The 288,358-nt window shown below is 36.6% G+C and overlaps 1 protein-coding gene and 3 pseudogenes across 2 annotated transcripts; 2 read left to right on the top strand and 2 right to left on the bottom strand.

Moving 5' to 3' along the window:
* The first annotated feature begins 13,173 nt into the window (after window positions 1–13,173).
* LOC141503500 (peptidyl-prolyl cis-trans isomerase NIMA-interacting 4 pseudogene) lies at window positions 13,174–13,580 on the top strand (annotated as a pseudogene).
* Window positions 13,581–25,952: 12,372 nt separating this feature from the next.
* Window positions 25,953–27,791, bottom strand: LOC141499380 (SNW domain-containing protein 1 pseudogene; annotated as a pseudogene).
* Window positions 27,792–78,880: 51,089 nt separating this feature from the next.
* Window positions 78,881–278,461, bottom strand: DEPTOR (DEP domain containing MTOR interacting protein). 2 transcript variants are annotated; one of them, XM_074201471.1, is made up of 9 exons: window positions 278,321–278,461; window positions 197,693–197,871; window positions 196,081–196,204; window positions 171,101–171,279; window positions 145,588–145,773; window positions 144,161–144,295; window positions 135,801–135,871; window positions 132,636–132,740; window positions 78,881–82,695 (listed from the first exon to the last, which is right to left on the bottom strand). In XM_074201471.1, the coding sequence occupies exons 1-9, from the start codon at window positions 278,458–278,460 to the stop codon at window positions 82,567–82,569; spliced, it is 1,248 nt and encodes a 415-aa protein (XP_074057572.1). In that variant the 5' UTR covers window position 278,461; the 3' UTR covers window positions 78,881–82,566. The 2 variants fall into 2 exon arrangements, with proteins under 2 accessions (XP_074057572.1, XP_074057573.1); XM_074201472.1 differs by lacking the exon at window positions 278,321–278,461 and adding an exon at window positions 230,820–232,621.
* Window positions 200,830–201,894, top strand: LOC141498359 (protein C1orf43 homolog pseudogene; annotated as a pseudogene).
* Window positions 278,462–288,358: the final 9,897 nt, after the last annotated feature.

Below are 288,358 nucleotides of genomic sequence, written 5' to 3'. Positions count from 1 at the left end.
GCCCCCCAACTGTCAGAAGCCCCCTTCTTCTCCCCCCGCCAGCTGCGCAGCACCCACTGCAGCAGCCCTAGAATTCTTGTGGTTAGTCTTGGAGGCTTCTACACAGATAAGGGCCGAGGAGGAGGCAGGCGGCCCCTAGGGCACCGTTTCGCATCCGCGCTTCAGTTAATGCAGTTCTCAGGGGTCATTCTGAGAGCAGAGCTTTCGAGGAGAAAAGCCACGAGTACAAGGGATAACTGATTGCAAGTTCAAAAGTACCCGGGCGCCATCTGGTGTCTGCACGGGTTGCATTTTAGGATTGGACGGGGATCTGGGGCAGGTAGAAAGGACTTGGGCTCGCTTTCTGGGCTGGCCCTAAGAAAAATGGAGAAGGCCGCCAAGTATGCACCTTTGCTAGGTGTTTTGCTTGACAATGTCAACCCCTCCACTTGTGCCATAATCTCATCCCTTGCCTCTCCACTTAGTCACCTGTCCACTTATTGTCACCCATCACTCTAATCTCTTCCATTTCTCCTGGCCCACCGATTGGCTCCTTCCAAGCTACCTACAAACCTGACCATGGTCTTTGTTGTTAAGTCCTGTGGCACTCATCGTGAACCCCTCTGAGATTTTCTTGGCAAAAATCTTGGAGCGGTTTGCCATTTCCTTCTTCAGCTCATTTTATAGGAAACTGAGGTAAACAGGGTTAAGTGACTGGTCCAGGGTCACATAGCAGCAAGTAAGTGTCTGAAGCCACTTCTGAATTCAGGAAGATGAAGCTTCCTGACCCAGGCCAGGCATTCTATCCACTGCTTACTTAGTTGCTAATACTTCTATGTCTTTGGGCATATTACTTCATCTCTCACATTTAGAGCTTTAAATACTTAATCTGTGCAAAGAAGAGATTAGACCAGAAGATCTCAGAGGTTCTAACTCTAGTGGTCTATGACTTTATGAATAACCTCAGTTTTATAAAACACAATAGTAGGTACAAAGTATTTGTTTAATAAATACTTACTGAGTGATTGGAATTTCAGGCATTGGTAAAACAGATGAATGAAAGAAAGTGGGTTTGGGAAGAGCCAGAGATCTTTGTGAAGGTACCAGAATACCCCATAAATCTCTTCTGCCTGAGGGTAAAAATAAGGGCAACCCTTCCCACTACCTAAATATCTCCAATCTTTGAGCTAGGAAAAAAAATCATGAAAGTTGTTTCAAATCTATTAATCTGCCTTCAGTTGGAGCTACAATTAAATTCTGGCACACAGTTAAGGAAAAAAAACTTTCTCTAGATTCTTTAGAGCTAAATAGCTGCTGATTGTCTAACTAGATCCTATGGGCTGCATAGCTGACTACCATAAAAGACTTTAATGGTGAAATTATTGTTATTCAGCTGTGTCCAACTCTTTCTGACCCTAGTTGGAGTTTTTTTTAGGGCAAAGATACTGGAGTGGTTTGCCATTTCCTTCTCTAGCTCATTTTACAGATGTTTAGGGGCACATATCTGTTAAGTATCTGAGGTCAAATTTGAACCCAGGAACATGAGTCTTCTTCACCAGCATCTAAGTCACAAAGTCATCTAGCTGCCCCTATTTGTAAGCTGCTAAAATGTTTTCTAAAACTCCAACCCAGGCTTCCTGTGCTATGCCCACTACATTATAATATGCTTTTCTTACTGAAAACCAAACCTTCTAGGGGGAGAGCCAAGATGGCAGAAATTCTCAGAAACTTGCTCTCAAGAACTCCAAAAGCCATCAAATTTTGACCCTAGCTAAAATTTAGAAGGGCAAAACCCATAGAAAGACTGAGTGATACAATTTCCCAGTCCAAGTCAACTTGGAAGTTCTGCAGGAAAAGTCTGTTTCACTGGGACACGGTTGGGAAAAAAGCTACTGTGAGCACAGCCACAGCACACAGCAGCCAGGCCAGGTGCCTAGATCCCTGAGGGCACCTGGATCCATGGCAGAGGGGAGGTTTCCAGATCTCCTGGCCTAGGGAACACAGGGAACAACTTGAAGGGGTAGTGAGCGGCTCTCTGGTGAGACCCTGCAGTGGGAATAGGGGAAGCCAGCCTGCACTTCCAGAGCACAGAAGGTAAGGGGTTTGGGGGAGACAGCAGAGGTCTCTCTGCTCTCCCTGGGGCAGGACTCGGATGTTTGCCCACATTCAGATCCAGGTTACAGTCTGGACCCCCATACCTCCATAGTGGAACAGGGAAGTGGGGAGGGCCTGTGGTCATCTACATACCAAAGCACAGGCAACAGAGAGGTCAGAGCCTCTCATAAAACCTTGGATGATTTAAGGTCCCTGTGGGTTGTTCCAGCCCCCCCCCCCCAAAGCCTTGGAAGTGCAGTAAATTAGTCATAGGCTGAGGAAATGAGCAAATAAGAAAAAAAGAAGAATCTGACCATAGAAAATTTCTTTGGTCCCGTGGAAGATTCAGAAGATGAAAAAATCAAAGCTTCTGTATTCAAAATCTCCAAGAGAAATAGAAAATGGGCTCAGGCTATGGATGAGCTCAACAAAGACTTTGAAAAGCAATTAAGGGAGATAGAGGAAAAATTGGGAGGAGAAATTAAAGTGATGCAGATAAATCATGAAAACCAAATCAGCAGTTTGGTGAAAGAAATACAAAAAATACTGAAGAAAATAATATGCTAAAAACCAGTTTAGGCCAAATCGAAAAAGCAACACAAAAACAAATGAGAAAAACACCTTAAAAAGCAGAATTGTTCAGGAGATAAAAAAAATTCTCTGAAGAAAATAACTCCTTCATATGAAGAATGGAACTAAAGGAAGCTAATGACTTTGTGAGAAATCAGGAAGAAATAAAAGTATATCCCCCCCCAAAAAAACCCAAATTAGAAGAAAATGTGAAATATCTCATTGTAAAACAACTAACCTTGAAAACAGATCCCAGAGAGATAATTTAAAAATTATTGGGCTACCTGAAAGTCACGACCAGGAAACGAGCCTAGACTTTCTTTTTCAAGAAATAATACAGCAATTGCCCTGAGATCCTAGAAGCAAAGGGTAAAATAGAAATTGAGGGAATTCACCAGTCACCTCCTGAAAGAGTTCCCAAAAGAAAAACTTCCAGGAATATTATAGCCAAATTCCAAAATTCTCAAGTCAAAAAGGAAGTACTAAAAGCAGCCAGAAGCAAATAATTAAACTACTGTTCCTCCATAGTCAGGATTACACAGGATCTGGCAGCAACTAAATTAAGGGCTCAAAGGGTTTGGAATATGATATTCCAGAAGCCAAAAGATCTTGGTTTCCAACCAAGAATCAACTACCAGAAAAACTGAATATTCCCTTTCAGGGGAAAAGATAGACATTCAATGAAATAGGGGACTTTCAAACTTTCCTATTGAATCAACCAGAGATGAACAGAAAGTTTGATCTCCAAGTACAGGACTCGGGTGAACCATAGAGAGGGCAGATGAGAAGGACTAACAATGAGCAACTTAATGATGTTGAACTGTTTGTATTCCTGCATGGGAAGGAGATACTTATAACTCATATGAATTTTCTCATAAAAGTGGTTGGAAGGAGCATATATAGACAAGGCACAGGAAGGAGGTCAATATAATGGTATAATACAGTAAAAAGAGGGAGTCAATGGGTGATAAAGGAAAGTATGGGGAGAAGGAGAAAGGAGAGGAAGAAGGGGCTAAGATATTTCACATAAGAGTCAAGAAAAAATTCTGACAATGGAGTGGAACAGGGGAAGGCGAGGGGCAATGAGTGAGCCCTCATTCTCATCAGAAATGGCTCAGAGAGGAAATAACATACACACTTAATAGGGTATAGAAATCTATTTTACCCTAAAGAAAAATGAGAAGAAAAGGATGGGATAAGAAGGAATGGGGGAGGGAAGGGGGAATAGGTGATAGAAGAGAGGGAAGATCATGGAAGAGGGTACCCAGATACAACATACTTTTGAACAGGGGCAGGGTGAAAGGAAAGAGAATGGAATAAATGAGAATAGCAAGGAATAGAGCGCAGGGAAATATAGCTAGTAATGGAAACTGTGGGGAAAATATTGAAGCAACTTCTTTGGTGGATTTATGATAAAGAAAGCAACTCATCCTGGAGACAGAGCCCTTGTAATCTGAACACAGAATGAAATACATTTTTTCTCTCTCACTATTCTTGAGGTTTTTCATCTTTTTTTTGGGGGGGGGGGTTATGTTTACTTTCACAACATGATTATTGTAATAATATAAAATAAATAAGCAAAAAATTTAAAAAATAAAGCTAGTTTTTTTAAAGTCTGTTTAACTTGGTCCCTTGAAAAGATAGGTTTATAAGAATATAGATTCTAAATTTGGAAGCCTCCATTTTACAGATGAAAAAAACTGAGACTCAAAGAGGTTAACCACCTTGGCAAAGCTCAGCTAGTATAGCACTGGGATTTTATCAGAGATCTGAGATCTTGCATTCTACTTCTCTTGTAATCTCTGAAGGAACAGCAACATGATCTGTTAATTCCCCACACTTCTTTAGCACATGGTCTTCAAATTGTATATGATATATTTTTAGATAATATAGAAGAGTTTTGTTGTTGTTGTTGTTTGTAGGTTTTAGCAAGGCAACTGGGGTTAAGTGGCTTGCCCAAGGTCACACAGCTAGGTAATTATTAAGTGTCTGAGCTTGGATTTGAACTTGGATACTCCTGACTCCAAGGCCAGTGCTCTATCCACTGCACCACCTAGCCCCCCTGATAGAAGAGTTTTTAAATAAAAGCACCTCATAAACACAATTGCTCAGAAAGTAAGTCCATGTTAAGACTGTTTCTTCAGAAAAGGTATATTCTTTTAGCCTTTCATTAATCTAGCTTTCTCTTTTTTCCCCTCAATGAATCTGCATGGAACTATTATCCATTAAAAGACCTATGGAACCACACAAGAGTAGATGGGTTTGAGTCTCTTATGTAATTCCAGTTAATGTTTATTAATATAAGTATTTCTAGTAGTTTTAGGCCCCTTTAAGTTGGGTGTTTTTCCTTAAGTAAATATATTGCAAAAGTTTATAATCTGGTGTATTATCACAGCATCATAAACACAACCTTTCCTATGCAACATTATTATAGTATTCACCAGTGTTTTAGAGATTAAAGGAGAAATTAAAGTTTCTTTTTGAAAGAAAGGAAGAAAGAGAAAAGAGAAAGTAAGTAAAGAAAAGAGGGCAGGAAAGACAGAGGGAAGAAGGGGGACAAAGTGGGATGGAATAAAGAAGGAAAGAAAAAATTATTAAAAATTTGCTTTAGGCCAAGCACAAACACATATAAAGATTTCAACTTCAAGTTTTAGGTGACAAAACCCCTATGATCCTTAGGATGCAGGAGTAAGGCTCCTTGCACATACCTCAGACTGTAAAGAAATATAGAGGTGGAGTCTAGATCAGCTTCAGTTCTTTGGTCAGATACTTTTCTAAGGACTAGCCTCTAGACCTGACTTTACTCATCAGTTACTCAGTGACTGGCAATTTACTTTAGGAAACTATCATAATATCCCTAGACATGACTAAATATAGAATATGCATGCAGACCATTTTACATTTACATAGCATTTTATGCTTTTTTCTATGTCAATTATCTCATGTAATCCTTTCAAAGGATTTTTAGTTACAATAATAGGACTTTAGTTAGAACACACAAAATCAACAGATTGTAGACTCTGATATCCCTTTCTATTATTTCCCAATCCCAGGTAAAATTCTACCTTTCTAATTATTCTTCTTTTCTATGTGTTGTAACTAAAGTCAATAGACCACGGGCTTGGAGTTTAGGAAGATTTAGCTAATCTAGATTTATCAAATCTAGCTTCAGACACATCATGGTTGTGTGAACTTGGACAAGTCATTTAACTGCTTTTGCTTTCATCTATAAAATGAGATGGACAAAGAAATAACAGTATCTTTGCCAAGAAAATTCCAAATGGGGGTCACAAAGAGTCAGAAATAATTAAACAAAAGATCTTTGTTAAAAACCTAAAGGGCAGCTATAGAAAGGATGGTCATTACTGTTTCAAAAATGAGGGAAGTGATGGTACAGGGGATAAAAGAAGAGGAAATTAAATCTTTGCCCAGTTGAAGGATCATATTCTGCTACCAAACTTGGTCATAGGCACCTACCTAGCAATGAAGTTAATTCATCTGACTTGGGTTCAAGAGGTGAAAGAGATCACAGATAGAGCCTAGTCCAAGTCATTCAATTTATACAAATGGAAATTAATTCTCAAGGAGGATCACTGAACATCCAAAGTCACATTGCTAATTAGTGACAAAGCTAGTGTACAAATTCAGACCCTCTTACCACTGAAACCACATTGCCTCTCACTCTGATTTCCTGAGTTCGGGTCCAGTGTCCATTTCACCATACTGCACCACCTCCCCTTTGAGAGGTTGTCCAAAAAACCTTCTTTTGGAAAAAGAATATGAATAGCCAGCCCCATTAAAGAGGTGAGTGCATTCCTGAGAGAAATGGTTCCTGAACTGATTTCAACCTTGAATTGTGGGAGAACTTCTTAGAAATGTATCACAATTCATACCAACTATCCTCTGAAGTGAGCCTGCCAAGGCTGATCTGTCAGCACTCAAGATAATAAGGTAATTTATGAAGTCCTATGATGACAGACTAAAGTAAAAATTGAAACTATGTTCTTACAACAGAGGTGGGGGGGGATAATGTATTTTCACCAGAGATATCTCAACTCAATTGTCATCTATACACATTTGATCCACAAAAATACATAAATGTCATTTATCAGTCATTAATTGACTAATGGAACACTGTTTTCATTAGTAGGTAGTTGCTAGATATTTTATTTAGTCCTTCAGACACATTCAAACAAAGAGATGATAACTTCTGACATTGAGGGTTCTTTGATGCTAGGATGATAAAAAGAAACTCTCTTTTAAAATATTTCCATATCACAGAATCATAGATGAAAGGAACTTGAGAAACCATCTAGTCTCCCTCCTACATTTTATAATTGCAGGGCTTTACATTTGTAGGGGACTTTGTATTTTCAAAGTACTTCCACAAACTTTGTCTCACTTCAATTTTATAGTAGAGAAAGATTTGTTTGGCATTTATAGGTAAAGGATTAGACTAGATGAATATACTAAGAAGAACATTGGATTCCCAAGTTGGAGACCTGGGTTCAAATCTTCTGTCTTTTCCTTCCTGAGACCCTCACAGATGTTGCTGTTGTTGTTTTATCCTTCATTCTCCAAGAAGACTATGACATCATGGAGGTGATACTATAACGTTGGAGTAAATTGAATTTAAAGGAGGTGGGGGCTGTGCAAAGTCTCCAGCTGCACTTTTTCCCTCTGGAGTAATCTGGGTCCTTTGGCAAAATCTGGATCAGAATGACTAGAGATAGCCCCTTTGGTCTCAGTTTTCTCATTCACTAAGGAGGCTCTTCTAGGGGACCTCTTGATATCATTTTCCTCTCTAGATTTAATTTATTTTTAAATTTTTATTTATTTAAGGCAATGGGGCTAAGTGACTTGCCCAAGGTCACACAACAAGGCAATTATTAAATATCTGAGGCCGTATTTGAACTCAGGTCCTCCTGACTCAAGGGCCAGTGCTCTGTCTACTGCACCACCTAGCCACCCCAATGTTCCTCTCTAAATCTTTGATACTATGACCTTTCAAAGTACCTTCCATCTTTTGATTTCTTAATACATTGAAGCAGAATTTCTGTGAAATCCAAGGTATACTTTTTTCCTAAAGTCTTTTTCATTTGCATTTTTTCACAACTGCAAAATACAGTCTGCTTTGTCATGGTAGCATTTTCTTGTTTGATAATACACACACACACACACACACACACACACACACAGCAATTTTGATGCTTTCATAGTTTTTAGTTGTTTCCACACCAAATTGCTTCATTTTATTTCCCTCATGAGCTTTAGAAACATGCATCACCAAGATGAACTCTTCAGGAGTTGAAAGCTCCAAATATCTTCATTTGGAGTTAGTTGGATTTCCTGTGATGAGATAATGGAAAAAAATTAGGATGAAAAATTCAGCTGAGGATAAAGCTTCAAAATAATAAAATCATCTCTTGGACAAGACTTGACTTTTAACAGGATTATCTAGTTTGGTTTCCTTGCCTCTAGGCAAGACCTCATTCCAAAGCAACAGAGAACTGTCCTATTTTTGGAAAGTACCAAAGAATAAAAAGTCATGACATACCACTATTATCCTATTTCAGTGTTTTGCAGCCTCTAAAGTCAGAAAATTATTTTATTTCTCTCATCCAACTCCCTCTGCAGAAAAATCCATCCCAAATCTTAGTTATTTTGTGCAAAGGAATAAAATTTTCTGTTTCTTTTGAATGTACCATTAATAAAATGTGTTAGTACCCAAATGACATTCTAAGAATCTGATGCACTGCTTTCTGTTTACTCTTAAAAAGTTTACTTTCGATGGATATTCAAAATTTTAAACTCACCTTTAGAAATCACCCATTTAAAAAATTGTCAAAATATTGCTTTGATGCCATATCATATTAAAAATAAATTGAATTTGAATTCAAAGAACTTGACTGCAAACCAGTGTGATGTTGACTGTTTTTTACCTCTTCCAATTTCTAAATTTTCTCATTTTGGAGTAGGAAATGGCAACTCATTCCAGTATCTTTCAAGAAAACCCCAAATGGAGTCATGAAGAGTTAGACATAAGTGAAACAACTGAACAACATTTTCTCACCCAGTAAATGGGGATAACCATGCCTAGACCCTAACTCATAGAATTGTTGGGAGGATCAAATAGGAAACAATATGCAAAGTTCTTTATAAATCTTTAAGTACTCTGTGTTCAGTATTCAACCACCTGGTGGTGCCATTGCTACTAACTTGATCCTATTAACCCATAAGAATCAAGTATGGGAAGTCCCTCCAAATAAAACTATGGAAAAGTACCAAATTCTCTATGGTGACCTCCATTCTTGTCTCTCTGTATAGTAATCCTTGTATCATTCGTCTAAGGGGTATAATCTTTTTGGATTTATCCAATCAGAATAGTTCTCAGGCTTCATTCCTTTGGGAAAACAAGACCTATCTCCATGAGTCTACTATATGTCAATGTACCCTAATCATGTGAACACAACAAAAATGAGTTCAGTCATACAAGTGACCAGTCAAAATGTTGTTTATAGTTTCTTTACTCATAGGTATGACATCAACAAAAGTAAGTGTCAACTCATAATAAAACTGCCATAAAGCTATGCAAATATATCTTGCTAGAAGCAGACGATCTTTTTTTTTAAACAGTCTATAGGTATGCTTCAACCCCAAACTTTTAGTAAAGACACATTTCAGTTACTTATCTATCTTTGGACATCCCCACAGTCACAAAGGGAGCATGTAAAACTATTCAAGCAATAATACATACCTCTCCCACACTATTCTACTCACAGACTCCAGGAAGATCAGAGTCAAATTAGTCAAGGTCCTTATTGAGCACTGCATAAATTTTCAGGGTTCATGGAGAACTGTAACAAATTTGAAGTGAATATTGCATGTGTACGTTTAGCATGTTTACATATGAGTCATATTCTATATGAAGACTAAGAGAAAAGAAAGAAAACCACGGGATAGGAAGAAAAAGCATAAGAGAAGTTTTAAAAAGTGAATGTGGTGTTCATTCAGATTCTATAAATTACTTTTTATTTTGTTTTGTTTGTTTAAACTTAGTGTGATTTAGATGCTCTTTGTGGGACAGGGAATTTTAGAACAGCCATCATAATATTTTTCCAGGTATAGCACAGAAAGGAGCTTATTCAGAGATGAGGGAAATGGCTTCATTATTGGTTATTTCTTTATCTTGCCAATCTATACACTGAGAAATGATTTCCCTGCCTAGTCTGGTAGCATTGGAGTCAGGAAGATCTGAATTCAAATTCGACCTTAGACACTAACTTTGTGACTTTGGGCAAGTCACTTAACCTCTGTTTGTAACAGTTTCCTCAAATGTAAAATGAAGCCTTCTAGGGATGTTGTAAGAATCATATTAGATTGCTCTTGTTCTGTCATTTCAGCTGTGTCTGATTATCCATGATCCCATTTGGGATTTTCTTGGCAAAGATACTGGAGTAGTTTACCATTTGCTTCTCCAGCTCATTTAAACATAAGGAAACTGAAGGAAATAGGGTAAAGTGATTTTCCCAGCATCTGATAATGACTACTAAGTATCTGAGGCCAGATTTGAAGTCAGGAAGATGACTCTTTCTGATTCCAGGACTGGCACTCTATCCACTGCTCCACCTTGTTGCCTTTTAATATAGTTTTCAAAGCACTTAGAAGGTGCTATTGATAGTTCATATCATTACACCTTTAATTAAGCAAGGAATAATATTTTAATGTAAAATGACTCAATTTCCTATTTATTTTAGAAATGAGACTTTTTATCAGAGAAACCTACTGCAGCGATTCTGTGCCCTGACTCCCCCAGTTTTCTCTTTCTTCTAATTTTATCTGTATTAGCTTTGTATAAAAACATTTTAGTTTTGTAAAATTAAAATTAGCTATTTTATCTCCTATGAATCCAATCTCTTGTTTGATCAAGACTCTTTTCTTAGTCACAGATTTTATGTATATTTCCCATATTATATTAATTAGTTTATGATACCAATCTTTACCTTTTTTGGCTTTTTTTTTCAATCTTCATGTCTAAATCATGTAACTATTTTGAATTTATCTTTGAATATGTTGTGTCAGTAAGGGTGTACCTTCCTTTTGGGTGTACCAAGACCTCAAGGTCATTTGTGAGGTTTTATGGAAAATTATTTCAAAATTTGGTTACCCAGAGAAGTTCATCAGAATTATATATTAATTTCATGATGATATGATTGCTTGGATTAAGGATAATGGACAAAGCCTTTGTGTTTTCTTGGTCACCAGTGGAGTAAGGTTGTATTCTTGCTCCCATGATGTTTAGCTCCCATGATGTTTCAGCAATATTGTTAGATGCTGTCAGTGAGAAGGAACATGGAATCAAGGTCAGCTACCACAATGACGGTAATTCTTCAACCTGAAAAGGCTACAAAGCAAGACTAAAGCAGAGATAGTGTTAGTAGATGATTTTCTGTTTGCAAATTATCCTGTACTCAATGCAATCTCTGAAGCTGAGATATAGAAAGTATGGATTGATTCTCTGTTGCTTGTTCTAATTTTGACCTAACAACTAACATTAAGAAAACATAGGTGCTCCATCAGTCAGCACTATACCATCCATATGCGCAATCATCAGTTATAGAAAATGGAGAAGTTTTGAATACAGTGCACAAATTCATTTACCTTGGCAGTATACTTTCCTAGGAATGTACCCATCGATAATGTGATTGATGCACACATTGTCAGAGCTAACTCAGGGTTTGGGAGACTCTGAAGAAAAGTATGTGAAAGAAGTATTAGACTGATTATCAAACCAGCACAATGGATTTGCAGACCTTTGGTTTGATAATCAGTCTAATACTTCTTTCACATACACATACACAGCCAAGGTAAGCTGGCTGTTGTATGCCTGTGAAACCTGGACAGTCTACCCAGTACCTTGCCAGGAAACTGAATCACTTCCACTTGAATTGTCTTAAGAACTTTTTGAAGATCACCTGCCAGAATAAGTTACTAGACACTGAGGTCTTTTTTTTTTAAAAAATTTTTAAAATTTATTTTTGTAATTTTTTCAATTACATGATATGAAAAATTTCCAACATTCATCCACATTAATATTTATGTTATGTTATGTTATGTTATTTTCTTCCACCTTCCCACCCCATCCCTTTCTCCTCAGCAGTGAACAGTCTAGTGAATATTGCATGTGTACATTTGTGTTTATCATGTTCACATATGAATCATATTCTGTATGAAGACTAAGAGAAAAGAAAGAAAACCATGGGATATGAAGAAAAAACATAAGAGAAAATTTTTAAATGTGAACATGGTGTTCATTCAGATTCTATAGTTTACTTTTTATTTTGTTTTGGTTATTTCTTCAACTGGATATAGATAGTGTAGTCCATAATAGATCTCCCAGAGTTATCTTGGCTCTCTGAACTGCTAAGAGGAGTTACATACATCAAAACTGATCAACTCACAATGTTGTTGTTAATGTGTAGAATGCTCTCTTGGTTTTGTTCCCTTCACTCAGCATCAACTGCTGTGGTTCTTTCCATGCTTCTCTGGAGTCTAACCACTCACAGTTTCTTATAGAATAGAAGTACTTCGTGTGGGGCAGGAGGGGTGACCTGCACACTCACTGCCTTGGTGAGAAGCTGAATTGAGAAAAGACACAGGCAGGCGGACAATGCAAGAGAGCAATCTGTTTATTGTCCAGAGAGTCAGAATATTTAAAGATAAAATCCACAAAAGGTATGTAATCAAAAATGCAAGCTTGTGAGAATTGTATCCTTTGATCTGGTCTCAGACCTCTGCGCATTATTTTCCCACGTCCTGGGTACAGGATTTATTTTGTCTAACTCAGTACTGATCTCTGCACCTGCATAATTGTGTATAGTACTTTCAGGCATATCTTCTTCCCACATTGGATACTCCCTCCATTCTCAGGGTCCTTATCTAGCAATGTATAAATCTTCAGGGTTCATGGAGAACTATAACAAAGCAATCTTAGAGCACATACCACAAATACGTATCCCAGCTAATACCAGGCCTGGACCATGGATTGCACACTCTGCTTCAGTCCTCTACAACTTCATAACATTGATATATGGTCAACCATTCCCCAAATGATGGACATCCCCTCCATTTCCAATTCTTTGCCACTACAAAAAGAACTGCTATGATTATTTTGGAACATGTGGAAATTTTCCCATTTTTTATGATTTCTTGTGATTATAGGCCTAGAATCAGAATTGCTGGGTCAAAGGGAATGAACAGTTTTATTGCTCTTTGGGTATAGTTCCATATAGCTCTTCAAAATGATTGGATCAGTTCACAACTCCATCCACAGTGCATTAAGGTCCCAATCCTCCATAACCTCTCCAACACTAGTTGCTTTCTCTTTTCATTATCTTGGCCAAGCTGATAGCTGTGAGGTGGTACTTCATAATTGTTTTAATTTTCATTTCTATAATCAGTAATGATCTGGAGCATTTTTTCATATGAATTTATATAACTTCAATTTCTTCATTTGAAAAATTGTCTGTGATGGCACCTAAGGGGAAGAGTGCTTCTGGTAAAGAAGCAAAAAGGGGAGCAGCCTCTGGGAGTGAGGATGCAAATAAGAAGGCTCAGGGTCCCAAAGGTAGTGGAAATTCTGTAAAGGTCTGGCATATTCTGTGAGAAATTCTGTGAGAAATTCTGGCAGAATCATGGAGGCCATGGAGAAATTGAAGTCTGGCATGAAATTCAATGAAGTTGCTTCCTAGTATAGTGAAGATAAAGCCCAGCAATGGGGAGATTTGGGCTGAATGACAAGAGGCTCCATGGTAGGCCTGTTCCAAGAAGTAGCATTTGCCTTACCTATCAGTGGTCTGGACAGGCCTGTATACACAGATCCTCCAGTGAAAACCAAATTTGGGTACCACATTATCATGGCTGAAGGGAGAAAATAAACTGATAAATGAGTTGATATAAAAAAAGAAAAATTGTCTATATATAGCCTTTGAAATTTATCAATTGAGATATGGCCTGTAACCTTATAAATTTGATGCAGTTCTCATCAATTTATAAATGAGACCTTTATCAGAATCCCTAGCTCTAAAAAATTGTTTCCTAGTTTTCTGTTTTCTTTTAATATTGGCAGATTTTAATCTTGGTTTTATTGGTACAAAAACTTTTAAATTTAATTTAATTAAAATCACCCATTATGCAATTTATAATGTTTGGTCATGAATATCTTCCCATGGATCTGACAGAGTATTTCTTGATTTGTTCATTGGTCTATGGTATTGCCTCCTATGTCTAAATCCTGTACCTGTTTTGATCTTATTTGGGTATAGGGTTTGAGATGCCTAGTTTTTGCCATACTATTTTCCAGTTTTCCCAATAATTTCTGTCAAATAGTGACTCTTTATTCTAGAAGCAAATGTCTTTGGGTTTGTCAAACAATAGATTACTAAAATTATTTACTACCATTTCTTTTGTACCTATCCTAATCCACTGGTTCATCATTCTATTTATTTACCAGTAAAAGGCAGTTTTGATGACTGCCATTTTATGGTATAGTTTTAGATCTGGTACAGCTTGGCCACCTTCTTTTGCATTTTTTTCATCAGTTCCTTTGATATTCTTGACCTTTTGTTTCTCCAGATGAATTTTGTTACTATTTTTCTAGTTCGGTAAAATAGTTATTTGGTAGTTTGATTAGTGTGGCACTAAATAAGTCATTTAACTTGGGTAGAATTGTCATTTTTAATTATATTATTTCAACCTCACCATGAGCAACTGACATTTTTCCACTTGTTTAGCTCTGACTTTATTTGTGTGAAAAGTGTGTTTGTATTTGTGTTCATACAGTTTCTAGATTTGTCTTTGGAGGTAGATTCCCAACTATTTTACTTAACAATTTAACTTTATGTAACTTTATATAACTTTCAATAACTTTAAATGGAATTTCTCTTTCTATCTCTTTCCTTTGAACTTTAGTGTACATATATATAGAAATGTTGATTAATTTTGTGGGTTTGCTTTATATTCTATTACTTTGCTAAATTTGTTAATTGTTTCAAATAGATTTTTAGATGACTTTCTAGGGTTCTCCAAGTATGCCATCATATCATCAGCAAAGAGTGAAAGTTTTGCTTCCTCATTGCCAATTCTACTTCCTTCAATTTCTTTTTCTTCCCTTATTGTTAAAGCTAACATTTCTAATACTATATTGAATAGTAATGGTGATAATGGACATATTTGTTTCAGCCCTGATCTTATTGTAAATGTTCCTAGTTAATCCCATTACATAGAGTATTTGTTGATGGTTTAGATAGATACTACTTATTATTTTAAGGAAAATTCCTTTTATTCCTATACTCTAATGAACAATGTTCATTAGTTTTTTAAAATAGGAATGGATATTGTATTTTGTCTAAGACTTTTTCAGTATCTATTAAGGTACTCATATGATTTCTGTTGCTTTTGATACTAAGTTAAATTATGTTGAGTACTTTCCTAATATTGAACCATCCCTGCCTACTTGGGATAAATTCTACTTCATCATAGTGTATTATACTAGTAATAGCTTGCTACAATCTCTTTGCCAAAATTTTATTTAAGATTTTTGCATCAATGTTCATTAGGTAGATTGGTCTCTAATTATCTTTGTCTGTTTTGGCTCTTCCTTATTGATATTGTAGAAGGAATTTGACAGAACTCCTCTTATTTTTTAAAATAGCCTAAATGTAGAAATAAAATTACTCGTTCCTTAAATATTTGGTAGAATTCACTTGTAAATCCATCTGGACCTGGAGACTTTTTCTTAGGTAGCTTTTTGAAGGTTTCTTCAATTTCTTTTTCTGAAATGGGATAACTTGTTTTATTTTCTGAGTAGTTTGTATTTTTTATAAATATTCATCCATTTCACTCAGGTTGTCAAATTTATTGGCATACAGTTGGGAAAATAGTTCCAAATTATCTCTTTAATTTCTTCCTCATTGGTGGTGAGTTCATTCTTTTCATTTTTGATAATGGTAATTTGGATTCTTCTTTCTTTTTTTTAATCAGGTTAACTAAAGGTTTATCTATTTTATTGATTTTAATCATAAAAAACCAACTCTTAGTTTTATTTATTAGATCAATGTTTTTCTTTCTTTCTATTTTATTATTCTCTCCTTCAGTTTTCAAAATTTCTAATTTGGTATTTAATTGGGGATCTTTAATTTCTTCTTTTTTCTATTTTTTTAGTTGCATACCAATTCATCGATTTCTTCTTTCTCTATTTTATTCATATAGGCATTTAGAGATATAAATTTACCTTAAAAACTGCATTGACTACATCCCACAAACTTTGGTATGATGTCTCATTGTTATCATTTTCTTGGATGAAATGATTAATTATTTACATGATTTTGCTGCTTCACTTGTTCTTTAAAATTTTTATTTAGTTTCCAATTAATTTTTGGTTTATCTTTCCATGGTCTTGTATTACATGTAATTTTATTGCATCTTGGTCAGAAAATTATGCATTTATTATTCCTGCCTTTTGCATTTGATTGAAAGGTTTTTATGCCCTAGTACATGGTCAATTTTGGTATAGGTGCCATGTGTTGCAGAGAAAAAGGTATGTTCTTTTCTATCCCCATTCAGTTTTCTCCAGTGGTCTATCATATCTAAATTTTCTAAGATTTTATTCACCTTCTTCATGTTTTTTGCTTATTTTGTGGTTAGATTTATATAGTTCAGAGAGAGGGAAGTTGAGATCCCCCTCTATTATAGTTTTTCTATGTATGTCTCCTTGTAATTCATTCAACTTCTCTAAGAATTTGGATGCTATACCACTAGGTGCACATATGTTTAATAGTGATATAATTTCATTGCCTATGGTGCCTTTTAAGAATATGTAGTTTCCTTCCTTATCCCTTTTAATGAGATCTATATTTGCTTTTGCTTTGTCTGCGAACAAGATGGTTACCCCTGATTTTTTTACCTTCATTGAAGCATAATGTTTTGCTCCAGTCTTTTACCTTTATCTTGTGTATGTATTTCTGCTTCAAATGTGTTTCTTGTAAACAACATATTGTAGGATTCTGGTTTTTAATATATTCTGCTATCTACTTCTGTTTTATATGGGAGAGTTCATCCCATTCACATTTACAGTTAAGATTCTAATTCTTTCCATGTTAACATTCACCTTTTGTACTTTTCTCTTTCCTTTCCTCTTATTTCTCCTTACCAAAAGTTTTCTTTTAAATTTTAACTTATTTTATATTCACTTATGCCTTCCCCTTCCCTTTTATCAGTTCCATCTTTCCTTCACCCCCCTTTTCCTTCCTTCCCTGTAGAGTGGGATACATTTTTAAATTCAATTGGAAATGTATATTATTCCTGCTCTGGGTTAAATCTATTGAGAGTAAGATTTCCTCAGTATACACTACCTCCCTTCTTTCCCTTTACTTTAGCAGGTCTTTATGGCTCTTCTCCTGGTATTGTTTATCTACTAATAACTAGCTCTTCTTTTTATGTTTTCACTGTTTTAACCTTGTCTTTTTCTTACATTCTCTTTGTCAAAATATATTCCTTTTATCTGACTTGATAGAAGTACTATTCTTAAAGGCTGATTGATTGCTTGTTTGATTGATAAGCGTATTGCTTCATAGTCATTAAGTACTCTCTCCTCTTGTGTTTCATTATCAATGCACTTCTCAAGAATCATGAATCACATCAAATTATAATTGCTTTATACTTCCCCCCCCCTTATCAAATGTCCTCCATGGATACACACTCCTTATGGGTCAAAACATCATGCAAAACCATCCTTTAGGGGGAAAATGGATATTCAATGAAATAGAGTGCTTTCAAGTGTTCCTAATGAAAAGACCACAACTGAATAGAAAATTTGGCTTTCAAAAATAAGACTCAAGAGAAATATAAAAAAGTAAACAGAAAAGGGAAGTCATAAGGGATTTAATAAGGTCAAACTATGTACATTCTTACATGGGAAGATGATTCTGGTAACTCATAAGAACTTTCTCATCATTAGGGCATTTAGAAGTGGTATAAACAGAGGGCATAGGGAATAATATCCAAAAAATAAAATTAAATTAAGGAATGAGAAAGGGAAAGGGAGAGGTAGAATGGGGTAAATTACATAAAAGAAGCAAAAATAGCTTTTACAGTGGAGGGGAAGATGGGATGGAGAATGAATTAACTTTATTCTTATCAGAATTGGTTCAAAGTAGGTCTGTATCCCAAAAAGAGATTTAAAAAACAAAACAAAAAGGGGATCTATATGTAAAAAAAATTACAGCAATTCATATCTTGTGACAAAGAATTGGAAATTGAAAGGATGCCCATCAATTGGGAAATGACTGAACAAATTGTGGTATGTGATTTTGATGGAATAATATTCTGCTAAAAGAAATGATGGGGGCAGCTAGGTGGCGTAGCGATAAAGCACCGGCCTTGGAGTCAGGAGTACTTGGGTTCAAATCCAGTCTCAGACAATAATTACCTAGCTGTGTGGCCTTGGGCAAGCCACTTAACCCAATTTGCCTTGCAGAAACCTAAAAAAAAAAATGAGCAGGATTCTCTCAGAAAAACCTGAAAAGATTTATATGAACTTATGTAAAGTGAAATGTACTGTATACAAAGTAACCACAATATTCTCAGCAGTACAGTGGTTCAAGATAACTCTGAAGAACTTAAGATGAAAAATGTTCTCATGTCCAGAGAAAGAACTGATGGTGTTCTTCGAAAATATTGTTTGAAACATATTTTTTTAATTTATTGTTCTCAAGGGTTTGGTTTATAATTATTATTATTATTGTTGTTGTTGTTGTTGTTGTTATATTTCTCATTATGCCTAAGTTCTCCTTCACAACATGACTATTATGGAAATGTTTTGCATGACTGCACATATGTAACCTGTATTGAATTACTTTCCTTCTCAGTGGAGCGAGGGTGTTAGGGTAAGAGAGAGCATTTGGAACTCAAAATTCTAAAAATAAATATAAATGTTAGTGTTTTTTACATTCTTTTTTATTAAATATTTTATTTATTTTGAGTTTTACAATTTTCCCCCAATCTTACTTCCCTACCCCACCCCTCCACAGAAAGCAGTTTGTCAGTCTTTACTTTGTTTCCATGTTGCACATTGATTCAAATTGAGTGTGATGACAGAGAAATCACATCCTTAAGGAAGAAACATAAAGTATAAGAGATAACAAGATCAGACAATAAGATATCAGGTTTTTTTTCTAAATTAAAGGGAATAGTCCTTGAAATTTATTCAAACTCCACGGCTCTTTATCTGGATACAGATGGTATTCTCCACTGCAGACAACCCAAAATTGTCTCCGGTTGTTGCACTGATGGAACGAGCAAGTCCATCAAGTTTGAACACCAGCCCCATGTTGCTGATAAGGTGTACAGTGTTTTTCTGGTTCTGTTCATCTCACTCAGCATCAGTTCATGCAAATCCCTCCAGGCTTCCCTGAATTCTCATCCCTCTTTGTTTCTAATGGAACAATAGTGTTCCATGACATACATATACCACAGTTTGCTAAGCCAATCCCCAATTGATGGACATTTACTTGATTTCCAATTCTTGACCACCACAAACAGGGCTACTATGAATATTTTTGTACAAGTGATGTTTTTCCCCTTTCCCCTTTTTTTATCATCTCTTCAGGGTATAGACTCAGTAGTGGTATTGCTGGATAAAAGGGTATGCTCATTTTTGTTGCACTTTGTGTGTAGTTCCAAATTTCTCTCCAGAAAGGTTGGATGAGTTCACAGCTCCACCAACAGTGTAATAGTGTCCCAGATTTCCCACAACCTTTCCAACAGTGATCATTATCCTTTCTGGTCATATTGGCCAGTCTGAGAGGTGTGAGGTGGTACCTCAGAGAAGCTTTGATTTGCATTTCTCTAATAATTAATGATTTAGAGCAATTTTTCATATGGCTATGGATTGCTTTGATCTCCTCATCTGTAAACTGCCTTTGCATATCCTTTGACCATTTGTCAATTGGAGAATGGCTTTTTTAAAGTTTTTTTTTTTTTTAGGTTTTTGCAAGGCAAATGGGGTTTAAGTGGCTTGCCCAAGGCCACACAGCCAGGTAATTATTAAGTGTCTGAGACCGGATTTGAACCCAGGTACTCCTGACTCCAGGGCCAGTGCTTTATCCACTGTGCCACCTAGACAACCCTTGGCTTTTTTTAAAAATATGACTCAGTTCTCTGTATATTTTAGAAATGAGTTCTGTGTCAGAATCATTAGAAAGATTGTTTCCCAATTTACTACATTTCTTTTGATCTTGGTTACAGTGGTTTTATCTGTGCAAAAGTTTTTTAATTTAATGTAATCGAAATCATCTGGATTGTTTTTGGTGATGTTCTCCATCTCTTCCTTAGTCATAAACTGCTCCCCTTTCCATAGATCTGACAGGTAAACTAGTCCTTGATTTTCTAATTTGCTTATAGTATTGTTTTTTATGTCTGAATCCTGTAACCATTTGGATCTTATCGTGGTAAAGGGTGTTAGGTGTTGGTCTAATCTAAGTTTCTTCCATACTAGCTTCCAATTATCCCAGCAGTTTTTTATCAAAGAGAGAGTTTTTATCCCAATAGCTGGACTCTTTGGGTTTATCAAACAGCAGATTACTATAATCACCTCCTGCTTTTCCACCTAGTCTATTCCACCGGTCCACCGCTCTATTTCTTAGCCAATACCAAACAGTTTTGATAACTGATACTTTATAATATAATTTTAGATTGGGTAGAGCTAAGCCCTCATCTTTTGTACTTTTTTCATTAAATTCCTGGAAATTCTTGACTTTTTATTTCTCCATATGAATTTACTTACTTTTTTCTAATTCATTAAAGTATTTGTTTGGAATTTTGATTGGTAGGGCACTAAACAGGTAGTTTAGTTTTGGTAGAATTGTCATTTTTATTATATTAGCTCTACCTATCCATGAGCAGTTGATATTTGCCCAGTTATTTGAATCTGATTTAATTTGTGTGAGAAGTGCTTTATAATTGTTTTCAAAAAGTTTCTGAATCTGCCTTGGAAAATAGACTCTCAGATATTTTATATTGTCTGAGGTTACTTTAAATGGGATTTCTCTTTCTAGTTCTTCCTGCTGTATCTTGCTAGTCATATATAGAAAAGTTGAGGATTTATGAGGGTTTATTTTATATCCTGCAACTTTGCTAAAATTGCTAATTGTTTCCAGTAGTTTTTTTGGATGATTTCTTGGTATTCTCTAGGTATACCATCATGTCATCTGCAAAGAGAGAGTATTGTCTCTTCCTTCCCAATTCTAATTCCTTCAATTTCTTTTTCTTCTATAATTGCTGAAGCTAACATTTCTAATACAATATTAGATAGTAGTGGTGATAATGGGCACACTTGTTTTACCCCTGATCTTACTGGGAATGCCTCTAGCCTCTCCCCATTGAATATAATGCTTGTTGATGGTTTCAGATAGATACTAATTATCCTAAGGAACAGTCCATTTATTCCTACACTCTCTAGTATTTTTAGTAGGAATGGATGCTAAATTTTGTCAAAAGCTTTTTCAGCATCTATTGATATGATCATTTAATTTCTGATAGGTTTGTTGTTGATATAATTGATTATACTAACAGTTTTCCTAATGTTGAACCAACCCTGCATTCCTGGGATAGATCCTACTTGATCATAATGTGTTATCCCGGTGATAACTTGTTGCGATCATTTTGCTAAGATTTTATTTAAGATTTTTCATCTATATTCATTAGGGAGATAGGTCTATAATTTTCTTTCTCTGTTTTAACTCTTCCTGGTTTTGATATCAGCACCATATTTTTTTCATAGAAAGACTTAGGCAGAGTTCCATCTTCCACTATTTTTCCAAAGAGTTCATGTAGAATTGGAACCAATTGTTCCTTAAATGTTTGGTAAAATTCACTTGTGAATCCATCAGACCCTGGAGATTTTTTCTTAGGGAGTTCAATGATGGCTTGTTAAATTTCTTTTTATGAGATAGGGTTTCGATTTAATCTCCTCTTCATTTAACCTGGGCAACTTATATTTTTGTAATTATTCATCCATTTCACTTAGATTATCAAATTTATTGGCATAAAGTTGGGCAAAATAATTTTGAATTATTCATTTAATTTCCTCCTCATTGGTGGTGAGTTCACCTTTTTTCATTTATGATACTAGCAATTTGGTTTTCTTCTTTTTTTAATCAAATTGACTAGAGGTTTATCAATTTTATTGGTTTTTTCATAAAACTAAGTTTTGGTTTTATTTATTAATTCAATAGTTTTTTTGCTTTTGATTTTATTAATTTCTCCTTTAATTTTTAGAATTTCTAATTTGGTATTTAATTGGGGATTTTTAAGTAGTTCTTTCTCTAATTTTTTTAGTTGCATGTTTAGTTCATTGATTTCCTCTTTCTCTAATTTATTCATGTAAACATTTAAAGATATAATATATATATATATATATATATATATATATATATATATATATATATACCCTGAGAGCTGCTTTGAGTGAATCCCATAAGTTTTGGTATGTTGTTTCATTATTGTCATTATCTAGGATAAAATTATTAATTCTTTCTATAATTTGTTTTTTGGTCCAACTCATTCTTTAAAATGAGGTTATTCAGTTTCCAATTGGTTCTGTGTCTATATCTCCTTGGCCCAATATCGCATATGGCTTTTATTGCATTGTGATCTGAGAAAGATGTATTCACTTATTTCTGCCTTTCTGCAGTTGATTATTAGGTTTTTATCTCCTAGTACATGGCCAATTTTTGTGTAAATTCCATGTACTACAAAGAAAAAGGTATATTCCTTTCTATCCCCATTCAATTTCCTCCATAAGTCTACCATATCTAGTTTTTCTAACAATCTATCTATCTCCTTAACTTCTTTCTTGTTTATTTTATGATTCTACTTATCTAGATCTGAGAGTGGGAGGTTGCAGTCTCCCACGAGTAGAGTTTTGCTGTCTGTCTTCCTGTAGTTCTTTCAGCTTCTCCTCTAAGAATCTGGATGCTATCCCATTGGGTGTATATATACATATATATTCAGTATTGAAATAATTTTATTGTCTATGGTACCTTTTAGGAGGATAAAGTTTCCATCCTTATGTCTTTTAATGCTATCTATTTTTGCAGCTGCTTTGTCTGAGATAAGGATTGCTACCCCTGCTTTTTTTTACTTCAGCTGAAGCAAAATATATTTTGCTCCAAACTTTTACCTCTACTCTATATGTATCTCTCTGCTTTTGCAACAACAACACATGTTTCTATTGCATTTTAGATCTTTGAAATGCTTCCCTCATGGCAGCTCTGGATGGTAGGTAGCATAAATAATATGCTTCATTTCTTTCTTACCTAGCCTTAATCACTGAAGGGACCTTGCTTCAGTCAAACTGAGAGCTGTTAAAAGCCTCTAGCTTTAAAACCTTTATCTAGGGTTATCTCCAATCATCCTTATCCATATCTGGTCACACTGGACCCAGATGACTCTGGAGAAGAAGGTGAGGTTGGTAGCTCTGCACAGTTCACCCTCACTTAAATACAATTCTCTTGCATGTCATGGTATCACATCCTTGATGTTATAGTCCTCTTCAAAAATCAATGACAGGGGCGGCTAGGTGGCGTAGTGTATAAAGCACTGGCCTTGAAGTCAGGTGTACCTGGGTTCAAATCCGGTCTCAGACACTTAATAATTACCTAGCTGTGTGGCATTGGGCAAGCCACTTAACCCTATTTGCCTTGCAAAAAATCTAAAAAAAAAAGAAGCAATGACAAACATTATTATTTGCCATTGATGAGGAAGTTGAAATTCATATAGATTAAATGATTTACCAAGGTCACACAGCTAACAAGTACTGGGGGGGGGGGGGTTGGGGAGTGTGTGTGGGGGGGTGTATATAATTTAAATCCAGGTCCCCTAATTTCAAATCCAGCACTTTTCCAAGCCCATTACACTGTTGTGGGAATGATGGAGAATTAGAATCATTAATTGTCAGGTGTGAAATACAGAAGGAATTTTGGATCTAAAGGTGGAGCTCAAAAAAGTCTATAGGTAAACTCAGAAAAGTTTTGCTCTATTTTTCAGTCTTTCCCTTTCTCACCCTAACTTAATAGCATATTTTCCCAAACTCACTTTTGTCTATATGAGATACTACACGGTTGCTTTTCCCAGCTAGTGTTCAAGGCAATGTATGTAAAAATGCCTTGTAAACATTAAAAAATTGTATAAATGTCAGATACAATTATTATTGTGGTATTGTGCTCCTTAGGGGATAGGGAGGGGAAACTGATGGAGACTTAAGCAAGGAGCTTGTATGAGTATTGTTGGTCAAACTTATGAATTAGGTTTGAGAACATTGAGGTTCCCATGTAATATCTTTAACATTGGATCCCTTCTAGTTAAGATAAATAATATCTTTATATTCCTGCTGGAGACCTAATATCTCCTAGATCACATTTCAATGTATTTCTTATCTACTATGTTTAAGGTAATGGGGCTAAAGCACCAGGGAAGCAAAGACAGGCAAAAATCAAAGTATCGTGGTGTCAAAGAACTCATAGTCTAGTGGGGAGGAAAAGAAGCAAAAAAATGATGTAAAAACAAGATAGAGAGACAGGTTAAATTGAGGGTAGTTCAGAGGGAAGGCACTAAAATTAAGACTAAATAACACATTTTTACTGGCTAGCAACTATGGATAGTCAGGGTTTGAGTTCTCTAAACAGGGTTGAACACTGAGTTCTTATGGACATTATGGAACAAGAATCAATGAAATATGAATGCTAGTTAAATGGTGATTTTTGCAAACTAATTAAATTTTATTTTTATTCTCTTTTCTTTGTCCAATTTGTCCAATTTCCCCAATAGAAGGCTATTCAGGTGGAGGCCAGTCCACATATTTGTCCTACCATCTTTCATTATTCTTCTTCCCAATTCTAATAGTCTTTGATAGGACTTGGTCTTCTGTTTCTAGATCAGAATCTAGATTTCCTGACACTCCTATCTCAAGTCCTAGAATGTGACCTTAATCAGGAACAGTGTCTGTCTGTGTGGTCTTTGTCTCAGCTTCAATTCCAAATCTGACTCAATTTCTTTTTCTTTTTTTTTTTATTTTGGTGTTCAGAGTCTCTCTGTTCTCATGTGCAACATCACTGGGCATTAGAGCCTCTAGTTCTTTGAGGACATCCATAGATATTTTCACATTACCTTCATCAAGCATGGTCTGAACTGTAGAATTATCTGTTCAGCAAAATACTGGCAACAAATCCTTGAGCTTCTCCTTTTCTGTCTTTGGTTTAACAACTGGATCTTGGTTAGTAGAAGGCTTTCTGGGAGCCACATGGTCTGTATAAAAAGTAACAAGTTGCTTATAAAAGAGTCTATGTGGGTGGCTAGGTGGCGCAGTGGATAGAACACTGGCCTTGGAGTCAGGAGTACATGAGTTCAAATCCAGCCTCAGACATTTAATAATTACCTAGCCGTGTGGCCTCGGGCAAGCCACTTAACCCCATTGCCTTGAAAAAATATTTTAAAAAAAGTCTATGAATTCAGCATCATTTGGGGGGGGGGGGCGGAAGTTATAACAGTATCAAAGGATATATTTTTCTCAACAAGATTAATCACAAATTCAGTCAGGTCCTTGCTGATGATCCCCAGGTGGTTGTTCAACTCAGTGCATACCTTGGTCTTTTTTTTTTTCATTTCATGCACCATACAGAAGTTGACTCTCCCATTTCAAATTAAAACTTCACACACACACACACACACACACACACACACACACAAACACACACACACACACACACACACACAATGGGAACAAACATTCAACAAGCTATGGACAGCTCCATTATGAAAAGACCTTCAATTACTCAGCATGGTTGGTGATAAACTTTATGTACAAGGATAGTTTTACTAATGAAATGTTAAGCCCCTAAAACTAATATCACTAAAAATATAAAAATCTTAACTCAGTATGCTGGATAGTATGGAGTTTCTCTCAATGCTAATGGGATAAGGAAAGGTGGGCTAAAAAGGGGGAGCAAAAACCTAACACTGAGAATATCCTCTCTTAAAAATAAACAGACTAAAATTTTATTGATGTTAATTTTATTATAATTTATTATTATATATTAATTTTTGTTTAAAGTAATTTATTTTAAAAGTAAAAATCCCTTAGCCCCATTTATAAAAAGTAGTTCTATTTTCAATCCATATCTGCCTTTTCATCAAAACTCAGGGGTGTGAACTAAATCTTCCCACCAGATTTGCTTTTCTTCTTGTCATCAGAGTTAAGGATAATAGTTCATTCTCCTCGAGAAGCTACCCTTCTTTCTCCTTTCTGTTCTTGCCTCCATGATCATGTTACTTAAGGTGGCTTCTATCTGAGGGTTTTTGAGACCTTCCATGCAGTTTTGCTTCTTTCAAAAACTTGTCCAGACCACAAAGGTCTTCCTCAAAATGAAGTGGTCCTTCTCAGCCTTGCTGCTTATGACAGAGAACTCCTTATTGGGAACAAATCTGTTGGTGTTTATTTAAATCTCCAGGATCACCATATATGTCTTTGTCCAGAGTTTTACTGAGTCTGTAGATAATTTGGGTCATAAATATTATACATTTCATCTTGTCTTCCATCAAAACCACTGTCCATGACCTTAGTCTGATTGAATAGTCTCAGGTCATACTGAACTTCTTTGGAAGTACAAGGATTAGGCTCACCAAGAGCAATGTTTTCACTGATATCATGATTCTCATTTCTCTGTAGTTTTAACCTTTTATTGGGAGCTGTCCTGGAAAGATTTCTGCCATGTTGTCTCTCTTTCATGCTTTACTTCATCTCCTTCCCAAGGCTCCTCATATTTCTTTTCTACATTGGTCTTATTTCTGGCTCTTCTCTCCCAATCTTTCTGGGTCATTTCTCAAAGCTTCTCTTCATGTTTCTCCTTTTCCTTTTGGGTCATTTTTCTCTCCACTTGAGCCTGTACCTCCACTGCCTCATGAGGTGGACATTTTTATTTTTATTAGAAATTTTATTATTAGCAATTATTTATTTATTATTTATTATTAGCAATTTTTATTAGCAATTACAGAGGTTCAGCAAGTTTGGCAAAATTTTCATTTATGTGAACTGTCTGCAGTCCTCTCCCATCAGCAATTAGATGTTTGTCTAATGGAATAGAATATCCCTTTGCATTTTTCAATTAGAAACAGAAGATGGAATTTTCTACTCTTGCTGATCTTTCATGGTTATCATTCTGGAAGGAAAATGAATGACATGTACAGTAGGAGAAGGAGGCCCTTAAGGAATTTTCTTATTAATTTTGAATCTTGGAGGCTCTGTTATATTTCTCTTTGTATTTCCACCATCTGAATAACTCTTTGCTTACTCTAGAATTTAAAGCTACTCCTTGCTGGGATGGTATGCACAGAAATAATGAGCTGGAGCTAGTCTACCTGCAGTTTGAGCTGACATGGCATCATATACATATCTCTAGGACTATCTATGGCTTTCCTGTAATCTCTTTGTGTGTGTGTGTGTGTGTGTGTGTGTGTGTGTGTGTGTGTGTGCAAGGCAATGGGGTTAAATGACTTCCCAAGGTCACATGGCTAGGTAATTATTAAGTGTCTGAGGTCAAATTTGAACTCAGGTCTTCTTGACTCCAAAGCCCCTGCTCTATCCACTGTGCCACCTAGCTGCCCCTAACTGTAATCTCTTTAATGGCTTCATCAGGTCTTTGCAGGTAATTGTCATCTGTATTCATAACTTCTTTGGGAACTTAGGTCGTTGTACTTGCTATAAATGACTTTGTCATTTGTCTCTGTCCAGCAATTGCATCATATTTAATTTTTTCCTCTGCATCCATCTGAATGGCCAATGCATTGCACATTTTCTTCTTTCTTCCCATATTTAATAGATATTGGACCATAGGTATTTCTGGAAAGTCACCTCCATCTCCAAAATCCTCTAACAAACAAGATATCCAACCTTTCCTATACCCATAAAGGGGAGGTTCTCTTCTTGATGAGATCATTGCAATCTGTCTTGATCTCTGTGATCTTGCCCTTTCCTCAGCCTCAAGCTGGTCCTGAGAAAGCTGAGTTGGAGCAGGTAAAAAGCTGGTCAGTGCCATTTTCTTCAATTGCTTCCCACATTAGCCTTGAGTTAGGAGTCAGTGTATCCTTTGGACACCAGAATCAGGTAATTGAGCTTGGTGAGATCTTCCTCAGATCCTGGCTTGATCAACTCTCATCATAGTCTCACCTTAACCTAAGTCCCTAAACCCCTCTTCTTCCCCTACAATCTTTTTTTTTTTAAATTTTGAAGCATCATTTATGCTCCTTCAAAAATACATTTATTGCCAAGGGCAAGAGACTTGAACTCAACCCTAAGGATAGATAGCACAATCTTCCAAAAATTCCTCCACCTTTAACCAACAATTTCATTTAGGAGTTTGCATTACCTTCATTTATTTAGGAGAAGTACCTCCTACAAATGACTATGTCAGGAAAGGGTAGGGTCTCTTTTCTAGGTACTCAGGAAAAAATAGATATGATCTTGGACTTCACTTATAATCCCCACTTACCCACCCAACAACTGAAACAATTTCCTAGAAGGAAAGTTGACATTGGTGAAAAGAACCTAAATAAGCCTGGTACCAGGAAGGCTCATAAGAGGCTTATAAAGGTTTATAAAACTGTAAAGTACAAATAAGGTTCTAAATTGTCTTATTAGTTAAAAGAAATTTCTTCATCTTTGACTTCTCTATATCACTGAATTCAAAAGTTCAATCCTATCCCTATAATTTTGAAGCCTTCTTTTACAAGACTGGCAGCTGTGGTGGTGGTGGTGGTGGGGAAACAAGGCTTCATTCAGTTTAAATGCCACCAGACCCTAAGATAATGGCCCTAAGATGGCAAGGCCATCTCCCCCTGAAATTCCTCTTTCCTTATCTTTATATTCTCCCCTACTAACCCCCAAGAGAATGTGAGCAACCTTGTCTTCAGTTCACAGTCAAATATAAAACACAATACGTTTTTTGGTAATTTTTTATTTTAAACTTAAATACAAAATGAGAAAGGAAAGAGAAAACACAGTGGGCCATGGGAGAGGATTCATTATAAAACAATAAACTTCCATTTCAAGAAAAACTATGCTAAAAATACTATAGGGGTGGCTAGGTGGCATAGTGGATAGAGCACTGGCCCTGGAGTCAGGAGTAACTGAGTTCAAATCCAGCCTCAGACACTTAATAATAACCTAACTGTGTGACCTTGGGCAAGCCACTTAACCCCCTTTGCCTTGCAAAAACCTAAACACCGCCCCCCAAAACAAAAAATACTAGATGTTATTTCTGATGTTTCCCAGCTTAAAAAAAAAGAAAAAGAAAGAAACCTGAGATAAAGTTGGATGAGAACATTTAGCTAGCTGTCTTCACTGCATTCAAATCAAGCCATTATGCCAAGATAAATGACATCTTAGGGATAGAAAGTATTTACAGGTGTGATTGCTGATCTTCCAAAAGTAATCTTGGAAATATCAAAAGGAATTGAAGAGAAAAATATTATTTTTAAAAGGATAGAATTATCTGAGTTTTTAAAGAAACAAAGAGGATATAATCTTCAAACCATAGACTATGAACTGAACTTGGGATTCCTGGAAACAACATTCTAAGGTATATTGTTAAAGGATGGATTATGGTCTTTTAGAATGGAAATAGTAATCACTAAGAGTTAGTATGAATGATTTCATGAAGAATTGGTCGTGGTAGATTAATGTATTTTTAAGAAATTATAAGACTCATAGGTCTATCATCTGAAGTCAGATTAATCAAATTTTAAACCACAGCAATTAAAAATAAAAACTACTAAAGAACAGGCTGTGATCTGAAGTAATGGATGGAAGAAAACGCATCAATCAAACTGTGGGAACTTGTATTGAAATAAGAAATTCTAGTCCAGCAGTCCTGCAATGAAAACATCATTTTAGAATTCCTTTTCAGGTAAAAGCTGAAATAGATAAAATCATAGCTCCCTTCAAATTCTGAATTGTTGCTATTTATCACTTGTTTTCTTAGAGAACCAATGACATTATAGGGTAATATCTTTATTTTCAGGAAAATTGGATTTAAGTGAGGTAGAGTTGCACAGTCATCTCTCTCTCTTTTCCAGTGTCATCAAAGTCCAGTGATAAGACAAAAGTTAGGACAACTAAGGGTGGCCCAGTATGCACTGGATGACCTTGGCTGCTTCAATGTCTAAGCAAGTTCGAAACACTCCACAGTGCCTGCTTCAGTCACCTTCATAACCATTGGAACAAATTGCTTTCATCTGCCCATTCCACTAGGGGAAGTCTTTAATGTTTGGGATAGATATCCCCCTAACACAGAGATGGGTTTGAAATCTATCAGTTACCTTCAACCTGGTTTAGTTATCTGCCAAGCTTACTGCACATAATGCAGCTTCTTGGAGCCACAGATGAGAAATGGAGGACAGGTGAACACCAAAGATGAGTGAGCAGTCCTGAAAAGGGTTTCTCAACCCCTCACAAAGAGTTACTAGTCTTATATATCACATAGACCCCAAATTCTGAATGGTAACCTTGTGTAGAATACAACTAATTGTTGTGAAGTTCTGGCTCTTTTATTTAAAAAAACTCACACCAAAAAATAAAATAAAATTGGAGCTCCAGAAAGGGAGATGGAAGGTTGGATCAACTTTCTCAGAAGATTGACATTAAAGAATTTTCCTAAGATCAATATCATCAGAATAATTTGTGAGCGTTTTTCTAGTAACAGAATCCTTTATGCTGAAATGATCACACAATTAAGTCAGAAGAATGGTTTCTTAAAACGAAAAAGAAACTTGATTGATCCTGTGGTTAGCCAGCACCCATCCAGGAAAGGGCACAAGAGAGTACAAAGCTTATATCTCCAGTTAAGATTTATCGGAGCATATTCTTTAAAATTCACACCTTAGTTCTTTGCAATTTACAATTCTTATTGACAGCCTTTAATGTGTGTCAGCAATTAAGAGGTGCTGGGACAACAAAAGTAAAATCCCAAATAGTTCTTGCTGTCAAGGGATTTACATTTTACATTTTAATGGGAAGACAAAATAGTTATACAAATAGATAGATTATTTTTAAATGTCCTTTTGTGAAGTAAATTCTGCTTTTTTAAAAAATCTTAAAACCTTATGAAATAAACAATAAAATATAGAAATCTGGACTAAGGAATCAGTGGGAAGAATTGCCATTGCCAGTCATTTTGACTTTTGTCGCTGGAAAGAAATGATTCTGGAAAAGAGTGAGCTGATGACTTTACCCCATTCTGTTTCATATAAATCTAATTTACATGCAAGTCATCACCCTTGTTATGTCTTTGGTCCCCTTCTTTGAAGAACAGAAAATAAAAATAATAAAAGAGGGATGAGGCAGGAATACACCTTAATGAATGAATGGGATTTGTCTGACCTGAGAAAGATCTAGTCACACTGCATCCAGGATCATCTCCAGTTGCCCTGCTCCATATCTAGCCATTGGATCTGGATGGCTGTGAAGGAGAGAGGCTGGTGACTTTGCATAGCACCTCCTCACTTAAATCCAATTCACATGTATTCCATGGCATCAACTTTCTTGATATCATGATCTTCTTGGAAGTACAAACAACACTTGGAGGGTGATTTACATGAAGGTGAGACAGAATGACCAGTTTGGGGAATAACTAGCTAGTCCTTTCGGTCTGGTTGGGAAATAGAATAAGAGAAAAGGAGAAACTTGAAAAACATATGGAAATGCCTAGAATATCAATCAAAGAAGTTTGTATTTCATTCTATAGATAATAAGTCAATTAAGACAAACTTGTCACATTTCAGATCCAGTTAACAAAGGAACTTTGATCTTGTTAAAACCAACAGGTAAGCTGATAATTTATCCAAGGGTCTCTTAGCATGCTCATTTAGAGTCAGACAGTAGGGGGCTGTCTGTAGTCAAGAATGATACAAACTGTTCTTGGCAAGGCCTACTTGGCATGAATATCTGAAATCCCATTCTGCCTTGGTCTGAAAACAAGTTCTGCTGCTGATGGTGAGGATTTTTGTCCTATTGGAATAGCTCCAGCCCTAGCCCCAGCTCCAGCTTTAAGAGTTTTAGTCAATTTGAACTCATCTCCAAAATGCAAATGAGTCGAATGTTCATTTAACCGACTATATTCATCTTTGTTGGGCAACATTTCTTAAAGCCTCTCAAGTTTTCAGTTTCTAGAAAGTTCCAGGCTTATTGCAAAGACCAAGTATATGAGGACAGACCAGAGGAGAAGGAGAGGGTGTCTTGGTAGATCTGGGTCTCTGTACCTTATCCCTTAATTTAGAGAGATATGATGTGATTAGTAATGAAATGACTACCAGGTTTCTCCCAGTGGTCAGTGAAGTCCAGAAACAGAAGTTACAGTTTAGCTAAGGACTCCAGCTCTTCTTCCAATTCAATAGCCTTCAACAAATCACAATCTTTTTCAGGTTCAGTTTCTTCGTCTAGAAAATATACCAGATAATCTTGAAAATCCCTTTTATATCTAATAGCCTAGGATTTCTTAGTTCTGAGAAGCATGAAGTATCTTAGGTCACTAAATCTGAGAATCTGAGACAGAAGGCTCTTCAAAGTCCTCTAGTCCAAACCATACCTGAACAGTAGCCCCTTCTGAAATATTCCCAAGTGCCTCCATTTGAAGATCTATAGTGCTGAGAAACTTAAAACCTAGTGAAGAAAGCTGTCTAGCATAATGGATGAGTAGTTTTGTCTGGAAATAGGAAAACTTAGATTTAAATACTATGCCCAATACTTACTAGTTGTATAATCATGGGCAAGTCAGTGTCCTTAAGATCTGGTTTACTTTTTTGTGAAATGAGGAGAGAGAGAGAGAGAGAGAGAGAGAGAGAGAGAGAGAGAGAGAGAGAGAGGTGTGTTTATGTGTATGTATATATTCTGAAATATATATATAATTATTTATATAATCATATATATATAAAATCTACCTCTGAGGGCTGTTGTAAGGTTTAAATGAAATAACACAGTATGAAACCTTGAAGTATTATATTATTGCCTGATATTGTTCTGATATATTTTATTGCCTGTAGAAAATCAAGTTTGACTGCCTTCTCTGTGTTCCTTCAAGGCTATAAGGCTATTGGCTGACCCTGACAAGACCAATAGAAGGACCCCATTGAGCAGGGACTATTGGTTTGTTGCTATTCAGTCATTTTTCAGTTGTGTCCAACTCATGACCCCATTTGGGGTTTTCTTGGCAGAAATACCAAAGTGGTTTGCCATTTCCTTCTCCAGCTCATTTTACAGATGAGGAAACTGAAAAACTGGTTAAGTGACTTGCCCAGAATCCCATAGCTTATAAGTCTCTGAGGCCAGATTTGAATTCAGGAAGATGAATCTTCCTAACTCTTAACCTGCCACTCCATCCACTACGCCACCTTGCTGCCTAGTACAACTGGAAGTAATCAATCAATAAATATTTATTAATCACCTACTATGTGAGAACTACAATGCAGAGCACTTGGGATACAAAAGGAGACTATTCAAAAAATAGTCCTTACCTTCAAGGAGTTTATAATCTAATTATTTGTAGCCCACTGTGTAGCGATAGCATGGTGTCTGGCAGATTGTAGGCCTTTGATAAATGTTTATTGAATTGAATTGAAGCAGTTCATGCCACTTTGGCATAGTCACAATTCATAGATCCATGGATGTAGAACTGGAAGGGACCCCAGAAGTCATTTAGTCTAACTTTCCCATTTTATAATTAAGGAATCTGAGACACCGAGGCTCTGTAACTTGTCCACCTTCAAACAACTTGTGTCTGAGGATGTATACCTAATTTCTGATACCTAAGCTAGTCATTCATCCAATAAACCATGCATTTTTTTTCTTTTTTTAACATCAAAATCGACCTATCTGAAAACTTCTGTGCATTGTTTCTAGTGGTCCACCTGGACCAATGAAAACAAATCTAACCCTTGTCACATATTCACAGGTCTTCAGATGCTTGAAGACTTGTTCTCATTAGACCATAAAGCTTTTCTTCTTTAGGGGAGTCCTCTTCAGTTTCTTCAACTGGTCTTTGCATGGCATTGACTCAAGTGCCACTATTCATCCATTCTGAGAAAATGTACCTATGTGTCAATGTCTTTATTAAAATTTACTGCCTAAAAATAGACAGAGTACTACATATGTGGTCAGAGCAGGAAACAGATAATCAGATAGGATCATTACCTCCCACATCTGGACAGTATTTTGGATACCACATCACATTGTAGATTTACAATGATATTACTGTCTACTGAAATCCCTCTGTCTTTTCATGTTTAATCACATTTGCACAATTTTTGCAAGTTTAGTTAATTCTAAACTCAAATATATGGTACTATACTTACTCCTGTTGAATTTCATTTTGTTAGATTTGATCCATAATTCCAGCCTGTGAGCTCATTTAAGGGTTTGCATTTTGTCAACCCATGTATTGACTATCTTGCTCAACTTCACATTGTTCATAAATCTAATACGCCTGTCTATGCCTTAGCGCAAGTTACTGGTAACATACTATTAAACTGAGGGCTGAGGACAAAGACCTGGGGTATTCCATCTGAGACCTTGCTTTAGGTTGACATCGATCTATTAATTCCCACTTAGAGGGACCATTGTTCAATGATGTACAAGTGTCTTTAACAAAAGTAATCATTTAACACATATCTTGAGATCCTCTTCACAAAAATACCTTGAGAGATTTTGTCAGATCTAGTATCTATGGCATTGCACTTTTTACATTACATTACATTTTACATTACATTTATTCTGTCTAAAAAGGAAATGAGGGCAAACTAAAATGATTTGTTTTTATTAAACTATGCCTTGTTGATTTATAGTGAAGAGCACTTACTTTTCTAAGATAAGTTTAATAGCATTCTATAATTTTAACAGAAATCATATCCCAGTTTGTTATCTTGTAAATTGATCAACAAATGTTTATTAAAGTTGTATTTTAAAGTGCTACTTATTTAAATAGACTATTGTTTGATGAATCTGAGCATTTAGCCTTGTCTGTTATTGCAGCTCTGTTATTTTTTCCATAATTTTTCTAAGATCAATAATTTTTCAGCAAATTGTTTCAATTCCCAGAGAATTGTGGCTCATCCAAGATATTTAGTTCATCCAAGCTTGGTGACTTTAACTCACTGAGGCTAGATAGAAGGTCTCTTATTCTCACCTTGCTTTTAGAGAATGAAAATTTTAAAATAAATTTATTTATTCATTTTTCCAACTACATGTAAAGACAGTTTTCAATAATCATTTTTTGTAAGGCTTTGAGGCAACACTTTTCTCTCTCCCTTCCAACCCTCTGCCCTGGATAAAGAGCAAACTAATATAGGTTATACATATATTGTGATGTTAAACATATTTTCATATTAATCATGTTGTACAAGAAGAATCAGAACAAAAAGGAAAAACTTTGAGAGATAAAAAATATAAAACAAATTTTAAAAATTGAAAATGTATGCTTTGTTCTGCATTCAGAATCCATAGTTCCTTCTCTGGATGTGAATGCTATTTTCCATCACAAGACCTTTAGAATTGTCTTTGATCACTGTATTGCTAGAAGAGCAAATCCATCCATAGTTGATCATCACACAATGTTGCTGTTAATGTGTACAACATTCTTCTGGTTCTGCTCCTAGTTCATCCTTCAGTATCTGCTCATGAAAGTCTTTCCCGGCTTGAAAATGCATATATTAACTCCTTATTATTTATCAAACACAGTGCTGAGCTACAGATATAAATACAAAAGCAAAGACAATCCCTGTCCTCAGAGAACTTATATTCTTTCTTAAGTCTTTTTGACGGGTTTTGCTTTCAGTCACTATTAATTTCTCCATTATCACTCCCTTCACCCCTACAAGAGAATCATCCTGTATAATAAAAAAACAGAAAACAAGAAAAACAATGAACACATCTGGTTAATATTTTTAAAAGCCTGTGACTCAATTATAACATCAAATTTACTTCCTTCTATTACGATCTTTTGTTAGATTTGTTTATTATTTAGACTCTATGCATTTGTGGATAGACATCTGAGTCTATGAATATTAGAATCAAAGAATCATAAATTTAGAGTTGGAAGGGACCTTGGAGAGGTCAATGCTCTCATCTTATAGATGGGGAAACTGAGGCACAGAAAGATAAGCCTCAAGTGTAAGTAACAAATATGGGATTTGAACGTAGGTCCTTGGACTCTAAATCATCCTCTTTTCCCAAACTTACTACCCCATTTTTCTTGGTTATCATTTCTCCTGAATTACTGGTCTTCTCCAGTGACATTCTTATGTTGTCTTTTAGTTACTAAGAAAGTATAATAAGGACAATTGTTACATCTTTCCAATACAATACAGGTAAGGTTCCTAGCAAGAACATGCTCCACCTTGAGAACTCTTATTTTTCCCATTTTACAGATTAAGAAACTGAAGCTGACAGAGTTAAAAATGACTTACTCCAGTCGGTAACGATCTAAGGCTGGATTTGAACTCAAGTCTTCCTGACTCTAGACTCAGTCTCATAGTTCTCTATCCATTATGCCACCTAGTTCCTTCAGAGTCATAGCGAGATAGGTGAAGAACAATCCATATCTCATATAAAAGAGAACAGGGTGGTTAATGTTAGCTAAAGGACAAATCATCTAATGATGAAAGTCACAGAGATTAATATATGTAATAGGCAGAACCAGGAGCAATGAATTGAAGTTACAAAGAGTAACCTCTTTAGGCTTGCTGTCAGGGGAAAAAACCCACAACTTTCCTAATGCTTCTGTTCTTGCTATTGTTCATTCATTTTCAGGCATGTCCAACATAGACAAAGATACTGAGGTGGTTTAACATTTCTTTCTCCAGTTCACTTTACAAATGAGAAAACTGAGGCAAACAGAGTTATGTGATTTGCCCAGGGTCACACAGCTAGTAAATGTCTATTGAATTTAGGAAGGCGTGTTGACCTGTCACTCTATGCACTGCTCCCCCTAGCAACCCTTCCTAACTCTTAGATCAGAGATGGAGAGACTTTTTTCTGTCAAAGGCTATTTGGATTTTTATATCCTTCATTTGAGGGCCATACAAAATTTTTAACTTAAAAATTAGCTTACTAGGGGCAGCTAGGTGGCACAGTGGATAGAGCACCGGCCCTGGAGTCAGGAGTACCTGAGTTCAAATCTGACCTCAGACACTTAAAAATTACCTAGTTGTGTAGCTTTGGGCAAGCCACTTAACCCCATTTGACTTGCAAAAACAAACAAAAAAAACTAAAAAAGATGTAGCTTACTATAATCTGTTCAAACATTTAATTAATTGACCCTTAAAACCTCTTAGATTCATTGAATTTTGAGTCCCTGCCTGAAGTTGATGTAGCAGTGCCAGATCAAATGTTGAGGGTCTTATAGGACCTGCTGGCTGGACATTTGCCTGACTTAAAAATCGATCAAAAGTAGAATAAATGACCTGGGGAAGGTCTCCTCATAAGAAAACTTCAAAGATAGGCCAGATAACCCTTTGATTGTTGTATGATGAATAGGGGGACAGGTCAGGGATTCTTTCTGAATTTGAGTTGCTCTAATAGTTGCTGAGGGTCCAAACAATTTTAAAAATCTTTGACTCTCTCCCCCCTCCCCCCCAAGAGTGCTGTGTTATGTTCATAACTATTTGGTTTGGTCAAAATACATGGTACCTGATATTTCCATGCCTACACACAGCCATATGCCACTGGGGGGAAGCAAGTAATAACAGTCAGATCTAGCCTAGCACTGCCTACCTGAATTTGAGTAGCTGAGCTTGTTAGTTTTTCAGTCCCCAGAGAAGTATGCATTGCAGGGGCTAGTGGGGGGCTCACAGAGCCCAAAATATCAGAAGCAACAGAGATCCAGACTTAAGCATGCCAAAGCATCACTGATTTCCTCCAGCATGGTGTGATTATTTCATATCTAAGAGCTCTTTGAAACATCACATTGTTATCTTAAAAGGGCTCTTCTTTGAGAAGGTTCTGAAATGAGCAGCTGTGGCTAGTCCAAGGAGACCCACAAAAATGGTGCCCATATGGCTAAAAAGAAGTGTGTTTGAATGAAGTGGGGCATTCAAGCAGAAGGTGTGTGGGGACTCAGGCAGAAGGTGTGTGGGTGTGGAATAAATATGTTATAAATATGCCCCTTGCTTAACAGGATGAGGAAGGGGTGCACCACAAGAGTAATGTCAAAATTGAATCATATTTGAAATAATATAGAGATCAGTTCTTTATCGACAGAGTTGTCCATGACTAATGTGGAAGTATGATTATACATCTATAACCTATGTCAAATTGTTTACCATCTTAACGAGGGCAAGAGGATGTAAGGTAAGGAGAAAAATTTGAAACAGAACCTTATAAAAATGAATGTTGAAAATTGCTTTTATATGTAATTGGAAAAAATACTATTTACATTAAAACAAAAAAAGTAAAGAATTGTTGGTCAATCAATTACAAATATTTATTGAAAACCTATTGTGTGCCAGATCCTAAGCTGGGGTACTATGGAGGATATAAAGATAAATAATGCTCTGTCCCAACTTTCATGAAGCTTATACTCTAATTAGAGACAAATCTAGGAGTGGCTAGAACAGTGGATAGAGCAGTGGCCCTGGAGTCAGGAGTACCTGAGTTCAAATACGGCCTCAGACACGTAATAATTACCTAGCTGTGTGGCCTTGAGCAAGCCATTTAACCCTACCACCTTGCAAAAACTAAAAAACTAAAAAAACAAAAAACAAAAAAAAGACAAACCTAGCCATGTTGAATTTCCTACTCAATAAACTGCAGTCTCACCCAGTCACCACCAGCATCAAGAAGAAAATCTTCCTTTGCTGGTCAAAGTCGTTCCCAATCTGGGTCCTTCTTACTATCTAGGCTTACACTATTCCTCCAGTTATACTGACATCCATACTTTTTCTCAAAAACAGTGGACAGAATATTGAACTTGGGAGTCAGTGAGACTTAAGTTCAAAACCTACTTCAGTCACATACTAGTCTCACCCTAATAAGTCATTTATTCTCTCAATGTCTCAGAGGCCTCATCTTTAAAACTTGGAGTTTTTGACCATTATAAATACCCAAATTAACTACAAAGCAAGAATTACACAGTCTGCATCCAAAGAAATAACTGAAAAATAGAAATATGTATAAAATAATTTATATTCATACACGTAATTATGTATATCATCTATACATTTATAGATATATACTTATTTGTGTCTAATGGTAACCACCTTTAGGGCGGGGGGTGGGAGAGGGGGCGCAGGGAAAGGAAAAAGGAAAAATTTACATGAAAACTTTGTTGTATTTTTGGAGGTAATAGAAAGAGGTATATGGTAGATTTGCAGTTTCACGAGCAATCATCTTTTTTTAAAAAATGGAAATACTTATTTTTATTCCAAGAATTGAAAGTAAAATAAGTTAAAATCACATAAAATGAGAGAGTGGGACTTGATGTTTCTAAAGTTCCTCCCAGTTCTAAATCTATGATCTTATAATCCTATGACTCCTCATCTGTATGGTATTGTATGGTCTGTTATTCTATATTCTATTCTATATTCTACCACCTTAAGCTGGGCCTTAAAAATGGCTAGAGAATTAGTAGGTAGAAAGAAATAAGAAAATTCTTTCAAAGAACAGGGAACAATATGAAATGATGATGTTGATCCTTGTCCTTCATTCTTGAAAACGATAACATCAGGGAAGTGATGCTATACAACCACATGAATTGGATTTGAGTGGCTGGGGGTGGGGGGGCTGTGTTAAGTCACCAGTCTCACTTTTTCCTCAGAGTCAACTAGGTCCAGGGGCTAGATGTGAATCAGAACAGCCAGAGATGGCCCTGAATGTGAGACAATATGTGACTTGCCCAAGATCGCACAGCTACTATGTGGCAAGTGTCTGAACCTGGATTAGAACTCTGATCCTCCCAACTCCAGGTCTGGTGCTCTTCCACTGCATCACCTAGTTGTTCCTTGAACAGTGAATTTATTAAGTTGGATTTGGAGTTAGAGGCCTTGGGTTCAAATGCCGACTCTGCTATTTAATATCTCTATGACCTTGGACAAGTCACTTAACTACTGGGGTCTCAGTTTCCTTATCTTTGCAATAGAGGTTTGGATTAAATTGGTGTGTTCCAAAGTCAGCTCTAAGATTGTTGAATTTTCATTTATACCTAAAAAATTAGCAATCACTGCAAATCAAGGTTTGATTTACTGTTGTTGTTTTTAATTATACAGATTAAATTTAAAAGAACATGTGCATACATTTTCCCCCATCATACTCCTGAACTAAATGAGGCCATCTAGGTTTCCTTCTATCTTGAACGTTATTATTCTATTACCTTAAGTACACCAAATATCTTCTCAAAGAAGAAAAAAATCAAAATCTTTGCCCTTAAGAAATATAAACAGATAAATCATATGGTTAAATATAGCATATTAAATAAATACAAATTGGGTGTAGGAGGAGGCATAGCTCTAACAGTCTATCAGGAATCAGGAAAAGTCTCCTGTATAAGGTGGCCTTTGACCTTGAGATGAATTGGTCATCCCTGAGCCCTAAAGACTTTCTCACATAAACCCCAACTTTTGTTAAATGTAAAAAGATTGTTCAAAAGCAGGGTGAGGATGTTCAGCACCAAGGAGACAGACTCACAGATAGCAACAGACTCTACAAAATGACCTCAGATTGGTTGTAACTAATCTGAGGTCAAGTTCTGTTTTTTTCCTATACAGGAAGCACTGCCCATCAGTCCCCTCTCCTTTCATACCATTCCCTGCCTTACCCTCTCTGAAATCTTTGAACTCTCAAAGTGATAGCGTTCTCCACTTCCCACTTCCTCCCATCCATTCTTCTTTTACATCAGTGAACTGAGGATCAACTTGCTTTGAGGAACAGAAAAAGGAATTTTTTTTCATCTTTTCCAAGCTTAAAGGGGATTGACTTTATATAGGCTTAAACTATTTTCCTGATTCACTCACTGGTGTATCTAAAGTCAAAAATAAAAAAAGCTGATTATTAGATGGAGGAAAGTTTCCAGCTTCTAATAGTCCTTTGCTTGCTTCTACATTTACATATATATGAGTTTTTTCCCAGATGATATCAACCCAAACAACAATGCTTTTCAAATAAACTCTTTATCTGCCATCCAAGCCTCTCTTCCCTCAATAAGGATCCAGGCTCCCTTATCTTATATTCTTCAGTTGAATCTACTCTATGTTGCAGCCAAATTGAAGTATTATTCCCCATTCTTATATTTCCATCTGACTGAGCTTTTGCAAAAAATTGTCTGAAATAGATAGATCTATGTATATACACCCATATATTTACATATATGTGAACTATGAATACAGAAACTCACACACATAAACATATCATATACACATATGTACCTATGCCCATACATAGCTAGCTATCTATATATCAATAGATGTAGATATAGATACAAATATGGATATGGATTTGGAATGCAATCCTCACACCATGAAGGCCTTCCCTTTCTTCAGGATGCAGCTCATGTGCCTCTTCTTTTATTAAGTCTGGGTTCTTTGTTCCCTCATTCTCTCTCAGCCCCCTTTAATATCTCCCTCTCCTTTCCCTTCTTTCTCCTTTTCTCTTGCCCTTCATTTCTTTCTCTTTTCTTCCTTTTCTCCCTCCACCTTTCCCCAAACTCTCCTAGTCCACAGTTCTGGTACAGGTGCTACTTGTTCCTTTCAATTGCCCATGGTTCTTTGCCCAGTTCTTTCCATTGACATCTTTTGTTCCCTTGTTATTTATGGATAATACTCCTTTGCCCTATCCACTCCTCCTCTCCAAGTCTCACTTAACATGTTGAGTCCCCAGGGGGGGGTGACAATCACCACATTCTGTGGATCTAAAACTTTAACTCAGGAGACAGTGTATTTACCTTGTCTCTACAGAACATAGTTAGTTCAAAGCTTTACTGAAACTTTTCTTCCATAAATCTAGGATTCATTCTCCTATGAATTTAGTAGTAATAATAGACACACATAGTAGAAGGTTAAGATGCTTGAAATTATTTGACAAATAGGGAAATTCTGTGACCAAAATACATTGGAGAAGGGGCAACTCATATCTCCATTGAAGCAAAGCCACTGATAGCCTTGCAATGTTGCTGCCATCCTTAGTCTTGAAATATCCACTTGAAATATCAGTCCAACTTCAGGCTCAGCAGACAGCTTGGTCTAGCGTCCCGATATGAATATTTTTTTCTAATTAAAGCTTTTATATATTTTAAGGTTTATAATTTTTCCACCAATCTTACTTCCCTCCCCCTCACCCCCCAGAAAGCAATTTGTTAGTCTTTACATTGTTTCCATGTTGTATATCGATCCAAATTGAGTGCCGATATGAACTTTAAAGAAAAAACTGGAGAGCATACCCTTGTACCAGATATAAACTCTGCTCTGAGTCCCCCCTTCTCCTAAATTATTTAGTATCCCAACTGTCAGATACTAAACTCTATGAATGACTCCCTTTCATAGCTGAACTTCACTGTCCAGCGCAATTCCATCCCTTTCATTTACTTTTAAATGCTCAGCCTCTACCTCTGCCCTTTTCACTTGAATGGACAGGGGAAAAAAAGATGACAGGTTCAGCCTATAGTCTCTTCTAATCATCAGCTTCCTTCTACTCTAATCATATGAAAGTAAATGCTCAAAATGTCTCATCATTTATTATTTGTGAATAGGCTACTCAAGGTTTCAAAAGAGTAAAGAGTAGAAAGGACTTTGTCTCGTGGCGTGCATACATGTCATGTTCCTTGTACTAGATTGTAAACTACTTGGGAGTACAATCAGTATCATATTTATCTTTGCTACCTCCCCCACCCCACTGGGCTTAGGAACTTAGCAAACGTTTGCTGAATTGTATTGAAATCCCACAGCATGTTGTAGAAGCGCATTGTAATATCACATAGATGATTTCTCATTTCTAAGATGGGTCCTGGGGAGTTAACTGCCCACTGTAATGTTATTTCCCCTAATAGATGAAACAATTAACAGCATCCACTGTATCATAGAATGCGATTATTATACAGTTCACTAGATAGTTGATGACTCAGAAACAACCCAGACATATGGCTCTTGCTGCCTTCAAACTCCTACTGCCAGACACCATAGGGAGCAGCTGTATACAATCCTGGAACTGTTAGAAAATCTGTGGGTTAGGGAAGTGAAGGAAGGAGGTATCTGTGAAAAGGAGAAAAAACTTGGAGGAGTTCACCTCAAGGGCAGACTCCCATGCCGGACTGATCTACCAAATGGGTAATATCTTTGCACTAACATATCTTCCTCAACATTGTCTGAGGGTTTTTTTAACTTCATTTTGTTTCACTGTCTGTAATCATAACAATAAGAAACTGACAATAAACTATTTTTTTAAAGTCCAAATACATCTGGAGAAATGAGTTATTGAGTTATTTATACACAAGTATAAATTGGGAAGGGAGAAGAATAAGCATTTTTAATTGCCTACTATGTTTAAGACTTTCTACTAAGCACTTTATCTCATTTGATCCTCACAACAATTCTGGGAGATACTACTATCCCTATTTTACAATTGAGGAAGCTGAGGCAGTCACTAGTGAAGTGATTTGCCCATGATCACATAGCTAATAAGTGTCTGAGTTTAGATTTGCAATCATATCTTACTGACTCTAGCTCCAGGGCTCTAACCATTGTGCATCTAACTACCTGATAGAATTAGTTCAATTAAATGTGTTTTCTCCTAATAATCTGTAATCATCTGTGATCAGGTAATGAGAGTCTTGAGGTGAAGGAGAGATTAGGTAATTTTATAATGTCAGTTGTTGTAGTATACTCCACTGGAAAATAGGAGGGTTTGGGGTAGGATGAAGCAGCAGAAGGTTCATAAAGTGAGGTGGAAGACTGCTAAAGAAAATCTTGCTTATTTTTTAACTCTCTCCCCCCCCCCCCATTTTTTTGTGTCTCTCTGCTCTTCTTGCTAACTCCTGGGCAATATATCTCACTAATCCCTCAACAGCAAGCTAATAATCTCAGTACCAAGGTCTAGCTATTTAGATTTTTGTGGGATTTCCTAGAAATTTCCCCTCCTTTACCCTATTTCCCAAATACCCTTTATCAAAACTTAGAATTTTAGACAGCTTCCTCAAAGCACTATAAAGTTTACATGGTTATACATTCAGTATATGTAAGAGGACTCACTTGGACCATTGTCTCCCTAACTCCAAAGCAGGCATTCTAACCATTAAACCACACTTCCCCTCTCCCAAAGAACTGTCTGTTATTTCTGTAGGAAAATACATTTGAAACTTCCAATATCTAATTGTTGAATGAAGCTTTATTATTATTTTTAAATTTTTTTCCATTTACATGTAAAGATAGTTTTCCACATTCATTTTTTGGTAAGATTTTGAGTTCCTCATTTTTTCCTGCCCCTTTCTTTTCCCTCCCCATTCCCCCTGACAGTAACCAGACATAGGTCAAACATGTATAACCATGTTTAACATATTTCTATATCAGTCACATTGCGAAAGAAGAAAAAAATATAGGGGAAAAACATAAGGAAAAAATATAAAATTTTAAAAAGTAAAAAGAGTAAGCTTTGGTCTACATTCAGATCCATAGTTCTTTCTCTGGATGTGGATGATATTTTCCATCACAAATGTTTTAGAATTGTTTTTGATCACTGTATTGCCCAGAAGAGCAAATTCATCACAGTTGATCATTGCACAAACAAATGAAGTTTTGAAACAATACATCTGAGAGTTGGGACTTACCTCTATGCTGCAGACACAGGAAAAATCTTGTCTCTTGAAATAATAATATGTAGCTAGAAGCTGAAAGAACATCACTGATTTCCCAAATCTAAAACTCCTAAAAATATCAAATCTATACAAAGAGCAGGACAGTTTCTTCTTCTATCAAAAGATCATAGATTCAGAACTGGGAGGGCCCTTGGTGCTTAGCTAAACAAATACTCATCTCTACTTCACAGATGAAAAAAATAATTCCAAATAATTTGTCCAAGTTCATATAGCAGAAAGTGGCAGAATAGAGTTCTTGATTCTATAAAAAGCATTCTTTCCTCTGAAACATGTTGCTTCCTGAAATATCAAGGAAAACAATAACACAAATGGAACATTTTGGTTTAGTCAAAGAAGCACTGGGCTAGAAATCAGAAGAGCTGGAGTTTTAGCCCCAGATCTGTGGCTTCAGCTAAGTAATGACTTGTCTGAGTCTTACTTTTCTCATCTGGAAAATGAGAATAAAACCATCTGACTCTTGAAGGATTGCTGGGAGACCTCAAGTTGATAAAGCAAGGAAGTCACACAAATATTGACGATCAAGATGATGAACATATAATTCAGCAAAAAAGCAAACATTATAGAAGGATCTCTAAAAGACAGAAGGAAACCTTTTAAACCTTTCTTGATAACTTGTTTTTATATCACCTCCTGTTCCAAATAAATCAGGCCATCTCCTCTTCCCAGTGTCATTCCTTTAACAAAGAATACAAAAAAGGAAGAAGAAAAAAAAGTAAGCAATATATATCAAGTCAGCAATCAATATTTTTACCAAGTTTGACAGAACATAAAGGGACCCATGCCTATAATTCTCAATTGTTGCAAATAAAAGATGGGAGTACATTTTTCATCCCTTCTTTGGGTTCAGACTTGGGAAAGAATTGTAACAAGGAAAAACTTTGCGTTGATTAAGAGATCAGAGGTAAATATCCAACTCACTGCTTCATAAACATTAAAATGGTTGCTTTAACTAAATTTATTTATTTCTCCCAAATTACAGTTAATAAGGGATCCAATATATTCATTCAGCAAACATTTGTTAAACAGCCAAAAATAAGTAAAATGCTGTAGGTGCTTTGAAGGATATAGGAATGAAAAAGGCATACAGAACTGTCCTCACGAAGCTTACAGTTTATTAGGGAAGCTAAGGCACTATATATACATATACATACATCATACATACATACATATATATACATATGTATGTATATTTTAAAGTGCCACAGAGAAGGAACAAGAGGAAGAGATCCTTTGTCCTGCTAAGAAACAGATGGCAATAGAGGAAGATTTTAGGTAGAAGATGGCATTATTTAGTAAATACATAGCATATGCAAGACAGTGGGGAGAGTGATAGAGTGTAGGGTCCTTGATTTCATTGATATAAAGAACTTTTCTATTAGGAAACTCCTTCTACCAATGTACATAGGAACTTTCTCTGTAATCTATAGTATCAGAGTGTTGTTGAACATAAGGAATTAAGTAATTCATCTAATGGCACAGTCACTAAATGTCTGAGGTAGGACTTGAACCTAAATCTTCCTGGCTATAAGGTCATCTGCCTAGATAGCAAGGTACCTTTCTGATATTTGGGATAGGAATATAAAAACAAACCAGTCCTAAATAAACTAGGGAAATGAGGAGGAGTGATTTTAGAGAGTAATTTAGTAATTTTAGTGGGGCAACTAGTTGGAGATAGGGTGCTAGACCTACAATCAGGAAATTTCAACTTCTGGTCTCAGACCTTTACAAGCTGTGTGATCCTGGGCAAGTCACTTCATCCTGCTTGCCTCAATTTCCTCATTTGCAAAATGAGTTGGAAAAAGAAAGAACAAAAATTTCCTCATTTGTAAAATGAGCTGGAGAAGGAAATGGCAAGCTACTACAGAATCTTTGCCAAGAAAATCCCAAATGGGGTCATGAAGAGCTGCACAGCCCTGAACAAGAACAATCCTACTGGAGAACACTGAGATGAAAGGGAAAGACTTCATGTGAAGATGACACGAGCAGAGTCTTGAGTAGAGTAGACAATTTGGAGAAGGATGGTTAGGTTTTTAACAGGCAGAGATAAAGGGTAGGAGAAGGAATCTAAAGGAAAGAATTCGAGGTGTAGGACTGAGAGGTTCAAGAGACAGTTGGTTCCAGCTGGGGCTGGAAGTACAAGAGGGGCAGGGCTGGAAAATCAGGCTGGCAAATGAGCTGGAGAACCGAATTGTTTTCCGTGGGATCCCTTCCTTTGTGCGGCCACACTCAGTCTACAGAAAAGGGGGAGAGCAGATTCTGCTGCTTCCAGCCCTGGCTTGGCTGCCTGGGGAGGGCTGGGCTTCCAGCCCACATTCCTGACGCTTGGTCCAGTGGTGAGACAAGGGATGCGAGCGCCAGCGACTCTGGAAGGAAGTGACTGGTTCAAGCTGCAGCTCGGCAGGCCGACCACCCTGTGGTTGCAGAAGCCTCCCTCGCCCAAACATCGAGTTCCCCCAGAAGGGCGCTCAGGCCTCCTCATTCCGTTGGGCCTCTACATCCTCCCCAGATGCTCGTATCAGAGCATCCTTCCAGAGGCAGCGAATGGGGCTGGGGAGGGAAGGCCTGGGGGCAGATTTAACCATTGCAACTCCACTCAGAGAAGAGCAGGCAGAGCCAGGGCCTGGCTGGTGGCTGGGACTGGGTGAGCCCCACCCGTCCTGCAAAGGTGGGATTAAAAAGAAAACTATTGTTTGTCCTTAAGTTTTTGAAGAGGACTAATGACATCATGGGGTGATGTCTTGACTTGGGCATGGATTGGATTGAAGTGGGGCCAGGGTGCACAATGGCAGCCTCATTCTCTTCCAGAGGCATGGAAACAAAAGTAAAGACTTGCCCAGGGACATAGATATTAAGTCCAGAAGCAGAATTTGAATTTAGATCTTTCTGATTCTGGCTTAGATACTCCATGTAGGTTTGACATCTTAACTCACATCTATTCACTCATGCAACCACCATTCTGTTTCAGGTCTTCCTCACTGATCCTCCACCTGTATCATTGACTGGTCTCCCTTATTACAGGTCTTTGCCTTTCTCCAATTCATCCTTCAGACAGCTTCCAGAGTAATATGGGTCTGATCATGTCACTCTCCTGCTGAAGAGACCCTTATTGATTCTAGGAGAAAATACAGACTTCTCATTTAAAGTCCTACACAGCCCAATTCCAACACACCTTTCAGGCATATTTGTACATTACTCCCCTTCCTGCATTCTTCATTCCAGTTAAACCAACACTCTCACTATTCCTCAGAGGCAACATCCTATTTCCCCATCTCCAATCTTTTATGAAATCTATCCCCCATCCCTGGAATTCTCTTCCTCCTCTCCCCTGTCTCTTATTTAAAAAAAAATCCCAAGAGCCAGGGGTAAGGAGGAGATTAAAAAAAAATGAACCAGGCCCTGATCTCCAGGAACTATTTTTTTTTTCAAGGAAAACAAAATGTACACACACACAAGTGTGTTTATAAATATGTGAATGTATACACACATATATACATACAATGTAAGTGTAAAGGTAAAGATGTGTATCCCCATGTCAATTAAACACAGAAATCCTATCTCTGATAGAAACAGTCATTCATACAAATTTATAAATTAATTGAAAATAAGTCCTTAATTTGAGAAGAGTGAACTATTTGGGTCACAAGTGTGATGTCACAGTGGCTAGGTGGTGTTAGGTGAAGTTCCAGGCCTGGATTCATGAACACTCATCTTGAGTTCAAATCTGGCCTCAGGTACTTATCACTTAATCCATGTGCCTCATGGATAGCACTGGTATTGGAGTCAGGAGGCCAGGAATTCGAATCCAACCTCAGACACTTGATACTAGCTGTGTGACCTTGGGCAAGTTACTCACCCCTGATTGCCTTCTCATCCAGGGTCATCTCCAGTCATTCTGATTCATATCTGGCCACTGGACCTAGAACACCCCTCACTCAAATCCAGTTCATGGGCTTCTCATGTTATCACCTACCTGATGTTGTGGTCTTCTACGAAAGTGAGGGACAAACATTATTAAAATGAGCTAGGGAAGGAAATGGCATACCACTCTAGTATCTTTGCAAGAAAACCCCAAATGGGGTCACAAAGAGGTGGGCATATAGGGGCGGCTAGGTGGCATAGTGGATAAAGCACCGGCCTTGGAGTCAGGAGTACCTGGGTTCAAATCCGGTCTCAGACACTTAATAATTACCTAGCTGTGTGGCCTTGGGCAAGCCACTTAACCCCATTTGCCTTGCAAAAACCTAAAAAAAAAAGAGGTGGGCATAGCTAACAAAAACAAGATGATGTCACACATCACACACAAACTCACTTGCTGTATTATACATAGTCCTAGAGACTGTATAGCACAGCCAGTGAGTTTGGAAGAAAACAGCATAGTAAAGGAGCAATCAAGCTTGGGGATCTTCCAGGTTCAGGAGCTCTTTGGGGAGATAGACCTTTTTTGTCTATAAGAAGGGAAATACAGAAAGGGGAAGCAAGAACAGAGTCAATGATACACTCCTTTCCTACCACTATATTGCTGGAAGGATTGGACCAGTAGGGTACAGACATGGAGCTTACTAAGGACAAACATGGATAGACACAAGACATATACAGATACAGAGAGATAGTATCCAAGAAAGGAAGAAGATTCAAGCTATGTGAACCCTTGAACCAGTAAAGAAAACTGGTTATGAACTCAGGAAATGACTTCCAATAAAAAGGGGCTCTGAGTTTACCTTTAGCCATTTGTGTTCTCTAGACATGTCCCAAAAGGCATCTTAACTAACCTCGAGACCACTCTTGTCTTGGACTCTGTGTATATTTGTAGGAGACTATATGCCAGAGTTTTGAGGAGGAAATGTTCGAACCAACTGTTCTTACTATATCACCTTAATAAATATCCTTTTATAAAGGCTAATTTAGGCCACTGAATGACAGGTAATGGAAATCTAACTGATAGAGGCTCATATGTAACAGGATAGTTAAAACAGCAACCCCTAAGAGTTATCACTGGAGGAGAGAAGTAGCCCCTGACTTCTGAGAGCCTGACCCACCAATGCAAGTTGAAAGACAGATGGGGGGGGCTAAAAAATATTTTTATAAAATAAGTACAAGATAATAGTTTGTGGGAGAAACAAAAGAGACAGAATGGTTAAATGAGTAGAGAGGTTTTTAGAACCAGTAAAACCTGGTTTCAAGTCCAGTCTCTGTATGACCTTGGGCAAGTCATTTAATTTCTTGACTCTCTAGTATTTCCATGCATTGTTAGTTATGGTTTACTCAATTTGAAGTTCTCTACATCAGTGAAATCAAAGACCTTATTTCTATCCCAGTCCTTGTGGAGAAGGCATTATTGACTTGGGGGAATTAAAAAAAATATCAAGAATATGTTGGCAGTGAGCCAGGCTTTGAAGGAAACTATAATTCTAAGAGGTCAAGGATTATAGGGAAGGATGTTGCAAACTTAAAGAACTCTCAGGGCAAAGTCACTGAATTACGAATGGTTATATTTGAGAAACAAGATGATCAATTTGGCGGGACCATAGAGTTTTTAAAGGGGAATAATGCAATTTAAATAAATTGGAAAAGATAGATTGAGGTAAGATTAGAAAGTGCTTTTATTATCAAACAGGATTTTGTCTTTGATCCAAAACTCAACTTATTTTCTTCTCCTCTTCCTATCTTCCTCATTACTCTTGAGAGTACTGATACTCTTATAAACTTTTTGATCTGACTCACTGGTCCTAGAGGTAATAGGGGAGTCAATCACTGGAATTTACTGAGTAGCAGAGTAACTTGGTCAGATCAGGACTTTAGGGAAATTGGATTGTCTGTTGGGTAGAGCAATGATGTAAAACTCAAATGACTTCTTAGTATTATTTAGTTGTTTCAGTCATATCCAATGCATCATGACCCCTATTTGGGGTTTCCTTGGCAAAATACTGGAGTAGTGTGCCATTCCTTTTCAACTTATTTTACAGTTGAGAAAACTGAGGCAATTAAAGTTTAAGTGGCTTGCCCAGAGGTGACACCTCCAGAAAGTGTCTGAGGGCAGATTTGAGCTCAGGAAGATTTTCTTCTTGACTCCAGGCTTGGGCATTTTATTCCCTGTGCCACCTACCTACCCTTGTAGGTAGTGACTTAGAAAAACTCATATTACCATTGCCAATGTAATAGTTTTATTCATTTTGTTAAACATTTCCCAATTACATTTTAGTTTGCTTCTGGTTGCACCAGATTTGGAGGTAGTTAGGTGGCTCATTGGATAGAGTACTGGGTTTAGAGTCAAGAAGACCTGAGTTCAAATTCATTCTCAACTACCTGAGAAAGTCACTTGACCTCTCTCTTTGCAAAGAGGTCTTTGCAGAAGGAAAGCTCTTTGGAGAAGGAAACAGTAAACCATTCTAGTGTCTTTTTTTCTTTTTCTTTTTGCAAGGCAATGGGGTTAAGTGTCTTGCCCAAGGCCACACAGCTAATTAATGATTAAGTGTCTGAGGCTGGATTTGAACTCAGGTACTCCTGACTTAAGGGCCGGTGCTCTATCCACTTCCACACCTAGCTGCCTCACTTACTGATACTTTTAGCAAGACAAAGGAGATCTCTTGGGGTTGAGGTTCCTTCTGAAACTTTTCAAATTTCATCACATCTCTGACCCCCCCCATTTAGTTTATAAAGCTGGATCTGGAAAGGGCTGTGATCTAAATTGAGGAGTGAAAACACAGCAGACTGGAATCCCAATCCCAGTTTTGCATCTCTGAGCAGGTTTTATCACCTCTTTATTCTCTCAGCAAAGGAAAAATCTACACTTTCCATGGAAGAGCTGGGTGGATAAATACCACTTCAGTCATTTCTCCCTGTCAGGAGCTCTAAAAAGGAGGCTTACTCTTGGGAAGGTTTAGTCACTTTGTAATGTGATATTCCAGTCATTCAGCACTTGGGCATGGAACAGTGTGTCTGGGCAAAAGGAAGGGCAAGAGGCAGCTTTATCAATGTGTCTGGAAACTTAGCATAGCCAGGGGACAACAAGGGATTTGATTAGAGTGATTGCAAGTTACCCATTTGAGCAAAAGTAAAATATTACAGCTAGTTTATATGTCTAGATTTCATGTCTGACTTGTAAGTTTGGTTTCTGTGTAATATTTTATTTTTAAAACATTGACTTTCAAGTGTACTTTAAATTTTATGAAGTATTTTATATTCAAATACAAATCTATATCAGATAACTTGTTATCCAAGTGGGGGAGGGAAGGTAGAAGGAAGAAAATTTTACATAGATGAATGTTGAAAATTATTTTTACATATAATTGAAAAAATAAACAATAAAAAAGTATTTTACATAATTTCATTTGAAACTTAAAATCTTGTGAGGTGGGTGCTAGTATCATCATTTTATAAATAAGGAAATTGAGACTGATAAGTGTCATTAACTGCCTATATTCACATAATGTTTGAGTTGGGATTTGAAGCCTGATTTTTCTGGCTCAAAGTTCAACACCTTAACCCTTAAGTCTTTCTACCTTTCAATTTCCTTTTCAGAGATTGTGAGGGGCTGGGTATTCTCTCTCTCTCTCTCTCTCTCTCTGTGTGTGTGTGTGGTATTGCTACTAATGTTGCCCCCTGACTTTTCCACATCTCTTTGTATTCATCTATGAGAGTAACAGAACTTTTCCATTTTTGTAATAGTAATGGGTTGGTGCTGACCCTCTCTCCATGTCACACTTCCCATGATAACCAAGTACTTCTGTTTGTCAAATGCCTACTTGATGTTTAAGTTTAATCTCTAGTTTGGAAACTGTGATAAGCCGGCTTTATCAGATTAATCTCAGTGGTATCATATTCAAACCAAATGCTCAACCAGTAAAATGTGAGATCTTTCCTTATATTTCTTTGAGATGATTGGGGTCATGTAGCAACAAAATCCGGGGGCAGCTAAGGTGGGTCAAGAAGACTCATCTTCCTGAATCCACATTCAGCCTCAGACACTTAATAGATGAATCAGCCTGGGCAAGTCACTTATCCCTGTTTGCCTCAGTTTCCTCATTTATAAAATGAGCTGGGAGAAGGAAATGCTAAAACAGTCCTATATCTTTGCCAAGAAAACCCCAAATGAGTTTACAACTGAAAACAACAATAAAAAAAATGACTGAACTAAAAACAGCCCCTGAAGGCAGGGACGTTTCAGTTTTGTCTTTGTTTCTTCAGCACTTCCTTTAGGGTCTTGTATATCCAGTTTTTCAATAAATTAGTGTTATGACTGAACTGAATTTAAACAGCCTCATACTTCCTCTAGTATATTAAGCACCAGAGACAAACCTGTCCCACATGGGAGAACAAGCCTATATTTGTTGATACCTGAAAGTTTCTTGGAAGAGGAAAAAGTTTTGACTGCTTTTTTTTAGCCAAGGTAATTTATATCTACAGTGCCTCCACTGTCTTCTGATGACGGCCGCACACTACGCCTTGTAGGATGATACCTTTGCTGGGTGCATTGCTCTACTGGACTCTTGGAATATATGGTGATGATATAGAGCCATGAACTCTCCTATCTCTAGCTTTGGGCTCAACTGAAATTTTGGCTTAGGCCTTGCTACTTTTTTCCTCCCAGGAAAAAAAAAAAGAAATAGAATCCATACCCCAGGACCAGCAGGAGTCTTAGCTCTGGTGCCAAGAAGGCTCTTGGTCTGCCAACTCCTTAGTAAGATCACAACTCCAGATTCTTGGATTCTCTCGCTGACTCAACTGGATGCTACATCTGGCTTCTTGCTCCTCTAAATGGTGTCATGTGCTTCTGCTTGGAGACATCCATTGCCAATGGGGAGGGGGGGTGAAGAGGGCGATCAGCAAAGAGAGAGAAATCCCCTCCTCCCCATTGCTATACTTTCCAGGGGCCCAAGAAAAACAGGGCAAAGTAAAATCTTTCTTTAGAGTTGAATAACTTAAAATGGTACTAGCCTGCTTTTTGTCTCAGGCACAATAAGCAAGTTTCCTTATAGTTCTTACCTTAAAGTGGAGAGAGGGTCAGCACCATCCCATTTCTATTACAGAAATGAAAAAGTCCTATCACTTTCACAGATGAACACAAAGGAATGTCCCAGGAAAGGGACAGCTGTCACCATCATCTAGTGGTCAGTGGTCTCTAATTCCAGAAACTTCGAACTTTCCAGGATTGTTTAGTTATATTTTTAGGTTATTTGGTTTTTATCCCCAGTGTCTTCTTTTACATATATATTATGTTTAATTTACTATATTCATATTATTCTCTACTCCACATCTCTTACTCCTTTAGAATGGAAACTCCCTCAGGGACAGGTCAGTGCTGTATAAGTCTTTGCATCCTCAGCACCATGCAAGATGCCTGACAACATAGTAAATGCTAAATAAATTTATGATATTGCAAGGGTTGGTTTAGATCAGCAGTTTTCAAAGTGAGATCCTAGGACTCCTAGGGGTCCTTGAGACTCTTTCCTCAGGGTTCAAATTATTTTTGTTATAATATTAAGATATTATTTGCCAATTAAAACACTCTTCTCACAATATTGTGTGATGATAATCTTAGCTTGTCTCAGAAATATAGTGATGAAAGATAATACCAAAAGACTTGTGATGGAAAATGCCATCTACATTCAGAAAAAGAAGTATAGATTCTGATTGCAGGCCAAACCAAAGCAGACTACTTTCATTTTTTTTTAATTTTGTATTATTTTTTTCTCATTTTCCCCTTCAGTTCTGATTCTTCTTTCACAAAATGACTAAGAGGGAAATATGATTAACATGATTGTACATGTATAATCTATTTCAGATTACTTACTGTCTTGGGGAAGGGGCAGAAATAGGATGGAGGAGAAAAAATGGAACTTAGAATTATTATGTTGTTCTTGTCAGTTTAATGTATTTGAACAGTAGATTAATAAATTTAAAAATACAACAAAAAATCACTTCTCCCTTTTCCATCTTCATTTTTGTGTCAGGCTGAATTTTCTGGATATGAATTAATCAGAAAATAGGACGATAAACATTTATGAAGCAGGTACTAAACAATGAGGATCCAAAGAAAGAAAAAAAAAGATAGTCACTGCTTCCAAGGAGTTCACAGATTAATGGGGGAGATAACATTCAAAGAGCTATGTACAACATATAGACAGAATAAACGGGGGGGATAATCAACAGAAAGAAGGCACTAGAACAAAGGGGGATTAGGAAAGATTTTCTATGGAAGCTAGAATTGTAGTTGGCACTTGATGGAAGTCAGGGAAGGCAGAAGGTGGGATGAAGAGGGATAAAAGGCAGGCAGTGAAAAATGTCTGAAGTTAGGAGATAAGAGTCTTGTTCAGGGAACAGCAAAGAGGCCACTCTGGATCAAAGAACACGTGGGGAGATGGGAAGGAGTAGAAATGCTAAGAACACTGGAAAGCTGGGAATGGGATGAAGGTTGTAAAGGGCATTGAACACCAAACATACAATTTTTTTATTTGATTCTGAGGTGATAGGGAAACATTGGTAAAGTGTGTGTGTGTGTGGGGGGGTGTATGTAACATGATCAGACCTGTGCTGTAGAATGATCACTTTAACAACTTTTAAGCAAAATAACATTTCATAATAGAAGGAATACAGAAATACGTTAAAAATCTATCCTCCATTGAAATCTGAGCCCAGTCTACCTTTCCTATCATTCTTCTATTTCTCTTTATTTTGTGTCTGATCAAACTGAACTACTCTGTATCCCTCTTCTCTTTTCGTCCTCCCCTGTCCCATCTCTTTGTCTTTGCTCATGCCAACGACCATACCAGTTTTATCTGGTGAAGACCCTGTTCACCTTTGGTACCACCATAGAGGTGCCAGCAAATGATAACTGTTTGTTCGGTCATCTTTAGTCCTATCTGACTCTTCATAACTCTATTTTGACTTTTCTTGGCAAAGATACTGAGTAGTTTGCCATTTCCTTCTCCAATTCATTTTATAAATGAGAAAACTGAGATAAGCAGGGTTGAGTGACTTGCCCAAAGTCACACAGCTAGTAAGTGTCTGAGACCAGATTTGAACTCAGAAAGATAAGTCTTCCTGGTTCCAGGCTTGGTGCTCTACCCACTATGACTAGCTGCTCTGAAAGCAGTCTACCCCTCCACTCACCTCCAATTACTTGGACCTACGCTTTTTCTTTTCTCAAATTACTCTATCTCCATCAGCTGATTGTGTCCAGGGTTTCTTCCCAATCCCTTTGTAGTCCCTCGAGAACTGGGACTGTCTTCACATATTTTCAAAACTTAGAGCAGTGTTTTGACTATAGTAGGCTCTCAATTAAGGTTGGATTGTATGTCAATCCACAAGTAACCATTAAGTGCTTACTGTGTCAAACACTTAGAAGCTGCAGATACAAGAGTGAAAACTACACCCACCCCAAGGAGTTTACACTATAATTGGGAGGGACAATACAAACATGCCATGAGAGTTTACATAATGAGAAAAGAACATTTCATTGGCATAAAGGATTGCTAGATGAGGAAATTCTCTTTACCAATACATGTCAGCACCTTCCTTGAAGTTTAGACTCTTAGAGAGTTACTTAGGACACCAAGAAGCTAAAAGCCTTGCCCGGTGCCTTATGGTCACTTCTGGGTGTTCCAAAAGTCTTAGGCAAGTTTTGAGTTAAACTGCTCTAAGACTTTTGGAACACCATATATATGTTAGACTTAATAGCTTAAACTAGTTCCAAGACTTTTGCAACACCAAATATATTATATATTACAATTGCCCTAAGACTTTTGGGATACTATGTACATGTTACAGACTTTTTTTTAAGATTTCTTTTAAAAATTTTTTTTGTTTTTACAAGGCAATGGGGTTAAGTGACTTACCCAAGGTCACACAGGTAATTATTAAGTGTCTGAGGTTTGAACTCAGTTCCTCCTGACTCCAGGGCCAGTGCTCTATACACTGTACCACCTAAATGCCCCTATGTTAGACTTTAACACCTTTAAACCAGCAATAAGACTTTTGGAACACCATGTATAATATATTTTACATTTTCATAGCTTAAAACTGCTCTAAGACTTTTGGCATGCCATACATATGTTGGCCTTTAACAGCTTAAATGAGTACTAAGACTTTGGGGACATCATGTATATTATTTATTACAATCTCATAGCTTAAAATAGCACTAAGACTTTTGGGACAACATGAATATGTTAGATTCTCATAATTTAAAGTGACCCTAAGACTTTTGGAATTCCCAATATATTTTGTCAGTGAGACTTGACTTGCTAGTTGTGAGACCAATTCTTAATCTACCACTGATATATGATAATATCTTTTCAGAGAAAGTTTTGATGAATTAAAGAGCTAAAGTCAGGAGATCCCCAATAAAAAAAAAAACACATTGTATTAAGTGAATAGACCTCCTCCATTTAGCTCCTTTATTTTAAGCACTGAAAAGTCTTGGATTGTTACCAATCCCTTCCTACCCTGAAAACAGTGCTTACGTCAATGGACTTAGCCAGAATTCCTGAGTATACTCCAACTTCCAAGACAGACTTAGGTGAAAGATGTGCTCAAATTCTAAAATGAAAACACCAGCAGAATCTCCTTGGTTTTTGATTCAGGCAAGATCAACTCAAGGAAAAGAGGTGGGTGAGGCAATAACTGAGCTATTGGCAGCTCTCAGGTTTTATATGAAGATGGAGGTTTCCAAAACTTTTGAGCAGAGTTCACCCACACCAGTGAACCATCTTCTGCTGGCACAGGAAGCTGTGAATAATCTTCACTTTGGGTACAGTTGAAGAGGCCAAGTGAAAAAGAGTGGGAAATCAATTCCAGAATCCTCAAATTAGAAGGACTCTATCTCAAGAACTACTGAATAGATTTACCCCCAGAGAGAAACCAACTTTCCTGATAAGAGGTCACTGAACTTTTGTTTGAAGACTTTCAGTAATGGGGGACCTACTTCTCAAACCCTTACTTCTGGATGACTCTACTTCCAATCCAATTCAACCAACACACAAAAACACACAAAAAACTAAGTGCTGGGGATGCGATTAATAAAAAGAAAGATAATCTCTGCCCCTATGGATCTTAAGATCTATTGGAGGAGGAGGGGGGAAGAGACAACACACAAAAGGAGGTGGGAAAGTAGGTGTGGTAAGACCAGGGGATACACTCCTGGTATAGCTTCATCCTGTTCCATGAGATCAAAACTAAGCAGATGCACAGTGGACTAAACCAAACATTCTAGTTTGTAAAAGGCATTGGGAGGAGTTTGATAGTCTTCCAATCAGAGGAGAGAGAAGGCTGAAGGCTGTGGTATCAATCAAGGTTTGAATTAGTAGCCTGCTGATAAGATTAAAGATAATGAATTTAACCTGGGAGCAGCATTGTGGAAGTTTGACTTTGTTTCTAAATTAACTTCTTTCCTGCTCCTGTTCCTTTCTCTCCACACCCCCCTTTCCCCAGGTACTCCTTGTTCTGACTTTGGGGGTCAAATAGAACAAATTTAATAGTGTCCAGATTTGTGATCTCACTGGTATGGAAGATTCCCAGTGAGGAAAGCCCTTACAATATATGCTGGCAACTGTTGTACAAATAAAGTCTTAAATAGTCCCCTGGGGCACTGGTACAAGTTGGTCAGTGTATCAGTATGCTGAATGTGTATGCATGAGGGGTAGGACTTGACCACAATATTGTCTTCTTCAGTTTCATTATTTTATTGCCACTTGTTTCAGTCATGACCCATTCTTGCTGACCCCATTTGGTTTTCTTAGCAAAGATACTGGAGTGCTTCACCACTTCATTCTCCAGTTTATATTACAGATGAGGTACTGAGGCAAAGTAGAGTTAAGTGATTTACCCAATTAGTGTCTGAGGCTGAACTTTAACTCAAGAAGATGAATCTTCTGAGAATCCACTGCTCTCTGCACTGTGCCACCTAGTTTTCCTTTCTAATCCATTCAAGAACTCCAAAATAGCAATTCCATTCTCCCTGAGCTGTTTCTTCTTCAAGCTAAATATACTCATTTATCTTTTATTAATACTTGTATAACATGAACATGAGATCGTTTATCATCTTGGAACAGAGGGAGTGTGAATAGAAATTTACCCTTAATTTCTCCATTGCTTTTAGAAGCTCTGTTTAGATAGATAGAAATAAAAGAATATATATCTGAATACCTACTTAAATTGCTTTCTGTGGATCTGGTCCAATTGGTTTTGTTTCCTTGAAAGGATAGATTTTCTTCCCTTCCATAGACTTTAAGGACAAAATTTCCCAGTCTCTCCCCTTGGATTCAGAGAAAGGTATGTAGATACTAGGTCTATTCTACATCCCAACTTTTTGTTCTGGAAATCCTCCTTTGGCACCATATGTTCTGTGGTAGCAAAAACACAGAAAGAAGTCAGGCCCTGACTAGTCAAAGCATTGGGTAAGTCATTTAATAACTGAATAAACAAAATCCTACTTTAATGCTTTACCAGGTGTGAAAATGAGTTGGGTCCTTCAGATGCAAGTCTCCACTTGCAAGTTCTACAACACTAGAAAGGCTTTGTGTTTGGGTCCAACAACAGATTGCCATCCAAAGGTTCATCTAACCAAGAGCAGAGAGGCTCCTCACCAGAAGGTTGACCATTACATGGTGATTTTATTTGATTATTTTTGGCCATGGCAGCCTAGTATGATGCTTGGTACATATTAGTTTCTCAATAAATGTTTGTTGGTTGGGAATATTATAGAAGGGATTCTGTGTTCAGGCTGGATAAGATGACCTTTGAGATTGCTTCCAAATTTAAGATTCCATGTTCCTAGGACTGATTGAATAAGAGAAAAAGACCAGTTTGGATTGTATGTGAGAAATTGCATAACTTTTTACGTTATCAATCAACTTCTTGCTGCAGAAGCCCATATTTTTAAAATATAACATTCTTCTGGTCACCCTATGTATCTATGAACCATTGAAAACTACATCTTCAGAAAGCTCAAAATTGCAGATGACCCATAGGAAAAAATACCTGTTAAATATAAGCAGGTTGCAACATGGTGTTTCAGCCATGTGAAAAGTAGTCCAAAAGAAATCACTGATAGGATGGATGACAGTCAGGCTGGTCATGTGGCAAGAATGAAAGACAATAGCTTGAGTCCTGAGCTAATATCCAAGAAATTATAAAAGATTCAGTGGATGGATGGAGATCTTCTATGAAGGATTTACATTAAGATTATATATATATATATATATATATATATATGTATATATATACATATATATATATCACACGTGATAAAAATCATGTAAGTCATAGGATGGTGGGTTTACTAGCTGTGTGATCTCAGGCAAGTCATTTAACTCCAACTGCCTCACCCCCCCAAAAAAAGATAAAAGGTCCCCAGATGAAGCAGTGGATAAAGCACAGGGCCTGAAGTCAAGAAAACCTGAGTTTTAAATCCTAACTCAGATACCTCCTTGCTGTGTAACTCTGGCACATTTCACTTCTGTCAGCCTCAGTTTCCTTATCTGAAAAATGAAGACAACAGTAACCTCTATCTTCTAGGGTGATCATAAGGATCAATAAGTTAATAATTGTAAAGAACTTACCATAGTTCTTGCCACATAATAATTTATAGAAATGTTATTGTTATTATTATTATTATTATTTTACAAATGAGGAAACAGTTTTATTTCTGACATTCAGAAGGTCACAGAAGGTAGTAAATGGAGAATCCAAGTTTTCTGATTCCAAATTTAGAGCTCTATTTCTATTATTCAAGTAGTATGACTCCTATGGTATTTTGTAAAAGTAATGATCATCTTGTTTCTAGTGCACATAGAGATCTTAATTATCCTTCAAGTCACTCAGGTTGCAATCTTAATGCCATCCCCAATTCTTGCCTCTTCCTTGCCTATCCATATCTAATCAGTCACTAATTTTTTTTAGTCTGCATCCAAACCCTAAGTCAAATCTCCCCCCACTTTTTTCACTCATACAGCTTTCTTTACTTCAGACCCTCATTACCTCTTCTCTGGTTTAGTTGCTCTCATTGACTTCTTGGTCTCAGTTCTCTCCACTTCAACCCATCACCCTCATAGCTGCTAAAGTGATATCCCTCAAACACGGGATTAGCCATATCACCTCCTCGATCAAGAGACACTGGTGGCTCCCGGGTATCTTTATGATGAAACACAGATTTCTCTGTTGGGCTTTTAAAGCCTCTGTCAACCTAGTTCAAGCTTATTGCTCATAACATATCTAGGCAGCTACTGGGTCTAGAGTTGGGAAAAGCCGAATTCAAATCCAGCCTCACTTACTGGCTATGTAATCCATTTATCTGCTTTCTACCTCAGTTTCCTAACTGTAGAACGGTGATGGTTCCGGCCAAGATGGCGGAGAGAAGACAAGCACAGTTCTGAAGTCTCTCCTGATCTCTTCCCCATCTATCACATGAAACAAACCTCTTAAAAGAAATCCGAAACAGGAAACCCAGAAAGAAAAGCCAGGAGAGGAAAATCTAGCTCAGGATTTGTCTCCTGCAGCAGCCTTGGCTGAGTACAGGCAGACGAGTCTGAGCTCCGAGGGAAGATCAGCCAGATCAACAGCTGAATTGGAGTCTGAGGGCCCGAGAGCTGGACCTGCTGGATCAGTGGTGGGGCTGGACGAAGCGGGCTTGATCCGTGGGGAAGCAGAGGCGCTGGTGTTGGTGCTGTCCCCCTGGAGCTTGGGGAAGGGGCTGCGGGGAGAGGTCTGGTGCAGGACAGCTGAGGACACCATCCCTGGGCTCCTCAGGTCTGAGAAACTCTGAGCCCACGCCTCCATTGTACTGAGGCCTCCTCCAAAACAAATGCAAATTACTTCTGCCTCAGGCCCAGGTGTGTGAGCAAAAGAACCAGCCCAGCTGAGGAATCACCATTGATTGAAGGCAAAAGAATTCAATAGCTCCAATTCCCTCCCTCAAGCAAAGGGAGAAGGCCTCCCAACCAAGGTCACAGACACTCCAGAGAGGGCAACCAGCACCTCCTACTGGCCAGCCAGAGAAACTGCACTCAGTAAAGCCTTTAGAGATCCCAAGCCCAGGTGAACCAGCCCCACCCAACTCAAGGTCTTAGCATAATGAAGAAGGGTCAGAGGAAAGGTGGATCCATAGGAAAAATTCCTGGAAGGGAAAGACCCCAACCCAGAGAGACCTGGAACATCTGAGCAGAATACAATCTGGTCTCCAGCACAGAAAGACTTCCTTGAAGAAATAAGGAAGGAGTTTAAAAATCAACTGGAAAATTTGGGGGAGACAATTAATACCTTGCAACAAGAAAACAAAACCTTACAAAGTAGAATTGGACAATTACAAAATGAGAATAATTCTCTCAGATCCTCAAATGAGCAAATGCAAAAAGAAATTAATTCTCTCAAAACCTCAATTGGTCAAATGGAAAGCTCTTTCAAAAGTAGAATTGACCAAGTGGAAAAGGTTAATGAAGAAAACTCCTCCCCCCCAAAAATAATGGAGTCTACAGAAACTAATGACTCCATGAGACAGCAAGAGTCAGTTAAACAAAATAAAAAAAATAGAAAAAATAGAAGCAAATGTGAAATACCTCATCAAAAAAACCACTGACTTCGAGAATAGATCGAGGAGGGGCAACCTGAAAATTATAGGACTTCCTGAAAACATTGAAGAGAAAAAAAGCCTGGACTTAATATTACAGGATCTAGTGATGGAAAACTGCCCTGACATCATAGAATCGGAGGGCAAAGTAGTTACTGAAAGAGTACATTGATCCCCACCAGAAAAAGATCCTAAAATGAAAACACCAAGGAATGTTGTGGCCAAACTCCAGAACTATCAGATAAAAGAGAAAATCCTGCAAGCAGCCAGAAAGAAACAATTTAAATATCAAGGAGCCACAGTAAGGATCATGCAGGACCTGGCTACATCAACTTTAAGGGATCGAAGGGCCTGGAAGGAGATATTTCAAAGAGCACAGGAGCTTGGAATGCAGCCAAGAATCTACTTTCCTGCAAAGCTGAGCCTTCTCTTCCAGGGAAAAAGATGGACATTTAATGAAATGGAAGAATTCCAAAAATTTCTGATGAAAAGACCAGAGCTAAACAGAAAATTTGGACATCAAACAGGAGGTTCAAGAGACACATGAAAAGGTAAAAAAAAAAGGGGGGGTGGTAAAAGGAAAAAAATGCAATCCAGTAAGTTGAAACTGGCTATATCCCAGCATGGGGTGGGGGCGGGGGGAAGAGACTCTCATAAATCCTGAGAAATGTAACTCTAACAGAGAGAATATACCTAGCCAGAAATGATAGACATCCATGACCTATCCATGAGACTGATATCTAATGGAATGTAACTGGCTTTAACTCCACTGGGGAGAAAGACTCTAATAACTCTCAGGAATTTTGACTCTATTCAACAGAATATACTGAACTAGAAGGGACAGACACTCAGAATTTTCTATGACTTAGATAGAATGATCTAAAAAAATACACTACCTCCCTAAAAAAGGGGGACAGGAAAGAGACGGGAGGAGAGAGGGGATTGAATGGGACAAATCTCATTACACTAAGAGGTACAGAAAACCTATGGTAATAGAGGGGAAGAAGGGAGCAGAGGAGAAACACCTGAATCTTCTTCTCATCAGACTTGGCTTAAAGTCAACCTATACATACTTAGTTAACTTATAAAATATCTAACATTTCTAGTATTAAAGGGGGAAAAGGGGAGGGGGGAATGGAGAAATGGAAGGGGAGTGGGGGAAATAAGGGGAAATAACAAAAGGAAGGGAAGGGAAAAGGGAAAGGGGAAAGAAAGGGGAGGGTGTGATATAGGAGGGCAAACACACCGAGGGGGGTGGTATTCAAAAGCAAAATACTGGGGAATATGGATAAAAGGGGGGAAGGGGGAAAATACAAACAGAGGGAAGATAGCACAGAGGGCAATAAAGAATTAGTAATCATAACCTTGAATGTGGATGGGATGAACTCTCCCTTAAAATGTAAGTAAATAGCAGAGTGGATTAAAAACCAGAATCCTACAATATGCTGCTTACAAGAAACTCATTTGAAGCAGAGAGATACATATAGAGTAAAGGTAAAAGGTTGGAGCAAAATATATTTTGCTTCAGCTGAAGTAAAAAAAGCAGGGGTAGCAATCCTTATCTCAGACAAAGCAGCAGCAAAAATAGATAGTGTTAAAAGAGATAAGGAAGGAAACTTTATCCTCCTAAAAGGTACCATAGACAATAAAGTCATTACAATATTGAATATATATGCATCCAGTAGGACAGCACCAAAATTCTTAGAGGAGAAGCTGAAAGAATTACAGGAAGACATAGACAGCAAAACTCTACTAGTAGGAAACCTCAACCTCCTGCTATCAGATCTAGATAAATCAAATCATAAAACAAACAAGAAAGAAATTATGGAGGTAAATAGATTGTTGGAAAAATTAGATATGGTACACTTATGGAGGAAACTGAATGGGGATAGAAAGGAATATAGCTTTTTCTCTGCAGTACATGGAACTTATACAAAAATTGACCATGTACTAGGACATAAAAACCTAATGATCAACTGCAGAAAGGCAGAAATAGTGAATACATCTTTCTCAGATCACAATGCAATAAAAGTCATATGCAATACTGGGCCAAGGAGATATAGACCCAGAGCAAATTGGAAACTGAATAACCTCATTTTAAAAAATGAGTGGGCCAAAAAACAAATTATAGAAAGAATTAACCATTTTATCCTAGATAATGATAATAATGAAACAACATACCAAAACCTATGGGATTCATTCAAAGCAACTCTCAGGGGATACATTATAGCTGTAAATACTTATATGAATAAATTGGAGAAAGAGAAAATCAATGAACTAAACATGCAACTAAAAAAATTAGAGAAAGAACAAATCAAAAATCCCCAATCAAATACCAAATTATAAATTTTAAAAATTAAAGGAGAAATTAATAAAATTGAAAGCAAAAAAACTATTGAATTAATAAATAAAACCAAAGGTTGGTATTATGAAAAAACCAACAAAATTGATAAACCTCATGGGCGGCTAGGTGGCATAGTGGATAAAGCACCGGCCTTGGAGTCAGGAGTACCTGGGTTCAAATCTGGTCTCAGACACTTAATAATTACCTAGCTGTGTGGCCTTGGGCAAGCCACTTAACCCCATTTGCCTTGCAAAAATCTAAAAAAAAATTGATAAACCTCTTGTCAATTTGATTAAAAAAAAGAAAGAAGAAAACCAAATTGCTAGTATTATAAATGAAAAAGGTGAACTCACCACCAATGAGGAGAAAATTAAAGTAATAATTCGAAATTATTTTGCCCAACTTTATGCCAATAAATTTGATAATCTAAGTGAAATGGATGAATATTTACAAAAATATAAGTTGCCCAGGTTAAATGAAGAAGAGATTAAATACCTGAACAACCCTATCTCAGAAAAAAGAAATTCAACAAGCTGTTATTGAACTCTCTAAAAAAAAATCTCCAGGGCCTGATGGATTCACAAGTGAATTCTACCAAACATTTAAGGAACAATTGATTCCAATCCTATATAAACTCTTTGGAAAAATAGGGAAAGATGGAACTCTGCCTAACTCTTTCTATGAAACCAATATGGTACTGTTACCTAAACCAGGAAGAGTTAAAACAGAGAAAGAAAATTATAGACCTATTTCCCTGATGAATATAGATGCAAAAATCCTAAATAAAATCTTAGCAAAACGACTACAACAAGTCACCACTAGGATAATACATTATGCTCAAGTAGGATTTATTCCAGGAATGCAGGGTTGGTTCAATATTAGGAAAACTGTTAGTATACTTAATTATATCAATAACAAACCTATCAGGAATCATATGATCATATCAATGGATGCTGAAAAAGCTTTTGACAAAATACAGCATCCATTCCTATTAGAAACACTAGAGAGTGTAGGAATAAATGGACTGTTCCTTAAAATAATTAGCAGTATCTATCTGAAACCATCAACAAGCATTATACTCAATGGGGAGAGGCTAGAGGCATTCCCAATAAGATCAGGGGTGAAACAAGGGAGCCCATTATCACCACTACTATTCAATATTGTATTAGAAATGTTAGCATCAGCAATTAGAGAAGAAAAAGAAATTAAAGGAATTAGCATTGGGAAGGAAGAGACAAAACTCTCACTATTCCCAGATGACATGATGGTCTACCTAGAGAATCCCAAGAAATCATCTAAAAAACTACTGGAAACAATTAGCAATTTTAGCAAAGTTGCAGGTTATAAAATAAACCCCCATAAATCCTCAACTTTCCTATATATGTCTAGCAAGAAACAGCAGGAAGAGCTAGAAAGAGAAATCCCATTCAAAGTAACCTCAGACAGTGTAAAATACTTGAGAGTCTATTTGCCAAGACAGACTAGAGTCTTTTTGAAAACAATTATAAAACACTTCTCGCACAAATTAAATCAGATTTAAATAACTGGGCAAATATCAACAGCTCATGGATAGGGAGAGCTAATATAATAAAAATGATAATTCTACCAAAACTAAACTATCTGTTTAGTGCCCTACCAATCAAAATTCTAAAAAATTACTTTAATGAGTTAGAAAAAATTGTAAGTAAATTCATATGGAGAAATAAAAAGTCAAGAATTGCCAGGAGCTTAATGAAAAAAAATGCAAATGAAGGTGGCTTAGCACTACCCGATCTAAAATTATATTATAAAGCATCAGTCATCAAAACTGTTTAGTATTGGCTAAGAAATAGAGTGGTGGACCAGCGGAATAGACTAGGTGTAAAAGCAGGAGAGGATTATAGTAATCTGCTGTTTGATAAACCCAAAGACTCTGGCCACTGGGATAAAAACTCCCTCTTTGATAAAAACTGCTGGGATAATTGGAAGTTAGTATGGAAGAAATTTAGATTAGACCATCACCTCACACCCTTTACCAAGATAAGATCCAAATGGTTACAGGACATAGACATAAAAAAAAATACTATAAGCAAATTAGAAGATCAAGGACTAGTCTATCTGTCAGATATATGTAAAGCGGAACAGTTTATGACTAAGGAAGAGTTGGAGAACATCACTAAAAACCAATTAGATGATTTCGATTACATTAAATTAAAAAGCTTTTACACAGATAAAACCAATGTAATCAAGATCAAAAGAAAAGTAGTAAATTGGGAAGCACTCTTTTCAACTAATGATTCTGACAAAGGACTCATTTCTAAAATATACAGAGAACTGAGTCATATTTTTAAAACAAAAAGCCATTCCCCAATTGACAAATGGTCAAAGGATATGCAAAGGCAATTTATAGATGAGGAGATCAAAGCAATCCATAGCCATATGAAAAAATGCTCTAAATCATTAATTATTAGAGAAATGCAAATTAAAGCTTCTCTGAGGTACCACCTCACACCTCTCAGATTGGCCAGTATGACCAGGAAGGATAATGATCATTGTTGGAAGGGATGTGGGAAATCTGGGACACTATTACACTGTTGGTGGAGCTGTGAACTTATCCAACCCTTCTGGAGAGCTATTTGGAACTATGCCCAAAGGGCAACAAAAATGTGCATACCCTTTGACCCAGCAATACCACTACTGGGTCTATACCCTGAAGAGATGAGGAAAAAGGGTAAAAACATTACTTGTACAAAAATATTTATAGCAGCCCTGTTTGTGGTGACAAAGAATTGGAAATCCAGTAAATGTCCTTCAATTGGGGAATGGTTTAGCAAACTGTGGTATATGTATGTCATGGAACACTATTGTTCTATTAGAAACCAGGAGGTATGGGATTTCAGGGAAACCTGGAGGGATTTGCATGAACTGATGCTAAGTGAAATGAGCAGAACCAGAAAAACACTGTACACCCTAACAGCAACATGGGAGTGATGTTCAACCTTGAAGGCCTTGCTCATTCCATCAGCGCAACAATTGGGAACAATTTTTGGCTGTCTGCAAAGGAGAGTACCATCTGTATCCAGATAAAGAGCTGTGGAGTTTGAACAAAGTACAACGACTATTCCCTTTAATTCGGAAAAAAAAACCCAGATGTCTTATTGTCCGATCTGGTTACCTCTGAGAATTCTGTTCTCTTTAAGGATATGATTTCTCTCTCATCACACCCAATTTGGATCAAGGTACAACATGGAAACAAAGTAAAGACTGATGGAGTGCTATCTGTGGGGTGGGGGTGGGGGGAGGGAAGCAAGATTGGGGGAAAATTGTAAAACTCAAATAATATCTTTAATAAAAATTAAAAAGAAGAACGGTGATAATAGCAGTACCTACTTCCCAGGATTGTTGTGAGAACAAATGAGATAAACATCTGTAGAAGTACTTAGCACAATGACCAGTTGTTTCAGTCATGGTGAGCCAATTTATGATTTTCTTGGCAAAGATACTGTAACGATTTGCCATTTCCTTTTTCAGATAAGGAAACTGAGGCAAACAGGATTAAGGGTATAAATCCAGGGTCACACAACTAACACGTATCTGAGGCTGGATTTGAACTCAGGTCTTCCTAACTCCAGACCCAGGGTTCTATCCATTGTACAGTTAGCTGCATTGGCACATGGTAGGTGGTTAAGAATTACTTGCTCCCTTCCCTTCTCCTGCTCCACTTTTGTACTTTGTGTTCCCACCAAACTGACCTTCTTGCCCTTTCCTATGGCAAGTGACATTTCATTTCCTATCTCCCTTCCTGGATCATCCTCTCCATCTTTTTCTCTCAGAATCCCCAGTATTGGGGGCAGCTAGGTAGTGGAATGAATAGAGCACCTATCCTCAAGTCAGGAGGATCTGAGTTCAAATCCAGAATCAGATATTTAATACATGCTAGTTGTGTGATCTCGGACAAATTACTTAACCCCATTGCCCCCACACGCAAAAAGAATCACTAGGGTTGACACTCAGATTAAGTGTCAACTCCTACTTAAGATCTATGGTTATCCTTGAAGTTGCTAATGTCCATTTATTTTATATATATTTAGCCTATATATATATTTATATATATATATATATTTACTTATCTGTGTATCTGTTTTTTCCTCTTACATGGTGTAAGTTCTGTGACTGCAGGGAGTGATTCATTTTTATCTGTCTCCTCAATAACTACTATGGTGTCCAGAAAAACAGCAGGCACTTAATAAATTATTGAATGACCTTTGAGTTCTGTTAAATAGAGAACAACTCTATTTTTCTTTTAAAATATCTTTTTTTTTTTAGTATAAACAATAGCATTTGAACATTCCTGTCATTTAAAAACAAGTCATGTGGAAGTATTTTGACTTTGATTATATTCTATTAATAACAGAAGCTCACTTGAAACGCACTGCCAAATCACCATCAAACATTAGATGTGATATATGGAATGTTATTTTAACTGCAAATCACCAAGAAGTAATTATGACAGGTTATTAATAAGGAAATGATACAAGGGAGAGGGAAGGGGAAGGGAAGTGAGAAGTAATAATGAATTATTCAAAGCGAATTTTGAATTCTTTGCAACCTACTGATGATTTTCCGTGCTTGTCTTTCTGGTCTTTCAGCCTTTCAAGAGATGTGGAGTTAGAAGACAAAGATTAAGAAAGACAGAGGTTTGAAAATTGTGTCTTTAGTTTCTGCATTAATCCTCCCCATGACATTTTTTAATAATGCCAACATCTAGGGCATCATTGGGAAGGCATATTTCATTTCCCTTGTGTTCTGTAGAGGATTTGTCCCCCCACTGTTCCTAGAGTGAGTTCTTTGTTTCTCTTATAAAGGTCCTGCTTTATCCTGACAAAGCTTAAAATGATGATTCTTGCTTTGCTGAATCCCAGCAGTATGGTCAGACCTTTAAAGGAAGTAATAGAGTCTTTGCCTCAGGGAGCATGTTTTTAGAAAAAAAAGTAGTGCAGCATCAAAATTTCTAAAGACAAAAATAATTCCTCTGGTTGAATGAATACCTCCTTTACTATGTAATCTTAGGTATTGCAATATGCTTTGGAGGAGGGATTCCCACACTGATGAAAACATAGATCCATCAAAGTGTCACATCAGATAGTGTGTAAGAAGTGCTAAAAATGAAAATATGAAAATAGCTTTCCCTCATAGAGTTTATGATTCTTTTTAGAGGGGAAGGAGGAGAGGATGGGCATAAAATATGAGGTAGATGATATTTGTGCTTTGGTCTTAAAGAAGACTATGATATCAGGGAGGTTATGCCATGACAGGCAAGAGAATTTGATCTGAGTGAGGGGGTCGTATGCTAAGTCACCAGCCTCACTTTTTCCTCCTGAGCCATGTGTGTCCAGTGTCCAGATATGGATAAAGATGATTGGAGATAGTCCTGGATAGGAGGTAGTCAGGGTTCAATGACTTGCTCAAAGGTCTCACAGCTAGTACATGTCTGAGGTCAGGATTGCCACTCTACCCACTGAACCATCTAGATGAGGTAGCTAGATATTTTCAGAGTGATGGAACTGGAATCATTAAAACCAAATCCAATCTCAGATACTTACTAGCTAGCTGTATGATCCTGGGCAAGTCACTTAGGCTCTGTCTGCTTCAGTTTCCACATCTCTAAACTGGAGATAACAATACTTCCCTCCCGCATTATTGTGAAAAATCAATGAAATAATATTTATAAATATTATATTATATTATTATTTTCTAAATCTTAAGGTGCTATTTAACTATCAGTTAACATCATCATATTGTGTTTTCATAAGCATAACTTCTTTCAGCCTCAGTTTACTCATTTGTAAAATGAAATGGCTTGTCATCTACAAAGTCTGTTCCAGATTCCCCACTCTCATCTCTTCTAATTTCCATTTATGGGAGAAAGATGAGTGTGGGCAAATATTTTCAGGGTATTACTTAGGGCTCAGATTTTAGGCAAGAGAAAGACTATATATTTAGAAGCTGAATGGTTACTAGAGAAATAAACATTTATTTTTTTTTCTGAAGTGTTATCCTGCTGCTTAACAAGAAAGTGAAAAAGAAGAGGGGATAATCCGGTGATCTGAACTGAAGGTAGCAGTCTATCTTCATCAAACTCTATGGTACACACACTGACATTTAATTTAAATGAATTTAAAATAATTATTTTTTGGTTTTGTTTTTACTTCATTTTGAAGCTGCCCAGGTTGAAACAATACCTATAAGCATACTGGATTTTTGCAAAGCACCAATTTAGGCTTGCTCCAACACTCTGCCTCATATGTCCACCAAATTCTGTTTTCTTTCTTTACTATGTTAATTACTGAACCTAAGCAATTCATTGTTTTTTTTATTTCATTATTCGTGGACACCATGAACTCCAGTGAGAGAAGGTTTTTAGTTTCTTTGCCTCCTGCTGGGACAAAAATCACCGCAGTATTTTTTCTTTACAGAGGTAGAACCACATTTAGAAGTAAGTTTCAAGGGGGGGGGGACAAACCTGTTTCCTTTATGTGATCCATCTTCAAGATCTGAAACCAGTAACAGCTGACTTGTTTTTCCTTCTTATTATGGATCTGCAACCAGCAAACAAAACAAGTGCGTACATCTAACTTCAGAAGACATTTATTATAACTTGAATTTTTATGAATCAAGATAAATTTCAAGCCTTAGAATCTCCCTTAATAGGTAAGAAAAATGATGGAATGACTAAAAGAATAAAACCCACCCAAACAAATACCATTAAAAACGGGCAACTGGGCAGACCAAAGGATAGCGTGCTGGACTTGGAGTCAGGAAAACTCATCTTCCTGAGTTCAAATCTGGCCTCAGACACATACTAGTCACCTCACTCTGTTTGCCTCAGTTTCCTCATCTGCAAACTAAGCTAGGGAAGAAATTGGCAAACCAGTCTTATCTGCTAAGAAAATACCAAATCGAATCATGGAAAATCAAAGATGACTGAAGGGACTCATCAACCACAAAATAGTCATAGCTGCATTCTTTGTGGTATCAAGAAAGTGGGGACAAAATAAGGGTCTGTGTATTTGTCTGTTTGTTTTGCAAGGAAATGGGGTTGTGTCTAGCTCAAGTTCACACAGCCAAGTAAATATTAAATGTCTGAGGTCACATTTGAATTCGGGTCCTCCTGACTCCAGGGTTGATGTTTCATCCACTGCAGCACCTAGCTGCCCCAGGTCTATTTATTTTTAAAAGATTATAGACAGAGATGAGAAAGGCATGTATTACCAAAGATGCGAAGGAAAATTAAAGTAAGATCTCTTTCATCTACAGTGTTAACTATTCTTTCCAGTTTTGTGTCTACATATTAAATGGACATGCCACTTAGGTCTTAATCCAAATCACTGACAAAAATGTAGATGAGCCCACGGCCAAGGACAGACCCCCAGGGCCCTTCAGAATATAAGAGGCCTGGCAATTCTTGCCAACATCTTCATAACTCACACCTCTATTTTGCTTGGTATATTCACCTCACAGACACAGCAGAAGAAACACAGCCTCTTCTTCAACTCTCTTGGTCACAAAAAGTCCATTTATAACCACAGGATGGGGGAGTAGGTTTTTCTTTCTACATTCCTCATATCTGTCTCCAGAAACTCTAGAGAAGGCAACCACAAGCATGCCTACACAACCATAACTGAATTAACATGTCTTCTGGACACAGCTCCTTTATAAAGAAACGACAGTGTCTAAAAACAAATACCAAGAAAAAACACCACCTTCCTAAATCACTGCACAGTGTGGCATTGGCAGGATTCTCTGTGGACCACGGGTAGATTAATTGCTGTTTGCAACTTTACTTGAAGAAGTATATTGGAAAACCTGCTGGCAACAAGCTAAGATATTAATGAAGCCCCAGCTAGGGGTATAGTGAGTGAGTTCCTGGTACTAGAATCAGAAAGACCTAAGTTCAGACACAATCTCAGACACTTATGTGAGACTCTGGGAAAGTCACTTAACCTGTTTGCCTCAGTTTCCTCATCTGTAACATGGAGATCAAAATAGGAAAAGAACAAACGAGATTATAATTGTAAAGTGTTTAACACAGTGTCTGACACAGAATGCCACATAAATCATTTGAAGAAACCCTTTGTGTGGAAGGGTTCAGGTCTTGCTTCAGAGGCAAATCACTTAACTTCTTACTGCCTCCAGCTGTAACCAAATTTTAAAAAGTAGAGGGCAAATTCTGATCTTTTCATTCCTTGGCAATTCTGCATACCAATAAAATCACATGTTTGGTTCCCCCACACACACGCTGACTATTTTTTAGCTTTTTTTTTACACAGCCTTAAAAAACAATGGTCTGTGAACAAGACATGTACAATAAAGACTTCTTATGTTTGCAGCTTCCCTGAGACACAAGTGATATTTGGTTAAAGTAGTCAAATGACTTAAGAAGCTGCCTTTAATTAGTTCAAGTCATTGAATCTGGATAAGCTACCAACCATGACTTTATGAATTAGGGGGTATGATAGTAAAACCGGTGCGAGTGATCTTGTTAAAACTGTGGAGAATGGAAACAGTTCTATAAGGCTGGAGGAAAACATTATCATAATTCCCATCAAAGGGAAGAAAATGGAACTTGAAAATTTCAATTTCTAACAAAATTTTAGAATGTGATAGAAATGACCAAAGCCATGCCAAATTAACATTTATACCATTTAGTCACCCAGCTGCCTCTAAGGTATTCATATACATATGTATATGTAGTATACAAATGTAATATATAAAAATATATGTACACATATACACACATTCATATGTGTGTGTGTGTGTGTGTGTGTGTGTGTGTGTGTGTATGTGTTCACGACTTAGTGGATAGAGTGCCAGACCTGGAGTCAGGAATTTGAATTCAGTCTGACACTTACTAACTGCGTGACCCTGTGCAGGTCACTTAACCTCTGTTTGCCTTAGAGGCAGCTTAGCAGATAGAACCCTGAGTCTGGAGTCAAAAAGCTCTTCAAATCTGGGGTCAGACAATTACTTACTTACTAGCTGTGTACTGGACAAGTCACTTAACCTTTGCTTGTCTTAATCTACTGGCAAAGGACATGGCAAAGCACTCCAGTATCTTTGCCAAGAAAACCTCATGGACGACAATGAGAATCATAAAGAATTGGACACAACTGAAAGACTCGACAAGATGCTTCAGAACTAGTTGACCAGACTCAAAGTATGTCATTTATAGACTGTATCAATTTGGGGGGGGGGGGGTTAACAAAACTGACCCACTAAGTCAATTTTTGTTTTTTTTTTCCATCAGAGACTTGGATAAAGTCATAAGTGGCATAAGTGGATAAAGACAGTAGTAAGAATGTCCATAGCACAAAGGGATAGCTAATGTGCTGAACAAAAGAGTCAGATAAAAAAAAGATCTCATTTGGCTAGAGTTTAAATAAAATTTAATGGGAATAAAAATAAAGTTTTGTTTTGCTTCAAGGGATCATTTCTTTAAAGAATAAGACAGGAGAGGTTTGAATTGACCCTTCTTGTGAAAAAGGTCTGTTCTGACTGGACTTTCATTGTCCTCATTATGATCAGCTCTAAATGATTCATTTTTAGAAAGGAAATAGAAAAGCTGAATTATTTTCAGAAGAGCAGGCTGATGGAGGGGAGAAAGAATTCAAGAACATATCATGAGTATTCTAAAGAACTAGAGATGTTTATTCTGAAGAAGAGAAGGCCTTAAGAGAAAGGAGGGATGGTCACCCCTCTAAATATTTGGAGGGTAGCCATATGGAATGGAGATTAGATTTGCTCTACTTGGGTTCAGAAGGCAGAATCAAGAACAATAACTGGTATTTGCAGATACATTTTGATTTAATTCAAGGGAAATCTCCTTAAGAATTATCACTTTTAAAAACAATTTTATTTATTTAAGGGTTAAGTGACTTGCCCAAGATCACACAGCTAGGCAATCATTAGGTGTCCAAGGTCAGATTTGAACTCAGGTCCTCCTGACTCCAGGACTGGTGCACTATTCACTGTGCCACCTAGCTGTCCCCCCCCCCCCACCTCCCTAAGAATCAAAGCTGGTATGGGATGGAATGGGCTTTCTCAGGAAGCAGCAGATCCTGGATAGCTTGATGTAGGTCCTTAAATATGTGGTGGTAGACTCTAATTGGATGTCTAAAAATGAAGACAGGATGATATAATGATTAGGGTGCTGAAAGTTGGAGTCAGAAGCCACTCATTCCTTTTTATCCTGTCCAGCTTATATCTTTTGTAATTCTTCCATTGAGGATCTACTCAACATGATGGATTGCTTTGGAAATTCAGGTAGACCTAGAATCAAATCTCAGTCACTTCAGATGTATGACCCTCAACAAATCATTTACTCTCTGAACCTAAGGTTCCTCCTATGTAAAATAAGGGCACTGAATTGGGAGATCTCAATAGTTTAAATCTTTCAGCTCTATAACTATGATCTAATGATACTAAGGTTGGATGATTACCTATTGGGGCTGTGGTACAGAGGATTCTCATTCAGATTGAATTAGACAACCTATGGAATCCCTTCCAACTCTGAGCATCTATAATTGAGAAGTTTCCCTCTGTTCCTAGCCCTATCACGTCAAGGAGCTAATCCATAGTTAAGGATACAGTACTGCATTATCTTTCTTTTCTTTCTTTCTCTTTCTATTAATTCCCTCATGTATACATCTACTTAGCATTTATTCATTTATTTATTTGCTAATTTTTTATTTGTGTTATTGCAGGCAAGATTTTCTTCCAAATTTCAAGTGTTAAAATGCTTTATTAATAATTAGATTGTTTATTATCTATGTATTTGACTTTTAGCTAGTACATTCCCTTTAAAAAAGTCCTGCTCTGGCATTTCATTGTAGGATAAAGTTTATCCTGAGTTTCTGGTGGAACACAACATCTCCTACATCCTATTAAGTTGGGAAGGCTTCCAAGATGAGGTTTCACAATGAGCTGTCTGTCTGCCATCAAGGACCAGCCCAATTAAACAGCTATATTCTTAGACTCATCATCACCTTTGGCCTAACAAGGATGAAAACAATGGTTGTATTATTTACAATAGAGTTGTTGTGAAGAAAAAATGAGATAATATGGCAAAAGAATATTAAAAATGTGTGATATTCTTAATGCTTGTACTACTCCCAAGAGCCCTAAAACAAGTTGGTAATAGCAGTAGGACTAGAATCTAATCTTATGACTTCCACCCCCAAAATTCTTTTCATTCTTTTATACCAACTTATTGTGGGAGTTCTAACAAGTCACTCAGACTATCTGATCTCCATTTCCTCTTGTGTTAAAACATATCTACCTTGTCCATCTCATAGTTATTATAAAGATTAAATGAGATAATAATGAGAAAATAATATTTGTAAATTCTTTGAAAATAATTCGGTTTTGGATAACGTTAAGATTATCCAAAGAATGTATGTTTAGTTAATGAAACCCCCAAACAGGATTATTACATATTATTTTGAAAAGGATATACAAATTTAGAGAAGCCACCCTAAATGTTCATATGGCCTCTTTGTACCTAACTTGTGATAGAGTATTCCCAGTTTGTATTGGTCTGATGAACCACAGTGGGACACACCGTAACTTGGCTCTGACACAGTGATCATTTTGGTCCTCTTCAAGAATGAAAGATAATAATCAACCAACTGACCAACCAAGCAACCGAACAACCATGAAACAATAGAACTAATATTCTTCTTTAGAAAATATGCTGAATGATTATGAATATTAAAAAAATCAGAGAAAGATCTATGTTGAATAGATCCTTCATAGTAGAATTATGAAAGATATGGGTAAGGATCGTATCAGATGAGAAGGGGTAGGTGGGTTGCAATTTGTACTGGTGGAGGGGGTGTTCCCTATGGATTCAATGAAATATCATAGCATAAATGGAATGAATAATACATGATATTCAGCAATACTTGATACTGGATCAAATGCAGAAACATTATTTTAATATAATTTCATAAAATATATCTCATTATATAGTTTTACAAACTGGACTTTTGGCTATGTTCCTTGTTGGATTCTATGTTAATTGATGTTTTAGAGTTCCTTGAGTTTGATCTGATAAGTTTAGTACAAAAACAATTTTATACTGTTTTTTGGGATAATATAGCTAATATATTCTAAAATACTGCAAAAGTTGAAACAAAAAATTGGCTTTGAAGATTAATTTTTTTGTTGCTTTGCATGTATTTTATTTTTCAAACCATAATTTTCAATATTATGCAGCAAGTTAAAACATAAAATAGGACCCAAATAAGCCTTAACTGAATTTTGAAATCAACATTTTCTAGTTTAAGTACAATATACTAATGCATTTGACAGTACATATACATATCAATACCTGATAATCATTGGTATTTTGGTACTCTGGTTTGTCTTTCAAGATGTCTCAGTGAGGAAAAACCTTTTGTTTCCCAAAGCCTGCTTTATGGCAGTTACACCCTGGATAATAACAATAGGATGACATTCTGATCAATTCAGTTAAACAAGAAAGTTGTGGGGGGGCTACAAAAATCACTGTTGACTCGGAGACATCAGTGCTTCAACATTGAATATTCTGAGTTCACAGTATCAGTTAAAAATAGGTATTGGCAAAAAAGTCTTTCCTCAGCAAGTTTGAAAGGGAAAATTAGATAAGTAAGAGACCAGTCTGAATAACAACAACAAAAAAAAAAAAAAAATAGATTTGGATAGCAATTTCCCATTGCTCCAACTTTGCCACATTGAGGAACTTGGCATCAAAGGATCTTGATGATGAGTCTCAGACCTTGCTATCTGTGAGATCCTGGACAAATTACCATTCTACTAAAGTCCTCAGTTCTCTGATCCACAAAGTTGACCTAGACGATCTTAAAGGTACATTTTAACACTCTGTGATTTTGAGATTCCATTTCCAAACATATCTTTCTACATGTTGCCCTCCACTCCATGATTCCTCCCCTGATAAATTTACAGATCTGCATTTCAGGGATTAATACAAAGATGTCAAACAGTAGGATCTCCACAAATCATTTACTTTTGCATTGTCTGTAACAGAACTGAATTTATAAACACAGAGTTGAAATGTGCGCTGACAGCAGATATACTAATGTAGATTTAAAATATCATGTTACTTCTAACTTCTATTTTCTAAAAGAAAAATATTGTTTAAGAAGCAGAGAAAGCAACTGCAAAAATTCACAAAGAATGCCATGTATACATGTAATAATTTTGGAAAAGCATCATAGAATCATGAGAATAGAAAAGAGAGAACTGGCCTTGACATCGAAAGACCTGGATTGAATTCTTAGCTCCAACCTCTAGTGTGTATTAGCTATTTAACCCTGAGCAAATCCTTTAATCTCTATGTCCCAGGCAACTCTCTAAGACCTTGAGGAGAAAAAATGTCGATTTGCACAAGAGGAGGGGATTAGTCACTTGGATCTTCACACTCAAAATCAGAGGTCTAGCAAAATATTTTATGATATATACATGTCTACACATACATGCATATATGTATTCAAATATTATAGCAGAAAGAGACTTCAAAGATCAAATAATCCCTTGACTTTATAGTTATGAACACTGAGATCCAGAAAGGCCAAGTTTTCTAAGGATTACATGGCTAGCTAACAACACAGAAAAGACCCCAGTCCATTACTCTGAACTAGAATGAGCGATTTAGAAAAGGAATTTCAAGTTTAAAATTTGGGTAATTATCAAAGGGCACACAAAAATTGCTCATTTTCTGCATGATATAAAATAATAGGAGGTCTGTGCAATTATGATTCTGCTTTTTTAATGGTAATAAATTTTATATGTCTTTTTACTTATCATATATATTATATCATTAATTTCATCATAACAATATATTTATTCTTTTATATAAAGAAATGCCAACTATACTTTTTACTCTTCACTGCAGATATAAAGTGATTTACTATGGTTGAAGCACCACATAGTAGAATGAGAACTGGCTGGTACTTAAGAGACCTGGATTTTCATCCTGGTTTCTCCATTCCACACTAGTTGTGGGACCTTAAGCAAGTTACCTCACCGCTCCCCAGTTCACTCTTTTGTAAAGGGAGGTGCTTAGACAAGGTGATTTTTAAAGTTTTTTCCAATGCTTCCTGAAAGTAATGCTCTATGAATACATCACCTTTTAGCTTCTCAGTTTACTCCTTTGTAAAGGGAGATGCTTAGACAAGGTGATTTTTAAAGTTTTTCCCCAATGCTTCCCCAAAGTAATGCTCTATGACTATATGATTTATGGGCTTTAATGAAGCTTAAAGCATCATTCATAATTAAAAATTATAGTCACAGTCAGAGACTAATTGGCTAATTATAGTCATTAGCCTGGAAATTAAATTTGAATGATTGTATATATATATATATATATATATATATATATATATATATGTATATAAACCTTTTCAAAATCAGATTCACTCTCTCCCTGACTTTGATTTTGATGGTGGGGGTGAAGTGAAAAGATTCCAACTTGAAGTCAGCCAAGAAATAGGTTTGAATGCTGTCTCTGACACTAGCAGAGTGACCAAAGGCAAAGTCCTTGAATCTCTCTAGTCAAATGGAGATTGTAATAACTGCACTGCCTAAAAGGCAGGGTTGTCTTGAGGTTCAAATGAGATGTTTATAAAGTGCATTGCATGATGCATCAGCAACTGTTATTGCCATTACAATAAGGAGTGATAAAGGAAAACCTCCAGATGCCAAAGAACCTACAATGACCTTGGATCCCCATGCCTTGTCTGCTTCCTGGCAAGCCTGCATTTGGTGACTTGAATGAAAAGGAGATAATGTAGACCTCAGCAGCCCCCAAGGAAAGGGCAGGATAGAGCTGTTCTTAATCAAGTAATCTTTTCCAATCCAACTTTCTGACATTAATTATCAACTTGTTCAAATAATGAAGCATTGTCTTTCTGAATCGGTGTACTGACCCTTGTAATGGAAGGTCAACATAGAGCCATGGCTAAAACATGCTTGAGTAGAATTTCATTGAGCTTTCCCAAGTTCTCAGAAATATCATTTCCTACTAAAATTCCTACTTGCCTGGCATGCTGGTCTCCCAATGGGAGGAAAATGTCTCACACAAGATTGTATTTATAATTGAAAGTTACTAAACCTTATTTTAGCACCTATGCACAAATGAGATAAGTTTAGTTAGACACCCCCTTAATAAAGTAACTATGTAAAATCTATACCTGAATGAAACCCTTTGTGGCAAAGTTTCCCCCAATAAAAGATGCTGACCACCTTACTGACTTCCAAAGACAGATAATGGAGGCTACCACCCAATACTACGATATGGCAAAAAGGCTTGGCATGCAGAAGACCTGAGCTCACATCTTTATTGTGAATCCTGGCTCTGCTACTTAGGGCAAATGAATTAGGCTAAGTTACTTCTCCTCTCTGTGCCTCAATTTCCTAATCTATAAAATGAAGAGGTTGGACCTACACCAAAGCAACTTTTTTTTAAAATCAAAATCTTATTTCATTTTTTCCAATTACCCTTGCATTTGCTTTTACAATAATCTTTGTGTGTATACATGTATGTATGTGTGTGTATATATGTGTGTGTGTATGTGTATTTATACATACACATATATTATGGACCTGTTGTCTCCCCCTTAAGAATATTAGTTCCCTAAGGGCAGAGTTTGTTTCACTTTTGTCTTATATTCTTAGCAATCAGCAGATTTTATACATAGAAGGTACTTGAGAAATGTTTGTTGATTGAGTGACTGATTGATTCGATTCGTTGCTAGATGATCTGTCCTATCTAGCTCTTAAATCCATGATTGTGTAAATTCCATTGATGTATCAAGAAACAAGAGCTAGAAAACACTACGATAGCAAATTAGAATTCAATTCTTTGCTAAAAAGTCTTTTTTTTCTTTTGGTGTCAGTCTTCATCTGAACAGGGAATTAAAACATCTAGGGTTCAAGGTGATACCAAAATAAAGGCAATGAGAGCAGGAGAGGACTAAAACTATAGAGATTAGAGTATTGTGGCATGACAAGTAGATGAAGAATATGTTTTGGCTTAGATTCTTTGTTAGATTGAAAAGCCCATAAGACCTGATGAAAGAAAAGATTTGCCTCATCTCTTAAAGATGTTGAAAAAAAAATTTAAAGGGTAATTTTCTCCGAATGCATAGCAGAAGCCTAGCTTCAGAGACAAGAATGGGTGTGACCTTGGATAAGTCACCTAATTTTTTTTTAAAGTCGTGGCAATTCTTTAAGGTGTAAGCTGCAGAGAAGGTGTGCGACCACCAGTGGAGGAGAAGGCTCCCTACACCAGTCATATCATGGGTGTAGATCCTTTCTTTTCCTTAAAGGAGTTCAATATAAAGAATGCTATGATAAATAACCAGTTAAAATCATATCAGTATTAAAGAGTCTATTCTTGTTTAACATTCTTGAAGGTCAGATAAGAGTTAGACTACAAAGACTGTATTTGCTTATATTCTACCTGGGGGCAGAGAAAGCTGCAGTGTATTACTTATGTAGGAATGGAGTGTCAGCTCTTCTAAAGCCTTCTGAAATGGCATTAATGGATACAAATCTAATCCTATGTGTACAAATCTAGCTGCATTAGGAATTCCTTTACACAGAATTAAGATGTATCTAGCAACTCCTGAATATCCTAAATACAGGCCATTAATCATTTTAGGGGGATTCATCTTGTTCCTGATGATCCCAAATAAACCTTTCTCATGCCAAAGAAAGAAAACACACCATTCACACACAAGCTCAAAAGACATAACAACAAGTTCTGATTTCAGGGGAAGACAATCCTGAGAAAACAAGCACATAGACATAGAACATGTTATACAAGAAAGCTAATACTAAAGGGGAAAATATTCCCCCAAATAGGAAGGTGACAATTTCTGTCTTTCTCACACTGTAGTTCAACTGTAGTTTGTTGTTGCTTTTCCCAATGTAAAAAGATATTCTAATCAAGTAGAACAAAAATTGTCAGAATATCAACTGTTCCTCTATCAACTATTTACATTCAGTTATTTCAGTCATGTCCAATTCTTCATAATCAAAGATACTGGAGTGATTTGCCATTTTTTTTTCTCCAGCTCATTTTATAGATGTGGAAACTGAGGCAAATAGGGTGAAGTGACTTGCTCAGTGTCACACAGCTAGGGTCTGGAGGTCGAATTTAAACTCATATCTTTCTGACTCCAGGCTATCCATTATGTCTCCTAACTGCCCTAGGGTATGGACATACATACACACATATACATACATAAATGACTCTATGTCTATATACATTCAATGGATTTAGGATTAATTTCAGAAAGTGACTGCAGTTTCTGTAGCCCACAATCACTTAGCTTGCGAAGGATAATGTACCTTCTTAGAGTTGTAGAATATTTTAAGAAATGCTTAAAAAATTACAAAAGTTTTTATTCCATACCATATTGGAAAGCATGGTTTAAATAAAAAGTTGACTGCCAATTGCAGAGATAGCAAGTGGGATTCTCACGGGTTTCAGCCATGTCAATGCTTTCAATCTATTTCTTTAAAAAGTTGGCACATAGTTTATTGAGGGTCCTGCAGTATCACTTGATATTGAGGTTCATTGAATTTTAGGAATTCTACTACATTAATTCATTCTGATTTCACTAAGATTTTGGAACTAAGAACCTATATAAGGACATTCTATCATTCATGGGAATTTTTGGCATCTTGAAGTTTAGAAAAAGAGAGCCTTAGTTTCTTTCTGAAAAAGAAAAGAAGCAAAAGAATACAACTATGACAAACACTGAAAGGACGTTGAGTAGGGGGCACTGTGTAATTGGCAAGTCTAGTTTCCTAAATGAGAAAAAGGATGTATTTCTTAAAGGGCACTTACACATTTAAATCACATTGTGAAAGTAAACTGAAGGGGATAAGGGAGACAGACATAAATGGTCACTGCCATCCATTCAGATGGGGAAGGCAGCTTTTCCTTTGCATTGTTTTGTGTTTCTCTTTGCAGGTAGTTATGATCATATTTGTCTGATACAGTGGAAGGGAAAGACTCTTCCTTAGTACTCCAGTTCTTCCATCACTTCCATGACGATAGTCCGAGGGCCAGTCAGAATCAGATTGCTCACGGTCCGGTAGTCAACATGCAGGACGTTGAGACCATTCACAGAAACAACAAACTGACAGACCTGAGAAGATAAAGATAAAAAGAACTTATTCAAGATCAAGGCCCTTTACAAAAATTTGCTGAACTTTTAAAAGAAAAAAATACATTTTTATTGATTATCTTTTGTTTTTTATCATTGACATTCATATTGTATAGCTATATACATACATATATATATATACATATAGTTATGTATGTGTATACATTTTTAATAAAACTTTTAAGAGACTTTAGGATAAGTCATGCAGAGTTGGAAGATGGCCTGAGAGGCCATACCATATTGGAGTAGTAGTACTCTGTCTTTTGATAGATATGGAAACTGAGGGCCAGGGTGGGTTAAATAATTTGTCCAAGGTCATTAAGGTAGTAAGCATCAAAGGCAGGTTTTAGACTCAGCTCATCTGGCCCCAGGGACAGGGCTTTTTACATGGATCACTCTCATTTTAAAACTGTATGATGTCATGGTACAGTGGATATAACATTAGACTTGTAGACATTATGACTCAACCCTGCCTTAGAAAAGTATGATCATGGAAAAATCATTTAACCTATCTCAGTCTTAGTTTCTACATCTATAATATGGAAATAATTATAGCATGTACTTCACAGGATTGTTGTGAAGTTCTAATCAGGCAATGTATATAAGGTAATCTGGAAATTTTGAAGTGTTTTTATTGTCACTTATTTTATTATTATTAGTTGACAACTCTTGTTTAATAATTAGTAATAAACAATCATCCATCAGTTTTTGAAGAGTCCAGAGGATAGGAATCAATATTTTTTTAGACTTTTCGCACCCACTTACACACAAAAAAAATTAACTTAAAAAATTAGTTAATATAGGTTAGCTTCCCTAATTTTTATGAACCTTATTAACAGCAGTTCATGTGAAATGGCTATAGTTTTAGCTGACTTGTAAATTCAGTGAGTCAAGAAAAAGGGTTCTTGTCAGCATTAATGAAGTATGTCATTCATTACAAGGACTTTTGCATTAACCAGATCACACCTAGAGTGATATATGTGCTTCCAAAGGATAATGACAAGGGAGAGTAAAGGGACTTAAAATTATGACAAATAAGGCATAGGTGAAGAGGCTAGAAATATTTAGCATTAGAGAAGATTTAAGAGGGGACATAACTGCTGCTTTAAAATACTTGATGGGTTGATGGGGAAGAGAGATTGGATAATTTGTGTGATTTTAAAGAACAGAACTGAGACCAATGGGAAGAGGTTAAATTGAAGCAGATTTCAGTTGCTCATAAAAGGGACTTTTAACAAATTAGAGCTGCCTGAATATGAAAACAGATTGCTTGGTAAAATAGTGAGTGCCCTATTACTAGATATGTCAACAGAGGTTGGGATGGCTACTTTTCAGGATTGACATAGAGAAGATTCCTGAGAGAGGAGAGTGTAATGCCACTAAAACCTATGATCATTTCAATCAAAGAATCAATCGACACTTATTAAATCCCTAATAAGAATCATAGTTAGCATTTATTTAGAAATTTAAGATTTGCAAAATTCTTTATATGTTAATTCTTTATAAAGTAAATGCTAACTCATTTGATCCTCACAACTTGGAAAGGTAGGTGTATTCTTATGCCCATTTTACACATGAGGTAATTGAGGGCTGAAAAAGTTTAGTCACTTGTCTAGGATTCCATGAGTAAGTGTCTGAGACAATATTTGAACTGGGGTCTTTTTGACTCCAAGAATTGTAATCTATCTACCACTATCTACTATTTTATCCAGCTGTCTAGTACTACATACCAAATCCAGATCTTTGAGGAAAACTGGAATTGTGAGAAGGGAAAACAAATAGGAGGCAGTTAAATGGTGTAATAGAGAAAGCATCTGGCCTGGAGTCAGGAGATCCCTTGAAAATTTCTATTCTGACAGCTGTCAGTGGCCAGAGGTCTGCCGGTTTGCAGACAGCATTTCATCACAGTGCGAGGTGACTTTGCCTGAAAGTGACTTCTACTCTCATTATATCACAGAGGCAATAAGACAAATAAGCTCTCTAATTGACAGCAACTTGGATGCTCTCTTAGCAACACATGCACACACACACACACACACACAGACACAGACACATAAACATACAAGATTTAATCTCATAATATCAGACTTGTAGAGATCACCTAGTCTAACTTAATTCTGTTTTACAATAGGACCACAGATTTAGACCTGAAAGGGGCCTAAAAGGTTATCTGTCTCCTTTTGAAAATGAAGAAAACTGATGCCTAGATCAAGGTTAAGTAATTTGCCCAAGGGCATGCAGGAATTAAATGAATTGAACATGGCAAGATTCAATCTCAGGTTCGACTACAAACCTTGTATCACTGTTTCCCACACTATCTCCCAGCTTAAGGTAAATAAGAAAATCAAATAAATCACAGAACATTACAATCCTGATGATATGCAATGTTCAAAAATCTGAGACTTTACATGTGGGTGGCCCTCAACCAAAGTGAGATGACTTCCTTTGTCATTCAAAACTCTTCACCATCTTTATGATCCACAGAAGATGAAAAGGATACTAGAAATTATATTTTAAAGAAGAGGAAACAGGATCCAGGAGAAGGGAAGAAAGGAAATGAACAATTATTAAGCAACTATTATATGCTACATTATTTACAAACATCACCTCATTTGATCTGTACAACTCTGGGAAGTAAGAGCTGTGATTATCCCTAATTTATAGCTGAGGAACTGGGGTACAGAAACACTAAGTGATTTGGCCAGAGGAACAGTTAATAAGTGTTTGAGGAAGGATTTGAACTCAAGTCATCCTGCCTGCAGGTACCCTATCCACTACACCAGCCAGCTGTCTTGGTGAATTGACCAAGGTCACACAGTGAGTTCTTGGTAATCCTTGTTCAGTGATCCTAGATAATTCTCTTAACTCCCTCACCCTGCCCGGCCATGCCCTGGATAATAATCTAAGGCTGTAAATTGTAGATGAAGTGCTAATTTACATTGGTAGAAAGTTGTGAAGAATTCCCAATATCAAGAAAAGTATACAGTTCCAATTCAAAAAATATGTTAACATATATTCCATACATTATATATCATCATTTCTTTTGCTATTCTTCAGTTATTGTACATAAAGGGCACTTCTAATTTTTCCTATTAATAATGGACTACTTATTTATATTTTTATACAAATTGTTACTTTTTTCCTTTTTATAATACTTTTAGGATATTTAGGGTTGTAATTATTTGTCCTTTGTTCTCAAAGAAGACCATGACATCAAGGACATGATATGCAATATGAATTAGATCTGAGTGGGGGAGTACTGTGCTAAGTCACCAGCCTCATCTTCTCCTCCAGAACCATCTGGGTCCAGTAGCCAGATATGAATCAGGATGACTGAATATGAGGCAATCAGGATTTAATGACTTACCCAAGGTCACCGAGTTAGTAAGTCCCTATGTCTGGGGCCACATTTGAACATGGGTCCTTCTGACCCCAGGGCTGGTGCTCTATCCACTATACCACCTAGCTGCCCACTATTTAAGGTTAATAGTTTTTAACTTTGCATCCACTGTTTTGCCTGTTTCAGCTCCAAGGAATGATATAGCCTCTGGTATTCCCTCCCCTCAGCTTTCCTATCTCCTTTTGTTTGCCGTCTCCTCTTTTACATTGTAAGCTCCTCGAGGGTAGAGACTGTCATTTTATTTTGATTATTTATTTTTATTTTTGCAAGAGTCTGAGGTTAAGTGACTTGCTCAATATCACACAGTAAAGTAATTGAGTCTGAGGCTGCATTTGAATTTAGGTCCTCCATTTTATTAACTGCATCCTTAGTACTTAGCACAATCTGTGATTCATAGTAGGAACTAATAAATGTTTAATGGACTGTATTGGATGACTAGGACACTAGATATTGTTCATATGTGTATCAAACAATAGATTCATTAATTTTTTCATATTTATTTTCTAAATAATCACTATTTTCAATGTCAGGCCAAAAAGAAATGTCATTTAATTGGTTTAATTCTACCCACATCTGATGATTTGTAAAATAACATGATGTTCTACAAAATGAAACAGGTAAAATTTTTTAGAAACCCTGGGTACTATGAGGAAATCTGTTCTATTATAGTAGATTAAAATTAATAGTCAATAGTACACTCTGTACCAAAAATCACATACATATAACCACAACACAAAACAGTCTCAGGGAAAAAAAATTGTCTTGCTGTTCACTAAAGGAGACATGAATCATGGAATCTAAGATTTGGAAGATATCTCAGATGCCAACTAAACCCAGCCCATAACTGAATGGTAATTCTTTTTACAGAACACTCAACAAGTGATCATCTCAGTTTCCATTGAACAACTTTGGTGACAGGGAAATAAATAACTGAGAACCACTCTCATGTTAGAGAACTTTTGCCCCCAGACAAGACTAAATGTGTTTTCCTAGAGCTTCCACCTCTGGCATCTAGTTCTATACTTGGTGTCCAAACAAAGAATTTTTTCTGCTTCGTGATAGTCCTTCAAATAATTGGAGACTGATAACAAAAATAATTACAACAATATCCAAAATTTATATGGTATTTTGTTTGAAAAGTGTTTTACAAATATTATCTCATTTGATCCTCTTCAATAACCTTGGGAGGTAAGTCCTATTAGGATTCCTGTTTTACAGACGAGACACGTAGAGGTTAAGTGACTATCCCTAGGCCCACATAGCCAATGCATGTCTGAGGTTGGATTTGGATTTAGGTCTTTCTGACTCCAGATATGGTGCTTTACCCATTGTGCTATTTTGCTACTAGTGATGTCTTCTTAAAGTCTCATTTTCTCCAGACTAAATATTCCTAGTTCCCTCAAAAGATGGCATGGTGGATAGAGAGTTGAACCTAGAGGCAGGAAGATCTGAGTTCATATCCAGGCTCAGACACATATTAGATGTGTGACCCTATTGCCTTGCTTTTCTTATTTGTAAAATGAGCTGGAGAAGAAAATGGCAAACTACTCCAGTATCTTTGCTAAGAAAATCCCATATGGGAGTCATGAAGAGTGAGACACAACTGAAACAAATGAACAATCACAATGCAAGAACATAACAACAACAACAACAAAAATAATGTCATGTCTTGTTCACGAAACTGTTGTGTAGTCAAAATTTCTCTATCCTGGATAAGTTGATTTTTAAACACAATTCATTCTGAACAAATGTCATCTTGTTAGATTCCAGCTTGTTGAAATCTTTTACATAGCAGCTCTAATTCAACATGTTATAAGTTTCTACAAGTTTTGTGTTATCTGCAAATTTTTAAGCATGCTATTGATTCCTCCAACTTAGAGACTGATAAATATGATGACTCACACTGAAAAAAAACCTGTAGATTCTTGTGATTCTCCATTAAGACATATTCCTTTAAGTTGACATTGACTCAGTAACTGTTCTTTGGATCTAGCCAGTCTTAATTTTCCAAATGCACCTATCTAGCTTATAGTTCTATGTCTTTACAATAATACTATGAGAGACTGTGTTTAAAATGCTGCTGAAAATCTAGATAAAATATTTCTTCTTCATTCCACTCATTTGCCAGTCTAGTTATCTAATCTAAAAAAGAAATTAAGTTAGTCTGGTATGATCTATTTTTGATAAAGTCATGCTGACTTTCAGTAAAAATTACTTCATTTTCTTGATGCTAATAAACTATCATTTAAAAATACATTTTAGAATTTTGTCAAAGATCAAGGTCAAGATCATTAGCCCTATTTGTTTTGTAATATGGTACATCTGTCCTTCTGTCTAGCAGCACCTCTCCTATTTCCTAAATTTGTCAAAAATCCAGACTTGAACTCAGTAAGTATAGCTAGATACTATCTGACCATCTCTTTGCTTATCTTTTTACTTTTTTAAATTTTTTTATTAAAGATTTTATTTATTTTGAGCTTTACAATTTTCCCCCTAATCTTACTTACCTCCCCCACCCCCCACAGAAAGCAATTTGTCAGTCTTTACATTGTTTCCATGTTATACATTGATCCAAATTGAGTGTGATGAGAGAGAAATCATATCCTTAAGGAAGAAACATAAAGTATAAGAGATAACAAGATCAGACAATAAGATATCAGTTATTTTTTTCTAAATTAAAGGAAATAGTCCTTGGACTTTGTTCAAGCTCCATGGTTCTTTATCTGGATACAGATGATATTCTCCATTGCAGATAGCCCCAAATTGTACGTGATTGTTGCACTGATGGAATGAGCAAGTCCATCAAGGTTGATCATCACCCCCATGTTGCTGTTAGGATGTACAATGTTTTTCTGGTTCTGCTCATCTCACTCAGCATCAGTTCATGCAAATCCCTCCAGGCTTCCCTGAATTCCCATCATTCCTGGTTTCTAATAGAACAATAGTGTTCCATGACATACATATACCACAGTTTGCTAAGTCATTCCCCAGTTGAAGGATATTTACTTGATTTCCAATTCTTTGCCACCACAAACTGGGCTGCTATGAATATTTTTGTACAAGTGATGCTTTTAACCTTTTACATCATCTCTTCAGGGTATAGACCCAGTAGTGGTATTGCTGGATCAAAAAGTATACATATTTTTGTTGCCCTTTGGGCATAGTTCCAAATTTCTCTCCAGAAAGGTTGAATGAGTTCACAGCTTCACCAACAATGTAATAATCTCCCAGATTTCCTATCTTCACTTATTTTGAGGTTTTATTTCCTGCAAATCATTTTGTCCTCTCCTTCACAGATTGAAGACTATTTCTGCATGAGTACCATTAGTATTTATTATCTTTCAAAACTAGCTCTCTAAAACTTTTACATATATGAGTAGTAATGAGCACAGATGATCTTTCATTCTCCTATACACGATTAAAATAATTTTAAAGAAAATCATATCTCCTATTTCCAGTGATTTATCATCATTCTTTTATCTCATTTTAAGAAAGAAAAAAGAACTATCAGTGTTTTTAAATTTTTATTTATTTTATTCCACACTTAATAAATAAAACAAGTACTTCCATAACATAGTAGAATAAAAAGAATGATTGCATATGAAACTGCAAATCTATTATGTATAACTTGCCATTCCTTTTAAGTATATACTAAAGTTATCATGTAACTTTTCCTATTTTTTCCCTTTCCTTCTCCATCCCCCTCCTCCACAGATGGTTACCATTAGATACAAATATGTGTGTATCTATCTATCTACAGATATACATACACACATATGTAAAATCATTCTATACATACTTCTATTTATCAGTTCTTTCTCTGGAGGTAGATAGCATATTCTTTTCATATGTTCTTTGTAGTTATTTGAGTATTTACAATAGTCAAAATTATTTGTTCACTCAAAGTTGTTTTTAGACAATATTTCCAACCCTGGCTTAACCCAGGGCTATCCCTACAAAGAGGAGGAATTGAGAGTTGATAACTCATTTCAGGGCTGGTTCAGGCAAAGGGTCAGAGGCAGGATCCAGAGTAAAAGAAGTTAGAATGGGATTAATTTTAGAGTAATTACTAAAAAAAATAAGTCTCAGTCTTAATGCACTGTGCTTCTGGCCAGGATCTAGATTAGTATTATCAAACTCAATTGGAAATGTGACCATTAAGTCAAACATTAGAATCCCTATTATAATTGTTCAGTTTTTTTGGCAATGTCTGACAATTGGTGACCCCATTTGAGGTTTTCTTGGCAAAGATACTGGAGTGGTTTGCCATTTCCTTCTCCAGTTCATTGACAGATGAAGAAACTGAGGTAAACAGGGTGATTTGTCCAGAGTCACACAGCTAGTAAATGTTTGAGAACAAATTTGAACTTAGAAAAATGGTGCATTATTGATTCCAAACCAAAATTCTATCTACTAAGTCATCTAGCTGCCCAGTACCAGGTAAGCAAAAGAAATTTCAAAGCAGGTTAAGGGAAGGATATATCTGAAAAACAGGCTGGCAAAACAAAGTCAGTCAGTTTGGCAATAAGATCTTGGGTTAGAGAGAGAATCAAGGCTCAAATTGGCCAGACTGGCATATTTGACTATCCTTTTTTTAATCTCCTAAGACTGAATGTATTCTAATACTCCCACTGTAGTTATATTCATTCCAATGACATGATAGATAGCTAAACCGTTAGATCGCTAGATGGCTAGATAGAGGAATGCTGCCCCCAGCCCAGACAGATGGATGCCTCCCCCAGCCCTTCACCTGCCAGTCCCTCTCACTTATTTTTGCAAGGCAATGGGGTAAAGTGGCTTGTCCAAGGCCACACAGCTAGGTAATTATTAAATGTCTGAGGCTGGATTTGAACTCAGGTACTCCTGACCCCAGGGTTGGTGCTCTATCTACTGCGCCACCTAGCCACCCTCACCTGCCAATCCCAATGGAACTGGATAGCAACCATCAATAATGCTTACTTGTAGAGATGGTCTTAGAAAGAACAATTATGTACTGTTTACTCTATACAATAGACACTGTGCTAACTGCTAGAGACAGAAAAATGAGAAAACAAGATAGCTCCTGCTCTCAAGGAGCTCATATTCTAAAAGAGAGAACTGGGAACAGGGCACAAGAGGAAAGGAGAGCCCCTATAATGAGAGAAATGATTATTAAAAACCAATGATTTGGGGAGATCCAAAGTTTTCCCTTTTTTTCTAAAGTCCTCATTCCAAAGCCCGGAAGGATAGGATAGGGTTAACATTCTCCTTATTCTAGGTTTTGCTAACCCATCCAACCTTATGAGAAGTTTAAACTAAGGTGAAACTCTGGTCCATTATGTTTTGATCCAGCTTGAGTGGGGGAAGGTATAAATTCTTTGAGACTATCAATGTTTTCTACCAGGCACACCTGTTCCTGCTTGGCAGCTAATCTTTTCCTGGGTTACTGTTTTTCACTTTCAAAAGAAAGGACACTTGTGACATTTTCTTGCTGAAAAGGGAGAAAAAGAATTCTTCTGTAGAGTAGGGACAGCTGACTTCCCTGCCCAAATGAGAAGTAGAGAAAGAATCCAAAGAACCAAAGTCAGCATTCTAAGTGTTAACAGGATGAATGCAACAAGACGACAGGACCTCAGTGTGCGATCGAGTTGGGATAACGCCACAGTTGGGCCCCAGCCTCCCATCTGATAGGAAGCCAGACTAACTGTAAATAATTTTTCCTCCAACCTCCTCCTGTATTAGTTCTGGCAGCTGTGATAGCCCTGCAGTAAGACTGAGAGCCAGGAGGGATTGTGTAATTACACATTTGTTCTTGCACGGTGGGAGCCTAAGAAAAAAATCATCCACCCAGTTGTGAAACCCCAAAGGGGAAAAAAAAAAGGAAAAAAAAAAGAAAAACCACACTTACTTTGCAAACATCTCAGCACAACACCAATCAATAATAACTAAAGAACAGTGTGTTTTAAAAAGAGCTATAGACACATGTAGAGGACACTCCTATTTTTCATCACTTTTTTTTTAATCTGGAAGGAGAAGGATATAGTAAGGGAAAAAGCATCTTAAGCTTCTCTGTGATTAGCAAAAAGCAGTTCTCTATCTTGCAGAGAGAATAATTGATGAGGACTAAGCACAGCGTAGCTGGGAGAGGCCACAAATGATGGGAAGAGGAAGTATCAAAAGACTTTCCTATTGACACTGGAAGAACAACAAAGCTGCAAATTGGCATGTAATACTTAAGCAGTAGGGAGATATGAATGTGGCTCTATAATTTTTGCCAGAATAAGTAAGAGAAATTTAACACTTTTCTTTAAAAAAGAAAGAAAGCCAGAAACAAATTAAGCAATGTTTGAAGATACATGTTTTGTGGAAAAGAGATATTACATGTGTACCTATGTGTTTGTATTCATTTAAACCTTGCTCTGAATTGAGAATCACCAATCAATTATTCTGGAGAACAATTTGGAACTATGCCCAAAGGGCTATGAAACTGTATATACTTAGCAATACCACTACTAAATCTATATCCCAGAGAACTTATAAAAAACAGGGAAACCAACATGTACAAAAATATTCATAGCAATTCTTTTTGTGATAGCAAAGAATTGGGAATTGAGGGGATGCCCATCAGCTGGGGAATGGTTGAACAAGTTTTGGTATATGAATAAAATGGAATATTATTGTTCTATAACAAATGATGAGCAGAAACATTTCAGAAAAAAAACTGGAAACGCATGAACTAATGGTGAGTATACTGAGCAGAACCAGGAGAAGGCTGTACATTAGCAGCAACATTGTATGATGATCATCTATTATAGTCTTAGAACTTTTCAGCAATACAGTTATCAGACAATTCTAAAAGACTAGTAATGAAAAATGCCATCCACATCCAGAGAAAAAATCATGCCATTTGAATACAGATCAAAGCATATTATTTTCACTTTTAAAATGTTTTTTGTTTTTTCTTTTGTTCTGACTTCTTTCACAGCATGACTAATATGGAAATATATGTAATATGACTATGCATGTATAACCTATATCAGATATCTTGCTATCTTGTGGGGGGAGGAAGGAAACTTTACAAAAGTGAATATTGAAAATTATCTTTATATATAAAATTGAAAAAATAATTATTAATAAAATAATATTAAATTGAGTATCATAATATAAAAGTCATAACATAGCATAAATGTTTATTAAATAGATTTTTCAAAATCAACTACATCATGGGTTACTCTTATTCTCTCATTTATCCATCAGAAAATCTAACCAATTGATCTAAACAATTATTCCCTAAGGTACCATTTTGCTGGTGACAGCTGTTCAATTTACAGAAATAATGTGTAGGAAGAACTAAGGAGTTTCTAAAATGGTAGTTTTGCAAAACTAATCCTAGAAAGTGAAGATAAAACACCTTAGAAATAAATGTTTCTACTTTGTGTTTGAAGGTACCACCTAAGATGATGTTTACCATCACTGATATATAAACCAATGAAAGTTCAATGCTTTCAAGGTTTTTAGGACTGGAAATTTCATTATATTATTGAAAACTAAATGGTATTATTGGGAGAAATGTAAGAAATTGAAAGGGGATAAGATTAAGATTGTGTGACTGTTCAGGTTAGTATGAATCTCATGTGCCTGGCAAAAGCCACTCACTAGTAACATAATAGCTCATTAGTACTTATAATAGTATATATGTTTGTGTGTGTGTGTGTGTGTGTGTTTGTGTGTATTACTCACTAGGAACTTATAATAGCTCTGAAAATGAGAAAGGGAATAAGATTGAAGGTGGGGTTAAAAGGTACCATGTTTCTCAATGCAGGTAATCCTTTTATTCCTAAAAATACAGTATTTTATAGTATAATGAGAAAGAATTAATGAATCCTGGAGAAGAATGGGTTATAGAATTCCCAGCAACTGGCAGATGGAAAGCCAGATGTGTAGTCAGGAAGGCCTGAATTTGAATCTTGCTTATGAGACTTAGTAGTTATAGGACTCTGGGCAAGCCACTTAACATCTCTGTGCCTTAGTTTCCTCATCTGTAAAATATGCATAATGCTAATACCTATCTCACAAAGTTGTTGTGAGGATCAAATGAGATAATAAAGCTAGGTCTCAATTAGTGTGAATAATAAATGCAATGAAGTAATAGAGTGAATTCAAATCTGAACTATTTGAAACCATAATTATGTAAAATATGATAATTGGTTCCAGCCCAATGAAAAGCTGCAATGTGAATTTGAATAATGTAACCACTTCATAGGATTCATTATCTACACTAATCAGAACCTCTTATTGTTGTTCAGTATTCCAGTCATGTTCAACTGCAGTGGTTTGCCATTTCCTTCTCCAGAAAATTAAAGCTAGGAGTGGTAAAAGAACTTCTTCAGGGTCATATAAGCTAGAATGCATCTGAGGCTGAATTTGAATGCAGGTCTTCCTGATTTCAGGTCCGGAGTCAACAGCTCTATCCACAACCCACCTATCTGCCTACAATCAGGACCTAGCTTTATAAGTAAAGTGCTTTACAACCTTAAAGTGGCACATTTTTGAAAGCCATTATTATTATTATTATTATGTGACTACAAAATATATAATTATAATTTATGTACTACCTAATTCAGGCTTCTAGTTACCATGGCTTGCATTAGTTGCAGAGATTGTCCTAGCTATTCTCCATCTTCAATCAGTTTTCCCAGTTCCACATTCTAATAAAAGGTCATTGCTTCACCATAGAAATAGAAACATAACTATGTACTATGTGCTACATTAGGCTGTCAGTCTTCATACCTCATAAGGTTTGATTCTCTTTTCAATAAAATACCTCTCTATGGTTACTTAACCTTGAGTACTTTTATGGAAGTACAAAATGGCTGGTAATGGTGAACCAAGACTGCTTCCTGGCCAATCTCCCCTTAATGCATTTTTTAATAAATCATATCTTCTGTAACTAATGATAAAAGCCAATGATACAATGTACTCTATAAAGAGTTAACATCAACAAACATTTATTAAGTTTGTACTGTTTACTCATTTTCTCTGTTATCCATCAGAGAGGAAGTCTAACCAATTGACTTTATACAACTAGACCCTAAGGTACTATTTTGCTGATGACAGCTGTTCAACTTACAGAAATAATGGGTAGGAAGAAACAATGAGTTTCTATAAGTATAGCTTTACAAAACTAATCTAGGCATTGTACTAAGTACTAGACATATAAATGTAAAAGAAAAAAGAAAAACAATTCTTGTCCTCAAGGAGCATAATGAAGGATGAAGCCAAATACATAAAAGGGAAAAGAAGAGGGGGTAAGTGCAAGCACGGTGGCAATCTGGAGGAGGAATGAAGGATGGTGGATCTGGGATACTCCTCAAAATAAAGAGCCCCAGGAAAAACTCATCCATGGGAGTGAGAAGGGGGATGAAGGGAAGAGGTATTCTAGTGTGAGAAGGAAGAGTAGTAATAAAAAGTGATGTTAGCTGAGCTCTACAATGCACATGTTGGTGTTGTTTGACCTTCATTCTTGAAGAGGACCAAGGACACTACAGTGTGAGGTCTTGAGTTGAGAGTGAACTGATTTAAGTGAGGCAGAGCTGATGACTTTTCTCCAGAGTCATCAAAGTCCCGTGGCAAGACCCAGGTCAAGATGACTGATGATACAGTGGGTGACCTTGGTCTTTCTAAATTAAGGTCTTTCCCAGGTCCAGTCAACTGAGGCAACTTCATTAATGTCATCATAATGGCATTTTATAAGACTGTCTTATAATTTGCAAAACGGCAACTTACTCATAACAAATCCTATAGTTTTTCCTAAGGCAAAAAATTACAGATTTTTCTTTCCTGACAGGGAAAGAGCACATTTATCAATGAGTCAGTCAATATACATTTATTAAGCTCAGTCCAGTGTTTGGCACATAAGAGATGCTTAATAAACATTACCAAGAACTGTGCAAAGTGATGGCGATACAAAAAACAAAAGTGGTTAAAGTCTCTGTCCTTCAGGACATTTGCATTCTATAGGAGGGGATAACAGTGGGGACCTGAGTTCAAATTTGATCTCAGATGTTCACTGCCTGTAAGTGACTTTGGTCAAGTCACTTAATCCTGACTGCTCTGCCCTGCATCCGGGATGGCTCTGGAGGGGAAAGGGAGGATGGTGACTTAGCATAGCAACCCCTCATTCAAACCCAATTCACTTGCCATGGCATCACCTTCTTAATCATTGTCATATCATAAGGTCATAGAGCAAGAGAGGCAACAGGAAGGAAGGGAAGGGAATAAGCATTTTATAAGTTTATTGGGATGTAGAGAGTTCTATCATTATCTTTATTTTACATTTGGAGAAACTGAGACAGTTATTATATAACTTGCCCAAGGTCACACAGCCATTAAGTGTCCAAGGGCAGATATGAACTCAGGTCTTCCTGATTCCACTCTAATCACTTACTTAGAAAGCCTCTCTTCAGGATGGGGAGAAATAATAAGAGAATAAAGGATACAGCTAAATTCTAAGATAGATAGATGATTGCTGAGAGGCCACAAAATGATGGAGTGACTAGAGTGCAGGGCCTGGAGTCAAGAAGACTCATCTTCCTGAGTTCAATTCCAGGCACTTACTAGGTGTGTGACTGTGGGCAAGTCACTTCCGTTCTCAGTTTCTTCATCTGTAAAATGAGCTAGAGAAGAAAATAGCAAACCATTCCAGTATCTTTGCCAAAAATAAATGAACAAACAAAAACACTCAAATAGGTTCGCAAAGAGTTGACATGATTGAAAAAAAAACAACTAAAATAACAAAGTTGTTGAAGGAGCTGGTGATAAATGGTCTTGATTTGCTCAGCAGGGAGACATGCTTAGGCACTAAGAATGAGAAAAAGCAAGAAAGTGGAAAATTCAATGGGACCTGAGGCAGATAGAGTGCCGCTCTGGGGAGTCAACGAGAGAATGAGAAAAAAATAAAGATAACCAAGCACCAATGAAGGTCCAACTGAGGTTACATAGTATAAGACATAGGATTACATAGTGTCAGATATAGGCAGCTGGGTGGCTTAGTGGATGGATCAGGAAGATCTAGTTCAAATCCAATCTCTAAATTTGTGACTCTAGGCAAATTATTTAACCTTTGCCTCAGTTTCCTCTGGGTGCTTCCCCAGAGTTACTGTGAGCTATTTGAAAAATGTTTTACAAACCTTAAGATACTACATAAATGCTATTTTAAACTCCTAAAATAGTTTCTTCTTAATCTCAAAGAGGAGTTAAACTTTAAGGTGATGGGGAGCCACTGAAGGTTTTAAGCAGGAGTATGACATGATGAAAGTGGTGTTTTGGAACAGTCAGAAAGAATTCACTGACCAACAAAGGCTCCACTCAACCAGGCAGCTCTGGCACCAAGACCTCTCCCACAAAGATCTAATTCAAGTAGTTTCCAACAAGGGTCACTCTGTGTGTGACTCTGGACCAAACTTGAGCCTGGCTGCTTGGGGATTTATAATTGAGAGTCTGGTGCATAAATGACAATGATAAGCTCTGGTTAGGATCACAAAATCATAGATTTGGAGGGGTTTTTTTTAGGTTTTTGCAAGGCAAATGGGGTTAAGTGGCTTGCCCAAGGCCACACAGCTAGGTAATTAGTAAGTGTCTGAGACCGGATTTGAACCCAGGTACTCCTGACTCCAAGGCTGGTGCTTTATCCACTATGCCACCTAGCAGCCCGAGATTTAAAAAGAAGACTTCAGAAATAATATCATCCAACTCCTCTTTTTTACAAATATAGAAACTGAGGTCCAGCAAGATCAGGTGTCTTGAGCTGGAATTTGAACCTTGGTTGTTTTGATTTAAATCAAACTAAAATATTGATCAGTTGTTTATTTCTAATGTAGGCCAAATGTAGGCAGCTAGATGATGTAGAGTTGAGATTGGGAATACCCAATCTCAAATCCAATCTCAGAAATATACTAGTTTAGCACTTTTGGGCTAATTATTTAAACTTTGCCTCAGTTTCTATGTTCCAGGTGCTGTGCCAATTGCCAATAATACAAAAATAAAAGTGAAACATCCTCAAAGAGTTTACAATTTAATAATTTTTGGACTAAGCTACTAGTTTTCTTCCACATAGTATCAGCAAGGGTAACAAGTGGCTCTCTCAAGTAGGACACTTTTTAAATTTAATCTATAGTATTAACATTTTTTCCATCACTTTCTTAAGTCTAAACAGTCAACAGAACAATAACTCAAGCCTTTATTTATAGCATTTGCTGACTTCTAAGGTATAAATAACATTTAATAATTTAATGATCTGCCAGCTAGCTCTAGCACAGTCCAAGATATAACAATACTTAAAATGTAATCAAACTCCATTAATTCTGAAATCTATTCCTGTGACCTTTGACTGTAATTATTTCTACACATTCTCTCCCTCTTTCACTCAGAAATCCTATTACACTGTCTGCTTGTTTATTCCAGTTATTATTAAGGCTTTATCATACTTTGTTTATAGCACTAGTTAACTTTCATTCCTTGAAAAAGCATCATCATCATTTTGGAATTTGTACAAGTTCATTCTCCTCAAATTTTAATGAGTAGTGAAAAACTAAGCCAAACTAAACAACACACACACAATTTTAAATTTTCTTTGGTTAACACAACTCAGCGAAAGAGCACAAGTGAAATTGCGGTGAACACTGCAGCCCACATCAACTGAAGGAAAGTCTTTCTGGCTTAGAAAGTCCCTGCTTTCTCTAAAGCATAATTCCAGTACCTAATAACCCTCTCTAATGGCCCCCAGTTGTGAGTTTTCTCTCTTTCTCTAGAGATTACTTTGCTTCCATTCTATTGCATATTACAATTTCTCCCCCTCCATTCCTCAGAACATAAATTCTTTGAGGGCAGAGCCCTCTTGGTAGCCTCAAGACGCTTCACAATTATGATGCTTAATGTAGATGAAATTGGATTGAACTGGGGGCAGCCTAATCATGAGTCTGGATTAGGAAGTACAGTCAGGAGCCTTATCTTCAATTTGAGAGTTTACTAGAAGTTTGGCTCACTTTAGAAAGCACTATAGATACCTGTTCAGGTCCATTAGTTAGAAATGGGCCTTGTGAATTCATTAGTGGCCACTCTAGTGGAATAAGTGAATAGAGCACTTGATCTTAAGTGAAGAAAAACTAAATTCAAATCCAGCCTCAGAAACTAGTTTACTTTGGTAATTGACTGGACAAGCCATTCACCTGCTTTCTACCTCAGTTACCTCATTTATAAATGAGACTAATAATACCACCTACTCCTTAGGGTTCTTATGAGAATCATATGAGTTAATACTTATGAAATGTTTAGCAAACTTTAAAGCATTTAGAAATATGTAACTATTATTAATTAAGAGTCCTTGCTCTTTTCCAGAGTGACCTAGAAAATGTCTCCCACCCCTGAGGCTATCCCTGAACTGAACCAGCCTCTTGGGGTGACTGGGTGGGGTTTGACTTCAGCAAAATGTGGGCCTGGCTCATGGCTAGAGTCATGAGCTCATACAAAGTTTGAGGTCACTAGTAATAAAGCAAGGCTGCCTACAAATCTGAGGTTTAGAATGATGTTGTGGTAACATAAGTATTCTTTCTGAAAATGCATAACAACCCTCTAAAGCAACTGAATGTTCTTTTTTTTTTTCAAAAAGTGGGAAAATCTGCAGCTGTGAGTTCAGCTCCATTAATCTCTCTACCAAACATGCAACTGCCTGGATAATGGGTGGTGTGGGAGCAGGCAAAAAGCCAGTTCTTGGACAAACACAGGATTATTTCTTCAGAGAATTACAGTCTCCTTTCAATCTTTACACAATATTTGAGCATGCTACATGACTATATCGCCTTTAAAATGTACACACAGACACACAAAGCTATGTGCACACTGGGCAATTATCAGTTGAGGAAAACCACCTACATTTAAATAGAGAGGTAAGATTTCTCTCAGCATGATTTAAAAAAATATTCCAGAATTGTATTTTTATTTGTTTAATCTTCAAGTTGTTATACATCTATGAGTAATGGGAATGCTATTAACAATCTGTAAAGAACTGAAAATGAGTTACACTAAAGAAGGCAATGAAGAGGTGCGTGGTGGATGTGAGAGATTGGACTGCAACAGATAACAATAAAACAAAGAATTACAAAAAAGGAGAGAAAAAAATGTTGTGGTAGAAATATAGCAATATGGAGGCGGCTAGGTGACACAGTAAATAGAGCACCGGCCCTGGAGTCAGGTGGACCTGAGTTCAAATCTAGCCTCAGACACTTAATGATTACCTAGCTGTGTGGCCTTGGGCAAGTCACTTAACCCTATTGCTTTGCAAAAAAAACCCACCAAAAAACCTAAAAAAAAGAAATATAGCAATAATAAAAAAATAGAGGTTAGGCTAGTCTCATAGCAAAAGTATAGATAACTGATGGGCAAGCTGGCAAACTCCATTGCTACTCTTTTGCTATCAACAGAAAATACAGAGGGTCCCAAGTATTCTGGGTAAATTAAATTCTGCTAAACTAAAGGGAAGAAGGACAATTAGGTGGCATAGTAGATAGAGCACTGACCTGGAATCAGGAAGACCTGAGTTCAAATCCAGCCACAGACACTTAATACTTAACTGTGTAACCTTGGGCAAGTCACTTTAATTCCATTGTCTTCAAAAAATAAATAAATAAACTAAAGGGAAGACTTGGGCTAGACTTAATGGGTAAGTGCTTTTCATTTCAATCTATAACACCAGAGGGAGGGAATCAATACTCCATGTCAATGGGATCATGGATCCACTGAAACAGTGGAGCATTAATATTCAAAAATGCCCAACTGCTTCTCACTGAAATAACCCATTGGGTGAGTCCAAACCAGATTCTCAGTCCAATTGGTTCTAATTCATTTTGTTTGAAGATGAGAGATAGAAGGCCCAGTTTAATACAGATTATCAAATTAGAATACTTGAGGAATCTCAGAACTGACTTGTTCTCTCTCTCTCTCTCTCTCTCTCTCTCTCTCTCTCTCTCTCTCTCTCTCTCTCCCATCTTCTTGCCTACTGGGTAAATCCTAGATTATAAATTTCTTGAAGGCAGGAACTGACTTTTTTCTCTTTTTGTGTCCCTAGGGTTTAATCATAGTATCTGGCACATAACAGGCATTTAACAATTATTGATTATTGATTGATTTATTGATGGTGGCCTCTTAGCCACCCATTAGAGGATTGGGTACATTTGATATAATGCTAGACCTGGAGTCAGTAAGATCTGATTTCAAATTTGACCTCACATAACTTACTAGCTGTGTGATCCTGATCAAGTCATCACTTTAACCTCTACCTGCCTTGGTTTCCTCATCTTTAAATGGGGATAACAATTGCATTAAGGTTAGCAAAGTGTCTGCCATAGTAGGAATCTAATAAATGCTTGCTTTCTCCCCTCCTCTCTCCCCAGTCCTTAGAGCTAGTTTGAGGTATGAAACAGGGGTTCCCTAAGATCACTACACATAAAAGCTGTACGGCACTTCTGCTTGGAGATGTTTTGGTGTCCTGAATGGGCCCTGTGTTGGACAAGACTTATAAATAACAGTATCACTACAAAATCCAACTGACCAACCACCTGTACTAGTAAGGTGATAATGATAGTCATTAAATATTGGTTTTTAGATCATACATCTTATGCATAATCAAAATGAACAAATTTAATTTCTGCTATAATCAATTATCACATGGGTCCAAAAAAAGTATTCCTTTAACTTTAGTATGCCTTGCAATTTAATAAGGCCAAGGATTCAAATGTATATAACTCACATATATACATATATGTTCATTAAATCTGTGGATATCTTCCTCGAATATAAAGCTAAAGGGAAACAGAACTCTTTTAAAAGAGGTCAGAATCTTTAGCTTGACCACAAGTTCCTTCCTTTCAACATAAACTTTAACCCATTTAGTTTTCTGGGCAGAAACTACTTCATAAATGTACTTTTATTTTTTCTGGCTCTTGAGGAAATGCAAAATTAAACATGAAAGAAAATGACTAAAAGAAAGATTACCAAAGAGTGTTCATGGAAAGCAATTTTTAAAACCTGCTCCTCAGGGCAGTACCTTCATCCACATTAAGTTTAAACATCACATGATTAATTACATTATTAACTTGCATTCATGTGTTGGCTTTTTTTTTTTTTTTGGAGAATCTGAAATTGCTTCTCATATATTATTTTATTGCCAAGATGAAGCACATGTTCTCATTCCAGTTTCCCAGATGAAACAACTCAAAACAAGAGAAGTCAAGTCCCTAGACCCTGATCATCCAGGCTATGTAATGATACCCTGCAGTCTATTGCCTAGAAGCAAGCTATATTTTGCTTGTATAAACTTGCTCATAGCACTAAATCATTTTTATTCTCTTCTGGGCCCTAATTCTTTTGGCCAAACGATTTGACATGTTATACCTTTGTTGCACACCCTGCTCACTGGTAATGTGTTGACTACCACTGCTTTAAAGGAGATACATCACTGGGTCCTCTTGGGACTTTATTGAGCCCTTGCCCATCATGATAGTGTTTCCATAAAGTAAGCCACTCATGAAGCTGCTCTCTCAGCAGTCTCATCAGTACTCAAATCTCTGGCACCCACACTGTCTGTAGAACAATCCTATATTGTGATAAATGGTTAACTGAACTACTATTTTATTCCAATTGGTATTAATCAGTTTGATATGATTCCATAGGGGTGAGAATTAGAAATTCTGTGTAGTAAGCCCCAGAGTTATGAACTGTAAATTATAAGTTCATTTGCTTAATCATAGGAAGCTAATTAGAGGACCTCCACCCTTATTTTCTTTGTTATAGTGATATAGTCCTGTGTGGCAGAAGTGATTCAATTACATGGAAAGTCCCTCAGCTATTTTTGTTGCCCTCTATCCCTTGTCATCTCTCTATTGTCCAACATGAGGAGATGAATATGAGTATTTGGCTAATAAGTGACCTTGGTTGCCAGTCTGTGGCCTGCCTTTCTTCAGAATCATCTGACCATATAGATATTTTTACATCTTTTTATCATTCCAGCCCATGAGTGTGCTTTTTGACTTGATAGAACTTTCTGAAAGGGCAAGATAAGTCTGTCAGATCTGCTTGTTAATCCATTTATCAACCAAGGGGATTCTGTTCTTTGTATAGATCCTCCTGGAGAGTCAAGGGCAAAGTCCATTCACCAATAAGACTGTATTTTTGATCTTCTCCATCTGCATCCTCTGGGTATTAAGCATTATAAAATGAAGGCTCTGGAGGAAGGGGACATTTTGAATATTTAAATAGTGAGGAAGATTTGAGGTCCCCTTCATTAGATAAACCCATGAACCAGGGTGGCTAGGTGGCACAGTGGATAAAGCACCAGCCCTGGAGTCAGGAGTACCTGGGTTCAAATCCAGTCTCAGACACTTAATAATTCCCTAGCTGTGTGGCCTTGGGAAAGCCACTTAACCTTGCAAAAAAACCTAAAAAAAAAGATAAAACCATGAACCCTTTAATAAAGTGCCATTGGTTCATAGGTCTGTTTCAGTGGTTTTTCTTGGAGACTGAACAATTTTGGAATCTCCAAAATATTAATGCTTATCACAGGAATCTGGTTGAGTTTTCTCATAGTGCCATTAATCTGGGTAGTTGATATAACACATGGTAAAACCAGGGATATGTGTTTAAGACTTTTCTCATTGGTAGAGAAAATGATGATGGAATCTCTCATTCAGAAACATAGTCTTTTGAGTCATCATTCTTTTCATCCCCAAGGATAATCTTAAACAATTGTTCTAGGTTTGAACCCTAGATTAAAGACAAAGAAACTTTGATAGGATTTGGTTGTCCATTGATAGGTGAACCATCCCTTCCTTTCTGGAGGTTGAATCTCACGGGCCCTATTTCAAGCTAAGGGTTGAATTAACTAGCTCTAGAAAGTGATATTTCTTTTTTTAAAGAGTAGGGTTCCACTTTGGATACTGTTTACTTATAAATATTTAAATGATTCAACATTTTTGGGTGCTGATCTGAAATTAGCAGAACTGGAGGGTCTAAACCTAAAGTTTGGGAAGACGCTTAGCTTCCAGAGACTCTCCTGAAAGGCAGTGATCTGAGACCTAATCTTTATCTGGAGCTAGAAGGGAAGTGAATGAGGAAGAATAGAATAGGAATCCGTCATGGTTATTTGACCCAATAGAATGCTTAATTGGGAAACTGGCTGAAAAATGCTATAGTTGACTTCCAAGAAAGTTTTCAAGATGAGAATATTCAACCTCTCTATCAGGGGGATACTTAACTATAAAAGTGAACAATAGAACACATTTTTTGAAAAAAAAATCTGATAATTCTATTTCAATATAACTGATTTTCTTTGTAAAGATTCATATCTGGTCACCGAACTCAGATGGCTCTGGAGTAGAAAGTGAGGCTGGTGACTTAGCACAGCATTCGTCTCACTAATCCAAATCACATGCTTGTCATAGCATCTCTTCCCTGATGTCATGGTCTTCTTTTTCTTCTTAGAGAATGTAATTTATTTTATAAATTTACAAATGAGATTCTTAGAAGAGACCTATAGGCTTCACCAGTTAGGCAAAGGGCCTATGACCCACAAAATTATTAAGGACTCCTGTGTCTTAGATATAAGCAGATCTTGTTTGCAAATGGAGGGTACTGGCTGTCACCACACACAGGGTAGTAAGAGCATTTCTAACTTCCACAGCTGGCCTTGCATGACAGTGACAAAGGAAGCCTTTCTATTGGCACCTGAAGAGTGGCTCAATGGGTTCACTTATGAAATTGGTATGATACCTCCACTCTATTCTGCCCCAGGGAGGGAGTTCTACAAACTTTGGCTCTATATACTTTTGATTATTCTGTAAACTTGCCTGCCAAATCCAGGTAGAATCTTTTCTTGGATAAAGAATATAATTCAGGAGAAGGATGCTTACAGGACCTCTCCTCTTAAGAGACATGAACATATATAAACTATATCAGATTGCTTACTGTCTCAAGAAAGGTAGAGAAAAAAAAAGAAAGGTGGAGGAAGATAATTTAGAGCTCAAAATTTTAAAAAATGAAAGTTAAAATTGTTTTTACATGTATTTGGTAAAAAATGAAATATTCTGAGAGAAGGAGAGAGAGAGAGAGAGAGAGAGAGAGAGAGAGAGAGAGAGAGAGAGAATGCAAGCATTTCTCTTTTAAGAACCAAACACCAAAGTGTCATCTGAGAAACATGACCTTTTTAAAAGTAGCATTAGTTACACTCTTCTGGAGATTTCCTTAATCTCTTATTCAGATTTGGAAATATTTCCTTTTCTGTAAAAAGTCTCTACTGTATAGGCATGAAGGGCAGCACTGGATGAAAGTACAGGAGGATACAAGAGCCCAGTTATTCTCTTGGCAGTCACTAACACTCCCCATGAAATGGGACAGAACCCTAAGACTGGAATCCCAGACACTCTAAATACAAAAGAAGAGCAAGGTTTTACAGTGGCAGTGCCAATGAGGACTGGTTCCTTTCATACCATATGACCCAGTTGTAATGACTTAAAACAATCAAGAAAACAGGATGTACAATACAGGCTACAAAAACCTTTAGAGCCAAAGAAGAACAAAACCTTTTATTAGGGATTAGGTTGTTTTGTGTTTTTCTTTGCTTGTTTTCATCCTTTCTAATTTTAAAACCAAACTGAGTTCTTAGCTTTCTAAATGTGTTTGGAACTGATAACTGTATAAGGGAAATAATTTGATGCAAAAAGGGCAACATGACAATTACCTAACTTTTGTGGATTACTTCACAATTTGCAGAAAATTTTCACATACATTATCTAAGATGGTATTTTGTTTTTTTTTTCCTTTTTGCAAGGCAAGGTTAATTGACTTGCCCAAGGTCACACAGCTAAGTAATTATTAAGTATCTGAGACTGTCAGATGGTACTTTCATCACAACTAAAGAGAGGTTTCAGAAGAGCATAAGAGTTTAAAGTTTTAACTCCAGAAACAACCTTAGAGGAATATCTGGCCTTTGGAAAACTGTTTATTCATATCTTTTGCCCATTTATCAATTTGGAAATGACATATTCTTATGGATGTGACAAAGCTCTTTATTTATTTGTGATAGGAGATTTTTAGGTGAGAAACTATAAAACATTTTCCCCTAATTTTCTGTTTTTCTTCTGATCTTGGCTACCTTGTATTTGAAAAGTGTAAAAATTTAAAATTTGCAATTGAGAATTCATTATTTGATAAAAATTGTTGGGAAGACTGGAAAGCAAAGGACCAATATCTTACACCATTTATCAAGACAAGGTATAAATGGACCATTACCTAGATTACATTATACAACCAAGAGACATTATAAGAAAATTAGAAGAACATGGAACATATTACTTATCAGACTTATGGATATGCAAATGATTTATGAATAAACAAGAGATAGAAAAGTTAGGAGTAAAATGGATAGTCTGGATTATATTAGAAGACCGGATTTCAAAAACTTTAGAAAAAAAAGAGAAAATTTAGAAAAAGGACATAGTGGATAGAAAATGCATAAGTCCAATAGGCAATGTATTAGTTACTTAAAGAGTAGATATCGGGGGCGGAGCCAAGATGGGGACATGAAGGGTCTTAGGAGTCTTAGGCTCTCTGATAAAAACTCATAAACTAAGGACTCTAACTGAACTTTTGAGAGATAGAACCTACAGAGGGACCCAGTGAGGAAGTTCTCCTACTCAAGGTAACCTGGAAAAGAGCAGAAAGGCTCTGCTCGCCGGGGTTGGAGGGGCGGCCAGCCAGAGGGGCGGCCCACCAGAGCCAAAGAACTTCAGCCTCCCAGAGGCAGCCCCAGGGCGCTGGGAGCTGCGGCTCACAGCAGCAGGGGAGTCTCCTGAGCTGCACCCCGAGGAGCACCAGCACAAAGTGGGGGAACAGTGGGGGACAGCGGGGGACCTCTGCCAGAGCGAGCACAAGGAGCCCAGCCCTCAGGGCACACAGCCAGCAGCTTGGTCTTTCTGCAGCCCAAATCCAGGAAACAGAAGCAGGCAGAGCAGGTAAGCAGAAGCCTCCAGGGCATGAGCCCATTGAGCTGAGGGAGGGGAGTGAAGAGAGAGAGAGAAACTGCAGAGCTCTGTCCTCTGCCTCTGGAACAGGACTCTGGGGCTCTGACCACATTCAGATCCTGATCCCAGTCTAGGCCCCCCAATAGAACAACAGGGCCCCCCCATCTCGGCCCCGTGGCAGAGGGGGGCGTTTATGTGCATTCACAGACCAGGAGGGAGGACAGAACCTCACACACTGAGACCCTTGTGGGAGTGTCCCAAAAGCTCAGGAAGCACCCAAAAAAAACAGGCTTAGGCTTGGAAAATGAACAAGCAAAGAAAAAAGAGGAAGACCATTGAGAAATATTTTGCAAATGAGCCCAAGAAGGATCAAAATATTCAGTCTGAAGATGAGGAAGCACAAGCTCCTACATCTAGACTCCAAGAAAAACAGAAATTGGGCTCAGGCTATGATAGAGCTCAAAAAAAGACTTTGAAAATCAAATGAGGGAGTTGGAAGAAAAACTGGGAAAAGAAAGGAGAGAGATGCAGGAAAACATGAAAATGAAGTCAGCAGCTTAATCAAGGAAATCCAAAAAAATGCTGAAGCAAATAGCATGCTAAAAAACAGCTTAGGTCAAATGGATAAAACAGTTCAAAAAGTTATGGAGGAGAAGAATGCTTTAAAAAGCAAAATTGGCCAGATGGAAAAAGAGATAAGAAAAGTCTCTGAGGAGAATAAATCCTTCAGACAAAGAATAGAATTCAGGGAGATTGATGAATTTACCAGAAATCAGGAATCAATACTTCAAAACCAAAAAAAAATGAAAAATTAGAAGAAAATGTGAAATATCTCATTGAAAAAACAACTGATATGGAAAACAGACTTAGGAAAGATGATTTGAAAATTATTGGAATACCTGAATGTCATGATCAGGAAAAGAGCCTTGACATCATTTTCAAAGAATTACTACAGGAAAATTGCCCTGATATTCTAGAAGCAGAGGGCAAAATAGAAATGGAGAGAATCCACCGATCCCCCCGAGAAAGAGATCCCAAAAAACCAACCCCTAGGAATATTATAGCCAAGTTCCAGAACTCCCAAGTCAAAGAGAAAATATTACAAGCAGCCAGAAGGACACAGTTCAAATATCGTGGAGCTGCAGTCAGGATCACTCAGGACTTAGCAGCATCTACATTGGAAGCTCATAGAGCTTGGAATACAATATACCGGAAGGCAAAAGAGCTTAGAATGCAGCCAAGAATGAACTACCCAGCAAGGCTGAATGTCCTCTTCCAGGGAAAAAGATGGACTTTCAATGAACCAGGGGAATTTCAAAGGTTCCTTTTGGAATGGCCAGAGCTGAACAGAAGGCTTGATCTTCAGATACAGGACTCAGGTGAAGCATGGAGATTGGAGGGGGGGGGGGGGGAATGTGAGGGACTTAATGAGGATGAACTGCATGTATAGAAAAATGATACTGATAATATTCATATGAACCATCTCAGTTAATAGAGCAGGTAGAGGGAGCTTTTATAGTTGAAGCACAGGAGAAAGCTGAATTTGAAGATAAAATATGGTGTAAAAATGGAGTCAATAGGGAAAAAAAAGGGAAATGGAAAGGGAGAAAGAAAAAGGAGAGGGGGAATAGTCCAAGATATTTCACATAATAAGATTTTTTTTTTATTACAATGAGCTATTGCAATGATATGGAAAGGGGGAGGCAAGGGGGAATGAGGGAACCTTTGCTCTCATCAGAGAGGGCTAGGAGAGGAAACAGCAAATATACTCAATGGGGTATAGACAACTGGAGTAAGAAGGAGGGGGGAGCAGGGGGAAGGGGTGGGGATGTGAATAAAGGAGGAGAGGATGGACCATGGGGGGACAGTGGTCAGATATAACACATTTTCTTTTTTACTTCTTGCAAGGGGCTGGGATTGGATGGCCTGCCCAGGACCATAGGGCCAGGTGGATTCTGGGCCTAAGGGGTGGTATGGGGGCTCAGGGCTTCTTGGCCCCAGGACCAGGGATTTGTCTGCTGCGCCACTCAGCGACCCTACAGCAGAGTCAGAATGAAAGGAGAGAGAAAATAGAGTACATGGTAGTGGAGAAATAAGAAAGGAGGGAGCTGCAATCAGCAATGGCAACGTTGGAAAAATATGGAAGTAACTTTTGTGATGGACTTATCATAAAGAATGTGATCCACTCATGACAGAGTTGATGGTGTTGGAACAAAGACTGAAGCACATTTTTTGTTATTATTATTTGGGGGAGGGTGCAGGGCAAGTGGGGCTGGGTGGCCTGCCTGGAGCCACATAGCAGAATGATCTTTGGGTGTCTGAGGCCGGATTCGGACCCAGGTGCTCCTGGCTCAAGGGCCAATGCTCTGTCTGCCACCCAGCCACCCCTACTATTATTACTATTTTATTTTATTTTGGGTCTTTTTTTTTTCTTTCTTCTTTTTGGTTTTTGCAGGGCAGTGGGGATCGGGTGGTTTGCATGTCACATGGCTGGGTGATTATTCGGTTTATGAGGCTGGATATGGACTCGGGTGCTCGTGGCTCCAGGGCTGGTGCTTCATCCATTGCACCACAATTATTACTATTATTTTTTTATTTTAATTTTTTTCTCTCCCCTTTACTTTTTCGCCCAAGCAAGTCTATCTATATTCATGGGGGAGGGGTATTTTGTTTACTTGTAAACAAGTATATTTTATTAATGTAAAAAAAACATTTGTACAAAATGAGAATAAAAAAATTAGAAAATAAATAAATATAAAAAGCCAAAAAAAAAGAGTAGATATCAAAGACTTCCACAAAAAAAAAAAAAGGCAGGATCATCTGGCCTAAGAGTCTGCTGTGATAATCAGTACAAAAGGGAATATAATAACTGTCCTCTAGATAGGGTTGTCATATTTTAAGCCACCATTTATATAGTACTTTAAAGTTTGCAAAGTACCATAAATGCATCATCTCAAATGAGCTTCAACAACCTTAAGAGATTTCTCCATTTTACTGATAAAGGAACTTGGGGTCCAAGAGCCCCAAAGTGATTTATAAAAGGTCACAGAGCAAATTAGAGCTAGATGTGGGATTTAAATCCAAGATTCTTGATTACAAGTTTAGCATTCTATCCATTGTATTCTCTCCCCACCCCTATAATGGATGGACTAGATTTAGGTTTGGTCTCAAAAGGAAAAAAAAAGCCTAATGGCAGTTTATAAGTAAGCAAATTTAAGCTCAATAATAAGAAAAAATTTCTCGGTAGTGAGGATTATCTAAAAATGGAATGTGCTATGTTGGAAGATGATGAATTCCCATCACTTAAGTCTTTAATTAGAGGTTGAATAAGCACTCTCCCAGGCTGCTCTAATGGTATATTGCTCTTAGATATGGACTGGTCCAGATGACCTCAGGTTTATGTTTCAACTTCATTTGTAAGATGCTCTTATTTGACTCTTTCAACAACACAGTCAGGTAGTTGGGGAAGATATGTCATCTCTACTTTATAGATGAAGAAATGGAGTCTTAGAATGCAAGTAATTTGTGTGAATTCTTACAGTTTATAAATGAAAGGGGTGGAACTTGAATTCAAATTTCAGTACCTGGGTCAACTGGTTTTTCTACTACAATATGCAGCAATAAATTTTAATTGGAAAAATATGAACAAATAGAGAAGATTTAGGTTCAAATCAGTCTTTAAGACATGGAAAAACTACACAATTATACATCTTTTTTTTAACTTAACTAAAGATTTCTATAGCATTAATATAACTTTTTAAATTATATATTTAAAAGGAATAGCAAATTATACATAATAGATTTACAGTTTCATGTGAAATTATCTTTTTTATTATACTATGTTATGGAAATGTTTGTGTTAGTACCTAAATCAAAAATAAAATACATTTTAAAAATAAAATTAAATATGATTTCATTTTTTTCCTTATTGATATTTTATTTTTCCAATTACATGTTATGAATGTTCTGTAAAATTCATCCACATGCATATTTATAAGTTACATAATTTTCTTCCACCCTCCCTTCCCTTTCTCCCACTCATCTCTCCTCAGCGGCAAACAGTCTAATGAACATTATACATTTGTGTTTAGCAAGTTTACATATTAGTCTTTTCTGTATGAGGAATTAGGACTAAGGGAAAAGAAAACCATGGAACAGGAAGGAAAAATATAAGAGAAATATATAATAAATATATAAAAATATAAGAGAAAATTTTAAAAAGTGAACATAGTATTCATTCAAATTCTGTAGTTTGTTTTGTTTATTTATTTTGTTTTCTTCACCTGAAGTGGATGGCCTTGTTCATAACATGTCTCCCAGGGTTGTTCTGAGAGGAGCTGCATCCATCAAAGTCGATCATTCCACAATGTTGTTGTTAATGTGCACAATGTGATCTGATTTTATTTTCAGATGCACATTCTTAATATAGCTTTTTGGACAAAACTTGGATAGCTGTTTTACTGTGCTCTGTCGAGAAGGAGGATAAACAGTCAAGAGTTCTATTCTAATAGTCTACTGAAACAGAATGATGAATTTGGAGCTAGGAAGACTTGAATTCAAATCCAGATTCTGTCTCGTAGCTGTGTGACCCTGGGCTAGTCATTTAATTTCTGTCTGAGGCAATTTCATCAGTTGAAAAACTGATACAAGAAAAACACTTACTCTCCAGGATTGTTGTGAGGATAAAGTGAGATAATAATTTGCAAAACTTTGCAAAGTTTGAAGTACTATATAAATTGTGCTAGCTATTTGCTATTTAACCTGTGATGTATTTTATAGCTGTAAATGATCACTTTCCCCAAAGCTCCAACAATCCTAAGGCTGACTCTGAGTCTTAAGCTTAAAAGACACTTAAACAATAGGTGGAATTTTAAACAAACCAGAGTGTTTGATAAATGTTATCTTTGACAACACTATATTTTTAGTCACCAGTATGCAAAATTCTAGATAAGAACCAGAAAGAGTCCATGTTAAATGCTTCCCTTTCCATTCAGTGGCCAATGGCAGGACAACCTTGGGTAACCAACACTGTGTGGAGAATTTCTAAAAGGTGAAATGAATTCCTTTACTGTCTCTAGTATTTTGGCAAACAAGAGAGTGACTCCAAATGGGGTTTGTCATAGATTTCTTTCTTCTTGTCTTCCCCATTAGACTTAAAGCTCTTTGAGTGTAGGTCCTGTCTTTTGCCTCTTTTTTGTATCCCCCCAGCACTTAGTACAATGCCTGCCTGGTTTATAAGGCAGTTAATAAATGCTTAAGGACTGACCTAAACCTGTGAGACCAATTCCTAGTCTTTCCATAATAATAATAATAATAATAATAATAATGATGATGATGATGATGATGATGATGATGATGATGATGATGATAATGATAGCTAATATTTATATATTGCTTACTCTCTCCCAGGAAGAGAGGCTGAGTGCATTATTGTTATTCTCATCTGATCCTGGGAGGTAGGATGTTATTATTATTATCTATATTTTACAGATGAAGAAATTGAGGCAGACACTGGTTATCGGATTTGACCAGGATCAGGTGACTAGTGAGTAGCCACCTGATTGAATTTAGGTCTTCCTGATTCCAGGTCTGGTTGCCCAGGCCCACCTAACTGCCCAATACTTATTCATCACTTCATTTCTTAGCAGAGATTGAAGTGTTGAAATAGATGGTGGGAAGGGTCAAAGGGTCACAGACAAAGGCAGAACTGCTGGCATAGGGAACTTTGGCTGTCCTGTGGTTGCTTCTGATTTCAGCTTCTGTTCTGAGGCCATGAGCTTCTAAGATCAAAGAATAAAGCCTAGGTTGGAACTGCTAGTCTAACAGACTCTGTTCCTCTTAAATAGAGTAGGGTAGCTAAGGTAGCTTCCAGAGATGGAGACTGATGCAGAACAAACTGTATCATCAACTTGTCATCCATATTTCTGCTCTAGGGAAAGAGAGAATGTTCTAGGATTATCTGACCTATTGCCAAACAAATGTTTCTATAGGTCAGAATCTTTTATTGCATTTTCCATTGTTGCTTCTCCTGTTGGGAACTATTAGCTGTGAATTTAATATCAATACTGTACTATAAGGAACAGTAGGTGGGACATGAAACTCGAAAGTAAAATCTATTCTTGCAGTCCTCAGTTTGGAATTTTAAAGAAAGAATAAAATACATGAACACATGGGGAAAAAAAAGAAGTCAGAGCCTCCAAAACTAGTGTGTGTGTGTGTCTGTGTGTGTTTCTAATATGAATTTTGAACATATAATATATATATATGTATGTATGTTCCATGACAGCTGATTGAGAGTCAGTCAAATTACTGACACCTAATCTAGATTGAGGGTCTTCAGAAATGATTGCCAATTTCATATGTAACAGAGGTGGAATGGTGAGCCAGGCTGTTGTCCCCCATATCCCCTCCCCAAACTACTGACTGGTTGCCTAGATGAATTTTCATTTAGGTTTTTGTTTTGGGGGTTTTTTGGGCAAGGTAATGGGATTAAGTGGCTTGCCCAAGGCCACACAGCTAGGCAATTATTAAGTGTCTGAGGCCAGACCTGAACTCAGGCACTCCTGACTCCAGGGCCAGCGCTCTATCCACTGCACCACCTAGCTGCCCCCTGGATTTTCTACTATAAATGCTCCTCTACTCTGGAAAGTTGCATCAAAGAATCTATAATTTTTCTTTTATCCTTTGAGCTCTAAGCCCTCAGACACAGATAGTATTCTGGCAAAATACTGCTCTGTTAAATCTCTCTCTTCTCTGGTGCAGTTCTCCCCTATATAATCCTTTTGACTGCCTATTCAAGGGGTATACTCGGATTAACTCAGGACTTTATATTCTAATGGGGAAGGTGAAACATACTTGGAAAGGACTGGAAAAATGAGGAAGAAATGATGTGAAGCTAGTTCCAGACAAGATAAGGCAAATGGTCACTTAATCAGAATCAGGGGACTTGATAGAGTTCAGGGTTCTAAAACAGGGAGATAATGAAAAAGATGGTGGCTAGAGAACAGGTAACACCAAGAAGTGGTGAAGAGATGTCCAGAAAGGTGGAGATACTGGATGTGGTGAAGAAGAGGGACTCAGCAATACAGTTTTTATTCTGGAACTCCTTGGATTTATCATCCTCAAAAGTTGCTCTTCCCCATTCTGTTCCAGAGCTGGTCCCTCTCTTTGTTGATTTTACCTCTATCTCCCAGATTCATGCAGTTTCCCACTCTCCCCCTTCAATGTCCAGCTCCACATGTCTTCTCTACCTCTTGTCAGGAGCTGGGTTCTTTTTTAGATGCTTGGATTCACTCCAACTGACCACCCCCAGTTTCAGACTGAATTATACTCTACAGCTAGAGATCTTGAAAAAAAGCAAGGACCCCCATCCTTGTTCTAGTTCTAGCAATACCACTGGTGTTGGAAGCAGTCTCATTAGTTCAAACTCCCTTGAAGCCTAGACTCTGAGACATGCCACTTTGTCTCTTTAGACTCTCTTCTTGTCTGACTTTTGAGCTTATATTGGTTTGATCAGTCATAGTTGGACCCACTGTGCCTTGACTCCAACAAAGTGATTTCATTTTAGTCTTCCTTGGGTACAGAATTGAGTCCCCCAAGTGAGAGACCTCACCTTAACTTATGGTGACTATCCGGTACGTTTTCCTAATCCTCATTTCTACAGGTTAGGCCTATGCCATAGCCAGGCAATAGCCATTTGCCAATCACCAAATAGGTCTGGCATTCTGGGTTCTCCAGTTTTTAATACACTAAACCTCTCAGTGAACTTGCCCAGGGGAAAATTCATTCTTGGCTGACAACTCAAAGGTTTTCCTGGCCATTTCATACACAAAGGAGCTACTCAAAGCCCCAGGACAATTTTGAAGTACAAATGAACCTACTCAAAATTTTATGTCCTTAAAAAGTACAAAGTGATTCACTTAAATCTGAAAGAATCTCACTCTTTACAAGGTACAAATGCAATCTGAAGGAGGACATGATCAGATAAATGCATACATACACAGATACAAAGATACATAGGTAGATATGATCATATATACATACATGGGGAAAAGTAAATGACAGTAATGAATATATTTTCTTGCTTGTATATGAATGTTTGTTTTTTCATACTCAGCTACTGTAGAAACTTCTCTTAGCAAACTGTACCCCCTACCCTTGATGTGAAATCCACATGCTGATCTCATATAATGGTTTTGTTACTATTTAGTTCAAACCCAATTCAGAAGGCATTTGTGTATTTTTTTTTATTTATGGTTCCACAGTAAATCATGGGGCCATTGATTGAGTTGGAAGGAACCTCAGAGAGTTATTTATTCTGACTCTTCATTTTACAGTTAGATAAACTGAGGCAGGGAGAACATGGGACTTACTTGCCCAAGGTCACAATTAATAAGGAGCAAAATTAGAATCTTAATCCCAGTTTCTCTCACTCCAAATCAAGTGCTCTTTCCATTAAATTTCTGTGAGTGAGTGAGTGAAGGGGAAATGGATGAGAATTTCAATGGAGTTCCAGACCTGGAATACAATTCCATTCAACCTTGAAGGAAAGACCAAGAGAGAAGCTAGATAGAAAAGAGACTTATTTCTTAGTATCTAGGTCAAGGGGATCTTAACTTTTTTGTGTCATGGATTCTTTTTCCTCAAAATAATATGTGTTTTTTTTTAAAACACATTAGAAGGAAATGCTAAATTTTAGGGAGAGAAGAATGAAAATAGGGATGTATTTTTCCCATTCAAATTAATAGACCCTGAGTTAAGAACTCCTGGTTTAGATGAACTTTAGGTTACCACAATCAGGGAAGCAAGGCAATTGATCTGATCAAAAAGGCAGCATAGATCAGTGGCCCTATAAAGGGTCATTCTGTTACCCTGAAGCTGATAGAAAATAGTATGTATTGAATATAATAAGATTCTCAAAACTATATTCTTTGTAAAAAAAAAGGTTGATTTCTTAGTGAGTGCTCAGCCTTCATATCAATCACTTTGCCAACTTAGTTAAAAATTAAGACTCCTCCCTATCTCCTCCTATGTTAATTACAAACTCAGGAGGACAATGATCAGGATGCTGGAAGACTTGTCCTGCCAGGAAGAAACAACAAGAGATCGGATAATATTGAACAAAGATGATAGTCTTTGAGGTTTGAGACAAGAAGGTTTGAATCTCTGACCTGGTAGAAAAAAAAAAGAACTAAAATTTCTTAGCAAACTATGTGAAAAAATATAAAGCTGAGAGCATCATTAAGACTTATTTAATAAGCTAGGCTTAGCAACTAAAATAACTCTTTAATTTGCCTACCATCAGTTCCATCAGTTCCAAGTGGTGTAGCCAATGGCCCTTACTGAGGAAGAAGGCAGAGAAGATTTAAAAAACAAAAAAAGTTGTGGTTGTGAAGTCACAGCCAAAGAAAACAGATTTAGAGATGGAAGATACTTCAAACTGGTCATCTAGAACATCTTCCTTTGGTTTATAGGTGAAGAAAATGGGGTCTAGCTTTTCTGTGTTCAAATAAATAGTAAATGATGGTAAAGGGATTTGAACACAGGTCTTATAACTCCACCTCTAAAGTGCTTCTCTTTAAATATTCAATGACACTGTGACAGTTGCAAATGCCAGAGACTACTCAAATTGAGAAAACCGCACCTTGTCGAGGGAAGGAAGAATTATAATTATAAGCAGATCCACTTTTGTGGCAACTGTTAACACACACACACACAGTGATCATAATAATGATAGAGATGATGATAATAATAAATAATATTTATATGATGACTTAAGATTTGCATATCACATTGCATTTGCAATCATATCTACACATATTATCTCATTTGATCCTCACAACAACCTTAGGAAGTAGGTGCTATTCTTATCCCCACTGTATAGATAAGGAAACTGAGGCAGAAAGAGATAAAGGGACCTGCCTAGTATCAGTTGGATTTGAAATCACATCTTCTTGACTCCAGTTTCATCACTCTATCCACTGTGTCACCTAGCTGTCTCTAGTAAAAATAGTCCAAATCGAATCACAGAGTAACAGAATTGGAAGGGATACATATCTAAGACTACCAAATCTACTCCTAGTCCAAAGTGAGGAACCCTTTACGGTACCCAAGCAAGTAACTGTCCACTCTGTACTAAATTATTTTCAGTGATGGGGAACTCTCTCCTCAGGTTTCAAGATAGGGCAGGTTACTAGGATGAATATAAAAAAGTAGTTCCAGTGTTGTAAGAACAGTGTCTGAGAATGCTATGATCAGAAACAGCCAAGTCTCCCAGTGATTGATAAAGATAACCAAAAGGGTTTTTACCAGTCAGGAGACCAAAGGAGCATCAAAGACAGGCACAACCATTGCTTAGGTTCCATGAATAAGGGTTACAAATGGCAGAGAGGAGACTGAATTTTGTTGTTCACTCATGTCCAAGTCTTTGTGACCCCATTAGAGGTTTTCTTGGCAGAGATATTGGAGTGATTTGCCATTTCCTTCTCTAGATCATTTTACAGAGAAGGAAACTGAGGCAAATAGAGTTAAGTGACTTGCATTGGGTCACACAGCTAGTAAGAGTCTGAAGTCACATTTGAACACAGGACGATGAGTCTTCTGATTCCAAGTCCAGTATTCACTCCATTCCACCATTTAGCTGTCCTGAACTAAGCATACTTAAAAGCATTGAAATATTTCATTCCAGTTATTACTAATCCTTGAAAGATTCTGGATCTTTTAAAAGGTGACACAGAAATGGAAAACGTAAATGACATGATCTAGAAAAGAAATAAAAAGGAAGAACAGGGGAGTCTTCAACAAATACTAACAAGCAAGTTTGACTTTAATTCCTCACAAAATTATAGAAGACAATATTAAAGGAATGATTTGTGAAATAGAGCCAGCAATCATTGAAAGCTATCATGATGTAGGAGGTAACTTGATCCAGGGGGAAAAATGTCCTGGTTCTGGAGTCAGAGGTCCTGAGTTCAAATTTGTTTCTAATGCATACTGCCATTTAGGTGAATCTCTTGACCTCATCAGGCCTCAACTATAAAATGAGGACATTGGACTAAACGGTTTCTGAGATCTCTTCCAGTCTAAATTTATAATCCTATTCTTGATCTAGAATGGAGAGAGATGGGTCAAATGCTATCAGATAAAATTAGAAGGCTTGAATGATCAGGCTCAGTGAGAGAGCTGTTTGTTAGATTTTCAGTGGGAACATTTATATTCAAAAAGCAGCAAATAACAGTAATCAGGGTTTCATATATTGTTTTTGTTAATTATCTAGACTTGAGAAAGTGATAGAGAAAATCATCATGATGTAGGTTAAATTTAAAAGTGGGACCTGGGGATTTAAAAGTGTGACCTAGTCAGAGGATGGAAGATTGTTAACATTTTCCACCTTGGATCTATCCTTGTCTCAGGGCTGGTCAGTATTTATTTTCTATGTTTTGATTATATGTTTATAACCTCTGTAGATAATGTAAAATTGAGCAGAATTGATAACAGGGTGGATGATATAGTCAGAATCCATAAAAAACTTTATAGATTAGGATGAAATGAGTTCAACAAGATGAAATTTAATAAGAGGAAATTAAAATGGCTACATTTGGGCTCAAATAACCAACTTCACAATCATAGGATGCTAGAGGCATGGCTATTGAACAGTTCCCATGAAAAGGATAAAAGGAATTTTAATGGATTATGGTAGAAGCCTTCCTGCCACGGCAGCCTTGGTAATATCAAGAGTTAGCAGCTGAACTCTAATTACCTTCTAACTACTTGGAATGTGGGGCACTTGGCTCCAGTTAGGGAAAAAAAACTTCTGCCCTCCAAGAGCCACATTTACTATACTGAGAAGGTAATTTTAGTAATAGGAATAGGGCAGGAAGTTGTAGAGGGTTGGAGAGGATCAGCACTGACCTTCAGATTTGGCAGAGCTTAAAAATGTAGAAGAAACAAGATACTGCCTTTGACTAGGGGAGTGATGGTAAATGTTTAACAGTTGGCTCTCCAGAAAAACTATATGCATGACGTATTTTTAGGTTTACTTATTAACATTTTCTTCATTATATTCTTAAGTCTAGACAATCAGTGGAAAAAAATCATTCTTTGATTTTTGATGTTTTCATTGAAAATTTAAGTATTTGTCCTTATAAGCTGGTTGGGAGTTAGTTACAGCTCACCCCTGCCTTTACCCTAAAACAGGAATTACTGAGCAGTTCTAGATCCTAACATGGATAGGACCTGAGTAACAGAAGTACTATGCAGTGCTTTCACTTGATCTTGTTCTTATCTCTCCTTCCTATTATGCTCAGAAGATTTGATCTGGATGCTTTGAGTCATGGTTTTCTCTTCACCGATAAACAAGAGAATAGAGCTTCCTTTTTCTCTGCCTTCTGGAAGACAGAGTGGTATGGAGCATCATGGCTCTTATTCTTGGTGGAAAATGGAAAAGATGGTTCTTCCATGCCTTCTGGCAAAGATACAACTAACTCACTCTCTCTCTCTCTCTCTCTCTCTCTCTCTCTCTCTCTCTCTCTCTCTCTCTGTTTTATCTACCTTAGTCCGACTGTCTCTGTCTCTGTGTCTTCTCGGTCTCTCTGGCACTGAGAAGTCCATGTTGTCCATATATTAAGAAGGCCTGACCAAGCCCTATAAAGTTTCCATTGTCATTCTCCTTTTGGATATAATGGTGCAGCTCTAAATTTTAAGATTATTATTAAAGATTTTAACTTCATTATTTGACTAATTTATGTACTTTAAGGTTTTGCTGAACTAGGCATCTCATCTCTTGAGTAAAACCGTCAAGCTCATTTAGTGGAGTACAAGTTATCATGTGCTCTGTTTTTCCGTACACAGGAAGATCCCGAGAGGACTGGCTCTCAACAAATAAGAGGTGTGGCAATCTCATTAACAGTATGAGAAAAAGTTAATGCTATACTAGACTGAATTAAGAGGACCATAGTATCAGAAATGAGGGAGTTGCTGGTTGATCTTTACTCTGCCCTTGTTAGATCACATTTATTTAGAGTTGTTTCAGGTGTCTGACTTTTAATGACCCCATTTTGGGCTTTCTTGGCAAGGATACTGGAGTAGTCTGCCATTTCCTTCTCTAGCTCATTTTACAGATGAGGAACCTGAGGCAAACAGGGTTAAGTGACTTGTCCAGAGCTATACCTTCAGTAAGAGCCTGAGTCAGATATGAACTCAGATCCTCCTGATTTTAAGCCCAGTTCTCTCTCCACTGTTCTACCAATCTATCCCAACATTGGAATCTGTATGACATATTTGAAGAACAGAGATAAGGGAACTATCAGATTAGTGAGCAGATTATATTATATGACGTTAAATTGAAGAAGATAAGAAAGTTTAACCTAGAAAAGAAAAAACCTAAAGAGACACGATAACTTACTTTATGTATTTGAAAGGCTGGCACTTTAAAGAAAGATGAACCTTGTTCTTTTGGGTCCAGGGGTCCAAAGTCTTACTTGAGTTGCAGAGGTGCATTCCAACTTGATGACAGGGAAATCAGGAGTCACAAAGCAGAACAGTTTCCTTCAAGTTTCCCCTTATTGACATTCAAGTAGAGCCTAGAGGCCCACTTGTCACTAACATCTATCAGAAGAGAGGGTTATAGAAGAAAGAACTGGAAAGGGAATTAAAAGTTTGTCACAAGCCCAAGCAACAAAAACCCTGAAAATCAGAAAGAACTATCTGGAAGTTAATAACTCCATTGTTGGTTGACAATGATAGACAACTAGAAATATTTTTTAAGTCAAAAACTGAAAAAATAGAAAAAAATTTAAGGTATCTCAGAGCAAAAACACGAAGAAAACAGATTAAGGAGAAAAAAATTAAGACTCATTAGATTCTCTGAATGCCATGACAAAAAAAAGAGGCCAGAACATCTTACATTTCAGGCATCTTAAAACTGTCCAGATTGCTTAGAATCAAAAAACCAAAGTTGAAATAGAAAGAATCCAGCAGTTACCCAAAGAAATCCCAAAATGAAAACTTCCAGATCACAGAAGAAATACTACAGAAAGAATTCAATACCAAGTAGCCTTGATCAGAATCACATACTATTTAGCTGCTACCACTATAAAGGAGTAGAAAGCTTTAAATATTAAATTGCAGAAGGCAAAGGATACAGGCTTAAAGTGAAGAATAACTTGCCCAGCTAAAATTGAATATAGTCTCATAGGGGGAAAAATGGGACTCTAATGATAGATAAGACTCCTAAGCATTCCTTAATGAAAATACCAGAGCAATGTAGAAATTTTGAATTTCAAATATAGGAATTAAGAGAAATATGAAAAGTTAAACACATATTAACAACAATAAAGGATTAAATAAGGATAAACTGCTCATATTCTAATACAGAGAGATAATACATTTGTCCTTTCTGAATCCTTACCTCATCAAGGGTCAAAAGGGGAGTTTAATTAGACAGAAGGCCTGAGAGGGATCCTGTTATTTCTTGATGAAAAAGTAAGTATGAAGAGGGAGGGGAAGAGTAATACTCATTGTGGGGGACCAAGGGGATGGAAAGGAAGGTTGGAGAAAAGTATCTCACATAATAAGGATGTACAAGTATGAATCTATGAAAGAGGGAAGGGTTAGGCCAATACCTGATACATGAACCTATTTGAACTGATCAAGGTAGAGAAGAGCTTCATATACAAATGGGTATTTAAGAAGGGAAGAAAGGGAAAAGGGGAACTAGAGGAGTATAAATTAAGGGAGGTATATTAGTCCTAAGCAAAATAAACTCTAAGAATATTCAAAAATAAATTATAAGCTTTTTTTTTGGAATGGCAAAGAATTAGAATAAGGGGTGCCCATCAACTGGGAAATGACTGAAGAATTTACAGATATTAATGTGATGGAAGAGTATTATAAATTATAAAGGAGATGGATTTAAGGAAACCTGAAGACTTGTATGAGCTGATGCAGAGTGAAATTAAAAGAACCAAGAGAATAATTTATACAATGACAATAATATTGTAAAGACAAACACTATGAAAAAGCTTAGAAACTGATCATATATATATATATATATGTGTGTGTGTGTGTGTATAATGCATACATTTATGTATTGTGTACTGTATATGTATTTCTTTTAGTTATGATCATTGCAGAAATTTGGGTTTTTTTGCTTGATCATACAGTTGTAATAGGGGTTTTGTTTTTCTTTCTTGAGGAATGGAAAGAAGCTAGACTTTTGCCAATTAAAAGGAGAAAATTCAATCAAAAAAGAAATTTATGATATTCTTATTCAAAGGACAGATTGAGGAATCTACATTTGACTCTAAAACAGAAGGTATGGGAACAATGGAAAAGCTATTGTTTGCTGGGCAAAGTAACTTATAAAAGAATATCACATTAGATATAAAGCATACATAACCCCCCAGATTTTTACACATTTGATTTGTCTGAAGTTAGTACGAAAACTGCAATGAAGAAAACTCAAAATTTCTAAAACTTCAGTATTTTTTTCTCTAATCAGTTTGATTTTTTTTTAAAAAGCAGTTTAATACATTAGTGACTAATTTTTCAGCTAAAATCAGGGATTTCAGTGGATGGGTTTCACCAATCTCACTTATTGTTATGAAAAAGAAAATAGGGTAAAACATGGAGGTTTTCCTGCCATGAGAAATGAAGAGTCAAGATGCGAGATTTACATTCTATTGCTCTGTTTAAATGCAGTACAAATATAAGTGAACATTACAGCTCATTTCCTCTGAAATATTTTTGGCAATACATAAAATCGACACAAACAATTAAGTAAATGGAGAAAAGAAATCCAGTGAGCCAACATCCATCCATTCATTACAACAGGAAACAAGAGAGAGGCAGGAGTTTTGAAATACCTCTATGGTTTTGTAGAACTGCTGGCACAGAATTTCTCTGGAATAATTTAAATGTTGTTCTCTTTCAGAATTGTATTATTCTTCCTAAGAAAAATAAACCTTTCCGAGAACAGCACTGATGTCTTTTGTGCTGAATTTATGACCAGGAGTCAAATTCCATGAATGTACAAAAGCTGAATCGTGTCTACTCAGCTTGCTCGGGCAAGTACATGAATACAAAACGACTACATCTCTCACCTTGAAGCCCCCAGTGTAAATCCCTACCAGGTAGAACAGGGCCAAAAATCACAGTTGTCACTTTCTTTACTTGATCTTAAACAACTGAGGTCTGGCAGAACAGGTGACCTTGACCTTACCAGCCATGGTGTATTGAACGGAATAGGCATTCAGAAGAAATTTATCAACAGGACACCAGTTTGAGCTTTTTTTTTTTTTTGTGATATGACATAGGAAATTATTTGCTATAGTTTTGTGTCTCCTCATTTAAAAAGAAATTACATTAACTATTTTTCTTTTTTATCCTCCCCTCCCCTTAAAAAATCTAAGTAAAATGAATATAATCGAAAGATGCAAGAAGTATGACATGGTGGGGGGAGGTTTGGAATGAGGCCATATGCAGAGCATTCCAAAAAAATCTTAATTTTTTTTAAGTTAATTGAAATTTAAAACTTCATCAAGATTTTTCAAGCACCTTATATAAGCAGGAAGGTAAGGAAACTAGATTGGAGAGGAGAAAGGTGACAGAAGATTAAAGAAGGACCAGATCATGGAGGGATTTGAGTTGTATTTGAGACAAGAAGGAGCTACTGAAAGCTATTAAGGGCTTGATGAAATAAATTATTTGCTATTTCATTAGAGTAATTAGAAGACTGGAAGAAAGTTTTGCATGATATAAATAGAATATTTGGCAGAAAGGATGGATTGTTAAGGGCTCCTCTCAGTTACTGTCTCCAAAAGGAGCAGATAAAAATATTTACAGCTGTTATTCCCATCAATCACTCACAGGTTACTGCTATTAAAGAACTTGATTACACCTCGACTGCTCTTAAGCCACAAACATTTAACTATTAGAATTTACCAAATATTAAAGAATTGGGAGCAATAGGAAGGCAGCCAGGTATGTTAAGAAATAGCCAATTCCAAGTTATTGTTCGCTATGCATAGGCTACACCTGTAATCAGACAAAATGCTCCCACAGATATATTTACACATTTGAATGAAGTATCTGACTATAGGATCACAAAAGAAACCAATTCAGGCCTGAAGTCTTCAAGCTTTTTTGAAGTTGTCAAACTGTTATGCCTAAGAATGAATGAATGAAGGGGCAGTACAGGGGATAGAGCATCAGTCCTATAGCCAGGAGAACCGGAGTGTAAAAATGGTCTCAGACACTTATTAGCTATGGGTCAATTAACCCCTCATTGCTGAGTTTGCTTCTCCCCCTCACTGCTTCCCCCCTCAAAAAAAGACCCAGAAGAAAAGTTGCATAAAAGGGGGGGGGGAATACAAAGACCCTTGTTAAGAAGGAAGATGAGTCAGAGATACTACTACTAAAACTAAGATTAGGTAAATTATAAATTTTGGAATTTATTTCCCCTCCCCTTTTTATGCAATTTTTCCTCTGGGTCAAAGTAAAATAAGGGAAATAAACTTTCTGCCTACAAACTGGACATGAAATCATGATAGTATGGATTCAAATATCCCCGTGACTATGGGCAAGTCACATAACTTCCCTTAGATCCAAATTCCCACTCTGTAAAAATGAGAGGTTAATATTGATAGTACCTAACCCAGATGAGATAATGAATGCAAAGCAAACTCTAAAACATTCTATAAATGTCAGTTAATATTACTGCTTTCTTGGCAGCCATAGTGGTACAGTGGATATAGGGGGGGACTTTTGAGTCAGGATGATCTGAGTTTAAATTATGCTTCAGATAGTTGCTAACTAGTAAAAGCAATTTGTACAAAACTCCAATACGTGACCCAGTTTCTTTATCTGTAAAATGGGGATAAAAAAATAGAACCTACCTCATAGGAATGTTATGGAGATCAAATGAATTAATATATGTAAAACCTGTTGCAAACTTTAATGTGTTCTGTAAATAATGGCTATTATTATTGTTAATATAGATGGTACTTGGCAACAAATATACTACCATATGTAGTATGGTAGACAGACTAGCTGACATTCATGTAAGTTCTTTGAAATTTGTAAAGTGCTTTTCTATGCACTGTTTTTTTCTCAGTTTCAGAGCAGCCCTACAAGGTGGGTACAATAGGTATCACTATTTTCATTTTTTGGATAAGGAAACCAAATAAGCTAATAAGAGAGATGGAAGAAGGGGACATAACTGGATTCATTAAAAAGTTTTCAGGAAGAGGTAGCTAGGTGGCATAATAGATAGAACTCTGGCCCTAAAGTCAGGAGGATCTGAGGTCAGATTTGGTCTCAGACACTTAATCTAGCTGTGTGATCTTGGACTAGTCACTTAATCCCATTGCCTTGCAAAAAACAAACAAAAGTTCTCAGGAAACACGATCTACTGCTTAGCACAGTTGTTCTAAATTATAGTTAAAAATTACAAGTTTGACTTGACTATAAATTATATATGAAGAAAATATTTATATGCATACATGTTTAGGTATATATGAATATAAATACACACATGTATCATATCACCTTATGTAGGGTAGCTAGTGAATAGAGTGCTAGACCTGGAGTCAGAAGACTCATCTTCTTAAGTTCAAATCTGATCTCAGACACTTACTATCTGTGTGACCCTGGGCAAATCACTTAACCATGTTTGCTTCATTTTTCTCATCTGTAAAAAGAGCTGGAGAAGGAAATAGCAAATCAATCCAGTATCTTTGCCAAGAAAACCCCAAATGGGGTCATGAAGAGTCAGACACAACTGAAAACAATATAGAGCAACACAATCCTTTATATAGAATGTTGTATATGAAATAATGTCAAATGAAAAAAACATGATAAAATCACAACTAGCATTTCTATAGTGCTTTATGGTTTGCAAAACAGTTATATAGTTATCTCTTTTGGATGATCAAAACCTCCCTGTCAGGTGGTATTATCATACCTTTTTTATAGGTGAAGAACCTGAGGCTGAAAAACACTAAGTGACTTACCCAAGGTTACACAGCTAGTAAGTCAGATTCAAACTTAGGCTATTCTGATTTCATTTCTAGAATAATAGCCACTGAGCAACCTGACTGTTGATGCACTCATGAATGATAATAATGTTAGAATGCTTGCATGTCTATAAATAAAACTAGCAAAAAGTTTTGAATGATAAAAATTCAAGTTCTTAAGATTTTCTTCCTTTTTTTCCTTCCTTCCCTCCTTCTTTTCTTCTTCCTTCCTCCTGCCCTCCTTTCCTTATTTCTTTTCCTTCTTCTCTTTTCCTTCCTTCTTCCCACTTCCCTCCCTCTCTTCCTTTCATCCTTCTTATAGAGTTATGAAATTTCATAAATTTGAACCAATTTTACTGTTGTACAGACTCTGAAGCTGCAACCCTTATAGGTTGGGTCCCCAGAGATTGGTTATTGGTTCATTTGGTGTTTGGGTCCTAGGAGAGGAGGAATGTCATTTTAATAGCATACTATAGCAAGGTGATATAGTGGCTATAAGAAGACCTGAGTTCAAATGCAACTTCATACACTTACTAGTTGTATAACCCCAGGTAAGTCACTTAATACTGTTCGTCTCACTTTCCACATTTGTAAAATGAATTGGAGAAAGAAATGGCCAATCACTTTAGTATCTTTGCCAAGAAAATCTCCAATGGTCACAAAGAGTCAGAAACAACTGAAATGACTGAATAACAAAAACATAGCTTATGGGGTCCCACAGATGTGTTTCTTTCCAATTCTTAACATTAGGTTGATATCAATAGTTTGGTCATCATTAGTTTTTAGTTTCAAAGGTATTTACTAAGGTGACAAAAATAAAAACAATTTGTACAAAACTCCAGTTCTCTGATTTATTCTCCCATAAGTAACCACCAAGTCTGGAGAAAAGTGGACTTGAGTTTAGAGAGCTCAAAATAGCACAGGGGGTAATTCATAGTCCTTTTGGTGAAGCTCTCAAGATGTTTCCCTCAGGGAAGGTATAGTTTTTCTATGGGACTTTCTTGGGCTCAAGTAGATGATTAAATGTTCCTTTCTTCACTGTGTCTAGTCTATCCTCAATTCCTGATTCAGACACTGACACCAATTGTGACTATTGGAGGGATATTCCTTGAATACTTAAATTCACAAGGTCTTCCTCTGGTCAAGTAGGGAATGAGGATTGGGTAGAGATCAAAGCTGTATTTTATTTTATTTATTTGAGCAATGGGGCTAAATTATCTGCCCAAGGTCACACTGAATGACAGCTAGGTAAGTATCAAGTGTCTGAGATTGGATTTCAACTTGGGTCCTACTGACTCCAGGGTCAGTGCTCTATCCACTGCAGGAAGTCTTTCAACCTATGACTCCAGACACTTAAATCTTTTGACTCTGATGTGGATTTAATATTTTTCAAATGGCCCATAGGATATTTTCTCCACTAATCTGAATCAAACTTTTGTGTAATGGGTTTAGCATTTGACACTTACTTTAAGTGGGATGAGTTAAGTTGACTGGTTGACTTAATTGACCCCCTATCCTTATGGCAATAATGAATGTTCTAATAAAAAATTAAAGTTATTTTAAAAATTCAATAATTTCAGAAAAAGACACCTAAATTTAGTCTAACTCTATAGTATGAAAAAATATCTAATAGCCAGCACTTGTATTGTACTTTAAGGATGGCAGAACACTTTATATATATTTACATATATTGTTTGATCAGATATATTTACATATAATCATTGGGAAAGCAGCTTCAGATATTATTTTACACGATCTCCATAATATCCCTTTAAGGTAAATGCTACTATTATTATTCCATTTTACAAATGAGGAAACTGAGACAGAGTAGTCAAGTCACTAGCCCAAATGAAATTCAGTAAATGTCTGAGACAGGACACATACTAGACAGTGGAGTCATTGAAGAATTGGACCCCTTTTAAAGCATTCTACTGGAGTTTCTCAATACCAACATCTTCTATTAGAGGATTAATTCAATAATTACTTAGTTGATAATGATTAGCACCACTATACCAGTGACTTAATAACTATTACTCAAAGAGAATTGAATTAACCAGGCATTTAATTAAGTGAAAAGACACATTTAACTGAGGAATAAATCCTTGCTTTTCTATAAGTACCCAGCTGGGTGGAAAGGAAAGGAAATGCACTTAAAGCCAAAGAAATGAGCAGCCATAAGTTCATAAACAAAGAACCTGCACAGTACAAACCAAGGCAATCTTCCAAAAATAAACTCTACTAGGTATATCTCTGTGGAAATAAAATAGAAAATCCTTCCTGTGGCCAAGAGTTCCATTACAAATTGAAATGTTCAGTCCTGGCACATGTACAAATTCTCACCCTTTTTTTATTCCAGTCAGTTTTCTTCCTTCAAGTCTCTTTGGTGTTGTGCCCACCACCACAATGCCACAGGGACAGCACTGAACTGTAGGACAAGGCTGCATTGCCAATAATCCTTCGGAATGACTCTCCCCACCCCTACAATGTGGCTTCCCACCATACAATGAGCTGTGTTCCCCAGGGGACTCCATAACTCTTCAAGAGGAAGACTAAGCTTCTAGGAAAAAACTGACCCTCCTCTTCTGAGGCTGGGATGTCAACTATGCTCTTTGTTGCTTCTAATTCTAATCTACTGCCATCCTTTCACTTCCTGGTGTGTTGGCAGGTATACAGGAGGATAAGTAGGGAAAATGATAAGCCGTTCTCTTTCTTGATCTCTCTGAAGTCTGTGACAAAGTTGAAAAACCTTCCTTCTGGATGCAATTTCATTGGAATTTTGTGATATTCCTTTGTCTGATTAGGGTCATCATTCATGACCATATGGGTGGTGTTTCCCGGGGTTTGGTCATCAATATACATACACTTATAATTTATAATGGCTGTATATATATATATATATATATATATATATATATATATGTGTGCGTGCATGCATGTGTTTATAACATGTGCTGTATGTACTTATATGCATTGATGTGGGTATATGTACACATAGATACATATATGTATGCATATACACATTTTATATATGCAAATATATGTATATGTTCATTCTTCTTGGTGACTTCATCAGTGATCACATATTCAGTTTTTATCTCTATGCAGAAAACTCAAATCTACATAAGCAATAGCAAATTACATCTTTTATGTAGCATCTTCCAGGAAATCTGGGAGTGTTTTACAATTATTATCTCATTTGGTCCTCACAAAAAAACCATGGGAAGAGGTAACTACTATTATTATTCCCATTTTACAGATGAAGAAACTGAGGCAAGTGCTTGCCTAGGATCACACAGCTGGTAAGTATCTGAGGTCAGATTTGAACAGCTGCCTGGTGCTTAATAAATGTTTATTGATCAACTAATATCTCTGTCTCTCTGTTGATCTCTATCTCTCTGTCTCTCTCTGTCTCTGTCTCTCTCTCTCTGCTCTGTCTCTGTCTCTTTCTCTCTCTCTCTCCCTCCCATTCTCTCTCCTCTCTCCTCTTTCTCTCTCTCCTTCCCTCCCTCCCACTCTCCTTCCATTTAGGTTTCTATCTGAATGTCTCTATCTCTCTGTTTGTCTCTCCCTCTTATTTCAATCCCTTATCTCCAATGTCTGCTGATCACTTCCACTTACGACAAGCATCATCAATCTGATTCACTCCTTTTTCTAACTTCCCTCTTTCTTTTGAAGGCATTACCATCCTTCAGTCATTCAGATTTCTAACTCAACTTGGAGTCATCTTCAACCATCCCTCTTTCACTTCCAATATACAAGCAGCTGTTAAACTTGTTGACTCTCCCTACATAACACATTTCCTGTTCATCCCCTTCTCTCTTCTTGGACTGAAACCATCTTTATTCAGGTCCTTGATTTCTCCTACCTCTTATAACTAAATGATGCTGGGGATAGATTGCTGGGCATAGGGTTGGAAAGACCCCAATTCAAATCCTACCTCAGACACTTAGCTCAGACACTATTAGACACTTAATTAGGGCAAGTTACTTACTCTCTGCCTGTTTCCTCAACAGTAAAATGGGGATAATAACAACAGTACTTGCCTCCCAGGTTTGCTGAGGTTCAAATGAAATAATACTTGTAAAGTGCTTAGCACACAATAGGCACACAGTAGGCATGCAATAAAGGCTGGTTTGCACCATCCCTCCCTCCTTCTCTTGCCTGGATTATTATAATATATTGATTTCCTTCCATCCAATCTCTCCCTTTTCCAGGCTATTCTAGACACAGCCACCAAATAGTTCCTAAAGCACATTCAAAATTTTGTCACTCCCCCATTAAAGGAACTCTAGCCTTAACCTCTTGCCTCTAGGATAAGATGATCAATCCATTCTTTACCATTTAAAATTCTTCCCAGTCTGTCACAAGTGTTTCCTGGTTGATTGACTATTATTCTTCTCATATAGTTTACACACCAAATTTTCTAAAGATAATACAGAGATAGATAATAGATAGATAGATAGATAGATAGATAGACTATGTGTTTGCAATACAGTGTACTTTGAACAATTAGATATATAATAGATAGAACATTAAATGCTTATAGTATACTGTGAACAATTATCTTGAGATGATTGCTAGAACATTAAGTGATTATAATAAAATGTACTCTGAATTATTAGATAGATAATAGAACATTAAGTGCTTATAATATAGTGTACTGTGAACAATTAGATAGGTAATAGATAGAACATTAAGTGCTCATGATATAATATGCCATGAACTATTATTTGGATAGAACATTAAGCGCTTACAATGTAGTGTACTTTGAATAATTAGATAGATGATAAATAGGTAATAGATAGATAGAACATTATTTATAACATACCATAATGTAAACAATTATCTAGATAGAAGATTAAGTTCTTAAAATATAGTATACTCTGAACAATTAGATAGATAGACAGACAGACAGACAGACAGACAGACAGACAGATAGATAGATAGATAGATAGATAGATAGATAGATAGATAAAGGGAATTTATTATTACTATGTAAGTATAAAGAAAGATAGTTCTGGGGCATCTAGGTGTTGCAGTGGATAGAGCACCCACCCTGGAGTCAAAATATAAAATCCAGCTCAGATACTTAATAATTACCTAGTTGTGTGACCTTGGGCAAGTTACTTACCCCCATTGCCTTGAAAAGAAAAGAAAGAAAGAAAGAAAGAAAGAAAGAAAGAAAGAAAGAAAGAAAGAAAGAAAGAAAGAAAGAAAGAAAGGAAGGAAGGAAGGAAGGAAGGAAGGAAGGAAGGGAGGGAGGAAGGAAGGAAGAAAGAAAGAAAGAAAGAAAAAAAGAAAGACAAGGGAAGGAAGGAAGAAAGCAAGCTAGTTCTTTTGCCTTCAAGGAGCTTTCATTCTAATGAGAAAAGACAGAAAAGGAGCTAAAAGTCAGGGAAGCAGATATGTTAGTAAAGTAGCAAGCATACATTGGCATGATGTGGAGATGGTCAGGGAGTGCGTGAAGGTCTCATTCTGGAATCATAGCTGCATGAGCAGCAGGGTGGTGGGTGGGGAGTGGATGTGAGATGAAGAATATGGCTAGAATGTAGGTAACACAGTTGGAAATGGTAGTGTGGACATTTAGTCTCCTAATTCCATGTCTTTGAACAAGCTGTAACCACCCCCCCCCACCCCTGCCTGAAACCCATTTTCTCAGAGCTAAGCTCAGCTTTCTTCTATAAGGGGCTTTCTACAATTGATAAAGTTGTCTTTAAAAGCACTTACATTGATTTACATTGATTTTTTATGTATTTATTGAATGATTACTTATTATTAATATACACCTGAGTTCCCCCTGTAGTATGTAGGCACTTTGAGAGACTAGAATGTCTTTGTATTTCTAGCAGCTAGAATTAAATTTAATTCTGTGATCTGTTTATAACAAGCTCATTCAAGGTTCAGAACAAAGTCTTAGGTGAAGTATGAGGGTGATCTATTTTAAGAAACATTTACTGATTTAAAAGGCACTTTTCAAGAATCATATGGAATAACAATATGTTTCATACATGAGTAGGCAATTTATAAAGCACAGAAACATGGTGACTGTACAAACTGAAAGAAAAATAAGCAAACATGGAATCCACTGAAGGGGGCAGGAGAGAAAGTGGATGTTGAGATCTCTTCATTCAGAATGAGAAAAGGAAACTGTGCAAATGAGACTGGAACATAATAGGTAAAAAAAACAGTACCTAGGATCAAAATCTAAACCAAAGCACAATTTATGATAAAGGCTGCTTTATCAAAATAAAACCTCTGACATCAAAGAGAAGTGAAGCATGAGCACAGGAGAGAGGTTAAGGGCAGCTGAGAAGGCTGGCAGGACAAAACAAAGGTATGTTTTTGTAAGGGTCATGATAAAGCCATAGAGACTTGAGACCCAACTGAGCAACAAAAATAGAAATTATGACAACAACAGGTATATACAAAAAAACTATTAGGAAAAAAGCAAGACAAACATACCTTCATTCCAGCTGCAGCTGCTGGGCCACTGGGATCCACAGCCTGGATATGACATGGCTTGCTTCCTCTTACAACAAAGCCCCATCCCACTGCATCACCAACAATCTAGGACCCACAGGAGAAGGAAAAAAATTTCAGTTAGGAATCCTTGGAAAACACCTTGTAATTCACTTTTCATTTCAAAGGACAGCGAAAATCAAGTAATCAATCAATAAACACTGTGCTAAGTGTTGGGGGGGAAGATAATAAATATTACTCTCCTATATTCAGATTCAATTTAGGTTTTCTTGCAATAGTCCTGTGAGGTAACTGGTATGTACTATAGTAATTCAATTTTATAGATGAAAAAAATTGAGGTTTGAAGAGGATGAATGGTTTGCTCACAGTAATATATCTATGAAACATCGAAGTTGAAACTGAAAACATATCTTCTAATTCTAGATCTTATGTTTTTCCCATTTTATTGAGCTGCCTCCCTCAAGCACAGGATATGACAAAGTCTGCCTCTGTTTCGGGTATAATTATTTACCTATCCTGAATTAATTATATTATCAAGATAACTTAGAATAATAATCAACCTAATGACTGACATTGCTTGTTGTTATTCAGTCATTCTGTCATGTCCAATTCTTCATGACCCCATCTGGGATTTTCTTGGCAAAGAGTGGTTTGCCATTTCCTTTTCCAGCTTATTTTATAGATGAGGAAACTGAGGCAAACATGGATAAGTAATTTGCCCAGAGTCACAATAAGTGTCTGAGGCCAGATTGGAACTCAGAAAGGTGAGTCTTCCCTACTCCAGGACCAGCATTCTATTCACTGTGCTACGTAGCTTACCTGGCTGATATTTACCTAATATGAAAGGCTAATATTTAAGTCCTAGATCTGTTATTTATTTATTGGCTGTGCACCAGTAGACAGCATACAGACTGAAGCACCTAAGTGCCTCCCAAGGAACTTTCTAAGGCTCTCAGTCATCGAGAAAGGACCAAACTAATGCAGAACTATGAAATCACAGGTCTAGATAAGGAAGGAACCTTCTAATTGGTTCTTTGGAAAGTTTTCTTTGTGGAGAAGGCATTTGAATGATCCCAATGACATAAAGAAAGGCACCATTGAAAGACATTAGAATTATGATTAACACAGTGACCAAGCTTGTCTTTATACTGATAATTGGAAATGAAACATACCCATTATCTCTTTGGAGAAAAGTGGTGGACTATAGTTGCAGAATGAAACATACATTATCTAGTATGGCAATTTTACTGGTTTGTTTTCCTCAACACTATTTCTTTGTTACAAGAGAATGTTCTATTTGAGAGGAAAGCAGATTGGCAGTATGAAAGCTATTTTTTAAAAACCAGGCATCACAAAAAATAATTTTCTTAAAAAGATGTAGGAAATAAAATAAATTTGAAGAAAAAGAAATGAGAAGTACTTGTCTTACATGCAAATCATGTTCTAAAAGTTTCTAACTTCAAACACATTTTCTCATAGAAATGTTTTACTTATAATTGTTAAGTTCCCATGCTAACTTGTAATCATTTAACTCATAATGTAGATGAGCTAGTCCACACTGCTCTGAAAAATAATACCACCAAAAATATGATAGTTGTTACACAAAACAGAAACATCATCAAAATTACTTAATGCCATTTTGAGCACCATGCTTAAGAAGAAGTAGGTCTAACTAAAGGAGGATATAAAGGTAGATTGAAAGGTAGGGGACTTCCAAAGAAAACTTTCAAGAGTTTGAGAGGTTTTAACATATCTAAATCCATTTAAAAATGTAGTTATTCCTTTATATAGGTATATCACTGCCTTAGCTTCACAATTAGTCTTTATTTCTTATGTCTGAAATTGAAGAGAACAATGTAGGGTTGGGGGAAGGGAAGAAGAAGAGGCATGAAGAGAAGATTTTCTCAAGGTCAAAGGGGAAATTTTCAAAGAGCAAATAAAAGAGGAAAGGGGTGAAAGAGGATATGAATGTGTTCTGGAAAAAGTTATCGTGTGAGCTGAAATTGATTGCACTCCAAGTAAGAAAAGTTAGAAGAAATTGAGAAAGTTTGGTGTGTGCACACAGTCCTTTTGAGGGAGAAGAAAAGGGACAGGAGGGAAGAGATTTTGGGGACAGATTTTATTATTCACCAGGTCAACTACCAAGAACCATTATCTATTTTGGAATTTTTAAATTTTCTTCTGGCAAGAGTAGGAGGTGGTGGTGGAGGCAACCTAGTTCAACCCATACACAAAAGAATCCTTATTAAGCCCTATCCAACAAATGGTGGTTATCCAGACTTTACTTGAAGACCTACATTGAGAAGTGGCTCACTATCTCATGAAGCAGTCCATTCCATTCCATATTTGTTAGGGAGTCTTTCCTAACATCTGCGACTGCTTCTGTTTAGAATTATCACAAATATCATGAGTCTGGTGGATGTAATTAAGGTCAAGCTACATTATCACAAGTCCTGTTTCCCTTCACAGACTCATGATGTATGTCATCACTTGGGAAAGGTCCTCAGAGATCATCTAGTTTAAGCATCCTCTATAGATAAGGAAACTGAGGGACAAAAAAGTAAGTGATTTAAGGTCACATAGTAAGTATCAGATTCAAACCAATGTCTTCTGATTTTTTTTATTCAACCTGCCTTCCTGGAGTCATGTTTTAATAAATACAGTATAATCTATCTCTACTTTTTCTTCTTTCCTTGGTAACCCCCCTATACAAATCCTTCCAAATTGCCTATGCTTTTCTCAGAATTTAACTTCAGGAGGATTCCAATAATATTTGGTCACTGCATTTTTTTTAAAGATTAAAAGCACACATTGAACAGAAAAACATGGAACAATGCCAAAGTAGTTGCAATATTTTGAGTTCCTTTTTCCATGAACAAATTTGTGATTTAAATGCCCAAAGAACAAGAAACATTTTGATAATTAATTGTTAATAATTATAATATTAGTAATTATGATAATTGCTATAAATGCTATGATAGAATTAATATGACAATAACTGTACTAGTAGATATAATACTAGCACTTTAAGGTTTATCAAGTTCCTTATATGTTAACTCATTTTTACATGCAGAATCATAAAGTCACTTTTACAGTAATTTATAATCCATACACCAAACAGTACAGGAAAATAAGCAAAGGACCTACAGTGAAAGTCTTTCTTGCATAAGGAGCCCCAGGTGTCAAGAGTTCTTCCGAAGTGACTGGTCTCTTTAAGACTGTGAAAATAGACATAGGTTATTTAATATAAACTTCAAGAAGCAAATATTTTGCAAAGTTCATACAAAACATACTTTGCTATTTTCTTCAGTTCTCAGACTTTGTGTGTTTTTTAATTTGAATTTTCATGACTATTTGATATTGACCCAAATTATAAAGGCTTTCCTTATTCAAAGGGTGAGTCAATGATCTGGGTATATATATGTAGCTGGATGAAGACACATTGTACCCTTTGGACGTAGTCTTGATTACTAATTATTCAGAGATGGGTTTTCCCTCCTTTCCTCAACATATTGAAAAATTCTGTTTCTCTAAAAGTCAGATAACACCTAACATCCAAGTAGCTAGTTATCCCATTGCTTCCTCTTTTCATAACCCTCTTATTCAATCACAACTTGATTATTTTAATTATTATAACATTTTCTTCTTTAGCTCTTGAAAATACTGAGAATACCCCCAAAACCATTTCATGATTTTTACCACATGATGTCATTAGAAAATGATATAGATTATAGAATCATGAACATTTTTTGAAGAGCTGGAAGGAATCCTAGAAACGTTCCAGTCTCCTTCACTATACAGATGAAGACATGAAGTCCAGAGAGAAGAAATTATCTAAACCTACAAATATTTCTAAGTGCTAAATGGTAAGGCTCAGTTTTTGTGCTCTAAAGTAAATGCTTGACCATTTGAGAATATCTCATTCTTCATCTTACTTTTTTTTCCTTTTCAGGTGGTAGAGGTAAAACTGGAGATTCCTCAACTAGAATAAACTTAGAATTTTGAGCTGCATGGTCAGCTCTGGTAATTATTCCTAAGAAAGCAGGAGATAGGAAAATGGTCTTATTGCTTCTAGTTTTGGCATCTTTCTTGAATGAGGACAGGGAAAAGTAAAAAGTAAAATAATACCTCCCACCTTACTTCAAGCTCTCATTATCTCTTGCCTGAATTTTTTCAGTAGTCTCCTTGTCCTTTTCCAATTTTGAAGTTCAGTTGTTTTTGGTCATAGCTGACCACATTTGCAGTTTTCTTGGCAAAGATACTGGGGTGATTTCTCATTTCCTTCTCCAGCTCATTTTACAGATAAGGAAACAGGCAAATGTGGTTAAGTGACTTGTTCAGGGCCATACCATTCATAAATGTCTGAGACTAGATTTGAGCTCAGGGGGATGAATTTTCCTGACTCCAGGCTTGGCACTCTGTTTACTGCATCACCTGGTTATTCTTCTCCAAATATATCTGCCAAATTAATACCCAATATACACATTTGATGATGTTACTTTCCTTCTCAAATCATAGTGGCTCCTTATGTTTTCTCAGATTATCAAAATCATTAAATAAAATCATTAATCTCAAATTTAAAGGCCTCTCAAATTAGTTCTTGACTAAGTTTTTTTTTATTATTATTACATGTTACCTCCTTCCCTTTACTCTTCATTGTATAGCCAAACTGACTGATTGGCTGGTTTCTCTAAGTAGCATCCATCTCCCATGCAACTGTGCCCTGTATCTCAGATGTATTCCCTTCCCAGTTCCACCTCCTAGAGATTCTAGCTTCCTTATAAAACTCAGCTCAGGTGCTACCTTTCCTGTGTTGCCTTTTCAAATGTTCAGTTTTGAGCCTATCTTCCATGTTCAGGTTACTCTTTTTTTTTAAACTGTATTTGGTTTTTACTAAAATTTATTATTGACTTACTATAATATACTATATCTCCCTTCCTCAGTAGAATGTAAGCTCCTGGAAAGCAGGGACCTGTAAATATTTATTATTTTATATTTTTATATATTTTGTCTTTGTATCCCTATTACCTTGTTAAGTCAATTCAATATGCATTTAATACTCAATATGTACCAGAAAATATTCTAAGTGTTACACCTGGAACATAGAAGACAATTAATAAATTCTTGTGGAATTAATTTAAATTAACCTACCTCAGAGGAGCATTGACAGACTAGGTTCATTAAAAAACATTCACAGCATGAACAATAATTTTTTTGTTTAAAAAAGAAAGATTTTCGTTTCCCTCCCCCCACCCCCCAGAAGCAGTCTGTTAGTCTTTACACAGATAAACAATAATTTTAAAATACCCCCTGCCATTCTCTTGCTTAACACAAACAGAAAGATTCAAAATAAGTTTCAGTTCACCTAAGTTTTCCTGAAGTATTTTCTTTTAAATAGTAAAATATTCAGCACATTTTTATCTGAACCTCAAATGCCACCCACTTCTTCCTTCCTCATTCTAACTTATGAGTAGAATTCTTTTGATTAAGAAACCAGATACTGCAGAGGGATTCTCAATGACTTTTGCAGTCAGAATCTATTGGCAATAGGATTCTTTTGTCATTGTTAATTCAGCTCTCATTAACCTAAGTTGACTGATATTGGGAAGAACCAGCAAGGACACTGAAACATCCCCAGAAGAAAAATCAAAGCTCACTGGATTCCCTCTCCCCCTCCCCAAATACTAATGGAGGAAAATTTGCATGCCTAAAAGGGAATATTAAATTAAAATCTAGATTCTTGAAATTACTGACTCAGAATTTGAATTACTTCCAAATAATTGTCACTGAATAAGGAACTAAGTCAGTTTAACCTGTGATAAATTTGGTTGGCTTATACATCTTCTCTTGTTACTCTTTTGGTATTTTCATAATTTAGGAAAATAACTTAGAATTAAAACCAGCAGCTAATTTTACAATCCATTGACAGAATAGTAAAATAATTGGCCAGAAAAATAAAATGCCAGCTTTTTAATCTGGTGATTAAGTTTACTTGTATTTATTCTTCAAGGGACAAAAGACATAAATCTGCAAAACAGGGCTAATAAGAACACCTACCTTCCAAGGCTGCTGTGAGTATCAAGTGAGATAAAGTGCTATAAAATGTTAGCTATTAACATTTTTAACATGATTACAAACATAATTAAGCTTCTGATCTGATGGATTCATTTCAAATAGCTTGGATTGTCTTCTTCCTCTCTCAAACAACATTACAGGTGTCCTAGGACAGAAAGCTCAGAAATCCACAGGCAAAGTGACTTGTGGGGGTCCAAGCAGAAGGTTGGGAAGCTGAACTTTGAAGCCTGTCTAAGGAATTTTTACACCCAGTATTCTCAAAAACTCAATGGTGACTGTTCTACACCTGCTTAGGATCATTCAAATGGACCAGGGGACATAGTAAAGTCTAGTTAAATGGAGATCTTATCACTTCCCAGGAATTAATTACCACATTTATACTGATTCTAAACTACAAATGCCTTTCAGACATTGTGAAATGAATGTCCCTGGACATCTTAAACTCATTATCTTCCCCCTAAATTTTTCCTATATCTAACTTACCATATTACTGTCAAGGGTAACTATCCTCCCAGTCCCACATTATTGATTGATTGATTATCTCTGTGTGCAATATTATCATTCTGATAAGCATGTGTATGGATGCATATGAATATATGAATATATGTATCCATCTGAGTATATGAATGTATATCTAGTGAGAATTATACACATTTTGGGGGCCACTTCCCCACCTTGCTGACCAGCTCATTAAAATAGAATCCTGACAGTTTTAGAGCCACAAGAGAGATTAGAGTCCCATTTCTTGTAGCCTCCTCATTTTACAGACTACAAACCTGAAACCCAAAGAGATTAAAGGGTAAAGTTTTTGACTGAGGTAATCACCCAATGGTTCTGTGATCTCATCATCGTGGATAAGAGGCTACTTTTTCCTTTGACAAGGAGATTTAGAGGATGCTGGCAGCATTTCTATTTCAGTTAGTACAAATGACTGAGTCTGTCACCAAGAGACTAAGAATACTCAAATGCTCAAGTGAGTTTGTGGTCTCATTGATTCAGGTGATTCAAATCACAACCTGACCCAAAATGTCTACCCTGTATGAGTCTTGTTTGTATGTCCCTATAGGGGCAAAGAGGTGACATGATGAATGGTAGAACCCTGGATTTGGAATCATGAAGCTATTTACTAGCTCTGTGATTTTATATAAATCACTTAACCTCTCTGACTCAGTTTACTCATCTGTAAAATTGGTACAATAAGAGCATTCTATGTTTTATTTTTAATCTTATATTGTAAGAATAAAAAGATGACATACTACATAAATATTAGCTATTTTTATTGTTAATAATAATAAATTTATCCTGGCCCTGGCTGCTCACAGATCATCCCCTCAGATTGGTCATGTGACCAGCCCATTTTCTTTTCTTCCCATACATTTTGTCCTCCTGTCCTTCCTCTTCAGCTGAATGTTGCAGGTTGCTCCCACCTACTCTGTACGAAATTCACTTTAAAACATCTGAAGACTCTTATATTACCATATAGCAACATGTGTAGAATGTTGAGATTTTAAAAATGGGTCTATGCTTTTATTGGAGATATCAGGAGAAGGGAATAAATGTTTATTAAGTGTTTATGATATGCCAAGCACTACACTCTTATTATCTTCACTTGTTGAGGAAACTGAAGCAAAGAGGTAAAATGACTTGCTTAGGGTCAAACAGCTAGTAAGTGTCCAAGACCAGACATGAATTCAGGTCTTCATGGCTCTGGGCCCAGGGCTCAATCCACTGTGCTAACTGAATACTAAATTTCATGAAAGTTTGGGGTTATTAAGGGAGGGAGTCTTGAAATTTTCCAAAGGCAATTATACCAACTCTCCCCTTCCTCCTGTTCAACTCTGGGGCCCAATTCATCATTCATATGTACTGTCTATTCCAGACATAATACTGATGATGGCCAAGGTCCATTGAATGTCCATCCAAATGTATGTTGTATTCTGGGCAATAGACATTCTTTATCCTTTTGATCTTTCTTTCCCATGTGGATAAGCCAGCCAAACTCTTTTGAGTGATGACAGATCTCTTCCAGGAAGGCTCCTCATTGTTCCAGGGTTTGATGTGGTCAACACAATATCTTGTGAAATCAAGAACATCTGGAGGATCTCACCATTCATAGGGAATCCCTCTTCAACTTGGAATCTGCCCTGGAGCTTTCTAATCATGATTGTGAACACCTTTCGTTGGCATACAATATCTTCTTGGTTTTTGCCTCACCAGATGTTATATTCAGAAGATCATTGAACAGGGTTATCTATTACAATATACTTCTAGATATACATGTGTGTATATATATTTGTGTGTGTGTATGTATATATCACTAAGAATTAGATGGTGACAGAATTGTTATTCATTCAAGAAATCTTGAATGCTTTAAATGCATGTATAGGAGATCCCTTGTTGGAATAGACATTATATTTTCTATCAAATCATATGCTTTTAAAGATAATCAATAAACAATGAACATGATAAAAATCTTATGGTCCTGCATTGATCAATCAATTGTGAAACAGTCAAGAAGTGGTTCTTGGTATCACCTTCAAAAGCCCACACACTCCTCATTAATACTCTCATCAAAGATGCCCTCAGTTGTATATAGAAAACTTCCTCAAAGATTTTACATATACATGAGAACAGGCATATAGGTCAATAGATAACAATGTTCTTTTGGTTATCTTTTTTTTAGTATCAATATTTCTTGTATCTTTCTGTGATATTTTTCCCTTCTTCAGAAACTTTACATATTGTTCCTTTACCCCCTTCATAACTGTGTCACTTCCAACAGGAATTTCTTTTATATATGCTTGGTCCATGCCAGCCTCCACACCAAGATCAATTATTAACCCTTTTGGGACTGATCAAATGGCAGAATACATTAGAGCCTAGGTAATGTGAGTTGGTATATCAAAATCTGGCAATGACTCAATATGATAAGTGGTTTAGGAATTCCTAAAACATTCACTGCTTTCAGTTAAGAAACTGTAAGGTTGCTATTAACTTAGGGTTGAAGGGAAAGGATAAGGTATTAAGCCATATAAAACCATTAATATCTTAACAGGAATCAGATGATCAAATCAGCCAATCAACTGGCAGGAACCTGAGAGAGTAAGACAAAAGCTTGTGTGCAAAATTTTGTTCTTGAGGCTTAGGGAGGAGAAGGTCTAGATTCTAGAGTAGGAGTTCTTAATCTCTTTTTTTGTCCTAGATCCCCTTTGGTAATCTGATGAAACCAACTTTGTTTAAGAAAAATGTTTTAATATATATTATTTATATACCTAGGATTACAAAGGAAAGGAACTTTATTGAATACAGTTATTAAAATATCTATTTAAAAAAACCCAGTTCATGGACCTCAGGTTAAAAATTTCTGATCTATTACAAAGGATTGGATGTTCAGGATAGTAAGATGGGGAGGATGCCAAAATGGAGAGGGGAGGGGGCCAAGCAGAACCAGAGATTGAAGGGCTATAGAGACTGACTTCATAATTCTGCCAAGGATTGTATGGCTTTACTGTGTTCCCCTGCCTTGCCTAAATTCCTTGAGCTGGCTTCTTCTTCTTTCCAACAGCTTTTATTAATTTCTTTCAGTAGCCTAATAAAGCCTTATTTGTGTTTCTCTGCTCTTAGCCTCAAATAATATGGCTGTTAGCCAGCTATGGGCATGAAGAGCATTCCTCAAAATTCTCTGATGTTCTTGAAAATAATTCAATTGCTGGCTTCTTTCTCTATTATTTTATGAACAAATCATTTATTCACCATGAAGGCAACCATGCTTCTCTTCTTAGAAATGTCATTATTGCCTACACAGGCTACATTGGAGTTTAAGAGGCTATGACATTTTGTGAAGGCAAAAATCCAAGGACCTGAAGATCACTTGGATTTTAGGCCTCTTCCCCCCCCCTTGGATTTCTTCCTCTCTAAGACAAGGATACAACTGTAGTCCAGAGAAAGGAAAACTCTGGGTAGATCTGTTTCATTCTTACTAATTATCTCTTTATGGCATCTTCAACCTGAATGGGTCTTTAGAGTTAATTTAATCCAATCACTTTATAGGTGAAAAAAACAGAACTGAAAATATTAAATAACTTGTCTAAGATCCCACAGGCAAAAAAGTAACAGGAAGAATTCAAACCTAGCTCTTTCAAATCCAGACTCTTTTAATTGTACTACAAGCCCCAAATGCTCTAAGAAAGAATCCTGATTTATTCATGGCTATACCCTCATCATCCACCTAGGACCTAGCATGGTGTACCATACCATAATCATAACTTAACATCTATTGAACTGAATTAGCAGATATAACTGAGGTCTGTGTGCCTTGGATTAGCCTCTGACTCTTTGAAAACGGATCAATTGCCTCCTTCCACATATAGCCTTTTCTTATCTTCCCTGGTGCCTTCCCCCTACAAAGTGTACCTTGCATTTATTTTGTGAATAGAATATAAGCCTCAGAGGATGGGGACTGTTTCATAAGTAACTGTTTCATATTTGTCTTTGTGTCAGAGATATAGAAAGCTTTAAAAAAAACCATTGATTAATTAATGGAATGTATGTAATCATTCTGTTTTGTTAAAAAAAAATCTGTGTAGATCGTGTTCAGTTCTCTTTTACTCTTTATGACTCCATTTTGGGATTTTCTTGGCAAAGTGGTTTGTCATTTTCTTTTTTATTTCAAAAAGCAAAGAGAGTTAAATGACTTGCCCAGAGTCACACTGGTGACTCTGTAAGTGTGTGAGGCTACAGGAATCTGAGTCTCCTGGTCTTCAGGCTTGGCACTGTATCCACTGAACCTATCCATCTATGTGTACAAGTAACAATATATAATCCTGAAACAAATTCTAATAATTCCCTATAAATATTCAAATTTATTTTAACAAAATTAGAAAAGGTCATTAACAGTATTACTATCATAGATTTAGAGCTAGAAGGGACCTAACAGATAATCTAATCCTACTCTCTCATTTTACTGAGGAAGACAGAACAGAAATGGAATTTGAACCTAAGTCCTTTGACTTCAAACACAGTACATTTTCCATTATACAGCTCTGTTCATCTCCTGTTCTCAGTTTCTTCATTATCTGTTCAATCAGTTTCTCAAAGTCTACACTAGTTTACAGGTAGATTGTGCAATCAGGAAAGATCACCTAGGGTCCTTGGAGGAGCTAACTCCAGGGCTAATCCAATCTAGGCTGCATCCTCTCTACTTTACTCTAGTCAGTCAATCAATAAATAAATAGTGTCAGTCACAAGGCTAAATGCTAAAAGACAAAAGAGTCCTTGCCCTAGAGGAGCTTACCATTTATTGTGGGATCTAGTAAGAGTCTCCCCATTTATTTAGAGTCAGCAGAGGTCAAGCTCAAGGGCATTCCCACAAAATCAAAATGGACATAGGGTTTGCAGAAAAGGCCAGAAAGGGAGATGGAGCATTTATTTACCTGACTTGGGGTTGCAGAGGACTGGTGGGCTGCTACTGAGGGTTGGGCTGCTGCTGAAGTACCCACTGCTGCCACAGCTACTCATACTGCTCCTTCTCACTGCAGATACAATCTTGATCTCCTTGCTTGGGCTCACTGTGAAAAACCAGAAAACAAATAAAGCTTCTGTGATCACTCCCTGGGTCCCTTTAGTATGTTGGTGAGGAAAGCTGGGCATCAACAGACATTTGCTTCCATTTTCCAAATCAGAAGTCCTAAACAGGGAGACTCTTTAAAAGATGGAAATAAGCTATAGAGACAGTACCAGGGTGGTGGCCACTGTGCTGGCTCCAATATTAATGAGCTAATAATGATAACAAATGCACAGCTGCAAGGCCAACTCATTGAATAATACATGATTAGCCATCCACTTCCATGGAGAAGAAGTTTGCAATGCAAACTATGGTAAAACTTTTCAAATTAAATCTTTGGTAACTTCACTAGTTTTCCATTACTGTTTTTGATCTCCACTATGGAATGGAATTAATTTCAATCATAAGGAGACAATCAACTGTTTGAGACCACACTTAGGAACTCAATTTGCCATTGTACTAAGATGAAGTGTATGTTGAATAAGAAGATCATTTTTATAATTAAATCAAAACTGTGATCTTCTGGGGGAGGAAAAGAATTGTGTGAATTTGTTGATCTTTTGACTATCAATAGTTATGTAGCATTAAAAAAAAAACAACTACAGTATGGCCTAGTAGATAAATGGTTGAACTGATAGCCATAAAGACCCGGGTTCAAGTTGAACTCCAATATATGCTTTCCATATGCCCATGGGCAAACCTCACTCAGTGCCAAGGATAACTTCCTAAGTCTGCACATTTCAGATGTCTGTTCATGGATCAGTAGAGGGATATTCCACATTGGGAACCCAACACAGAGATGAAATCATAGGATTGGACCAATAGATAAAAACAACAACGCCCTCAGGAACGACATTAGTGTCTTAAGAATGTTTGTTTATCTACTAAAAGCTCCCAGACAGCTTTGCTACTTATAGAAAAATATCAGGGTTCTTAGTCTACTTTCTCATATTAAGCTATCAGATCTCATTATTGTTCTTGTACCTCTACAAAATAGGTCCTCTTCTGACCTCTAATTTGCTTTGGATTAGAAAGCAGATAGCCAAACTGTGTAAACTAAAAGCAACTAGGATTTATGTGAGGGTCTGTGGGGTCCTCCCATAAGTCAAGTGCATGAACTTTATGACATTTATTCTGGCTGCTGGGACCTTTTTTAAATTGCTTCTTAGCTCTTGGTTGTTTCCTAGACAGGTAAAGTTGTTGGATATCTGAGGGCCAATAGGTGAGATATTCTTATATGTTTCTTTTGTTTTCTCAAAGCCAAATAAATGACATCACTCAGTAGGACTAAATTACCTGACATAAAACTGGTAGGTTTTCGGTTGTCACCATTCTGCTTCCTCAAGCAAAAGGGGCTATCATGGGTTTCCTGGGAGGAGGGAGAACGTTCATTGAGCAGTTCCATTAGCCGTCTTCTCCGACGGAAATTCATTCTAAACTGGTAGAGAAGGTTGCTATCCACAAAAGCATGTTTATTAGACACTGTGAAGGGAAAAAAAGGAATATAGGTAAAATAATGCAATGTGTTATAAATCATTAATCTCAATCCACAGAGCTTGACACCTGATTAAAGTCTGCAGCAGAGTTGCAAAAGATTCAATTAAATTAGACAAACATTTATTGAGCACCAACCTGCATACAAAGTAACATGCAGGATACAGAAGATACAAGGACAAAACAAAACAGTCCCTGATGCCAAAGAGTAGAGGCTCCAACATATGTGTGTGTGTGTGTATACACACACATACATATATATGTAAATAATCAGATAATGGTTAAATTATCAGATAATAATTCACAACTGAACTGAGTCTTGAAAGAATGTAGGGATTATAAAACAGAAAAGATCAGAGAAAATTTGGTTGTGATAGAGTTCCTATTATGCTGTAAGAAATTAAGAGATAGGTGGTTTCCAGAAGATATGGAAAGATTTATATGAACAAATACAGAGACAAATAAGCAGAATTAGTACTATATATGATGACATAGCAACAATATTGCAAAAATATACAATTTGAAGGATTTTTATGAACTGAAGAAGAATAAAATAAGTAGATCTAGGAAAAAATATATGTAATAACAAATAACTATAAAAACAAATAACTTTGATAAGAGTTATAATCTATACAATGGCCATTTATGCTATCTAAAACCAAGAATTGATGGACGACATGTTTCATTCTGCATTTAGGGTACAGAATGAAACATACATGAAAAAATATATGCATGTATATAATATATATGCATTTATATATAGATGTGTGTGTGTGTGTGTGTGAGAGAGAGAGAGAGAGAGAGAGAGAGAGAGAGAGAGAGAGAATTGGAATGGATGGAAAATAAAATAAACTTTTGTTACTTTAAAAAATAGGTGGGAGGGTATTGCAAATTTCAGCTGGGATACCAGTATTATTAGTTTTATTTTACAATTCTAATTTGTTACAAGAGACCTCTCACAAAGCAGAGTAATCTGTAAATATAATCTAAAATAGGGGAGGCTAGGTGGTGCAGTGGATAAAGCACTGGCCCTAGAGTCAGGAGTACCTGGGTTCAAATCCAGTCTCAGATACTTAAAAATTACCTAGCTGTGTGGCCTTGGGCAAGCCACTTAACCCCATTTGCCTTGAAAAAACCTAAATATATGTATGTATATATATATATATATATATATATATACATACATATATAATCTAAAATATCAATAAAATATTTTTTTAATTCTAGATAAAAGTATTTGTATCTATCCCAGAACTAATAGGAAATTGCTAAAGACACTGATTTCAAAGATGACAAAAAGCTCTAACAGTTCTCATTTCTTTGATTTTTAAGGAATATTTTTCATGTATGGACAAAAGTTAATCCATTAACTGATCATCTTGACTGATCCACAAATGGACCCTGACATGTCCCTATAACTTTATCTTTCCCTGTTCTCTTGGAGGAAGCATCCTTGGGCTCGGTCAAAAGTAGACAACTGATCCTTGTTTTCCCAGAATGTATCATATTTTTCCCTAGAATACTTCCCATGCTTTCCCATTCCCATGGTTTACTTGTGCCAACCTTCAATCTCCCCCCCACTCCCTCCTCTGACTTTCTAATTCAAACCCATTTTACAAGGCCCAGCTAAAAGCCTAACTCTTCAATAAAGTTTAGATTTCAACAATGAATTTTCTCTCCGCCCTCTGATCAATGATAGTAATAGTTTACAATTGTTTAAGCATCTTAAGGTTCATACAGGGCTTCCTTCATAACTGCAAAATAGGTAATATAATTCATATCAACTTCATTTTAAAGATGAGAGAAGGGAAGCAACTTGCCCTGGGTCACTTAAGCAAATAAATCTTGGCAGGGATTCAAACTCCAGTGTCTAAATTCCATGATTTCATTCTACTCTGCTGCCTCTCACATTGTACTTCAATTAATACTCATTCATATTTTATTTTGTATCATAAAGAAAAACAGTATTTTATCTATGTATGTATATTGCAATAATGTACACCAACAAGTAAACAAACTTTTAAAATTGCCTGATTTACTATTTCCCAGGCACTGTACTAAGTAAGCGGTATACAAAAGTAGCTTACATTCTAAATGGTAAGGCAACACATAAAGAAGAATTGAAAAGTGGATGGGGAGAATAAAAAAGTGGATGGGGAGAATATTAGTGCCACAGGATGGAACAGGAACAACTAGGAGGAATTCAGAAATCTGGTTCCTAGCTCACCTAAAAGTCTGGCATCATTATTTTAATATTTAACAAGTGAAAAGATGTCATAATAACCCACGCACTCAGGTAGCTCACCAGGTTTCTTCTAGAATAGACCCACAGAAATCCTTACAAATGGTACTTTCCATCACTCTCTCTTATCCTAGCAATCAAATTTCAATGAATTAATTTGACATCAAGTACGAAGCTACCAAACTATAAAAGATCACCAAACCTTCTCTTTCATGTTCTCAATTAAGCTGCTTATAGCAGGAATATTTCTAGGAATATTCTTTCATAGATCTTTGCTATAGGGGAAGCTCACTGGTTAAAGGATGAGGGGAAGAAAAGATTTGGAAATGCATGTGACGGGATCAATACAAATAGATGGTTAAGGTTTTATTCAACTCCAGCTGTTAATATATGTGTTTTATCCTTCCTTAGTAGACTAAATAACTCTATACAAGCAGGAAGTTTGTGTCTCCTCTGTGTGTGTGTGTGTGTGTGTGTGTGTGTGTGTGTGTGTGTTTATGTTATAATGTCCAGGATTTACTGAGCAGCTATATTTGATAAATACTGAAGAAATAAATGCATTTTCTTGTGATAGACTTTGAGGAACAAAAATAACATTCCTGAACAAAGCACTTCTGGGAGAAATCTTGGTCAGAATTCTTGCTTTAGAGTTCACTCATTGACTAACCCTGGGTAATTGTCACTTCTCTATGTCTCGGTGTTCTGAGCTTAGTAACAGATGACAATACTTGCAATTCTAACTTACAGAGATGTTGTGAGGAAGGCATTTGTAAACTGTAAAGTTATCAGTCAATAAAAGTTAATTATCATCTATTCTATGCCAAAAGAAAATGAGAATAGTGACTTAAGTTCCTCCCTCACTTAAATTCAATTCATGTGAATATCTGGCATCACATTCCTGATGCCTTCAAGAAAGAAGGACAAAACAAGAATAAATGTGTGAGATACTGAGGGTACAAAAAAAGAAGCAAACAACAGTTCCTGCCCTCAAGGAACTTAAAATCTATTAGGGGGACCTTACAATTTAATGGTACTACTGTAACATTAGTAGTTTGTACTATTGAAATTACCGAATTTCAGTTGGAAGAGAGTTCAGGGGGCAGATTTGGGTCACTGCCTGAAACAATATAACCTACAAATGGTTATCCGGCCTCCAAAAGGACACTGAATTAATTAATTCCCAAGACAGTTTTTTTTCCACTTTTGAGTTGCCATTTTTAAGGAAGATTTTTTCTGATATCATGTCCGTATTTGCCTCTTTGCCATTCCCCACCATTGTTTCTAATTCTGTTTCCTCAGGCTAAGCAGGACTTACCTAAACCTTCTTTCAAATGTTTGAAGATGGTTCAAATTCCTTAGAGCCTTCTCTTCTCCAGGCTCAGCATTCCAATTCTTTCTACCTCTTCTAGTATGGCAAGAAGTTGAAGCCCTTCACTACCCTGCTGACCCCCTGGTACTATCCAATGCATTCCTTAAAATTCAGCAACCAAAACTGAATATGATATTCTAGATGTTGTCAGACCAGGGCAAAGTTTTGTGGGATGATCAGCTCCTTATTACTAGAGGTGTCATTAGACATCAAGTTTTGTGATAAAGATTTCATATACATATATATATATGTGTGTGTGTGTGTGTGTGTGTGTGTGTGTATAAAATATATAGTATATAATATTTATATATGTATAAAAATATAAACACATTTTCATATTAATCAAGTTGTAAAAGAAGAATCTGAACATAAGGGAGAGAAAAAATAGGAGAGAAATAAACATAAAGCATAAAACAAATTTTAAAAGTTGAAAAATAGTATACTTCAGTCTGCATTCCAACATCATAGTTTCTTCTTTGGATGTGGATGGAAGGTGACTTTTAGAGTTATGTCAAACACTGTTTTTGATTGCTCATTTTGTTTTTTCATTGATCCAGGAGAGATTTTAAATGCTCTGTATAATCACTGGAGAGTTTCTCCTGTGAGTGGCTTTTGGGGGGTGACTTGTAGCTCAAGTAAATGTTTCATTATAGTAAACTATAGCCTTCATTAAAAGTGAGGAATGCAAGAAAACATTGTAATATTTTTTTCCTTTTGCACAAAGATTCTTCAGCTTGCAGAGTTTCCTGATCCTTTCAAATGCTGATAGTTAAACATTCACTAGTTCTTGAGTCAAGGGAAATTGGTTTAAATAACCCCTCTGAGGCTTATTACTGATGTGGCCTTGAGTAAGCATAGGACCTCTAAATGCTATCTAATATTTCCTTAAATTGTGAATATAATCAACAAATGATATTATGAAAAATAACCCAGCCAGAGTGTCAGAGGGCCTATGATACCAAAAAAAGCCTTTAAAAGTGTTAAAAAATTATTATTAATCATTACAAAATATCATTAATAAATCACTATAGTTACAAATGGTCAGAAAAAATAGGAAGGAAACCTCAATGGACAGTCATTGCCAAACAATAAAAATTATAAACAGAGGAGAAACCAAAAGCAATAACTGAACTCAGGAAAGTGAGCATACCCCCATTCCTCCCTCTTTTTCTGTTAAATAGTAGTAGACTAATTTACTAGGCAGTATACTAGTTTCTCATTTCAGAGGAGAATTCTATAAGTCTGGATTGACCATTTTTTTAAAGGCAATTGGGGTAAAGTGACTTGTCCAGGGCTACACAGCTAATAAGTATCTGAAATCAAATTTGAACTCGGTCCTTCCGACTCAAGGGTTGGTGTCACCTAGTAGTCCCTGAATTGGTTATAAATTGGATAACCTTTACAACTTTGTGCAATGGATTTTTTTTCTTCCTCTGGCCTGGGACTCTCTTACATAGAGCAAGAATTTGATTGTAGTGTAAATTTATATTGTTTGGAGCTTTAGTTTGTGAGAGTGTGACCAGGTAAAGAGTTTTCAATATGTTAAGGATGGTCACATAGAAGAAGAGGGGATTAGGGCTTGTTCAGCTTGTTCCCCATATGGGCAATGCATAGTAATTACAGGGAAGTAGATTTAGGGATAATGTAAAGGAAAATTTTCTATTAGAACTATTCAGAAATAGAATAGGAAAGTAGATTATATTTCAATGAAAATCATTCCTTCATTCATTCTGCAAGCATGTGTGAACAAGGCACTGTATAAGGTACTGAGGACAAAGGGGATAAAATATGTACCCAAATGTATAAATATAATGTACATAAAAAGTAAAGACAGGTGTCTCAACAACCTCTGTGAAGTTTTAAGCTTTTAATAACAGACAACTGGACTAAAAATTTTTGGGACTTGTACAAAATAATTTGAATAGAAGAACACTAACACAACTGGGAAGTCAAGAACAGGGACATGTAGTGAACAGAGCAGGTGAGAATCAGATAGTTGGAAAAGGTTTTGTGCAGGTGGCACCTGAACTGAATCCAGAAGGGAGATAAATATTTTAAATTGGTGGTGAGGAGAGAAAAGATTCTAAATATGTTGGATGGTCTTTGAATAGTCATACAGGCTGGAAAATGAATATGATATATGATAAAGAGCAATCAATCTTATTGGCTTACTTTCTATTAGGATGTAGTATATGGAAGAAAGTAATAAGTTAATAAAGCTGGAAAGGTAGGTTGGAATCAGATTGTGAAGGGATTGCAATGTCAACAAAGGGTATCTGTATTTTGTCAGAGAACATCTGAAACATCTTGGGCAAGGAGTTCAAAAGGGGAGAGGCTGATTAGTTAGACTAATGGCCATTGTATAGGCAAAATATGATAAAGGTCTAAACTCAGGTGGTTTCTGAATCTTGGATGCTTAATCTTGGAATGACTCATTTAGAAGTTCAATTGTCAGATTGAACTGTTGTCTTGCTGTGCCTTGCTTCTCTTGTGTCTGTGAAGCTAAATCTTTGATCCAGGTGTAAGGTTTATTATAGATATTAAGTTTGAGCACTTTTGACTCAGTCCAATGTTCTAGGCTCTTGAGATCTTCTACAATAATGTCTCTTTAGTCATCCTATATTAATTACCTCTCTAAGTTTCATGGTCACTATGTTTATAATAAGTTTGCCATCTATATCTTTGGTCAAAAATATTAAACAGCCCAGGGCCAAGCACACATCCTTGGACCATTAACCACCATTAACTGAGCTAATATTAAAGAACTTCTCTGTTAAGTCATTGATTGGTTGCATATGTTTTTTAAATTTTTTTTATTTAAGGCAATGGGGTTAAGTAACTTGACCAAGGTCACACAGCTAGGCAATTATTAAGTGTCTGAGGTCGTATTTGAACTCAGGTCCTCCTGACGCTAGGGCTGGTGCTCTATCCACTTAGGTGCTCCTGCATATGGTTTTTGTAAAGGGGGTTTTGACATCATGCCACCACTGCTGACAATAATCACAGATCCCTCCAAGTTTTAGCTACATAGCTACATAAAACTGTAAATGCCTTGCTAACAGACAGCATTTTTATTCAAGTGTTTGATATCCTATATCTTAATAGCTTCAGTAAAACAAATCTATGTGCTTTGATTTTAAGCATAATGTTGGATCAATTTAAATCTATGCAATTCAATTTATCAAATATTTATCAATCACCTTATATATAAGGTTTTAGGGATTAGGTGGAACCAAAAAATAAATACAAAAGGATCCTGTCCTCAAGGAGATGACCTTCAAGCTGGAGGGTATAAAGAATACTAAAGTAATCCTTGTGTTTCCTCATTTTACAGTCCAGATCCTTGATCCTCTGACCAAAGAGATGCATTAGGGCTCAGAAAAGGAAGGTCCCAAGCACTTAAACATATGGGACATATGGTTTGATAAGAAAAGGAGCAGCTAGTTAGTTCCTTTGTGCTGCCCAGAGTTTGCATAATGCTGCATTTCACTCAGTTCTTCTAATTATTCCCATTGAAACGTCTCATTATTAAGGCTCTCTTTGTTGTTGTTCACTGCAAAATGTTTTGATAAATAAAAGCAGTCACAACTCCTGAAGCTTTGGAAGAAACCAAGAGAAATTTTTTGCTTCAGACATCATCAAGATAAGTTAAAACTCTGGCATGTTTACTGGTCCTGAAACAATACAGCTTTATTCAAGGTGCCTATGTAAAGTTTACACTAATAATGCTTGTTATGACTAGTACAATACACAAAGATGAGGAAAGACAGCCCAAGAATACACATGCTGTATGACAAAATACTGATCCTTCAGAAGGAACGCATCTTTGTAAAATGTAAACCATCATCCACCAATGAAAGGCAATGTGGTGCAATGGAAAGTAGGCTAGGCTGAGAGTAAGAAGACCTGGGTACCATTCCTGCCTCTGACAAGTCATGTGACAATGGATGAATCACTTAAACCCAATGGACCCCAGGATTCTCAACTTCCAAAGAAGAGCTCTGAGCTCATTCACCTCTATAAAGTCCTTTTTCTAAGTCTGAATATTTAGTGATTATACAAAACTGATAAATATCCTTTTTTGTCTAATTTTAGACTCAAGTATCTATTTGGAAGAATCACCTCTATAAATGATCCAGAAATTAAATAAGAGAAGAAAAATTGTCCATGGTATCTTTAGATACAAGATATTTTTTCTTGTATAATTGTAATTTTATTTTATTTTTCCAGTCACCTGCAGTGGTAGTTTTTCAGTATCCATCCATTTTCAAATTTATGAGTTCCACATTTTTCTACAACCATCCCTTTCCTTCCCTCTCCCCATGGCAGCAAACAGTTGCAACATTTTTTGATGTAATATATTCTGTCCTCTAATATATTCTTTCACCTGTAATCTCTGAATTTGTTCAAGACTCAGCTCAGGCTCCACCTGGCCATGATGCATAACTAAAATAGGCTGTAAAAGAATGTCATTGGCACTGTGGAGTTGGAAGAATTGTGTGATTGGAGTGCTAGATGATGAGGAGGATGGTGAGTGGAGAGCAAGATTATGACCTGGGGGTGGGGGGGCAAGCTAGATGGTGCAAGGATAGCTCACCGGCCCTGGAGTCAGGAGGATCTGAGTTCAAATGTTACCTCAGACACTAATTACTAATTACCTAGTTGTGTGACTCCATTGCCTAGCAGAAACTAAAAAAAAAATATTATGACCTAAGTACTTAAGTTACTGAGGAAGTTGGAAGAGTGAAATGAAGGAAAGTCAATGGCAATAATATTGGGTAATATGTAGGGGACAGGGAGAGTTACATTTGGAAACTGGAAGAAATGCATTCTGATCCCGGATTAACAATAGGGCCATGGCAAATCACCTAAACTTATTGAGCACAAGAGACAAAGCTACTTTGGCAGTAACTACAAACAAAAGTGTCCCCATACCTCCCCAATTCATTGATAATCATTTTTAATAAAAATGAGAATCTGGTAGCTCACCCAAATATTCATTTCATCAGCAAACTTAAAAAGATCAGAATTTACAAGGACCTAGCCAACTCCAGAATCAGTCATATCCTTAACTCATACCTCATCCCTAGCAATCTGCTCTTTGTTGATTTTTGCTAAATTTCTAATATTACAATCTCCCAAGATTACAAGAGAGGTTCAAATTTAGATAGTCCTTTCTTCCCTTAGACTTGTATTTGAAGCTGCCCAAAGCAAACTGGAAGAGATACTGAAATTGGTGCAGTGATTGTATTTCAAAGTCATAGTCAAATCTTGAGACAATATTCTGGATAGGGAGACAGGATCACAGAAGTTATTTGAAAATAGGCAAACAAACCTCAATAGATAACAGAGGTAACAGTTTAAGAAAACTATTTTGTATCTCTAAGAAGTAATCAAAAGAATTAAGGGACAAAAGGTTTTTTTTAAAAAATCTTTTTTAATAATTAAAAAAGTCTTCTTTTTGTAGTAGCAAAGAATTGGAAATTGAAGGGATGCCCATCAATTGGGGCATAGCCATAAATTGGGGTATGGCTGAACAAGTTATGGTATATAAATGTTATGGAAAACTATTATTCCATTGTAAGAAATCATGAAAAGCTGGACTTCAGAAAAACCTGGAAAGACTTGCGTAAACTACTACCATGAAGTGAGCAAACCAGAAGACCATTGTACAATTGTGGGATGATCAACTATCATAGACACAGCTCCTCTCAGCAGTTCAGTGATCAAGGACAATCCTGAGGGACCAGTTATGGCAAATACCATCCCACATGCAAAAAAAAAATTAACCCCCCCCCAACAACTATGGAGTCTAAATATAGAGCAAAGCATACTATGTTTACTTTTAAAATTTTCTTTTATGTTTTTCTTTCTTTCTCATGCCCCCCAAGTTCTAATTCCTCTTTCACAACATGATTAATATGGAAATATATTACATGACCATACATGTACAACTTATATCAGATTGTTCACCACCATGGGAAGGGAGGGAGAGAAGGAAGAAAGATAGAAAAGAACTTAAAAGTTTACAAAAGGATGAATTTCAAAACTGCCATTGCATATAATTAGAAAATAAAAATGAAAATAATATTTAAAAAGCCTTAACTCTTTTCCAAGGCAAAAAGTTCTCCTATCTTCCTTTCTAGAGGCAAATGCAAAAGATTTAGAAACTCTACATCCAAAGAAAGTAAGCAATTTGATTCGCCAAAAGATACATGATAAACATCTGCAAAAACAGAGTTCTAGACTTAATGATCCAGTAGAGACAACATGAATCTAAATACAAGCCACCCCTGAATATAAATCATTATTGCTGTTCAATTGTCTTCAGTCAAGTCTAACTCTTCATGATTCCACTTGAGTTTTCTAGCACTGGAGAGGTTTGCCATTTTTTTCTCCAATTCATTTTACAGTAGGGGAAAACTAAGACAAATAGGGTTAAGTGACTTGCCCAGGGTCTCATAGCTCAGAGATCTTATTAAACTGTTTACCTCTATATCTATTGAGGTTAGTTTACCCATTTTCATCTCCTTGTGACATGGTCTCCCTATCCAGAATATTGTCCCAAGATTTGACTATGACTTTTAGATTTCAATTACCCCTTCTCATTTGCTTCAGACAACTTCAAATGTCAGAGGCCAGATTTGAACCCAGGAAAATGAGTCTTCCTTATTCCTGGCTTGGTGCTCTATACACTGTGCCATCTAGTTGTCCCTATGGTTGAGAAGAGTACATATACTCCAGACTCAGTAGATAGGTTCCTTCTTTTTTAAAAGAGAAGCCAACTGGGGGAGCAGACTTTAGAAAATTACTACAATTTAAAATCATTGAGCATCCAAAAAACAAACAAAAAATTTTGAAATCCCATTCCCATTCCTTATAACTCCCTAAAAGAAGGCTTCCAAGCTAAGGAGAGTTAATGATCTGGGTGGCTGTTTTAAACACCTCAGTCTCCTAAATAAGAAATAAGGACAGAATTCAATAAGAAAAACTCAGAGTGCAAAAAGGGTGACTGTTTCACCTGGGGGTGAAATGGCAGCCACAACTCAGAAATGAAAACCTCAGGAGATGAGCTACCACTTGGCTCCTGGAGATTTAATGATTAACTTCATTTGGCCTTTGTTCCATCTATTAATTAGCCAGAGCTTACTTATGAACTCACTGCTCCCTTCCCTCAGAAAGGAGACACAAAATTCATTGAGCACACTGTAATCCAGCTTTTCTAATTTTCGAAAGGTATGTTATCCCACCTACTATTCTATGTGGAGAGAGGATGCTTAAAGCAGGCAACCAAAGGAAATCAAACAAATGTCAAAAAAACTAAACTATGCCAAGAAGTTTAGAAAGTATCTAAGCTTATAGAATCCAAGGGTTTGCCCACATCCATAAAATTACTTGTACTATTAATAGCAACTTCCACAGAGCAATTTAAGGGGTTTGGGGGGGGTACTAATACACACTTTATTTCATCTGATCTTCACAATAATCTTCTAAGTTAAGTGAAATAGGGAATGGGATTCCAACTGGCCTTGTCATTTCACTGGTATCAGAAATTCAAGGATAACGAAATTCCCTCTTACCCATAAGCAGGTCTGATTCTTCTCAGAAAGTTATAGCCTTAGAATATGATCTAAAGCACTAAAAAGATTAAGTGACTTGCCCAGGATCATACAACTTGATTTTGATGATGATGACAATGTTGATGATAAACAACTAGTAATGTTTGTACAGCACTTTACATAAATTATTTCTTTTGATCCTCACAACAACCTTGTGAGATTATCTCTTTTCTACAAATGAGGAAACTGAAGCTGAGAGAGGCTAAATGACTTGACCAGGGCTACAGAGCTAGTAAATGTATGAATAAGGCTTTAAACTCAGGTCTTCCTGATTCCAGGACCAGCACTCTATTCATTACATCATCTAGATATTCCTGGTTCTGAAGTCAGTTCCCCTTCCTACTACTCCATAAGGTAGATAATGCTGCTCTTTTCCCCACCACTCTATTGTAACCTATCCTAGATTAGAATATTAGTTAAATGACAAGCTATTCATTTAAATCTAGAAGCTAAGAGATTTTTCTTTTCCCTCCTTTAAATTACTTGATATTTTTTTAAAAATCATATCACTCAAATTAGTATCCTAAGCTTAAATCATCATCAGAAACTTAAATTTGGAAGGGACCTTAGAAATGACCTAAAACTACAGAAGATCAAGATAGATGTAGTCACTTACTTATCCAAGGTTATAGAGAGGATAAATAACAAAGCCAGGATTTGAATCCAAGTCCTCTTACTTTTAAATCTTCCCTAAATTTCATAAACAGCTTAAATATGAATACAATAATAACATTCTATCTGATCTGATAAACAAGGGAAATGGTATCCCCCTCATCTGACCTATTCCCATCTTCTCAGACACATTATTAAATATACTGCATACTAGAATAGTAAAATATGATAATTTTTATAAATGACACAAAATACTTGTTGGAGAACTAGGTGACACAGTGGATAAAGGATCAGGCCTGGAGTCAGGAAGACTCATTTTTGTGACCTAAAAATCTGATCTCAAACATTTAGAGGCTTTTGGGCCCTGGGCAAGTCACTTAACCCTGTTTGCCTCAGTTTCCTTATCCATAAAATGAGCTGGAGAAGGAAATGGCAAACTACTCCAGTTTCTTTGCCAAGAACACTCTTAAATAGGGTCACAAATAGTTGGACTCCACTGAAGTGACTGAACAGCAGACATATTTGTTGAACTGAACCAAATATCACAGAAATTTCAGTATTAGAATGAATCTGTGAGATCATAGAATCACATTAGAACTTGAGATACAAGTTTCTGCTTTATCTGGCCTCAGACACTTAATAATTACCTAGCTGTGTGGCCTTGGGCAAGCCACTTAACCCCATTTGCCTTGCAAAAACCTAAAAAAAAAAAAAAGAACTTGAGATACACCTGCTTCTGGAAATGATATAAGTAGAAGGTTTGACTGAAGTCCTCTAAGGTCCCTTCCAATCTACACTTCAGTGAGCCTGTGAAAAAAAGCCCTCATTTTACAGATGAGGAAGGTAGGACCCAGAGTGCTGAAGATTTTGTTCAAAAGCATCAGCTAATAGAGGCAGATCTGGGACTAGAGCCCAGGTCTCCCACGTCCCAACCAAGTGTTCTGTTGTTTACTACATCATATTGGCTCATTCCTAACTCCCTAAGAATGCTTTTTTAAAAAATCAGAAGTTAGAATGAAAGCCGAGGAAAAAGTGTCTCAAGTCAACTTTCAATATTTTAAAACTTCACACACAATCTTTTTATCAGATGGTATAATGTAATAAGGACAATATTTTTTTTACTTGCTTAATTTATGACTTCTGGGAGCCATTCCAATTTGCCTTGTATTATGGTTTAGTGGAACATTACCCAAATGCTATTCAGGCAGCTGCGGCAAGGCTCAGGCAAAGGAACATAGGTGCTTGGGAAAGAAAAGAAAACCCAAATAAGTGCAATACAGTACTGGTGAAAACAAGTCTGTACATACTGGCATTGGGAGCCTTAGGCAGCATGGGAAGAATATGCTCAGATATCATGGGAAAGGAAAAAGTCCCTATTCTCAGGAGAATCAGCTAAAGGAATAATATCTCATGGCAAATGCTGTAAATACTGAGGTTTATTTTTCCATAAGCAACTCAGCAACTATAACACACACACACACACACACACACACACACACACACACACACACACACACACACACATATATATATGTATATATATATATATATATACATATATATATATATATATAATATCCCCCTACTAAATTCCAGAGCTAAGTATCTTGGATAGGCAATGAAAGACAATGGCTGCCTCCAAAATAGATTATAAGAAGAGCAGGCAGGATTGGGAAATTGAATTTTTTATTACTGATTCTAAGCTCCACCCTGGAACAAAAGGTCATTTAAAAAATACCAGTATTCTTCTGGTGATGGAGTATGATACATCAATCTTTGAAGAATTAAAGTTGAAGGTCACAGAGATACATGTGGACATGAGTAGTCTATAGCAAATTATCAGTGAACAACTGCCTAGAAGTAGCCTAAAACAGTGGAGGCAAATTCAAATAGAAACAGGGCCCCTAAATTGTACATAAGGATCCCCATGGGCTGCATATAGGAAACAATATACTATGTTCTTCTATGGTGCAGCTAGATGGTGCGGTGGAAAAAGGACTGGAATCAGGAAGATTTAAATGTTCAAATGTAGCATCAGATACTAGCTGTGTGACCCTGATCTGGTCACAACCCCCAATTTCTTCATCTGTAAAATGAGGCAAAGAAAGAAATGAAGAAGCTCCACTATATTTGCCAAGAAATCCCCTCCCCAAATGCTTTATTATTTATTAGAAAACCATGAAGACCATTTATTAGGAAACAGACATTATTATTTAAGTTATACATATATTCAAAGATGAAAAATAACATTCTTGAACCTAAAGAATTAATATTCTACTAAGGGAAATAGAATAAAAACATAGATAAGAATAATACAAAATAGCGTGGTAGTAGCAAAAGAAAGATCCAGACAAAGTATTAAAAAAATTAAAATATTTTGTTGGGGAGGAGGGAATCAGGATGATTTAATATAGATAATAATCTAACATATACCTGGAAGTTTAATGATGAATATTAAGTTATACTTATAGAATATCAGAAATGGAATAATGCAAGTGATATCTGAACAATGATCTAATCTACAATACACTCAGCAAGTGATCTTCTAACCTAATACATGCTGAAGTGATAGATGATACTAGTTAAGTGGCAGTAAAATAGCTTAGCATGACTTAGTCCCACAAGTGAGATAAAGTGAATGAAAAAATGGAATGGGGAAGCAGGGAAGAAATGCACTGGAAGACAGAGGCAGGAAGAAAATGGGGAAAATTATCTCACATAAATTGGGACAGAAAGAGGACTGATACAAAAAGAATGGGGCAGTGATGGAAGATGAACAGGCAATACTTGAAACTCACTTCTCATCTGAACTGGTTAAAGGAGGCAAGAAAAAGATGGGAGAACTACTACTTGGAATCAAGCACATTTGAAAAAGAAAGATGTAGACAGTGTCAAATAAGGGGTAGATAAGAATCTATTACAGTTCAACTAATATAAAAAAGGCACAGGTAACATCATTAACTTAGACAAAGCAAAAAGCAAAAATAAATCAAATTAAAAGAGATAAGCAAGAAAACTAAATTTTGTTAAAAAAAAAAAACAATGAATTAAATATATATTCCCCAAATGGCATCACATCAAAATTATTTTTTAGAGTTTTTTTTGGCAAGGCAATGGGGTTAAGTGGCTTGCCCAAGGCCACACAGCTAGGTAATTAGTGTCTGAGGCCGGATTTGAACTCAGGTACTCCTGACTCCAGGGCCAGTGCTCTATCCACTGTACCACCTAGCCACCCCTACATCAAAATTTTTGAAAGAAAAATTACAAGAGTTATTACATCAGCATTTCTATAAATTACTCACAATATCTAAAAGGAAGAAAAATGCATGAGAAAAAAATAGTAAATCTATAATAGAGGGAATGGAAAACCTCAATTTACCCTTCTCAGACCTAGATAAACCTAATTTAAAAATAAATAAAAAATAAAGACTTGAATAGAATGTTAGATCTCTAGAGAATGCTAAATGGGAATAGAAAGGAATATACCTAATATCAGATATGCATGAAATTAATTATGTTTTGGGGCTTAAAAACCTCTTGAACAAATACAGATGTCTCATTTTCTGAACATAATAAAATTAAAATTACACTCAACAAAGAGCCTTTGAAGAAAATCTGAGGAAAATTTAATCCTAAGAAAAAGATTAAAAATATTGTTATTTCAAATATTAATCTTAAAGAATAATTGAGTCAAGAAACAAATTATAGAAATATCAATTTCATTAAAGATAATGTCAATGAGACAAATTAACAAAATATGTGAAATGCAGACAAGGGAATAATTAGACAAATTTTATATTTCTAAACTGATCAATAAAAAAGAGAGAGGACAGATAAACATATCAGGTTCTCAACTGAAAAAAAAACTAGGAAAACAAACAAATTTAGAACCCTCAATTAAATACTAAAAATGGAAACTCTGAAAATCAAAGCAGAGGTTAACAAAATTAAAAGTTTATTTATAACAATCTCCATGAATTAGCAAATAGAAAGAATAAAATCTCCAAAAAAAAGATAAGCTGTTAGCTAATTTGATTAGAAAAAAAAGAAAAAAACAAATTACCAGTATAAAAACTAAAAAAGATGAATTTATGACCAAAGGAAACTCCAAACTATATGCCAATATGCCTATATGCCAATAAACCCAACAACCTAAACAAAATAGATGAATAGATGAATATCTATAAAAACATAATTTGCTTAGATTTATAGAACAGGAAAAATATTTAAATATATTATAAAAAGAAATCAAAATTTTTGAATTCATAAATGAACACCAAAAGAGGAAAAAACCCCTGGGATCAATGGATTTACAAATGCATTCTACAAACATTTGAAGAACAACTGATTCTAATACTATATAAACTGTTTGGAAAAAATAGGTTAAATAGGTTAAAATAGGTTAAAAAAGGGATGTTTATTAAATTCTTTCTATGACACAAACATGACCTTTATATCAAAAATCAAAGAGCAACAAAACAGAAAAAAATAACTATAATTGAATTTCTCCCATAAACACTCATGCAGAAATTTATAATAAAATATTAACAAGAAAACTACATCAATATATTACCAAGATCATACATTATAACCAAGATGAATTTATAACAAATGTAGAAATGACTTGACATTAGGAAAACAAAGTATAAATGACCATTAATAACAAAACCAACAAAAATCATAAGATTCCTTCAACAGATATAATTTTTTGACAAAATAATACCTATTCATGATTTTTTAAAAATCAAATAAACACTAGAAAGTCAGGAATAAATGGGGCTTTCCTTAAAACAATAATTAGTATTAATCTGAAATCAAGAACTAATATCTGTAATATGAATAAGCTAGAAACTTTTCCAATAGGATCAGAAGTGAATAAAGAATGTCAATTATCACCACTCCTATTTGATTAAATTAGAAATTCTAGCAATAACAGCAAAACAAGAAAAAAGGGAAGGAATAAGTATAGACAAAGAAGAAAAATCTATCCCTTTTGCAGATGAAATGATGATTTACTTAGAGAATCCTACAGTCCATAAAAAACTAATTGAAGTGAGTATTTCAACAAAGTTACAGGATATAAAATAAACTAAGTAAAAAATCAGCATTTCTATATAATTATCAACAATATCCAAAATAAAGAAATAGAAATTCCATTTAAAATAATTATGAGCAATATAAGATACTTGGGAATCTACCTGCCAAGATACCCTCTGAAATTATAGGAACACAATCATAAAACACTACTCATACAAATAAAAACATCTAAATAAGTGAAGAAATATTAGCTTGTCATGGGTTGGCTGAGACAATACAAGAAAAATGACAATCACACCTAATCTCATTTACTTATTTAATTCCATACCAATTAAACTACCAAAGAATTAAATCAGACATGATTAGAAGAAAGTACTGATGATGACTGTTTTTGTTCAGTTGTATCCTACTCTTTGTGAGTCCTGTCTGGTGAAAAGAAATTTCAAGAGAATCAAATGAAAAAAATATAGGAAGGAAGGTGATCTTAGATTATACAAAGCTATAATTATCAAAACAATTTGGTATTAGTAAGAAATAGAGCAGCTAGGTGGCACAATGGACAGAGTGCTGGACTTATCTTCCTAAGTTCAAATCTGTTCTATGACACTTACTAGCTGTGTGGCCCTGGGCAAGTCCTTCAGCCCTATTTGCCACAGTTTCTTTCTTCTTTGCCACAGACTCTTTGCCAAGAAAAGTCTTGATGAATTCATGAAGAATTGGACACAACTGAAACTAGTATATCTACATACACATACATAAACTAGTATAGCTATACATACACACATAAACTTGCAGTGGGTTTTATATATTTTTCTTAACTTTCATAATTTGTTTTAGAGTTAGGAAGTGAGAGAAAAAAATTCTAAACTCAGAATAAAATAAAGCTGAACTTAAAAAATAACACAAATCTTATTATATTATTTCCATGTCAGAGAAAGTTCTCGCTTGCTTTAGGATAAAATATAAACTTATCCTTTGGGCATTTAAAGCTCTTCAAAACTTGACTCCAACCTATCTTTCCAGACCAATTTCACATTATTTCTGTGCATTCCCTTTCCATTCCTACCAATATGGCTGGTGTTTTCCTACTAACACACATACTTTCCATTGTCCAACACTGTGCCTTCAAACAAATTATTTTCCATGTCTAAACTTTCCTTCCTCCTCAGATTCACCTTTCTAAATCCTTCACTCACTTCAAGGATCATGTCAAGGCTTTACCCCATTACCCCAGTAATGAGTGTCCTAAATTGCAATTCCCTCAAATTACTTTGTGTAAATTCTGCAGTTACTTATGTATACAGGCTGCCTCCTCCCATCAGAGGAATGCAAATTTTTTGAGGGCAGGTATTATTTCATCTTTGTCTTTCCTTTCCCAGTGCCAAGTTGGCACTCACTAAGTAGGCACTCACTAACTTAAATAGAATTGAATTCTAGAATGTAATGCAATGTTTTGGGAATGGTAAACATGCCTCTACCTAGTCTATATGAAGCTTCCCCTATTATTCTACTGTTCTATTGAGTTGTTTTAGAAATAGGAATGGTATTCTGTCCCCACCCTCTCAACCAGAGAAGATTTCTCTTGTAGACAAGTATCTAGAATACTTTATATTGTGCAACTTAAACAGACAAAATAGTAGGTGCTCTGTTGGCTGGTTGGTTCTTGTCCTTCCTTACTGAAGAAGACCAAAATGACCTTACTATATTAAAGACAAATTACAGTTTATCCAACTGTGACCAATCAGACCAATACAAGTTTGGAATACTCTGCCACAGGTATTCATATTAAATCATTTGTTGGGCACATTTATCCATTTCTGTCAGAAGACATGTTATGTTAACTCACTACTGGTCACAGATGAAAGCCACTTTCTTAGGATAATTTAAGATGTGATTTCTGATCTAAGGATATTGCTGATCATTTCTAATAATCCTATAAGGTTTTAGTCAAGGTTCTGCAACATTAAAATTGTTCAAGCTCCAGAAAACAATTACCAAACAACAGTTTCAAAATTTATCTATGGAATGAACAAAATTAAGGATAAATTCATGAAAATCATTTCAGTTTTCTGATTTTCTATTTCCTCATTTGTAAAATGAGGATGTCTTACAAGATTTTTATAAGTCTCAAAGAAGATAATGTCTAAAATGTTTTGAAAACCTTAAAACACTCTACCAATATGAGCTCTTATTATTACAAGGTTTGAGTCCCAACTGATTAAAACTTAGTATCATTAAGAAGACTTTTTTTATTGGATGAAACAGAAGCCAGTGTATATCTCCTTAGAGATTATGCCATAAAGAATTTATATCAAAGAAAGAAATGATTTCAAAATCAAGGTTATAGATTCTGAATTCAAATCTAGCCTCATACACTTCCTAGTTGTGTAACCCTAGGCAAGTCACTTAACCTTGTTTGACTCAGTTTCTTCATTTGTAAAATGAGCTAAAGAAGGAAATGATAAACCATTCTAGTACTTTTGTCAAAAAAAAATCCTAAATGGGAGTCACAAAGAGTAGGATATAACTGAACAAAAACAGTCATCATCATCATTTCTTTCTTCTAATCATGTCTGATGCAATTCAGATAGAAATGATCCTTTGGCAAGTTGCTATTCTATTATTCTTTTATATTTAATGCTCTATTTCACAGATGGATTAAAAATACTACATTGAATAGTTGAATAAAATTAATGAGGATATAAATTCATCTTCTATAGGACTTTGAGAGGATTATTATTATTATTATTATTATCATTATAGTTATACAAAGTAATATAAACTAATCTAAAACAAAATATTTCTTTTTTGAAAACACAACAGCTATAGCAGGGGCCAGAAGTTTTACACTTTACAATAGAGTCAAAGGGGCAGCTAGGTGGTTCACTGGATAGAATGCTGACCCTGAAGTGCAGAAGATTTGAATTCAAATCCAGCTTCAGACACAGTAACTGTGTGACCCTGAGCAAGCCACTTAACTCTGTTTGGTTCAGTTTTCTCATCTAGAAAATGAACTGGAGAAAGAAATGGCAAACCACAACAATATCTCTGCAAAGGAAACTCCAAAGAAAGTCAAAGAAAAGACTGGTATTAAAGAAAATGATTAAACAAAAACAAAATACAGTCAAAATGAAAGTGCAAAAATGTCTAATTAGAAAGAGAGGACTTCTGAGTTCACTGTTATAAGGAATGCCCTGGTAAGCAAAATCTCTTTGACAAGCAGGTCAGTACTTTCACTGTAATGTATCACCTTAGAGACTTGCCCTGAACACAGAGAGCTCAAGTGATTTTGAACCAGGTTCATTCAGCCTATTTGTGATTGTAACAAAGAGTGGCATACATCTGAACAAAAACAGTAATCAACACAGTTTTTCCTAATTCCAAAGCTGGCTCTCTACCCACTATGGTGCAGAAAAAGGTACAAAGTGTGAACAGAAAAAAATAAGGAGCAATTAGCTTTATGTGAAGATAGCTTTAAAAAAAAGAGCAAAAATAAAAAAGGACATTGTGAAAGCCACTGATTTTAACTGTTTCTATTTTACTGCCAGAAATTTTATGGCCAGCAGTAGAGTTAATAAACAGATGGAAGGTCAAATTTTATTTTACTCTTCCTTATGCGCCATCAAATAATAGCTGGATGTGTTCCAAAGTTAGAGCCTTTATTATTGGTAGTGACAAGCAGAGCAGGGGGAAATGTACTTTGTTTTCAAGAGTCAGGCACTACCTACCTACGGAACAAAGAGTTACAGTTTAAAAAATACACATATCTTTACATAATATAATCTTATTCTGATGGTCAGGCACGTTTATTTTCTATATAATTCAATCAGAGAAAATCAATATGAAGCCTTGCAGTGTCCACTCTAGTTAGTTCTCCTTTTTTAAAAAGCATCACAATTGGGATTTTTTAGAGATGTCTGTATAGCTTTGAACATTTCTGCAAATTATCTCTGAACTTAACTGGATGAGGATGAAGTCTCCATGGTCATACTCAAACCTAAGCACTTCAGATAGTCAAAATGTGTAATGGAACTGACTCAAACTGGGAAGGGATTTCAAAGATCATCTCATCCTACCTACACCTCACAAAATCTTCTGTACCTCATCTCATTTAGAAGCAGGGAAGTATAGGAGGCAAAGGGAAAGTTAAAGGTTAGAGGTGGTGGGGGAAACTAACAAAATAATTAAAACCAAATGCTGCACAATTATAAAGATTCAGCTTGGCCTCAAGCAAGAGTTTTGAGAAGATAACTTTCCCTAATTCTTTGAAGATGTGGGGAATTATGGGTGTGGAAATGCATATAACATCAGACATTGTCAATATATTGGTTGGTTTTGCTGAACTTTTTTCTTCCTTTCATTTTTTTCTTAAGTATAAGCAATGGTTCTCTGTGAAAAGGCAGAGGAGAAATACCATGAGAATGGAGTGAAGTGAAAACAAAAGATATCAATAAAGTGTATTTTTAATAAAAGGAAGGATAGGGGAGCCAGTCAGTTGCTTCCTGCCCATAGTAAAAAGACAGATGAAATCACTGTTGTTACAGAAAAATGTCTTGTAAGCCTGAAGGAGTTTGCAAAAAAAAAAAAAAAGACAGTAATTGTGCCCAGGGAAAGAAGGAAGAATGAATGACTGTTATCTTCTATTGCTGAAGTGTCTGGCATTGAAACTGTACCTACTTAGATACAACTGGAAAAACTGACTCTCCTTACTGTTTATGAGTTAATGGTCATAACCTCATTGAAATCATAGCAGTAGGGTAGTAGGGATCATGTAGGAAGTTACCAAAGGGAGGAAGATTAAAGGGACCAGAATATTATCTTTATGGCTAACTAATTTCACAGAAGGCAACCCATGCCCTGGTCATCTTCTCTGTAATTTTTGTCCAAAAGATTAATATGTTAACAGCCTTTCCTTAAACCAGCCCTACAAATACTCAAATATTGCCTCATGTACTCTCGACTTGTCATATTTCACATTTTTGAAGGGCAAATATTTCCCATAAGCACTCCCCAAATCTTCTACCTTTCTGATGCTCTGTGAGCTGTTAACTAGCAATTTTTGCACCCGGGGCAAAGTACATCAATCAATATTAACCAATAAATATTTATTATTAAGTGCCTACTATATGCTGGGCACTATATAAGTGCTAGAGGTGCAAAAAGAGGCAAAAGACAAAAAAGCCATCAAGTGACTTACAATCTAATGGGGGTTGGGGGAGACAACAGGCAAACAATGAAAGGAATTTTACTTTCAAAAACACTTAAATTCAGCTGAATAGAAGAATGTGAGGGACAGTGGAGCAACCCCAAGACACATTAGTGAACAAGAGGGCAAAGAACCTGGAACATCAGCCTCTGACAATGGAGTCCATTGAAACATGACAAAACTGTCACCCAGGTGGCCAGCCCAAGGAATAACTGATTGGTGGTTTGACCAGAATGGGGAAGGGTGAAGTATGCTATTTGGTACTTTCTTCCTTTAATTCACCATGCCAGTAAGCATTTATTAAGTGCCAACTATGTGCTAGACATAACTAGTTTTGCTAACTACTTGCTAATCCTAATTATTTCTTTGCTGCATGCTGTCCCTCTATATTTTGGCATTGGAGGACAAAGTCCTGATCACTCCATCTTAGGGCTCTGCCATTTTGGATACCATCAAGCAGCAGTAGTCAAATAGTTGGAATCAAAAGCAATCTAGGGACAAAACAAAATACCAGCTTCAAAATATTCCCATATATTTTGGGGTATTCAATTTGCAAACTAACCTATAATGAAAATATAGATGTTATGAAGAGCTCAGCCTAGGCCTAATGCTGGGAAAGGAATGGACACATCCCCAAGGGTCCAGAGAGGAACAAAAACAAATGGCTGAAACTATTTAATGCCACACTAACAGAATAACAAGGATCAGGTCCTCATACACAATTCGAACACCAGAATTTTTATACTATAGTAAAGGGCTCTTCGACGTGTGATCCTGACAAGGGGAGAAGTGTTTTGCCTGAGAAGAGAATGCAGGAAAAAGGGACGATCCCAGGGGAGTGAAGCTGGAAGAACTCCACTCCTCTCCATCTAATCCTACCCCACCCTTGTACATGGGCTGCTGTTCTTGTTATATCTTGATTAAGGGAGGAGATCTCCCTTTAAGATACCCTCAAAGGGACTACCTTTGGGGGCAGGGTACCCCATTCTGTCATGCTCTTATCAAAGACTGCTTTAAAGCAGGTTCTATCACTCAGCTGCTCTAATCAAGCCTAGAATGCGGAAATGTTTCTGGTTTCAGAGGCTATAGACCTGAGTTACCCTTCAGCAACAGCAGCTGAGAGCAATTTACTCAAGTAATTATTCATCTCCGTCGGCCCCTCCTTTTATGGATAAGAAATTGAGGAGAAGGAGGGGAATGCTGATAGTAAATAGATAGCTAGTTGGCACAAATTTGCCCCTTGTGAGGTGAAACAATAAAAGATGACAGATATTCCAGTTCATTCTGGGACAGGGATAACCTTATTAAAAAAAATTATGGGCTGTCAATTTTTATATTTTTGTATTTTTAAGACAGAGGAAGTTAAGGTCATAAAAGCTAAAGATTCCTTAATTGTTTTTCTTTTTTCTTACCTACCCACTATGACTAAGATTCTGTACCAATTTTCACCTTATGCTTGGCCAAGTATGTGTTTTATATATCCAGAATATCAGTGTCTAGTTAAACTGCTTATCCCTCCAACAAGTTAATTACTCATCTAATAAGTGCAGCCATAATTACAGGCTGTCAGTAGCTATAAATGAATAAAACTGGTGAGGATTTCACTAAGTATGGATTTTCCACTCCAAAGACACTTGGGATTCATCTGATATGGATTTTCTACCTACAAAACATTTGGGAACCAAATTCTTCAATATTTCCAAATGGAAACCCCTTTGATCAAGGCATAAGGCTAAAGCTAAGCTAACAGGGAGAGAGAGAGAGAGAGAGAGAGAGAGAGAGAGAGAGAGAGAGAGAGAGAGAGAGAGACAGAGAGACAGAGAGACAGAGAGAGAGAGAGACAGAGAGACAGAGAGACAGAGAGACAGAGACAGAGAGAGACAGAGACAGAGACAGAGACACAGAGAGGGAGAGATTGAATGATCACTGCAAAAGAACAAGAAATTAAATATCTAAAATTGAGTAAGAGAACAAAATTGGGTTGATTCCCATTTGGAATTTTATGTAGTGCTTCCAATGATGCATTATACAATCTAGTCTGGCCTGGAGTTAGGTTGGACATAGCCAGGTAAAGACATATCCAGTCAAAGCTAGGCAAGTTGATTAGCTGATCAGGCCTAAAAGTAGACGGAAATATTTGAATTAGAGCAACATTCAAACTAGTGATGTCCATGACATGACCTAAGAAGGCCCTAATGAAAGACAAAGTCCAGTTTTAGAACTGCAAGGCTAGAAGACAGAAAAGAATTCAAGCTGTACAAGAAATTTCTGAATCTCTCTGAATCTTAGTAGCTAAGTGGCACAGGAGATTGAATACTGGACTGGGAGTTGGGAATTCAACTCCTCATTAGCTGTCTGACTTTTATTAAATCATTTAATCTCTATTAATCACAAGGTAGATAAGACTCAAAAATCTCAAAGGTCCCTTTCCAGGTCTAAATCCATGACTTGTAGTTTTCCATCTGTAAAGTGAGAAGATGAAGTGACTTGGAAGTGAGTTCTCTCTTTCCCCTAAACTTGTATATATCATTTGATATTTCTTATTACACTTTATAGTCTATTTTGTATTAGAAAGTTAATGATAGTTTCTCACAAAGTTCAGTTCAAGCTTCAGTTTGTATACGAACCCTTTCTTGATTCCTCCCAACTCACCTCAACTTCAAAATTACTTTGGATTTTTTTTTGTCAGATCTGTGATTTTATTGGTATAGGGAATTTCCAATAAGGAGACTCTTTTCACCAATGAAGTTCAGCATTGTATTGTCTTAGAGGGTTGCCTGAGGTATTGGAAAATAAAAATCACTTTGCCCAGGGTCACCCAGCCAGTATATGTTAAGATAAGACTTGAAACCAGGTTTTCCTGAATTTTAGATGGGTTTTCCATCCATCAGGTCACACCACTTCTTGTAAGCTTTTATATTTTTATGTGCCTGTGCTAGGTATGTATGTATGTATGTATGTGTGTAACTATATACATATATATATATATTTAATGTATATTCATATATACGTATATTTATGCTATATATATATGTATATATATTTATATATAAAATGTAGGGAAGCTAGGTAGCAGAATGGATAGAGAGCTGGGTCTAGAATCTTCTTGAGTTTAACTCTTCCTGAGTTATATTCTCTAATCTCTCTTCTCTCTCAGGCTCAACACTGCTGAAGGGGTTTCGGAGTCCCTGATAAGAATAAACCTTGGTCAATCCCAGTGAGTTCCTCACCATGCTGGATGATGCCATGCTCCAGAAGTCGATGACAAAGTTGCTCCGCTTCATTCCTTGTGGTGGCCTCTCCTTCTTGAACCAGCCAATCAAGGAGTTCCGAGGCCATGAAGGTCCGCTCATACTTGATGCCTTCCTCCTCTCTTGGCTGTAAGAGTGTGTTTTCAGAACTCATCAGCCTGTAGGGAGAGGTGAGGGGATAGGGAGAGAGGAAAAGAAAATAAATGAACACATGCTCAGGATAAATAGCTCTTTCCAGGCTTCTCTAATGTATCATGATCAAGAAGATTGCCACAGTGTCAGGTTGCCAGAGTGTCAGGTTGTCATAGTGTCTGTCCAGGGCTTGCCCCAGATATTCCAAATAGTGAGGTTTTATTCAGGAATGGACAAGATGGATTCTCATGTGGCAAATGGATAGAGCTGGAATGACATCAGTCCACAGCACTGCTATTAGCAGATGTTAATCTTAGCCACCTTTAGAACGGATTATGAGCCACTTCCCCTTGACTTTAAAAGAAGAAATTAGTCCATTGTTTCCCACTGACTCTGTTGGAAATATTTATTTCCGCCAGGGCATCATCTACTTCCTTGAATGGCTGAGCTAATTAAGAAACCCAGGAAAATCACCACTTTGCAACCCTCTTCATTGATATCCTGTTTCTCACACCTCTTAAAGTCAAGACTAGATTATCTTCTTCTAGAAAGTTATTATTGAACTTGCCCTCCTGACTTTTCTTTCAAAATTGTATTTTACTCCTGTGTTAACTTTCCTCATTTTCCTCCCTGCTACAGATTGCAAAACCAGTCCAAACAAACCAATGAAAACAAAACCCTAGAGAGTCACAGAATATTGGAGTTGGAAGGGCTTTGGATACCAACAACTAATTCAACTTCATTTTGCAAATGAGGAAATGAGTTATATCACAGGACAGGTGGCTGATCTTGGTTTAGATACTGAGTCTTCTGACTTCCAATTTTCTTTCTGTACTAGGACACCAGGTCGGTACTTTATAAGCATTTCATTTAGTGGTTACTATTGTTTATAGGATTACCTGTAACCTGTCTACATTGTTTACTCAGACATCTCTATAAGTTCCTGGAAGACAGTGAGCAGCCCTTTTAAAGTGATTTACTCAGAATAGTATAAGCCAGGTGGCACAGCAGATAGAGCACAAGGTCTGGAGTCTGGAAGATCTGAGTTTAAATATGACCTCAGACACTTAATAGTTATGTGACCCTAATAAGTCACTTGGTTTGCCTCAGTTTCTTCATCTATAAAATGAGTTAGAGAAGGAAATGGCAAACTACTCCAGGATCTTAGAAAAAAACCCCCCAAAAACCTCAAAGATAACAAAGAGTTGGACAAGACTGATAAACAACAAGAAGTATAAGATGAATTTAGGAGATGATTATCTTTGGTGCTCAGGACCTCTCCTCACAGTCATGTGAATTCCTTCACTGTGCAAAACTAGAACTTTAAGATTGTACTATTATGAATGGCCCAATGGAAAGAACCCGGTTGTGAAAGAGGAAACTTGGTTCTAGTCACAGCTAGGCAATTGCAAGATCACTTAACCTCTCTGTGCTTTAATTTCTTTTTATCCAAGTGTATTTTGTTGGGGAAGGTGGGGATGGAACCTATCTTTTTCATCTGAATGTTATAAAGCAAAACTAAGATAGCAGGCATAGTAAAGAGTTTGAAAAATTTTAAAAACTCACAAATGCAAAATGTGATTGCTAAGAGTAATATTAATATATTGATAAATATCCAATAAACAATTGTATTATGCAAAGCCCATTAAGGTCCTTATGTTCATACATTCTAAAAAACTGTTTTCATCTATATTTCAACAGTTTTCCCAAGTTAGTCTTCTTTTAAATAGAGACTTGGCTATTAGCCCAGGGTAACAGCAAGTAAGATAATCTTGCTTTTTATCTTTGGGCATTTCTCTTCACACTCTTTTCAATCTTATTTCATCATATTCCCCTTCCCCATGAATGGGAAGCAGCCTGGTACAAGTGGAAAGGATTCTGAATTCGGAGTCAGAGGACCTAGGTTTCAACCCTGGCTCTGTAACTTACTACCTATGTGAACTGGAAGTGACTTCATATCTCTGGGTCTTAGTCTCTCCTCTTTTGTAAAATAGATTAGGTGAGCTCTAAGATCCCTTCCAACTCAATCTAAAATTGAGTAAATGAATGACAAAACATTTATGAAGTATCTACTTCGTGCTAGGCACTGGAGTTTTTAAAAACACAAAAGAGAGACAGTTCTTGTCCTCAGAGAGTTTTAAAGAGGTTCATAGGAATGGTAAGTATAGAGAAAAAGCAGTATAGTGCTAGGGATCTTAAACTTCTTTTCTATCATGGACCCCAGGGACAGTCTGGTGACATCCATGGACCCCTTCTCAAAATCAGTTTCTTAAATATAGCAATAAAATGGGGTGGGGGTGGGCAGGGACAGCCAAGACCTAGAGTCCAGAGGAACTGACTTCAAATTCAGCTTCAGTTATTTAACTAGCTGTGTGACCCTGGGCAAGTCACCATTTGCTTCAGTTTTCTCATCTGTACAATGATCTAGAGAAGGACATGGCAAACCATTCCAGATCTTTACCAAGAAAAACTTCAAATAGGCTCATGAAGTGTTGGACATGACTAAAATGACTGAATGACAACAACAACCACAACAAAAATGCACAGAATTATGTTGGAAATTAATAATTTTGAAAGTCATTAAAAAAATTTAAAAACAAGTTCACAGATACCAGGTTAAAAACCCTAGGATAGAGGAAAATTCTGGATTGTAGTTGGAACAGAACTAGATTCAAATCCTGCCTCTGACACTTAATAGCTATGTAGCAATGGACAAGTCATTTAACCTGCCTGAGCCTCAGTTTTCCATCTGAAAAAAGGGCAATGATGATAATTGTACACCACCCTGTTCCAAGGACCACATGGGATAATCCAGCAATAAATATAAGGTACTTTAACAACTTTTATGCTCGAGGAAAAAAAACAGTATAGTGCTAGGGATCTTAAACTTTTTTTCTATCATGAACCCCAGGACTTTTTCCTGTCAATACAAAGAAAGAGAATCCTTCCTTTTACTTCCTCAGCCCCATCTCTACCTTCTGAAATCTTTTTGTTCTTCCAAAGACCAGCTCAGGTGTTACTCCCTCCAGAAAGTCTTCCCAAATTCCTTCCTTTCCTTGAAAGTTTAATGGGAGTCCATTTTTCTTCTCCCTTAGTTTCTCATTGCCTAATTGGTATATCCTAATTTCCTAATTTGTATCCATGTCTCACTCTTCTTCTTTTATTATAAGCTCTATGAGGACAAGGATTCTGCAATCTTAATTAATTAATCTTAATTCCATTTTTGTATCCCCAGGACTTAACACAATCTCTTGCAGATGGCTGGCTCTTAAAAACATTTGTTGAAGTGAATAATCCCACATGACATTATATAATCTGAATGCTTCTTTGGGTATAGAAATCAGTCTTTGATAGTATGATCTTAATCTTCCTCATTTCATTTCCTCTTCTTAGCAAACCAGCTCACTTCCCTAGGCAAGAAAATTCACTTATTGGAGTTAGCTTTAAAGGTTAATCTGTTAACTGTTGCATGGTATTAAGTCAAGTTCCGTTTTGTCTAAAAATAAAAATTAAAGGATAATTTCATTATGCATTAGTGTCAAAGATTTTGTGATTTCTATTGATGGAATAAATCACTTTTCCTTTTTACAAAATTAAATACACTGGTATTTTAGGTGAATCAGAGAATAATGAGCCAATCTGTAAATTAGATTTCTGTTCCTATTTCACAGAACACAGGCTTTCAGAAGCCATCCAGTTCAAACCCTATGTGAACAAGAATCCTCTCTTCCATGTCATCTGACAATCAATTACCAGGCCTCTGCCTGAAGATCCCTAGGAAGGCAAAAGGAAACATTTCCTGTCTGAGGCACTCCACATTGTGAATTTTTCCTTACCTCAAGCCAAAATTTGCTCTCTGGGGTCCTACTCAATGTTTCTCATTCTGCCTTCTTGGTTGTAGGAGCATAAATCTTAGACTGGAAAGTGTCTCAGTGTCCTTAGTTTGGACAGTGAAGTGGTGCAGTAGAGTGCTGAGCTGGAAGCCAAGAAGACTGATCTTCCTAAATTCAAATCTGGCCTCAGATACTTACTATGACCTTCAGCAAATCTCTTAACTCTCCTTGCCTCAGTTTCCTCATCTGTAAAGTGAGCTGGAGAAGGAAATGGCAAAACCAGTCTCTCTGCCAAGAAAATCTTCAAATGGAGTCAAGAAGGCAAACACAACATTTTGCAGATGAAGAAACTGAGGCTGGAAGAGATAAAAGTCATACATATTGTAAATGACAAATGCAGGATTGAAATCTAGGTCTTCTGACTTAAAATCTGATACTCTTTCCACACAAGTATGCTGCCTCAGTGCCTCAAGTCTAACTCTTCTTCCCCATGACAATTTTTTCAGTTGTTGAAGAAAGCTATTATGTTTCCTCTGGGCTTTCTCTAGGTTAAAAATCACCAATTCCTTCAGGTGATCTTCATATGGCATGACTTGGAGTTCTTCAATATCTCTTCTAAGTGATGTGGAGTCAAAAACCCAGATGAGGTCTGATCAGAGCAGAGACTCTTCACGACCCCATCTTGGGGTTTTCTTGGCAAAGATACTGACGTGGTTTGCATTTCCTTCTTCAGTTCATTTTATAGATGGAAAAAATGGAGGCAAACAGGGTCAAATGACTTTCCAAGGCCACAAGTTTAGTAAATGTCTCGGGCTAGATTTGAACTCAGGAAAAGGAATCTTCTTTACTTAAGGCCCAGCACTCTATCCACTATGCTACCAAACTACCTCTCTAATTCAACCAAAGAATATCATGGGTGCCATTTTATACTGCTGATTTGTATTAATCTTGTGGTCTATTAATACTCCCAGATCTTTTTCAGCCAAACTTACCATGCTATTCTATTTTTCCTTCAGTTAAACAAACAAACAAAAAAAACCTGACTTCATGAGTATAAAGCTTTATATTTATCTCTATTAATTTTTTGAATTAATTTCAGGTCACTATTCTAGCCCAGGAGTCAGTAAACTATGAGCTTAGGGCCAATTTCAGCCTGCCTGTTTTTGTATGTACATTTTAAAAATACAAAAAATCCTTTATTTTAAAATATAAAAACCATTTTTAGCTGTATAAAACCAGTCAGTTCACACTGGCCACTGTTCCTACACTAGCCTATCATGATCTTTCTTCACACTGAATCTTTCATCCTGTGACAGCTTTTCCTACCAATTTTGTGTCATCTCCAAACTTGATAAGCATGCCATCTATGGCTTTTTTCAAGTTATTAACAAAAACGTTAAACTGCTCAGGGCATTCCACTGGAAATCGTCTTTAATTCTGACAAGCAATCATTAATAGCTGCTCTTCGACTTTTGCCTTTGATCAATTCCAAATCTACTTAATTATACTTGCATCTAAACCACATCTCTCTTTTATACAGAGATAGCATCATGGAATTTATTAAATGCTGTTCTAAACAGTAAATAATATCCATAATGTTATTTTCCAAGTTAGTCACTCAATCAGAAGAGGAAATAAGGTTAGACTGGCATGACATGGCCTTTGTGAAACCATGGAGATTTCTTCTTGATGCCCTAGAACTAACTACCACTTCCTTTTTTTCTAGATGTTTACTTTCTTTTTAATAACATGTTCTAGAATTTTGCCAAGAATGGAGTCAAGTCCATTGACCTGCAGAAAAAAATTAGAGAAATTTATTTCTCCTTTTCCAGTTCCCTTCCTTATTTATCATGATCTTTCAAGTAGCATTCAGTCAACAGACATTTATTTAGGAACATAGGAATATATAAGAAATAAGGACACAAAAAAGGGCAAAAATTGTCCTTGCTGTCAAATAGCTCTTCTTCTAATGAGGGAGAGAGTATGTGTAAAATGAGGTATGATAAGATATAGAAAGGTTAAGTAGAAATTAAACTGAGAAGGGAAGGTACTAGCAGCTGGGCAGCCTTGGAAAGGCATCCATCTATAGAAGGTGAGATTTGAATGGGAACTGAGTCTTGAAGGAAACCAGAGAAATCAAGAGAATGAAGTGAAAATGGGGAGAATTCCAGACACAGGAAAACAACCAAGGCAAAGGCCCACAGGAATCGGACTGTCATATACAAATATGTCAATGAACCTGGATTTTAAGAGTTCAGAAAATAAGGTTTAAGGGGATCGGAAAGGTAGGAAAGGGGTCAGGTTGTGAAGAGCTTTGAATGGCAGATTTTATAGTTGATCCTGGAAGTAACGAGAAGTCACTGGAGTTTACTATGTGGGGGAGAGGTCAGGGGAGTTCTATGTGTGACACACACAGTCAAGAAAATAACTAAAGGAATTTGCAATCCAATCCATCAGGTTCTTCATCATTTCAAGAGGTAATTCATCTAGATTAGATAACTAGAACACATCTAGGTTAAATTATCTTTTACTTATCTAGGATATCAACTCAACTATTAGTCACTTTTTTCCATCCTTTCTGGTTCAAAGATCATTTGCTTTGACAAAGATAACAGTAATTGCCAATGTACTCAACAAGTGATCATTTGGCTTCTGCTTAAAAGATTTCCAGGAAGAGGGAGTCCATCACCTCCTTAGACAGCCCATTCTAATTTTGGAAAACTCTAATCATTAGAAAAATTTTTTGTCAAAGTCTATTTCTCTGAAAATTAAATCCTTCCACATTTTGACCTCTGGGGAATAGTATTATTATTATTATTAATAATAAGGAAAATGTTAGAATTATTATTTATTGTTATAATATAGTTATTATATTGTTACTATTATTATGATTATGAAATAGAAAAATGTGTCTGAAGTTCCAATATTCTCCTGTTTATTGGGTGAAATACAGATTCATTCTAAATTTTCTTGTATTAACATTTATAATCAAGGTCTTATAAAGTTATAATTATCATCCTTCATCATTTCCGTAGGGCCCTCATGCATTCATTTACTTGCTCAGTGAACATTTAAAAAAAAATTCATTGTCTGGTGCATATAAAATGTTTCATTTCAATTAAATAAGCATTTATTAGGCACTGGTAATACAAAGGTAGCCATCAAGATAGTTCTATAAACCTTTTGGGTCATCTCTAAATGATATGGCCTATTCTTCAGCCACCATCTCACCAGAGACATAAGACTCCATTCCTGGAACTAACCCAGGTTCTGAGAGGTGACCCTATATTGCCCAGTTCCAGTTCTCTACTTCATCTTCTGACCATCTCTAAATTATGCTGCCTCAGGAAACTCTTTACCTCTCTTTGCAGATCTCTTTTATGTGAAGTCTCTCCATACTTGAATATAAGGTCCTAGAGGACTTGTATTTGTGACTCTAGTGCTTATTGTCTAGATCAAAAAAAATGTATTTATCTCTAAGTATTCTTTGAACGCATGCATTCTATCTATTCTATACACATATACAGGTCCATATAAGTAAATTTTTCAATCATTTTTCAGTTGTGTCCAGCTCCGGGATCACACTTAGTTAGCAAAGATACTGGAATGGTTTGCCATTTCCTTATCCAGCTAATTTTACAGATAAAGGAACTAAGACAAATGGGATAAGCTGACTTGCCCAATGTTACACAGTCATATCTGAACTAATATCTTCCTGACTCCATGCCCCATGCTCTATCTACTGTGTTATATATACTTGCCTCATATATAATATAAATAATAAATAAATTCATGCATATATATATATATATGTCTGTATTCAAGTATGTATATTTCTATCATTTGGTCTCCTAGGAATTATATCCTACTGTGGGAATATAACATGTGCATTTCAGGAGGAGGAAAGCACTAAGACCTGGGGGGTGAGGTAAGTTTCATTTATACATACATACTTATGTATGTATGTATATATTTGGACTGTAGTTGAAAAAGAGCTAGATTCAAATCCTGCCTCTGACACTTAGTAGCTATGTGGCAATGTCCAAGTCATTTAACCTGCCTGAGCCTCAATTTCCCATCTGATAAAGGGCAATGATGATCATTGTAATACCTACCCCACCACCCTGTTCCAAGGACCACATGAGATAATCCAGCAATAAATACTTTAACAACTTTAATAATACTTCTATGCTCCAGAAAAAAAAAAACCATACAACACTTTTTCCTGCCTATGCAAAGGAAGAGAATCCTTCCTTTTGCTTCCTCAGCCTCATCTCTACCTTCTGAAATCTTTTTCTTTGTCCAAAGACCAGCTCAGGTGTCACTCTGTTTTTCTTCTCCCTTAGTTTCTCATTTAATAGTTGGTATTCCCTAATTTGTATCTATGTTTCACGCTTCTTACCTTATTATAAGCTCTATGATGTGTGTGTGTGTGTGTGTGTGTGAGGCACCTGAACTGTGCTTCACAAGAAGCCAGGAATTCCATTCAATCATTTTTTCCCTGTCATAGCACACTAACCAGAGTTAGCAATATATGGGAGCTGATGTTGATTTCAATTTTCCATGAATACAAGCTCAATCAGATGTCAAAGGAAACTCAATTTGAGCCAAAAGGGGAAGATGCTGCATTACAAGGAAGGAAAAAAACAAAAGGAACTGTTATGACTGGCAGCTCTGGAATGGCTTGTAGAAGTACATTTGTTATTTTCAGTCATGTCTGACTCTTCATGACCCCATTTGGGGTTTTCTTGGCAAAGATACTAGAATGGTTTGCCATTTCCTTCTCCAGTTCATTTTACAGATGAGAAACTGAGGCAAACAGGGCAAAGTGACTTGGCCGAGATCACACCCACTTGTAAGTATCCGAGGCAAAATTTTAACTCAGATCCTTCTGACTCCAGGCTCACTGTACCAACTCACTGCCTCTTAGAAGTATACAAGGGGTGCTTAGTATGTAAGAAAGATCATAGGTCCAGACCTGGAAATGACCTTACAGGCCTCATTTTATAGATGGAGGTTAAGGATCAAGATCAAATAGGTAGGGAGGGTGGATGTGACCCTCTCAGTTCTCTTGCTCCAAAAGCAATGATTTTTCCTTTCTGCTATACTGCTCAGTGCGTGTACATCATAGGGTAACTTTAATGCTTCACATATATGATTATATATGTATGTATGTATATATGTATGCATATGAATAAATGTCTATTTGACAGAGAATAAGTATGAAAGGATATCCATGGACTTCAATGAGTGAAAACTGAAACAGGAATAATTCTATAAGAGAAGCAAAAGAAACAATTATTCTGCCTGTGAAGGATGAAACCCTCCTCTGAGAAAGTTTTGGTTTCTCTGTGCTCTGGAAATAATAATTCTCAGACATGGTCAATGTGTTGATTTGTTTTGCTGGAGGATGTACATTTGTTACAAGGGAGGACTTGTACTCATAGAGAGGGGGTGGAAGTGTAACTCAGTGGGTAGTGATAGAAAGGAAAAAATAGCATAACTAAAAACAATGTTTAAAATGCAAAAGAAAATTAAAAGGAAGGAGACACAAACATATCACTTTGTTATAATATTTTAAAATTTAACATATATAAAATATAGTTCTTTAATAACTATATATGCAAGTTTCTTGAGTTTTTTAAATATGTTAAAATATGTGTTCATAGGTGATAAGTTCACAGCAAATAAAAAAAGGAAAAGGAAAAGAAAAACTAGTGAAAGAAAGAAAAAACAAAAGGAGAGGAAATTTTAAAGGTAAAAAAATCTTTCCTCTGCCACTTCCTGTCTGTATGACCTTAGTCAATCATAGTACATTAGGAAGAACCCTGGTTGTGAAATCAGAAGAGATGGATTCAAATTCCACTTCTGTAGCCTCACCAGATGTGAGTTTTATATAGAATGATGAGAACTACTACTGCCACAACAGTTTTAGATATTGTTCACATTCACCACTCAAAATCCCAGAAAATTATATTCAACTGTGCTTTGATAACCAGGAAACTGAAATTTTTTTAAAAAAAGGAAAACAAAAAAGTCAAATTACTTAATCCAGACTAAAGGAAATGACATTTCCATCCAAAGGCAGAGATGATACCGACTATAGTTAGTACAAATAAGGGTACTGTAAGTAACATTCACAGGACATCAACCAGCTAAACTGAAAATAAGTTTAGAGTTATGAAAATGATGATGAAGGGGCGGCTAGTTGGTGCAGTGGGTAGAGTACTGGCCCTGGAGTCAGGAGTACCTGAGTTCAAATCCAGCCTCAGACACTTAATAATTACCTAGCTGTGTGGCCTTGGGCAAGCCACTTAACCCCATTGCCTTGCAAAAAACTAAAAAAAAAAAAAAAAAAAAAATGACATGAGACTGAAAATTATGCTGTAAGAAAATCATTCAAAGACTCTAAAGGAAAGCCAAAGACCTAGCAGGGGCTGTAAGATATTTTGTTTTTTGTATTTTTCCCCAAATACTTTAAGTTCATCATTAGGAATAGCTGGAATAACTAATAGCTGTGAGATCATCATTAGGAATTTGGGCTACGCATTTCTTCTTTGCCAGGAGAAATGGCTAAGAGAATATTTAAAAGAAAAAAATCTAAGTAGGAAATAAATTTATAAGTTAATATATATGTATGTGTATATATATATATACATGTGTGTATCTGTATGTTTAGGCATAAATACATACACATATGTGTGTATCTATATGTATTATATACATTTATATTTAAAGACCACATGGAAGAATAGCAAAGGTAAAAAGCTAATGTATCCAAAAGGAGGAGGATTTGTGGGAGTTCATAGTTAAGAAGTGAACAAAACTCAAAGTGTACAAATTGTAATCTGCATTGGAGAACTACTCCCTTCTGTTAGTGTTTGTACCAACATTAACCATATCACCTATCCTGATTTTTAAAGATTTATGATATCCTTGGTGCTGATATTACTCTCAAAAAGATCATAGATCAAAACTTCTCTGGCATTAAGAACTTCAATAGTTTGCATGCCAAAACATTTATAATCCAAGAAACAATCATATTATGAGACTTTCCAAAGATAGTCCTTGGCAGACAATAAAACTATCACTCAGCCCTGGTACTATTTTCAATCTTAAAATCATCACCTAGCTTATTTCTGAGTATAATGACCAATTTAAAGGATAATAGACAAAGCTGAACTCATTTACACAAAGCTTGCTTTTAAGTTCAACTGATAATTAATCAGTTAGATGATAAAGTACTTTGCTAAAATAATTATCTCCAATTTACTTTGACTATTCCTTTTGGTCTGATACCCAGCAGGAGATCTTTAAAACCAAACAGCTTAATTATTTCCCCCAACTCAGGGAAAGATAAAAACAACAACACTTACATACAAGAAGCTCATGACAATTAATTTTAGCCTGGTGTTTTGGGTTCTCAGACTAATAGCAATATATAGAAGAATCCTAGCTAGAACAAGTTCCAAACAGTGGGGCAAAATAGAGACTATTTTCTACACCTCCATAAAGAGGTGCTTTATCTTATGACTTTTTTTCAAACTACTCAGCTGAAAGTGTGTTGAATTCTCAGAGTATAAGCTATAGCTATATCCAATTGGAAATCCAACAATAAAAAATTTTAAGGCAAATTTAAACACAAGTTTTCAAATCTGCAACACTGCTCTCCTCCATTAATACACATGTTCAAGAGCTCTCCCTAATAGGAAATGGTAACTAGTCCCTACAGGTCCAAAGTGAAATCAATACCATCTCTCTATTATTGTCCCTAATACCTAATACCAGGAATTAGGTGAAAGCAGATACAAGGAAAGAATGAATTTCTTTTTATTTAAATGAGCATTCTAATGGGTTTTCTGATATAGTGGATAGTTTTAAACTTGGAGGCAAAATGATGTGAATTTGACCTTCAACTCTAGTTATGAGACAGGCAAGTCATTCATTCACTGCTTCAGTTTCCTCATTTGTGAATGGGGAAGGGGAGAGGGGGAAGCCTGTAGTGCCCACCTCACTGTGAAATCTTCTTTTATAAGTATAATGCAACCTATTGAGCTGATTCATGAGGGAGAGTATCAGGGCATACCAACATATAATAAAAGGTCCCCACTCCTCAATTCAGAGCTTGTTCAGGTTTGCTTCCAGTTTTCTTACCATGTGAAGGAAAAAAACCTCTTCATTTGGTTGTTTAATCAAAGACAATAATTAGTCCACGCATTTTCTCTTTCCTGTCTGCTTGTCTGTGTGAGAACCACTATAAATGTCTTGTCCAAGAGATAGGTCCTATTGGGGATGCTACTACCAGGTGGTCCATGAATGCCTGGTTCTTCTCTTGCTTCTGACTCTGTTGCATCTATTCTTAGCTGCCTTAGGTGAAGGGATATTGGAAGTGGAATGGACTAGACTTTGATGGTATGAGTTACGAGATCCTTGTGAGCTTCAAAAAATACGGAGAGCAAAAAAACAGAAATTGGGGAATCAGAAAACAGGTCTGAGTTTACAGTCCACCAGCAAAGCCTCAGGACCCAGATGGGATGGACTGATCCCACAGCCAGATCTTATCAGCTATAACACATTCAACAGCACTGGTAAACTTGATGAGACAAATAACAGAAACTGCTTTAAGTTTGAGCCCACTCTATCCAGGAAATAAGGTGTTGTTGTTGAGGTAACATTTGTTTCTATTTCTGCTATAACTTCTCAGTAATTTTCCCTTTGTAAAAGTTAATTGATCTTTATTAGTTAGCTGAAACTAGAATGCTAATCACTAGTGAATGATTAGTGAATATGAACTAGAATGGGGTTTGACTTCATAGCATTAGAGAAACCCTCTGACCCTTCAAGAAGTACCTTTATCATCCTGGGGGGGGTGGAATTTAGCTTTACTAGAAAATCTAATTTGTCTAGGAGAGTGAAAATGGGATAAGAATCTTTGGAGAGAACATAAGACTACAGTAATCAAATAAGGAAATACATGTAAAATACTCTGCAAATTTTAAAATGTTATTACTTAAGTATGTTTGATGATAATATAAATCTTACTGAAAGGCAGCATGGCATATTGAAAGGTAGCTTTGGAGCCAGAAAGATCTGGGGTCAAGTCCTACATCTAACATTCTATTTGTGTTTCTGTAGGCAACTCATTTAAAATCTCAGTGTTGACTCACATTAGAATGTAAGCTAGTTATAACAGCAGGGTTCTTTCCATTTATTTCCAGAGTTTGACCCAGAGTCTGACACTCTGTAAGTTTAATAAGTTCATACTGATTAATTAACAAATTACAGATAAATTACTAATGTTCATCAGTGATGGAATTTTCTACATTAGGAGATTTCCCACCCATGAGTCAAAGACAAATTAAACGGATCTCTACAAATGTTTATACTGATCTGAAAATAAAATTTATTCAGCATCTAAAACTTTGTTTGAACACAGCATATCCATGTTTTTATTTATCTTTTAAAGCTTCAAAGACCTCTTTGAAGAACTAAAATTAACAGGTGCTTACTTCTCCTTAATTTGGTACTTTTCTCCACTTAGTAAACAATGAATCTGTACTTCCTCACCATCCCATTTTGTACAAGGCTGTAATTAGTCAGGGATATTTTCTTTTTGCAACTAGAACAACAAAGCCAGACTCACCTCTCAGCATCATCTTTGGAAAAATAAATTCACTCACAATCTAGTTAATAAGGAGTCCTCACACTAACAGCAATCCCAATGCACTGTTTCATCTAGGCTGAGCATTAAATGAGGCACAGTGAGGGGGGGGGGCAGACACACATTTCCTCACTGAAGACTTTTTATCCTTCTTCTAAACTCCAGCTATTTTCCTTTGCTCCAATTATTTCTCTTAAGTGCCCTTTTCAGTTCTATGTATTCTTTTTTTTTTAATTTTTCAAGGCAATGGGGTTAAGTGGCTTTGGCCAAGGCCACACAACTCGGTAATTATTAAGTGTCTGAGGTCGGATTTGAATTCAGGTACTCCTGACTCCAGGGCCAGTGCTCTATCCACTGCACCACCTAGCCACCCCCTAGTTCTATGTATTCTTATTGTTCCACATATTGGTAATCATCTTACACTTTCCCCTCCTCTTTCATCAACTCCAGAAGCTCCCTGGGGTCTTGGATCAAACAAAGGTTGTACAACTTTTCTAAAAAGCTTTGGGGTCTTCTTGTCCTTCCTGAAGAGGGAACAAACTAAAGTTGAAGGGGAATGAGTACTCAGATTCAGACCCTGCTGCAAATGGTGTCCAGTTTCAAAAGGAGCCCTGGAAGATACTTCATGTCTTTTCTATGCCAAGTATGACAAAGTGAACAGTGTATCACCTCTGGTTAAGGACAAGCTTTAAAAATCAAAGCCTGGAAAGCGTTATAAGTATCTAATAGGTACCAAAAAAATTTCTCTCCAAAACTGGAGCTAATCAGCTTAGGAGGCTTAAAGAAGATAGTTTATCATGAAGACACAATCATGTCATAATAATAATTACAATAACAACATTTACATAATAGAACTTTAAAGTTTGCAATGAGCCTTACAAACATCTCATTTTGATCTTGCAACAATGCTGGGAGATAGATGTATTACCTTCATTTTACAGATAAGAAAACTGAGGCAAAGAGGAAGTGATTTGTTTAGAATTATGCTACTAGTAACTGATTCAAACTCAAGTCTACCTGCTTCCAGAACCAACACTGTCCAATGAGCCAACTAGTTGCCTATAAAAAGCTATAGAGAGGTAAAAAGAATGAGGACTGAGAAAAGACCATTTGGCAGTCAAAAGACAGATGCTAAACTTTAATGGAGCTGTTTCAGGTCAGAAGTTAGACAGCAAGTGATTGAGAAGTAAATGGGAGGTGAGAAATGGCAGCAAACAGAAATGATGTTTCTCAGGAATTTGGCAGCAAAAGGGGAGACAGAAGGTGGTTTTTTAAAGGGAAAAGCAGTATAAACTGAAAGTCTTGAAGGATGACACAGATCTGAGTATGTTTTTAGGCAAAGAGTGATAGTGGAAAGAGAGAAAGATGATGAAAGAGGGAGGAATCAAATGTGTAAGATATTGGAAACACAGGTTAATCATAGGGAGAAGAACTGACCTCTAGCCCCTCAGAAACAGGAGTCAAAGAGAAATAAATGATCAGTGAAAACGTAAAGCTTTTACTAACAGACTGCCTTCTGTGGGGCTGGGGGGAGGGAAGCAAAATTAGGGGAAAAATTGTAAAAGTCAAAATAAATAAAATCTTTCTAAAAAAATGTAAAGCTTTTGACTTTCTGAGATTGAGCTGGGGGAGAGCTTGCTATTTCTAGACCTCATCCTGATGGAAGATTTCCAACTTTTGAGCTGAGAGACCAAATTCTAGAGAATGGTGAGGTGGCAGCAACCTTGAAGCTTTTCTAAACCATCCATTTGTCCCATTTGCTACTGAACGGAATATAGAGTAGACAGGGGATGGATGATACACTAATTCATATTCATCACAAAGTGAAGTTAATTCTTTGTTGCTTGTTTATATTTGTAACCACTGTCTTAGCATAGAGTCTGGCTATAGTCAGTTATTAATAAATACCTATGTACTTTAAAGTTCGCAAAGGTCTTTCCTAAAAGTAAGACTAAGATTAGTAACCTGAGTCATAGTCTTGGTCCAGGAATTTATTAACTGTGTGGCCCAAGTTGTTTAACTTCCCTAAATTTTAGCTTTTCTTGGAAACAGTCAAAAGTTATTTAAAACCAAATCTGATGAAGAGAAAAATCAGGAACTATTTGGAAGCTCTGGAACAATTAACAATGATAAGATTGCCCACAATATCTGTCAAGCAGTAGCTATGTGCCTTAACTGAGAATCTAGGAAATTAGTTGTGCTTCTGCCACAGAAAATAAATGCTCTAGAAACTTTAAAAGCAGAAAAGAACTACTATCATGATTAATGATTCAGTGAGGGAGGTAACCTAAGAATTATTATTCCTATTTTAGAAATGGTGAAATAGCTTGGAGAAATCAGAGACTTCCATAGTCACAAGGCTCACTGCAGTCTCTGTAGAGTTTCCTTTATGCTTTTGGCTGAGAGCTACCTGCAGTTTCTTCCAGTTGCCAAGATCACAACAGAAATTAGGTCCTATATGACTGACCTGTCTGTCCTTCAGTTTCCTCATCTATAAAATGAAAGGGCTGGGTAAGATGTCTTTAAAGCACTGTTTAGCTTAAAATTCTTTGTCTGTCATGCATAAATGAAGTAACCTACAGAGTTATCTGAAATAAAATGCTCTTGAATTCCAACTGTTAAGGATGTCCTGTGGATTGAAAAATAAAAATAAATCTTCTTATAACTTTAGATAAAGGCATTCCGATAGATTCCTCCAAATGTGAATCTCAGAGAACAGAGATCTCTTAGAACTAGAGGGTACTTTAGAGGTGATCTATTCCAAACCCTCCATTTTATTGCTGAGGAAACTAAATGATGATCTCCAGACTTTCTTTCTATTGCTGTCAGGAGGAAGTGATCGAAGAAGCCAGCCTTCCCTGCAGCTACCAGCCTGGACATCTATCTCAATAGGAACAGAAACAAGAGGAATAAACTGGTCCATACTAGCTCCTTAAAGAAGGATAAACTGGCCCACAGTAGTTCTTTATCCTACAAGTCATACTCCATGGAGTTCCTCATTTTAAAAACTGGGCTTTTTAATGTAGTATGTGCTTGCCACCTAGAAATTAGGGCAATCAGCTCCATACATAAACTAAAGAGGAAGGAAAAAGACACAAAAACTTGGTTGTTTTGAGACATTCCCTTCCCCCCAACAAGCTCCAAGAGACGATACAAAAAAAAAAAAAAAGTTGACATAAACAATATGAACAAATACTCAGCAAGTTTCGGTAAAACCTCAGTAAGAAACTACAGTTTCATAAAGAACTATTTATAATAGAAAGCAAATGATAACAAAAAAGACAAAAACAAACAGAGAATATGGCAAACAAATTAAAGATGATATGGTGATATAGAATGAGGAGTAATCAAGAGTCAGGCTGGGTACAAGTTCTGATTCTGTTATATACTCATTGTGGGACCACAGCAGATCATATGATATTTCTCCACCTTGTTTTCATCATCCATCAAGTTGAAGAAATGATCCTTGCCCTGCCTATCTCATAGCCCAGTATGCTGCAAGGTAATGGTTATAATCACCAGAGTAGTTGAAGAGATTAGGGAGATCCAGGAGAGAGACAAGAGCTGGCCAGACAAGCCAGAGAGAGACAGAGAAAGAACCCAAGATGGTTGAAGGCAACTGAGTGAGGACTGAGATCTCATTTATAGCTATTCTGTGGAAAAAGTGCAGAAATTCTCAAGAAATGGCCTATCAGTCCCTCTCTCCCCTCCCTCCCTCCCTCTCCCCCTTTCCCCTTCTCCCCAGTCTCTTTAATTTCTTCAACTTGTCTGATCAATGTCACCATTACTTTGCAGCATATTCATCCCTTTAAATTGGTTCTAACTTATGGAAAAAAATGTCCACACTTTTTGGTTCAGGTCAGACAAGGTTTTGAGCTTCTGTTTCTTTATCTGTAAAATGAAGTTAACATTTGTTGTACCCACCTCACCAAGCTACTGTGAGGGTCACATAAGATAATGCACATAAAATGCTTTGCAAATTCTAAAGTACTAAACAAATATCAGTGTGATTATCTTTAGCACTAATAATTACAATCCTTCACTTGGCTGGCCCATCCCTTCAAACTAGTGTTCTGTACTCCCATTATTTCACTGCCAAATACCTGGGGTGGGGCGGGGGGGGGGGGGGAGACTGTTACTTGCTTCTACTTCCTCAGTTCTTCCTCAAATTATGTTTGCAATCTGGCTTGCAATGATCACTAAAATTTTTCTCTCATCAGTCTCATAATGGTCAAATCCAATGGCCTTTTCTCAATCATAGGATCATATATTTAGAACTTGAAAGGACCTCTGAAGTCATCCCTCATTTAACAGTTCAAGATCCCAAAGCTGAGAGAGGTATACCCATAGTCACAGTGATAGCAAATGTCAGAGGTGAGATGATAATCTAGGTTACCTGATAAACACAGCCAGTGGTACTTCCTATGTAGCAAGTAACTCTCCAATTTCCATCAGCAACTCATCTTGGTTATGACTCCATGGAATACCATGCCCCTGCAATAGGTTGCTCTCCACCTCCCCAAGACTCAACTCTTACAGCTTCCTTTTGGGTATTATCTTCCATATTAGACAAGTTCCTTGTTTCCCTAGCACTCAGCACATTATCTGTACATGGTAGGCACTTAAATCTTCACTGACTTGACTTTAATTGCAGCATGTTGTTTCTGAACCTTTTGACACTATTGACTATTTCCTCATCCTAGATGCTCTCTTCTCCTGGGGTTTTCATGGGATACTAGACTCTCTTGCTTTTCACTTTCCTATCATACCATGCCTTTACAGCTTCCTTTGCTGGATCCCCATCATGCCCCGCCCCTTCTCATTCTCCTTTCCTGAATCAAAATCCACACCCTACTTCCTTTATGAAGATGTACCCCGTAGCTCTATTCTGGGCTTTATCTTTTCTCTATTTCCTTATCAGCTATCATGGGTTCAATTATCTCTCAACAGATGATGCCATTATCTGCCTATCCTTCTGGTCTCTTCTCCTGAACTCTAATCTTGTCTCACCAATTCCTCTTGAAAACTTCTCCCTAGATGCACTGCCACAGGTGAGGGTCAAAATTGAGGTACGAAGACCACACCAAGCTAGAAGTCAGCTAATAAATCATGAAACTGAAAGGGCTCGAGATGGGAGGTGCTAGCCGAGATAGAAACAGGATCAAAACCAGAAAAAATAACTATGATTGAGCTGAACTAACAAGAAAGTCTGAGATGGTTACTGGCTAAATAGTTTAGTAATAGGCAAATATCATGGGACTGGGCTGGACAAAGAGTAATATTTCAATTTGTGACAATGTTCATTCTTACACATGTGCATGTTCCTATATCCAGGTCAATATATCTTTCCCTACTTTCCAGACTGAAGATATCAGGTATCTTCTGCACTTAGTATTATGTAGAGTCTAGAGACTCTATATGCTGGTATTCAAACATTAAGATTCTAAACTTTTTTTCATTTCTGCCAAGTCCTGAGATGATTAACTGAACAACAACAACAAAGAGATCACTGAGGGAGTGTAATACATGTTGGTTCTTGTGGCAGTGAGGGTAGTGGTGGGATTTAGACAGTTCATGCCAGTTTGGAAGAAGCAATACCTAATTTTATGTTGAGCTCGGTGAATTGGTTGTTAAAATGGCACTTGTAATCAGGGTTCTCTCTAGGTGGGTGCCTGGGTAGCCTCCCAATGTAGAAATCACAAATTTACATTCCTTACTCTTTTTTTAACATTCATCTGCACAACACCATTTCCTAAGAATCTGTAGTAATAATGTTCATTCTGTCCATAGGTGAAAAAAATTAACAGAACTATGCTTGCAATATTTATTCATTTCTTAAAACTCATTATACCTTTGATGAAATACTATATTTTAATTCCATCATTTTTGTTACTTCAGTAAACAAACAAAAAAATCTAACAAGAAAAAGTGTCAAATAGCCAGGGCATGCAAGCTGTCATTTTTTCTACTTTGTGTTACACCCAAAATTCTCCTGAGATATTATAAGTGTGCTGGTATTCCCTGAATGGTAAAACCAATAGGAAGCTGGGACACAATGAACCAATAGAAACATAGATTTCAAGGGTTGTCTTATCACCCATTTTGATGTAAGTAGAAGAAAAAATAAGAGTTAGAATAGGTAGAATGAGTTTTGGTTTTGTATTTGTTCCAACATTGGCTGCTATGGTCATATGGCTGCTTTTGCTCCATAAAGATACATTTCTTTCCCATGATGAATATAACATATTCTAATTTCGTGTACCTCTTTTATTATTCTTATTTGAGTATTAAGTGCATGAAATATTAAACTACCTTTCAGCATATTTTTTGAATACTTAAAAGGTCATTAGGGTTAAGAACTGGTTCTTAATTTATTTGAATTCTACTACTGAGTGAGGGTTTCGGCTATCTTGTTCTTCAATCTACAATTCAGGACCCTATTTGGGGTTTTCCTGGCAAAAGTACTGAAGAGGTTGCATTTCCTTCTCCAGCTCATTTTTTGATGAAGCAAACAGGGGTAAGTGACTTGCTTGGGGTCAAACAGCTAGGAAGTTTTTGAGACGAGATTTGAACTCATGAAGTTTGAGTCTTCCTGACTCCAGACTCTATTCATTTCCCCATCTTGCTGTCTATCTAAGCTTGATTAGAAAAGGTCAAGTAGAGGGGCAGCTAGGTGGCACAGTGGATAGAGCACCAGCCCTGGAGTCAGGAGTACCTGAGTTCAAATGCAACCTCAGACACTTAATAATTACGAGCTGTGTGGCCTTGGGCAAGCCACTTAACCCCATTGCCTTGCAAAAACTAATAAAAAAAAAAAAGTAGGATCCTACATTAACAAGAAAACAATAGCTAAAAAACAAATTATAAATAAAATAGATTAATAGCTAATATCTACATACAGCTTTAATATTTGCAAAGAGCCTTTCATATGTTATCTCATTTGATCTTCACAACCTGAGAGGTAGATGCTATTCTTATCCACATTTCACAGATGAGGAAAGTGAGTTTGAGAGCAATTAAGTAACTTGTCCAGGGTTTGTCTACTCAAAAAGAATCTGAGGCCAATTTTGAACTCTGGTTTTCCTAACTAGAAATCTAGCACTCTATCTAACCCTGTGCTACCATAAAAATAAAATTTTAAAAAAAAGGATGTAGAAAAATTTTAAAAAGAAGATACAAGAACTCAAGACAACAATAGTCTGAAATGATTTAGGATGGGTGGAGATAGCCCAAACACAACTCAGCAAACCTTGACTGTACTGCTGAACAGTCCAGTAATTCATGATCATGATAACAATAATGAATTATTAACAAAAAACTTTTTAAAAAATTGATTTTTTTATATTGGGGGGGGGGTAGGAGTGAAGGAATCATTCCAAATCACTGATTGATTTTGGGAACTCCCAGTGAGGTCCTTTGCCAAAGTGTATCAGCAACTCTTCTACAACTTAAAATCCTAGAAGCTGCCAAAGGTTGTTAAGATGGCAACCTAGATGGTACATAAAATAAGAGACTTAGAGTCTGGAGGACCTGAATTTAACTTGTTCCTCAAACACTTGTTAGCTGTGTGGCCCTAAGGAAGTCATTTGACCCCTGTCTGCTTAAATTCTCTCTTCTGTAAAATAAGGAATAATTTTCAGAGGGCCACACAGTCTAATTCTATGTGTTAGAAGAAAGCTTTAGAAAATTCTGAAGCCAGTTAATTATCTACTACATTTTGCTGCTTCTCAATAAATTCTATTCTCAGAGCCAGAGAGAAGATGCCACATTGGGCAGAATTTCTCTATCAACCCTATACAATAGTGGAAAAAGTCTTAGGAACAATGACCTATGAGTAGATCATTATTTATAAGGGCTAAATAACAATAATAAGGGACATTTGTACCGTTATTTCTCTTCAACATCATTTTACCACAAATTGGAACTCTTCTCCTGAGCAAATCCCCGTGTGTACCAAATGATTTAATAATCATTCACCAAGGAAAATAAAATCTACTTCTGCAAATAAGCTCTCATTTTTAATGGAAATTTAAAACTTCATCTTTTTCTTTTGCTTTTAGTAATTTGCTAAAGCTATTTAATTATAAGACATATAAATGAAATAATAGGTTTTATTAAAGATTCTTCCTAAATCCATTTCCTTTTTACTACAAAAAGAAAACCAAGTGACTGGTCTGTTTTGCTTATATTATAAAGGAGGGTTAAGTGATGGTTCCATAGAAAATATGGAAAGCACTGTACATTGTGGAATACAAAAATCACCCTTTGTTATTGTTGAGTCGTGTTCAACTCTCCATGATTCTATTTGAGGTTTCTTGGTAAAGATACTAGAGCAATTTGTCATTTCTTTCTCTGCCTCATTTTATGATGAAGAACTGAGGCAAGAGAAGCAGGCAGACCCGGTAAGCAGGAGCCCCCAGGGCATGGGCCCATTGAGCTGAGGGAGAGGAATGAAGAGAGAGAGACTGCCGAGCTCTGTCCTCTGCCCCTGGAACAGGACTCTGGGGCTCTGACCACATTCAGATCCTGATCCCAGTGTAGGCACCCCATAGAACAATAGGGCCCCCCACCTCAGCCCCGTGGCAGAGGGGGTGCAGACCAGGAGGGAGGACAGAGCCTCACACACTGAGACCCTTGTGTGAGTGTCCCAAAAGCTCAGGAAGCACCCCAAAACTAGGCCCAGGCTGGGAAAATGAGCAAGCAGAGAAACAAAAGGAAGACTATTGAGAAATATTTTACAAATGAGTCCAAGAAGGATCAAAATACTCAGTCTGAAGATGAGGAAGCACAAGCTCCTGCATCTAAAGACTCCAAGAAAAACAGAAATTGGGCTCAGGCTATGACAGAGCTCAAAAAAAGACTTTGAAAATCAAATGAGGGAGTTGGAAGACAAACTGGGAAAAGAAAGGAGAGAGATGCAGGAAAAACATGAAAATGAAGTCAGCAGCTTAGTCAAGGAAATCCAAAAAAAATGCTGAAGAAAACAGCATGCTAAAAACCAGCTTAGGTCAAATGGATAAAACAGTTCAAAAAGTTATTGAGGAGAAGAACGCTTTAAAAAGCAAATTTGGCCAGATGGAAAAAGAGATAAGAAAACTCTCTGAGGAGAACAAATCCTTCAGACAAAGAATAGAATTCAGGGAGATTGATGAATTTGCCAGAAATCAGGAATCAATACTTCAAAACCAAAAAAAATGAAAAATTAGAAGAAAATGTGAAATATCTCATTGAAAAAAACAACTGATATGGAAAACAGACTTAGGAAAGATAATTTAAAAATTATTGGAATACCTGAAAGTCATGATCAGGAAAGGAGCCTTGACATCATTTTCAAAGAATTACTACAGGAAAATTGCCCTGATATTCTAGAAGCAGAGGGCAAAATAGAAATGGAGAGAATCCACCGATCCCCCCGAGAAAGAGATCCCAAAAAACCAACCCCTAGGAATATTATAGCCAAGTTCCAGAACTCCCAAGTCAAAGAGAAAATATTACAAGCAGCCAGAAGGACACAGTTCAAATATCGTGGCACTGCAGTCAGGATCACACAGGACTTAGCAGCAACTACATTGGAAGCTCATAGGGCTTGGAATACAATATACCGGAAGGCAAAAGAGCTTAGAATGCAGCCAAGAATGAACTACCCAGCAAGGCTGAATGTCCTCTTCCAGGGAAAAAGATGGACTTTCAATGAACCAGGGGAATTTCAAATGTTCCTTTTGGAATGGCCAGAGCTGAACAGAAGGTTTGATCTTCAGATACAGGACTCAGGTGAAGCATGGAGATTGGAGGAGGGGGGGGAAATATGAGGGACTTAATGAGGATGAACTGCATGTATTCCTGCATAGAAAAATGACACTGATAATACTCATATGAACCTTCTCAGTTAATAGAGCAGGTAGAGAGAGCTTTTATAGTTGAAACACAGGAGAAAGCTGAATTTGAAGATAAAATATGGTGTAAAAATGGAGTCAATAGAAAAAAAGGGAAATGGAATGGGAGAAAGAAAAAGGAGAGGGGGAATAGTCCAAGATATTTCACATAAGATTTTTTTTATTACAATGATATGGAAGGGGGGAGGCAAGGGGGAATGAGGGAACCTTTGCTCTCATCAGAGATGGCTAGGAGAGGAAACAGCAAATATACTCAATGGGGTATAGACATCTGGAGTAAGAAGGAGGGGGGAGCAGGGGGAAGGGGTGGGGATGTTAATGAAGGAGGAGAGGATGGACCATGGGGGGAGAGTGGTCAGATATAACACATTTTCTTTTTCACTCCTTGCAAGGGGCTGGGATTGGAAGGCCTGCCCAGGACCATAAGGCCAGGTGGATTCTGGGCCTAAGGGGTGGTATGGGGGCTCAGGGCTTCTTGGCCCCAGGACCAGGGATCTGTCTGCTGCACCACTCAGCTACCCTAGTGCAGGGTCAGAGTGAAAGGAGAGAGAAAATATAGTACATGGTAGTGGAGAAATAAGGAAGGAGGGAGTTGCAATCAGCAATGGCAAAGTTGGAAAAATATGGAAGTAACTTTTGAGATGAACTTATCATAAAGAATGTGATCCACCTGTGACAGAGTTGTTGGTGTTAGAACAAAGACTGAAGCACATTTTTTGTTATTATTATTTGGGGAGGATGCAGGGCAAGTGGGGCTGGGTGGCCTGCCTGGGGCCACATAGCAGGGTGATCTTTGGGTGTCTGGGGCCGGATTTAGACCCAGGTGCTCCTGGCTCAAGGGCCAATGCTCTGTCTGCCACCCAGCCACCCCTACTATTATTACTATTTTATTTTATTTTGGGTCTTTTATTTCTTCTTTTTGGTTTTTGCAGGGCAGTGGGGATCAGGTGGCTTGCATGTCACATGCCTGGGTGATTGTTGGGTTTACGAGGCTAAATATGGACTCGGGTGCTCGTGGCTACAGGGCTGGTGCTTCGTCCATTGCGCCACCTGGCCATACCTACAATTATTACTATTATTTTTTTAATTTTAATTTTTTTTCTCTCCCCTTTACTTTTTCACCCAAGCAAGTCTATCTATATTCATGGGGGGAGGGGTATTTTGTTTACTTGTAAACAAGAATATTTTATTAATGTAAAAAAACATTTGTACAAAATGAGAATAAAAAATAAATTAAAAAAAAAGAACTCAGGCAAACAGGGCCAAGTGACTTGCCCAGGATTATACACTGAAACCAAATTTGAACTTACAAAGTTGATTCTTCCTGAATTCAGGTCTGGACCACTGAGCTTCCCCCAAAATCACCCCTCGCTCTTTAAAAAGGCTTTCTGGCCAAATATATCATCAAAAATAGAGTAGAGCATTTCTGATGCAACTTACTTTTCATATAATCTCTGTCCTCTCATGAATACTTTCACTTCATTATCCAAAGGGAAGGTTCCATCATCTTTCCTGAAGCGGTAGAAGAGTTTGACATCCTTGAATTCCTTATGCTCATCACACACTGCAAGACAATATACATGCAAAGTAAGTTCATGGAAAAGGTTGATATATTTCTATTATGAAATAATAATTATTCTATGTATGGAATAAAAAAATTCTGCTTCCATTATGACTAAATTATTTATGTATGCATATATATACATATATAAACCCTAGGGTTATCATTATTAAATGAGAGTTCATATATACTAACTGCTACTTACTAACTGTATGACTATGAGCAAATTATATAAGCCTTCTTTGATGCTCACTTTTTTCAACTTGCCTGTCTCTGTCTTAGATCAATTCTCTAGACTTAAAGCAGAAAATTGAGCAATTATACAATGTCTGCAGAGTATACAGCATGAAACTGAATAATTAAGGCAAAAAAGAATCATATGAAGACTAACAAGGACAGGTAAAAGATCAGTACTTGAAAGACTTGTTTAAATCAGGGTTGCATGCATGTGTTGGTGTAATTCTGTTCAATTCAATGCATTTTAAAGTAATTTCTAAAGACATGTCTAAGATATCATAGTCATTGAGTAGTTTTTCAGTCCAACTCTTTGTGATCCTATTTGGCGTTTCTTCATAAAGATATTGGAGAGGTATGCCATTTCCATCTCCAGCTCAATTTACAGATGAGGAACTAAGGCAAACAAGGTGAAATGACTGACTCAAGGTCATACAGCTAGTAAGTATCCAAAGTCACATTTTAACTCAGAGGAGGAAGACTATCTCCAGGCTTGGGGTTCTATTTATTATTACCTAGTTGCCCCAAGGTATTTGTGTATTTATAATAGTCTGTGAAACAAATGCTGGGACATTGCATAAGCCTTTAAAACAGGAATAGGTCTTAACCCATTGCCTAGCAAAACCAAAAACAAAACCAACAAAAAAAACTGACAGGGGCCCTAGAGACCATTTAATAAAATCAGGAATAAGTAATCTTTTTTCTGCCAAAGATCATTTGGATATTCTCTTGTCCAGGGTCTGCTCAAAAAGAATCTGAGGCCAATTTTGAACTCTGGTTTGAACTCATTTGAAACACACAAAATTATCAACTTAAAAATTAGCCTTCTATAATTGATCAATTAGCCTTCTATAATTTACCCTTAAAAAGCTCCTAGGTTTAATGAATTTCAAGTCCCACCTGCAGTTGCTATGGCAGCACCAGACCAAATGATTTCATGGGCCTTATACTGCCACAGTTCAGACTTTCCTCCCATTCCCTGTTTTGAAACATGAAATCTAAAAACTGTTGGGTGAACAATAGACCACTCCATTTATTTTCATTTTCTCTTCAAGGAAAATAAGAGGACTCAAAAACTGAGAAGCCATTTCAAGTGAATAATCTGAAAGAGAAGTTGCTAACATATTATTTTGTAAACTAAAGGGGAATATGAAATAACCTGAAATTTTTCTTCTTCAAGATAGGGAATGATATCCTCCAATTAAATTGATTTATCGATTAATATTTGTTCAACTGAAATGTTAAAATCTGACTCACCATGATGAATAATACCCCGGTCTGCCAATTTTTGCATTAGTTTAATAGCTGTTTCTCTATCAGAAGCTTCTTTTCGATCAATAAGCCAATCAATTAGCTCTTTGGCCACAAAGCAATTGGGATATGTCTTGAGGTGGTGTCTTCGATCTTTAATCACTTTTTCTTCATGTAACCTGAGCCTGGAAAAAATAACAATCATGTCAAAATCATGGATTTTGGAGATAACAGCAAATTTTTAGAAACTAGTTCTAATAATCCAAATCTGAGTTTAGGATGGAACTCTTATTTTTGGGAAAATGACTCTCAAATCTACATATTCAAACCTCATCTCACTCTTGAGATTCAGTACTCCTTCAGCAACTGCCTTTTAGACACCTCCACTTGAATGACTTCTAGGTATTTCAAACAAAATATGTTCACGATAGAAATAATTATTATCTTCCCCCTTAAACTTATTGCTTCTTTTTTCTAATATACCTCCTTCTTTACAGTGTACCATAATCTTTCTGGGTTGCCCAGATTTGCAACCCAACAGTTCTCAACTCAATTCTCTCCCACCCCCATGTTAAATATTTGCCAAGTCTTATATACATTCCTTGTATTCATATCCTCCACACATTTGTGAGCACCATCCTAGTTCAAAGTCTCATTACTTTTCAACTGATTATTGCTTCCTAATTGGCCTCCCCTTCTCCAAATTATATTCCACATGGATAAAAATTTATATTCCTTAAAGTACAGATCTGATTGTGTCACTCCATTGCTCAAATAGTTTTAGCAACTCCCTACTGATTTTAGATAAAATGAAAATCTCATTTTTTTTAGCATTTAAAGTTTTCTTACCTAGATCTAATTCATCTTACCAAGATGATTTCATATCATTCTCCTTACTCACTATGTTCCTGCCTAGCTGGACTACTTTTTCTCCATTAACCCCATTCCATCCCCAATAGGGGATCCAATGAGCCTATCCTTGCCATCCCTAAGAAATATGCAATGACTTTAGAGCTTCCAGGTCATATCTCTACCATTGAATTCAGTTCAACTGAAGAAGTATTTACTGATAAATATAAATTGATTTTGGTGACTGGTAGGAACCAATAATAAGTAATGATAAATAGAACCCCAAGCCCCGAATCAGTCCTCCTCCTCTGAGTTCAAATGTGACCTTATTTGCTAGCTGTGTGATCTTAAAAACCAGGGGTTCCAGGTCAGGATGTAGAGCATTTCAAGAACAGGAGGCAGTCTGCAAAGACTAGGTAAGAAAACTTTAAATGTAAAAAAAAATGAGTTTTTCATTTTATTTAAAATCAGTAGGGAGTTGCTAAAACTATTTGAGCAATGAAATGACAGTCATATCTGTACTTGAACCTCACCAACTTTCAGGAATTGTTATACTGTAAAGATCTAGACCTTTGGGTTATAACATCATCTATACCCTTTGACTCAGAAATATCACTACCATTCTTTATCCCAAAGAATTCAAAAACAAAAAGGGAAAGGACTTATATGTATAAAAATATTTATAGTAGCTCTTTTTGTGGTGACAAAGAATTGGAAATTGAGGGGATAACCATCAAAATGGCAGACAAATTGTGGTATATGATTTTGATAGAATACTATTTTGCTATAAGAAATGATGAGCAGGTTTCTCTCAGAAAAATCTGAGAACACTTACCTAAACTGATGCAAAGTGAAGTGAGCAGAACCAAAACACTGTATACAATAATCAGACTATTGTATGTAACCAATTGTGAATGATTTAATTATTTCTTAGCAATGATCCAAGAAAATTCCTAAGGACTTAGGATGAAAAATGTTATCCATTTCCAAAGAAAGAACTAAAAGAAAATGAATGCAGTTTAAAGCATTCTTTTTAAACTTTCTTTTCTTTCTTTCTTTCTTTCTTTCTTTCTTTCTTTCTTTCTTTCTTTTGTTTTACTTGTTTATTTACAAATTCATTTATTTTAATCTGTCTTCTCTTTCACAACATGACTAATGTGGAAATTTGTTTTGTATGACTGCACATGCAGAGCCTATGTCAAATAGCTTGCCTTCTCAATGGGGGGGAAGAGGGAGAGAATTTGGAACTCAAAGTTTTAATAAATATAAATAAAAATTATTTTACATGAAATTGGGGAAAATAGGATCTTAAATAACATTAAATTTTTTTAATTTAATTTTTTATTATATCTAGACCTTTGAATTTTTCTCTCCAATTACAAACTTCTCTGGTGGGTTTTCCATTTTTTATCAATGACTTGACTAAAAGCATACTTATCAAATTTGCAAATGATACTGTATTGGGAGGGACAACTGTCATGCTGGAAGATAAGACTCAAGGTTCTTGATGAGTTATTGTAATAAGCTAAAAAATATGATTCATTTTTAGAGCGATAAATCTAAATTTTACACTTGAGTTTAAGAAATCAACTTAAAAAATAGAAGCTGGAGGAGGAATGGTTGGACAGCAACTTTTCTGAGAAAAATCTGGGGGTTTAATGGATTTCTAGCTCAATGTAAATTAGCAGAGTACTGCAACTAGCTATGAAGTTGCTATGATCTTAGGCTGCATTAAGAAAGGTAGAGTTTTGAGGAGGAAGGAGACAGTCATCCCCCTCTATTCTCCAAACTGCTCAAACCATGCTTGGATAACTGTGCTCACTTCTGGGCACTAGAATTTTTTTAAAAAAAAGGCATTGACAAACTGAAGAAGTTCCATGGGAAGACCTCTAGGATATGATAGAGTGATGATTTCATATCACATGGGGAGAACTGAAGGAATTAGGCATAATTAGCTTGCAGAACAGAAGAATTGGGAGGACACAATAAATGTCTTTAAGTTGGAATGGCAGATATGTGGAGAACAGATGTGATTTGTTCAGTCTGGACCCTGGAGACAGAACCAGGACCAATGGATAGAAGTTATAAAGAGGCAAATTTGGGTTTGATATCAGGAAAAACAGCCCAGCAAATAGAACTATCCAGTTTTGCAATGAGCATCCTTAAGAAATGATCAAGGTTTTCCGACAGGACCTGGCTTTGGCTTCCCCCATAGGGAAATGGCCAGGGCCGGTCCTGGAGCCCTATGGCCGTTGCTGCTAAGGAGCCCGAGCTAACGAAGCTGTGGGGAGACTATGGCATCCAGCAGTAACTGGCTGTCCGGTGTGAACGTGGTGCTGGTGATGGCCTATAGGAGCTTGGTATTTGTTCTGCTGTTCATTTTTGTGAAGAGGCAGATCATGCACTTTGCTATGAAGTCTCGAAGAGCTCCTCATGTCCCTGTGGGACACAATGCTCCCAAGGATCTGAAGGAAGAGATTCACATCCAACTATCCAACGTCCAGGATGTAAAGTATGAACCCCAGATTCTTGAAGAGAATGATGCCAGACTTTTGCAGCTGGACACACCAGGAAATCAACATCGCTACAACTACTTGTACAGAATGAAAGCATTGGATGCCATTCGTGCCTCTGAGATACCATTCCATTCAGAAGGCTGGCATCCTCATTCTCTGATGGGCAAAAATTTCCACTCCTATATGCTGGAGCTTTGAAATACAAGTACCCCCTTCAAGGGTGTCTGCAAAGCTCTCATTGATACCTTGCTAGATGGCTATGAAACAGCTTGATATGGAACTGGTGTCTTTGGCCAGACTGAATATCTATCTACACTATCAGGAAGCACTGAGTGAACTAGCTGCTGCTGTCAAAGCTCGAGGTGGAAGTTCCCAGCGACAGCACCAGTCAGCAGCTAAGGATCTAACACAGTCTCCTGAAGTTTCCTCCCCAACAACTATCCAAGTCACTTATCTGCCCTCCAGTCAGAAGAGTAAAAGAGCTAAGCACTTCCTAGAGCTGAAGAGTTTTAAGGATAACTACAACACCCTAGAGAGCACTCTCTGACTGAATTTGGAGATAGCCATAGTCAATATGGTTCTACTGTGAGATTCCAGTCTTAGTACCCAGGGATTTCTCCAGGGCAGGAGACAGCAGTACTATCGTTATTATGCTCAGAATTTTTTGAAATGTGTTCCTGGAAATCCTTCCTTAGCTTATCCCTCTATCTGTTGTAGAACTTGAAGTTCCATGAGGCCCTCGGGAATCTCCCTCTCCAAAAGCATTTTTATGGAGTTGAATCCACATATTTTTCTTCTGTCTGTGTCACTTCCTCCTTACCCATTTTATTATTGATCATGATTATTTTTTGACCTCTCCCAAAAGCAGATTTATTCTAAATAGGTTAGTGGGGGTAGGAGAAGGGGTACTTATGTTGGAAGTGGAAACCATATCTTACCTACTTGGATGGGGACTCTAGCCCATGGACATATTAAAGTCATGGTGTGAAAAGGGTGGACAGGAGCTAGGGTGTTATACTTAAAACAAACCCTATTCAAATTTGTGTTTTGTTTAGTGTACTGTCTTGCAATCAAGATGAGACTTAGAGGAACTGATGTGATATAGCCACTAATTCCATATTCCCCTTTCCCTGCCTCCCCAAGAAGTCACTGTACTAGTCTTTCTTTATAAAATGGTTATTTAATAAAACAGCCGAAAAAATTAAAAAAAAAAAGAAATGATCAAGTTGGGGTGGCTAGGTGGCGTAGTGGATAAAGCACCAGCCTTGGAGTCAGGAGTACCTGGGGAATCCGGTCTCAGACAATTAATAATTACCTAGCCGTGTGGCCTTGGGCAAGCCACTTATAACCCCATTTGCGTTGCAAAAACCTAAAAAAAAAAAAAAGAAATGATCAAGTTCCTCTCATTGAAGGTCTTCAAGTAAAGGCAAAATATTGATGATATACAATCTTCAGTAAGGATATGTGTAAACTAGGCAGCTGAGTATAACAGTGGACAGAGCACTGGGTCTGAAGTCAGCAAGCCCAAGTTCAAATCCAAACTCAGATATTTAGTAGTTATATGAGCTTAAACAAGCCACAAGCCTCTGCTTGCCTCAATTTGCTCAAATGTAAAATGGGGATACTAATGCACCTACTTGGTAGCATTGTTGTGAATCCCAAATGAGATAATATTTATAAAGTACTTGAAACAATGTCTCAAAGTAAAATATAGTGGTTCTAGGTAAATGCTTATTCTTCCCCCTCCCCCCAAAGTTCTTCATAAACCTTAATGAACTATATAAATGTCATTTAGCTATCACATTTACCTACTTCTCTTTCTTACTTCACTTGTCTATAGTTCCATTGTTTAACCTATTTTCCACATTTAAGACCCTGGATCTATTTTTGACACCTCTTTTTCTATCATCTCCATGTAAATGTCGTTATACCTTTGTTATAACTCATCTGTCCCATCTTCTTGATTGCCACTGCTCCCACCCTAATACAGGCCCTCATTTTGACCCACCTGCATTATTCCTAAAAAGTCTTAGAGAGGACAGCTAGTGGATAGAGCACTAGCCTTGGAGTTGTGAAGACCCGAGTTCAAATCCAGCATCAGATACATGATACTTTGTGTGACTTTGGGCAAGTCAATAAACTCATTTTTCCACAAAACAAAAATGATTCCTACCATGTTTTCCCACCACTATTCTCTCTCTTTTATTTTTCTCCTTCATTTCACTCACTGGCAGAATACTCTTCCTTTTGCATTAAAATGATCATATCATGCCTCTGCTCAAAAATTTTCTTGTGGCTACTTATACCTACCCAGCAAATTTCAAACATTACTGCCTAGTATTCAAAATCCTCTACAATTGGGAACTACCAATACCTTTCCAACCTTACTTCACATTACTCTCTTAAATTCATCCCTTGTCATGACATACATATTTTTCTGTCTCCATGCTCTTGCTCACTCCATTCACAATTTTTGGAAATCCTCATACCCTATCTTCACCTCTAAAATTTCTATATATCTTTTTAAGAATCAAATCCAGTATCTCTTATAAAGGCTTCCTTGATTTCCTCTGTCAATAATGAACTTTCTCCTCAGAGCTCCCAGTTATGTTTTACAAGCCTCTAAAGTCAGCCAACAAGCATATATAAAAGTACTAACTTCATTTAACACCAGATAATGGGAAGCCTAGTTCTCTGTATGTATTTTATTTCTCTAGTAGAGTGTACACTCCATCAGGACAGTGGCCTTGTCTACACTTTTGTATCTGTGCCCCCACCAGGAAAATGGGCAATTAACATTTGTTGAAGGTGGGGCTCTGTGTCACATCTCAACCCTAGAGTCTTCTCCAGTACCTAACCCTTGGCACACAACAGAAACTCAGTGAATGTTTGTTGAATTTAATTTATGATGTTCAGGGACATGCAAACTGGCAAGAACAAAGGATCCCTGCCCATCCTTAACCCTTACATCTAAAGCTGATAAATATTATACCTGATGATCTCTGGGAAAAAACACAAGAAAACTCATTAAAGTCAACAAACATTTATTAAGCACCTTTCTAATTCAGCAAGAATGCAGAGAAGAGTGACGGACATGGAGTCAGAAAGGTTTGGGTTAAATTCTGCCTCCAACTCACACTAGCTGTGTCACCTTGGACAAGTCATTTAATCTGTATCACTTTGGGCAATTCCCAAGAATTTAGAGGGATAAGAAAAAAGTGTGTCACAATGGAACATTGCCTCTTGAGCCAGAGGACCTTCCAATATAACCTGTATGACCTTAGTCAAGTAACCTCATCTTTTTAAGACTTAGTTTCCCCATCTACAAAAATGAGATGGGTGGGAGGTTGAAGATCTTTCAGCTCTAGAACTATGATCCCTAGTGATCTCCTCACTGCCTCATCCTTATCCTGGCCTCTCTGCATTGTAAAGGGTTAAAAAAAAATTCTAAGGAAGCTCTTGTCCATAGTGGGTTGCCTGCATGCTTTCACATCTTTGTATTTGTTTTGAAGACCCAAGTCTATCTCATTCAGGCCAGAAGTGCAGTGGCCACTCATAATCATCCACTGCTGATTAGCACGGAAGTTTTGACCTTCATTTCTAACCTAGATTGCTCCTCCCACCTTTAGACAACCTAGAAGCTCTAACTCCCCCAACCCCGGGGGACTCACTCTTTGTGTTGGATTTGTTCTAGACTTTTGGCTTGGTCCTCTACACCTCAGAACTCCTGAGCAAATGATTCACCAGCCTTAGCCTCCCCAATAGCAGGGATACAGGCTTGTTCTACCATGCCCAACACTGCCACATCTATGTACGAACTGGATAAACAAAGGAAGGAAAATGAAAGTCAGGGAGGGAGGAAGAAGGGTTGGGAGAGGGGGGCAAGGTCACAACTTCAAAAAGACTAGGAGGAAAAAAGGTTTCCTTGTGATGCATAGTCATCCCTTCCCTAAAGAACTTAGCACCTTTAAGAAAAAGGAGCTCATCCTAGGAAGTCATCTTTGAAACCTATACCATCAATTTTTCAGGAAAATTTGTTCCTGTGAATATAAATCTGAAATGAGAATAAACAGACTGGTAATAGAAATAAGAATAATTAGACTGCTGCTAAATCAGTCCTACAGCTCCTTTTTAATTAATACAGTGACAGGAACACTGCCTAATTGGTTGAAAAGTATTCAGGCTGGCAGACTGTTATGCATTAATTCTTAGACATAATGTCTGTCAGGGATCCATGACACATGAATTCTAATTTGTTAACAAATCAGAAATGTAAAATCATCTACTCATAATTGGACAGAAGAGGAATGTGTGAGGAATGAAGATATGAAAAGAAGGGTACAGTGGAAAGAGTACTGATTCTGGGGTAGTTCAAATCCTGTCCCTGATACTTAATATCCATGTGACCTTGATCACTTAACCCCCTCTGGGCCTCAGTTTCCTCATTTATAAAATGAGGGTCTTGTATAATAGGGCCTAGCTGACTCCCTTCTAGATGGTCCTCTGATCCTTCTATCTCCTGCACAATTTTTTGAGTGGAAACTAATAAATATGAAATCTATAAGTTACCTGTGAGGACCTATAGAAAATACTAAATATAAAAGGTAGAACCCCCAAGCAGAGAAGAAACAAATAGTGATACCAATAAATATTTAATGAACATTTATTAAGCACCTAGATAGAGAGGGGCAGCAGTGACTTTGAATGCTGAGCCTGAAGGAAATCCTAAATTCAAATGTGACCCTAGACATTTACTGGTTGTATGATCCTGGGCAAGTCACTTAATCCCTCTTTGCCAGGCATCGGGTGGAGCTATGTAATGGAAGTCAAGGTCAGTTAGGAAATATAAAAAGGCAATTCTGATTCCTTTTCAAAGGTACTGTCACATGTCTGCTATGCTATATTTGCAAAGCTGATTTTCTGATTCCTGTTGAAGAATTTTATATTAAAGTTCTCTTATTTAAAGAGAAGGGTTGGATAAGAGTTCTATCTATACTATAAGCCAGAATCAATAACCAATAATCATTTAATAAGCATTTGGGTGGAAGACCTGAGTTCAAATCTAGCCTTGACACTAACTAGATATATGACTTCTGAGAAATCAATTAGCTTCCCTCTGGTTCAGTTTCTTCACTTGTAAAATGGGGATAATAATTCTACCTCCTTCCTTGTGATGCTGTTGGGATAAAATGAAATAATATTTATAAAGCAGTTTGTGAACCTTAAAATATTATATAAATGTGCACTATTATTACTTATTATTTACTAATTATTTAACAAAGAAAGTGCTCCACATTGTATTAGACCCTTTCAGGGTTACAAAAGGAACATTAGACAAAGGACAATCAATGAACAGTTAAGGACTTAAGCATTTCTATTATTAGCCCATTTTTGATCCCAGTGGTTAACAAATTTAAATATGAAATTCAAATATGAAATCTTCCCCTCATTATTCTCAAGCAGCTGGTCAAAATGTTCTAGACAAAAGATAATTCTACATGTACTATTTCTGTCAAGCTAAGGAAGAGCTAAAATTGCATCAGATAATTTCCTCTTTCATGAGAACAAGCATAATTTATTCTTCCTTGATTAATAAAGTCCTCCTCTAGTGGCTCTTCATGGTGTATAGGTGATACTGAGTTCACACAAGTAGAAGGTCTTTGGAAGTCTTTACAAACTGGAAGGGCTTAGTCCATAGGCCTGGCAAGTCTAAATGCCAGAGAGACTCATCATCAGATGTTGGCAAAAGATGATGAATGTTTATATATATATATATGCAATTAATTAATTTTTTAACAAAACAACTTGAAGTAACATGCAGCGGCAAGAAATATTATGTGTGGATTAGCTGTTCCTTTTCAATTTGACTTTGACACATTGGTCAGAATAAATACCATATTAAAATAAGGACAAAATAATAAGAAAACAATCTTTTTGACTACAGAAGCTCAACTTCAATATTATTAACTAAGTTGTCAATTGCAAAAAATAATAAGGGGTGGGGGAGACAGCTATAATACAATTTCCCAGAGAAATTTAACTTATTGAAAAACAAGAGGTTAAAGAAGTCACCTTGGCAACAAAAACATCTCTTTGATAAGATGATACATGATGGCCAAGAACAATTTTAGGTTAGTGTACCAAATTATTTGAAAACACTACAGAAAAAGAAGAAAGATTATGACAAGCAATTCTGCCTCACAAAACCAAGAAAAACGTCTGAGTAGAAAATAGATAGACCCAATTAAATCTGACCAACCTGACATCATTGTTAAAAGAAAAAGAAAAAGAATTATCATATATGTGCTATTGTTTCTATTATGATCTATTCTATCAACCCTATCAACATTTTTGGAATCTCTCATCTAAGTATCCACATATGAGGAAATGACAATGATCCAGGAAAAGCTGCTTGATCCAAACAAGAGACTTAAAAAAGAAACCCATGCTGGAGCTAACACATTTTAAAGGTATTTAATGAGATTTTCCAGGGTATTTCAAAGAGAGGAATATTCCATAAGAGTGAAAAACCTCATAGACAATACGTAGAACCAAAAAAAGACTCCTGAAAAGACATTAGTGACTAAGAATTCTCACACCTTTTTTTTATCTCTATAAAATCTGTATAAGGGTGTGTACACACATTGAAGAGATGCCTTCTTGATGAAGACACAAAAGGGAAACAATCTTTCACAGATCATTTTCTTAAGCAGAGATCATATCTTCAAAGTCACACGACTGACTGTGAGGTATAGAGAATAAAAGATCCCACTGCATCGTTGTTTTTCCCTAAAAGCTTCTGACTCAGGGGAACAGATGTGGCCTTGAAAAAGATGTCTCCTACACATACATTAAAATTTTAGAAAATGCTATGGTAGGCTTTGTTAAATTTCAGCATCAATTGAGGCATAAAACTGGAATACCATTATTTAGTGTGTCTAGACATATATCTGTATAATCCTGGGTATATAATCCTAGGCAAGATACTTGACCCAGTTTGCCTTAGTTCCTCATCTGTAAAATGAGCCAGAGAAAGAAATGGTAATCATTCCACTGTCTCTAGTAAGAAAACCCCAAATGGGATCATTAAGAGTCAAATACAACTGAAACAAAATAATAACAAGTAGTATGTTCACCAGTGACATGAAGAATATTCTGTATAGCAAGATTCTTTATTGATTACAAGATATTCCAAATACTTCTACTCAGAAGGAACAATGATTTACTGCATTAAAACTTGAAATGTTACAAACTCTCCTTCATGAAATTTATATTCATTTCAAAGAGATTAGACAAGCCATTTATAAACTGTATGAAAAATGTACAGAGACCTAGATCACAACGTGAAATTTAATGAACCTCTCATGAGATATCCATTGTTCACTTGCACCAAGTCTGACTGTACAAGTGAACTAAGTGTTTGGCTAAGACTCAGACAGGAGAAGAACTGGCTGGACTGCATTTGGTAAACTAAGCAGTGCTTTCAATGATGCCAAGATACATGTATCTTTAACTCCAGTATTATTTCAAAGTACCACAATTTCAGAAGAGTCAGAATTGAAGTAAGGCCAAAGAACAATGGAAAGACACATGATGGTTTAAAGTATACTAAACATGTTACCAACAGTAAGTTAGGTGCAAGAAAGGAAATGACAGGTATAGCTGTAAAATGAAATGGTATGATCACATTGGAAAAATAAGAAATAGAAGACAAATACCAGGCAGCATACTTCTACCCTTGAAATATTAAAAAAAAATCCAAGGGAAAGCCTCTGGCATGTTAGATGGATTCTTACAAAGTATCACAGAAAAATTTCAGCAAAGATCACAAAAGGCATTGAAGGGTGACTTCTACCAGTGGAAAGGAGACCTATACCAATAAGCTCATAGATCAAAGTTTTGAAATCCATAATATATACTGTAAGTTTATATATCAAGAACTATAGAAATAATGCCCCCCAAATCAATGGAGAATTATAACTGGGAGTGAAGAAGAATTGAAAGGGGAATGAAAGAACATTTCTCTCTCTTTATTTTTAAAGCATCATAAATCTCAGCCAAAGTGCTAAAATTAAAAAACTATGCAAGCAAATAGTGGGCTCAAAATGTAAGTTGTATGATTTGAGTGATATTGCTTCATAAGAATGTTTATAACTTACAGTTTTTGTTGACTCCATATGTAGAGTAACAACTTACATCTGCATCTTCTGAGTTAGAAAACCTGGACGTTGCAGTTTGCTGAAGTCATTCAGAAAAACCCAGCCATGACAGTAAATTCTGAGCCATGAGTCTGATGTCTCAGCAAAATTAGCTCAGAAGAAATTAATTACTGAAACTTAGATGGCACTAAATAAAGGTCATAAAAACATAAAAACCTCACAAAACAGACCAGAAAACGAGAAATTAATGCATATTTTACTGACCTAATGCATATTTTACTGACCACAAGACAAGAAAACAATTTTATTTCAAAAGGGGACATTGAAGAAAGGATTAAAATTAATTGTAGATTAAATAATTTAGACCTTTAAAATTAGTGGATCAAAAAACAAATCATTGAAATGATAGATCATTTCATCAAAGATTATGCTGAGACCAAAAAGAAAGGAAGGAATGAAAGAAGAAATTTGAATGGGAAATTTGATAAATTTATCTGCCTCTTTGTGTTCTTCCCATCTGTTGATATGAACATGTAGGAAAGAAGAACAGTGCTAGTGGTCATATAGAGAAAGCTAAATGTAATTTTGATAGACAAAAGAAAATGTCAGGGGCCTATAATCTATGATACAGGACCCAAAACGTAAGGAAGGGCTTAGAAGCAATGGAATGACAAGGATACAACTGCCAATGACTTTATGATGCAGAGCTAGCACTACCAATCCTTTGGTGTGCTTTGTACCTATGGTCTCAGGCAGTTTACCTGGAGGGACAACATTTCCCCAAGTGAGATATATAATATAAAGGAACACAAATACAAACATAGAGGGAGAGGAACTGTCCAGAATTACATTCCTATGCCACTGAGAGGTTTCATCTGATTTGATTGTTTTTCCTACTTCCAATAAAATCAGCTTTTCAGTCAAATAATACTGTTATTATTATTATTATTATTATTATTATTATTATTATTTGTTTTTTATTTAGTTTTGTAAACTGTATAATTGTTCATTGTGATGTTTTTTTTAATTTTACAGTTTTTCCCCCAATCTTGCTTCCCTCCTCCCACAGAAGGCAGTTTGTTAGTCTTTTCATCATTCCCATAGTATATACATTGATCTAAGTTGAATGTGATGAGAGAGAAATCATATCCTTAAGGAAGAAACATATAGTATGAGACATAGCAGAATTACATAAGACAGTTTTTTTTTTAATTAAAGGTAATAGTCTTTGGTCTTTGTTCAAACTCCACAATTCTTTCTCAGGATACAGATGGCATTCTCCATTGCAGATATCCCCAAATTGTGCCTGATTCTTGCCCTGTTGGTATGAGCAACTCCATTAAGGTTGATCACCACTCCCATGTTGCTGTGAGGATGTACAATGTTCTTCTGATTCTGCTCATCTCGCTCAGCATCGTTATCATCATCATCATCATCATCATTTTAAGTGGCATTATCATCATCATTCTTCTTATTTTTATTATATCTCATTTATACTCACAACAACCCTGAAACATAGATGTTACTATTATCCCCATTTTACAGATGAGGAACTGAAGTAAACAGGTTAAATAATTTGCCTGTTATCACACAGCACCTATCTATCTGAGGCTGAATTTAAATTCAGGTCCTCCAGACTCCAGGGCTGGACAACTGGTCTTTTTTAGGACACAGTCCCTGGATCTCTAGGTCTCTTTCCTTTTATCTTCTGCCTTGAGGCAATCTGAGAATGGGAGAGGCTTAGATTCCTTCATTAGGACTTTGGTTTGCAACTACAAACATTATTCTCAAAACTCAACCTGGCTTTCCTGAATATTAATCATGGGGAATTTTTTTCTTAGCAAATGATTTTTTGGAAACTATTTGCAATAATCCATCAATAAGCATTTTGTTAAGCATCTTGGCAGGATTTTTCTATGCTATACATGTAATTTAAAATATTACATTCATAAAACTTCATTGGTATCCTTGTGATTCTCTATACAGGAGGTATGGTGCATGGCTCACTGAGTCAGGAACAAAGACTAGGTCAGAAAGCCATTGGCTTTACAGCAGAACCTTCTAGGTAATTGTTTAAAGAATAAAGGGCCTTAAAGAAAAAAAAAACTTTCTTCTGTATCTTGTCTGCTAGTATCATTTAGCTGTCAAGTCCAGTAGAGATCAGATCTAATTTTGTATTCTTTGTTTCTTGAAGCAATAAATAATGTGCCATGGTGGGTAAGATAGTTGACCTTGAAGGCAGGAAGATCCTTCCCTTGTCATTCCCCTAATAAACATATACTGGTGATAGGATGGTCCCTGGTAAGTCACTCTCTATAACTACAAATTTCAGAGTAAGTGCAGACCTGAATCAATAGTGAAAGTTTCCTTATGCCAATGAAAAAATAGGTCCCTCTTACCTATATTTCAAACAGCATCTACTTTATTCCTTATCAAGAAGTTTAGTTCCTGTGTTAAATGGAGTTAGTACCTGGTCTTCTATTACAGGCTTTAAGTACAAAGAATTTTGTGAATCATGACCCACTCTAATGTGGTTAAGAAGTTAGGAAACATCAGGAATCAAACAGATATTTCACATAATACAGATAATCAGAGTAGTTTGGAAGTATACAGTTATCTTTTAGAATAATGTAAGCTACCAGAAGGCAGGATCTGTTTCATTTAGGTTTTGTATCCCCAGTGTGTGACACATAATTAAAACAGTTCAATAAATGCTTGCAGAATCAAACTGAATTGAATTCTCTGACTAAGCCAATGTTCATTTTAGATAAAATGTAATATGTACACAAACATACATACATACATACATATATCCATATGGGAAAGCAAGGGAGTATATATACACATATGTATATATGACATGCATATATATGTGTTATCTTTAAAAGTTACATTATTATTATGCACACTATATCCTTTTTAATCTCTAGATATAAACATAGGGTTCAATTAGGGAGATACCAAAGTCCTTTCACCTCACACCTTTTACAATTATACTAATTTTTGCTTCCATTCCATTTCTTTCCTAGGGTGTTTTTTCCTAATGAAACAAAGAATAGTTGACCCCTGAAGCCTTAGGCTACATACTCATCTTTTCTATTTACACAGCTCTTTTCCAAGAAACTCAGATCTTTAATTCTGTTTAAACACCACACCTGTGAGTCTGATGATAAATCTTCTCTTTCCGATCTAACAGGTGAAGAAACTGGCACAGACAGATTAAAAAAACTTAAGATAAACTGTGTGTCATATGGGCAGAATCAACTAAAGGACCCAGGATTTCTCAGTTTAGGCTCTGACTGTCAAGGGGATCTTGCTTCTTAAGATGAGGTAGGAGTTTTCTACTTCAAAGCTTTGATAGCTCTATCCTGTGGGGACCCTCCCTAATGACAGAAAGTCTAATCTGTTGGAAGAGAAGTCTCTAATGGTCTAGAACACAAAGAGATACTAACCCTTTCTCTTCCTTTTAGGTTATATACTTTGGAGCCAGAGAGCTAAATTTGCACAAGTCAACAGGTGAAGGATAGGTAGCAGCACCAGATGCAAATAAATTTCCTTCCACCCAACCCAGGGAAGGCCATGGGCTGTCTGGTAATAATATCCTATTCAGGCCTTCTCTCCCCCGCCCCGCCCCCAGGCTAGTCAGGTTACCTATTTCTCATTTATGGAATTCCTTCCTCCTTTTCTCCTCCTGATATTCACTTTAATTACCTCCTTTGTATTATGGTTTTTCATACCCTGAGCTACCTTTCTCTTTCTACTCCTGTGGAGCTGAGCACTCTATAGGAAGTCATACAGCAATTTTGATGATATCCTCACGTTATTTGATTCCAAGTGGGCATCACTGCTGCATGGCGATTCTTGTATTCTTCTCTTATTGCCTATCACACAAAAGCTATTCCAAAACTCTTAGATAAGGTGCCAGGGCCATTCTCACCCTCTCTTTTTCAGCAGAACTCAATTCCTGCCTTTTTGGAGAAAATGGAAACTATCTGTTTCAAGCCCTACTCAAAACCTCTCCACATCAGTACTGATTCTTTATTCTAGCCACTGAGGGGAAAAAAGGTGGCTCTTTCTGCCAAATTTAGCTTCATTCATTATCCCCCCCATGTCATATACATAGACACAAATCCATATTCTTTCCTATTTACCCCCCTCCACTGCCTACAAATATATTCAGGTTCCCACATTCCATCTTAGAAATCACTTGATCTTTCCTGCTTTGTCTATTTATCTAACAAGTCCTTGTCTTCCAACATTGAATGAGTATCTCCAACATCCTAAGTTTTGGTATCATCCAAGACACTGTCCTGCATCTAGAAATCAAAGATTCACAGAATATAAGAATTGGAAGGGACCTTAGTGGCCACCTATTCCAAATAATATCTCACAAGAAATCCTCACATTCAACAAATGATTGAGAATCCACTATGACTTCTGAAGGTCACCTATTTCATTTTTTTTCAGCTTTAATTGTTAGGAAAATTTTCCCTAAAATTAATCCTAAATTGATTTCTCTAATCTTTTACTTTGGATTCTGCCTTCTGAGGATAACCAAAACAAGCCTAATCTCTCCTCTACAAATATCATGTCTCTTTCTCCTCCTACTCCTACTCCAGTCTTTTTTCCAGGATAAACATGGCCAGTTCCTTCAATCAATCCTCATATATTAGAGCCCTTCTCCATTCGTGTTGCCTTCATCTGGACATTTTCCAGCTTGTCGATGTCTTTCTTGACCATGGATGTTGTGCACTGAGCTCAGTGGAGACAAAGTACAATGTTATGTCTTTCTTAATGTAGTCCAAGACTGCATAAGTTTTCTGGCTGCCACATGGCTGGTGGATCACAGTGCTGACTCATATTGAACATGTATTTTACTAAAACCCTTGGAATTTTTCCAAAATTGTCCTTTAACCATGTTTATTCCATATTATTGTAAAATTGAATATTTTGTACCCATGTACAAATCATTAACATTTATATCTATTGAATTTCATCTTATTAAATTCCATCCAAGGCTCAAACCTGTTGAGTTTTTTTTGTATCCTGACTCTTGTCACTGGTTATGTCCAGTCATATTTGACATTAAATAATTAACAACTACTCTTTAAAGTTGGTCATCCAACCATTTCTTATTTATCTGATTATATTGTAGACTATTCCACACATCTCTCCATTTTTCTCCACAGGAAATGTATCAGGAACTTTAACAAAATCTTTACCAAAATCTATGTAAACATATCCTCAGCTTCCCCATCAGCTACAAGTATAGTTGTCTTGTCACAAAAGGAAATCAAGTGGCATGTCCTATTCTTGATGAAGTCCTGTTTACTCTCTGTTAGTGAAAAACTAATCTTTGTCATCTCTGTAACCATACTAGATATCCACCAATATTTCCTTGAGTGATATGTTCTAGAATGTTTCCAAGATTAAAGTTAAGCACACTAATCTATAGTTTATAGGTTCTATTCTCTTCCCATATTTGCTCTTCTCTTTTCTTGTGGTACCTCTCCAACTTTTTTTGTTCTCCTTATCTACAGCACCTAGATTTCATATACTGGGCCCTTAATAGATATTTGCTAAATTTATCTCCAGATAAATTTAAGAGCCAGATCTCATCTATGTTAGGTGCTAAAGAATAAGGACTCAAACTACTTGTTTGTAGTAGGGTCTTTATTTCTCAATTGTGGATATATAAGAGAGAGTACAGAATTCTGTTGACTACAAAAATAAAATTTTATTTAAAAAGAAAAGGAAGTGAGAGGAATCTTGGGGGGTAGTGACCACTTTATCCTAAAATTTGTGATAATGATAAAAGATAAGGCCAAGGCATTATCTTTTAGTAACTCTAGGGAATGGGGTATAGCTTTAACTAACAGTACTATACAGGTTATTAATTATTTTGGTTATCTTTAGGGGTATGCTTCCTCCTCACCTTACTATCATATCTTATTAAAAAGTACTGTCAAGAAGTCAAAAAAGGAAATCATTTCGTTTTTCACTAAAACTCCATTTCTTAACTCTTGGTCAGTACTTTATTAACTGAGAGCCTCTAGCATATGCCTTGTACCTAGTAAAGGGTGTTCAGAAAATGTTAAACTGAATTGGAATTTTTGATGAAAGGAGGCAGGATAACTTAAGGGTTGTTCGATTTTATACAAATGTGTTGTGATAGGATACACTGGAGGAATGCTGTTTAATGTATTCCAATACCTGGGGCCTAAGGAGCCATTAGGATAATATAGCAAGTCCTAGAAAGCTATGTTCTTTTGGACAAATCTATCCAACTCTTTTAAAGTGGTTAGAAAGGGCACTAGGGGTGAGTTGCTTTCTTTATCGTAAGTCCACCAGAGAAGTTGCTTCAATATTTTCCCCACAGTTACTATTACTAGCAACTCTATTTCTCCCCACTCTCATTTATTCTATTCTCTCTCTCTCCTTTCATCCTGGCCCTGTCCAAAAGTATGTTGAATCTGAATACCCTCTCCTTCAATCTTCCCTCTCTTCTATCATCTATCCCCCCCCTTTCCTCCTCCAGAGACAGAGCCACTGAAATCTGAACATAGACTGAAGTACAATTTTTTTTTCTCTCTATTCTTGTGATTCTCATCTTCTTGGTGGGGGGGGAGTTTATGTTTATTCTTATGCTTACTCTCATAAAACATTCAATTTACATCAATGTATGGCATGGAAACAAGGTAGAGGCTATCAGACAGCCTTCTGTGGTGGGGGGGTGCGAGGCGGGGGGAACTGTGGAATTCAGAACCTTGCAAGAAGTGATGGGTACATATTACTATTGTATATAATTGGAAAACAAATAAAATGTTAAAATGTTATAAAAAAAGGGTACTAGGGTTAAGTTGAGACACAGGTCACCCTCAGTAAAGTGTCAGTGACAAGAATTTCCCCATTCAATGCCAGGACAGAAAGGAAATATAGAAGTTTGCAAATTTTTGAGTATGAGAACCACTTTATCAAAACATTTTGCAGATTCTCACATTATGGTAGTTGGGCTATTAGTAGCCATTGATCAGGAAAATAAACAGGCAAGACTTTGGCACACATATGGATTCATAGATCCCTTCCAGGAATTCCCATGGCAAGGGCGGCTAGGTGGTGTAGTGGATAGAGCACCGGCCCTGGAGTCAGGAGTACCCGAGTTCAAATCCGGTCTCAGACACTTAATAATTACCTAGCTGTGTGGCCTTGGGCAAGCCACTTAACCACATTGCCTAGCAAAAAAAAAAAAAAAAACAACTAAAAAAAAAAAGAACTCCCATGGCTTCTCAAGGATTCATGGCCCACAGGTTGGAAATGACTTCTCTAGAGATGAATATGCTGCATCGAGGACTTCTCATGATCCTACATGGCCTGGATGGTTGTCCTCACCCCTCCCCCAAAGGGGAAAATCAGATTGGTAACTGGAATATATAACCCAGTAAAATAGTCTTTCAAAGAATATTCTTTGGACCAAGTCCAAAAAAGCTGACACACACTACTAAAAAAGTTTGAACTGGTTCAGTTTTAAGGGAATTTATCAGTTATGTGTAGTACAGTTTTCATAAATCACAGACTTAGAGCTGATAGGGGCCTTGAAAGTCACCTAGTCAAAACTTCTCATTTTACAAATGAGGAATTCGAGGCCAGAGAAGTAAATGACTTCCTCAGGGTCATAAAGCTGGTCAATAGCAGACCTGTGATTCAAACCCAGGTCTTCTTAGTCCAGATTCATCTCAATGTCTAGACAACCATGGTCATGGATTTTTAGAGCTAGGAACTTGTATTCTTAAGAGTGAAATCTGACGCCAAAGGGATTAAATGATGTGCCCTGATGATGATGATGATGTTTGGCCTTCATTCTTGAAGAAGACCATGACATCAAGGAGGTGATGCCATGATATGTATGTGAATTGGATTTGGGGGGGGAGGGGAGTGTTGTGCTAAGTCATAAGACTCATTTTCTCCACAGAAGCCATCTGGGTCCAGTAGCCAGATATGGATCAGGATGACTGGATGTGAGGCAATCCGAGTTAAGTGACTTGTCCAAGGTCACACAACTTCTAAGTGTCAAATATCTGAGGGACATTTGAATTCGGGTTCTCCTGATTCCAGGGACCTGAATTCAAATAATGTTCCCTGTGTCCCCTAGCTAAGTAGTGAAGACATGGAATTAGGGTTCAAATCACCTCAATACTGAGTATTTTTATATGATACTTGAAAAGGGCAGAATAATTGGAAATAAATTTCAGTAAGGAACTTTGAGTAACTCTTGTAACCTCAAAAGGTCAAAGTATTCATTGTACTTTTTTATTGTTGACAGGAGAACCTTATCCCTGTTTGCTGGAGTTTTTAATTAAAAGCTTTTTTTTTCATCTCCTGAACAAAGTATTACAAATAGGAAAGTGTTGGGCTTTTATGGTAAGATTTCTGAGGTTTCTAAGGGGAGATTAAAGCCAAAAAACAATGATGTCACTCTCCTCAACTGGGTCATTTTCTTCACAAAAGCCACCCACCTCTTTTTTTTAAACAAAGATTACATTTATATAGTTACAATTTTGACTTTGAATGACTTCTCTTCTCTATGGCTCTAGGGATCCTCCCTTGATTTCTCTTAACCATCACCCTAAAGTCCTTGTGGAATTAATATTATCCACAATAATGTGAATAAAAGAAATAATGTTGGAGCCCAGATGATATAAAATACCTTCATTAGCCAAAAAACTTATTACAACAAAACACACCAATATCTAACACTTCATTTCAAGAAATAGAAATTATATGAGTGTGTGCTTTAGGCCATCAAAAAAAAGTAGGTATGTCATAGGAAAGGAGGGAGTGAGGGAGGAGGTTAGAAAGGGAGGGGGAAGGAAGGAAAGGAGGGAAGAAAGGAGGAGCCTGTCATAGTCATAAGCCAGGTCAATTCTTTCAGCTGCTGAGGTTGGATTAGTCTATAGTTCCTTCTCTACAAGCTGTATCAAGGATTAATTTTATGGGGAGAAATTACAATCCTGAATTTATAATTACAATCCTGAAATTACAATACTAGCCTAGAGAAGCTGAATGCTGAAAAATCCAAAGAAAATGTCACTCCTGATTAACTGAGACCTCTGAGAGCATGATGCTATATATGGATAAAGAGACTTCAGAGAAAGAGTGTGATTCAAAAAAGAAAGAGAAGAGGAGAGCAAGAAAGTTGTATATAACTCATTAGATAGACCTTTCATTTATTTATATTGGATGAAGTTTTAACATGACAATGCTTGAGGCAGCCAATGCTTGAAATCTATTCACAATAAAGCATAATTAGACCAATCTAATTCAACAAACATATTAAATGCTCTATAAAAACATTGTTCTAGAGGTACAAAGATAAAATAACACAAAATTCTTGTCCTTAAGAAACTTTTTAATAATAACAAATGATTCTTTTTCTATTCTGATAGTGAGAAAAGAATTCTAACAGATTGATGATATACTAGAAAGTTTTCTGCAGTTAGAAAGGGAGTTTTCTGTTCTTGTCTCTGTCCTCTTTGACATTTGAATAAAGATAAAGAAGGCATGCTTTTCAAAACTGTGGATGAACAGGACTGAGAAGGACTAGTAATTCCTCAGGTGACAGACTCAAGATGCAAAAACGATTGAGGGGATGGAATGATGAGCCAAAACAAATGGGATAAAAATGAATAGGGATCAATGTGAAGGTTAAAAAAACAAATGTGGCTTAGCAATAGTTTGTGTGAAAAAGACTGGCCTATTTTAGTTGGCTGTAAGTCAACAAATTGATATGACAGTCAAAAGTATAATCACTCAGGCTGCATTAATAAATGCATCATACCCAAAACAGAAGTAATAGTCCCACTGAACTGTGTACCAGTCATATCTCATCTGAGTTCTGTGTCTAGTTCTGGGGGCTACAGAAAGATTTTAGCAGATTGTAATGGGTTGGAAAGTCTCACCATACTGGAAGAAGAGTCTGAAGATCATATTATATAAGGGATACTTAAAGGAAGTATCCTAGAGAAGAATTAAATGTGACCTGTATTAACACCTGCTTTTGTTCCTCACTAGCTCTGAGATCATAGCATGCCCCTTTCCCTCTCCAGACTTGCTTCTTTTCTTTGTTCCCTGAAGAAGCTGAACCACATGAGTCAACACACTCCTCTTTCTTCTCACTCTAACAATCTGTGAATCTGTATTACAGGGAAGTAAATCACAATTTAACCCAAGAGAACGCTTCCTAACCATCAGCTGTCCAAAAATGGAATGTGCTATCTCTGGAGGAAGTTACTTCACTGGGTTTAAGCAGGGACTAGACAACTTCCCCACCATGGTTGGGAAGTTGGATAAGACTATATGAGTAGTGGGGTTCAGGGGAAAGAGCAAAGAATGGATGTGGAGTCAGAGGACCTGGATTCAATCACTTTTGCTACTTAAATCACTTACCTCCTCTGTACCTCAGTTTTCTCATCTGTAAAATAAGGATAATAATAGCATCCACCTCAAAGGGTGACTGTGGGAATCAAATGAGAAAACAAATGTAAAGTTCTTCGCAAACCTTAAAATGCTTGATAACTGCTACTAGCTATGATGATTATTATGACTAACTTCTCTAGTATCTGATCTTCTCACCTTTAAAATGAGAGGGTTAGACTGGATTGCTTCTATGGTCTCTTCCAGTTCAGATTTTATGAATGCACTGATTAACCTAGAGAACAAGTCCTCATTCTGAAGACCAAAATAGAAGCAACTTCCTGAACATTTTGTACTGAAAAATCCACCACAAAAACCATAGGGCCAAGGCAGCCTAAAAGAAATTTTCTTTCCTTCAACCTACCAAACAAGGAGGATATTAAATCAAACCTCGTTCCAAACATTCCGTGCAGGCATCATATAGAGTTACTGCCATCTATTTTCAGGGCACAGAACAGATGTTCAGGCTCTGGAAGCCTGTCAGTGTCAGGCCTGTACCATAAGAATAGAGTCAAGGCTTCTCTGGATATAAAAATAAATCCCTCAAGGGATATTTGGAGAATCATTTGTCTTTCAGCCATCAAAGTCTTCTCAGTGACATCTGTAACCTGATTGGAACTGCTTTTCAGTTCAGCAGCCTGTAAATGATCAATAAATCAACATGCTGATTGGCAATATAGGTTGGCTCTACTCACAATAACCTTTCCAAAGAGTTCATGTTGACTTCAGCTCGTATAATTCAATGACAGTGAAAAACAGCAAAAAGTGGAGTCATTGCATCATGAAAAATGCTACAGAAAGGTTTTTACTATGCATATTTAGGACTATTTTTCTCAACATTGATGATCTGGAACATCCATAGGCCAGGTCAGTTTCCTACTTTCCTAACCAGCCCACAGAATTTTTTTTCCCTTTATATCTGAGCTCATGCTATTCCTTTCACCACATAGTTTTTCCTCCTTTTCGAGTCTCCCCTGAAATCCCCTCTATTCTCCAATGGTCTGGTCCTAGCCCTATTTCATATCTTCTAAGATGTTTTTTTCAAACCCCAACTTTGTCAACCCTTCCTGGAATTTTTGAAATCACTTATCTAAAGAGTGTTATACTGTCATTTAATCAAATGCTGCCTTAAATTGTTATTTCCTGCTCTTGGGTACATGTGCTGAGTTTTTGCTTCCTCAGCCATATCATTATCTTAAAAAAGTAAATATGATACTATATGTGTATGGAAATTTACAATGTCCAAGGCATATCCCAATGACTCCAAAAAATTTGGTATCGTGTTTCATGATTAAGTTTATATTTGTAAAGTAAAATTTGGTTGTTAATTTTTGAAAAGCTAACATTAAGTTTATTTTACTTAGTTTATCTGATGAACGATTGAATAGTCAACAAATGTTAACTTTAAAAAAAATAATTCCCAGGGGCAGCTAGGTGGCACAATGGATAGAACACCAGGAGGACCTGAGTTTAAATCCAGCCTCAGACACTTTATAAAATCTAACTGTGCTACCTTGAACAAGTACTTAACCCCATTGCCTTGCAAAAAAAACAAAACACAACTCCCTGAGTATACACTCTAATGAAAAGTATAGTACATGCTTATGATCACATATGTCTTTAAATCTTCCATAAAATAAAAAAAAAATTCAGATCGGATGAGGAAGGGATCTCACCAATAATCTAAAGTCCATATTCAAAAGGAACACCCACTATATCATGACCACCTGTTTAAAGACCTCAAATGAGAGAACACTTACTTACCTCCCCAGACAGGTCCATTTAATTTTTATATGATGTCTAGGTACAATTATAGCTAACTTATTAAATATTTCTTGAATTAAAACAAACAGAAGCAATCTTAGTGCATTGTAAATATAACATATATCCCTCTACCATGTCATTCTTTGATATCTATCTAGCAGTTCAGGTTGAATGTGGCTGGTATGTAATCTCTGCACAGCAACAATAGCTTCTTGATTAGGTATGAATCAATCAATAATAACATTTTGTCCTTCATTTTTGAAGAAGACCATGACATCAAGGAGAAGATGCCATGGCAAGCACATGAATTGAATTTCATTGAGGGAGTGTTGTGCTAAGTCACCAGCCTCACTTTCTCCTCCAGTGTCAAAATCAGGACAACTGGAGATGGTCCTGGATGTGAGGCAATCAGATTTATATGACTTGCCGAAGGGCACACAGCTAGTAAGAGTCAAGTGTCTGAGGTTGGATTAGAACTCCTGTCCTCCTGACTTCAAGGCCAATGCTTTATCAACTGCACCACCTAGCTGCCCAATCAATCAGAAGTCAGTCAATAAATAATTAAGAAGCTACTGATAAGCACTAGAAATACAAAGAAAAACAAAAAGCAAAAGAATTCTATCCTCAAGAGGCTCACACCATAAAGGATTGTAGAAATCATCTTGCCATAAGATCACTGGTCAGTAAATCCAGATTTGGAAGAAAGTTTAAAGGTCTGTGCTTTCATTTTACCAAATGTGAAAACTGGGGCCCGAGTCAGCCCAAGTTCTCACATGTTATATCCTAGGTTCTAGGATTTGAACCAAGATCCTATGGTTTTTGAGCTGGGTCTTAAAGGAATCCCAGAAGCCAGGGAACTAAGAAAAAGAGATTTGGAAGGAGAACATTTCCAGTCATGGGGACAACCAGTGCAGAGGCCTGGAAACAGGATGGAGTGATATATGAGAATAACAGCAAGTAGTTAAATGGATCAAAGAGTTTGTAAAGGGGAGAAAATTAGAGAAGACTGGAAAGGTAGGAAGGAAACAGGTTAAGAAGAGCTTTAAGAGTCAAAAAAAAAATTTGTATTGAATCATGAAGGTAACAGAGCCCTTGGATTTTGGGCCCCAGGGTTGTATTACTTGGGTAACTGGGTAGATATACTGAAGAGGGGAAAGACTTGGAGAAGGAAGGCCAATTATTAGGGTATGACAATAGTCTAGTTGAGAAGTAATGAGGACCTGAACCATGTGGTCGTTGTGTGAGTTTAGAGAAAGGGATATATAAGTGAAATATTGTAAGGAAGAAATAATAATAAGATCTAGTGGTGGGATGTATATACTTTGGAAGAAGTGGAACTGAGGAGTTGAGTATGACACTGAAGTTGCAAACATGGGTGTATGGGAGTCTGTGTCCTCAAGAGTAACAGAGAGGTTTAGAAAAGGGGATATTTTAGGGGAAAGTTAATGAGTTTTAATTGGGATATGTTGAATTCAAGGTGTCTTCAGGACACTTGATTGGAGATTTCACCAAAGGCAGGTGGTAATATGAGAATAAAGTGCAGGAGAAAGGTAAGGACTGGATGTATAGATTTAGGAATCATTGACCTAGAGATGGTCACTGCATGCATGAGAAGAAATGAGATCCCCAACTGAGATAGCATTCAGGAAGAAAAGAAGACACAGGACAAGGTCTTGGAGGCAACAGTTAAAAAAGAAAAAATCAGCAGCACAATATATAATCAAATCAGCTAGAAGACCCTTAGAAAAATTCAAAAGCACTTTACATTAAAGACTTTTTAAAAATTAAATCAATTACTTCTTGTTTCATAGGTGTCTTTCCAAGTTATATATATATATATATATATATATATAACTTTTATTTTTCTTAAATATAAAAATGAAAAACATTTGATAGCAAAATTTTTTGAAAAATAATGGAATACTAATGGAATTAAATTAATGTTTAAGTTTTGGAAACTCTATGAGAAGAGCTTCACAAGTTCTAGATACCAGGACCCAGAAACAGACTATGTTACCTCTCTTAAGATGTGAATGTGGCACTACCAGCAATTTAAGACACATGGATATGGCCCTTAGGGAAATTCTGGCATATTAATACAAAAGCAAATAATGAAAAGTAACTGAAGGGGAGTTACATAGTCATTTTATTCTAACATTGCAATCTCTGCTTATAAACATAAACAGTCACCATTCTTATATTCCTCTTTTACATTCATGTCATGTTTCATAAGCTGTATTATAATCATAGATATGACCTGCCCTCTCAAAGCTATTTGTTATGTGAAGTTGCAAGGAGGGAGAGCTGGAGGAATTCTTGGTTGGACATTCTGGAATGTCTATTTCTGTACACCCAGATCTGGGGGCAGCTAGGTGGCACAGTGGATAGAGCACTGATCTTGGAATCAGGAGGATGGAAGTTCGAGTCAACCTCAGACATTTGCCACTTATTAGCTATGTGACCTTGGGCAAGTCACGTACTCTGATTGTCTCATATCCAGGGCCATCTCCTGTCATCCTGACTCATCTGGTCACTGGACCCAGATGGCTCTGGAGAAGAAAGTGAGGCTGGTGACCTAGCACAGCATCCCCCTCACTTAAATCCAGTTCATATGCTTGTCATGGTATCACCTCTCTGATGTTGTGGTCTTCTTTGAAAATGAAAGGAAAATTATTATTATTATTATTTTATTATTATTATTTTATTATTATTATTACACCCAGATCCAGGATTATGAGATTATATCTATATCAATGCCTTGGTATCTGAAGATGAATTGAAGTCCCAAAGGTTCTGTCCATAGAACATAGATTCAAGCAATTTCTTCCAAACTGGAAAGGCTTTGAGGGATGATGATGGACTGTGTTTATCTCTTAGGACTAGATTACCTAAATATGAAGAGGCTCATTACCAAGAAGTTGGTCATTAGATGATAAAATATTTGTTTTTTATGACTTAGGAAGCAGGAAATTTTACAATATTATGTGGCCCATTTCCATTTTTGCAGCCATCAGAGTGGACTGTTGGAAAAGGGGGTCAGAAAAGGCTAAAGTATTGTGTAACATAAATAGCTGTATGTATCATTGTACAATATTAATTAATTATATTTATTCTTACATCATTCACATTTGTGTATATATTTGTTTATATTTACCTACTTCCTCCACTATTTTGTAAGCTCTCTGCGAAGTAGCCTGAGGCAGCTGGTAGCTGTTAGATTTCTATTCCTGACCTTGACTCACTAATTTTATCACCATAGACAAATCACTTTCTCTCTTTGTGCTCAATTTCCTCATCTGTTTGGAAGGGACTTTAGGTTTTGGGGGGTTTTTTGTTGCAAGGCAATAGGGTTAAGTGGCTTGCCCAAGGCCACACGGCTAGGTAATTATTAAGTGTCTGAGGCCGGATTTGAACTCAGGTACTCCTGACTCTAGGGCCAGTGCTCTATCCACTGCGCTACCTAGCCCCCTGGAAGGGACTTTAGGAGCCATCAAGTTAAACCTAGAACATTTTACAAATAAGGAAATTGAGACTCAGAGGAGTCATATGACTTGTTCCGAATCACAAAGCTAGAAAATGACTTCCTGTGTGATATAAACTCAGATCTTCCTAACCTCAAGCCCATCCATTCTACCACAATGACTCTCTAATGTTCAATAAAGCACTTTTTTTACTTTAAAGTGATAAATAAGTCTCTATTAATATTGTCATTATTATTATTTGGTGAAATTTTTGTATTTTATTTTCAATTATATGCAAAAACAATTTTTAACTTGCAGTTTTTAAAATTTTGACTTCCAAATTGTCGCTTTCTCCCCTCCCCTCCCTGAGATGACAAGTAATTAGATAAAGAATATACACATACAGCCATGCAAAACATATTACATATTGGGTTTGTTGCAAAAGGAAAGCAAAGACTAAAAAAACCCCTAAGAAAAATGATTTTTTAAAGTATGCTTTGAGACTCCTTCAGTTCTTTCTTTGGAGGTGGATAGCATTTTTCATCATAATTCCTTTGGAACTATTTTGGATTTTTGTATTGTTAAGAATAGCTAAGTCATTCACAGTTGATCATCATACAATATTGCTGTGACTATGTACAATGTTCTTGTTCTGCTCACTTCATTTTGCATCAATACATATAAGTCTTTTAAGGTTTTTCTGAACGCATCATCCTTATCATTTTTTTAAAAATGTTATTTATTTAAGACAATGGGGTTATGTAACTTGCCCAAGGTCACACAGCAAGGCAATTATTAAGTGTCTGAGGCCAAATTTGAATTCAGGTCTTCTAGACTCCAGGACCAGTGCCACCTAGCTGTCCCTTCATCATTTCTTTATATCTATAAATTGTTCATCCATTTCCCAATGGATGGGCATCCCTTCAATTTCCAATTCTTGGTCACCACAAAAAGAACTGCTATAAATATTTTGTAAATATCGGTCCTTTTCCTTTTAAAAAAAAATTCTTTGGGATACAGACTTAATAATGCTATGATTTGGGTCAAAGGATGTGCACAGTCTTATATTCCTTTGGACAAAGTTCCAAATTGCTCTCCAGAATGGTTGGATCACAACTTCACTAACAGTGATGTCTATTATTGTTGTTACAGACTCCTTAAGACCTTCTACTGTTGATGTAACAATTTTCTTATACGTAGGGACTATGAGTCAAAGAATGTAAGAAGACATTGAACTCAGCATAGTGGAAGAAGAACTGGGTTCAGATCCTGACTCACATATTTCCTCTGGCAAATCTCTGAGTCCTGTGCCTCAGTTTCTTCTTTTGTAAAACAAAGGCAATGGATGGGAAGGCATAAACTTTTTCAGCTTTAATGATCCTAATACCTAAAGTTTGCACAGTGCCTGGTAACGTGTCAGACACCCACAGATTTTCGCTGAAAGCAGCAGTGATTAAAAACAAACTCTTTCCTAAAGGTCTTGTCAGCTTTCAGCAATAATCTCCTGACAGCTGTCACTTGTACCTGTTACATTTGACTGAAACTGAATAATACTTGATAGTGGTGACAGCAATCAGGCACATTCTATTAAATACTCTAATTAGGGTAATAAGGGGATATACACTAGTAATGTTGAATGGGAAATCTGCAAGTGATTAGGATTTTAGAATGCCTTTAAAAAGATGGTTACTGCATGGCACCTGTCTCCAATCTATGTATATTTTACATCTGTTCTCTTAAAAATAAGACACAGGCAACAAAGTCAGTTCTATATAGCTCCAGTAAAGAAAAGATGCTTATTTTTGAGAATTTGGAGGTCAGTAATCTGTGGGACTACTTAGCTTAGAGCTCTGTCCTTGCCTCCCCTGCTTCATGTGAAAATTGACTCTTGAAAAAGAAGTTCTCTTAAGTGCCATCTGTTAGTAAGACTTCTCTCTATGTTAGAGGGGAGGTAGACAAAAAGAAATGTTTCCAATGGTCCAAGTGGAGCAGATTAAGAAACAGCTCAAGGGGGCAGCTAGGTGGCAGTGGATAGAGCACCGGCCCTGGAGTCAGGAGTACCTGAGTTCAAACCTCACCTCAGACACTTAATAATTACCTAGTTTTGTGGCCTTGGGCAGGCCACTTAACCCCATTTGCCTTGCAAAAACCTAAAAAAATAAAAATAAAAATAAAAAATAAGGAAACAGCTCAGGCTGGAGACAGTTACAACCTTCTGAAGTCTTTCTATAAGGGAGGAGTTGTAGATAGCAAGTGGGTCTTACCCAGAATTAATAATATTGTCCTTCATTCCTGAGGAAGACCATGACATCAAAGAGATGATGCCATGACAAGCACATGAATTGGATTTGAGTGAGGAGGTGCTGTGCTAAGTCACCAGCCTCACTTTCTCTCCAGAGCCATCTGGACAACTGGAGATGGCCCTGGGATGCGAGACAATCAGCGTTAAGTGACTTGACCAAGGTCACACAGCTAGTAAGTGTCTGAATCTGGATTCAAACTCTGGTTCCTGATTCCAAGATCAGTGCTCTATCTATTGCACCATCTAGCTGCCCCTACCCGGAATTAGAGGCACTCAGACAGAAATCTGATAACCAAGCAAATATCTTAATACAGTGGCATAAAATTAACACTGAGGAAGTTAAAAATTAACAAAAAAAGGACATGGGGTTTTAATGCTAAATTGGAGGATAGGTGAATTGATCTGCATGTGATTAAGAACTAATTCTGCAGCTAGGACACAAAGCCTAAAAAACCCCAAATGTAATGTGCATTACACAATTTCTCTTACTCAGTTCACTGCCAGAGATTCTGTTCCAGTTGTTTCTGACTTACTGGAATGCCTCCTCCCTCATCCTCTCTACTTCCAACCTTTCTCTGTCTGGATTTCTGCCAGAAGTATTATCATCAGGTGACATTTTGGGACATCCGGTTCCCAAACTCTTGCACCAATAATTTAACATTCATCCTGGATGCCAATGGTTCCCTTCTAGTTTGCAGTAGTTCTTCTACTTCCCTATATACTTCTTCCCTCACTTACCACTCCCCCATCTGTGCTCCCTATGCTATTGTCAAATTGTCTTGCTCATATTTTTTCCCATCGAGTCCATTTTGTACCCTACCCTAGCTAACCTCTTATCATTCGCCAGATTACCAGGTGTAACCAAAGTATAACTCAAAACTGATCTCACTCATGAAAGCTTCCATAAGAATAAAAATGTATGACATACTATGATTCAGCTCATACAATGAAGCTTTACTTAACCCCATGAACTAGATACAAAGGTTGAAAATAATACATATATGATGAATTTTATTACCCATGACAACCAGCTCCTCTATTCAAGTCCATTCCTATCATGGTATAGAAATGAATTTCCAGTGGCTATAAGGGCCAACTGGTAACATTAATAGTCCATGGTATAGAAGTCACAAGATGGCAGGAGTAGTGAGGATTTGCAGGTATTTCAGATGAACATGAGCTCTCTGAAGGCAAGAATTTTCATGTTGGTCTTTGTATCCTGCAGTTTCTCTGCCATCCAGTACTGCATCTGAATATGTTGTTATTTTTTTTCAGTTGATTAAGTCATGTCCAACTCTTTGTGATACTATTTGGTGCTTTCTTGGCAGAGATACTGGAATGGCTTGTCATATCCTTCTCCAGATTATCATAGGTGAGGAAACTGAGGTAAACAGAGTTAAGTGACTTGCCTAGGGTCACAGAGCTAATATGTGTCTAAGGCAGGATTTGAACTCAGGAAGATTAGTTTTCCTGACTCCAAGCTCAACACTCTAAACACTCTAAACACTGTAAGACCCAGCAGCCTATCTGGAGTAAATTTTGCTAAATAAATTGTTGCCTGGTACTGAGGTACCAAGTATAGACAGCTTTTTGAAGAAGTTACACATACCAATAAAATTATCTATGAAAAAGAATATTGTCTAATAACTTTAGGTGGTTTCATAGGTTTAAGAAACATCCAGTGAGGAAACTCCCTCTGCCAATATGTATTAGTAACTACCCTGTAACTTAAAATCTTCCAGAATTTCTGAGGGCACTGAGAGGTTGTACTTTCCTACTTGGGGGTAAAACAGCCAAATGTGTCAGAGACAGGACTGGAACTCAATTCTTGCTGATATTGGATCGATTTTTTAATATACTTTGTCACCATAGCCCTCATTTGACAATATATGCTGTGGTTCTTTAGCAGAATAGTTTCTTCCCAATAACCCTGTAGGGTCAAGTCAGTTATCACTAAAAACCCCATTTTTCAGATAAGGAAACTGCAACACAGTGAGAGACTTGGTCAATGTCAAAAAGGTAGTGAGTGAAAGAGCTGGGACTCATACTTAGGTTCTCTGATCACAAATCTAATTCTCATTCCAGAAGACCATGTTTCCTCTCTGGCTAGGAAGGAAAAATGGAGGAAAAAATACTTAAATATATGGATATATATATATATACATATATATATATATATGTATGCATGCATGTATACTCATGAATATATGGATAGAGAGCAAGAAAAAGACAGAGACAGAGAGAGCCAGAGACAGACAGAAATTGATTCCTTTTGTATTTTCATAGATTTAGGAAATTTCCAGGTCAGGAAAGTTCAATTCAGGATGCCACCATCTCTGTGGTTTATAGATTTAGACAGTTGCCTAGAACATGAAATGGTTAAGTGATTTGCCCAGGGTAACACAATATATCCATGCACACATACACATCCATGTCCTCTTAAGCTTACTGCAGGGCTCTGAATAACTCTTGTTCTACCCAGTTCTCTATTAAAGTAACATAAAATTAGGCCAAAAATATCTCTAATAAAACCTGTTTTATGCAAACATGTCATCTTTGCATTGTAATGCAAATTCAAATAGAACAATTGTTTACTGAACACTTCCCAGGCAAGACATTGTTGCCCTACATTTTATTTGATGGGGTATTTCTGTTGCAATATCATATACTCTCTGGATTCAAAGTAAAACAAGATAATGCATTTTAAATGCTCTCATTAAAAGTAGGAATCAGGGTTTCTATTCCTGGTTACCCAAGAGCTATTTACCATTTATATTGTCCTTTGTTTCATGTCAAGCCATTTTATATCATTTTTATTAGTTTTACAATATCACTTTTATTAGTTTATTCATCACAGCTACCATGTGATTAACCTTTTTAAATAATAGCATTATTCTAATAACTCAGAGAGAGATAAATTATGCAAGTTACTTACCCTGGGAAAACAAATTAATGACCAGAATTGGAAGACCAGAATGAGACTTGCAACTTAATCTGACCTTGGAAAAATTGCTTGACCTCACCCTAGGTGGTACAGTTCCTTTCATCTCTAGGATATGCATATACTTAGAACAAAGAATTCTTCTTTATTTCAGTTTTTGAAGAGGTGGTCCTTCTTTTAAAGATATCAACCTCTCTGTTTTTGCCCTTGATTCCATCCTTTCTTCTCTCCTGTCGTAGATCACTCCCAAACTCAACATTCCCCTCTCTAATCTATCTCTTTCAATCTGCTTCTTTCCCTGATGCCTACAAGTATACTCAGATATTCCCCATCTTGAAAAATAAACAAACTCTTGCTTGTCCCCACAGTCTCTCCCCACCCCTAGATATAGATAGATGACAGATATGTCAAATCATATCTCTTCCTGCAGGCAAACCTGTAGAATAATCAAACTACTTTCACTGTATGCACTTCCTCTCTACTCACTCACTTCTCAACATTTTGCAATCTGGTTTCTCACTTAACCTTACCACTCAAATGAAAGTGCTTTCTTCAAAATTAGCAGTAATTTCTTAATTGTCAAATCCAAGGAATTTTCCTTAATCTTCCCCTTCCTTGAACTCTCTGAAGAATTTGACACCACTAAACTTTTTTCCTCTTGGATATTTTACCTTTCTGGGGACCTGAAACATTGCATTCTTTTGGTGATCTCCTATCTGTCTTACTGCTCTGTCGCAATCTCCTTTTCTAGACAAGCTTCCATATGCAGTGAATCAAGACATCATCTGTGAAAAAAAACCAACAATAACATCATCCATCTCCCATTCAGAACTGTAGGTATACATTAAATCTTTGTCCTTGGCTGTCTTATTTTTTTCTGTTCTCTGGGTGACATCATCAGTTCCTCTGGGTTTAGTTATCATTTCTATACATAGGACTCTCATAGTTATATATTTAGCCTTAAGTCTCTCTCCTGGGTTCAAGCCACACATTGCCAGCTACTAACTAAACATTTTAAACTAGATGCCCTATAAGCATTTCAAAATGTTTAAAGCAGAATTCATTGTTTTCCCTCCCCCCCCCCAAAAAAAAATCTATACGTATTCCAAACTTGCCTTTTCCATCAAAGGCATGATCAGCCTTTCAATCCCCCAGGTTCTCAATCTCTGAGTTATTCTTGATTCTTCATTCTCCCTTACCTGTTAACTTTTGTCATTTCCACTTCCATGACCTCTTTCTCATCCATCCCATTTCCTCTAGTCACATTATCATCACTTTCATTCAGGTCCTTGTCACTTTTTGTCTAGGCTACTTCAATAGTCTCTTCATTGTAATCCCTGCCTTAAAACTCTCCCCTCCAATCTATCCTTCATATAGTACCTGTCAAAGTGATATTCCAAAAGCACAAGTCAATAAAGAGGGAAGGCCACACTCCTCCTTAAAATACAGGTCTTATGTTCTTCTCATACCACATTTTATCTTCCCCCTCCATGTCTGGAATGTAATTTTTTAAACCCAAGTCTCTGAGAATCAATCTCTAGTTTCCTTTTAAACTAAGCTCAAGCATTAATTCATATACATACCAATCCCGTTCCAAATACAATTGTGTTGACTTCAATTTTATTTTGTACAGTCCTATATATTAACAAGTCATCTCCTCCCTCTACTAAAACACAAAATTTTAAATACAAAATGCATTTCATTTCTCTCTTTATATTCCCCAGTGTCCAGTACAATTATTGCCAGACAGTGAACCCTTAATGAATAATCCATGTAGGCATTACACCTCATACCTGATCAGAATATGAAAGTGATCCTCATGGGGCCAATCAAGAGATTATTCCAGAGAATAAAAGAAACCCTGCTTTCCTACCAAGTTGGAAAGATGAGTATAGATCTATGGATTATGGATGTGTGCTGTCATCTGAGAAACAGTCTTAAAATCTTAAACAGAGGTTTATTACTTATTATTTTTGAGTCACAATTACTCACAAAGCATCTATTGTGTGGAGGATTCGCAATCTGCAAAAGCATAAGGAGCATACAGATGATATTTCAGATCCATTAATGTTTGGAGGCAGGTGTTCAAACAAAATGGTATTCCTTGGTCTGGAGCATGTGTTATAATAATAATAATAATAATAATAATAATAATAATATAGCTAACATTTATGTAGTGCTTATTTTGTGCCAGACACTTGTAAGCAATTTAAGATTATTATCTGATTTGATCCTTACAAAAATCTTGAAGGATTAATTCCATTATTATTCCCATTTTAAAGATGTGCAAACTAAAATAAATAAGAATTAGCACAGGGTCACATGGCTAGAAAATAAATGAGACTGGTTATGAACACAGATTTTCCTGACTCCAGGACCAGGACTTTCTTCTATTGTAGCATCTAGAATATCCCATGATCCATGGCATCTTTCCTTCTAAGAGTCCTAATCTATTGTTTCTCCTCCTCCTCCTCCTCCTCCTCCTCCTCCAATGTTTAATTCTTTCAATTGTTAAGGAAAAATTTGACTAGTTGATCACCCACTGTTCCTTCCTTGGGCATTTCTGACTTTGACTTTAAGGCTAACCCTCTAACTAGTATGCTAGTCACTATCTGAACATAATACAATAAAAATACACAGTGTACCAGGATGGAAATTTTCCCTGTCCAATGACTAGCTGAGTAAACCAAGGTCAAGGAAGCTTACAACTGTAAAAGGTTCTATAATTCTGTGATTCAGAGTTTGAACTTCAATACACTAAAAATAATAAAGAACTAAATTCTTCTAATGAAAACGGTCCTCTAATCGTTTGCATTATAACCTCAAAACGGGGCCTTGATTACAATCATAAAAGTACTCTCAGCTGGTTGTTAAAAGATTCATATATTAAAATTCCAACTAGGTACTTGACTTCAATAAGAAGTATTTTTACTGCTTTATTTAGTCTATAAATTACAGAAAGTGCTGAAGTGCTATATCACAAAATTAAGTTACCACTCCTTTTTTGTCCAACTCTGGACCCAGCTCACTTGTCCATCTGCAATGCCTATCCAAGATCATTGTAACAATGAATCAAATCAATGTCCTATCTGTCAAACTGCATCCATAGTCTGGACAAAAAGCATTTATCTATTTGATTTTTTTCAACATCATATCAAACCCTTAAATCTCAGGAGATTCTTCAGTGCTCCAGGAAATAATGCAATGAACCCAAAACCCCTGCAAACAAACATCCAGAGGCCCTCACCACCTAGAAAGAATAGTTTTTCCATTTGAACCCTCTACTGGACATATTCTATGAAAGTGGTGGGCAACTCTTTGATGAGCATGTCTCCCTATTTTATGCCTCCTTTGATATGTATAATCAGAGGATCATAGACCAAAGTTATTTCTCATTGCATCTTGCAAGGAATCTTGTGCAATCTTAAACTATTCACAGGAAAAAAATCTTATTGAAAGAGAGCCTTAATTTGCCCTATCAAGTGAAATGCTTATTTTATAAATCAACAAAAGTGTTGATAATTTCTGTACTGTTTAGTTCACTGTATGATTGTGAATGTAGTCTGCTTTAGAAAATTATTCATGAAATTTCTGCCTCTTCCCTCTCCACTCATATTTTCATCAAGGATATTCTCAATACAATTATAAGAAGTTAGAGAGATGAGAAAGCAAATATATGGTTTGGTAGTTACTGATGCCATCACAATAACATTTTTTCAAAATAGTTATTTCTGGATATACCACCCTTCCCCAATCACACCAGAGTTAAATCCTCTTTGGTAATACAGAAAGAATTGATCTATTTGTAAAAGGACCTGAAAAGTGGCCTGAAAGATACTTTTCTAGCAAACCAAATGTTTTTTCATAATCTATGTGGTGCAGTGGGTAGACTATTAGGACCTGGAGTCAGGAAGATCTGAGTTCAAGTCCTTCTTCAGACATGTACTAACTGTGTGACCTAGGTAAATCACTTAAACTTTTCCAGCCTTGGTTTTCTCATTTGTAAAAGGAAAAAAAAAAATCATCCACTTCCAGAGTTGTAGTAAGGCTCAAATGACATAATACATGTAACAGTGCTTTGTAAACATTAAAGTGTTCTATAAGTCCTGGATATTATTAGCTCTTACCAATAAACAGAAAATATGGTGAGATCTTATATGACAAAGATGTTCATTGTTGAATGTCTCGTAAAAGTCTATTGATCACATATACCATGGAAACAATGTAAAGAATAACGGAATGCCTTCTGTGGGGGTTGGGGGGAGAAAAGCAAGAATGGGGAGAAATTGTAAAATTCAAAATAAATAAAATCTTTCTTAAAAGAAGAGCCTATTGATCCTAATAGCTTCATAAAGTTTATCCTTAATTCTTATATAAATGATTTTCAAATATATTGGGAGAGTAAATGTTTAGGTTGATGATTACTGATGTTTAAATTTTTAATAGTAATAACTTCCAAGATTTTCCTATGCCTTAGCTAGCTTCATCACTTTTAAAGGTCCCTTCTGGGGCAGCTAGGTGGCACATTGCTCCTGGAGTTAGGAGGACCTGAGTTCAAGTCCAACCTCAGACACATAATTACCTAGTTGTACAACCTTGGACAAATCACTTAACCCCATTACCTTGCTTAAAAAAAAAAGTCCCTTCTGACATCCTTACATCTGACATCCTTTGTTACCCCTAACAAAGATCTCTTCTATCTATTCTTGGTCCCAACTATAGCTTTTATTGCCTCTCTCTCTCTTCTCTGGTATAGTTCATACTTCCTCACTAAGCATATTCAGCACTGTGATGTTGGGCCAATGCATGATGATTCTATTATCTTTGATGAAAAAAACAATTTTGATATAATGAGTTTTGCAAATCTTTTCCATTTTTTTAAATTTGTAGTCCTCCTTCCATTTTCATCCTTAAATGACCATGGGGAAATCTTAACTCAGTTGGAAATCTTGCCAACTTTTCTTTGAATTGATTTTATACTCTAAAGCTTCTCTGTTTTATGATGTGATACATTCATAATCACTTGTCATCTTAGTAAGATTTTACAAATGGATTTATAGTCTAATCCACTGCTTTTGGCAACCACCTCTCTTTTTAGCAAGCAAGTCAGATTTTTGCTGCTTAGGGCACTTTCTGAATTTGGGAGGGGTTTCCTTGTGATCCTAATTAATTTATAATGGACAACCTTCTGGATAAAATTATTGTAGCAAGTATTATGTCACTTCTGCTGTTCATTGGTCATTTTTAATTTTCAATTAGTAATTTGAATAATTCAGGATTAAGTTGTTTTGATTGTATAGCATGTTTTACTCAACTCCTTTTTTCATCTTCTCCTTCCTCCTCCTCCTCTTACCTCTAGGGTATTAGTGGTATGAAAAAAAGGATAATTTATACATCAATGACAAATTTTTTCTTGTCAATTAAAAGATAATCTATTGAAATTTATGCATAAGTTCAAATAGCAAAGTTGCTGCAAATGTTGAAGGGACTGCTGGAATACAGGAACTATTAATTGACTGTGAATCAATCTAACCATTCTAGAAAACAATTTCAAACCACACTCAACTACTACTAAGCCTATACTCCAAAAGACAAAAAAAAAAAAATTAGACTCTTTTCGTAGTAGTCAAAAATTAAAACCTAAGGGGCTATCCTCCTGTTGAGGAATGGCTAAACAAATTATGATATTTAAATATAATGCAATATTCTGGGGTCATAAGAAATGAAAAAATAGACAGTTTCCTAGAAACTAAGAAGACAATTGTGACTGATGCTAATCAAAGTAAGAATTTAAACAATTTATAGTGACAACAACATTGTAAAGAAAACTTTGCAAGACCTTAAAATTTTGATTAAGGCAATGACAAGACCAGAAGACCAAAGATGACCACCTTACTCACATCCTACCAGAGAAATAATGAACTTAAAATTCAGAGATAGATGTATATTATCAGGCTGGACTATATCTTTATGAGGAAAGTTTTTTTGGTTTGATTTGTGGGATAGTGATTAGGTTTTTTAGTTTTGAATAGGGAGAGGGTAATGGAAAGGAACAGATTAGAAATGCATGTCCTGAGGAATCTTCACAGGGTGGAGGGGAGTTCCTTTGAAATACATTACAAAGGGGGAATGACCCCAGCCAATCACAAAACTGGGAGAGTTCTCCCAATACCATTCCAAACATGACAAACCCAAGATTAGAGGAAACTAGTCCTTAACCAGTCAAGAGTGACCTAGAGATCTTAATCTAATGCAACTGAGTTTGCACAATAAGGTAATTGAATATTATCCCACACATTCCCTATGAGGATTGGGTTCATCAATATATCATGCATCACATGATGTGGGGGAAATCATATTACATGTCATGGGATGGGTAAACCTCTTAGATTGTAACTCAAACTCTGAGAGCCTATGAAAATCCAAGAGGGAGGGAAAAAGTTTCTGAAGACTATTAATTACCTGATGTTCCAATGCTACCTCCTGCCTCACCCTGTATCTTGCAAGGTTTGTGAATAAAATCTACAATTTTCTCTTACTCTAGCAAGCTTTTGTTTCTTTCATTTACAACACATGTGAAGTTTTGTTTGTTTTTCAGAGCAAAAGTCCTAGATCCAGTTCCCTAAAAGTCAAGATTCCCTATCTTACATTGAAGGATTACTTGAGCAGATCAGCTGCCTTGAAACTTCCCTTGGTATCTCCCATAATAACAATGTTGAAATCTCAGAAAGGAAGCAGAATTCTGACCCTGAGTTTGGAAGAAGAGCATTAGGAGATGATGGAGAGGCAGTAGATTTTTGTTTACCTATTTTTCTAGTCTTAAAATGGAGGAAAAATGCCAAGGAATAAGCTAAAGTGAAGAAAAGGAAGCATGAAAGAGACCAAAAAGATGAAGTTATAGAAGGAAAAGGACCTGTGAAAGAAAGAGGAAAGAATTGGATATAGGAAAAAATGAAATCCAAAGGAGAACTAAGAATGAATACCAAGTAGAGAAGTAGTTAATTACCTATAGTCTCAGAAGTAGCTAAGAACAGATTAAAACAAATAGTACCTTAAACTATGCAAATGACTTGTAGGCAACTACACTAAAAATTAATAAAGTTTTAGCTCCAAATGAAAGAGATGAAAGTTGTTGAATTGCAAAGAGCCTCAGGTACTTAGGAGTTTTATTTCTTTAATGTTCCCCTCACTAGGATATTTCAGAATTGTTGTCTGTTTTCTTTTCATCCTTTACCTATGCAATTAATGTTTTTGAACCCAATTGTTTTATTGTTGCTGTTTAGTCATTTTTCAGTCATGTTAAACTCTTTGTGACTCCTTTTGGGGTCTTCTTGACAAAGATATTGGAATATTTTGACATTTCCTCCTCAAGCTCCCTTTCTAGAGAAAATTGAATTAAGTTTAAGTTATTTAAGCTGGGTTAAGTGCCTAGGGTCTTAAATAAGTGTCTGAAGCTAGATTTGAACTCAGATGTTCCTGATAATTTTCTGACTCCAGGACTGGCTCTCTAACTACTTCAACACTCAGTAGCATCTGAACCCAATACAGAATCTTTTTTTTAAGATTTTTCAAGGCAATGGAGTTAAGTGACTTGCTCAAGGCCACACAGCTAGGTAATTATTAAGTGTCTGAGGCCGGATTTGAACTCAGATACTCCTGACTCCAAGGCCAGGGCTCTATCCACTGCACCACCTAGCTGCCCCCAATACAGAATCTTACATGTAGCTCTACCAAAATTCCATCTAGACACAAAGTAGGTATTCATCAATTGGGGAATGTCTGAAAAAAAAATTTGGTATGTAAATGTGATGAAAGATTATTGAATCATAAAAAACTGACAAAACAGAAGGATTCAGAGAAACCTGAAAAAAATAAATACAGCCTGAAGTAAGCAAAAGTGAGAGAAAAATTTGTACAGTGATTATAGCAGTTTAAAAGAAAACAACTTTGAAAGGCTTCTCACCTTTTGACAGAAAAGGAAATAACTAGAGATGTACAAGGAGATATATATTTTCAAATATAGTGTGTGTTTATTTTGCTTGACTGTGTTTGCTATAAGGAAGGGTTTTTATTTGAGATGGGGAGAATAGGGGTGATAATGATGCAAAAAAGAAAAGAATCAATGGAATGTTTTCAAATACACATTAGAGAAAAATTCAGAGCATAGACAAACATAATACTATTATATTGAGTTTAATAAAACTTTTTAAAAGTGATATATAAAATAAGATTTCAAATATTTGAAAATATTTGTGGTTGCTGATGATTGTACAGGTCAAAATTTAAATTTTTAAAAAATTCATCTAGTCTGCTTTTACAATTCTGCTTCTGTTGTCCAATGTGTTAAGTCTCTCCCAGACTCATGCCATCTACAATTTTGATCAACATGCTTCCTACAATTTCATCCAAATCACAGTTGAAGATGTTGAACATGATAAAATCAAGGACAGATTCCTGGAGTGCTTGGAGAAATGTAAAAGAAGATATACACATTCTCAGACATAATATGTGCCTTTGGTTTGCCTGATTATAATTGCATTTGCTGGACCTCACAAAACACTTTACTCCAGGTTGATGTGGATCTGTTAACCACTATTCTTTGTATGTTCAGTTGTTTTCAGTCCTGTCCAACTCTTCACCATCTGGGGGTTTTCTTGGCAAGGATACTAGAGTGCTCTGCCATTTCCCTCTCCAGTTCATCACTTTACAGATGAGGAAACTGAGGCAAACAGGATTAGGTGATTTGCTCAGGATCATAATAACGAGTAAGTGTCTGAGACTTGAATTTTTTGTTTTGCTTGACTGTGTTTGTTATAAGGAAGGGTTTTTATTTGAGGTGGGGAGAATAGGAGTGATAGTGATGCACAAAAGAAGAGACTCAATTTAAATTCAGGAAGAGAAGTCTTTCTAATTCCAGGCTTTATCCACTGCACCACCTAGCAATTTTTTAGCTCCCATCATTAAACTGTAAGTTATTTATACTTTCCATTTAATTAATATTCATGTTTCTCCATTTTGTCTAGAAGGATAATGAGAGATTTTTATTAAATGCTTTGTTGAAAAATCTGTTACTTTCCATCAACTTGACTCTCATAAGAGCATAAATTTGGAGTCAGAAAGAATTCTTCATGTCTTGAATGATATTAATGGGGTTGATATTGGAGCCTAGTTTTTCCAGTTCCAAATCCAGTCTTCTTTCACTAAACCTCTAATATGTTGCTTTTCCATAGCTAAACTGTAATTTTAGGGTTAGCTTCTCTTTGTCACTCTACAGGTTTCTGGGGCTACTTTTGATTTCCACAACTTAATATGGTGTCCTACACAAAGGAAGTATTTAATTAATGCTTGTTGATTGGTTATTCAAGCACAAATTATGTGGTAGAAGCTGTTCTAGCTGTTGGGGGGGAAATTACAAAGAATGAAACAAGCCCTATTTACTCTCCTCTCTAGAACCTAGCAGACACTTGAAGAATAAATCTCTGTTCCCTTTCTAAAACTGTGATTAATTAAACTGTAACATTAATTGGGAGTACAACAAACTTTTTTTGTTTTTAAATAAATATACATCACTTTTGACAATATGCAATTACTAAAAAGTCAATCAGATTTCTGACAATCTACTTGACCTTTTAAACCAAAATCTTCTTTCTTGAGGTTTATATGATAAATGTTGGGTTAGGTAACAATGATGAGACATATTCTCATTCCAAATGGTTCATAATCTGAAATTTTGTGATGTTAAGCAATGCCAATAAAGATATAATCTTACTCCTAATAATTCATTGTCTGATATTGTATAAATGTTACATTTTAATACAATGGGTAGTGATTAACCAAATATTACATGCTTCCTTCATACATTAATTATTAAATTTCTCATGCACCTTTAAAGAGACCATCAGATAGACTGGGAATACTTAAGGAAAAACAAAGGCCATTCAAATTTTCTCTTAGTTATGGACTATTCTGTAATCTACATGCAAAGATCATATTAATCTTCTTTTACATAATATAATTTTCCCCACCTTTGAGGTAAAATATTAATACAGTATCATTAAACCATTTAAGAAGAAATAAAAAAGAAAAATTAGTAAAAATTCAATAGCAGTCAGGGGTACAGATGTGTGTGTGTGTGTGTGTGTGTGTGTGTGTGTGTGTGTGTGTGTGTGTGATGGGTCTGTTGTTGTCAGGTTCAGGAAAATGGGACCATAGTGTAAGCTGAGATTCTCTATTGAAGGATGTGGAAAATTACTGATGAATTTATCATATCACACTTTAAAGATTTTCTCCAGGTCACCTTGAGAGCTCCTGAGTGACCCAGGATACTAACAACTTCTTTTGCTACTTTGTTCATTGTGGTAGAACTGGTTTTCTTCATGTTATCTAAATGAATGGTCATAGGAAAGGAGTCTTAGAGGTCATCTAATCCAACCACCTCACTTCACAGACAATAAACTGATGCCCAGAAAGTATTAAGTGATTTTTCCCCCCTCGAGATCACAAAAGTAGTCAATGTCTGAGGTGGAATTCAAACTCAAGTCTTCCGAATATAAATCTAGCACTCTTAAAAGTCTTCTGAATATAAATCTAGCACTCCTTTAAGGAGGTCACCCAATGGAAGGGAGAGACTGAAGCGTGCTACTTCACTGAATAGAAGGAAACAGGGCGAAGAACAAACATTTAATGAGCAATTACTATGTTCCAGACACTATGCTAAGTATTTTACAATTATTATCTCCTTTGACAATTGAAGGAATGAAAATATTAAGAGAAAATATTAAGCCAGAGACAGGACCCCATTCATTGTGTATGTTTATGTCTATGACAAGTCTAATTTAACTACCCAACTTAAACATAAACAATACATACATATGTATAGACATATAGATACATACAAACATAAGTATTATGTATGTATTTACCCATAATAGGGAAATTCAGACATTGTACATCTTGAATTATAAGTCAAGTTTGAATTTTCCAGAAGGGTATATAATGTTGAAATGGCAGAAACTGTTCAACTGTCCTTCTTTCAGTCAAAAGTTTCATCAGAATTTCAGTTAAAATGGGAACATTTTGGCAACATGTTATAATTTATGAATGTTAGTCATAAAAGCCTTTGGTCATCCATTGTTTAGGGAATATGGCAACAACATACTTCTGTCTCTGGTATAATGAAATGCTATGAATGCTGGAGTTGAAGTTGTGTTATGTCCTGGGTTTGGATCCTGACTCTGATTACTTGTAAGTCCCTTTTCTGAACTTTAGTACTCCAATTGGTCAAGTAATGATAATGATACTTTCATTGCCTACCTCTCAAAGGGATTGTAGGAAAAATTCTTTGTGTATCCTTAAGGTACCATCTGAGTTAATTATTATTATTTAATGACCCTTCTAAGTGTGCCTGTTAGATCTCAATTATTTGGGAATTGAAGTGTACTGAGATGGGCAATGGCCTGACATTTGACATATACATTAAATAAAGAAAAGCTAAAATTCTCTAATATTTCAAAGGTATATATATATATATATATATATATATATATATATATATATGCTAAAAGGATCTGTGATTCCTGGAGGTAAGGCATTCACTACAATGCAGACTGCCACCACCCATCTATAACTTGTTTTTGGTTTTTACAAGGCAGTGGAGTTAAGTGACTTGCCCAAAGTCACACAGCTAGGTAATTATTAAGTGTCTGAGGCCACATTTGAACTCAGGCACTCCTGGGCCGGTGCTCTATTCACTGCACCACCTAGCTGTCCTCCCATCTATAATTTGTTTAAAAAGTCTCAGGAAGTTGATTGAGACCCACAGTGGTTTAGTGACTTGCCCTTGGTCCCATAGCAAGTAAGTATTAGATTGGAAATCTGAAACCAGGCTTCTGACTCTACTGTTACTATAGAATCTTTAATGCCCTAAACATCACTCACTTTCTGACTTCTTTATTCTTTCATTAAATTAACTTAGAACATAGTGATTAATAGCCAAGAAAAGAATATAGCTGTTATGATGGCCACCATCCATACATTCCATTGGGGAAGGCCTAGTACTGTTCAGACTCACAAATATTCTATAGTTAACTATCTCCCTGGTATAGCTTCTTTAAAGGAGATGAGAATGAGGCAATCAGAGCTCTAGGTTGTAGCAGAAAAGCCAATTCCTAAACCAGAAGATAAGAATTTGATGAGTCCATATTCTGAGCACACAGTGCATCTAGCAAAGCATGCTATTAGAACAAGCTTGGGGTTGGGGGGGTTGGAGATCATATAAACAAATATCAATCAGTTAATCAATGGATATTTATTAGGTGCCTACCTAATAATGGAAATAAAAAGGTTCTGATTACACAGAAAGGGGATAAAAGTCTTACTGGACCACTAGCCTTAGAGTCAAATAAGTCTGGCTCAGAGCCAGATCACTCCTATTAAGTCTTTCTTTGTCCCATCTTCTTCCCCAGGCACAAAGGTGCCTATCCTAAGCTATTGCTTGCATTTGGAATCTCTTCACCCCTACACTCCAGAACTTGTTACTGCCATACATACCTTCACAATCAATCTCCTTTCACTCATACCTTCTTCTCTCCAATCCTGTATCTCAGGGTCATAGTCTCACAGACTTCGAAGGTGACAAAGGTTAATTTTTAATCTCATTGTATTAATATGCTAATAACTATTCTCCCATCAACAGCAAACCTGCAGCACTCAGAACCAGAATATCAAGTATTAAAATAATCCAGAGGATATTATATGTACAAAAATGACTGAGCAGATCTGGAGATTTGGAACTTGTGGTTTCAAGGAATCCTGGCTTTAATCACTTTAAATACTTAATTGTAAGTTATAATGAAGCTCTGAGTAATCAGAATCCACATTTGTTTGGCTCAAAGCCCTCTTCTTTACTGTGAAGTCAGCAGTAAAGGAAATATGTAGACAAATACTTTGGCTTTGAACCCAGCCTCTTAGATTTCATCAAAGCTTTCTCAAAGATTTGAATTCACAATGCATTAATTGTAGCCTTTTCTTTCTATAATCACAGGTATAACAAAAAGTCATAGGATTCCTTAGCTGGTAACTTGTGTTTGTCTAAGGGCCTCAGGTTTTTGTACACGTGCAGTCTATTTTAAAAGCTAAGCTAAATAAATATAGTATTGTGACTGGTTTAAGATATCACTGGTTAGAGTGGTTTCATTAGCCTTGCAATGTTTATGCTAAAAGGAATATTGGAAATAATACCAACATCCCAAAGGTAAAGCCAACAATTTATCATTTAGGTATAATATTCTTTCATCTTACTAAACACACTAGATATAATCTGTGGTCATGAAATGACAGCTCCCTGTTGCTTACATCAAACTGATTCAAATCAAATGCAAGAATCTGACAAAAATAAATGGAAATAGAATGTGAAAGACCTTTAACTAGAGTTATATAAGTAAAAGAACAGCCTGAATCTTTCCCAAAATTCTGCATCTTATCTCATAAAGGATACTATATACTCTTGGTGATAAAAATCTCTACGGCTTTGGATAAGCACAAGATCTTATGGGCTGAAGTGTTTTTGGAAGGGTACCAAAAATCAGATGATACAGAAATGAAACAATAATGAATTAAGTCTAAGCTATTTGCTATTCAGTTTTTCATTGCAACGAAGTCTGCTAAATTATTGTGAGCAATATAAGCAATATAAATTCAATTTCTGAACCAGAAAGCCAGTGAAAGTGTAGGTATACTCATGAACTTATGACCTCTTTATTGAGAGGAAAAATTCCCTTTGGAAGGTACTGGATTTATGGCATAATGGGATACACTTTTTTCAGGTCTTGACCCATTTATAAACTTTTTAAAGAAAATAACTTATATTGATCTAGGTTCAACTATAAAGTCCTTTGTCACTGGATGCACCTTGCAACCTAGCCCCTTCCTATTACTCCCCCCTCCAACAAAATCCATAGTCCAAGTCATACTTCTGCCCCCCCATCCCCAACCCCATAGGTCTCTCTATTTGTCTTAGTTTCTTTGCACCTCACTTCCCCACCTCCAAGCCTGGAATTCTTTCCTTCCTCATCTCCACTTCTTATAATGCTTAGTTTCCTTCAAACCCTTCTGCAGTTGATGTCTGTACTTCATTCTCAAAGTAGACCATGACATCAGGGAGGTGATGCCATGACAAGACCATGAATTGGATTTAAGTGAAGAGGAGCTGTGCTAAGTCACCAGCCTCACTCCTTCTCCTCCTCCTCTGGGTCCAGCAGCCAGATATTAATCAGGACAGCTGGAGATGGCCCTGGATGCGAGGCAATCAAGGCTAAGAGACTTGCTGAAAGGCACACAGCTAGTGAGTGTCAAATGTCTGAGACCAGATTCGAACTCTCATCCGCCTGACTCCAAGGCCATGGCACCTCCTAGCTGCCGTTACCTTCTGCCGAAGGCCTGTCATGGCCCTCCACTCTTCCAGCTGCTATCTTTCATCTATTTTATATGAAATCTTATATGTAGTTCTTTGTATATCTGCCCCCCATTAAAATGTAAATTTTTTGAGGTCAGGGTTTGTTTTTGTCTTCCTTTTTATTCCTGTCAAAGACACTTCAAGCAGTGTCTGCCATCCTTGCTGATTGTTTTGATTTTTATATTCCTAACACAATGATTATATTTAATTACCTAGACACCATTCTATTGTATATGTCTACAATCTCTCTACCAAAAGAAGAGAAGGATGTTTAATTATCTGCTCCCCAAGACCACTACTGTGTTTCTATTACTTTAGAGTTATTTTCAATTACCTTATCATTCATTGAGTGTGGGTGTGGCTAGGTGGCACAATGGATAAAGTCAAGAAGATTCATCTTTGAGTTCAAATCTGACCTCAGACACTTATTAGCTGTGTGTCCCTGGACAAGTCCCTTCACCCTCTTTGCCTCAGTTTCCCATCTGCAAAATGAGTTGGAGAAGGAAATAAAAAAACACATAGTATCTTTTCCAAGAAAATCCCAAAAGGCATCACAAAGAGTTGGACACAACTGAAAATGACTAAACAAGTCACGGTGTATATTATTTTTTTGACCCTGCTTCTTCACTCTGCATCAGTTCATATAAATCTAAATATAGTTCAGGGTTATGGTTCTTTTGGAGGTATCATGATACAATGGGAAGTGAGCACTACATTTGGAGTTAGAAGACTAAAGTTCAAATGCTATTTTTTTCCACTTAAGACATGTGTGATTTGGCATAAATCATTTAATGTGTCTGGGTCTTAGTTTCCTCATCTGTAAAATGAGAAGATTAGAGTAGATATCCTCTATGTCTCAACTACTTCTAAATCTAAACTCATCCTATTCACCATTTCTTATTACACAATAACATCCCATTGTTTTCATTCCCAAATCAATGGAGTTTCCTCTTACTTCCAAACCTGAATATTTGGTATTATATTCTCTTTTGCCTAAAACATATAGCCTATAACTAATACCAGGGTTCTTTCTCTTGATCAAAGTATATAAATGGTTCATTCTCTTTTTTAGGCACAATTCTAAATTGATTCCCAGAATGAATGGATGTATTTCAAGTTCTTATAACAATGCATTTGTACTTGACTTCCCAAAATTCCTACGGTATTGATTGCCGGATATAAAGTAAAATCTCACAATTGTTTCAATGTTCATTCTTCTTATTACTGTGATTTGAAGCACATGTTCATATGGCTTTTTTATTGTTTGCAATTCTTTTGAAAACTGTTTACTCATGCCTTTTGACCGATTTCTGATTTTCCTGAAATAATCATTTCTTCTACCATCTGTCAAATTCATTTTCCTAAATATTATCTGAATATGTCTGATTAACCTATTGTTCTTCTCTTTCATAGTCAAATTCTTTAGAGAAGTAATTCATATATCAGGCTTCCATTTCCTCACCTTACACTCACTATTTCACCCTTAGCAATCTAATTCCACCATTTGAATGAAATTTCTTTTTCTTCATATACATGATAGACAAGTAAGTTAAGTAAGGTAAGATAGTAAGTTCGCTCATACTTCCTCCACCTGTCTTACCTGATATATTCCCTTTTCTTTAACTTCTCTTTCTTTTTTTAATATTATAGACTTCCTCTCTCCATATTAGAATGTAAACTCTTAATCATTATGTAGTCCCTTTTGCTAAATATATTTACTTTTTATGTTTCTTTTAATCCTTATGTTTACAGTTCAGTTACTACTCAGCTCTACTCTTTTCATCAGAAATTCTTTAAAATCCTCTATTTCATTAAAAATTAATTTTTCTCTTTTAGGATTATACTGTTTTTCTGGGTAAATTAATCTTAGTTGTAAAGTCTATATCTTTTATTTCTTAGAATATCATATTTCATGCTCTCCCCATTTTTATAATGGTAGCTAGCAAATCTTGTGAGATCTTATGGATCCTCACAACTTGAGTCTTCTTTCTGGATGCTTATAATATTCTTTTCTTTGACCTAGAAGGTCTGGATTTTAGCTATGACAATTGTGAATTCCACCTGGGTATTTCTTTCAAAAGATGACTGGTAGACTTTTTTTTCCCTATTTTTTACATTTTTGCCTTCTGGATTGTTTTCATTAATGATTTCTTAAAATGGGATATCCAGGTTCTTTTTTCAGTGCGAATTTCAGGTAATACAACAATTTTTATATTTTCTTTTCTCCTTGAATAGTTTGCCAAGTTCATTGTCTCTGAAATACCTTATTTTTCCATGTTTTCAGGGGATTTTTTAAATTTAGCAAAGACAAGCAGAGCTGAGAATATGAATACTTTTTTATTCCCATTTAGGTATCAGCAAAGACCTACAAAATCTAATTTTCTAAAATTAGATTCAAGCATTTATGTTCTTTTTTAATAAAAATATTTTTTGTCTCATGGAGTTATTGACTTCCACTTGGTCCATTCTCATTTTCAAGGGAATTTGTTATTTGTCTAAGGCATTACATTTCTTGTACTAAGATGCTATTCTCTCTTTAAACATTTCCTCTAGAGTTCTCATTTATTTTTCAATTTTTTTCTCCAGAGTTCTTATGTTATTTACAAAATCATTTGAAAAAAAAATACTTGAATCATTTCTTCCAGTAATTCTAATTGATCTTGAAGCCAATCTATGTTTGTGTCTGGGGAGTCTCTGACTTCATAATAGTTCTTTTTCAATGGAATTTTTTTTTCTTATTCATTCTTCTATTCTTATTTTCTGAGTTGGAACTTTGTATTAAGATCAAGCTCTGAACACTTCTGGAGGGATTCCTGGGAACAAGTGCAGTCTTAATTTGCATTATTTGAATTTCTATCACCTTTTCCCAGGTAATGAGTGCTAAACTTTTCAAGAATCTCAGGAACAGCTCAGATGAGGGAATCTTCATTTGAGCACATCTAAGCAGTCTGATCTAGAACAAAGTCTGACTGCTGTCCTACTGGTCTGAGCTTTCTGGATTTCTGATTCCAGTTTGAGTCTGAGACACAGTTTCAAGCTTGCCTTTGCCTGAAGTAGGGGAGGCAGCTGCCAGTTCCTAGCACTTGCTAGATAGAAGTCATTGTATGTTCTAAGTGGCAGAACTTGCCCTGATTCTGACTCTTCTTATTCACCTGCAAGTCCTAGCCCTGGTTTAGGAGCTGAATCTCAGATCCTATTCTGGAGTCAGAGACAGCAGCTCATCCCTGATACTCACCTCCTGCCCTTCTACAGTCACAGACCCCAGAAAACATCCTGCTCCACAGTCCTAGCAACACAGATGCCAGCTGGCTTCTTGTTCCATAAACAGGCACAAGTTCCAGATCCAGTTGTTGTGATGGAAGTTTCTTTATAGTCCTTCATGATGAGACATTCTCTCCAGAGTCTATAGGCCTCTGGCTATCTACTTGGGCCAACATGGAAAAATAATCCACTATGGCTTCTCCTTTAATTTCCCAATCACTACTTGGTCTGGGAGTCTGGGAGAGATATGGGCTGTCCTACTTCTTTTTATTCTACCAAATGTGCTGGTCTCCCTCTTAACTCATTCTTTACTCAGCAGTCATTGAAAAAACAAAAACCTCACCATGCCATTCTCTACTCAAAAATCCTCAATGGCTCCCTATTGCACTTAGGATAAAAATCAAAATCATCAGTCTAACCTTTGAAGCCTTCTACATTATAACTCCTACTTACCTCTCCAAACATTTTATATATTCCATATTCTCTCCATTCTAAGCAAAATGATCTGTTACACGGGTGCCCATTATCACCACTACTATTCAATATCGTATTAGAAATGATAACTTCAGCAATTAGAGAAGAAAAAGAAATTGAAGGAATTAGAATTGGGAAGGAAGAGACAAAACTCTCACTCTTTGCAGATGACATGATAGTATACCTAGAGATCCCAAGAAATCATCCAAAAAAACTACTGGAAACAATTAGCAATTTTAGCAAAGTTGTAGGTTATAAAATAAACCCTCATAAATCCTCAACTTTTCTATATATGTCTAGCAAGATACAGCAGGAAGAGCTAAAAGAGAAATCCCATTCAAAATAACCTCAGACATAAAATACCTGGCAGTCTATTTGCCAAGACAGACTCAGAAACTTTTTGAAAACAATTATAAAACACTTCTCACACAAATTAAACCAGATTTAAATAACTGGGCAAATATCAACTGCTCATGGATAGGTAGAACTAATAGAATAAAAATGACAATTCTACCAAAACTAAACTACCTGTTCAGTGCCCTACCAATCAAAATTCCAAAAAATTACTTTAATGAGTTAGAAAAAATTGTAAGTAAATTCATATGCAGAAATAAAAAGTCAAGAATTTCCAGGAATTTAGTGAAAAAGAGTGAAGGGGGGGGGGGGCTTAGCCCTACCTGATCTAAAATTATATTATAAAGCATCAGTCATCAAAACTGTTTGGTATTGGCTAAGAAATAGAGTGGTGGACCAGTGGAATAGACTAGGTGCAACAGCAGGAAATGATTATAGTAATCTGCTGTTTGATAAACCCAACGAGTTCAGCTATTGGGATAAAAACTCTCTCTTTGATTAAAAACTGCTGGGGAAAATTGGAAGTTAGTATGGAAGAAAATTAGATTAGACCAACACCTCACACCCTTTACCAAGATAAGATCCAAATGGTTACAGGATTTAGACATAAAAAACAATACTATAAGCAAATTAGAAGATCAAGGACTAGATCTATGGAAAGGGGACCAGTATATGACTAAGGAAGAGATGGAGAACATCACCAAAAACAAACTAGATGATTTTGATTACATTAAATTAAAGAGCTTTTGCACAGATAAAACAACTGTAACCAAGATCAAATGAAAGTAGTAAATTGGGAAACAATCTTTACAACTAATGATTCTGATAAAGGACTCATTTCTAAAATATACAGAGAACTGAGTCATATTTTTAAAACAAAAAGCCATTCCCCAATTGACAAATGATCAAAGGACATGCAAAGGCAATTTACAGATGAGGAGATCAAAGCAATCCATAGCCATATGAAAAATTGCTCTAAATCATTAATAATTAGAGGAATGCAAATTAAAGCTTCTCTGAGGTACCACCTCTCACCTCTCAGACTGGCCAATATGACCAGAAAGGATAATTATCTTTGTTGGAAAGGTTGTGGAAAATCTGGGACACTATTACACTGTTGGTGGAGCTATGAACTCATCCAACCTTTCTGGAGAGAAATTTGGAACTACTCCCAAAGAGCAACAAAAATGAGCATACCCTTTGACCCAGCAATACCACTGCTGGGTCTATACCCTGAAGAGATGATGAAAAAGGGTAAAAATATCACTTGTACAAAAATATTCATAGCAGCCCTGTTTGTGGTGGCAAAGAATTGGAAATCAAGTAAATGTCCTTCAATTGGGGAATGACTTAGCAAACTGTGGTATGTGTATGTGATGGAACACTATTGTTCTATTAGAAAAAAAGGAGGGATGGGAATTCGGGGAAGCCTGGAGAGATTTACATGAAGTGATGCTGAGTGAGATGAGCAGAACCAGAAAAACACTGTACACTCTAACGACAACATGGGGGTGATGCTCAACCTTGATGGACTTGCTCGTTCCATCAGTACAACAATCAGGGAAAATTTTGGGCTGTCTGCAATGGAGAATCCCATCTGTACCCAGATAAAGAGCCATGGAGTTTGAACAACATTCAAGGACTGTTCCCTTTAATTTAGAAAAAAAGACAGATATCTTATTGTCTGATCTTGTTATCTCTTATACTTTTTGTTTCTTCCTTAAGGATGTGATTTCTCTCTCATCACACTCAATTTAGATCAATGTACAACATGGAAACAAAGTAAAGACTGACAGAATGCTTTCCATGGGGGGAGGGGGAGAAGTAAGATTGGGAGAAAAAATTTAAAATTCAAATAAAATGTTTAATAAAAAAATTTTTTTAATGATCTGTTACTTATCCTGGTATGGACAACTCATGTCCTGCCCTTGTGCCTTTCATAGGTGATATCCATTTCTGAGATATATTCCTTCTTCATCTCTACTTTGTTGAATCCCTGGTTTACTTCAAAACACTGTTGAGGAAGCAGTTGCCAAACAAAGCCTTTAAGAATTCCCTTGTCTTTTGGTGTTTTCTTCCCCTGAAATCTCTTTATATTACTTTGCTTCTACAGATACACTGTACCCTACACCTCCAAAAAAATAAGTAACTTTAAGGCAGACTGTTTTGTTTTCATCTTTGTAAACCTTAGTATCTAACCAAAGGGAATCAAATATAGTAGCAGTTTAAAAAATATTTCTAGGATTGAATTCTAAACTTCTTAACCGAAGTAAACTACTCTTTGGCACCAAACTAATCTCTAATTATTCCCTTACACAAATCTATCACTTGATCAAGAATAGCTTAGGCCCCAACACCAGAATACATTATAGCTATTCCTCTTTCAGAATCTTTCTTAGTTCCTCTTATCTGGAAAGTCCTCCCTCTTTCTCTACATTTTTCTGTCCTTCCTCCCCCTCCCCCCCCCCCCGGCTGGTTCTTTCTCTCTTTCTCTATCTCTGACTCTCTCTGTGTCTCTCTCTGTCTTCCAATCCCTAGCTATATTTCATAACAGTTCAATTACCAGCAACTCCTTAAGCTTTAGCTGAGTGATATTTCTCTCTTCTGAACTCACAACTCTTTCAGTAGGCAATGCTATCACTTATTGGCTAGTAGAGGCTCTTGTATCGTTGCCTTTTTCTATAATCTTAACTTTTCATATTATATATGTATATATATATTTATATATATATATATATATTCTCCATATCTAGATCGTAAATTCCTAAGTCTTCTGTTTATTTAAATGCACCATAAAAAATTCTTCATATTTTGGCACATAGTAAGTAATAAATATTTTCTGAGTAAATGATTCAATCATCACCACAACATTATCAGCTTTCTTTCTTCCCCCTCTCTTCTCTACCTCTTTGTCCCTGTTTCCCCTCCCCATTCTTCCTCCAATCTCTTCTTCTCTCCCATTTTCTTTCCACATCTCTCTAACTGACTCTCTCTCTCTCTCTCTCTCTCTCTCTCTCTCTCTCTCACACACACACACACACACACACACACACACACACACTCTTCATTTATCTGTCATCATAAATACAAACAACTCTACCTACCTGGTCAAAAAAAAAAAAACAGCAGAGCAAATTAGAAAAATTCAGTGTATCAAAAGCTATCAAGGTCCCCTTTTCAATGAACCAAAATACTATGGTGCTCTCTCTGAAATACACTGACACATACACAGACCTGGCAGTTCCAAGGTCTGACTAATGTTCTCAGTCACATTTGTAACTTTGACTTTATTTTATGTAAGAAACAAAGTTAACTTCTCTTGCTTTTCTTGTTCTTCAGTTGTTTCATTCATCTGACTCTCTATGATCCCAAAGCTCCAGAAGTGGTTTGCCATTTCCTTCTCCAGTTCATTTTGTAGAGAAGGAAATTCAGGCAAAGTGACTTGCCCAGGGTCATATAGTTAGCAGGAGTCTGAGACAGAATCTGAACTCAGTCTTCCTGACTCTGAGATCAGTGCTCTCTCCACAGCTACCTAACTTCCTTTAACTTCTCTAGATCTCCTTAATTTCCCATGAAAATTATTTGTAACACCTTTTCTTTTCTCTGTGCCTCTCTACCTTATTTAAAACTTAGCATTTTTATAAATATAAAGAAATCTGGAAAGATTTATATAAAAATGCAAAGAAAAGGCAGCAGAACCAAAACAAGGAAGAAAAATATATTAACATATACATACATAAAGATTGAATGGACAAAAATAAGTTGGAAGGGACAAAGAGGTAAACATGTTAAATTAGGGATAAAGAGTTGGCCAATAATTTCAATGGTAAAGAAACACTTTCTCTATCCCCCACCCTCAAATGAAATTCCTTCTGTTACTTGCAAGTCAGTACCTATTTCCTTGGTAACAGCTAATCTGGATAAGATGAGAAATTTTTTCATTGAATTTAAACTCTCCAAAAGTCATCAATGTGATTTTGCAGTCAACAAAGTCAATACAGTGCATTAAGGGAGGCAATATCCAGCAAGAGGCAAATGACAGTCCCAATTATTGTCCTCTGATCAAAAAACATGTGAAATATTGTGTTCTGAGTCCCACATTTTTTGAAGGGCAATGATAAGATAGATAATACTTAAAGAAGTCAACCAGAATGTTAAAGGACCCTAAGTTCATACCACAGTAGGATAATAGAAATAGGGGTATTTATCAAGAAAAAAAAGACTTAGGAGAAATTGAGTTATCTTCAAGTATTTAAAGGGCCATGCTGGAGAAAAAGGATTGGTCTTTTTGCTTTGGCCCAGAAGGGAGAAGTAGGAGCAATGAATGTATATTGCAGAGAAAAAATTCAACTTGAGGTAAAGAAAAACTTCTTATCAGAAAATGTTGCCTCTGGAAGTACTGAGTTTCCCCCTCACTGGAGGTTTTCCAGAAAAGACTGGATATCCACCTGCTAGGTGTAACAAGAGGGAATTCTTTATCAGGTACTGGTTAGACTAAATGCCCTCTAAGGTTCCTTCCAATCCCAACATTGTGTTATTCTGGAGAAGGGGGCAATGGAATTAACTTTAGCTAAATTTCTCATTTTAGTTCTCATTTGGATGTTATATAGAATAGGTGAGGAGCTGTATGATCACAAAACTCTTACAAGTAGGCAGTAGTCCTTCTATAAGAAGCAAAAAGAATTTTTAAAAAATATGCTTTTGGCATTACTTCCAAATCATACCTTCATGAAAGGTAATTGTGGATGTAAGTCTACACTGAACCATCCAGAGATTTCTATTGCTCCTGTACTCATATATCCATTCTCAGGTGACAAAATCCCTCTACTGATACCATGGACTATAGTACCAGTAAAGAGGTAGAGTAAAGCCCAAGAGATCCAAACAATAAATAAATATGTAACAATTATAACAGATACCTTATAATCATTATCTCATTTGGTACAAGAAGGTAGGTATTATTAATTTTCCCTTCTTACATATGAGGAAACTGAGGTAAACACAGTTTAAGTAACTAACCTAGAGTAACATAGCTAATAAGTATGTGAAGGTTTTAATTTAATATAATAGGGGAGACAACATCAAACAAATATAGACAAAACAAGCAATATACAGATAAATAGGAAATAATTAAGAGAGGGAAGGTATTACAATTAAGAAGTGTTGTGAAAAATTTTCCATAAAAGATAGGATTTTAACTGATATTTAAAGGAATCAAGGGAAATTAGTAGGCAGAGATTAAGAGACATGGAGGAAGGCCAGAGAAAATGTCTGGGGTCTAAAAATGGAAGGTCTTGTTCATGGATCAGACAGAATGTCAGTCAGTGTCACTGGATCAAAGAGCACATGGTAAGGGAATAAATGTAAGAAAACTACAAAGGTAGGAAGAGGTTAGGTTCTGAACAGCTTTGAATGCCAAATGGAGAATTTTGGTTTTGATCCTAGAGGGTAATAGGGAGTCCAATGAAGTTTTTAGAGTAGGAAGGGGACATGGTTGGGCCTGTGTTTTAGGGAAATCACTTTGATGGCTGAATGGAGGACAGAGTAGAGTGGAGACAGACTTGAGGAAGGCAGACCCACCATCTAACTATTTTGGTAGTCTAGCCTTGAGGTTATGAAGGCCTGCACTGGAACAGTGTGTCAGAGAAGAGTGTCAGTGCCAAAGGAGTGAAAGGGGCCTATTGGAGAGATGTCATCAAGGAGAAGTTTAACACCTTGACAACATTGGCTATGGAGAGGTAGGAAGTGTGAGAGACAGTAAGGAATGGAGGATGATTTCTGTAAACCTGATGGACTGAGAGGATGTTGTTGCCCTTTACAGTAATGAAGAAGGTAGGAGGGGAGACTATTTAGGGGGAAAGGTAATTAGTTCTTTTTTGGATGTGTATAATTTAAGATGTCTACTAGATATTGAAGCTGAGATGTATGAAAGGTAGTTAGAAAAGAGCGATTGGAGGTCTCCAGAGAGGTTGGGGAAGAAAAGGTAGATCTGAGAATTCTCATCATTAGACATAATAATTAAACTGGAAATTGATCAGATCACCAAGTTAGGTAGGGCTACACCTTGGTTTCCTCAACTGTAAAATGAAAAATTTGGACTCAATGAAATCCTTATAGTTTTCACTCCTCTGACCTTTGACCAAAAGCTACTGTTAATTGAATTTGCATTCTACTGCAGTTTACTTTGGAAACTATCGCCTCTCTGACCCTATATACCTCATGGAATTAGATACTCTCTGAATTTACTTATAACCTACAATTCTGTGATGCTAAGTTCTCTGAAGACAGATACCCTAGCATTATTTCTTTTATAGAATACTCCATTTTCTATATAAGTATATATATATAGGAATTTGGGAAGGCAGTATAAGGAAGCATGTCTGACAGTGAGCATGAAAAGTCTAATAAATACTACTTACTCATAAGCAGTAAAGAAAAAAGAGAAGGGATTGAACATCAGGATCTTCAATTTAATCCATATTTATTATTACTTTCTGCATAAAAAAGAAGCTAAATGCCTTAACTTTTTTTAAAATTTAAGTTTCAAAAAAGATGTCTAATTTATTTTACAGTTTCATTAGGAAAAAATTCTCATGATCCAATATAAAGGTTGACACATATTGAATTTTGTTCTACAGATTTTATATATTAAATTTTTTTAGTAGATATAGACAGGAAAAGTATATTGGAAACCATTAGAAATGTATCTTTTACAACCAGATAATTTAAAGTAGATGAGAAGAGAGATTTGGAATTACTCTTCCCCTTCATCCTTTAGCAGGATTAAAATAAAAAATATCCTTTCCCCTCACTTAAAACGGTTTCTCTTTAATGTACTTTGAGTACAATTTCCTCATCCTTGACCCTTTATCAGAATGTTTTCCCATCACCAGGCCTCCATCAAAGGAAATTTTGAGAAAGAAATAGAAATATACAAAGTGGGGTGCAACAGGAATGACATTACCCTGTAAGTCAGGAAACCTGAATTTGTTCCTTTTCTGCTCATCACTTACTAAGTGACTTTGAGCAGATCACTCAATCCCTCAGAAGCTATCTCCCCATCTGTAAAATGAAGAGGTTGGATTAGATGACCACTAACACAGTCCCTTTGCTCTTAGTTACTATATCCTGTGTCCTATAATCATATTTTGAGGTGTCAACAATAAAACTTTCATAAAATATTGAGGACAGTGGTTGCTCTTCATGTTGTTATATAGTCTTCAAAGACAAGTTTAAAACTTAGAAAAAAATAGAATAGATTCTGTCATGGGAGATAATGTCTCCTCAGGAGGTGCTAATGTGATCTTCTTTGGTCAGCCCCTTCTCAGATTATAGCAGAGTTCTTTGACTCACTGAAACCATCAGTATAGAACTTACTGAGTTGTCCCAGATGGTTCTGGGTTTGACATGTTGACATGTTTTGTCCAGAAATGAGAGCTTGGTTTTAATTTCTGTGTACTTGATGTTTCAATATTGTGGGCTTTCAGCATAATAATCACTGCAAATGAAGGATTGGGAAGAAAGGGAGAGAGAAGGCTGGCAAACCTCACATTAAATTCCTGGCATACAACTGGAGCCTGTCACTTCATTTGCTGTTTTGATCTTGCCCAGTTGTAGAAAGTTTGCTACAAAGCATTTAGGGGAGGTATTCAAGAACCCAGGGATTATTTCTTCCATAGTGTAATTTAGCCAGTTACCATGAGATTATCTAATTTTCTTCCTTACCAGTCCCACACCTGCATGCAATGTATTTTGAACCAAAATATTGATGTGGACATATATTGATCTGGATTCTATAAGCTTTTCGTGTGTGCATCTGTGAATAGAATATATTTTAAAAACTTAAAGTACAAAGAATTTCTATGTAACTAATTTTTCAGTTTGTTTTTGCCTTTTTTTCAAGACAACAGGATTAAGTGACTTGTTCAAGGTCTCACAGTTAGGTAACTATTAAGTGTCTAAGGCCAGATTCTAATGCAACTATTAATGATCTTAGGATCATATATAAACAGCTAGAAGGGATTTTTAAAGGTCACTGAATCCAATTCCTTCATTTTTGCAGATGAGGAAACAATCACAGAGAGGTTAAATGACTTGTCTAGGGTTATTTATAAGTAATGGCCAATTGTTGGTTTAACACTAATATCTTCTTGAATAGAACAAATTTCCCCTCTGAGAGTTCAGAGAGATAATCCACTTTACCTGAGAGTCTAAACTTTCAATTTTGATTTTCCTGGTTGTTTCCCCACCAGATTACCACAATTGTTTTTGTAAAAGATAATTCCTCTTGGTAACTGTGGGTTTCTATTAAGGGCTATGTCATTTAACTCAGTAATGAACAAAGTCCATTTTCCAAGGCCTGTTCTGCATGTATCCCATGAAGCCTTAGATTTAGAAGTATCAAGCTTTATTGTGGTAACAAGTCCATTCTTCTTTCCTTTTTTCTTCATTTCCCATTTATTTAAACCTTGTGTCTGATTAGCAGAACCCTGAATTTATTTGGTTCCTTTGTGAAAGACTGAAGCATTTTTGTGAGTGATTGAAAGGACAGAGATACTCTGTCCTAATAGCAGTTCACATTCCTCTAGTGCTTCAAGATTCATAACATTATTATCTTTCTTTTTTCTTTTTTTTTTTTAAATGAGGAAACTAAGGTCCCACAGACTTGGCCAAGATCACTTTGCAAAGAAATGTAGAGGGTCAGATTGTAAGCCTAGGTTCTCTGATTCTCAGCCTGAGAGTATTGTTTGTTATACATCTCTATTTCCTATTCAGTGTTCTCCTTTTTTTTCCATCTTTCTTGAACATTATTTGTGAATAAGGCCAAGTGAGGCACATTCTTAATGGATATAGAATTTACCTTCCTTGAGACATAACTGGTAGACTATTTTAAGGCCACTTAGAATTTGTGTTTTGCTAGACCAATTTAAAAACATGCTGGATATCTTTTCTTTTTATATCTGATTCATTTCTAAATGTATACCTCACTTGTCTCCTATAAAAGGAAACATTCCTTATGACAATTAATAGAAATAAAAGAGGGGGAAAAAATACCATTCAGGAAAACCAACCAGCATATCAACCAAAGTCAAGTATACCCATACCCATCATCCCCTACCATAAGAGAAAACATGGTTTAATTTTATAAAATGGATTTGGAATAAGGAACCTGGGTTAAATATAAGCTCTGGCATTTACTCCCTGAATTACCTTAAGTGAGAAGACCTTTGGGCAGCTAGGCGGCACAGTGGGTGGAGCATCAATTCTGAAGTCAGGAGGACCTGAGCTCAAATTTGGCCTTAGACACTTGATATTTACTAGTTGTGTGACCTTAGATAAATCACTTAATCCCATTACTGCCCCCTCCCTCCCCCCAAAAACTAATAAAATCTTTTTAAAACTCAGAGGACTTCTCTGGGCTTCAGTTTTCTTATCTATAAAAATTAAGAAATTGGACTAGAAAAATTTTAAGGTCTCTTTCAGCTCTAAATCTTTTAAAGCCTATGATCTAATGACTTTTGCAAAAGGGGAAATATGTACTTTTTTTGTAGACTTCCAACTTCTTCAAGTCCAGATGATGTCTACTATTTCTCCCATACCACCTAAAGCATCAAAAACACAGTAGGCAGTCATTAATGATGTTCACAAGAAAGTGCTAGTTTTCCTCAATTAGAGTGGTTAATATTGCTAATCAATGGTAGCAATTGAGATAATTTCTATAATTTAAGTCAGAGACCCTGAGTTCACATGCTGGTTCTGTCATGCACTACCTGTGTGGTCTTGGGCTAATCACTGAACTGCAGTTTCTTCACTTATAAAATGAAGGGTCTTTGCTAAATAATCTCTAAGGCTTTTCTGGATTTACATCCTGTGATTTTTGACTCTATGTGACTGAGGGATGATGGTCCCATCAACAGATATGAGGAAGCAAATAGGAGGATCAAGTTTAGGGAAGAAGATGATGAGCTTAGTTTTGAGAGTCCAACAAGACTGTTTGACATGTCTGATGTTTAAAGATTAGGCCCAGATGTATAAAAGTCATCTATACAGCAATGATAATTGAATCCATGGAAGTAAATTAGATCTTTAAGGGAGAACATACAGAGAAAAGATGGTCTAGAAAAATTTGTCATGTTACATAAAAACTTAGGAAGGTTTGAAGAAAATAAAATAAAGTACAGATAGTCTACTGAGAAGAAAATAGCATCATGGAAATAAAGGGAACAGAAAGTATCCAGGAGGAAAAGGTTATCAATATAATAACTCATTTGTACATAGCATAAAACTTCTTACACTACTCTGAATGATAGGTAGACTGAGTTCCCAGACTAGAGACAACTTTTGTTTTCCTTTGAATCCCCAACACTTAGCACAGGTCCTACCATACCATAAATATTTAATAAATGCTTGTTGCTGCCGCCGCCAATGTTATTAGGTAATAGGTTAAACTTTTCCTTCCTCAAGTCTCCACCTACTCCATCCCAATATCCACTCAACTGGCAATGTAACTTTTTTAAACTGAAAGCTTTGACCATATCCCCTCCCCTCATTTAATACAATTTAATACATTTAATACAATTCAGTGGCTCCCTATAACCACCAGGATCAAATAAAAAAATTATTTATTTGAATTTTTAAAGCCCTGTACAATCTCACCTTTTCCTACTAGCCCAGTCTTTTTTTTTAAATTTTATTTATTTTATTTTGAACTTATAAAATATAACAAGCATGTCTATAAAATAAGTAATGGGGGGGGAAGATGATTGCACATGTATACTCCACTCCACTCTACACCTTTATGGTGGTGTGAGATGTGTGTGTGTGTGTGTGTGTGTGTGTGTGTGTGTGTGTGTGTGTTGGGTGCAATTAAGTGGTGCAATGAATAGAGTAGCAACCTTAGAGTCAGAAGGACCTGAGTTCAAATGTGGCCACAGACACTTTACACTTACTAGCAGTGAGACCCTGGACAAGTCACTTAACCCAGATTGCCTCCCATCCAAGGCCTTCTCCGGTCATCCTGATTAATATCTGGACATTGGTGACTTAATACAGCAACCCTTCACTCAAAATCAATTCATGAGTATATCATGATATCACCTCCTTGATGTATGATCTTCTTCGTAAACAAAGCACAAACTACAATAACAACCCACTTTAAGGTACATGACCATGATCTTTTTTGTTTGTTTGTTTTTGCAAGGCAATAGGGTTGTGACTTGTAGGTATCAAGTATATGAGGCTGGATTCAAATTCAGGTCCTCCTGATTTCAGGGTCGGTGCTTTCACTGCACCAGCTAGCTACCCCTGTCAATGATCTTCTTTGCTGTTCCTTTCATTTAACACTCATCTTTCAACTTTTTCACTAATCACTTGCTTTTTTGCTTCCTGCCTTTCTTCAAGTCTCAATAGCAAGTCTCAAATACCAGCTTCTGCAAGAAGTTCCTGGCTCTTTCTCAGATAGTTTGTATGCACAGTTTGCCTGCTATCTCAACTACAGGAATGTGAGCTCCATAAAGGGAGGGATTGTTGATTTTTTTGTCTTTGTATTCCAGTGTTCATCACTGTGTCTGATATATAGTAAGTGTTTGATAAATGCTTAATGATTGAATGAATCTAATGGTTTGGTTAGTGAGTAGGTAGTGAGGAAATAGAAACAGCAAGTAAAGATTTTTCTAGATATCAGTGAAAGAGGAATGATGCAGTGAAAGATCAGATGATAGCTTGAGCAGATGGAAGAGATTAAAGATGGTCCTTATTCCTAGATATTATGAAAAGAACAACTATTTAGAAAGAAGATAAAGAGGAGAGGTTGAAAGTGGAATAGAAGGCAATGAGAAAGATAAACAAGCCATATTCCTAAAGGAAATAGGGGAGGTTAGAGTTTCTGAAACTGGAACCAAAGAGAAAATCCACCTTTTTCTGAGACTGGCAAAAATGAGAAAGAATCGTGAATTTTGAAGGTAGGAGGAGAGATGAAGAATCTGATGATACATGACCTCAATCTTTCCCAGTAATATAAGAAGGCAAAGTCATCCACAGAGAGAGAGATGGAATCAGAGTTTTGAGGGGAAAGACTGAACAGCTGTTGTGGGGAGTAAAATTGTGCATTAGACATTAAATGCAGTAGTTGAAAGCCCAATTGAGGTTTTAATAACATGAATTTTAGTGGATAACTTGAATTTTAATTCATTGGCATGTTTATATTATTTCCATTATTTTTGTGTTCAGTATCTTGAGGACAGAAATAGAAATGGAAGTGTAGAAAACTACCACTAATTGTAATTGGGAATTTTTTTTAATAAAATGAAATTTAATTTAATTTAAAAAAACAAAAGAAACAGAATTACAGAGGGAGGGTGAGCCTTGGTTGAGAATTAGTAAAATATGAATAGTGGAAGAACAAAGGAGCAAGAGATCACAGGATATCCATAATGGCAAAATAGCAAAATGATAATTTGGGTCTATAGCCTTAATGGGATATGAAGTATAGTCTAGATGACCTGGGATGGGACAGACTAAATACAATGAACTATTTGAGTTTGGACTCACTTATGTACTAGTTAATACAGTGAGCCTCAGAGTAGGAGTTTGAAACTTTAAAGCAATAAGTGCCCTGGAGCATGGACTCCAGAAATCTTGTGGCCTAGATGATGCAGCCATAGGTTGAATGACAAGAAAATCACCAATTAGATAACAGAATGAAATGTAACACAGGGTCTGAATGGTCTTGTCTGGGGATGGTTAGATATACCATAGTGGGCAACATGAGTCAGTGTACACTCACTCATCAATCAGAAAAGCTCAGCCCTAGTTTCATCTTTAATTAGGGTGGAGTCACCACCCTTGAATTCTAACATCAAAGAAAACTCAGTAGGCTGCCAGAAGTAAAAATGTCACTGAAGAAAAAAATAGCAAAAGTAATTGGACTAGATTAAGTATACATATTACATACAGATCTATGTGGAAATAGATATAACTCTAAAGCATTAGAGTTGATTATCAGAAGAATTGAAAGATTCGAAGGAAACTATCATTTTGAAGGGGTGTCAGGAGGGAAGAAATCACAGCTTTTATAAGCAAATAGGGGCAAAGGACATTTGAAAGAATATTACTGTAACTCTATATGTCTACTTTTCAATCCCATTAAAATGTTCATATGAATAATCCACATAGACATGAAGATCATACTTGATAAAAGTATGAAAATGGAAGATGGGCTTTGAAAAAATAATTTTCTACAGCAAACCAATCTTTATAATAAAAGGATTAAAAAGGTAGAAAATATAAAAGTTATATTTATTTGCTGAATATGAACTTATATTTGATTTGGCAGAGCAAATTATTACCTTAAAGTTTTTTTCTTATCAGATATAGGGTGTATAACAAAGTCATACAAGACTTTTCTGATAGATGTAACAATAAGGATAACTTATTAAGATAAAGCAAAGTAGAAATAAGGGAGATAGAGGCTTATTAAAAATATTTATCCCTGCCATGGAAGATGCCCAGTACAGGAAGGGAGATTCCCTAAAAATGGCGGGGTTCTTCAAATGTTTGTTTGTATATGACATTGTAGTGATCATTACCAATCCTAGGATGATGGTTTAGTTTAATCATTTTCTGTCATGTTTGACTCTGGCAAAGAAACTGGAGTCTTTTGCCATTTCTTTCTCCAGCTCATTTTACAGATGAGGAAACTGAAGTAAATAGACATTAAGTGACTTGCTCAGGATCATATAAGCTCATAAGTGTCTAAGGCCAAAAAATCGTATAGCCTCCTAAATAACTTTTAAAAGTTCATCTTGAAAGCTCTTTTTTGGTGGTTAAGAATTGGAAATCAAAGGAATGTCCATCAACTAGGCAATGGCTAAACAAAAAGTGGTATATGATTGTAATGGGATATTATTTTGCTGGAAGAAATGGCAAGCAAGATGATTTCAGAAAAACCTAGAAAAACTTACATGAACAAATGCATAGTGAAGCAAACAGAAACAGAATAAGGTTATATACAGTAAAAGCAATATTGCTCAATGAAGAACTGCAAATAACTTAGTTATTTTCAGCAATACAATGTAATCCAAGCCAATCTCAAAAGACTAGTGATGAAACATGTTATCTGCTTTCAGAGAAAGAATTGATATTAATTGAATACATCTGAAGCACGCTAGTTTTTTACTTTCATTTTTTCTTTTATTCAAATTTTCTTGTACAAAAGGACTAATATGGAACTCTTTACATAATTGCACATGTCTAACCTATACCTGATTGCTTAATATCTCAGGGAGAGGGTAGGAGAGGGCAAAAAGACAGAATAGAATTTGGACCTCAAATCTTTTAGTAACAATGTTAAAGGGGCAGCTAAGTGACACAGTGGATAGAACACCGGTCCTGGAGTCAGGAGAACTTGAGTTCAAAAGCAGCCTCAGATACTTAATAGTTACATAGGTGTGTGAACTTGGGCAAGTCACTTAACCCCATTGCCTCGCAAACAAAAAAAAAACAATATTAAAAAGAAAAGTTCAGGAAAAGGAAAAAACCAAATGAATTACAGCTGCCTATTTCTAGGCAATGATAGATCTCAATGTATAAATCTCATTCATCTTTGTATATGATTTTAGGCATATGGTGCAAATGAACAATGTTCTGGGCCCAGTATTGAAGAAAAAGGAATGTGATGTCTAGATTATCTTTGGAAAAGTATGTAATACTTTGAATGACCCCAAGAGACTTACTGAAGCATAAGCTTATCTTTTTAATAGAACTATTATTTTGTGAGAAGCAGTAAAGGTAGTGATGCTCTCAGCACTAAGAAAGTCTTAAAACAATTAAAGGATGGTTCACATTTTATAGATGAAGAAATTGAGACTGAGAGGTTTTGTAACTTGTCCATTATCATACAACTAGTGCGTGGCTGATATTGTTATATTCTCCCAATTCTTAAATCTAGAGTTCTAACTTAGCTACCTCAAGTAGAGACCTTCCTGACTACTAGGAGTTGGATCTTTCCTTCTATGTCACTGACTGAAATACCTTCATCCAGGGGCATCATCTTCCAGGAAGAAGTAACTTCAATCTCATAAATAAACTTTTGGGGTAGATGAGAGAAGCAGTAGGTAAGTATTCAGAAGCCATGGGACAGAAGGAAAGTCAGGTAGCAAGAAAATTGTAGACTTAATCTACCCTAAAAATTTTATTTATGAGACTGAAGTTATCTCTGCCTAGAAGATGGATCCCCTGGATGGTGGTATCTCATTCAATGACATAGAAGAAAAGATCCATGTCCTATTGGTCAGGAAGGTCTCTACTTGAGATAGCTGTTAGAGTTCTAGACTTAAGAACTGGGAGAATGTGACATTATCAGCCACACACACTAGTTATATGATACTGGACAAGTGACTAAACCTCTCAGGATCAAATTCTTCATCTGTAAAATGGGAATAATAACAGCACCTATGTCTCAGAATTGTGGTGAGGAACAAAGAGATCTCAAAACTAACAGAGCTTATGACTGCACTAAGACTTTTGGGACAACCTGTATTACCTTAAGCTATTATACTTCACTACACCTCAAGTATTATTATATACCTATAAGCTATACATCTATACATCTAAAACTATTAAAACTTAAGACTGCACTGAGATCTCTGAGATACCCTGTATATGGAAAACAAACCTTAAAGGATTATAAAAAGGCTAGCTCTCATAAGCATTAGCATTATGTTTATTAATAAAAGATATCTTCCATCTGAAGACCAAACAGTAGAGCATCAAGCAAAGGAAAGGTTTGAGCTGGGGGAAGGGGAAACAGTGACACAGTGGAAGAAATAAACAGTTATGTCCTTTAGTGAACAAGTCCTCTGTTGATGTTGTGTTCTAGGACACAGGTATTGTGATTTAGCCATAGTAAACTGGATAATTTCTAATTGCCTTTAATTTTAAGAGATAATTTATGGGGGGATCTATAGAATAATGATGAAGAAGGAAATATCAAAGATCACTCCAGGGTTTAAAGGCTGAATGATTGATTGATTATTGTCTTTCACAATTGAAGAAGACCATTTTATCAAGTAAATGATGACATGACATGCTCATTATATTGATTAAAGTGAGGGGAATGTGTGCAAAGACATCCTTCTCACTGCCTCTTCCAGAACTGACTTAACCCAATGGCTGGATAGTATAGGAAACAGAACTTCTGATGTTGACATGGATATAGAGGGAGACCTTGCCTTTTTAGATGTAGGTTTTTCTGCTAAATCAAGCCACCCCAACATTACTGTAATCCTGGGCAGAACATCAATATGATATTTTTTGCGGAGACAAACTTACTATGGTACAGTAAAGCTAACCTATCTCTTGATGGCCTAATAATGTACTGGGAGAATGGTGGTAGCATTTCTTGGTCAGGGGAGTAAAATGAGGAATTCCATCTCATTTGTGCTGAGTTTGAAATGAAAGTCAACTTTAAAAGGGGCAGTATCTGGTAGGCAATTGGAGAAATGACCTTGGAGCTCAGCAGTAAATTCCAGAATGACAATATAGAGGTAGTAGCTGAAATTGTGGCGGTGGTCGAATGGTCTGAGGGAAAGTGTAGAAAAAGGAGCGAAGCAGAAAACTGAAGGGAGATCCTTAATGAATTTTAGTAACATTTAGTTAAGAATTATGTATAAGGACTGGGAAGATAACAAAAAGCAGAAATCCAGTCCCTAACTTCAGGAAGTTTACATTCTAGTGGAGAAGACAACATGTAAGCAACTAAGGACATAAGAAGAGTCAGAAAAAGGAACACAGACAAATCAGTTTGCTTGAGCTGATTTGGAGCTGAGGCCAATCAGTAGATTCAGAACACACTTTAAAGGCTAGATTTCAAGTTCTGTTTTTGGTCACTAGACCCACTGCAATGTTTAGTTATATTCCTGGAATGAATCCAGAATGGATTACCTTCTCTGGAGTCCTCAAAACTGGAGATGCAGGTCCTATAGCACTCATAGACATTCTGCTTGCTATCTACATATATTCACAGGACCAGCCTGTATGTGAACCATTGCCAAGATCTGGGCAGCATCCTCCCCAGATTTCTCCAAGCTGTAATGGCACCAGTGTCATGGCATTACCTTGATGTATTTCTCCCTGCCTAATAGGTATTTGGAAAATATTAGAAAGATATCTCAGGGTATAGGGGAAAAAATCAGAATTTAGTAGCAGTACAGACAGAACAGATATAATGAAGTGTAAAATATGCTATTCCTATCCAGTATGCCATGCTGCTTTAATTTGCAGAATGTGTAATTATATAGTATTAAAATTCTAGTACATTGGTCTTGTGGTAAAAACTGAAATGAGAACAGACAAATATGTTCAATTTCCTTACATGACCAAGTCCTATGACAATCACAAAGGACTCTCTCTCTTAGACATTGTTGGCAAGATTCTTGCTAGAGTCTTCCTTAATAGACTATTCCTTCATCTAGAAGAAGTCATCTACCTGAGAGCCAGTGTGACTTCAGAAAGAACAGAGGAATGGTTGATAGGTGTTTGCAACCCAACAAGTCCAGGGGAAATATCAGGATTAGAACAGAGGTCTGTATACAGCATTTGTAAATCTGACCAGCAGTGGTTAGGAAGATAGTACCAAAATTTGGTTGCTTTAGAGAAGTCAATTTCATGATGGTGTGTTTGCCCGGGTTCTGGATAGAGGATGATGCTCTCACGCTTTCCCAGTTACCAATGTGTGTAAGATGTGTCTTTACTCCCATACTGTTTTAGCATGATCTTTTCAGCCATGTTATCAAATGCCTAAATTCTTTAACCTGAAAAGGTTACAAGCTAAGACTAAAGTAGAGGGAGAGCTGAAAGCATGATTTTCTGTTCACAGACAACTGCACTCAGTCTCTGAAGCTGAGATATAACAAAGTATGGATCGATTCTCTGCTGCTTGTGCTGCTTTTTACCTAACAATCAGCACCAAGAAAACACAGGTGCTTCATCATCCAGCACCACACCATCCACATGTGGAACCATCAATTACAACAACTGGTGAAGTTTTGAATATTGTGGATAAGTTCACTTACCATAGTAGCATACCTTCTAGGGATGTACACATTGATAATGAAGTTGATATATGCACTGCTAGAGCTAGTTCAATATTTAGGAGGCTCTGAAGGAAAGTGTAGTAGAGAAGTTTTAGACTAACTTTTAAACTAAAGTCTACAGAACAATTGTGCTAACCTCATTGTTGTCTACCTAAGATATCTAGACTATCTACCAGTGCCAGGAAACTAAATCACTTCCATTTGAATTATCATAGGAAGATTCTAAAGATCACCTTAGGAAGATTCTAAAGACACCAGACACCGAGATCCTTTCTTGTACTAAATGCTAAGTATTCAAACTCTACTACAGAGATTTCAATGAAGATGAACTGGGTTTGAATGCCAAAGGTACACTTGTCAAAGAGACTATTATATGAAGAACTCACACAGGGCAAGGGCTCAAGGTGGTCAGAAAAACATATGCAAGGATACTCTCAAGTTCTCTCTTAATAACTTTGGAATTGATTGTGTGACACAGAAATGGGAGACATTGACAAAGGACCTCCCAGTATGGTGTGCTCACATCAGAAAACATGCTGTGTTCTATGAGCAAAGCAGAAATGTAGTTCAAAAGAAATTTGAGATGATCAGATTTAGAGAATCCACCCTAAATGTTCACAAGATCTATTTGTTCCTGACCTGTGGTAGAGCATTCCGAGCTTACATTGGTCTGATCAGTCACAGTTGGACACACTGTAACTGGACTCTAGCATAGTGCTAGCATTTAGACCTCTTAAAAAAAAAGGACAACCAACCAACCATGACTATTACTGTAATGGTTATGGGGGCTGGCATAAACTCCTAACTGTTCTCATTATTCTAAGATTGTAATCTTAGAGTTTTCTCATTCCATACTCTACTACCCTCAAACTTTCAGTTTGAGTCATAGTCAGATTTACCTTATGTCAGGAGCCTGGAGATATAAGAAATCACTAAAGGACTTTTGATCTCTTTCCTGAAGTTAATTTTTGAGTGGAGGCTTTCATAGATATATTAATCCACCCTCACACATGTTATTAACCAACTTGTGAATATGATTTCAAAATGATGATAAGGAATTCATTATTATTCCAAGGGAAATACTGATCTCCTTACTCTCTTGTTATATGCTTAGCAGGAAATGAATCCAAAGTCTGTTCACCCTCTGGAGAAAACTATTTGAATGGCTTTGGAAGGAATCAGTCAATCTATCACCCTTTTTCACTTACTCTATGGTCCTATTGTCGTGTAATGGGAAATAACAATTATCTTGAACTCTAAATTTAGTCTTCCTTTTTAAAAAAAGCCAGAAATGGCTCAAAATTTTCATGCTTTCACTTGTCATTCAACAAATAATTGGGGGGGCGGCATTTCTAGTCATCTTGATAAGTATCTTGCCATGGATCCTGAATGGCTCTGGAGGAAAGAGTGAGTTTGGAGATTTTGTGCAACACCCCCTCACTCAAATCCTATTGCCCTGCAAGTTATGACATCACCTTCCTGAGTCTTGATCCTTTTCTAGAATAAAGGACAAACAAGTACTTTAATAGACTGAGTTGCCTGAGGCAATAAGAGAGTGAATGACTTAATAATAGACACTGGGAAAGTCTGTGTCAGAGCAGAGTTTATCCTAGGTCTTTCTCTCTGAAAGAAGTCAGCTCTCTATCCCCTTCATAATGCTGCCTCTGCTAAGTTAAGATTTTTGTATGTTAAAATTCATATTTTCAAATTCAAATGATTAGACAATTTGGTTAATTGATATTTTTGTTGTTTAAAGTTCACAATAAATTATGTATGTATGTCAATCAATAAACATTAAATAGCTATTTTGAGCCAGTCATTGTGAGTGTGAAGGAGAGTCAGAATGTTTGTGTGTGTGTGTGTGTGTGTGTGTGTGTGTGTGTGTGTGTGTGAGAGAGAGAGAGAGAGAGAGAGAGAGAGAGAGAGAGAGAAAGAAAAAGAGCCCAGAGGCAGCATATAGTCAGATTAACTAGACTGACAGTGAAACCATAGTTTGCTCTCAAGGGGTTAACATTCCAACAAAAGAGTCAACATGTCATTGTATCCCACCTACAGAAAAGAGTATAAGGAACTGATGGAAGGTCAGTTCAGAAAGAAGGCATATAGGGGAGGGGAGAGGAAAGCCTCCTGGAGAATATGAGATTTGAATTGAATGTTAGGGGAAACCTAGAAGCGAAGAGGTCCAAATGAGAAAGAGTATTAGAACACACAAAGATACAGAGTCAAGATATCAGTCAATATAACATTATCATAAAATGTGTGTAATGGAAGTAAAGTGTAAAAAAGGGAATGAGTTTCTATGAAATTTATGTGGCCATGGCATTATGCTAAGAAATTTACAAATATTATTTCATTTGATCCTAACAGTAATCTTGGGAGCTAAAAGCTATTAATACCTCCATTTTACAGATGAGGAAAATGAAGCAGAGGAGGTGAAATGACTTTCCCAGGGTAGTCACATAACTAGTAACTGAGGCTGCACTGAGTTCAAGTTTTTCTGATGTCTTCTATAGATTGTTACATAAATCTTCCTTTAAGACAGGAAAAATTGGAACAAGATTAGGAATGGCTTTAAATATCAGAGGAATCCAAGAGTAATGAGACCCTGGAATTTATTAAGAAGGGCAGTGACATGGTGATACTCAAGGTTAGGAAAAATGTGTTTGTACCCTATGTGGAGGCAGGATTTGGACTGGAGAGGTACCTGAGGTAATATATATATATATATATATATATACCCAAATGGTATCTGTGTAACTGTGTAAACAAAAAAAAGTGTTGGGAAGGTAAACATGATGAGATATAATAATAGATTTGATATGTGAGGTGAGAGAAAGTGAAGAACTGAGGATGACACATCAGTTGTGAACCCGGATGACTAGAAGAATGTTTGCCTTCCACAGGAATAATGAGAAAGTCACACAAAGATGCTGTCTCTAAAGTTTGGAAGACCTAGGTTTAAGTCTTTGTTTGAATATACACTGGATTTGAGACCCTCACGGCAAATCATTGGATGAGTCAGTGCTAGAAGTTGCAAAAAGATGCCCACCTGCATTGATAGTCACGATTCCCTCCATCAAAGAAACGACAGGTCCAGTTCCTAACATATATATATATATATATATATATATATATATATATATATATATATATATACATATATATATATGTGTGTGTGTACATGAATGTGTATGTCCTGAATACAGGACTGTGATTTCATAAGCATGAGGAACTCTGAAAAGGAAATTCAAGGTCAGTAGAAATCAGAAACTGTTCTGCAACACTTCCCAGATCCCTCTTATTCCTCGTGCTTTTCCAGTTTAACCCGAAAATAGTTTGCCTGCATATAATTGTGTTTGTATATTGTTTTGCCAATTAGACTGAGATCCTTGAGAAGTTTTTGTGTTTCTTTGTATCATAACTTTTATCAGGCTTATAGAACATAATAAAACCTTAATAAATGCTTATTAATTGACTATGTAGATATATAGGCATATATACATATATATGTGTTATATGCACATAAGCGAATATGAACACAAACACAGCTTAAATAACACAAGAACAATACCACAACAGTAGCTTTTTAAAACCATTTTTCCGTTTTCATTTGTATATTGCTTCTTTCAGGCCTAGTAGAGAATTCCTTGACAATAAAGAATGATTAATTTATACCACTGCTCAATAAGGATTATCATGATTTCTCCACATCCCACTGAAGGGAAATTAATACTCTCTTTGAGATTTATTTTGAAGCATGATAAACTAAAGGTTCTTCCATTGGAGAAAGACCTAGAAAGGTATGGTCTAGGATGTAAAACTCTTCTTGCTTTGTGAACCATAAACCATAAAGTGAATATGGAAATACTTTCCAAGCCAAGGCAGGACCTATATGTTATATGATGTGGGAGAATAGAATGGAAAGGCTAAAAAGTTTCAGTTTAACTCCTCTCCTTATTCTCAGGAGGCACTGCAAAACCACCTGTTCTTTTGCATCATTCCAGGAATGGAGTCAGATCCATCCTCGGTCTTCCTCACAGCTCTTCATCAATTCATTTAATAAAAGCTGCTAAGGAATACAGGATCATAGTCCCATATGGTTACCTTAAGAATAACTGGCATTTGGACATCAGTGTTTGCCTCCTATATAAAAATTCTCGAAGTATGTCTCCTGCAGTGAATTCTGAAGATAAATAATTAAAGAGAATCTGTTTCCATTTCTATTCCATATAAACACAAGTGTCATTGTTCTGCTTTGTTGGGGTACTACACTTTCACTAGATTAAGCAAAGCAACTTGACTTAAAATTTAACTTGGAAAAAAAATTCAAATTTTATATACAAATCCCAAAGAAATAGTGTTGAAATCTTGTTTTTTTTTTTTAGAGGGTCAATTTCTCTCTAGTCTCACTTTTCTGTTCATGACAAAACATAATGTTTATATACTATACAGATTTTTTTTGCTTTTCAGTTGTGTTCCATTCTTTGTTGACCCCATTTGGGGTTTTCTTGGCAGAGAAATTAGAGTGGTTTGCCATTTCCTTCTCCAACTTTTTAAATATGAGACTGTACAGATTTAGGATTTCAAATTTCTGGCTCTCCATCAGTACATGCCAGTCTCTGAAGAATTCTACTACTATACATAGTTAATGACACTTCAAAAGGCACTTATATTAAGTCATTTTAAGTGAGTTAGGAAACTTTTATCTTATATTCAATTCAACAAGGGTCTATTAAGCACCTACTATGAGTAAAATCCCTAGTGGTAGGGAGAAGGAGATAGAAACAGAGAAAGAGAAAAGCAAAATCTTGTCCAGCTTTCAGAAAATCTAATAAAGAAAAATCCAAATTTTCAAACAGATAATCAATGTATTATCAATCATGTTGCAAAAGTATTCACCACAGAATTCCTTTAAATATCAGACAGCTATGACAGTAAAAATACATTCTTTTTTCACAAGATGGGAATTTCCAGAAGCTTTTTAGGAACATGCTCTGTGTGGGGTATCAGTATACTTGGTGGGATCAGCTTCACCATGTAAGTGCAGCTTAAAATATGTCAGCTAGCTAACACTAGCCCTGGAATCAGGAGGACCTGAGTTCAAATCCAACCTCAAACACTAGTCACTGTATGATCTTGGACAAGTCACTACCCCTGATTGCCTCGCATCCAGAGCCATCTCCAGTCATCCTGATCCATATCTGGCCACTGGATCCAGATGGCTCTGGAGGAGAAAGTGAGGATGGTGACTTAGCAATCACCTCCCCAATGTCATGGACTTCTTCAAGAAAAAGGACAATATAATCACTAACTTAAAATGTGTACCTGAAACACACTTTCAGCTACTACATATCTCTCTTAATCCCTATGAACTCAACTAAATCTTGCCTGCTAATAATTTATTCTAAGATTCTGTGAGCAGGGCCTAACTCTTCTTTTTAAATCAGGATTAAGGAATGAAAGAATAATCCTCAAAATAACACAACCAAAGAAGGGTACTCCCGGGGTATAAAATGAATTTTTTAAAATACATGCCTGTATACACACTGATACAAACACACATATTTATTTCCTGTCCCCAGCTCCTCCTCTGCCTTTTCCCAGAAATAGACCACCCGGGTGTTGCCATTTGTTAAGAACCATCCAGAATTCAACATATAAAATAATGAAGTTGCTGACCTCGCAAGAGCTACAAGATGATTTAAAAGGGATGTTCCCATTTAATGAATTTTAAAAAGATATTAATTAGTTCCACATGTTTTCCCCAACTTCAAGTCATGGTCTGGATAGCTGCTGAGCTGTTTGTGATTGAATGAAAGGTTTCTTGCTCCCTTTGCAAGAAAGCCAATTCTGTGCAGCTGTTCCTTGTTCTCAACACTCATAGAATTGAGAGAGGCTTTTGCAGAGCTGGTATGATCAGGACAATCGGAAGCAGGATATCTAACTGGGCACAAGACCTCAATTTTTGCCTGACATTCCCTACAAATGATGATGATAGCAAACATTTATATAGCAAATAATAATAACTATAATAATAGTTTAATTTATTTAGCACTTACTAGGTAACAGACATTCTGCTAAGTGTTTTACAATTATTATCTCATTTGATCCTCACAATAATCCTGGGAAGACACAACATTATTGTGAGGAAACTGAGGCAGGGAGAGGTTAAGTGACTAACCCAAGGGAGTAAATGTCTGAAGCTGGATTTAAACTCACGACTTCTTGACTTTAGGTCCAGCTCTCTAACCATTGTACCACTTAATGTGAATGTGAATCTAGGAATGGAGTCACATCCTCTAATGATGCATCTTTGATTCCATGACTTGTCATTGTCTCCACTCCACAGAATTGCTTTGTATCAATTTGTATATGCTTTGTATTTACTTAACGGTGCATGCTTGGTTTTTTCCCCCTTGTAAAAGGTAAGATCCTTGAGGTCAGGGATTTATCATTTATATCTTTGTATTCCTATACACCTCGCATATAATAGATGCCTAATAAATTCTTCCTTGTTTCTCAGACAACAGATATACAGTCACCAAAACCTTTCAGACTAGGTAAAACTTGGGGTGGCTAGGTGGCACAGTATATAGAGCACTGGCTCTGGAGTCAGGAATACCTGAGTTCAAATCCGACCTAGCTGTGTGGCTTTGGGCAAACCACTTAACCCCATTGCCTTGCAAAAACAAAAAAGAAAGAAAGGAAGAAAGGACTAGGTAAAACTTACCAAAATTTATACTACATTAGCTAAGTCCCTAGAACACACAGATGGAGTACAGAGAAGCAAGCAAAAAAGGCAAACATCCAGAACTTATGAAGACACCCCCTTACTGGATGCATATACTTAGAAATCTAAGACCCTTTTCTAATCAAAAAAGTCTATTTGCTGGGGTCAAATCCTTTCTTTATAGACCCTTGTGATTTGAGTCATTAGATTATGTGACCATTTTTAACTTATTAAGAACTGAATTCTAATAACCTAGACTTGGTATAATTCAACAGAATGTATTTATTGTCTCTTGCTAATGCTAATGCATATTTATAGTCTCTTCTCTAGTTCTCCTTAGAATCGTGTTTGAACTAAGTGTCCACCTTCCAAGTCCTAAAACATTTCTTGGCCATTTGTTGATCATACTCTTAATAAATCACTAATTATGCATTTCAATTTAAAGTAGAAGTATTGCGTATATCTTAGGACTTTCCAGATTGCAGTATCGGAAGAGAAAATGAAGTGAAATTTATTACTTTAATTAGGATTATGTAATTAATAAGTAAAGATTTCAAAATAATAACAAAACATTTTTTCAAAGATCATCTGCAATTTGTGATATGCAAAATTCACATTACCATAGCCTCCAAAGCAAGGATACATCAACAATGCATTCTTAATTGGTTGTTTATACTTTTCTTTGAATTTATTCAGTGGTATATATTTTATATATGTGCATTTATTTATATATATATATACACATATATATACTTCCTACAATTAAACAGAAATTAGTTGCAATAATAAAAATGTAGTTAAACTGAATCAGGAATAAACATCTCTACACTACTCCAAATAAAAAGACAATTAATTAAAAAATTGAATATTTTCTTATCGATGATTCACATTCAAAACAATTTTGAACATTTCAAAAACACATCTTTAAGTAAGATGCATATATGTTTGATATGAATTGTGTAAGAACCTATATCTTTTCAGGAAGAGTGGGTAAAATATTTGGGGGAAAGGTCCTGTAGAAAAGGAGATAAGATAACAACTAGTACCATATTCTTTGATTAGTCAGGGTTTTTTTTGGTGGTCTCTAGGTAACCAGCAAGTCTTAAGGGATATTGATTTTGGAGAGAACCCTTCCTCTTCCCCCCAAGTCAATTCCTTCAATCAATAATCAATAAATATTTATTTGTGTCTATTTAGTAGACACTACCATGTTCCCGACTTTGAGTTGAATGTTCCCTCTATATGTCTAACTGGCCATCCACCTCCTGTGATCAAGAGAACTTAGTGAATCCATCAAAACTTCATTTCTTTGTTCACCAATCAATCAACAAATATTTATTAGGTTCCTACAGGCACTGTACTAGGCAAAATAGGCAAAAAAGATAATAAGACAAAAAAAAAAGAAATGAAAATTCTTGTCCTTAAGGATCTTACCTTCTATTGGGGAGAGAATGTGTACATTAGAATGTAAAAAATGGACATATAAATGTATATAAGATATATGCAAGGTACTTGAAAAGGCACTAAAATTTGGTGGAATTTAAAAGGATTCATATAGAAGATGGCTCCTGAGCTGTTTTGAAAGAAACCAAAGCTGAGAAAAAGCTAAGTCCTGGGAAATAATGCCTGAGGAGAAGTAGAAGAATGAATTAGCCAAGAATCACATTTAGCAATTGTTTCTCATGGTTTCTGTCTTAAGCAGAGAGATGCTAAAGAGAGGTCCTTAGATGACATTCTTAGTTGGTGGTGGTGATAGTAATGGTGGTGATGATGTGACTTCAGTGGTAATAATAACATTCTTAGACTTTCCATACTCTTCTGGCAACCAAGAAGTTGAAGAATATCAACTGGATCCCTAAATTAAGCATACTAAAACAGTAAAGTGATATGCTAATTTTAACATGGGCTTATTCTAATCCAACTCCTTTTAGATATTTAAGCCCTAAAATCTAAATCATTCACAATGAAGTAACATGATATACTAATTTTGATATGGGTTTTCTCTAGTCTATCTTCTTTTAGATATTTAAGCCTAAAAATCTAAATTATTGACAATGTGGTATTGTGATATACTTATTTTGACATGGGTGTACTCTAATCTAACTCCTTTTAATATTTAAATCCTAAAATCTAAAACACTCACTATGAGAGACCATTTAATTTTGCCATGCAAGCAGCCAATTGTGAACTCATAGCAGTTTCTCCCTAAGTGTACATAGGAGAGGCATACACCTCACATGTTATTTGTACTCTCTACCTGTGCCATTTAATCTCTTAATACACATTACTGTGCATATCAACAGATACTGATAAATACTTTTAAATATTTACATTGCAGTAAGAGTGTTTTTTAAGCCTTGCCCCATTTAACCTCCCTTACTGTGGTAGAAATTGAAGCTTAGTGAAAGAAGAAAGCACTGTTTTAACTTCATTTATATTTCTCTTCTAATGTCAGTTAACTAACCCAGAAACTGACCATTATATGTTCCCTTAACTTATTTTTCCAAAAGAGCAACTTTCTAAGGAAAAGTCTACAAAGTTATTCAGAAAGAAGAGCATTTGGTTTAAAAAAACCAAAGAAATTAACAGACCATAATTTATCTACTATATCTCTTGACTTAAAATGAAAGTACTTCTGAAACGGAGCATTACAACAACTTGAGAAGTGAATTAAGTGAATTAGCAATTAGATTCCAAACATTCAAACTGAAGACTAAATGAAAAAGGATGCATTGTACAATGATCAGAAAATAGGTAAAACTGAACACTTGTTGAGATGCACTTAGAAAGCTTTTAGAAATCTTATATATGGCATCCCCTAAGAGCCTTCTTATAATTTTAAATTATTAAAGTTTGAAAACCAATAAATGTTTATTAAGCAACATGTACTGTGCTAATAGCCATAAACAAAGAAAGGCTTGCTCTCAAGGAGCTCACAATCTAAGGGGGGGGGGGGGGAGATTACATGAGAATAGCCATATACAAATAAGCTATGAACAGAATAACTTGAGCTCATCAACAGAGGTGAAGGTACTAGAGTGAGAAAGGTTTCCTATGGAGAAGGTGGGATTTTAGTTGGCCCTTGAAGGCATATAAGGAAGCCAGGAGGCAAAAGATGAGGAGGGAGAGAATTCCAGCAAGGGGGATAGGCAGTGAATATGCTTAGAGTCAGGCTATGGAGAGTCTTCTTGTAGGAACAGTAAGGACCAACCACTGATCCCAATGTGTATAGGAGAGATATGGTATAAGAACAGAAAGTCCATGGGACCCAGAGACAAGTTATGAAAGGCTCTGCCCTCCAAACTGCATCAGACTTTTGGGATGCTATATTAAAGTCATTGGCCCACTTTGTTTCCTTGTATAAGTCACTTAAACCTGTTTCCTGGTCTGGAAAATGATGAGTAAAGTAGATGACCTTTAAGATCTCCAATTTTAAAGGATCTGTTTCTTTAAATAAAGGAGAACAAACTCTCCCTTAACCAATCAACCCATAATGGTAATGATCAGCCAAATACTGTGTCATCCACTGGACAAACAAAAACAAAACATAATATAACTGCTGATCTGGAGGAAGAATTACCCCAAACCATGACTGAATATAAATATGAAGATTAATTTTTAGTTCTAAAGTCAAATCAAAACTTTTCTTTAAAAATTCATTCAGCACTAATACTAACTTCTAGTATTCGTCACTCGTGCCTGCAAACAAGATCAGCAGCAAGCCATTGAGTTCCTTGAAATACTCTCATTCGTTCAATCTCCAAGAATTAAAATTCACTAGAAATGTCTTCAAAGAGCAGGTGCATACTTTCCCAACCAGGTTCTATGATCTTATCCCAATACTAAAATGATTTTCTAAGGGGATGGCCACCAGAGTCAACACACAACCACTGCTTCAGCGGAACTCCATTTTAAAATCTTACAATGGGTAGACCATGCTAAAGAAAAATTGTATCTGGATGAGACTTGGGGGAAAGGCAGAAAGGAAGCTCTGGTTAGGCAAGATGGGAACAAGAAACAGTGTAGTGGCGATGAGGAAACGGGTGGCGTTCATTCTAGTCACTGGCCATTCAACTGATCAGCTTGGGCACATTTCGTGCCTCTGTTTCCTCATCTGTAAAGCCGGATGGTAGGTCTAGACATCCTCTCAGGTCCTTTCCAACATTCATGCCAGGTGAATCTCTGGCGGGGGGTCTTTGTATCCCTACCCACCCCGCATGTCGGGCCCAGGGAAATGCTATTCCGGCTGCAGAAGTGGGGGGCGGGGGGAGGGGAGGGAGGGGACCCGCATCACCGCCCGGCCGCCGGGCTCGGGTCGGCAGCGAGAGCCCTGGCACCGCCACAGGGCTGCCTGCCGCGCTCTCTTCTCCCTAGTCTCAGCGGCCACGGGAAACCGAGAGGAAACCTCAAATGGAAGGGCTCTGTCAGATCCGCCCCGCCCTGGCCGCTGCTGGAGAAGAAGGGGCGCAGAGAGGGTGGGCGGACCCGCACCCCGACCCCCAAGGCGCCCGCCCTCTCGCCCCGCGGCCTCTGGCGGCCGCGCGACCCCGCGGCAGCTGTCAAAGCCGGTGCGAGGGGAAGCAGCCGCGGCCGGGGCTGGAGGAGCAGCACGGGGAGCCCGCAGCGCCAGGGGCCGGGGCCGGCGGAGCCGCAGCGCGGCGCTGCGCGGGGCAGAGCCCGGGGCTTGGGCAGGGGAGCCGGGCGCGGAGCACGGAGCGGCCGCCGGGCACGGAGCGGCCGCCGGGCACGGAGCGGCCGCCGGGCACGGAGCGGCCGCCGGGCACGGAGCGGCCCCCGCGCCTGCCTTACCGCAGCTGCTCCCCGGTGACCAGGATCTCTGCCATGTGCTCCAGCTCCCTCTGCTGCAAGCCTCCGCTGCCCGAGCCGCCGCCGCCGCCGCCCGTGCCGGGGCCGGGGCCGGGGCCGCCGCTGCCGCTCTCCTCCTCCATCCTCGCCCGCTGCTCACTCTGCTCTCCGCGCCGCCGGCTCGCCCGGGTGCTGAGAGTCAGCCAGCCCTCCGCGAAGCCCGAGCCGCCATCTCTGTCGGGGGCAGCCTCGGGGCTCGCCCGTGATTGGGGAGAGCTGCGTGAACCCCTCCCGCCCCGCAGAGAGAGGGTGGGGCTAGAGCCGAGAGGGTGGGGCTAGGGGAGGGGTCCGGGCCCGCGTGGCCCTTTGGGCGGGACCAGAGGGAAAACATAAACACGAGGCTGGTGCCCGCGGGGCAGCTGGTGGCCCCTGACTGGCCGCGGACTCGCACCCCGAGGTTTATCCTCGCAGGCGCCAGCTGGGTGGCCCCTCAAGTGGGTCACCAGTTGTTTGGATCGAGTAGACACAAGGCAGGACATTGTTATCCTTGGGTTAGCCTAGATTAGGAGAGGGAGGACTGTTATGCGGGCTTAGGAAATAAACTGAACTGGGCAGAGAGAGCACCTTGTTCATGCAATTGCAAGGCTGTCTTCTTCACGTGTCAAAACTCAGGGCCTCAAAGAATTGGAAATTGAGGGGATGCCCATCAGTTGGGGAATGGCAGAACAAGTGATGGGATATGGATGTTATGGAGTACTATTGTTCTATAAGAAATCATGAATGGTAGCACTCTAGAGAAGCCTGGAAAGAAGTATTCCAACAGATGCCGAGTGAAAGGGAGAAGAACCAAGAGAACACTGTAGACAGTAGCAAAAACTTTGTGAGTTGATCAACTAATATGGATGCAGCCCTTCTCAGGAGTTCAGAGATGTAGGTCAACCCTAGGAGAACTGTTATGGACAACACCATCCACATCCAGGAGGGAAAAAAAGAAAAAATAAACCAAAAAAAAAAAAAAAAAAACCCCACCAACTCTGAATGGATACTATGTTCACTTTTTTAAAACTTATCTTATGTTTTTCCCTTCTATCCCATGGTTTTCTTTCTTTTCCTTTGGTCCTAATTCCTCATACACAAAATGACTAATATGTAAACATGTTAAACACTAATGTATGCAACTTTTACCAGAATGTTTGCTGCAGGGATATGGGAAGGGAGGGTGGTAGGAAAATGTGTGACTTATAAATATGTAAGTGGATAAATATTGAAAAACTTTTATAACATATAATTGGAAATTTTTTTAAAATATCAATTAAAACAAATCTCATTGTCTCCTAAAAGCCTTCCTCTGTCTCAAGGATTCTTAATTATTTCAATAATTTTTTTTCCTTTTAAACAAATATGTTACTTTTATGTATTTAAAAACATTATTCTAAGGTATCCATAAGTTTCATCAAACTTGGAGATGGGGGGAAGGGTCTATGACACATAATAAATTTTAAGATGAAGAACTAGGGTAATGTGATCAAATGGGAGTATTGTATTTTAAAATGAGAAAGTCTTAGGTTTAATTATCTGCTCAGATACTTATTAGCTGGGTGACCCTGGTCAAATCACTTTACCTCTCAGCCTCCGTTTCTTCATAAAACAAAGGTCACATACATAGTGAGGAGTATTTGAACTCAAGTCTTTTAATTACAAAACCATTGGTCCTTCTGCCTTTCCTTCCTTATTTCTCTCAAATCAGAGCTACACAGGGTGTAGGGCAACCTGTGTTACCCCACCCCCAGGCCATTAAAATATACAGCGTGTTAAGAATATTTCTATTCCATCAGCAAGTCAAAATAACAGTATTTGCGGATGGTCAAATGGATCTGTGATTTCATCAGTTCAGAAATTCCCTGCAACAAGGCAAATCCTAACGTAACTATGATGATCCATTCTGTGTAACTTTTTATCTGTGAACTCCTGTAATTCCCATACTAAGAGATTCACCCAACATACTGAAGATCTTTCTCAGTCTTATCTGACATTGTGAGACTACCAAAGGAAGCCTCTGACTGTCCATGTATCATTTCTTATTCTTAGCACATGATCAGCCCATTTGCTCTGCCTGCTGTACAATTCCTTTGTTCTTCCTCCTTTCATTGGTTACAGGTTGCAGCCTGCCCACCCTCACCATATGCCTTTCCATTACATTTTTAATTCTTTGAAGACCATTGTATTCCAGATTTGCTGCCAGATATCAATACAGTAGAATGTTAGTATCAAGAAGATAGACCTTTGCTTTTATGGGAAACAGATTCTCTAAAAGAGCTTTAAAATTTTCCCCAAGGCAATTCAACTTGTCTTCTATCCCTTTTCACCTCTAAGAGCAGTTAGTCTTCTGACTGTACAGGTTGTACCAGACAAAGTTTTACATGGACTTTACGTAATTCTTATTTTGTATCATAGTCAGGTCCCAAATTGTAGACTGTTGGATTTGGAGACATGAAAATGTAAGTTAGCCTCCCATCTCTGGCACCTGCTTGGGACAACTGGATAAGTTGCTTACCCTCTCTGTGTGTCAGACAACTCCTGGTGATGTGTCTTCTAAGTGTGCCATAAATGGAGAGGCTTCTTACATCAGAACAAAGTCACAGATTTTCAAAAATTAACATACTAGGCTTCATGTGAACAGGAAATTAGTATAGTCTAAACTCTGCAATCTCCCCAAGTATCTAGCACAGCACTCTAGATACAATGCTAAATGTTTGTTGATTTGATTTCTACATGTATAGGTATTATCTTCAATTAATCACTTAATCAACAAGTATTTAGAGAACTTCTACTAGGCATCAGATGTTGTACTAGGTGTTTAGAATTCAAATATAAAGAAAGAAACAATTTCTATTGTCCAAGAATTTATGGTCTAGGAGGGAAAATAATGTGTGTATATCAAAAAATATACAATATAATTGAATATAATTGACTCAGGGAGGAAGGACACTAATATTTCAGGACCAGGAAAGGCTTTGAGTAGAAGGTTGCTCTAAAAGAGTCTTGAAGGAAGTGATGGAATCCGTTTACTATATGTATCTCTACTCAATCAATTCCAGGAGGGGATTTGTGGACTTTGTTTCTATCGATTTTCCCAGCATGCTTTGCATAGTGCTTCACACACAGCAGGAGTTTATGAGAGGGTTGACACAGTGAGAGATTAGACAAATTACTTCATCCTAAAAACCAATTGTTTCCTTCAAATGCACATAAATGTGCATTTTGAATGTACACCCGAAGTAATGCATTATATTTATGTACATCAAGTGTAAGTGTCTTACCTGTCTAAAGACAGGGAGTTGATGAATTCTCCTTTTAGCTCAAAAATTATGATTCTATAGAACTATTCTTTGCATGCTAGATCCTACCACAAAATATCTCTGACTTCCTGCTTGGATCAAGAACTATGTCTAATCAGTGATCCTTAGTAAGACATAGCAAACTTTTGAAATTTGAATGCATTCATACACAATAAACTTCCACATAAGAATGAATGAATTCTGTGCAAACTAATCTCAAGCAACTTGAAAGTTTAAATGATCATTCCTAATTTGGAAGGTATAATTGTCTTTAGTTCTTTCTGTAGGGCTCTTATTTTTTGATTACCCAGAATATTCATGTTGAAAGTTTGCAGAAGAAATAAAGGAATGAAAAAGTATCTATTAAACAATTATTGCATGCAAAGTACTATGCTAAACTCTGGGAATACAAATATAAAAGAGTGCTTTCCAAGCAGAACCAAGAGCACACTGTACATCTTAACTACAATTATTGTGCAATGATCAACTATGATGGGCTTAGCTTTTCTCAGCAATACAGTGATCAAAGACAATTCTAAGAGACATTCAGTGGAAAATGGCATCTACATTCAGAGAAAGAACCATGAAATCTGAATGCAGATCTTCACTTTTTTAATTTGTTTTTTTGCTGTTTCCCCTATCCTGGTCTTTTCATTTTTTTGTTCTGATTCTTCTTTCACAGCATGACCAATATGTAAATATGTGTATCACTATTGTACATGTTTAGAGCTATATCAGATTACCTGCTATCCTTGGAAGGGATAGAGAAAAAATTTGACTAAAATGAAGTTTGAAAATTATCTCTACCTATAATTGTAAAAATTAATTAATTAAATTTTTTTAAAAAAGGAAACAATGCTTTAAAGAAGCTCACCTTCAAATTGAGGATGCAATATACGTAATTCACCTATAAGTCAGTTGGAAAGATTCCGTGGTCCTGAGGGTACAGGAGCAAAGCAAATAGCAAAGTATCTCATTTAGTTTCATTTTAGTTTCATTTTTTTGATGCTGAACCTCAAAACACAGTGCCAAGGACTTCAGGATAGCTACTTTTCTCCCGAGTCTTCGGTAGCTGTGGTTACAGCACCTGAAAAAGCAGTTGCCTGGTCACTTCTCCACAGCAGTTACTTCCTGATCTGATAGCTATAGGACCTGATCCCGGCTGGATATAGGACCCAGTGGTCTGGAGGTCACTTGCATTCCCTAGTCTCTGGGGCTTCAACTCCATTGTAGGTAAACTGTCAACAACTGGTGCGAGTGGGGAAGGTGGACCTCTGCAAGTGATCTGGAAACTGCTGTTCCTCAGGTTTTGGAGTCAGATCTTGATCTATCTCTATCGGTGGCTGAGAAGTGGTTCAAATCTCACAGGATAGTGTGGCCTCCTATTTTTTTCTCTCAAGGCATCATACTACTTTGAAAGAAGAGACTAAATATCCAGGGAAAAGGTGAGAGGACTATTATCACCCCCCCCCCCCAGAAATTCTCTGGATCACATTGTTTTATTTTGGATCCCAACTAGAAATATTTACCTAAAGCATGCAAGACAGATGACTATAGAACCATGTCTTAAAAATCTCTAGGCAGGGCTCTATTCTGGAATTTCATACTAGAAGCATAAATAAAAATGGTTAGGAGAGGGCAAAGGAAATAATTGCAATGGGGACAGCTAGATGGCACAGTGGATGGAGTCAGTAGAACCTAAGTTCAAATCCAGCTTCAGACATTTAATAATTATCTAGCTGTGTGACCTTGGGCAAGTCACTTAACCCTATTGCATTGCAAAAACAAAAAAAAACATTAAGAAAAGGAATGCATAAAATAAATCATAAATAGAAATTTAACATGTGACCCTACAGAACAGGGATGGTTTCATATTTTATCCTTGTATTTTGAGTGCTTAACAAGTATAGGTATTTAAGAAATGCTTATTAACTGGTTGATTGAAAACATCTTGAATAAATCTAAAAATGTGACCTCTGAAGGAAATCATAAATGTATACAATTATGTTGTTATGGTGGTGATGGGATGAGGCTTATCTGTTGAATGTGAACTATAACATTTCAAGATAGCAAAATGTGGTAAAATGGAAAAATCAAATTATTTCATATTATCAGGAAGCAGGCAGTTCCAAATTCTTAGATAATCTCTAAATCTTTTACTAAATCTTTAGTGTGCAGAGAAAATAATTGGTTGATTGCCTTCCTCCTTGACAATGACCCTTGATGTTCTTTAAGACAATCAATTAAGTTTCTGCTTTACCAAAAGAAATAACTATCTCCTCTAAACTTTTTTCATAGGTAGGGATAGAAATTAAGGCCAAGACAAAAATTTATACCCTTGGTCTCACTACTTTTGCAAATTATTACTCAGAACATGAATGTTAAACCCAGTAAGGGTCCCTGAATAAATAATATTTTAAAGACCCAAATGTTTCCATTTTTCAAAGTTGAAACCATGTGGTCCACAGTTCTCTAAATTTCTCCACTGTCTCTGATTTTCTCTTATAGCTTTCACCTCCTAAGAAGACTAAATTCTGAGAGCTTTTATGTTGTATAATTCTATTCTAAAATATTTTTATAATGAATAACTAGGTCAGGTCTATGGAAAAGAAATACATCTTTGTCATCCTATGAGATATTTGGTTTGTTTAAAGTGTTTAGTATGGAGCTTGGCACATGGTTGGCAAATGGTTATCACATAAATACTTAATCCCTTTACTCTTCCCTTCATATTAAAGTGCCTTCAGAAGTGAGACAGAAAAATAATAGTTAATATCTATGCAGAACTTTAAAGTTTGCTTAGTGCTCTACAAATATTAACTCATTTTATCATCAGAAAATCCTAGGAAGGAGGTGCTTATTATTATCCCCATTTTACAAGTCAGGAAACTGAGGTAGACAGAGGTTAAATGACTTGCCCTAGATCACACAGCCAGTAAGAGAATAAGGCAGGATTTGAGCTCAAATTGTTCTGATTCTAAATCTTCATACCAACCCAATTGTACCACCTAACTGTATGGCTAGACCATACCTCCCCTTTGTATTTCATATGGACATTAGAAAGCACTTTGAAAGTACTGAATATTGTGAAATAATTTAAATTACAACACAATTATGATTTTTTCAGTTTACAACCACAGTTTACTATCTTGAAATGCTTTAGTTCATATTCAACAGACTGCCCTCATCCCATCAACACTATAACAATATAATTGTATAGATTACATATTTTTATATTTTATTCAAGGCCATATTTTTAGTTTTATTCCAGATGTTTTCTTTTCTTAGAAGAAACCCCCTTTCCAGGAAGGGGCTCTGCATCTAGAACAAGGAACCCCTTGGGACTTAAGGGTTCAAATAAACAATTACTTAACTAAAAATATACTCAGAGACCTCTAGGGATATCACATCCTGGCCCACTACACCCTTCCCTTTAACTTATTTGAAATTCATACTAAATAGACAAATGTGCTGCAATTACCTCAAAAATCACTGAGAATTATTTTCCAAGTCACCTAACACTGTGGTAGGCACCTAGTAGATTCCCCCTCCCCCATAAAATACTTATTGATATGAATTAAAATAATAAGGAACTTTAAAGAAAAGAAAAGGAAAATCAAACCAAATATCAACTGAGCCTTTGATTTAATTGACACAGCTCTGTCAGTACATTCTAATTTTAAAGAGTTGCCTGGGACCTTGAGAGTTTTAGTAAATCATTCATGATAGCACAGCTAGTATGTGTCAGAAACAGAATTAACTTCAAGATGGATCTCCATCTACTATACCCCGATGCTGTTCAAAGACAAAAACTTAATACTATGGCAATGGTGATGGGGTGAAGTAGGTGATCCTCAAAGACCTTTTCAGTTGTCTGTTCTGTCATTTTAGGATAATGGAATACGAAATGTATCATGCTACGGGGCAAAGAACATTGGGTTTGAGTCAGAGTACATGAGTTCCGACTCTGAAACTTAATGGTTGTCATTTATCAAAAAAGGAGATAAATGACAGAAGTTTAGGAAGCCTGATGAAATAAATGAAGTCATACCCAACTCATTTAGCTCTAGTGCAACTGACCCCAGAATAAAAAAAAATAGTTTTGGGGATTGCTCAATTACTCAATTACTGAACTTCCCAATGATTGAGGGACTGACTCTCCAAGGAACAGGTTCCCCAGGCCCTGTATTTTCTCTGTATTTTGCTTTGTAATTAACTTAAGTGATCCTGTTTTTTGTTTTGTGTGTTGTTATTTCAGTTGTGTACAACTCTTTGTGGTCCCATTTGGGGTTTTCCTGGCAAAGTTACTAGAGTGATTTGCCATTTCCCCCTCATTTTACAGATGAGGAACTGAAGCAAACAAGATTAAATGACTTGCCTAGGATCACACAGCTAGTAAGTATCTGAGGTCAGAATTGAACCTGGCTCTTCCTGATTCCAGGCTCAACCCTACGTGTCTCTGGGTGACCTATACAGCTTCATCTGAAGACAAATAAAGACTAGAAGAAGAGATGACGCTCAAATGAGTCATTTTTGGTATTTCTTAACATCTATGCTGCCAAGGGCTACAATTGATATAACTGAGGCCTACATTATCTGTATATTTCCATCTACATTATTCCAGTTCCTGTACTCAATGAGAATTGTTTGCAGTGGTGATAGAAGGAGTTAGAACCCAATTTTTAACCTTGGGAAAGTCACAGTCTCTCTATGCCTCAGTTTCCTCCTCATCTATAAAATGTGTAATCATACTTTTATAATCTCCCTCCCAGGTTCCTGTGATGAAAGTACTTGGTAATTAATGCAAAATATAAATGGTAGCTACCCTAGCTATGATATTTTTAAAAGCTCATAATAATAAGCACTAATTAGATCTTGATTCATGAATAAAAGAATGATTGCTTTTATATACTCCTTACTCATCAGACCACATCTGGACTATGTGTTTAGTTCTTGCACCTCAGTTTCAAAAAGATACCAATAAACTGACGAGTTTCCAGAAGATGGCGACCAGAATGGCCAAGGGCCTCAAGCCCATGCAATATAATGATCATTTGGAGCAACTAGAGTTTTTCAGTCTGAATAAAAAAAGCCTGGAAGGGAATCGATAGGAAGATCAGACAATTCTTCAAATATTGGTGAGCAAGATAACGATATTCCAATATGTAAAGAACTATTATGAAGAAGGATGAGATTTCTTTATGGTCCCAAAGAGGCAAATTTCAATTAGATATCAGGAAAAACTTCTTAACTTTTAGATTTAAGCTAAAGAATAATGATCAATCTCAGGAAATAATAGGTTCCCTTTCATTGAAAATTATTTAATAGGGACTGTATGACTTAGAAGGTATGGTGAAATGGGGATACTTTTTCCCATAAAGTTTGGACAAGATAGCTACTTAATTCCCTTTCAACTGTGAAATTCTGTTCCTGTGAATTCCTGATTATTATGTTTCCATCATCTTGGGATTTTCTTTGGGTGGGAGTTTTAGTATCAATATCCTATCCAAATATTTCATCTGACATCTTGCTTCTGGCCACTTCCAGGTTCCCCCTATTTCCAGTTTATTGGATCTTCATGGACAATTAATATTTGGGTTCATGCTGCCATCTGTTGGCCTTAATGGAAATAACATTTCCATTGGAGATGTGCTAGCAGCAAGGAAAGAGAATAAAATTAGGAGTGAAGACTTCCTGTGCTAAAAGTTGATTCAGTTTGAGGCGGGGAAATGGGGAGTAAAGGGGAAAGATATGACAGGAGCTCATTCAATAAGCTTCAGTGGCTTCTTCTTGCATCTAAAATCAAATGCAAATTTCTCTTTTTGGCATTTAAATGTCTTCACCATGTGACCTTTCCTAGCTGTATGATTCTCTTTTACCCATAAGGTTTCCAGCTAGACTCCATTTGCTGTTACATCCTATGTTCCTGAACTGGTACTATAAAAGAGAATAAATGAAACTATTTGCTAATGAATCAATTAAACTAAATAATGAAAGAAGCCATGACAGTCAATAGAAAAGAAAAATAATTTACAGAGTCAAGGCTAGAAGAAACAACAGTCCCTTGTAAGAGGGTTATCAATAATTACCAAGAGATGGTACTTAATTAAATCAAACCATCAGATGTGAAAACAAATTCTAAATGCATCTATTGAATAAATTTTGACTAAGTCTGAAAAACCTTTAATTAAATTAGAATGTCTTTGAAATCCATGGGATGAACTTTAGCAATGACAGAAAGACTAGTTCCTCTTGTATGAAGGCTACTGAGCCCTTTTCAGAGCTGCTTTCCACCTTTGCTATCCTTCTGAGCCTCCTAACTCTCATCTGTGACTTGAAGAGGCTGTAGCATGCACATCAACTACACCCTAGTAAACAGTTTTCGCAGATGTGCTAAATCCGGTTGAGAGTTAATTGACATGGATCTCAAACCCATCAGTGAGTTGGGGGATGTCTACCCCAAGCATGGAATGGGTGAATGAGAACAATTCATTCTAACAGCCATGAAGAAGCAGGTGCTGTGGGGTGCTTAGAGCTTCCTTAGACATTGAAAACAGCAACATCAGTCAAACTTAATTAGCTTTTTTTATAGTTTCTGCAAGGCAATGGGGTTAAGTGACTTGTCCAAGGCCACACAGCCAGGTAATTATTAAGTGTCTGAGGTCGGATTTGAACTCAAGTCCTCCTGACTCCAGTGCTGCTG

The sequence above is a fragment of the Macrotis lagotis genome, chromosome X (genome assembly GCF_037893015.1).
Source record: "Macrotis lagotis isolate mMagLag1 chromosome X, bilby.v1.9.chrom.fasta, whole genome shotgun sequence".
Taxonomy (NCBI): Eukaryota; Metazoa; Chordata; class Mammalia; order Peramelemorphia; family Peramelidae; genus Macrotis; species Macrotis lagotis.
Note: the sequence above shows the minus strand (reverse complement) of the source record. Positions and strands in the feature narration are given on the sequence as shown.

Excerpts from the sequence above, each read along its gene's own strand:
- DEPTOR (XM_074201471.1), bottom strand. The coding sequence starts at position 278,460 with ATGGAGGAGGAGAGCGGCAGCGGCGGCCCCGGCCCCGGCCCCGGCACG. Across the intron at positions 171,280-196,080 it reads GGACAGAGATTATATGAAAA|GCTGATGAGTTCTGAAAACA; the intron begins GTAAGTTGCATC and ends CTCTCCCTACAG. Across the intron at positions 135,872-144,160 it reads CCTCTGCAACCCCAAGTCAG|TCTTAAAGAGACCAGTCACT; the intron begins GTAAATAAATGC and ends CTATTTTCACAG.